This window comes from Erythrolamprus reginae, chromosome 1 (genome assembly GCF_031021105.1).
Source record: "Erythrolamprus reginae isolate rEryReg1 chromosome 1, rEryReg1.hap1, whole genome shotgun sequence".
Taxonomy (NCBI): domain Eukaryota; kingdom Metazoa; phylum Chordata; class Lepidosauria; order Squamata; family Dipsadidae; genus Erythrolamprus; species Erythrolamprus reginae.
Window position 1 is genome coordinate 29366108 of NC_091950.1, and position 270210 is coordinate 29636317.

At 42.9% G+C, this 270210-nt stretch overlaps 2 protein-coding genes across 4 annotated transcripts; one reads left to right on the forward strand and one right to left on the reverse strand.

Annotated features, from left to right (window-relative positions):
• Nucleotides 1-12209: 12209 nt before the first annotated feature.
• Nucleotides 12210-128201, reverse strand: LOC139160141 (putative uncharacterized protein ENSP00000383309). The gene is made up of 6 exons (XM_070737751.1): nt 127837-128201; nt 60721-61027; nt 59875-60629; nt 59625-59788; nt 12666-12857; nt 12210-12286 (listed from the first exon to the last, which is right to left on the reverse strand). The coding sequence occupies exons 1-6, from the start codon at nt 128199-128201 to the stop codon at nt 12210-12212; spliced, it is 1860 nt and encodes a 619-aa protein (XP_070593852.1).
• LRFN5 (leucine rich repeat and fibronectin type III domain containing 5) lies at nt 60088-240455 on the forward strand. 3 transcript variants are annotated; one of them, XM_070748628.1, is made up of 4 exons: nt 60088-60831; nt 214992-216399; nt 221607-222331; nt 239975-240455. In XM_070748628.1, exons 2-4 carry the CDS (start codon nt 215012-215014, stop codon nt 240085-240087), a joined length of 2226 nt encoding a protein of 741 aa, XP_070604729.1. In that variant the 5' UTR covers nt 60088-60831; nt 214992-215011; the 3' UTR covers nt 240088-240455. The 3 variants fall into 3 exon arrangements, with proteins under 3 accessions (XP_070604729.1, XP_070604735.1, XP_070604723.1); XM_070748634.1 differs by having other exon boundaries at nt 60103-60831; nt 221607-221880; XM_070748622.1 differs by lacking the exon at nt 239975-240455 and having other exon boundaries at nt 60103-60831; nt 221607-223015.
• Nucleotides 240456-270210: the final 29755 nt, after the last annotated feature.

Genomic DNA, 270210 nt, shown 5'->3' on the forward strand with positions numbered 1-270210 from the left:
TTATAGGTCATAACCAACACTTTGAATTGTGACCGGAAATTGATCGGCAACCAATGCAGACTGCGGAGTGTTGGTGTAACATGGGCATACCTGGGGAAGCCGATGACTGCTCTCGCAGCTGCATTCTGCACGATCTGAAGTTTCTGAACACTTTTCAAAGGTAACCCCATGTAGAGAGAGTTACAGTAGTCGAACCTCGAGGTGATGAAGGCATGAGTGACTGTGAGCAGTGAGTCCCGGTCCAAATAGGGCCGCAACTGATGCACCAGGCGAACCTGGTCAAATGTCCCCCTCGCCACAGCTGAAAGATGGTTCTCTAATGTGAGCTGTGGATCGAGGAGGACGCCCAAGTTGTGGACCCTCTCCGAGGGGGTCAATAATCCCTCCCCCAGGGTGATGGATGGACAGATGGGATTGTCCTTGGGAGGCAAAACCCACAGCCACTCCGTCTTATCAGGGTTGAGTTTGAGTCTGTTGACACCCATCCAGGCCCCAACAGCCTCCAGACAATGGCACATCGTTTCCACTGCTTCGTTGATTGGACATGGGGTGGAGATGTAAAGCTGCGTATCATCAGCATTCCTTCCTTCTTCCCTTCTTTCTTTCCTTCTTTCCTCCCTCCCTCCTTCTGTCACCTAAGTAACCTTTCCCAAAGAATAGCTACCAACCATTATTGCCAGGGCCTCATTATGCATGAAAGATTCAGGCCATTAAAGAAGTTTATAAAAATGAGAATGGTAAACTGAAAACATCATCAATCAAAGCATGCAGACATTATGACAACCCGAGGAGTGCTAACAACCCTTTGGCATGCATTATTTCTGGATGATCAAAAGGGGTGTCAAAGTAATAACTTGAATCAATTATAACTCTCAATATTATAATAATCAAGATAATCAAATACTATGTCAGCAGTGCCAAGCATTTCTGGATATAAAAAGCAGCACCAGCATAATTAAAATAGCAGAACTGACAGCCACAAACACATATGCAACAAATAATCAAAGATGATGTTAACATCAGTTCAGTGATTTAAAACAAAAGAAAACTTTCAAAACATATTCAAGAAAGTCCCCCCCCCTTTTTTTTAAATTAAGAAAATGAATATTAGGTAAGGGAGAACTCTAATGTTTATTTCTCTCCATTGCAAAAATCTGTCTTATTTCTTTCTACCAATTGCTCCCAGTTCTTTTGCCAGCTGCTAACCCATAAAAGAGAATTCTCTATTGATTCTATGTGGTCCAGCTTTGCTTGGGGAGCTTTGATAAGGGAGCTTCGGAAAAAGTCTTTGGAAAAGCCAAAGAAACAAGGAGTAAAAGAAAACACATTTCCGTATGACACTCCCCAAGAACTCTAAAAGGTTACCAACAAAGTATTTCATTTCATTTCATTTCATTTATTTAGATTTGTATGCCGCCCCTCTCCACAGACTCGGGGCGGCTCACAACAAAGTGAAAAAAACAATTTACAACAAATCTAAATTACTGCTAAAAACATTTTAAAAACTCCATTTTCTAAACACACATACATACAAACATACCATTCGTAAATTGTATATGCCCGGGGGAGATGTCTCAGTTCCCCCATGCCTGACGGCACAGGTGGGTCTTAAGGAGCTTACGAAAAGCAAGGAGAGTAGGGGCAGTTCTAATCTCCGGGGGGAGTTGGTTCCAGAGGGCTGGGGCCGCCACAGAGAAGGCTCTTCCCCTGGGGCCCGCCAACCAACATTGTTTAGTTGACGGGACCCGGAGAAGGCCTAATTGGTCGCTGGGATTCGTGTGGCAGCAGGCGGTCTCGGAGATATTCTGGTCCAGTGCCATGAAGGGCTTTAAAGGTCATAACCAACACTTTGAATTGTGACCGGAAATTGATCGGCAACCAATGCAGACTGCGGAGTGTTGGTTAAACATGGGCATATCTAGGTAGGCCCATGACTGCTCTCGCAGCTGCATTCTGCACGATCTGAAGTTTCCGAACACTTTTCAAAGGTAGCCCCATGTAGAGAGCATTACAGTAGTCGAACCTCGAGGTGATGAGGGCATGAGTGACTGTGAGTAGTGAGTCCCGGTCCAGATAGGGCTGCAACTGGTGCACCAGGCGAACCTGGGCAAATGTCCCCCTCGCCACAGCTGAAAGATGGTTCTCTAATGTGAGCTGTGGATCGAGGAGGACGCCCAAGTTGCGGACCCTCTCTGAGGGGGTCAATAATTCCCCCCCCAGGGTAATGGAAGGACAGATGGAATTGTCCTTGGGAGGCAAAACCCACAGCCACTCCGTCTTATCCGGGTTGAGTTTGAGTCTGTTGACTCTGTTGAGTCTGTATTTACTTTTGCAGAAGTCAAGTGGATTCTGATTCAGCAAGTCATGTCCTTTTACTATGCTTACCGTGCTTACTTTTAATGAAGCTTTGTTCCAACATTATTGGAACAGATGTTAAGCTAAATTGTGGTCTGACTTGCGATTTCCTGGATGTCCACAGATCCCTGTTTTAAAATTGGCATCACGCCAGCCATTCTCTGGTCCTCTAATGTAGGGAGCAATATTAGAGGCATTATATATTTTTGTTAGCTGTCACCTTTCACCGCCATCTTCTCTAGAGCTTATTGAATGCCGTCAAGAGCCAGGTTTTTGTTTACTTTCAGTTTAACCACCAGGCTCTATGGTTTGCTGATTGTCACCTTTTATGTTTCAATTTCTCAGACTCCTGGGAAATCCCCCCCCCCCAAATATTTAACAGGAGAATTTAACATCCTTCCTATAAAGCAGAAATCCGCACATCTTCAACTGCTGAGGTTGGGAAACACAGCTATAAACTATTTGATTGAAAAGTCCAATTAAAATACTTCATGTCTCTTCCCAGAATCGTCTTGGAGGTCTTAATACTAGCACTGTGCTTCTCAAATAGTGGGGCGCCTACAGCGATGGGCTACGAGCCGGAATGCTAAATTGCGCTTGCTGCTGTGGCTCGTAAGTTCTCGCGGGACTAGTGCAATTTTATTTATTTTATTTATTTATTTATTGGATTTGTATGCTGCCCCTCTCCGCAGATTCGGGGCGGCTAACAACAATGGTAAAACAACATGTAACAATCCAATTTAAGAAAACAACTAACTTATTATAAAAAACCAAACATACACACAAACATACCATGCATAACTTGTAATGGCCTAGGGGAAGGAATATCTTAACTCCCCCATGCCTGGCGACAAAGGTGGGTCTTGAGTAATTTGTGAAAGACAAGGAGGGTGGGGACTGTTCTAATCTCTGGGGGGAGTTGATTCCAGAGGGCTGGGGCCACCACAGAGAAGGCTCTTTCCCTGGGGCCCGCCAAACGACATTGTTTGGTCGACGGGACCCGGAGAAGGCCAACTCTGTGGGACCTTATTGGCCGCTGGGATTCATGCAGTAGAAGGCGGTTTCGGATGTATTCTGGCCCAATGCCATGTAGGGCTTTTGCTGCTGCACCTGTGGAGGTAGAAAAATTGCGCCCTTGTTTCAGCTAGGGTTTGCCTGCAGCTCCATGCATGGCAAGCGCAATTTAGCATTTCAGCTCGTAGCCCACCACTGGGCGCGCCCCCTGGGGTGGAGAGAGATGGCAGGGGTTGCATGTGACCCTGGGGAACATGTGTGGTCCCTCTCGATCAATTCCCCCAGACAGGGAGTGTTTTCCCAGTTACACACTGCTCCGAACCCAGAAGATAAGCGGCCAGGCAGGCTAGAGAGGCTGCGTGGGTTCTTCCTGTTATTGGAGGGTGCCATGGTATGGCATGGTGAACCTGCTGCTGGACAAGGAGATAGATAGATAGATAGATAGATAGATAGATAGATAGATAGATAGATAGATAGATAGATAGATAGACAGACAGACAGACAGACAGACAGACAGACAGACAGACAGACAGACAGACAAATAAATAAATAAATGATTGGAGTCTTCTGGAGAGTCTTCTGATTGCCAATGAGAGTACAGCGGGAACTTTAGCAGGATGTATGAAACAGACTCAACCCATGTGTTTGATCACCTAGTTCATGCAGGGACAAAATTGTTCCCCACCAGCAAGTAAATGTGTTGGTCTCCAACCTATGTATTGCTTCACTTTTCAGAAATTATGTTGCTGGGTGAAAATTCTGAAAGTTGAATTTCAAACATCTGGAGCCTGATAGAAATTATTCTGCTAAGAAGTTGAAGATACATTTTTGGACAGTAATGTGTTCTAAATTACAGCCTGTGAAGACCATTCAGAAGTTACAGTTTCAACCATAGGACCTAGTCCTTTTGGAGTGACTGAGTTCTGAAATTCAAGTTGCTGTTTTCCATCTTTAAATCCTAAATGGTTTAGCATATGTCAATTTTAGAGTCTGTCTACTTCCGGTAGTAGTATCTGCCTATCCATTAAGATCAGAAAGCGAAGACGTATTCTGGGTCCCAACCCTCTTGGGGTGCTGCCATCAAGACTATGGAGGCAAATCTTCTTTATTGCTAACTTCTTTCTCTGGAACAGAATTCCCTAATTTCAGAATGTCATTAAGACTTGTTTTTTAAAGAGATGATTTTAGGAATTATCTGTGTGGGAAAGAGAGGTTGGAGTGGTGGCGATAGTTTGTTTTGGGGCTACCCATTGCCTTATATTGAACATATTTTTTAGAAACGTATTCTGATGTTGTGATTTATTTCTTGAAAACATCTGCCTATGCCTCTCCAACTTCGTTTGAAGCTGAAACTGCATGATGCTTGGAGCTGTTGGGAGTGGAATGGCATGTGAATCTCAGTAGCAAATAAAATATCAGTGCTCTCGGATTAGTAGTGATGCCTCATCAGATTCTGCTTTGATTCATTTTACAGGAATCTCATTGCAAAATATCCACATCAATTTATTCCAGTTTGAGATTCAGCCACATACAAAACACAGATAGATGGAGAAGAATTCTGTCGGGAGCTTTGAACACAGAAGCTGCATTGCTCTTCGAAAGTTAATCTGTGCCTCATACTGGCTAGTAACCTGAGAGCTACAGTGTGTGACTAATCCACTGTGCAAAGACAACTTTAATGTGAGTGGGAAAATTAGATGAAACAAGATCAAGAGAGAGCTGATCCATGCCTTGATTATTATTACCTCTCCCCTATGAGGAGATGGAAGTGTATGTATACCCAAATGTCAAGATTAAAGGTGGCATCCATACTAAATGAGAATCCAAGTCAAAGTACTCCTCAAACTTCCAATTTATTGAAGGACCCATCTTTGCACCTCTACTGGGAAACCTGAATCTGAGTTTCCCACCCGCAAACTTGTCACGTTGCCCACTCAGATTGTGCCAATATGGCAAGTCCTCCTTCCGCTTCCACCCAGGTGGGTGGGCATAGGATGACCTTGAACTATTGAAAGAATGCTTTGTGGCTGCATCTGTTCCCTCATGAAAATCACCCCTGCCAAGTTCCCATGAACATCAGGCCTTCTTTAAATAGTGTGGCAAGCCATTAATTTATCACCAACTTCGACACCAGCTTGCCACCTAATATGTTGCCTCTCACCAATTCGAGATCTTTTAGTGATATTTATTAGGGGCAGGAATGAAGATGTAAGATTGGTCTTTTGTCAATGCTTCCCATTGCTCCTCATCTAACTCTCAAAGTAGCACTTTTAATGAATTACTAGGCTGTGAAAACAAGATGATGTGCTTAGAAATATCGCAGCCCTTTCACAGATGAGTCATGAAAAGCGAAGAAGCTGAACCTAGTTCGATGAAGTTGTGGTCTTCCCCGAAAATGAAAAATCAGGCATACAGATTGTTGTCAACTTACAACCACTCATTTACAACCATTCAAAGTTACAAGGTGTTTTGTCGGGCTCTCTGGTAGACTCCTCCCAAAAATTCACAGGTACAAATTTCAGACACACACACATTTGAAAATTCAAAACAATGTTCTTTATAATGAAAATTCACTTAACCTAAGCCCTCTTGGTATAGCAAAGAGAACTCGTCTCCAAACAACCTGGTAATTTGAGCAAGTCCCTTAACAGTTCTGTGATATTTAGCTTGCAGCTGTGAGGCAATTCACAGTCCTTCTTTCACAAAGTGAGACACACTTTGCCCTGGTTTAGTTTCAGAGCGGGGAAAAATCAGCACACAAAAGGTCAAAGTCAGTAAAGCAGTCACGAAACACAATGATCAGATAATCCTCCACAATGGCCAAACCCACAGGCTGCTCTTTATAGCAGCCTCACTAATTACCACAGCCCCACCCAACCACAGGTGGCCTCATTTTCTTTGACAATAATCTCTCAGTTATTGTTGCCTATGCATCGCTCTCCACATGCGTGGCTGTATCATTAACTCTTGTTCCGAATCCAAGGAGGAGCTAGATAATTGATCTCCTTCTGAGCTGTCTGCCACACTCTCCTCCTCCCTGTCACTCATGTCTTCTTGGTCAGAGGACCCTTCATCAGCAGATTCCACTGGGGGCAAAACAGGCCTGCAGCATGTGGATGTCTCCCCCACATCCACAGTCCTTGGGGCAGGAGCTGGGCCAGAGCTAACCACAACACAAGGGCAGTGTAAAAAGTGACTTATGACCTCACACCTTTGACCCATTCCATGGTCACATGATCAAAATAGGAATAGCCCTTATACTTATATATTGCTCCACAGTCTTCTTTACAGCCCTCTCCAAGCAGTTTACAGAGTCAGCCTATTGCCCCCAACAATCTTGGTCCAGTAATGGGCAGCCAAAATTTTAACTGCCACACTCTGGGTGTGGCTTATTTTGTGGGTGTGGCTTGATGGCCATGTGACTGGGTAGGAGTGGCTTGCCAGCCATGTGATCAGGTGGGAGTGGCTTGAATGATCATAATCGTTCAAGTGAACTGTTAAGTCCTTGACTTACAACCTCACCAGTGTCGCTTGACGGGGTGACAATTTGCTTCGCCTTTCCGGTGCTCTATTTCCTGGGTTGCCCCCCCCACCTCAGGCTGGGTAGCTAGGTGAAGAGGTGCCAATCAGCTGTTGAGAAAAGAAGGGGGAGGAAAAGGACCTTCCACAACTCCTGCCGGTGCTGGTCTCCTGCCGCTTTCCGAGGGATGGGAGGGGGGATTTTAAAATATCGGAAAGCCAAGGGAGAGTCACAAGGTTATTATTGCCACACTATGCATTTTCATCTCAACTGTGAGCGGACTGAGGGCTTCGCAAGGGTGAAAAGACCGGACTGCTTTGGTGTGGCTTGGCTCGACACTCCTTTTTTCCCCTCCTGCTACTGCTGCTGCTGCACGCTCCTCGCTTTTTTCCTCCTCCTTCCTGGCCTCAGGAGGTGGCCATGTGAGGCTGGAGGGAAGCCGGGCAGGAGAGAGGGAAGCTCGTCTGAGGCCAGGAAGGAGGAAAGAAGAAAAAAGCGAGGCATGTGCAGCTGCAGCAGGAGGTGGGGGGGAAGAGAGCCAAGACAAGATTGGTAATCCAGGAAGTGACTCCTACTGGTCATCTGGATCTGCACACGCAGCTTCATTTCTGCCGGTGGAACTGGGTTCCACCCCGTCTTGCCTGCTGCCCACCCCTGTCTTGGTCTTCATTTTACCAACCTTGGAATGATGGAAGGCTGAGTCAATCTTGAGCCTGGTGAGACCTGAACTGCTAAACTGGCGGCAGCCAGTGATCAGCAGAAGTAGCCTGCAGTGTACTGTGTTCCAACATGCTATGCCACTGTGGCTCTTGGTCTCCACAATCAGTATGTGTTTACAATGGTTGCAACATTGAGCCGGGGTGGCGCAGCAGGTAGAGTGCTGTACTGCAGGCCACTGAAGCGGACTGTAGATCTGTAGGTCAAATCTCATCACCGGCTCAAGGTTGACTCAGCCTTCCATCCTTCCGAGGTGGGTAAAATGTGGACTCCGATTGTGGGGGCAATATGCTGGCTCTGTTAAGAAGTGCTGTTGCTAACATGTTGCAAGCCGCCCTGAGTCGAAGGAGAAGGGCAGCTTAAAAATTGAAATAAATAAATAAATAAATAAATGAATGAATGAATGAATGAATGAATAAATAAATAAATAAATAAATAAATAAATATGTCCTGTCCACACTCCTGCATCTTTTTTCTTCCTGTCTCTCAAGGTCATTCCCATATGCCATTTTTATTTGGGCAGGCTCTGGCGCAATCCTACATATAAAATCTGATTAGCCTCTAGCATATTGTATCCATCAGAAAGAGACATATCAACCCCAAAGCACAGTCAATGGGGGGAAGCCAGATGCATTTAAGAACTCTGTGATTCACTTAACAACTCCAGTGATTGGCTTAACCATGGCGAAAATAAAATAAAATTGGGTGTGATTCACTTAAGTCACTTTGCTTAGCAACCAAAATTCTGACCTTCAGAAATTCTGACACACACACACACACACACACACACCAGTTGTGGTCATTACGTCGAGGACTACCCGTAGTTGAAATCTTGTGACTAGTTAAAATGAAGTGGCTTCAGTTCTCCTCCTCCTTCTCCTTTCCACCTGAATTGTTTGCAAATATGTTATGGAAGATTAATGGTGGAGAAGTTCTTCTAAACACAAAACAAGGCAAGGCAAAGAATGGGATAGAGGCTGGAGAAAAAAACAAGGAAGAAAACAGGAAAAACAACAGAAAAAGTCAAATTGTGAGCTGATTGCAGGCAACCCAATTGGAAGCTCAACTTGTTGACACCAGGTAGAAAAATCCCAGAAAGATTTGAAGCATCAATTACTGCTTTTCAACATTTACCAGGGTGTAAGACTGTTTTGTGTGGATGAATAGTTTGTTCACCTTGAAGCAGGCTGGAATTTAATTAATGTATTCAGGGCGTACAACTGTACCAAATGATCACTGGATAATCGATTAAACATAAAGTTGACAGCAAAAGAAACTTCTTAAGAATTTCAGTGGACTGGTATCTGAGAGGTTCTTTTGTTAACTCCCTACATGCTCCTTTTGGTTTAAGCTTAGAGGCAGGTATTGCTTTAACTCAAATTGCTATTATTTGCTCCGTTGGATATACAGTAGCCCTTAAGGCAATATGTGTGTTGGGAAAGGAAAAAGGAACAGAATGGATAAATGTATAAAATATGCCCCTCTGCAGACTCTCTTTCCATCTTTAAAATAAAATTTAAATATGGTGACTTTGATGAACAATATGACTGGGGGGCGACCTATCTATCTATATTTGAAACACAGAACACGGCATCTGACATTTTATGGTATCTTGCAAGCATTAAGGCTTGAGATGTCACCATTGCCCCCCAGAGGCGGAGTAAAGACGCTGAGACATATATTGTGGATTAAGGGTCATTTATTAATTATCATAAATTTAAATGACTTTAAATAAATTTAAATACGTAACTTTGAATATTTAATTCAAAACAGACTAAGGACCTGCAGAGCCAAACTAACAGGGCGGAAATTCCTACCATAACATTCCTTGGCAACATTGGGCAAGAACTCCTTGCTGAACCAGGTGGAGGTACCACCTTCACCTGGATCAAACCACGCCCCTTCATCGTGTGGGAGGAATTCACCCTCCAATCCCTGGGGGAGATTGGATCCAGTGATTCCCATGGACATCCTCTCCCCAATCCCCGACGTTGCTCAAACCTCTAGTTCCTGGAGAGAGGCGGTCCATCACCCTTAAAGGATGCCCGAAAGGAGCATGCACAGTTGCTTCTAATTGCCCATTTCCGCCCCCAACCTGCCACGGAGGGGGGGTGTCAGATCTCAATTTTCCCCCCCCCCGACCCCCACCCAGCCTCCTAAACTAGTTCCTGGAGGCGCCTCTGCAGGTCCGACAGGAAAATGGCATTCCCCTCATCTGAGAGGTGAACGCCGTCGGCCTGGTAGAGCCAGGGGTTCCAAATTTTATCAGGGGATGCTTCACTACACCCCCCCAACTCCCCCACCACCCTTCCAATGGCCTGGTTGACCCTTAACCTGGCCTTGTTCACAGCTTTAGGTGAGATAGCATTCCTGCCAGACCAGTCTGGGGAGAATCTCAGACCACACTATGCGTGTGCCTGGATATGCAGTGGTGATGGCCTGCATATCTTCGCGAGCCTGGATGCTCACTGCCAAGCCACCCAAAACACCGAGGTCATTGTGCCCGAGGTGGATCACCAGCAACTCGGGGGTTCTCCCGGACTGACACTGCTCAAAAAACAGGGGGCAGAGCCCCTCCCAGTGCATTCCCCTGTGGCCCATCCAGACGACGTCCATCCTGGCGCCCAGGGAAAGCTGCGATCCAACAGGAGACCTCGCAGGAAAACAGCCGGCCCAAAAGCCAAACCACGGACCGGAAAACAGCAACGGCTGAAACAACAAACCAAACAATTAAAATGGCCAATACCCGGGTCCCTATCGGGGAAGCCTAACGTATGAACGGAAGGCCGCAGACCTCCAACGGCCGATGGCCATAATGTGGTGATCCGCGAAACCAGCAGTGGCGGCTGCGGTAGCAGCGCCTGTCTGAAACGAATGTATGCCAAACCTGGAGGGGTCAGCACCAACTTGTTCAAGGGCCCGGGTTGTAACGGCCCAGAATTGGTATTTAGTCAAGGGAGCCCCTTCTAACATTCTCCTAACCCGGAAATCACTACACGTGTCGGGAAACCCTTGAGCCTTGGCAATGAATCCTAGACCCGCCAACTTACCCTTAATGGTTTTGACAGTCAGACCACGCTGGTGTAAGAGCACCCAGTGCTCCAACAACTGGTCGACTGGTATGGCCAAGCCTGCCTGTAACCCTTGCTAGCCCTGAACTCCAAAAATTCGTTACCTGTCCTGTGGTATGCAGCCCGGGTGCTTGGAGCTATTGACAGCCCAATGGCCCGATCTGCCTCCTGCCTCCCTGGTTCTGTAGCCCCGCCAGGCTCCCTAAGATCCCTACAAATTCCTGCTGCCTCCCATTCGGCTGGCCACGGTGAATGGCGCCACCTTCCTCCTAGCATCACCCCAAAGCCAAGGAAACCCGAGGCATCGGAGTGCAATGGCAAGTCTGCTTGGAGAAGCAAATCTTGCTGCCAGAAGGAAATCCCGTTAAATCGGGCCAGGAATGTCTGCCGTACCCGCAAGTCTTCTCTGGCCCCTGCATTGAGCTGCACACAATGATGGGGCGAGCTTAATCCCTGCATGGAGGAATACAGTCTGCGTAAAACGCCCTACCGGGAGCAATTACCCGGCATGCGAAGTTAAGCAGCCCTGTGAGCTCCTGAAGCTGTTTGAGGGTTACCTTTTTACGGGGTGAATAGGCCGATATTCCCCTAAGGCTTTCTTGGGCACCACCCAGGGAGGGGACCGTCCTATTAGGCACGGGGGGGGGGGAAGGGGCCCAGGACCCTCCCTTCGTCTACCCCTTTCTTGATCTTAGCTCTAACTAAATCGTCATTACCCAAAACTGACTTCAAATTCTTTGACATAAAGGCCTTATGTGGACCCCGATAAGGGATACTAAAGCCTTCACAAAAGCCCCAAAGGATAGCAGCCGCCCTCTCTGGCGGGTGGTACTCTTGCAGGAGTTCGGCCAAGCGCTCAAGCTTGACCGGACTGGGGCCCTTGCGTCACAGGAACGGCTGGCTTATTTTTGTCCCTGTTTCCACCGGGACGTGTGCACATGTGGGTGGCATGGGAACCCCCACACTTACCGCAAGCATGCCGGAACTTACAAGAGGAGCGTGCACAAGAGCCCTTGGCACTGTACTCAAAACAAAGCTGGGTGGTTGGAACACCCTGCCCCGCAGCAGCGCGAGGTGCAGCCGGCTCCTCCTCCATTAGATGACCGCTATCGGTCCGCTGACCCGACCCGCTCTTACGGGTTGCCTGAAACCATAGGTCGGGCACTTCCCGATCCCAGGGGAGAGAAGGGTCAAAAGCCACCCTCATCCGGAATGCCTCATCATAGTTCTGCCAGGCATCCCCCTTGACCTCGAAGTATGCCATGGCAATGAGGTCAATGTATTTAAGTAGCGCCATAGCCCTACCCGGTTCCCTTTGTATTATAACGGTGGCATAGGTCAAAAAGGCGTACAGCCAAGACCTGAAACTTCTGGGGACCTTGACCTTTTTGGCCCGATCGGTCCGAGCTTCCTCATCCCTCTCCTTCTTGGGAACCTCCCTATTTAACAGGGTATAGAGGTCGATATATTCTCCCCTCCAAATCTTATCCCTAATCGAGGGGTGCAAATGATATCCCAAGGGGGTTGGGATATCAGGCACCTACAGGCACCGCCCCCATGGCAGCAGCCATGGGGTCGGTCGAGGTGGCCACACTGTTACTGGCCGTCCCTGCCACAGAAAAGGCCGCCGCAAGGGAAGAAAAACCCGGCACTGTCACCGACCCAGCTACCCCAACAGGAGCTACCTGGGGCCCTCCACCGCCAGTCATGTTGAGCGATGACCCAGTTGGCCCCGAAGATCCAGGCAATGGTTGGAGCCACTGTGTATTAGAAATACTACCCTGGCTCCCTCCCCGCGGTGGACCCCGTGTTCACCATTGGCGCCCCGGCCGGGACCAAAGCCGGTTGCACGGTCGCACCCCAAACTTGGGAGCATACAGTAGGTGTGCTGGACCCCAAAGGGGGAGCCATGCCGGCCGGCCCCACCGGGGGGATTACGGTGGATAACCCCCGTACAACTGGTGTGGGTGCAATGGATACTGACTTACCCCTGCCACCCAATGGGGCCCTCAGGGCCCCGGCTGCCAAACTGGCATCCTGTACCCTCGGGTCGCTCTGGTCCAGAGCTGGATCTTGCGCATCCCCGCTGACAGGAGGGGCTCCCAATGCTGCCGAGGGCCTGGATCCGCTGTGTGCCCCGAAGGCGGCTTCCCAGCGGGCGTCCATCCGGTCCAGGCGATCTAGTAAAGCGGAAAAAGATTGAGCCGAGATAATGGGTTCGGGGCCTGGGGTGGCTTGGCTGACAGGAGAGGGTTGCGCACGAGGGATAGGAACTATCTCCCCCACCTCCCTAGCCCGTAATGAAGGGACCCTCGCCCTCCGAGGGCGAGGACCCAGGGGGCCCTGGGTAGGGGCATGCCTCTTGGGAGCCATGTAAACAATCCCTCTAAAATCCCAAGGGTAAAGTTAAGATCGTAGGCCCAAACCAGGCCTGCTCACCCCCAGCCACCCGGAAGGGAGGTCTTGGGGTTCAGGAAACCCTGGGACACTGTTAACAGGGGAAAAAACCTGGATGCCCCCACAACCCAGGCCAAGACACCCGAACGGGGGGGCCTCTGGGACCAGATCGCACCACTAGGTGCAGTACTTGATCCCACTACCCTGTCCCAAAACAAGAGGCTTATCTTCCTTTAGCCCTTACCAGCCCACCTTAGTAAAACACCCCCCCCGTGGAGAATGGGGGGGAGGCAGGGGGGAAGTGGTGTGTGTGTGTGGGGGGGGGGGGTTAAACTCCCCTTAAGGGGGGGGAGAGAGGCCTGCCCGCTAACCCCCAACGCAAACAAAATCCCGTTCCTAAAATGACATTTATTTTTATTTTCTATTTTACAAAATCAAATTAATTTAGCTAATCAATTAAAGAATTAATTAAATATTAATTATCAATTAAATATTAATTAAATAATTAATTAATCAAAGAATTAACTCCACAAAATGTCCCAAATTAATATTAATATTAATATTAAATATTAATTATTAATTAAATATTAATTAAATAATTAATCAATTAATTAAATAATTAACTCCACAAAATGCCTACTGGGTGAAGCCCCTTGGGCCTCGCTATACCCTACACCCCCACACCCGTCCAGAGAGTAGGCTACCCTACCCTCTCGCTCCCAAATTAAACCAATAAAGAAAAAGAAAGAGTCAGAGGCCCGTAAGCCCCTGACCCGACAAGCCTGGAACGCCACATGGTCCCGAGCGAGCAGCAACGTCTGGTCGCTCCTCCGTCATTCGCTGGCAAAGCGGCAATGGAGGTCCCTTCCAGATCGCCCTTTAAATAGGGCGATCTGGGACCCGGCAGGGAAAGCCGGCAGCGCGCTCTCATTGGCGCGCTGCCAGAAGCCGAACTTCCGGGTTCCGAATGAACCCGGAAGTGCTGAGCTCTGAAAAGAGCTAGTTCAGCGTCGCCCCCGCCCTGTGGCAATTTCAGCTGGCGGCTTTAAAAAACCGCCGGCTGGGCATTTGTCACTGACTGTAAGACTGAAAACCATTTGCTGCTTTGTTCCGGGATTCTGAGACAATGGGGACATCTCCACCTACCATGCCTGCAAAGTATCATGCTATTCAACTTCTCTGTCAGAAGTCGTGTGCCTTTGAATGCCAGTTGTGAAGACACTATTGCGCTTGTGTTCTACTGATAGCTTCTCAAAGGTTTCACAATGGCTTGGAAGAACTTCCTGTTTCTTCAGGCATGATGCTTCTTATGTTTTGAGGAGCAGAATGGAGTCAGTAAACAGTCAGTCCTGAGGGTATAGCGGACTCATAAAACAATTTTCCTCATCCAATCACAATTGACGACTGAGCCTGTCAATCAAATTTCGAATACATCTGGCCACCATCTTGCCTCTATAGCCAGTTTGAGACTTGATGTGGAAAAATGAAAGTGTAAATTCTGTTGAACCGAAATAACTGCTGGAAGATAAACGAAATGTAGACAACTGAATAATTAGAATGTAACTTTTCATTAAACCGTATAACAATGCATACAACAAAGTTCTGAAGACTGCAAAGCTCTGCAGATCCACCTCTGCCGGCAGGCTTGGAGCCATTGAAATGTTGACATCTTGCCCTGTTCAATGAATGAATGCAGGATGGATGATGAATGAATCTGTTTATTTAATTTTTAACTGTGGGTTTTTAGAATGCAATTTTATGTAGATTTCTAATATGTTGTTATACGCCCTGAGTCTCAGGAGAAGGGGGGCATAGAAATCGAATAAACAAACAAACAAACAAACAAATTATTAGGGACTTATCAGACAAATATTCTCCTCTAGCTTCAAACTTCAATACAGACTGTTTCCTTGAGCCTTATTGATTTCATCTCTGGATTCTTCTTGGAAAAGAAAAATGACAGGAGGTCATTTGACATGTCTTCAAAAGCCTTGGTTGCTGGCCTTCAAAGTCATTTATTTTATTTTATTTTTTTATATATATATTTTTTGGGGGGGTGGGTTACAGCAACTTTTCTTGAGATCTCAAGTTGCTTTTTCAAAAAGCAACTGGGCTGTTTTTCCTTGACAAATGAGAAGAAGATGTTTTGCTTCTTATCTAAGAAGGATCATTAATTCTGGAGTTCATTGGTTCTGGAGATCTCCTGCTTCTGATCCTAAAATTAACCCAGGGAGCAAACTTCATGTGTTTCAGTTTCTTAAACAGAAGCTGAAAATATGTCTTTTTGGTTTAGGTTTTTTTTTGTTAACTCAATTGATTTTATGCCATAGTCTTTAGGTGTGTAAACTTTAAATGAGGCTCACGATAACTGGTGATGAATTCCTTGAATGAACTGATCTTTCAGATGCAATGAAGGCGGTTAAACACAATTGTCATATTGTTAGCTAGATAAGGAGAGTCCTTAACCCCATCTATAACCAGGGAAGTGCTTTTTCTTCAAAGCATCACTGGTACTGCTTACCAGTACTGATTACTTTGAACTGGAAGTTTCTGTAGAAATCTCTTCAGGTATCTCTTTCAACTACCGCACGAATCCCAGCGACTGATAAGGTCCCACAGAGTTGGCCTTCTCCGGGTCCCGTTGACTAAACAATGTCGTTTGGCGGGCCCCAGGGGAAGAGCCTTCTCTGTGGCCGCCCCGCCCCCCTAGAACCAACTCCCCCTGGAGATTAGAACTGCCCCCACCCTCCTTGTCTTTTGTAAACTACTCAAGACTCACTTATACCGCCAGGCATGGGGGAGTTGAGACACCTTTCCCCCAGGCTTTTTTATACTTTGTTTTATGTTTGGTATGAATGTGCTGTTTGTTTTTTTAAATAATAATAGGGTTTTATATGTTTTTTAATATTAGATTTGTTCCACTACTATTTTGTTTTTATTACTGTTGTGAGCTGCCTTGAGTCTTCAGAGAGGGACGGCATACAAATCTAATTAACAATAACAATAACAATAACAATAACAACAACAATAACAACAATAACAACAATAACAACAATAACAACAATAACAACAATAACAATAACAACAATAACAACAACAACAACTAAGGACAAGCAACATCAGTTGTTCTTATGGAAGGCTCCATTTCTTTTTTGGAAAGCACGTACCAGTTGATGGGTAGTTTGAAGTTTAAATTAGTCAGGAGCAATTACTCTTTCTGTTTACCCACTTACCCATTCTAGCTTTGGTGAAGCAGCTGCACATTTTCTAAACATGAGTGTCTTTTTTTTCTAAAATAGAATATCAAGACGTCCTATAAATCTCTGTTAATTTTTTGCATGGTTTTAACAAAGTACTTGTTTAATTGAAAATATACTGTGGTGCTTTTCAGTCTCAATTAAACAAGGCAATTAGCCCTTATCAGGTAGGCAACCTAACTGTCCAAATAATTTAAAAAGGGAGAACCTAACATAAAAAAAAGAAAAAAAGCATCTTTGTCTATTTGCTCAATTTCTCTACTCAACTAGTTGATTTGAAAAGGACAGGTTATTGTATCAAAGATCTAAATTGATCACTTGCAGGGGACCCCTGTCATTAGACAAGGACATGTGACCTTCAAATTGCCTCTCACTATTTAAAATGATATTCAATGTGCCTTCTCGAGCATTAAAAAGGGAGGGTTGTTTTGTCTTTAAGCATGGATTTATAACCCTGACTTACAGCCTCAATTGGGATTGCAAAATGATGCAGTAACTAAGTGAATTGCTCTTGATTTTACACCTTTTTTTGTGGTCACTAAGTAAATCACCATAGTTGCAAAACAATCCATGCAGTCATTAAAACATAGTTGCAAAACAATCCATGCAGTCAATCCATGCAGTCAGTGTTCGGAAACTTCAGATCGTGCAGAATGCAGCTGCGAGAGCAGTCATGGGCCTACCTAGGTATGCCCATGTTTCACCAACACTCCGCAGTCTGCATTGGTTGCCGATCAACTTCCGGTCACAATTCAAAGTGTTGGTTATGACCTTTAAAGCCCTTCATGGCACTGGACCAGAATATCTCCGAGACCGCTTGCTGCCGCACGAATCCCAGCGACCGATTAGGTCCCACAGAGTGGGCCTTCTCCGGGTCCCGTCAACTAAACAATGTCGGTTGGCGGGCCCCAGGGGAAGAGCCTTCTCTGTGGCAGCCCCAGCCCTCTGGAACCAACTCCCCCCGGAGATTAGAACTGCCCCTACTCTCCTTGCCTTTCGTAAACTTCTTAAGACCCACCTGTGTCGTCAGGCATGGGGGAACTGAGACATCTCCCCCGGGCATATACAATTTATGAATGGTATTTGTGTATGTATGCGTGTTTAGAAAATGGGGTTTTTAAAATGTTTTTAGTAGAAATTTAGATTTGTTATAAACTGTTTTTTCCACTTTGTTGTGAGCCGCCCCGAGTCTGCGGAGAGGGGCGGCATACAAATCTAAATAAAGATAAAGAAAGATAAAGATAAAGAAGATAAAGACATTAAGCATTATAGCTTCCCTTCCTTATTGACTTGTCCATGGTCCTCTGTGAAAGTTGCAAATTGCAATCATGTGATTGTCAAGGAAATCAGAACTCTGAGACTCGAATCCTCCTCAAAGATCTTCTTTATTGAGTACATCAATTAGTACAGAGAACAAAGGAAAACCAACTCTAAATCTTTCCTGTGGTTTTCAATATAATTAAAATAGGAAGTCACAAGTCACATTGGCCAATTGGGTTAACTGGCGGGCTTTCCAAGCAGTTCTTCCCTGATCTTATCCATTGCCAGTAAAGATCACTTTGGTTCTCATGAGAAAACTCTGCATTTCAACCACCTTCTCACCTTCCCCCTCTGTGTGGCAACTGAGGAACAGGAGAATGTCTCTTGTCAGGTTCATTTTGAAGTTGACAGTGACTTCAGGATGCTGCAACTTTGATCAAGTGACCTTGGAGACTGTTCTGTCGGGCTCTCTGGTAGAATCCTCCTAAAAATTCACAGGTACAAATTTCAGACACACACATGTTTGAAAATTCAAAACAATGTTCTTTATAATGAAAATTCACTTAAACCAAGCCCTCTTTTGGTATAGCAAAGAGCACTCGTCTCCAAACAAAATGGTAATTTATACAAGTCCCTTATCAGTCCTGTGATACTTAGATTGCAGCTGGGAGGCAATTCACAGTCCTTCTTCTTTCACAAAGTGAAATACACTTTGCTCTGGTTTAGTTTCAAAGCGGGGAAAAATCAGCACACAAAAAGTCAAAGTCAGTAAAGCAGTCACGAAACACAATGATCAGATAATCCTCCACAATGGCCAAACCCACAGGCTGCTATTTATAGCAGCCTCACTAATTACCACAGCCCCACCCAACCACAGGTAGCCTCATTTTCTTTGATAATAATCTCTCAGTTGTTGTTGCCTATGCATCGCTTTCCGCATGCATGGCTGTATCATTAACTCTTGTTCTGAATCCAAGGAGGAGCTAGATAATTGATCTCCTTCTGAGCTGTCTGCCACACTCTCCTCCTCCCTGTCACTCATGTCTTCTTGGTCAGAGGAGCCTTCATCAGCAGATTCCACCGGGGGGGGGGGGGGAAACAGGCCTGCAGCATGTGGATGTCTCCCCCACATCCACAGTCCTTGGGGCAGGAGCAGGGCCAGAGCTAACCACAACAGAGACACTATGAGAGTATCTTTGTCAGTGTTGTCATAACTTCAAACAGTGGTTAAACAACTGTCAAGGACTACCTGTATTCCATCTATGTGTCCTCAGGTGAGAAATTTAGGTAGAAGTAATTTCAGTGGACATAATGCCAGCTCCTCTCTATAATTATATCAAATCCATGATTAATGCATCTCTGCTGCATGAATTTTTCTGTAGATGAAAAATAACTGTATTTCTCCTCCCTATTGCAAAGAGTGAAAGACCACTTCCATTGGTTATTCATTTGGATATGAAAATTTTGTTGCTGCTTGTGAATTTGTGGCTACTGTGATTGAATCCTTAATTCTGAGTGGATCTCAACACTGTCTGTGCTTGGCTAAAAGACAGCTCTGGAGATTCTTAAAACTACCTGTAATGATCATAATCTACCCTGTGGTTCTTATAGATGGAAACTAAGAGCCAGGTTTAATTTGGGTATGCATTTATATTGAAAAGTGTTCAGAAACTTCAGATCGTGCAGAATGCAGCTGCGAGAGCAATCATGGGCTTTCCCAAATATGCCCATGTTACACTAACACTCCGCAGTCTGTATTGGTTGCCAATCAGTTTCCGGTCACAATTCAAAGTGTTGGCTATGATCTATAAAGCCCTTCATGGCACCGGACCAGATTATCTCAGGGACCGCCTTCTGCTGCATGAATCCCAGCGACGAGTTAGGTCCCACAGAGTGGGTCTTCTCCAGGTCCCGTCAACTAAACAATGCTGCTTGGCGGGACCGAGGGGAAGAGCCTTCTCTGTGGTGGCCCCGGCCCTCTGGAACCAACTCCCCCCAGAAATTAGAATTGCCCCCACCCTCCTTGCCTTTCGTAAGTTACTTAATACCCACCTCTGCCGCCAGGCATGGGGAAATTTAGATGCTCTTTCCCCCTAGGCCTTTACAATTTTATGCATGGTATGTCTGTATGTATGTTTGGTTTTTTATATTAATGGGTTTTTAATCATTTTTAGTATTTTTAGTATTGGATTATTATTGTACACTGTCTTATTATTGCTGTTAGCCGCCCCGAGTCTCCGGAGAGGGGCGGCATACAAATCCAATAATAAATAAATAAATAAATAAATAAATAAATAAATAAATAAATAAATAAATAAATAAATAAATAAATAAATAAATAAATAAATAAATAAATAAATAAATAAATAAATAAATAAATAAATAAATAAATGGACGGACGGACGGACGGACAGACAAACAAACAAACAAACAAACAAATATTGAGATCTGGAGTGGGAAAGCATTGACATGAGCATGTATGACATGAAAAAGATGTTGAGACTCTAGAAAGAGTGCAAACAGCAACAAAGATGATTAGGGGACTGGAGACTAAAACATGATGAACGATTGCAGGAACTGGGCACGGTTAGTCTAGCGAAAGGAAGGTACCAGGGGAGACATGATAGCAGTGTTCCAATATTTGAACACTGCCACAGAGAGGAGACAGTCAAACTATTTTCCAAAGCGCCCAAAGGCCAGACAAGGAATAATGGATGGCAGCTGATCAAGTAGAGATTCAACCTGGAAATAAGGAGAAATTTTCTGACAGACTAGACTTTCAATCCTGGGCCTAGAAAGTTTAGAACTAAGATGCCTTAAACAAGATCTAAGTATTGCCCACAAGATTATATGCTGCAATGTCCTGCCTGTCGGCGACTACTTCAGCTTCAACCACAACAACACAAGAGCACACAACAGATTTAAACTTAATATTAACTGCTCCAAACTTGACTGTAAAAAATATGACTTCAGTAACTGAGTTGTCGAAGCATGGAATTCATTACTGGACTCCATAATGTCATCACCAAACCCCCAACACTTTACCCTTAGATTATCTACGGTTGACCTATCCAGATTCCTAAGAGGTCAGTAAGGGGTGAGTAAAAGTGCACTAGAGTGCCTTCCGTCCCCTGTCCTACTGCTCTCCTATATCTCCTATACCTTTCTTCTATTCCTATATCTCTTCCTCTATTCTTTCCTTGATATGTTCTATTACTATACCTTCCTTTCTATTATTTCTTAGATATATTTTACTATGAGTATCTCCTCTATAACCTTCATCATGTATTTTACTATGTGTATATAGATATATACACACTAAAACCCTCATTGTGTATTGGACAAAATATAAATGAATGAATGAATGAATGAATGAATGAATGAATGAATGAATGAATGAATAAATAAATAAATAAATAAATAAGTGAGAACAATCAACCCATGGAACAGAAGTTGCCTTCAGATGTTGTGGGAGCTTTACCACTGGAAGCTTTGAAGAAGAGACTGGACTGCCATCTGTCAAAAAATGGTGTAGGGTCTGCTTGGCAGGGGATTGGACTAGATGACCTACAAGGTCCCTTCCAACTCTGTTAATCTGTACCTGCTGGGATTAACTCGAAGAGTCCTTTGCTGAAATGAAAGAACTGATGCTTCTTCAAATCCAGGACACTTGGGAAATTGGAAAATCACCAGCATCTGCCAGGGAGGATCTGGAGATAAACATCTGCACCAGAGCAGAGGCAGATGATAAAGAGGAACTGTCACAATCAATATTTTGAGAAGAATGTTAAGAGAAGGTGGCAAGAAGTAAAGTGCTGTGTGTGGTAGGGGATAGCACTGGACAGGCTGTTATGGCTGGTTAATCAAGTAAAATTTGGGGGATGAAGAGATGCATCCATAATTTTTTTTTGAGATAGTCCTCAGTGTACAATTATAACTGACCCTGGAATTATTTTATTTTATTTTATTTTATTATTTTATTATTTTATTATTTTATTATTTTATTATTTTATTATTTTATTATTTTATTATTTTATTATTTTATTATTTTATTATTTTATTATTTTATTATTTTATTATTTTATTTTATTTATTGTATTGTATTGTGTATTATATTTGTATGCCGCCCCTCTCCGAAGACTTATATCATGGTCACGTGACTGCAGGATGCTGTAAATGTGGACTAGAGTTGCCAAATGGCCAAAATGTGATCACATGTGCGCACTCCCACTTTGGGCACACAAGAAGAAAAAGGTTTGCTATCACTGCCTTATAACATTAAAACAGAGATCCAGTAGTGTTTGTGGTCTCTTTTGCTTGACTTGGCCTGCCTCCAAGGACTGATCACAAGCATGTGGTTGCATATGGAGGGAAAAAACACAGGGAAAAAACACAGACCTTCACTCTGACTGAAATGGTGAAGGGATGGCTGTTATGTTAATTCTTCATTGTTAAAAAGGGCCAGAGAAAGTGTGTATACATTGGGAAAACAACAGTATGGGCTATTGTGCCTGCTGAATCGGTGAAGAACATGTGTGAAATGTAAGAGAAGACAGAAGCCTCTTCAATCTCTGTCAAGATTAAAGAAAGAAAACATGGCAAATTACATTCCTTATGAAGATGGAGTGGGCTATAAAGTTGAGTGGAATGACAACTTAGCAGAAAATTAGATAACTCTTTGGTGGGCGACAACAGTTTTCTTCCCACACTGATGGCATTTGGAAAATCTTCCCCTTGACATTGCAGGGAAGGTAGTGGCCAGGGGACTCCCTAATCTGGTTTGTGTGATGCACTTGAAAACAAGCCAAGGTTGACAAGGCAATGTCTTCCTGAAAGACAATGTCAGAGAATGAATCTTTGGAGAGGAACTTGCATAACATATGGGAAAAATGTTTATTCTGGCTGGCGGGGTACAGGAGGAGGGCCTTCTCTGCTGTTGCTCCTGCCCTCAGGAACATCTTGCCCCCAATGTGAGGTTGGCTTCAACCTTCCTATCTTTTTGTAAGGGTCTAAAGACCTGTTCTGTCCCAGCTATGGAGCAGAGGAAACATAGCACACACACAGTTTGTTAAAACCTATATTTAATTGATTAACTACTACTAATAAATTGGCTTAGTAGTGTTCACACACAAACAAATCAGTAAAATGAGGACCCAGATTGTTGGGGACAATATGCTGATTTTGTAAATCACTTATAGCAGGCTGGAAAAACACTGTGAAGTGGTATATAAGTCTAATTGCTATTGCTAATGCTTTAATTGCATATATATATAAGACATATGACTGATTGATCGAAAAAGGGAAGGCTGCCTCGGTGAAATGTTCTCTAATGGTTTCTTTATTTTTTATTTTTCTCTGTGACTCTACGGTCTTTATACTCATGAGACAATTGGATAAATATTAAGGAATGTATCTTTAAGGAGCAGCTTCCGGGAATCTCACCCCCCTCTTCATAAATGTGGACGAGATTCTAACACAGCAAGAAGCAATTTTCCTGGAGCTATGGATTACCAAAGTAGAGAACAAAAAAAACAACCCAAATGGAGTGTTCTGTCTGGGTGCCCCCAGACTTCAACACCAACTGAAAAAAGCATCCAGACACGCTGGTAAAAGCAAAGGCACTTTATAGTTGGAAAAACAAACACAGAGAAAAACCTGTTCTTCCCAACAGACAGGCTATGAGGCTTCACAGCAGAGTCATGACGGCCAGACAATACAGCAGACTTCTTGCTGGCACACACACCACTGTAGAGAATAAGACCCACGTCTTTACCCCCAAGGTTTCAGCCTTCAGGGCCACAAGCCAGAGTCAGAAACACCAAAGATCACAGCCAGGTCCCAGGACTCCCAAAGATAATACTCCACAATATAGGAAGGGTGGGTCTGCCTTTTCAGCCTTTCTGGGGAACCCAAACCCAGCTGTTGCCTATTTAGGGCTGGAAATACCTGGCTAATTGTCCCCTTCGTTGTGCTGCTCTTCTCTGCCTGAGATCGATGATGGCTTGTGCATTTTCATCCAAGGACTCCAGGCTGCTTGCTGGGGAGAGCTCCACCCTGGGGGACTCAGGCTGTTCTCCCTCTCCCTCGGCCTGATATTCCTCCTCCCCGTCTGCTTGGGCCTCCTCCTCCTCCTCCTGTTCCTCATCCTCCCCCTCTGAGCATGGAGCCGGCAGAGGTTCAGCCGTTCCCTGAGGAGCCTCAGACGGAATCACAACATGGAGGAAACAAAGACAGAGAGGTAAAAGGGTGGAAATTTTAAACAGGCTAAGGAGTAGGAGAAATAAAATGCCCCTGCTATCAATCTTCCTAAACAACTTACACTCACTTGCTAATAAGATAGATGAAATACTCCTTTTAAATAGCTTACAATTCTGATTCTTACAATTTAGCAGCATTATGCTTTTCTGAAATGTGGTTAAATGAATCAATTGATGATAGCAGCCTGCGTAGCCCAGGGTTTCAGATTCAACCATCAGACAGAACTGCAAGAACAACTGGGAAAATGAAGGGAGGAGGTTTATGCTTATATATCAACAACAGCTGATCTCAGAATATAACTATAATACGCAGAGGTGGGCAGCAGGCAGGATGGGTTGGAACACAGTTCCACCTGCAGAAATGAAGCTGCGTGAGCAGCTCCAGCTGACCGGTGGCAATCACTTCCTGGATTACCAGGCTCCACTCGCCTCGCTTTTTTCCTCTTTCCTCCTTCCTGGCCTCAGCCTCAAGCTTCCCTCTCTCCTGCCCAGCTCCCCTCCAGCCTCACACGGCCACTTGCTGAAGCCAGGAAGGAGGAAAGAGCGACACTGGTATGGTTGTAAGTTGAGGACTTAACAGTTCACTTGAATGAATGATGATCATTCAAGCCACTCCCACCTGGTCACATGGCCGCCAGGCCATTCCTACCCAGTCACATGACCATCAAGCCACATCCACAAAATAAGCCACACCCACAGTGTGGCAGTAAAAATGTTGGCTGCCCATTACTGATAATACGGTATATAAATTCTGTGGTGAAAACTTAGAGTCTTTACTTATCAACTGTAAACTTAGCAAAAACTTCAGAAGAGAAGGATTTAGGGGTAGTTATTTCTGACAGTCTCAAAATGGGTGAGCAGTGTGGTTGGGCAGTAGGAAAAGCAAGTAGGGTGCTTGGCTGCATAGCTAGAGGTATAGCAAGCAGGAAGAGGGAGATTGTGATCCCCTTATATAGAGCGCTGGTGAGACCCCATTTGGAATACTGTGTTCAGTTCTGGAGACCTCACCTACAAAAAGATATTGATAAAATTGAACGGGTCCAAAGACGGGCTATGAGAATGGTGGAAGGTCTTAAGCATAAAACGTATCAGGAAAGACTTAATGAACTCAATCTGTATAGTCTGGAGGACAGAAGGAAAAGGGGGGACATGATCGAAACATTTAAATATGTCAAAGGATTAAATAAGGTTCAGGAAGGAAGTGTTTTTAATAGGAAAGTGAACACAAGAACAAGGGGACACAATCTGAAATTAGTTGGGGGAAAGATCAAAAGCAACATGAGAAAATATTATTTTACTGAAAGATTAGTAAGTAGATCCTTGGAACAAACTTCCAGCAGACGTGGTTCGTAAATCCACAGTAACTGAATTTAACATGCCTGGGATAAACATATATCCATTGTAAGATAAAATACAGGAAATAGTATAAGGGCAGACTAGATCAGTGTTTTTCAACCAGTGTGCCGGGGCACACTAGTGTGCCGTGAGACATGGTCAGGTGTGCCGCGAAGCTCAGAGAGAGAAAGAAAACAAGAGAGAGGGAAAGAAAGAAAGAGAGAGAGAGAGAAAGCAAGAGAGAGGGAAAGAAAAGAGAGAGAGAAAGAAAACACAGAGAGAAAGAAAGATAGAGATAAATAAAGCAAGAGAGAGAAAGCAAGAGAGGGAAAAAGAAAGAGAATGAGAGAGAGAGAAAGGAAGAAAGAAAGAGAGAGAAAGAGAGAGAGGGAAGGTGGGAGAGAGAAAGACATAGAGGGAGGGAGGGAGAGGGAAAGAGAGCAAAAAAGAGGAAGGAAGGAAGAGAGAAAGAAAGGGAAGAAGGGAGAGAGAAAAAAGAGAAAGAGAGAGAAAGAGGGAGCGAAGGAGCGAGAAATAGAGTGAAAGGGAGGAAAAGAGAGAGAGAGAGAATTTTTTTGTCCAAACTTTTTTTAGCCACCCCCCTATCCCCACTCAATGTGCCCCATGGTTTTGTAAATGTAAAAAATGTGCCGCGGCTCAAAAAAGGTTGAAAATCACTGGACTAGATGGACCATGAGGTCTTTTTCTGTCGTCAGTCTTCTATGTTTCCATGTTTCTAAACCATTTTATTCTCCATGTGAACTGTCTTCATTTCTACTAATTGTTGTGTATGTCCCACCACAAACCTATGTAAACAAAGCATTAAGAACTCTAAATGATCAAATTATGGAGGTTGAAGCTAAATACCTGATTCACTGGCCATTATTTTGGGAGATTTAAGCAATGCAAACTTCAGGAAAGGGCTACCAAAGCACTTTCAGCATGTCAATTGTCCCACTAGAAGCAAAAACAACACTAAAATATGCTTATTATTCCTTATCACAAGCAAATGATAAAATGCTATCCGTGGTATGGGAAGAAGCGAACTGGCAGTGAGGTAAGTTAGAATCCAGCCTGACTTCAAACCTATTTTTCTTCTTGCTGCTTTGCTAAGAATCTTGCTTCTCTCTTTCTCAAGGTCAGCATCCATTTCCAATGCCATACATTATATGTTCGAAGTATGAACAACTCAAAATGTATTGATCTCAGTCTTGACAGAGACACCCCATTTTCAATGGCTGTGCAATACAAACCTGGCCTGTTCATTCTGACTTTTTAAATTCCTGTCTAAGGGACAGATCCCTTCGCCTGTAGAGACTTAAGGCAGTCATTATGATCCCGCTATATAGAGTGCTGGTGAGACCACATTTGGAATACTGTGTTCAGTTCTGGAGACCTCACCTACAAAAAGATATTGCCAAAATTGAACGGGTCCAAAGACGGGCTACAAGAATGGTGGAAGGTCTTAAGCATAAAACGTATCAGGAAAGACTTAATGAACTCAATCTGTATAGTCTGGAGGACAGAAGGAAAAGGGGGGACATGATCGAAACATTTAAATATGTTAAAGAGTTAAATAAGGTCCAGGAGGGAAGTGTTTTTAATAGGAAAGTGAATACAAGAACAAGGGGACACAATCTGAAGTTAGTCGGGGGAAAGATCAAAAGCAACATGAGAAAATATTATTTTACTGAAAGAGTAGTAGATCCTTGGAACAAACTTCCAGCAGACGTGGTAGATAAATCCACAGTAACTGAATTTAAACATGCCTGGGATAAACATATATCCATCCTAAGCTAAAATACAGAAAATAGTATAAGGGCAGACTAGATGGACCATGAGGTCTTTTTCTGCCGTCAGACTTCTATGTTTCTATGTTTCTATGTCATCGGATCCCTGCATTGGACCACCGGATGATTTAATAAGAAACAGAATGGGCATCTTCAGTCCTGCAAAACCTATGACGTGTTTCTCCTTTAACTTCTCTTTCAACAAACAAACTAGCACAACAGTCTGAAAAATTTAAACTTTGCCACTTTCAGGAGGTGGTGGTGGGGAGATGACTTTTTTTGGCAGCCAGAATTCTAAAAAAAAAAGTGTTGAAATTCAATTCTCCATTCAATTACTTGCTTAGATCAGGTTCATGCTTACAGAGCAGGCAATGACAGCCAGGGCAACTCAGTTGCATGTAGCTCTTCATCCAATTTTTCCGCATCTCTGGAAATCCTCCATGATCACTGCACCAAATTTTAGTGGAAAAGTGTAAACATTGTTTGAGCTATTTTGCTCTGTCTTCAATCTCAAAAAACATGCAAAAAAATAAATAAATATCCAACTATTTTACTACATTGCTAGTCTACCCTTTCAGTTTAGGCAGCTTCAGTGATGTTACCACCTTGCAATTATACCCTTTATAGTTTAGGAAATCTTAACAATAAACAAAAGTATTTAAAACATGCCCGCCTATTAAGTTGCAACAGCTGCCAAAAAAAGCCAACATACAAGTAGTTCTAGGCTGCATTAACAAAGGGATACAATCAACATCAGATGAAGTGTAATACCACTCTATAATGCCTTGGTGAGGCCACACTGGGAATATTGCATTCAGGTTTGGTCACCATGATGTAAAAAAGGATGTTGAGACTCTAGAAAGAGTGCAGAGAAGAGCAACAAAGATGATTAGGGGGCTGGAGGCATAAGCAGATGAACAGTTGCAGGAACTGAGTATGGCTAGTTTAATGAAAAGAAGGACCAGGGGAGACATGATAGCAGTGTTACAGTATCTCAGAGGTTGCCACAAAGAAGAGGGAGTCAACCTATTCTCCAAAGCACCTGGGGATAGAACAAGAAGCAATGGGTGGAAACTAAACAAGGACAGAAGTAACTTAGAACTAAGGAAAAAATTCCTAACAATTAAGAACAATTAACTAGTGGAACAGCTTGCCTCCAGAAGTTGTGAATATTCCAACACTGGAAGTTTTTAAACAGATGTTGGATAACCATTTGACTGAAGTAGTGTAAGGTCTCCTGCCCAAGCAGGGTGTTGGACTAGAAGGCCTCCAAGATGCCTTCCAACTCTGTTGTTGTTGTTGTTGTTGTTGTTATTAATATTACTATTATTTTACTCACAAAAACAGTAAAACACAGCAAATGAGATTTATATGCTGGATGATGATGATGATGATGATGATGATGATGATGATGATGATTGTTGTTGTTATTGTTGTTGTAGTTGTTGTTATACAAATTCCGGAAATGATCCTTCGATTGCTTGGATCTTCCTGGGCAATACCAAGAAAACAGATTAGAATAAATAGAAGAGAATATTTGTAGCTCAGGAACGAACTGTGGGGTCCTTGGTGCTCTCTGAACTTGGTGATTTTATTGCAGATGTCTTATTACCCAACTAGGTAAAATCATCCATGCTAGCACCAATGATGTAACCAATGTGAGCAATGAAACATCTGCAAGAAAACCACTGAAACTCAGAGAGCACCAAGGACCCAACAATCAGAATTAGTACAATGCGAAATAGTGCTATTTGTTCTCTTTGCCATAGAATACAACAATTATTTTTTGATAAAACTTCTTTTTAAGGTATTATGGTTGTTGTTGCTGTTGCAGGGTTTCCCCCCTATTTGTGCAGTCCCTTTAGTTTTCTACTTACACAGACTGCGATCTAACAGTATTTTTAAATAAGGCATTTTGCATAATGAGCCGCTGTTAGGAAAACCAAACGCCCATTGTGGGAGTGACCTGGCAACTTCAAATAAGCTTGAAAAACCTTTGCAAATGGAGACAAGAGAGGCTCAGGCTGGGTGTCACTGAAGCAGCCGGCCCTATCTCACATTTCACAGGTGCTGGGCTGGGCTGGTTGCCTGATGTGACTGTCACTATTTCTGTAATGTTAATTGGACGCCTGAGCAGAATATAAAATATGCTTGGCAGTGTTATCTGTTGGGTGGACTGCAGAATAACTAGTCATGAAGAGAAAAGCTTTTGCAGTGATCTGTGGTAAGAATGACAATGTCCCTGGTGTAGACATTCTGCAGAAAGCTTCAGGGTTTCTCCATAGGAAACAGTATCATCTGGGAGACCTTTGCGATGGGTTAATCCAGTGCTTCTCAAATAGTGGGGCGTGCCCCCCTGGAGGGAGTGCGGAGCGATGCCAGGGGAGGTCACTTGTGATCCTGGGGAACATGTGTGGTGCCTCTTGATTCCCTGGGGGGAGTGTTTTCCCAGTTGCACAGTGCTCGGAGCCTGGAAGGGAAGGCATAGAAACATAGAAACATAGAAACATAGAAACATAGAAACATAGAAACAGAGAAACAGAGAAACAGAAACGTAGAAACGTAGAAACAGAGAAACAGAGAAACAGAGAAACAGAGAAACAGAGAAACAGAGAAACAGAGAAACAGAGAAACAGAGAAACAGAGAAACACAAAAACACAGGAACACAGGAACACAGGAACACAGGAACACAGGAACACAGGAACACAGGAACACAGGAACACAGGAACACAGAAACACAGAAACACAGAAACACAGAAACACAGAAACACAGAAACACAGAAACACAGAAACACAGAAACACAGAAACACAGAAACATAGAAGACTGATGGCAGAAAAAGACCTCATGATCCATCTAGTCTGCCCTTATACTATTTTTTGTATTTTATCTTAGGATGGATATATGTTTATCCCAGGCATGTTTAAATTCAGTTACTGTGGATTTACCAACCACGTCTGCTGGAAGTTTGTTCCAAGGATCTATTACTCTTTCAGTAAAATAATATTTTCTCACGTTGCTTTTGATCTTTCCCCCAACTAACCTCAGATTGTGCCCCCTTGTTCTTGTGTTCACCTTCCTATTAAAAACACTTCCCTCCTGAATCTTATTTAACCCTTTAACATATTTAAATATTTCGATCATGTCCCCCCTTTCCCTTCTGTCCTCCAGACTATACAGATTGAGTTTATTAAGTCTTTCCTGATACATTTTATATACGATTAAGGCAGCTGCATGAGTTATTCTTGGTTTTGGCAGTGCCGTGGTAGCCATGAACAGCGTGACAAAACTACTCCTGGACAAGGAGGAGCATTTATGGGATGGTCTTCTGCCATGAAACTCCCAGCGATCGACCAGGGCCCACAATTGGCGGGGCCACATGGGAGAGCTTTCTCTGTGGCGGCTCCAGGTCTTGGAATCAACTGCCCCCAGAGACTCATACTGTCCCTACCCTTCTGGTCTTCCAAAAGGCTGTGAAAATATTGCTCTGCCAGCAGGCTTGGGAGCCATAGAACAAATACTTGGCCCCAGAAAGATGAATGTTACTGAATGAATTTTCGTTTGGGTTTTTTACTGGTTTATATTTCTTGCTTTATTTAATGTTATGTATTTTATTGTTTTATATTGCCTAGGACAGTGTTTCCCAACCTTGGCAGCTTGAAGATATTTGGACTTCAACTCCCAGAATTTCCCAGCCAGCATTTGCTGGGCAAAAACTTTCGGATATTCAATTGATGTGGACAAATGGGAAAAATTATGGACGTTTAACTGGAAAAATTACAAGATCTACCACATTTTTATTATTTATTTATTTATTTATTTATTTATTTATTTATTTATTTAATTTATTTATTTGTCAAACAAGTATAATATTATAGTACATATTAACATAACATAAGTAGAACGTAGTAATAGAAAGGATAATAAGACAGTAGGACAGGGTCATTAGGCACAAAAGTGCACTTATGCATGCCCGTTACAAACCTCTTAGAAAGGGGGAGAGGTCGATTGTAGATAATGTAAGGTTAAAGATTTTGGGGTTGGGAGAAGCAACAACAGAGTCGGGTAATGAGTTCCAGGCGGTGACCACTCTATTGCTGAAATCGTATTTTCTGCAGTCAAGTTTGGAGCAATTTACATTCAGTTTGTATCTATTATGTGCTCTTGTGTTGTTGTTGTTAAAGGTGATGTAGTCACTGAGAGGGAGTACATTACGATGTATGATTTTTATGAACAACAGTTAAATCAGTTCGGAGACGACGTAGTTGTAAATTTTCTAGATTTAAGGAAAACCAGTGTGAAATGTTTTATCGCTGGCATCTGTCTCCACCAAGACTATGAAAGATGTTTCCAAATATATCACCCAGGTGCTGGAAATGTAAAAAAGAAATCGGAACATTTTATCACCATTGGTGGACTTCCCCAGAGGCAAAAATGTATTGGAATAGGTTAGTTATACGGTTAAACTAAATTACAAAAGAAGAAATTGAGAAAGAATGAGACATGTTTTTGTTAGGCATTTTTAGCAAGGTTTACAAAAAAGACATTCAGTATCTCATCATTCATATCGTGACAGCAGCGAGGATTGCTTATGCCCTGAGTTGCATTGGGATTGGGTGGCATAGAATAAAATAAAATAAATAAATGCACAGCAATGGGAAAATGAAGAGATACCAAAAGAGGCAATGATTATTTTTTAAAAAATTATGGACTGTGCAGAAATGGACAGGCTTACAAGGAAATTGAAAGGGAAAGAAGATTCCAATTATTACAAAATATGGAATAAATTTTACAACTGATTAAAAGAAAGAAATGACAAATAAACTACATAGAACAATGTTTAGCGGTTTAATAATAGAAATAATTTTATTTACAGTACAAATAAAGAATGAGCAATCTTAACGTTAACAAAATAATGTATGATGTATGTATGTATGTATGTGTGTATATATATATACACACATGTTTTTTTGCTGAATTTGAAAATTAAGGAAGACTAGGATAGATTTATTTCGGCCTTATTTTGGCCTCATCAGCTAGTCATACCTTCACTGGGACTTGAACCTGCAACCTTTGCCTTGTAAGGCAGAGAATTAACCTCTAGGCTACAGTATCCAATTCCATCATATATATATGATGATGACTTCTGAGAGAATCAGGATTATAAATACCCCAAATCTTTGTTGTATGCTTGTTTGTGCTTTGTGCGTATTTACCCAAAAATAATAATAATAAATTTTTAAAAAGAAAAATGGTTATAAGTTATTTTTTCAGTGCCATTGTAACATGGAATGGTCACTAAACAATGGTGATAATTTGAGGACTACTTGTTCTAGCAGGTGATAGTTACAACCACATTTTTCTCTAATACAAAGGGTCATCTTGGGTCTGATATTGGATTTAATATATACTGTAACGATCACAACGTGTGACAGCCATTTATATGGTATATAATCTTATCATCCATAAATCTATGTAACCCTTTTTCAAAACTGTTCAGGTTGACGTGACATTTTCTGCAAGAGAATTTCATAGATAAATTTTGTACGGTGTGAAGAGGTATTTCTTGTCTTTTGACTGGAATTTCCCATATTTCAATTTCACTGGTTAATCCTTGGACTTGTAATTATTAGCAAGGCTTAAAATTCACCCCTATCCCGTCTCACTTCTCATTGACTTAAAGTTGGAAGGAGTCACCTAGGCCAGAGGTAGGCACACTTGGCTCTTCTATGACATGTGGACTTCAACTCCCAGAATTCACTCCCAGAGCCTCTGTGTGAGCTGAAAATCAGTTGGTCGGTGTGCACATGTGTGCTGGAGCTGAGCTAGGGCAATGGCTCATGTGCTGGCAGACATGATTCCGCACGCCACCTGTGGCACCCGTGCCATAGGTTCGCCATCACTGCCCTATACCACTTCAGATAGGTGGTTGTTGTCCAGTCTTTTCTTAAAAAGCTCCATCCCATCCCATCCCAGTCCAGTCCAATCCAGTCCAGTCTAGTCTAGTCTATTCTTCCAGATTAAACTTGTTCCCCTCTCAATTCTCCCCAGGGTATTTTTCTCACGCCCAGTTCGCACAACTCGTTTTTCCTAACTCCCAAGTTTTGATTCTACTTTTTTTTTTCCACAAAGGGACAAATTTCTCACTTGTCCCTAATTCTAATTTCCTTCTTTGGCTACAAGCTAACAGCAATCACTTTATCCTTTTATTTGTTATCGCCTGTTTACTTGAAATCCTGTTTCTTCTGATTATGATTTCATATTGATAAACTCAAATCCAGGCTTCAAATTCCTTGATTTTCCTAGCAAACGTCTACCCCAACAATCTGGGTCCTCATTTTGCTGATCTCAGAAGGATGGTCAAAGCAATGGAAACTGCAGTATAATATTTCCAAATGTAAAATAATGCACTTGGGGAAAAGGAATCCTCAATCTGAGTATTGTATTGGCAGTTCTATGTTAGCAAAAACTTCAGAAGAGAAGGATTTAGGGGTAGTGATTTCTGACAGTCTCAAAAAGGGTGAACAGTGCAGTCAGGCAGTAGGGAAAGCAAGAAGGATGCTTGGCTGCATAGCTAGAGGTATAACAAGCAGGAAGAGGGAGATTATGATCTCGCTATATAGAGTGCTGGTGAGACCACATTTGGAATACTGTGTTCAGTTCTGGAGACCTCACCTACAAAAAGATATTGACAAAATTGAACGGGTCCAAAGACGGGCTATGAGAATGGTGGAAGGTCTTAAGCATAAAACGTATCAGGAAAGACTTAATGAACTCAATCTGTATAGTCTGGAGGACAGAAGGAAAAGGGGGGACATGATCGAAACATTTAAATATGTCAAAGGGTTAATTAAGGTCCAGGAGGGAAGTGTTTTTAATAGGAAAGTGAACACAAGAACAAGGGGACACAATCTGAAGTTAGTTGGGGGAAAGATCAAAAGCAACATGAGAAAATATTATTTTATGGAAAGAGTAGTAGATCCTAGAAACATAGAAACATAGAAACATAGAAGTCTGACAGCAGAAAAAGACCTCATGGTCCATCTAGTCTGCCCTTATCCTTGGAACAAACTTCCAGCAAACGTGGTTGTTAATCCAAAGTCACTGAATTTAAACATGCCTGGGATAAACATATATTTATCCTAAGATAAAATACAGAAAATAGTATAAGGGCAGACTCATGAGATATAAGGGCAGATCATGAGGTCTTTTTCTGCTGTCAGTCTTCTATGCTTTTTTTTTAAATATAATTTTATTGATTTTTTTAGAATTTTACAAAAAGCAAAAAACATAAGACATGTTTTTTATGTCAGTCTTCTATGTTTCTATGGAAGGCTATGGGCAGGAGCAAAGTTAGCCTGCAACGTCTCACATTCTGAACATAAACTGTTTTAACTCCTGAACATAAACTGTTTCAACTCCTACCCTCCAAACATCGTTATAGAGGCACCAGCGAACGGGGAGCATTTCATCCCTGGTTGAAACCCACCCACCCTTCGCTAAGGAGAAGAGAAGGGAAATTTAACTGCTGAGTTGCACAGAGACAAATACCATGATTTAATTAAGATGCCTGTAATTAATAGCAACATGTCAAATTGGGAAGGCTGTCCTCCTTCCCTCCCTCCTTATGTTTCCCGAAAATGACAAGCTTGTTTCTTTGCAAGTGTACAAAGCTGCAGAACAACCACCTTCCCCTCTCAGTTTCATACAGGCACACAGCAATAGCAAGAGATTCCTATTGGGGGGGAAAAAGGCACTTCCAACAAGGGAAGTAAACTGAACCGAAAAGTTATAATATTCAACAAAACTGTGAAATTGATTGCAGAATCTAGTCTGCTTCTGTGGGCTTTGGTGGTGTTTCTTTGACCTCCCAGTCTAGCCCGCGGTTGTACTTCCTCCTCTGACCATGCTTAGCTTTTTGAGGTCAGCCTAAGTAGAATAGTGACTCCGTATCTTCATTCAATTCTGTAATAGAATCTCTTTTGGATATTATCAAAATCGGATTCCGAATATCTGTCAAAGGCGATGCAAGAAGACATGCATTTTCTTTCTTGCTTTCTTTTTTTTTATGATTGATTTGATTGCGTCAAGTCATTGTTGATTTGATGCTACATAGATAGATTTTCTCTATGATGTTCTGACCTAAATTTTATGCCTATTTTTTCCCTTGATGTTTAAATATTAGTGTATATAGATACCTGTTCTGCCGGCGTGTTTCAACCGGCCACAATTACAGGGCAATTAGTCCAGGAAGACACACACCACACAATAAAAGGAAAACCCAAAAGTTTTTATAAACAGAAAAACAGAAACAGCTCCCTTTTAAATGTCAAAGGGATTTTCTGGTACACACAAGGCACAGGTTAAATGAAATACAATTGCTCACCCAATAACTGGGAAATTGAGTCCAATTCTAAAGTCCAGAGAGTCCACACACAATCTTGAACAGCACAAAAGCCACAATCTTGATGAAACAATGAATCAGATAAACTGCCATAAGGCTAAAACCCCAGGCTGCGCTTTTATCTGTAGCACAAAGTACAGCAGCCCCACCCAACCACAGGTGGCCTCATTTTCTCTTGTAATAATCCTTCAGTTGTTGTCTCCTACGCATGCGTGGATGAGTCATTAATTCTTGTTCAGAGTCCAGGATGATACAGATGATTGATCTCCTCCTGGGCTGTCTGCCAAACTCCCCTCTTCCCTGTCACTCACTTTCCTTGGTCAGAGGAGACTTCATCGGCAGATTCCACTGGGAGCAAAACAGGCCTGCGGCATGTGGATGTTTCCCCCACCTCCACCTCCACATTCCTTGGGGCAGGAGCTAGGCCAGAGCTAACCACAACAGATACCTTGCATTTTCAGCTCTCAAGGTAGTATCATCAACTTGGCACAGGTGGTTGATGTTTATTCTTCCAATTTTAAAACTATGCTCATTTTCCTCCAATCCAGCTTCCATTTACATTATACTGTACATGTACATGTATACGTATACACAATTATATGTGTGTGTGCGTGCGCGTGTGTGCATGCAACAGATTTTTGTAACACATATGTGTAACACACACACACATATATACACATACGTACATATATACAGTACATGCATACATACATGCATACATACTTACATATTTTTTGCTGATAAGTGAAAAGGAAAGTAGCCTAATGTAGATACTTTTCACTTATCTGCAAAAATCTATAATCATGTAAATTAGAGTTTGTCGACTATAAAAACAATTTATCTGCTTTGGAATGGGCCCTGCATGGGGCCGAGAGGCAAAAGGAAAGCAAAGTTGCTTTATATATGTATATATTGCTCAAAATAAATAAATAAAGGGAACACTCAAAGAACACATCCTAGATCTGAATGAATGAAATATTCTCATTGAATACTTTGTTCTGTACAAAGTTGAATGTGCTGACAACAACATGACATTGATTGTCAATCAGTGTTACTTCCTAAGTGGAAAGTTTGATTTCAGAGAAGTTTGATTTACTTGGAGTTATATTGTGTTGTTTAAGTGTTCCCTTTATTTTGGGGGCAGGGTATATAGTTACATATTTTTGCTGATAAGTGAAAAAGAAGTAAAAAGGAAACCATATATATAACCTATTCTAGGCTCCCTTCCTTTTCAGTTATCAGCAAAAATTTGTAACCAGAGGTATGTGCACCCTGTCAAGCACATTTTTTCACCTCTGTGTATGCACAGAACACTTTGCACATGTGCAGAGTGTACAAATCAAGGAAATGGTGAGGTACCGGAGAGTGGCGGAACCTTGCGCTACTGCTGCCAACGGTTCTCCAAACCACCAGCGGCTGCCACTACCTATACATGTGAACCAAGGTGTATGAGTAGCATTTCACCAGCCACCCACCCACACATCATACAGGTTGAATAAATAGTAGAAGAGTATACCCCTTTGCCAACCTGGACCCAGTCGGTTTAGCTAAAATTTTTCTGTTCTGTGGTTTCCTGACCTGAATATGAATTTCTCATGAAAACAATGAGATGTTTGAGGATTCCCATTTTTCTTTCTACAGCTTGATGCGACACAATTGAAAGCCTTTCTATAATTGATGAAGCAAATAGTGGCTTTTTAAAAACATTCTTTGGCTTTCTCAATTATCCAGCATACATCAACAGTAATGTTTCATGTTCGGTGGCTTTTTAAAAATCCAGCTTCAACTCTGGCATTTCTTTTTCCAAATGGGATCTAATCTGCATTGGATGATCCTAAGCATTATTTTTCTGGCACGCCAAATTAAGGATATTGTGTGATAGTTTCCACATTTTGCTATACAGTGGTACCTCTACTTATGAACTTAATTTGTTCCGTGACCCGGTTCTTAAGTAGAAAAGTTTGTAAGAAGAACCAATTTTTCCCATAGGAATCAATGTAAAAGCAAATAATGCATGCGATTGGGGAAATCACAGGTAGGGTGGAGGCCCTGTTTCCTACCAGGAAATTCCTAGAGAGGTCCCACAGAGGCTTCTCCCCACCTTTTCTGGCCCTGTTTCCTGCCAGGAGATTCCTAGAGAGGCCCCACGGAGGCTTCTCCACGCCTTTTCCAGCCCTGTTTCCTCCCAGGAGATTCCTAGAGAGGCCCCACGGAGGCTTCTCCACACCTTTTCCAGCCCTGTTTCCTCCCAGGAGATTCCTAGAGAGGCCCCACAGAGGTTTCTCCCCTTCTTTTCCAGTCCTGTTTTCTCCCAGGAGATTCCTAGAGAGGCCCCACGGAGGCGTCTCCCCACCTTTTCTGGCCCTGTTTCCTCCCAGGAGATTCCTAGAGAGGCCCCACAGAGGGTTCTCCCCACCTTTTTCAGCCCTGTTTCCTCCCAGGAGATTCCTAGAGAGGCCCCACAGAGGCTTCTCCCTGCCTTTTCCAGTTACAGTTTTGGAGGCTCAGTTTGTAAGTGGAAAACGGTTCTTAAGAAGAGGCAAAAAAATCTTGAACACCCGGTTCTTATCTAGAAAAGTTCATAAGTAGAGGTGGTCTTAGGTAGAGGTACCACTGTATGTCCCTGTTTTTAGAACAGGAATGTGGATTGGTTTCTTCCAGTCAGCTCCCCAGAATGCTGGCATAGCTTGGTTAGAACCTTGAGTGATCCTTCTTCTGTTGCTTGTCATTCTTTTAGGAGTGCAAGATGTGATTTTGTTGCTACATTTAACAGCTCAGGTTTTTCTCAGTGCAACACATCACAGCCTAGAAATTTCCTGCTTGCAATACTCCAATATTAGCTATGCCAATAAAACAGAGTAATGTCTTTTTATAACTTAAATTCAGAGCTTTATTCATCATTTGTTTTGGAAATACACTTTCTATTTCTACAGGACTGTTCCTTTGGGGATTATAAATTGAATGAATACATACACACACACACATACATAAAATGCAGGAATGAGATTTTTGTTTCAGAGGCTTCAATGACACAGTTCACTTCACTTCAAATCAAAACCTCTTTAAATATACACACGTACATGCTGCCGTCAGGGCATTAAGATATATTCCTTCCTCAGTGCTGGGTTTCAATTTTTTTTACTGCTAGTTCTGTGGGCGTGGCTTGGTGGGTGTGACTTGGTGGGCGTGGCAGGGGAAGGATACTGCAAAATCTCCATTTCCTCCTAATCAGCTGGGACTTGGGAGGCAGAGAATAGATGGGGGCAGTGCCAGTCAGAGGTGCTATTTACCGGTTCTCTCAAACTTATTTATTTATTTGTTTGTTTGTTTGTTTGTTTGTTTGTTTGTTTGTTTGTTCGTTCGTTTGTTCGTTTGTTTGTTTGTTTATTTAGTCTAATACATAATGTAGGTTTCAAAGGATATAATCATAGTAAAATACATTAATAGAAGAGTAGAAGATAAGGCATTAGGAATAAAATGGAAGAAATAATCATTGGGAATAATAGAGTTCATATACATGGAACTAGTAGAAACCTAAGAGGGGACGGAAGGCACGCTGGTGTACTTATGCATGCCCCTTAATTTCCTACCCAAAATTTCCACTACCAGTTCTCCAAAACTAGTCAGAACCCACTGAAACCAACCTTTGACCTTCCCAGAAGTAGGTTCTGCTGGAAATGTTGCTTTAAGTTCAAGTTGCCCTGATGTAAAGATGCTCCACTAACTGTTTATCGAGGAGAGGTGACATGCCTCACAGGAGAGCTTCTACTTCATGAATTCAAGCTAAGATGTAACAGTACGAAACTATTATTACCCATCCTCTGTGAGCAGAAGACTCCTCAAGAAGACATTCTAGACCTGCCTAGTGGAGTTCTTTTTGGGAAGTTGGGGATCTGCTGAGCTCCAATTAATTATCTGTGCAGGATTCTTCTCTCCCATCCAACCACGGGATATGGTTGCTGCCTAGTTTTCTGTAGCTGCCAGGGACATTTGATATCCCATTGGGTTAGCCTTTTGTTCTTCCTTGATGTTTCAGTCACGGGAATATTAACTTCATAGAAAATTGACCTCAGATGTACCAGGAAGTCACATTCCCCTTCAGACATGATACAAACGTTTCTGCAGTTCTTGTATGGCAGCCTCCTTTCCTCAATGTGTTTAAGGAGTATTTTTCATTAGAGTAGAGTAGAGTAGGGTAGGGTAGCCTCCTTTCCTCAATGTGTTTAAGGAGTATTTTTCATTAGAGTAGAGTAGAGTAGGGTAGGGTAGGGTAGGGTAGGGTAGGGTAGAGTAGAGTAGAGTAGAGTAGAGTAGAATAGAATAGAATAGAATAGAATTCTTTCTTGGCCAAATGTGATTGGACACACAAGGAATTTGTCATTGGTGAATATGCTCTCACTGCACATAAAAGATACATTTGTCAAGAATGATGAAATACAACAGTTAATGATTGTCTAGGTAGGGTATAAATAAGCAACCAGGAAACAATGAATGTTTTAGGGGGATGGATATCACATTTTTTCTCAAGTCCTGTCATTAGGAAACCAAAACTATATTCTTATGACTAGAATATATATTTTTTTAAAGGTTCCATTTCCAGGAAAACACATTGACATCAATGTGCTTAGAGTTGTAGAATAGGTTGCCCTCTAGAATTTTCTGAGCCTTCTTGGGAGGGTTTTTTTCTTTTGTTTTTGTCTTCTTTGGCCAGGTTAACAGGACTGTTGGGAGTGGATATTTGGACCAAATAAATCCCATCTATATTTAAAAAACCAATTTCAATATTATTTGTGACAGTAAATATGTGACTGATATACAGAACTGCTAGAAAAAATTTGATTTTTTTTCTTTTTTCCCCCTTCTGGGCTCTGGGTATGTTTTTCCTATCGCAGTAAATGAGGTTGAATGTGCATAATTTTAGAAGAGCTCTCTCCCTCTCCCTTTCTCTATATGGTTTAGGTTTAGGTTTATTGGATTTATATGCCGCCCCTCTCCGCAAACTCGGGGCGGCTCACAACAATAATAAAAAACAGTACAGTACACAATACCAAATCCAATGCCCACCCATCCAGTTCCAATTGAAATTAATAATCTCATAAAAAACAGTATATATAAAAAACAGGCACACAGTCAATCAATCAACAAAACAACATGGGCAAGGGGGAGGTGTTTTAGTTCCCCCATGCCTGACGGCAAAGGTGGGTCTTAAGAAGTTTACGAAAGGCAGGGAGGGTGGGGGCAATCCTAATCTCAGGGGGGAGCTGGTTCCAGAGGGTCGGGGCCCCCACAGAGAAGGCTCTTCCCCTGGGTCCCGCCAGACGACATTGTTTAGTCGACGGGACCCGGAGAAGGCCAACTCTGTGGGACCTAACCGGTCGCTGGGATTCGTGCGGCAGGAGGCGGTCCCGAAGATATTCTGGTCCGGTGCCATGAAGGGCTTTATAGGTCATAACCTATTTGAATTGTGACCGGAAACTGATCGGCAGCCAATGCAGACTGCGTTGTACACACATAGAGTTTATATAGTAGATAATGTATATTTGTGTGTGCTTGTGTGTAATATGTTTGTACACACATGGCATATATACATAGAAGAGTATATTTCGGATGATCAGTAACAGTAAATAGATAGGAAAACTATATCTCTTTGAGGCGAGGAGAGGCCAGGCACCCTAATCCAAACCCTTGACATGAGTGACATCAAGTTGGACACATTTAAGCCAGTCACATGACCCTTAAGCCATCCCTGGTCACATGGTCGGCAAGCCACGCCCACAAAATAAGCCATGCCCCCAGTGCAGTAGTAAAATTTTTTGCAGCCCTTCTACAATACTCAATCTGAGTATTGTATTGGCAGTTCTGTGTTAGGAAAAACTTCAGAAGAGAAGGATTTAGGGGTAGAGATTTCTGACAGTCTCAAAATGGGTGAGAGGTATGGTCGGACAGTAGGAAAAGCAAGTAGGATGCTTGGCTGCATAGCTAGAGGTATAACAAGCAGGAAGAGGGAGATTGATCCCGCTATATAGAGCGGTGGTGAGACCACATTTGGAATACTGTGTTCAGTTCTGGAGACCTCACCTACAAAAAGATATTGACAAAATTGAACGGGTCCAAAGACGGGCTACAAGAATGGTGGAAGGTCTTAAGCATAAAACGTATCAGGAAAGACTTCTTGAACTCAATCTGTATAGTCTGGAGGACAGAAGGAAAAGGGGGGACATGATGGAAACATTTAAATATGTTAAGGGAACAAGGGGACACAATCTGAAGTTAGTTGGGGGAAAGATCAAAAGCAACATGAGAAAATATTATTTTACTGAAAGAGTAGTAGATTCTTGGAACAAACTTCCAGCAGACGTGGTTGGTAAATCCACAGTAACTGAATTTAAACATGCGATGGATAAACATATATCCATCCTAAGATAAAATTCAGTAAATAGTATAAGGGCAGACTAGATGGACCATGAGGTCTTTTTCTGCCGTCAGTCTTCTATGTTTCTATGTTTCTATGTTTCTGTTTCTATGTTTCTGTTTCTATGTTTCTATGTTTCTATGTTTCTATGTTTCTATGTTTCTATGTTTCTATGTTTCTATGTTTCTATGTTTCTATGTTTCTATGTTTCTATGTTTCTATGTTTCTATGTTTCTATGTTTCTATGTTTCTATGTTTCTATGTTTCTATGTTTCTATGTTTCTATGTTTCTATGTTTCTATGTTTCTATGTTTCTATGTTTCTATGTTTCTGTTTCTATGTTTCTATGTTTCTGTTTCTATGTTTTTCTATGTTTCTACGTTTCTACGTTTCTACGTTTCTACGTTTCTACGTTTCTACGTTTCTACGTTTCTACGTTTCTAGAAATATTTTTGTCTGTTGCTTATTTTCATCTTCTGCCATCAGTTTTCTAATTTGCCTACCTGCAGGAAACCATCTTTTAACAAAGGTCATTGTTTTTCAGGAGAGAGACTCTGAGAAAGAAGGTTGAACTCCAAGGAGGCTGAGTTGTCACCTTCTGAGCAGCTGGTCCGAAGAGCCCAGTGGGAAGGATGAGGTAAGAAATGATGGTCATGCTTTGGCTCCATATCTTTCGGCTAGACAACCACAGTTGTGACTACTGGATTTGTGTGTGTGTGTAGCTTTTATTCAACAGTTGATGGCCAAAGGTTAACTAGTTACATTAACTCATTCTTAATTATTCAAAATAGAGATAATTATGGGAGCCATTTACATGAAATTAACTCCAAGGACGTGCCAGGATTCCCATTAATTGCTGAATAACTCCATTTCCCCTAATTAATGAGTGTTACTCCTAGAACATTGCCATTTAATCTAGGAAGGGAGGTCTCTGTTTTAGAACATAATTTCGCTTCAGTGTTAACATCAGTGGAAGACAGAGAGGAGGCAATTCCTGAGAGGTGGAGGAGGAGGAGAAACCAGCATATATCACCCTCCCACCCACACATGCTCATACTAGCACTTATGGAGAGGCTTGCCGTTGCTGAAATACAACATCTGTCTCAGGAATACTAAGCACTTCAGTTGCAGGTGCCAACAGTGAGAAGTGAACCATTCCTTACAAAATTGATAGTTAACAGGAACGTATGCTAGAGGCGTGAATGAATGAAAGAAACCCATTTGTTCCAACCAGAGAACAGAAAAAGCTGCCTGCGCAGTGTTCCATCAGAATGTTGCAACATCCAGTTCCAACATGTGCAGCATCCCATCAGTGACAAAAATTAAAATGTTCTGCCACAGGGAATAGTAAGAGCTGGAGAAAAGTATCTGTCTCTCTCTTTAAATGTCTATAGCAGGGATGGTGTTCTGTCGGGCTCTCTGGTAGACTCCTCCCAAAAATTCACAGGTACAAATTTCAGACACACACACGTTTGAAAATTCAAAACAATGTTCTTTATAATGAAAATTCACTTAAACCAAGCCCTCTTTTGATATAGCAAAGACCACTCATCTCCAACCAAACTGGCAATTTGTACAAGTCCCTTATCAGTTCTGTGATACTTAGCTTGCAGCTGTGAGGCAATTCACAGTCCTTCTTCTTTCACAAAGTGAAACACACTTTGCTCTGGTTTAGTTTCAAAGCGGGGGAAAATCAGCACACCAAAAGTCAAAGTCAGTAAAGCAGTCACGAAACACAACGATCAGATAATCCTCCACAATGGCCAAACCCACAGGCTGCTATTTATAGCAGCCTCACTAATTACCACAGCCCCACCCAACCAGAGGTGGCCTCATTTTCTTTGATAATAATCTCTCAGTTGTTGTTGCCTATGCATTGCTCTCCGCATGGGTGGCTGTATCATGAACTCTTGTTCTGAATCCAAGGAAGAGCTAGATAATTGATCTCCTTCTGAGCTGTCTGGCACACTCTCCTTCTCCCTGTCACTCATGTCTTCTTGGTCAGAGGAGCCTTCATCATCAGATACCACTGGGGACAAAACAGGCCTGCAGCATGTGGATGTCTCCCCCACATCCACAGTCCTTGGGGCAGGAGCTGGGCCAGAGATAACCACAACAGATGGTGAACCTTTTTTGGTGCTAGGTGCCCAAAGTGTGCTTGCACCCCCAAAATGCAATATGAGCATCCCCCCATTCATGTGCCACACAGCCCTCACCCATTTTTGGCTGCAGCGGCTGGTGTGCTTGAACCATTTTTAAAAATAGTAAATGCATCTAGTATAGAGAACGGATTTATGAGGTGTGAAAGTGTCACTTAATTACAAGGAAGATCTGCTAGACAATATATGAATTTAGCATAAAGCTTTGTTTAATTTATTTATTTATTGTATTGCTATGCCGACCTTCTCCGAAGACTCGGGGCAGCTTACAATATATAAAAAACAGTAAATCTCAATAAAATCAATCCAATTAATGAAAATTACAAAACAATCTAAAATCCCTGATTAAATTAAAAATCAATCGCACCCATTCGTACAACAATCATACAATCACTGGCCAGGGGCTAAGATCTAATCGGCCCCAGCCTGATGACATAAATGAGTCTTAAGACTCTTACCAAAGGCAAGGAGGGTGGGGGCAGAATGAATCTCTGGGGGGAGTTGATTCCAGAGGGCCAGGCCCCCCACAGAGAAGGCTCTTCCCTTAGGTCCCGCCAGATGACATTGTCTAGTTCAGTGTTTCTGGCTGGGGAATTCTGGGAGTTGAAGTCCAAATATCTTCAAGTTGCCAAGGTTGGGAAACACTGGTCTAGTTGACAGGATTTTTCCTTCCAACATGACCATGACTTGCCTTGCTGACTTCGTAATGGCTTTGCTTGTTGAAAGCTGTCCAGAAAGGCTACAAGTTAGTTAGTTAGTTAGTTAGTTAGTTAGTTAGTTAGTTAGTTAGTTAGTTAGTTAGTTTGATTGATTGATTTTTATACCGCCCTTCTCCTTAGACTCAGGGCGGCTTACAACATGTTAGCAATAGCACTTTTTAACAGAGCCAGCCTATTGCCCCCACCATCCGGGACCTCATTTTACCCACCTCGGAAGGATGGAAGGCTGAGTCAACCTTGAGCAGGTGGTGAGATTTGAACCGCTGACATACAGATCTACAGTCAGCTTCAGTGGCCTGCAGTACAGCACTCTACCTGCTGTGCCACCCCAGCTCTCAAATGGCTGCAGAATACTGTGACTGTGGTAAATGTGCGACAAATGCTAGGTGCCCACATCAAGTGTACATGACTGTGAGGATGCTGAGACAGTCATGAATATAATGATTGGCCTTTTTTGGGAGCCATCATTACCTCAAAAGGTCTTTAAACGAGTGGTCGTAAAATCGATAACTACCCTTCGGGTCCTCTGAGAGGGGCGACATACAAGTCTAATAAATAATAATATTGTATATCGGTCTTCCCTTCTTAATTCATTTCCATTTTAAAACCCAATTCATAGTACAGTATTTGAATTTATTGTTAGTGTTGTTTGAGTCTCTTCTACAGTACATGAGGATTGATAGTTAATGGTTATATATAGGCAATGTCACCTCCCATATTTATACCTCTCTTATCTCAATTTTGGCTCTAAATATTTAACTTTGATTTTCTTTCAAGCTGAGTGTTTTCTGTTTTGGTTTCATATGTCTCCAGACTCTAACCTTCATTATACTTTATTTTCTATTGGACTCTGCATTCTTTATGGTGAGTATATATAGTTACACATACAGGCACAAATAGAGAGAGTCTCCAATAAAGAGTGTGGGGAAAACATGTTATTAAACATTAATTCAGTTCTTCCATTTGTGTTTTATTCAGCACAACCGCTTATCATTTTTACATTAATTGCAAAACCATTGCTCAGAAAACATAAAGAGAGCTAACCATTACTTTGTGAGAATTTTCCAGTATCTTTAAAGATTCAATCCTGTATCCATTTATTTGGACACAATCTCAATACATAATAGATAATAGCACTTCTTAGTAGATCCGCATATGCCATTCTGAACCTATCATTCTGAAATTGTATGGATTTTATTTTTCACCCCAACTGAAACAAGGCAACAATACTAGAGAAGAGATAAACAGATGCTTTTCATGATTTTAAAGTAAGCTGAAATACGTAGTAAAGACTGCTTTCAAATCAAATCACCACATTTGTGTGAGATTTGGTAGGCTTCTGCTCTCAGAAAAAGGCTACCTCTCTGTCTGCAATTTCATCCCATTCTGATAAAAAGTGTGTTGCATCCATTTGTGAATTACCGAGTTGTAGTCTGTGGGGAGGCATCAATGACCCTGGATTTTCTCAACAAGATTCTGAGTTGGACCATTAAAGAAGCCCAAGCTGTAGTGGGTTGCTTTTCAGATCACTGAAGCAGGCTATGAATCAAACAGGATTCATAAAGAGGACACACTCTTTTTGATTCCCAACCTCTAAACCAACTTGTTTTTAATCAGCTCCTAGGAGATAGCAATTAAGGTTTATATTGTGTTCAGATGCTGTGACAAGTCTACCTCTACAAATATCATCAGAATTGTGGAGGCAATAGTTGCCCCTCTGACACTTTATGGAAGCAAAGATTGGAGAATCAGGATAGGAAGAATACAGATGTTTCTGAACTAAAATTTATGCCTGGTCATTTGTGCTTCAAATTAGAATTCGGGGTCCATCAATTTGCTTGCTTTTTTATTTTATTTTTTGGCTATCCATGCTATTCTCTAGAGTAATGAGTATATCATGGGCAGGCAAGTAAACAAACAAAATTGATTTTAAATATGTCAATAAAAAGTTCTCAGTCAGGATACAAATGAGCAGGCTTATATCCATATTTTGGACATATTATGTAAAAGTTTACAAGTCTTAAAGTTGCCAAGTTTGGGGACCCCTGAAATGAGGGGTGAGTTTCCCACGCTCAACAGTAGTAACTGTGAGAGGGATCTTGGAGTCCTAGTGGACAACCATTTAAATATGAGCCAGCAGTGTGCAACAGCTGCCAAAAAAGCCAACACAGTTCCAGGCTGCATGAACAGAGGGATAGAATCAAGATCACATGAAGGGTTAATATCACTTTATAAGGCCACACTTGGAATACTGCATTCAGTTTTGGTCACCACAATGCGAAAAGGATGTTGAGACTCTAGAAAAAGTGCAGAAAAAAGCGACAAGGATGATTAGGGGACTAGAAGCTAAAACAGATGAAGGACGGTTGCAAGAACTGGGCATGTCTAGTTTAATGAAAAGAAGGACTAGGGGAGACATGATAGCAGTGTTCCAATATCTCAGGGGTTGCCACAAAGAAGAGGGAGTCAAACTATTCTCCAAAGCACCTGAGGATAGGACAAGAAGCAATGGGTGGAAACTAAATAAGGTGAGACGTAACTTAGAACTAAGGAGAAATTTCCTGATAGAATAATTAATCAGTTTGCCTCCAGAAGTTGTGAATGCTCCATCATTGGAAGTTTTTAAGAAGGTGTTAGATAACCATCTGTCTGAAGTATTGTAGGGTTTCCTGCCTAATCAGGGTGTTGGACTAGAAGACCACCAAAGTCCTCTCCAATTCTGTTGTTGTTGTTGTTGTTGTTGTTGTTGTTGTTGTTGTTGTTGTTGTTGTTTTACTTCATTACTTTGTCCAGGACACAAAGTTTACTTAGAGTAGGGGTCAGCAACCTGAGGCTCTGGAGCTGCATGTGGCTCTTTCATACCTCTGCTGCAGCTCCCTGTCACTGGTCAGCTGTACAATTGATAGGGCTTTCGGTTAGGACAGGCAAAGGAAAAAGGACGCCGCGCTAGGAGGAGACTCTATGGTGGAGGAACCGGATATCCTGTTAGCTCCAGAATCAAACAGGGGGCTTCCAGTTAGGATCTTTGTGGCTCTTTGAGGGTTTAAGATTGCCGACTCCTGACTTTGAATGTGTCTGAATCTACTCCTTCTGATTGTTTAGTTCCAGGAGATTTGGAACAGAAAAGATCCTACCCACATCAGACGATGCAAAAGTGTCAGGGGGAAAAAATATGGATGATAGATCTTGCAAGAAAAAAAGGAGAAGTGGCATCTTCTCTGTGTCCTTTTCTTTAATGCAACAGCTCCCCCAGCTTACATGTTGGAGAACTTAAATTAAAAGCTGCAGTTCTAGTATATAACAATAGACGCAAACTGCTAATCCTTCTACTCTGCTTGGTTTTTCGAGGGGGATGGGGAGGCCAGGCAGACCATTATAAGCAGAGGCAGGGGCTCACATTTTCTCCAGAATACATTCAATTATCAGAAAGTAGATTTCAGTATGAACTGGAACAAGCTGCCTCGGGAACTGCTGGAATGTACTTTGCTGGAGGTTCTTAAATTGAAATAGGAATGTTATCTTGTTAGGGAGGCTGCAGTGGTGGATTCATGCGCTGGGCAGGGAGTTATAGGTGATCTGCAAGATCGTTTTCAACTCATATTCTGCAATTCAAACCTAGCCATTGCGGCTTGTTAATCATGACTTTGAGCTTGATGCAACGTTAACCCAATAAAACAACAACAGAGTTAAACAAATTGTGCTGGCGTGAGTCAGGTTCACTAGAAAACAGTTTCTGGTCTTACGATTACCATGAAATCTGCATTATTTTTCTCAACTTTCTCTATGCAATTTGAAATTTCTGTCTGAGCTTGGCTTTAAAACGTTGCACCCTGCACTGTTTAATACAGCTTATTGAACAAGCTATAATAAGCCGTGCTCACATTTCATGCTAAGCCATAAATGCGTCTTCTAAAAATAAATTGTGAAGAATGACAAATACGGCATCTTACTTTATTTTAGATAAGCATACAGAAGGTGCTATATTCCGGTATAGTTTATACAACATGCTCAACCTGAACCATAAAATTATAATTTGATGCTGTACAATATGTATAATACAATGTGTATAAATTTCACACAATGTGAAGCATTGCTTTTATATGCATATATAAGGGGTTTATTTCAGTGTTTTTCCTGATCACACCGGGGGTATCACAACCCATCACCCTTTATCACCAGCTTAAAATGCTTATCAAAAGAGCTCTGTTCCATTTCAAAGCAACCTTAAACTTTCCCTAATGAATGGCACTTTAAAAGTCACTATTACGACAATTCTGCCCCAGATCATTCTGTGTTCTTAAAGCATTATTGCACCCCATCAAAATGCCAAACAACAACCACACAAATTAAATTGCCCCTTAATTGGAAACACTGGAGTCATCAAGTTTAATGTCCATTCATTAAAATACAATCAAGTATAATATTGACCCTGTCCTCAACAGCTTCACTGCAAGGATTAATCTTACTCTGCATTGAAATAAGGATTCAGGTCAGTTGCTTCCTTGATATATCTGGACCAAAGGAATGTGATGTTCTGCTTGCCCTGTCATCTTATCTGTCCTTCAGGCTGGACCATCAAAGGCCAACAAGGAAAGAAACATGATACTTGACTGTAAACACCTTGACTGAATTAAATTGGGGGAAAGATCAAAAGCAACATGAGAAAATATTATTTTACTGAAAGAGTAGTAGATCCTTGGAACAAACTTCCAGCAGACGTGGTTGGTAAATCCACAGTAACTGAATTTAAAAATGCCTGAGACAAACATATATCCATCCTAAGATAAAATACTGTACAGGAAATAGTACAAGGGCAGACTAAATGGACCATGAGGTCTTTTTCTGCTGTCCATCTTCTGTTTCTATGTTTCTAAAAATGGGAGGGTTTTGTTGTTGGAGCAGTAGGAACTTAGTCTTAACAAAATTCTTTACTCAAGGACAAATGCCTGCACCTGCATGGAGACCATATCCAATTGAGTATGAATATTTGATTGGACCATGTGATGAGCTTGTGGGTGTGGGGAAGGGTTGTGAACTTTCAACTGGGTAGGGAACCCCTGGAAGCTTTCCCCTTTGGATTGTTCAAGAACAGACTGATTTAAGATTTGTTTGTGTGTGAACACTACTAAGCCAGTTTATTAGTAGTGGTTGATCAATTAAATATAGGTTTGAACAAACTGTGTGTATGCTGTTTCCTCTGGTCCATAGCTGGGGCAGACTAGATGGACCACAAGGTCTTTTTTTGCCGTCAATCTTCTATGTTTCTTTGTAATCCCAGTTAAAGGAGTCACTAGTATTCACCAGAGCTTGTGCTGAAGCTGGGCTCTTTAATTAAGAGATTTTCCACATTAGTAATTGACTTGGGTATTTCTTAGCTGCTAGGTAGGGAAGAGTATAAAAATCCCCATGGTAGACTCATTCCCCAGCCACTAGGATATTGCGGAGCATAGTTCATTAATATCCTGTTTTTCTGATCTAGGCAGTATCAGGTTCCTACCCAATATGGGCCACACTGAGCACCGGTAGTAAAATGGGAGCGGCATGAGCAGCTTTGGATGTCCGGTATGTGTGCATGCACATCCCAGCAAGATTTTGCTTCTGTACATGCGCAAGAAGCAAAATCTTGTGAGCAAAATCCTGCAAGGGACGCATGTGCAAGATTTCAGTGATTTCCACTTGAAAACCATCACGGATCCACTGTTAGACCCCCTGCAATTTGCATACCGAGCAAATAGATCAACAGATGATGCTGTTAATATGGCTCTACACTACATCCTTCAACATCTTGAATCTCCCATGACCTACACCAGGGTCCTCCCTGTGGACTTCAGTTCAGCATTCAATACCATCGTACCGGACATTCCCTTAACCAAACTAAATCAGCTAGCGGTACCTGAACACACTTGTAAGTGGATCACAAGCTTCCTAACAGACAGGAAGCAGCAGGTGAAGCTAGGAAAAATCACATCAGATATATGTACAATTAGCACAGGTGCCCCCCAAGGCTGTGTACTCTCACCACTTCTCTTCTCTCTATACACTAATGACTGCATCTCAAACGATCCATCTGTTAAACGACTGAAGTTTGCAGATGATACAACAGTGATCGGACTCATTCGAGACAATGATGAATCCGCATACAGACGAGAAGTTGAACAACTATCCTTGTGGTGTAACCAGAACAATCTAGAACTGAACACACTCAAAACCGTAGAAATGGTGGTAGACTTTAGGAGAAACCCTTCCACCTCTCACAATACTAGACAACGCAGTATCAACAGTAGAGACCTTCAAATTTCTAGGTTCTATCATATCTCAAGACCTAAAATGGTCACCTAACATCAAAAACATCATCAAAAAAGCACAACAAAGAATGTTCTTCTGCTCCAGCTCAGGAAACTCAAACTGCCCAAGGAGCTGCTGATACAGCTCTACAGAGGAATCATTGAGTCTGTCATCTGCACCTCTATAACTGTCTGGTTTGGTGCTGCAACCCAACAGGACCGACACAGACTTCAGAGGACAATCAGAACTGCAGAAAAAGCAACTGTTTCAACTCCTACCCTCAAAACGTCGCTACAGAACACTGCACACCAAGACAACTAGACACAAGAACAGTTTTTTTCCGAACGCCATCACTCTACTAAACAAATAATTCCCTCAACACTGTCAGACTTTCTACTAAATCTGCACTTCTATTCTACTAGTTTTTCTCATCATTCCTATCACCCATTTCCTCCCATGTTGACTGTATGACTGTAACTTGTTGCTTATATCCTAAGATTTTTATTAATATTGCTTCTTCATTGCTTATTTGACCCCTATGACAATCATTAAGTGTCGTACCATATGATTCTTGACAAATTTATATTTTATTTTATGTACGCTGAGAGCATATGCACCAAGACAAATTCCTTGTGTGTCCAATCACACTTGGCCAATAAAAATTCTATTCTATTTCAGTGATTGAAGCAACAAAATTGCTGAAATCTCATGCGCACATCCCATGCAAGATTTTTCTTCCTGCGCATGCTGCCAGACACCTAAAACTGTGCACATAGCACACCGGTAGTGGTAAGAGCAGCAAAACCCACTAAAGATCTAAGTGCCAAAGCTCACTGCAACAACATCGCCAAGAAGGCCTCATGAGTTGTTAATCTAATCCTACGTGGCTTCTGCTCTGGAAATCTCACACTACTTACCAGAGCTTACAAAACGTTCACCAGACCCATCCTAGAATACAGCTCATCTGTTTGGAACCCATTCCACATTTCTGACATTAACACCCTCGAAAATGTCCAAAGATACTTCACCAGAAGAGCCCTTCACTCCTCTACCCGAAACAGAATTCCCTACGAAACTAGACTTACAATCCTGGATCTTGAAAGCTTAGAACTACGACGCCTTAAACATGATCTAAGTATTGCCCACAAGATCATATGCTGCAATGTCCTGCGTATCAAAGATTACTTCAGCTTCAACCACAACAACACAAGAGCACACAACAGATTCAAGCTTAATATTAACTGCTCTCAACTTAACTGTAAAAAATACAACTTTAGTAATCGAGTTGTTGAAGCGTGGAACTCATTACCGGACTCCGTAGTATCATCCCCTAACCCCCAACACTTTACCCTTAGACTATCCATGGTTGACCTCTCCAGATTCCTAAGAGGTCAGTAAGGGGCGTACATAAGCACACTAGAATGCCTTCCATCCCCTGTCCTATAGTCTCTCCTATATCTCATGTATCTTCTCTACTATATCTCTATAAGTCTGCGGAGAGGGGCGGCATACAAATCTAAATAATAATAAATAAATAATAAAGGTTCATTGTATATTATTGTGTATTGGACAAAATAAATAAATAAAATAAATGGATACAGGTAGTCTTTGTCTTTTGACTACAATTGAGCCCAATATTTCTTTGCTACGTGAGACTGTTGTTAGGTGAATTTTGACCCATTTTACAACTTTACTTGCTGCTGTTAAGTTAGTAACACGGTTGTTAACCAAATCTGACTTCCACATTGACTTTGCTTGTCGGAAGGTTGCAAAATTGGATCACATGACCTCCAGGGACACCGCAACCATCATAAATGGGGATGCTGCAATGGTTGTGTGAAAAATTGTCATAAGTCACTCCCCCCCCAGTGCCATTGTAACTTTGAACAGTCAATAAATGAAGTGTTGTAAATTGAGGACTCCTTGTGCTCACAAATGAACAAGTCTTCTTTGTGGCATAGAATTTAAAAGTACCCTAACCCAGCTGATGCTCTCCAAATATGTTGCGGGTCTACCATGCCCATAAAAGAAGCTAGTGGATACCCAAGGTTGAACTGCAGAAAAAAACAATTGCTACCACCTGCCTTCCACTGAGAACCTGTATAGTGAATGAGTCAACAAGAGGGCAGTGAAAATATTTACTGACCCCTCGCATCCTGGACACAAACTGTTTCAACTCCTACCCTCAAAACATCGTTATAGAACACTGCACACCAAGACAACTAGACACAAGAACAGTTTTTCCCCAAATGCCATCACTCTGCTAAAAGACCTGACCTTGTGGAACAGGGACAGATTATCAGAAGAAAAGCTGCCCGTCTTCTGAGCTTTTCTTTCCTAATGAGTTTGCATGCATTATTTGCTTTTACATTGATTCTACTTAGAAACTTTTCTACGTAAGAACCTGGTCACGGAACGAATTAAGTTAAGTAGAGGTACCACTGTATTGTGAGAGGTGGTAGGATGGGAGGGTTTCTCCTGAAGTCTACCACCATTTCTACGGTTTTGAGTGTGTTCAGTTCCAGTTTGTTCTGGTCACAGCACGGGGCTAGTTGTTCAACCTCACGTCTGTATGCGGTTTCATCGTCATCTGCAAACTTCAGTAGTTTAACAGATGGATTGTTTGAGATGCAGTCATTGGTAGAGAGAGAAGTGGTGAGAGTACACAGCCTTGGGGGCGCCCTGTGCTAATTGTACAGGTATATGATTTTGCCTAGCTTCACCTGCTGCTTCCTGTCTGTTAGGAATTGGGAGTTTCTTTTGTTCAATGTGTCAAATGGGACTGTTGACAACTCTGCTACCAAATTAAAGACAAGAAGATTACTTTCCTATCACTGCACAGGGCATTTTCAGACAACCAGCTTTTTGGTTTGCCAACCTTTCTTAATAAAGTTGAAAACGCATCTAGGATTGATCTGGACTGGCTTAACTTTTTCAGGTCTATTTGAACCTTTTGTAAGCATGTTTAGGTTTATTTGTCTGTCAGTCCACAATGCTTGCAAGGAACTATCAGTCAATCAGTTTAAGCCCTTTCTACTTAATAGCTGAGCGTAGATAAATGTTAAGCACTCAAGACTTGCTTAACTGGCCTATAACTGGGTGTCTCAACTTACCGTCTTTGGTCTAGTCCTAAGTACATGTCCCTTTCCCTTTTCACAAAACTAGAATTGCTGGCATTTCTGCCTTTTTCTGCATTTGCCATGTCATTCTTCAAAAATGCCCTAGACTGGTAATTCTCCATTTTCGACTGCAAACCTCGGATTATGATCCCATGTAAGCAAGGGGAATCCCAAATTGTATAGCTAAGTCTGCAGATTTTCAGTCATCCAGGTCATGGATGTTCCAAAGGTGCTTTTCAGGATGCAATTGGACTTTTATTTTCTTTTAACAAGCTTTTTTCCTTGTTTTTTTTTCATTTACTATTATAGTTATCTCTTGCTTTGACTTGCTGAGCTTAGGATAATGCTCCCTTCTATTTTTTAAAATAAACTTTATTGATTTTTTCATTAAAAAAAACCAGAGACATATAAACATTTAAACATGTAGTAGGGGTTACAATTACCCCTCTCTTCTTAGAAGTTAATTTTAAATACAGAAAAAGAATATATTCTTAGTTCATTAAATCAATATATTAATCTAGATGAAAAGAAGAATTTTGTTTATATATTCTAATCAACATAAAATTGAATTAATCAAAAGAAAAAAAATTCTAAAGTCATTTCAATATATTCCTACATTTCTCATAACATTTTATTTTTATTTTTATCTATCCACTTATAAACTATATTCCAAATAATATAAAAATCAGATTCTTCTTGGTCATTCAGCCTTCTTGTCATCATATCCATCTCTGCACAATCCAAACTTTTTTTAACTACGTCTTCTTTTTGGGGGATACTTTCCCCCTTCCAATTTTGTGCTTAGACTATCCTGGCCACTGTTAAAATGTGTATAACTAAATAAAAAATATCTTTTTTTATATTTCTGCTTAGTTATGCCTAACAAATAAAATTCTGGGTTTTTTTCTATTTCTTGTAATGTAATATCGTTTAACATTTTTTCTATCATTTTCCAATATGTCTTGACTTTATTGCAGGTCCACCATTGATGATAGTAGGAACCTATTTCCTTTTTGCATTTCTAGCATTTTGGGGATGTGTTTGGAAACATTTTGGCAATTCTATTTGGTGGGAGATGCCACCTATAAAACATCTTAATTTGGTTTTCTTTAAAAGAAAACCAAATTAATGCTCCCTTGTAATAATGCTCTCCCTACAACCACTCTGCGAAGTATGATGAAGTAAAGATAGACTAGTTCAAAATCAGTGAATTTGTATGGCTGATAGTGTGTAATGTAGTAATCAACCATCCTACCATCTTAACCTGGCTGGTTCTGTGTAATGCTGGTTACTTTCTCACGTTCCCTGATGATTGAAGAGCGTGTGAAATGTGAATCATTTGGGGACCACCGATTTATTTCTGAGCCTAGCACAGGAAACTCAATACGTGTTTCAATTCTTCCCAGGCAGAATTCTGGGAGATGAAACCCACACATTTTAAAGCTGTCAAGATTGGTAAACACTGCAATATAGGTCATATTGTTTCCACTTTCTCATCTTTTGTATAAGATATATGTATCCTATTCTATTAATACCCCCCTTAGAACTCAGAAAACCTGTCAAAAGTATTTGGGTAAGAATAAAAAGATACAAAAGTGATACCATTGTGGGAGTTTATTACAGATTAACCAGGCGGCCAAAAGATATAGATGAAGTTTTCTTGACTCACATGACCAGAACTTGATAGTGATAATGGGGAATTTCAATTACCTTGATATCAAGCTAGAAATCTTGAGACAGGGTACAAATAAATCTTGCCTGTTTTTACTGACAACTTCATTTGTAAGAAGGTGAAAGAAAAGACAAGGGGTTCTGTTAGCCTGGACTTAATCATCAAGAGGAGTTGACTGAAGAAATGAGGATGACTGGCACCTTGGGGAAAAGTGATAGTGGCTTTTTATTTAGAAACATAGAAGACTGACGGCAGAAAAAGAACTCATGATCCATCTAGTCTGCCCTTATACTATTTTCTGTATTTTATCTTAGGATGGATATATGTTTATCCCAGGCATGTTTAAATTCAGTTACTGTGAATTTATCAACCACGTCTGCTGGAAGTTTGTTCTAAGGATCTACTACTCTTTCAGTAAAATAATATTTTCTCATGTTGCTTTTGATCTTTCCCCCAACTTCAGATTGTGTCCCCTTGTTCTTGTGTTCACTTTCCTATTAAAAATACTTCCCTCCTGGACTTTAATTAACCCTTTAACATATTTAAATGTTTCGATCATGTTCCCCCTTTTCCTTCTGTCCTCCAGACTATACAGATTGAGTTCATTAAGTCTTTCCTGATACGTTTTATGCTTAAGACCTTCCACCATTCTTGTAGCCCGTCTTTGGACCCGTTCAATTTTGTCAATATCCTTTTGTAGGTGAGGTCTCCAGAACTGAACACAGTATTCCAAATGTGGTCTCACCAGCACTCTATATAGCGGGATCATAATCTCCCTCTTCCTGCTTGTTATATCTCTAGCTATGCAGCCAAGCATCCTACTTGCTTTCCCTACCGCCTGACTGCACTGTTCACTAAATTATATTAATTTAGAGTATTTGGCTGCCCAACTCAGGGAGTGTGCCTCTGGGTGGTATTCAGGCAATCATCAACCCCCTAAAAAAGCAAGTAGCAATAAAAACCCACCCAATGTTATTCTCAGATGTGTGATATCCAGGAGAAGAAGCAACTAAGAAAAGCAGATCCTGAAGAATTCCAACAGACAGTAGACTGGACTTGGCTTCATTAGCTTCAAATCCTGGAGCAGAAAAACATTCCTGAAAGATGCAAAATCCTATGAAAGGAGATACTGAAGGCACAGTTACAAACAATCCTCACATAAAAGGAAATTGAGAGAAGTTAAATGGGGCACTGAATTTGTAAGATCTAAAAGCAGAGACACACACTCTCACACACTATTGGGGTACATTAACAAAAGTCTTAGACTCCAGATCGATAGGAGCTGCTAATTATTCTACTTTACTCTGCCCTTGTCAGAATCAAAGTTAAACCAATGTTAAAAATGTACAGTGACAAAGTATAGTAAATTCAAAGAAGTGCCACCATGACCAAGCCTCGGGAAGACCCACCTAGAGTCAGGGTATGTTTAACCTACCTGAAGGGAGAACGGATAGGAAATATTGTCCCAAAGGTGCTTTTTCAAGAGGCAACTGGACTTTCTGGTTTTGTTCAAAGATGCTTCACTTCTCATCCAAGAAGCTTTTTCAACTCTGTCTGCATGGTGGGGAAGAGAAGGAGCTGAAAAAGCTTTTTGGGTGAGAAGCAAAATGTCTTCAAAGAAAAAACCAGAAAGCCCAGTTGGCTCTTGAAAAAGCACCTTTGGGCCAACCATGGCCTGAATGACCTAGACTCCCCATAGGCAGATAGGAGATATGGTTGTGGTTTTTAAGACTTCAACATAGAAGAAGGAATAGATTTAATTCTTTATTGCAGCAAAATATAGAACCAGTGGATTAAAACTAAAAGCTGGACATAATGTGTTCTTTTCACTAGAAAGCTTCAAACAATAAAGGATGCTCTTCTACCAGAGAAGCCATTATGGATTCTGTACTGAGAAAAATAATTGCATTATGTGAACTCAAAGATGTCTTCTAGTTCTTTGACATTTTGATGTCAGATGCCTATGTGCAAACTTTTGGAGAGCCAAGATAGTGGCCATAGTAAATAGGACATGCCATTCTTTGTATAGGATCAGGATTTTTTGTTTCTCTTCTCTTGAATTAGGTTTTTCCGCAAGACTCTGAAGACCTATCTATGTCGCCAGGCATGGGGTAATTGATGCATCCCCTTCTGGCTAGTAAGATTTATGTGTGGTTATGATTGGGTAGTGTGACTGTTTTTAAATGATAATGGGTTTTTAGCTATAGTTTTAATTATTGGATTTGTACTGCATTGTTTATTGTTGTTGTGAGCTGCTCTGAGTCTTCGGAGAGGCGCGGCATACAAATTTAATAAATTATTATTATTATTATTATTATTATTATCATTATTATTATTTTCTCCCATGTTTATTAAAATGACATTAAGCCAATTAATTAAGCCATTACAGTTTATATTATTGTGCTATACATTGCTGTCAATTTTCAAAATTTGTTGTCACTGCAACCTCTAATAACAGGAACTGGGGATTTAGCTTACTCCTGGCACAGGCCTTTGTTTCTAGTTCTCCGATTGTCCTCAGTGGCCCAACTGTCTGAAGCTGACAGTGTAGTATTTATAGGCTTCTGTCTGACCATTGCAGAGCAACATGGAATTACAATTCTACTGAGGCAGCCAAAACTCATTTGCTTTTTGCAGAGATGTCAGCCTGACTCTTATTCAGTCAGGATCAACTCTACTTCCCAGAGATTACTCACATGGCCAACGGTGCCAACTAGACTATCATCTGCATTAGCAAAGCCAGCACAAAAATCCCCCCAAATGGGACAGGGTTGAATAAGAAGCTATTGATTTAATTGCAATGATGGCCTGTCCAGCCGGTGTGCAGGGATTTATAGTTCACGCTGGTGACCTCTAATCAATCTTCAACTCCTAAATGTTTCACAGACATCAGCACTAAAAGACCTGACCTTGTGGAACAGGGACAGATTATCAGAAGAAAAGCTGCCCGTCTCTCCTGCTAAAGAAGAGGATACTTTTAATTTCTTGCAGAGAAACTGGCAGCCACTTTGCCAGGTGGCTTAATCCACAAACTGGCCCCAAGAGAAGCCCACAATCCTGCCTTGTTGATTTTCCCCCACCCCCTTTCATTCTGTTTGCCTCTTCTGTTTTTGTTACTGCTATAATGAGGAACGCAATTGGCAAAGTGACCTTGGCGCTTTTATAGTGATTAAAGAGCCTTCAAAGTGTCTCAAGCTGGAAGGGACCACAAGAATCCCTTCCCACAAGAATCCTCTCTTTCATCAGGTGAATTTCCCAAGTAATGTTAAGCAGAAGGTAGCATTACTCTCCAGGATAGGTAATGCTTTTGTTACATCCTTATATGCAGCCTGAAAAGAGAAGTCGCTAGGCCGCCACCTGAGTTGTGCAGGAATGGATTTTTTTCAGCTGAGACCCCAGGTTCCTTCGCATCTTTTCTGAGTCTCCTGTCCATCAAACCAGAAGTCCCATCTCACTTGAGGCACCCAGAACTGCAAAACCAACAAAGGCACAGTCAAAGAAGTGTCATTTCGTTGTTTTTCCTCCCCTCCTTTCCCTTTGCTTATAAAACCGCCACCTTCTCAGTCCCTAGTTGAAGAAACGGCCCGGGAAATTGCCGGCCGACCCCGACAGGCGACCCCCAAGGTAGTTGCCGCCGCCGCCTTCACCGTCTTCACGGCACTTTCGCCCGCAGAAACTTGGCTTCCACTTGCCCGCTCCCCCCACCCCGAAAATGCTGGGCAGCTCGAACCCGCGGCACCCTTCCGCGCTTGGGAGCAGCAACCTTCTCCCGTCCTACGACTGAAGAAGAACGATTCCAGGCCAAAGAACGCTGAGGGGGCCTGACTCGCCAACAGCAGCAGCAGCAGCAGAGATGGCTATCCCCCACCCCCAGTCCAAACCAAGCAGGCCCGCTTTCCTCTCGTGGGTTCCCTTTCTCGAGCCCCAAGCGTCAAAGCGGCGGTCCCCGTTCGAAGCAGCCTCAAAGCGACCCGGCAAGTTGCAGGAACGCTCCGCCATGTTTCTTCTCGGGCTTGACGTGAGGCAAAGTTTCGCCTGAAGTGGCCTGGCAGAGACGGAAGAGGCGCGAAAAGGCCCGTTAGTTGCCACAATCACCCCCCCCCCCCAATTCCTTATCCCCCCCACACACACATCGGCGTCATTGGTGTCCGGGCGCCGCTTCGGCGCGTCCAGCTAAAGGCGCTTGTCGCCGAGTGGCGACGCGTCTGCCCGGCACGGGTGTTTTTATTCCAGGCCAGGCGGAGCGAGGGCCGGCCCAAACAGGCGGACGCTCCTCCGCCTTGCCCGCCCCTCGATATCCCGCCCTTCCCCGGCGGGCGGCGCTGGACGCTTCCAGTCTCCGCCACTCGAGCGCGCTTCTGACTGCGGAGGAGTCGCCGGCGCCGCCGCGGGAAAGCTTCATGCGGCAGCGAGGCGAGCGGCTTTCGGTCAGGCGGCGGCGGCGGCAGCCTCCTTTTCGGGCTTTTGCAACAGCGGCAGCCGCGCCGGGGATGGAGCTGGCTGCTGCTGCGGGCTGCGAAGCTCGGCCGAGGGGCGTCGGAGCAGCCCAGACACGGGCGGGGAGCGTCCGGGCTTCGCTGCGTTGCTGCCGCCGCCTTCGCCTTCGTTAAAAAAAGCAGCGCCTGGCCGAGGCTCCCGACTCCATCGCTCCTCCCGTTGCCGCTCGTGACGGCGATGTGAACGGCGGCAGCCGAGAGGGAGGCGGAGGCGCTCGAACTCCGATCGGCGGCCGCGGGAGAGAGCGGGGCGGCATCGCGTTCGGGTGGCGAGCGCGGCGGGATTGTGGATGCAACGGGGCGAGCGGAGAAACCACCACCGACGGGTGCGGGGCAAGGTCGCGCCCGGCTAGATTCCACTTCCCCTCCGCCGCCGCCCCCCCTCCGAAGCTTTCCATGGGGCGGACGACGCGGTTTGAGCGCTCGAACCGAGCCGGCCGCTTCGGGCCCGACCCGAACCTTGCTGACCGGCGCCTCTTACCTCTAGGATGCGGCGGCGGTTGCTGCTAAGCGAAGCACTGGAGCAGGGACGTGGAAGGCGGCCGTGGGAGAAGGAGCTCCCCGGGCGGTCGGATTCCCCGGGAGGCAGCAGGTAAAGTGCCCGGCGGCAGGTGCTTTGGGCTTTCTGCATTGCAGCCCCGCGCAGCTTGCCGGCGGGAGGGCCGGGCTGGGCTGGGCTGGGCTGGGGCGGCGGAGCCGGCGAGAGGCGCGGAAAGGCTCCGGGGAAGAAGGGGAAATCTTCCAAGGTGGCGTCGTGGTCGTCTTTTATTTTTTTGGCGCGATGGGAGCTGAGGTGAGGAACGAAGTGATTGAGGCGGTTTCCCACCCCAAGACGCGTCGAGGGAGGGGAGGGTGAGAAGGGGAGCGAGAGGCGCCTAGCGGCCCCCGCCAGGTGTGGCCGCTTCGTCTTAAGCGGTTTTTTCCCTCCCGGGCAGCCGGCAAGGAAGACGGGCGAGAAAAGTCTTGCCGGCCATCGCCGACATTAAATCGCATCTGCCCTGTTTATTGTTTGGCCCGGTAAAAAGAGGCGAAGGGAACCTTTTTTTGGGGGGGACAAGCCCCTCCCCGCCCCGTCTACACGGAGGGAGGTGGGGGCGTCAAAGACCCTCATCCTCTCTGTCCCCCCTCCCCCTTTAAACGGTTCTGGAGTTTTCTTGCTACTTCGGCTTTGGCAGACTGGGGGAGCTCCAGGGCCGGCTTTGGAGAGGATAATACGGTTGTGCCGGCGCGTTAGACGGGGAGTCCCCACGGAGGGCAAAGCGCATAAAACCCGCTTTTATTATTTTTGTTTTTTTTCAATCGCGCTCTCTCCCCCCTTGCCTCTAGCGTGCGCAAATCTGGGCCTGTGGGTGTATGTGTGTGTGTGGAATCAGTTTTGCGAGGGGTCGGAGGCTGCCGCTTTTGGGGGTTTTTCGGACTATTTCCCCCCGGGGTCACTTCGCCCCCCCCCCCCCTTTCGTGGAGGATGAGGAGAGCGCCAGCCTCGATTTCCTTGTTTGCCTGCGTGGATTTTTCTCCGCAGCTGGGATGGGTGTGGGTGTGTATATATGTGTGTATAGTGTTGGGTGAAGGGCGGCATAGAAATCGAATTAAAAATAAATAAATAAATAAATAAATACATAAATAAATACATACACACACACACACACACACACACACACACACACTTTATTGTCACTGTATGTATTGGAACAAACTTCCAGCAGACATGGATCTAAATCCACAGTAACTGAATTTAAACATTCCTGGGATAAACATATATCCATCCTAAGATAAAATATAGGAAATAGTATAAGGGCAGACTAGATGGACCATGAGGTCTTTTTCTGCCACCAATCTTCTATGTTTCTATGTATATACACAGTATACCCATGCTATGGAATTAGAATGATATCCAAAGACCAATCTCAACATACATAACATACAGTAATATACAGACCCTCGCTTTTGAATGGCTGCCCCCCTTGGCCCTTCAACTCTCACTGGGCTTGGTTAGCTCAGGCTTCCCCCCTCCCCCCTCCCACCCCAATGGCTTTGGAAAGCTTGCAGCACAAAGTTCTGGGGGGGGGGGCGTGCGGAGGGGACCAATTTGGATGAATTCGCCTTAGGAAAAGCTGAATATAAAGACCTGGCAGGGGAAGGCAAGGTCCAGCCCCCAGGTGGGAGAGAGCAGGAAGGAGGTATAGACTCCTGACCCAGGCAGGACATCTAAAAGGCCAAGAACCAAATTGGGAGGGAGAAGGAATTGGGGTGGCTCTGGAAGGATAATTCTGCCTTTCAGGGCTGGGAGAAAGAAGAGGGAAAATCCAGCAGGACGTTTCAGTCCCTTGAAGGTGGTTGATCTTTCAGCTCGGCCCACCTTTGAACAATATTTTTTACTGCAGCCCTGCATGTCCATCTGTGACCTAAAGTTATTTTTTAAAGAAAGTGCTTTTCTCCTGCTTTTTTCATAATATTCTAGGTTATGCTTCTAAAGTACTTTAGGATTTTCCTTGTGTAGGGAGTATTTTTTATTTATTTTTAAAATTATCCACTCACTTGGATTCTGGGCCTTTGTTATGTGCAGTGGGGGAAATGAAAGGGGCAGACGAGGCTGGGTGGGCAAGAGGGATTGTGGGGGAACTCCAGAGCTGAAGGCTGAGACAGTGATCTGCTTCCTTTGGAGAGGGCTGCTTTAATGGGATTGAGACATGGAAGGAAGCAGAGGGCAAGTTGGAGCTTTCTGCAAGCTTGGTGCTACTGTTGGTGACTTTGAACATTATGCTCTACTTTGAAAACAGCCTGCTCCATTCTAGTTCATCTTTGAGGAGAAGGTGCCAGTAGTGGGTTCTAAAACCTGTTACTACCGGTTTGCTCGCACACTCATGTGATGCCTCTGTACATGCGCAGAAGCATCCCAGGTAGGTGGGCGGAGCTACCGAGCCGAACAGGACAACCCACTGCTGGAAGGCGCATTGTTTGACCCTGTTTTCTTTCTGATATTTCTCGATTCAGCTCGTCCTATGTTAGGTACCTCCCTTTCCAAGATAGTTTATTTTATCTGTCCAGTTTTGGCATGGCTTTGCTAATGCAAATATAAAAATATAGCTTTGATCAGATTGGCTAGATAACAAAAGAGTTTGGTTCAATGGCTACCTCTGTCATAAACCGAATAAAATTTCTGTGAACCCTGGTTATGTCGCTTTTCCCTTGCAGAATTGTCATAAACATGCTGGCTTTCCTTATAAAGCTGCGTTGACTACAATTGATACAGTAGATGGTACATTTTACAGCTGTTTTTATTTGACGAGCTTCCAAATAGATGCAAAAGGGAAAAAAAAAATCTGTATAACCAAGGAAAACTTGAAAAGTGGAGTCTAGATGTTCATTTTTATAGATGAGACACAAGGCCGTTGTGACCTTTATAGATATAATAGCTCTCTTCTCTGAGGATCAATATTTATTCTGTTTGAGGGTTTGGTAACAGGGGTGTTTTTATAGGAACATCTTTGGGATGTGACCACAGTAGATAATTCTGCTCTGAAAGACATTAGCAGAGCTTTGTGATTAGAATGCCATGTTGAGCCTGAGCTCAGGATGCAGGGTTGGTCAGCGAACTGCACAACCTTGAGAATGGCACCGGTAGTCCTTGACTTATGACAGTTCATTTAGTGAAGTTAGAACAGCACTGAAAAAGCTGACTTATGTTTGTTTTTCACACTTATGACCCTTGCAACATCCCTAAGGTCACATGATCAAAATTCAGGTGCTTGGCAACTGCTTCATATTTATGACGGTTGCAGGCTCCCTGGGTCATGCAATCACCGTTTTTAAAACCCCTGACAAGCAAACTCAATGGGGAAGCCAGATTCACTTAACAAACATGTTGCTAACTTAACCACTGCAGCAATTCCCAGTGACCGATTAGGTCCCACAGAGTTGGCCTTCTCCAGGTCCCGCCAGCCAGCCAATGTCGCTTGGCAGGGCCTAGGGGAAGAGCCTTCTCTGTGGGTGCCCCGGCCCTCTGGAATCAGTTCCCCCTGGAGATTCGCACTGCCCCCACCCTCCTTGCCTTCCGTAAGAGTCTTAAGACTCACCTATGTCACCAGGCTTGGGGCAATTCGGTCTCAGCTCTCTGGCCAATGAAATGAGATATATGTTGTATGATTGAACTGGTATGATTGTTTTTAAATATTGGATTTTTAGATTATAATTTTAAATTTAATTAGATTTGCCATTGCACCGTATTGTTATATGCTGTGAGCCCCCCCGAGTCCTTGGAGAAAGGCGGCATTCAAATCAAATCAAATCAAATCAAATCAAATCAAATCAAATCAAATCAAATCAAATCAAATCAAATCAAATCAAATCAAATCAAATCAAATCAAATCAAATCAAATCAAATCAAATCAAATCAAATCAAATCAAATCAAATCAAATCAAATCAAATCAAATCAAATCAAATCAAATCAAATCAAATCAAATCAAATCAAATCAAATCAATAAACAATTCATTTAACAGTCATGGCAAGGAAGGTCATTAAATGGGGCAAATTTGCTTAAGAGATGTTTTACTTAGCAACAGACCTTTTAGGCCCAATTGTGGTCGTAAATTGGAGTTTAACTGTATTTTAAGGCTTCTCATTCAGCTGCATGGAAGGCCTTTGGATCAGATGTGACAGAAATGAGCAGGTTCCTGCAAGTCAGGTTTTTCAAGGTGACCCACCTCTGAATTGCTTGAATCACAAAGGAAAGAGTAAATGACCATTGCAAATCTGTCCTGGGTTTAATTGCTTGGAGATGTTTGGGGTGAAGACAGCTTATTGCATTTGTTTTTCAATTAATTGTTTGGAGATATTTGGGGTGAAGACAGTTTATTGCATTTGTTTTTCAATAAGGTCTGAAATTAACTACTAGTTCCTCCTGAAAATACTGCCGTTTTCCAAGGATACAGATATTGACTTTACTCCTGGATATGAGGATCTTATTCTTTTTAGAAAAGCATGGGAAAGGAATTGACTTCCAACAAGTGATTTATCTCAAAGTAGAATAAGGACTGGGTTTTTTTGCAGCTTGTGGTTCCTATGTCTTAGATGCCCTTGGATCTGAATTAGGTTACGTTTTCGATGGAAGCAACAGAATTTACAAGGTAGGGCTCGCCTCTTGCCTCTACAATTGCAATAGGCAGCCTAACTGTAAAAGCTTCAAATACAAGAACAAAAGGATTTAGGCAGGATGTGACAGAATGATGTGTGTGTGCTTGTGTGCATGCATAATTGAAAGTAGGCAATTTTCTAGACTTCTGATTTTCTCTCCTGCAATTTGAGTCACACATGAGCAATTGTAGTGCCCAATTTGATAGATTGGGAAGAGAAATGATACTCCACCAACACAGGGTTCTTTTTCCCCCCTGCACCCGTCTGACAAATACTAAGGGCAAGTTGATTTAAATTAAAACCTCACTAAGTGTAGCTTGGTTCCTTGGAAACATGTGACAGTCATGTTGGGTTTTTGAAGGCCAAGGTTTGCCAGTGTGACCTTGTGACATCTGTTTGTATGTCTGTCTATTTATTCTATCTATCTATCTATCTATCTATCTATCTATCTATCTATCTATCTACCTACCTACCTACCTACCTACCTACCTACCTACCTACCCACCCACCCACCCACCCATCCTTCCCCAACCACCCACTCTCCTACGTACGTATCTACCTACCTACCTTCACTCTTGGGATTTTCTGATTAGGTGTTGAACCCTAGCTTTTGCTAGGTGTTGTCACCTGCCACTTCAGCCTCTGAAAACCTCTACACCTTCAATCCTACATACACATCCTTGCTTTCCTGTATTAACAAGACTCTGCTGGAGATGGACATGGGAATTGGACAGAGATATTCAGGCATTGGATACTTTCCTCTTCAGAGTCTGCATTCCCCAGGAAGTGTTAGAGCAGTGATTTTCAATCTTTCTAATGCTGCAACCCCTTAATACAGTTCCCCATGTTGTGGTGACATCCAACCATAAGTCTAGCACCAATTCTCCCAAAGGAGCTTGCAGAAAAACAATTGTTACCAACCTTCCTTTTGTCGAGGACCTGTGTACTGCACGAGTCAAAAAGAGGGCACTGAAAATATTTACTGACCCCTCACATCCTGGACATAAACTGTTTCAACTCCTACCCTCAAAACATCACTACAGAGCTCTACAAAGCAAGACAACTAGACAGAAGAACAGTTTTTCCCCGAATGCCATCACTCTGCTAAACAAATATTTCCCGCAACACTGTCAAACTATTTACTAAGTTTGCACTACTATTAGTACAAGCTTTTCCCCATCATTCCTATCACCCATTTCCTCCCACTTATGACTGTATGACTTAATCTGTTGCTTGTCCTCAAGATTTTTATTAATATTGTTTCCCCATTGCTTATTTGACCCCTATGACAATCATTAAGTGTTGTAGCTCGTGATTCTTGACAAATGTATATTTTTCTTTTATGTACACTGAGAGAATATGCACCAAAGACAAATCCCTTGTGGGCAATCACACTTGGCCAATGAAGAATTTTATTCTATTCTATTTTCCCGTGGTGTTAGGCGGCCCTTTGAAACGGCCGTTCGACCCCCAAAGGGGTCCCAACCCCCAGGTTGAGAACCACTGTGCTAGATAATCTTGAGCCAATTCAAATCCCTGCCTGGTTTGCAAGCCTTCTTCTCTGTAGCCTTGGTTAAAATTAAATGCCTCGATTCCTATAACATGCTTAGTTCTAAGCCTGGCTTAAGAAAACATGGTTCCTCTGCTCACGTAACATGCTGTGACCAAAGAAATAAGCTGCATTATGAATGAATGTCACGGTCTGGCTTATCCTTGATGTTTGTAGGTTGTCTGGAATCTGTTATGAGAAGGGGTGTTATCTTTCAGAAGTGGGCCTATGCCTGGATGTGCTTTGTGTAAAATGCATTTCTCTGCCTCCGTGAGATACCTGATTTCCAAATCAAGAGCTTTTGCATACTGCCAAAGACCTGATTATCCAGGTCAGTCCACGGGTTAGAAATGGAATGCTGCTTCAATCCCCCACCCTCTTTTTTTTCTAACGCTTATTTCTAATCAGAAAATATTATTTATTTATTTATTTATCTATTTATTTATCTATCTATTTATTTGTTTGTTTATTTATTTATTTATTTATTATAGTAGGATGCTTGGCTGCATAGCTAGAGGTATAACAAGCAGGAAGAGGGAGATTATGATCCCGCTATATAGAGCGCTGGTGAGACCACATTTGGAATACTGTGTTCAGTTCTGGAGACCTCACCTACAAAAAGATATTGACAAAATTGAACGGGTCCAAAGACGGGCTACAAGAATGGTGGAAGGTCTTAAGCATAAAACGTATCAGGAAAGACTTAATGAACTCAATCTGTATAGTCTGGAGGACAGAAGGAAAAGGGGGGACATGATCGAAACATTTAAATATATTAAAGGGTTAAATAAGGTCCAGGAGGGAAGTGTTTTTAATAGGAAAGTGAACACAAGAACAAGGGGATACAATCTGAAGTTAGTTGGGGGAAAGATCAAAAGCAACATGAGAAAATATTATTTTACTGAAAGAGTAGTAGATCCTTGGAACAAACTTCCAGCAGACGTGGTAGATAAATCCACAGTAACTGAATTTAAACATGCCTGGGATAAACATACATCCATCCTAAGATGAAATACAGAAAATAGTATAGGGGCAGACTAGGTGGACCATGAGGTCTTTTTCTGCCGTCAGACTTCTATGTTTCTATGTTTCTATTAGATTTGTATGCCGCCCCTTTCCGTGGACTCGGGGCGGCTCACAACACAATAAAACAATTCATAACAAATATACCAGTTCATGAATTTATTAGTAGAAAGAATAATAAAAAAAACAACGCTAACTTCAAATGCAATATTGGGCAAATTGGACAGTTCTGAGATTAAACGTTATTTAGATTTTTCATCTGTAGCAGGAATGTGAGAAGGTTCACACACACCCTCCCACCCCATAATTTTCAGAAAAGAATGATGCTCTGAAAACAATTTCTGGGACGGAGTGGGGCGGGAAGCACAATACATTATTAGCTGGAAGGTTTCCTACATATTTTTGAGCCAAATCTACTTGGCATTCGTAGGAAGAATGTTTCAGGGAAATTCAACTGTGATGTTAGCAGGTGGAAATAGATAATGGTATGAAATGGGGAAAAAAATATCCCACAGTTTAAATCTGCACAGATTTTTGAAGGATTAAAATCTTGTCAGAAATACTTATAATCATGGGGTAACATGGTTGCTTGAAACCTGTCCAAAATGGACAGCGATGCAGCTGGCGAGACAGCTGGCACTAAGCCAACAGTTTCTTTTTTCTTTATTAATGAAAGCAGGGAAATCCTTGAGAGTAATTAAGAAAGAGCCTAGTGGGACCAAGCAGGTGTCCCATTTAATGGTGCTCTATTGGCTGACGGATCTCTGAGATGTGTGATATAGAAGGAGGCCTTTATACCAGGGACAAGCCATCGTTCATTCAAGAGAAAAGAGGTAGCTTCTGTATTTCACTGATGCTATCCTGAATTGATGGCAGTTCTGAAGCCGAGATAGTGGCTGGGGAGGATGCAGGTAATTCTTGCATAACAACCATTCGTTCAGTGATGGTTCAAAGTTGCAACAACATTGCTAAAAGGGACAGACGATTAGTCTTTCCACTTACCACTGTTGCAGCATCCCCACAAGTCCCATGATCAAAATTCAAGCGCTTGGCAACTGGCATGGATTTGCAATAGTTGCAGCGCCTCAGGTCACATGATCTCCATTTGCGACCTTCCGAGCCAACTTCCAAAAATCAAAGTCAATGGGGGAAACCAGATTCGCATACTGACCATATGACCATTTACAGTGGTACCTCTACCTAGGAGGAGGAAACAGGGCCTCCACCCTTCCTGTGGTTTCCCCAGGCACACACATTATTTGCTTTTACATTTGATTCCTATGGGAAAAATTGCTTCTTCTTACAAACTTTTCTACTTAAGAACCTGGTCACAGAACGAATTAAGTTTGTAAGTAGAGGTACCACTGTACTTTACAACTACAATGACTTGCTTAATGACCCTGGCCAGAAAAGGTTGTAAAATCAGGTACAACTCACTTAACAGCTGCCTTGCTTAACAATGGAAAATCTTCTCCCAAAGAGTCATAAGTTGGGGACTGTTTGTATCTCCACATTTTTGGCTTGCGTATAGATTTTCCTCGAGGTACCCATGTGTTGCTTATTGAATGAATGAATGAATGAATGAATGAATGAATGTATGTATGCATGTATGTATGTATGTATGTATGTATGTATATATGTATGTATAGACACAGACAGACAGACAGACAGACAGATAGATACATACATAGATGCATAGATAGATAGATTAGATAGATACATAGATACATAGATACATAGATACATAGATACATAGATACATAGATAGATACATAGATAGATAGATACATAGATAGATACATAGATAGATACATAGATACATAGATAGATACATACTTAGATAGATACATAGATAGATGAGGAGATGTGGAGATATACAGATTCCTCTCCCTCCCTACATCTATCCTTCTCTCTCTCTCTTACTCTTTCCTCTATCTATCTGTCTTGGTGGCTGAGAAAGTTACAGTTGAATATTTGAAGCACCAAGGATAAAAGAAGATTGGTCAAATGACCGGGACCACTTCATTCATATAGGCAATCACACGATAATATTTGGGATGTTTGCAACTGGTTTCCATTTATGGCCATTTTCAGTGACCTGTGGTCACAGGACCATGATTTTTGGTCTTTGATTCTGGTATTCTGTTTGGTCAAAAAAAATGCCCTTAGTTTGAAATGGGTTTGCTTAATGACTGTGGCATTTTCTTAATATAACTGCCATAAAAACGTTGCAAAGTTGGAAGGGGTCACATGGTGACCTACCTAGCAACTGCCATGACTTAGGACCATCATTCTAGGCTCCATTATAATTGTAACTATTTGTTACAATTATGTATACATAAGAGATGTGGTGGCGCAGTGGTTAGTATGCAGCATTGCAGGCTGACTCTGCCTACTGCCAGGAGTTCAATTTGATAGGTTCAAGGTTGACTCAGCCTTCCATCCTTCTGCGTTAGATAAAACGAGGACCCAGATTATTGGGGGCAATATGCTGACTGCAGTCCAGTCTCTTCCTGAAAGCCTCCAGCGATGAAGTTCACACAACCTCTTGAGGCAAGCTGTTCCATTGGTTGATTGTTCTCATTGTCAGAATTTTTTTTCTTATTTCTAGATTGAACTGCTCCTTCATTAGTTTCCATCCATTGTTCCTTATCTGGTCTTCAGTTGCTTCAGAAAATAGTTTGACCCACTCCTCTCCGTGACTCTGTAAATTGTTTAGGGAACGAGTAAAGCAATGTGAAGCAGTATATATAAATCTGTGCTATTGCTATTGCTACAATTATAAGATTGTATTATGATCCTGCTACCATTTCAGTACTTCCAGTCGCAACATCAACAGATGCAATTATGCCAGTTCAACAATGGCTGTCAAAGGTGGTGGTGGTGATGGGCTTTGAGGAGGATCAGCCAAAAGAGAAACAGAGTTTTGGTGCTACTAGGCTGGGGTGTCAAATTCATGGTGTGCAGACTGGACGTGTCGCATGCTGAGTATGCCGACCCCTGGTTTAATGAAGGGGGAAAAAGTCACAACACGCCATGTGATGACAACAAAACTTGCGAGTTTAACACCCATGCACTAGAGCAGTGGTCCCCAAACTGTGGCCTGGGGGCCGGATGCAGCCCGCTGAGGCAATTTATCCAGCCCACGGCAGCCCACGAGATTTTATCAATAGATATAATAAGCTCCCGAATCTCCTGTCAACTCACCGCAGTCTGCTGCTGAGTGAGGAGGCGGTACAAAGGCAAGGGGCGGGGAGGATAGGAGGGAGATAGAGAGAGAGGGAGAGAGAGAGAGAAAGAGGGAGATACAAAGAGGGAGAGAGAAAGAGAATGAGTGAGAGAAAGAAAGAGAGAAAGAGAGAGAGGGACAGAGAAAGAGAGAGAGAAAGAGGGAGAGATAGAGAGGAAGAGAGAAATGGGGATAGATGGAAAGAGTGAGAGAGAGAGAAAAGAGAAAAATGAGAAAATGATGGAGAGAAAACGAGGGAGAGGAAAATGAAACAAATGAGAGAGAAGGAAGAAAAGAGAGAGGGAAGAGAGAAATGGAGAGGAAGGAGGGAGGGGGAGGGAAGGAAGGAAGGAGAAATGGAGGGAGTTTGTTGATTTAAGTTTAAATTTACTTGTTAATAAAGAAGTATAAATTACTTTATTACTTAATTATTTAATTATTTCTTTATTTTAAATATTGTATTTGTTCCCATTTTGTTTTTACTTTAAAACAAGGTATGTGCAGTGTGCATAGGGATTTGTTCATAGGTTTTTTTTAATAGTCCGGCCTTCTAACAGTCTGAGGGACAGTAAACTGGCCCCCTGTGTAAAATGTTTGGGGACCCCTGCACTAGGGTCTCAAAGTGGTGCTGTCTTTTCTGTAGAGATTTTCTAATGAGTACTGGAGCTGCAACAATAGCAAGGGATAAGTGAACCTTTTGCTTGTATGTATAATGGAGGTTTTCAAACATGGACTTGGCAACAATATGAAGAGAGGTTACTGGAACTGGGCATGGATAGTCTAGCGGAAAGGAGGGCCAGGGAGGACATGATAGCAGTGTACAGGTACTTGAGGGGTTGCCATAGAGAGGAGGGGGTCAAGCTATTTTCTAGGACGCCAGAGGGCCAGACCAGGAGCAGCGGATGGAAACTGAGTTAAGGAGAGATTCAACCTGGAAATAAGGAAGAACTAGCATAGCATAGCATAGCATAGCATAGTAAATTAGAGTAGAGCAGAACAGAACAGAGAATAGAATAGAAAATAGAGTAGAGTAGAATAGAATAGGAAATAGAGTAGAATAGAATAGAAAATAGAATAGAATAGAAAATAAAATAGAAAATACAATGGAATAGAGAATAGAATAGAATAGAATAGAATAGAATATGGACTGGGCTGGGCTGGGCTGGGCTGGGCTGGGCTGGACTGGAACGGAACTGAACGGAACAGAACGGAACAGAACAGAATTCTTTACTAGTGATTGGACAAACAAAGGAACACCGAAGTAATTCGTCTTTGGTGTATACTCTCTGTACATAAAGAAAAATTGATTTCATCTAAATTTTAGACTGTAAAATATGTCCCACTTAATATTTATGAATAGAGAAATAGTGATGTTATCACTATAATAATTTGAGCTCCCATTACATTAGGTATAAACACTTTGTAACAATAGCTGAACTGTGCAGAAGGTTGAGTGCTAGAATTGGAAGTTTAAAGTGGAAAACCAAGCATTGTATCAAATGATTGTTAAGCCACTTATATTGGTATCACAGTTGCCTGGTAGAATAAAAGATTGGTGGGGGTGAAGATGGATGTGTACACATGTGAATGGTGTTCAGAACTCTGGAATACTGATAATATTACTATATATTAGAAATTTCTGAGCTTTGGGGTGGCATGAATCATTCTGTAACCACACTGATTCGACTTTTAATGCTTAAATGGAATTATAGGGCAATTTGTGCAGCAAATGATTGAATCATCTTATGAAATATAAAGGAGTCCCACCGATCAGGCTAATTGATTGCCTAAGAGTCTATTTCTAGAGAGATCAACGTGAGGTCTATGATGCAAAGACTATGGCTATTGTAGCATTCTCCTGCCTGCTTTTTCAAAAAAGCATACTTATTTATATTTGTTTTTCTTTTAACCTTGTATGCTCTATGGACCTCAGTGACTCTGGGTGGTTCACAACAGTTTCAATAAAATCTCAATAAAATCATCTAGAAAGAAGAAAGTCAAGAGTTGGCAAGAATGACAGACCGGATGGAAATGATGGAAGGCATTTCACTATTCAGTGAGATAGATAAGGGGTGTGCAACCTTAAACACTCAAAGAGCCATTTGGACCCATTTCCCACAGAAAAGAAAACACGGGGAGCCAATAATTTTAACAACCGGTGCGGCCAACTCAACGTCACTCACTCCCACCCAGTCACATAACCCTCCCAGCCAAACTTACCCAGCTGGTCATTAGGGCAGAGAACTGGTTGTTAAATTTGCTCCACTCACCTTGCCTCACTAGTCACCTTTTGCCTCACCCGCCCCCGAGTGTGTCGAGTGTGTCGTTCACACCTCCCAGCCTCTGTCTCTTTCTCTGTCTCTCTCTGTCTCTCCTCTCCCCTCTCCCTTTCTCTCTCCTCTGTTTCTGTCTCCTCTCTCCCTTCTCTCCTTATCCTCTTCTCTCTCCTATGTCCTTTTTTGTCTTTTTCCTTCTCTCTCTCCTTTTTCCCTTCTCTCTCTCTGTTTTCTCTCCTTCTCTCATCGCTTTGTTTTTTCTCTCTTCTCTCTCTCACTCTCTCTTTTTCTATGTTTCTAGATGCTTGGAATAAACCTCCAGCAGACTTAGTTGGTAAATCCACAGTCACTGAATTTTAAACATGCCTGGGATAAACATCGATCCATCCTAAGATAAAATACAGGAAATAGTAGAAGGGCAGACTAGATGGACCGTGAGGTCGTTTTCTGCTGTCAATCTTCTATGTTTCTATGTTTCTCTCTTTCTTGCTACTGGACAGACTACAGCAGGAAATGGCAGGTGGATACTTCCAGCCTTTATTGGTGTGGAGACACACAACCTGTTTACTGCCCAGATCTGTGTCACTGTCAAACTGTGCATGGCTTTGCCATACTTGGGAGGGGTAAAGGAACCTCTGAACTGGTTATGGGTAGTGGGAATTTGATGTCAGCAGGCTGACCAGCCTAGGGGCATCGCGCCGATGATCACCTGGTCAGTGGAGAGCCGAAAACTAGTTAGCCCAGGGATAGGCAAAGTTGGCTCTTCTATGACAAATGGACTTAAGCTCCCAGAATTCCTGAGCTAGCATGATTGGCTCAGGAATTCTGGGACTCAAAGTCAACATGTCCTAGAAGATCCAACTTTGTCTACCCCTGAGCTAGCCAGTGGGGAAGCTGGGCATTACAACACTGGTGGCCTGCTGGCTGTGCAGGAAAAGCAATTGACATCTGGGAGATGAGATCGAGCCATCACTGTTAGTGAGTGAGTGATTGGGGCAGGGTTTCATTGTGACTCTGCATCGTAATGAGCCCTCCAGGGGGATTCTTATATGATTCTATGCTTTTGAAGTTTTAGGGTTTGTGCAAGGTGGGCTTTATGTTTCTAAAAGGGTTTGGGTGATGCCCATTGTTCTGGTATAAGCTCAACTTTTCCCAGTCAGATAACTCAGCACAACAAGGTATCACATATGATATTATTACAGGAATTCTCACAATAACTAACAGTTGTGATGCGATTCTTCTGCAGTATAATTTTTCCCATTGTGCAGGTAAAAAGAGGTTGAATTGACCCCAGCTCTAGGTGTAGCATCTACATGCTGGCTGGCTTAGTGAGTGAAGACAAAGACCCACTGGAATGTTCCCTCCAATTACCCCTCATCCCGAATCAGAGTCAATAGGAATACACAAATGTGGTCACATGTAAAACTACATTACCCAGAGTGCAATTTCACTACATTTCCCCTAATGCAATATATTAAAGAAACACGCTTAAATACAGTTTAACTATCTCTGTCTCTGGGGACAGCACACCCATTGTGACTAAAGGACTTTTGTCCTGTTTCAGATCTTGAGTGTGGGGCTGCTTATTCTGATTCTACTACTGTGTCTTGTTAGCTGCCAAATCTTGCCATGGGGAAATTTCAAAATATCCAATCTTGAATTGGTTTTCTAGGGATCTGTTTGCTTGCTTGTGTGAATGGAGCCAAACCTCAGGCTTCCACTTTCTATATGGTCATTATCTCTATCAAGTAGGAATGTGAATGAGTTTCAGGGAAGGAGGGAGGGAGGGACACCACAAATCTGGCTGGTACTAGGCACAGTATCAGAGTATGCTTTGAAACCGCACAGCAAATGCTGGAAGGGAGCTCAGAGATCATCTAGTAGTTCAACCTCCTGCTTCCTGGCAAAATGGACTGCTAAGTTGGCCGCACCCACCCAGTCATATGACAGTATGGCCATGCCTACCCAGTCATATGACCATGCCCACCTGAAACCACACCCACATGACTCCAAGCCACACCCACAAAATAAGCCACGCCCACAGCAACAGTAGGGAAAAATTTCACCCCTGCTTATTGCCGTGCACTCAAAAGCCCGATTGGGCTTATTATCAGGGGATGTCTTATTTTGGGGAAAACAGGGTGCTGGTTATATGCAATTTCCATCCTAGACCAGGCCAATAGACTGATTAATATCCATTCTTAGGTTACAGAGGCCTAATTCAAGTGCACTTGCTTTTGTTAAAGTAAATAAAGATAAACAATTTCACATTTCAGTATTTCAGGAGCTTTTCAAATGGATGTTCTCTGACCTGAAAGTTTGTTCATTTTGTACATTTATTTTGTTGCTGAGGTCTTCATCTTTATGTCTTGTCACCACTACTTACTGCAGCTTCTAAGTCTTTCATCCTGAAAATAATAGTTCAGGCACAGACATCTGTGCTATATTTTCTGCAATCAGATGGAGACAAAGAATCATTCCATCTGAGATTGCTTTGAGCATAAGAACAGAGTCAAAGGAGTTGAGCTATTTAATTTTAATTTTAATTTTTTGCTATCTTAAGGCCATCTTAGGTGGTCTGAAAAAAATCCCGAAGATTGGTAGATGGCAGCAAAAAGATACAGAAAACTGTTTACTTGTGGCATTTATCTAATAGCCAAATTGGACATGCCTAAGCTATCAAAAGATTTGCTCTGCCTGCATTTTTATTTTTTTTTAAAACCCCACAGTGCTCCACACTCCTTATTTCATGGTGCCTTGTTCTTTCAACAATTAATCAAATTGGAATTGACTTTGATGAAGGCAGATTCCAGAATTGCATATCGACTTGGCCAATCAGAATATTTGCATCTGCCATGACCTTCAGTACCTTTTAGTAACTGACAGCTGAAGAATTGCCAAGAGAAGGAGAGTCAGTTCCATATTCAGAGCCTTTTTGGTCAGGATATAAAAGCTTTGATCAGGAATGAAGCCTAGCAGAACTTCAGAAATCTGAGATTAACAGTGGTTGAGAATGAACATATGCACTTTCTATTTGTGCTTCACCACGTCTTCACCTCCATCACTTGCCTTGCTCAAGCATTTGCCTTTTAATTTCATAAAAAAAATAAATAGAATAGAGGCTAGGAAGTAAATAAAATAAAACTAAACAAAGAGGTTTGGTGTGGTGGCTAAGGCACTAAACTGGAAACTAGGGCCAATCATCCCTAGGAGGCAGGTTATGGCAAACCATTTGTGAAATCTATCTTTTATTGGTAAGTATAATAACCAAAGGATATAATGAAATACAAGAAGAATATAAAAATACGAATAAAATCAGAATAAATAAATAAATAAATAAATATACAGAATAGTAAATAAATGAGTGACATTAGTATAACCTAAAAATATAAGGTATCTATAAAATATTACCATAGAACTAGACCAGTCCTTTAATATATTATAAAATTAACCATATAGATAATTTATGGAGCCATCTTATCAAGTGTGATACAGTATAATATATTACATTGGGAATTTGAAAACAAATCTGGGGGAGGGCAGTGGTCAAACTTTTCCACATTGTTGGCAAGAAATTATCATAAACCTGTCCATGAAGTTATTAGAAGTTAAGCTGAATTTGAAACACACTTTACATTATGCACTGTAACTCTCTGAATCTGTCCACCCACCCACCCACCCTTCCATCCATCCACCCACTTTGTCTGTTGAGACTAAATGTGCATTATGGATAGACCTCAACTTATGACCACACTGAGCTCAAAATTTCCATTGCTATGCTGTGCAAGACAGTTGTTCAGTTACGTTTTGCCCTTTTACATCCTTCCTTATCACAGTTGTTAAGTGAATCATGACAATTGTTATTTACACAGCTGTTAATTGAACCCAACTTCCCTATTAATTTTGCTCGTCAGAAAGGTGATCACATGATCCCTGGGACATTGCAACTGTCATGAATACATGCCAGTTGCCCAATGTCCACATTTTGATCATGTAACCATGGGGATTACAATTTTCACACTCACAACTGCTGCAATGGTTATAAATGGTCATAAGTCATTTTTTTCAGTGCTCTTGTAACTTCAAATGGTCACTAAATGTATGATTGTAAGCCAAGGACTTGTACTTACATTTGCAATATTTTAATTAATAAATAATTGTAGAGTCGTAAGATGGGGCTTTTTTAAATGGCTTTTTTATAACCAGTTATAATCAGCAATTGCTAAATTTGCAATTTCAGCCTACTAGACATAGCTAATGTAAAGCTTCTTTCTAGGGCTGGATGATTAATCTGTTATCAATGCTAGATCTTGCTCAGTCAGTTATTAGTAATGGGAGAGTCTTAAGTGCAGACCTAGCTAGAAGACATAGGATTCTGATAGATGCCACAAAGGAGTACAGTAAGGATATAAAATTGTGCTTAATTTAACTTGAAATATCAGCCTGGTTATTTAAAACTGAAGGGCCAGCTTGCATGCTTCAGGAGGCCTTTAATAACTTGAAATAGATTAATTGGATTCTCATTCCCCGTGTTTTACATTTCTTGCAGTTGAGATTATGGAGAAGTGTTAAACTAAATTGGAAGCGTGTCATATTTGAAGGCATAATTTATTGATTCAGGTAATTTTTTTTCAAGTGGTCCTGTCGTCCAGGATTTTGGTTCTTAAGTGGGTGATACAGGCTAGCCAAGTCATAGCTCTCAAGAGCAGGAGGCTGTGATGGTGGTTTCCATATGTTTTGATTCTTAGATCAAGTGTCTCGGGTGGGGGTAGGGGGACATAGTATAGCTTGTGTTTCACATCTCCCAGAAAATTGAGAGCAGAAGAGGAAATAATTTACCATGTGTTGTGATTCAGCCTGAGGCTGCTCAGGGACCAGCTGTGTCTCTGCTGGCTCCATGCCCGGAGGAGGAGGACAGCGAAGAGGAGGGGGCTGAACAGTCGGACGGGGGAGAGGAAAGTCAGGAATGGGACGAAGGAGAACAGCATGAGAGCCCCGGGGGGGGGGGCTCTCCCCAGCCAGTAGCTTGGAGTCATTAGGTGATGACGCACAAGCCGTCATTGACATGCGACAGAGACGTTCAGAGCAAAGAAAGGAGCAATTAAAGAAGTATTATCAGCACTGAATTAGGAACAGCTGGGCTTGGGTGTGGTCCTCCTTAGCAGGGTTTAAAAGGCAGGCAAGCCCTTGAAGCCATGTGGAGTGTTATCAATTGGAGTTACGGTGTCCTGCTTTGTTCTCGGTGTCTCTGTTCCTGGCTTGTGGCCCAGCAGTTTGGAAGACCCGTGGGAGGTGTAGGTCTGCTATCTACAGCCTCGTATTGGCAGCAAGAATCCTGTATTGCTGCATGGACTTTTGCCTTCATGGATATATCTGAAGATACAGCATTTTCCTGTTTGTAAGGACATTTTCTGTTACCTGTGTTTTTTCTTGAATTTTATAAACTGCCTTTGCCTTTTATCGGTGTGTCTGGCTTCTCTTTTTGGGTTGGTATTGGCTTCCGGAGTGACCCAGACAGAACACCATGGGAAGCCAATGAGCTCTAAACATCTCTTTTTGCACCTACTAGATTTCATTGCTTGGAAGTATTCTTTTAATAACATATACCTTAAATAGGAAGCTATCCTGTTGTAAAGATTAGCATTTGGGATCACATTTAGAACATAGAACAGGGCTGTCAAATTCATTTCCCAAGGGCCGGATGCGTCACATGTTGGCTATGCCCATTCCTGGTTTAGCAAAGGAGAAAAATCCCGATATGTCACATGATGCCACCATGAGGAGGTGAATTTCACACTTCTGACATAATCGGAATTGGAAGGAAACTTGGAAGTCTTCTAGTGAGATCCCCTTCCTCTAATTTCCCCTTCCTTAATTTCCATCTGTTGCTTCTTGTCTTGCCTTCTGGTGCTTTGGAAAGTAGGTTGACACCTACCCTCTTTGTGGCTGTCCCTCAAATATTGGAATACTGCTGTCATGTCATACCTGGTCCTTCTTTTCACTAGACTAGACCAACCCAATTCCTGCAGCTGTTCTTCATATGCTTAAGTTATGGAATACTTTGTGTTTTTTTACACACACATACACACACACACACACATACACCTGCCTTAAGTGCCCACGTTCCTTTGCTGAAAGTCCAAGATGAGTTGTTGGCACTGAAATCTGATATCATCTTAAAATGCTGTTCACTTCTGGCTGCCCTGATGAGGAAGTGACAATCTGTCCTTAATTTCAGGTGTTCCCCACTGCCACTGTAACTGAATCCATTCTCCCTGACTGCTAGTTGCCTCTTTCTGTCTTTGCTTCCATTTTTCCTTCCATTAGTGCCTTCTTTTCAGAACTAGGTTTTTGCTTACAGTGCCTAAAGTAGGATCCAGACTACATTTATTTATTTATTTATGAATAAGTAAATGTCTGTAGCTCTAGGATAGAGATGAGCAGCTTTTTGTCATGCTCCTTCCTTCCCCTTCCTTCCTTCCTTCCTCCCATCTCTCCTTCCTTCCTTCCTTCTTCCCATCTCTCCTTCCTTCCTTCCTTCCTTCCTTCTTCCCATCTCTCCTTCCTTCTTCCCATCTCTCATTCCTTCCTTCCTTCCTTCCTTCCTTCCTTCCTTCCTTCCTTCCTTCCTTCCTTCCAGGGGTGGGTTCCACTTCCCTCACCACTGGTTCACATTGTGACATTTCACGTTCGCGCACTCACTCTGCTTGTGCATGTGTGAGCATCAGCTCTTGGGCAGTTTCACTTCCACACATGCTCAGAAAGTGGATTCAGCTCGAAACATCAGCTGTGTTTCAGGTGTAGAAATAAAAGTCAGTATTAACCTGGGGTCAGGCAGGAGGGCTTTTTTTTCAAAGCAGAGAACGAGGAGAAGACATCAAAACACAGTAAAATCGGCTGAAAATTCAGAAAAAAAAGATGGTGGTGAGGACGGACCAACAATGAAGGAACCGGATCCGTGATGCCAAAATTATGTCACCAGCAGGTCGATAACGGTTCAGGTGATCTGGTCCAAACTGGGTGGAACCCACCCCTGCTTCCTTCCTTCCTTCCTTCCTTCCTTCCTTCCTTCCTTCCTTCCTTCCTTCCTCCCTCTCTCCCTTCCTTCCTTCCTGCCTACTTTGCCCTTTGCTTATCAGTACATACATACAAAACCAAACCAATACTTCTGGGTAATGTTATTTTATCACCCAGAAGAAAATAAAGCTTCCTCTGGCCACTGTTGTTAAATCAGTTGAGAAAATTTTTGCAAGCCATTGCCTGTCTTGCTTTCCCTTCTTCATTTTTATTCTCCTCAGCCTGTTCAACTTTTTTTTTTCCTTTTTAAAGGTTGCTCTCCCGCCAACCTTGAAAACCGATCTCTCTGTTCTGAGTCTCCTTCACTGTAACTTCATATGTTTGACTGTTGCCAGCTAAGATAAATTGCTGGGAGCCAAACAGAGGAGGGGTTGCTAAAGTAAAGCACTTTTTAACATGGCTCAGCTCCTCTGGAAGATCTCCTTTCAGGTACATCTTTCCAAATAGCCCGTACTGAAATCCTGTTAAATACTCAGTGCAAAGTCTCAGATTTGCCCATGGTGTCTGATCATTGGACCTGTTGTTAATTCAGGAAAGAAAGTGAAATCATAGCTGTAGCTGTACATTGTGGTGGTTCCAGATACAGCATTTCACATATTTAAGCACATTTTTGTTAAGGCAGTTTTATGAGAAACGGAGGGGTTTTTTTTTTACCATTGTTTAAAACCATTTTTGGTCATAATAGGAGCAAATTATTTAGTCAGAAAGCCCAGGGAAGGAACCTCAAATGTTAAATGTTCTTTACTGCTTTCCTGAAAGATATTAGAGATAATAGTTTGTCATTATTTATTTGCACCTTTCTCATGTTTCTTCCCCTGAAAGTCAAATTGCAAACATGCATAAAAGCACTTTACACTTGTATACTACTACTACTACTACTACTACTACTACTACTACTACTACTACTACTACTACTTCTTCTTCTTCTTCTTCTTCTTCTTCTTCTTCTTCTTCTTCTTCTTCTTCTTCTTCTTCTCCTTCTCCTTCTCCTTCTCCTTCTTCTTCTTCTTCTTCTTCTTCCCCTCCTCCTCCTCCTTTAGTTATTGCTCCAGAATTTCATATAGAGTTTTGTATATCAATGTGTGACTGGTTTCTTTTTTTCTCACTGGTTTCAGAATTCAAGAAACCTAAATATGTTTCTTAATTTAGAAAAGCTGCATATATTTTGAGACTGGGTTTTTAAATATTATGCTATTGTGTTTCATTAAAAAAAGAACCACATATGGGTCTGCAGAACATTTCTCAGTGTTTTTTTTAAAATTACTGCTACTTTGTGGGAAAAGGCAAAGATGATGTGAAGTGGAAGGGAAGAAAAATTAAGATGAAACTATAAGCCAGAGCTTTGATAATGTTTTACTTTCTTCTTGTGTAGCAAAATATTACAAAAAAACCCCAAAACAAAACAAAACCAAATACCGAGAAATAGAGATGAGAAAGTCCCAAAATTTAGCAAGGTGGTGTTGGAAAAACATCCTTTTAGTTCAGTTTGAAGTGGGAAAAAAACAATGGATTCATGGAAGTTGCTTGGAATGAAGATTTAATGGTGAACAGAATCACATGGTTTGAGGTCCTGGGCAGAAAAAGGACACAGATGCTAAGGACGGCTGGGTTTTATGTCCTCTATTGGGCTTTTGAATTTGGGCTTGTATTCTGATTGGTTGTCAGTCTCCCATGGGGCCATGCAGGGGCAACTCTGTAGGCTGTCCTGATTTCCATTCTCGGTTGAGCCTTGCTGGGTGATCATGTAATGAAACGATTTTGAACATTTCCTACTACAGCTCTGTTTGAAGGAGATAGATCTTTATTATGTAAAATAATGGCTCATATGCAAGGGGGACCCCTGCAGAGTTTCTGCTTCCCTTTTAGGGGAAATATTCTGCCTATTTACTCATTCATTCATTCATTCATTCATTCATTCATTCATTCATTCATTCATTCATTCATTGTTAGAGTTGGAAGGGACCATGCGGGTCATCAAGTCCAACCCCCTGCCTAAGCAGGAACCCTATAGCATCCCAGCCAAATGGCAGTCCAATTTCCTCTTAAAAATGTCCAGAGTATTGGAGTTCACAACGTCCGCTGATAGGTTGTTCCACTGGTTGATCGTTCTGACCGTCAGGAAGTTCTTCCTTATTTCCAGGTTGAATCTCTCCTTGGTCAGCTTCCAACCGTTGTTCCTAGTCTGGCCCTCCGGTGCCCTGTAGAATAAAGTGATCCCCTCCTCTCTGTGGCAACCCCTCGTATACCTGTAGACTGCTATCATGTCCGCTCTGGCCCTCATTTTCTCTAGGCTATCCATGCCCAGTTTAATGGTGGAAGGTCTTAAGTATAAAACGTATCAGGAAAGACTTAATGAACTCAATCTGTATAGTCTGGAAGACAGAAGGAAAAGGGGGGACATGATCGAAACATTTAAATATGTTAAAGGGTTAAATAGGGTTCAGGAGGGAAGTGTTTTTAACAGGAAAGTGAACACAAGAACAAGGGGACACAATCTGAAGTTAGTTGGGGGAAAGATCAAAGGCAACTTGAGAAAATATTATTTTACTGAAAGAATAGTAGATCCTTGGAACAAACTTCCAGCAGACGTGGTTGGGAAATCCACAGTAACTGAATTTAAACATGCCTGGGATAAACATATATCCATTGCAAGATAAAATACAGGAAATAGTAAAAGGGCAGACTAGATGGACCATGAGGTCTTTTTCTGCCGTCAGTCTTCTATGTTTCTATGTTTCTAATACAGTAGTACCTCTGCTTACAAACTTAATTCATTCCGTGACCAGGTTCTTAAGTAAAAATGTTTGTAAGAAGAAGCAATTTTTTCCATAGGAATCAATGTAAAATCAAATAATGGTGCAATTGGGGAAACCCCAGGGAGGGCGGAGGCCCTGTTTCCCCAGAGGAGATTCCTAGAGAGGTTCCACAGAGGCTTCTCCCTGCCTTTTCCGATCACAGTTTTGGAGGCTCGGGTTTGTAAGTGGAAAATGGTTCTTGAGAAGAGGGAAAAAAATCTTGATTACCCGGTTCTTATCTGGAAAAGTTTGTAAGTAGAGACATTTGTAGGTAGAGGTACCACTGTACTTCTTAAAATAGCTACTTTACATTTAAATTGACTTTGAATTTTTTTTTAAAAAAACTTTTTCATCAAAGGAGAAATTGGCTGGATAATCATTTCTGGAATTTCAGAAGAGAACCTGGAAAAATCTCACAGTCTTCTAGTTGCTTCCTTTGTCTTCCATCCTCAGCCTGAATCCTATTTTGGAAAAGTTTGGCACCGACAGATGTTCAGCTCCATTAAAAAGTATTGTCTTTGGATAAAAATCAGATTGCTGCAAAGATAGTATGTCTAAAATGCCAATGCCTGCTGAGACTGTAGCACGAAATTAATTGGAATGATGACTTCCCTTGAGCCTTCTGGGACAGATAGTTGCTTCGAATGATTGGTGAACACGTATTTGGTGAGATAAAGAAAGCAGTACTGAGTCAATTTCATAGAGTGTCTATTTGTCTGCGAATAGTGAAGAAAGGTGATGCATTTTCTTAGAATTCCAATGAAGTGTGCCTTTTCTTGGGCAGGGCTGAATATCTATAGTCTCGAGGCATCATTTCTGTTCCTTGCAACTAAGTGGCAGGCAGATTGCATCATTATCCTAAGTAAGTGCTGTGCAAATTTGTTGGGCTAAGCCATGGCTTTCAGTGGAATATTGGGGGGCCAAGCTGCATAGGGAGGGGAGTCTGAACAAAATGAATGCAAGAAGAGCTTGCTGCTTGCAGGGTGGAAGGAGGACAGGAGGTGATAGAAAGGAGGAGAGAGATGTGGTTTTGCTGAATTTGGTCACTTGGAAAGTGAGGGGACCTGGCTGCTAATATTGGGAACGGGGAAATGTCATTGAAAGGCAGTAACGTTGAAACCCACTTAAGAGGCATTGTGTAAATTAAAGCCTCCTTGGAGCATAGTTGTCCATCTATGGCGGGGGTGGCGTAGTGGTTAGCGTGCAGCACTGCAGGCTAATTCAGCTAACTGTATTTCAGCAGTTCAAATCTCACCACTGGCTCAAAGGTTGACTCAGCCTTCCATCCTTCCAAGGTCTTCCGAGGTGAGCAAAATGAGGACCCAGATTGTTGGAGGCAATATGCTGTAAACCACTTAGGGCTGTAAAAGCGCTATGAATAATAATAATAATAATAATAATAATAATAATAATAATAATAATAATAAATAATAATAATAATAATAATAATAATAATAATAATAATAATAATAATAATAATAATCATCATCATCACCCGACTGGTGCTTATTATTGGAAGCGCCCGACTGCATATCAAATGATAATGGAAAATCAAAATATAGAATGTGAGAACACTCACTTGCTCTATAAATTACTTGCATTGAATGGTTATTCTCCAAGAAGAACACTGACTGGTGATGGAATACAAAATCCAGCATAGTGATCTCGTTTGTTGAGTTGTATTGACATAATAATAATAATAATAATAATAATAATAATAATAACAACAACAACAACAACAACAACAACAACAACAACAACAGCAGCAACAACAATAACAACAACAACGACAACAACAAACAACAACAACATCATATTATTATTATATAATTATATTATTATTATTATTATTATTATTATTATTATTATTATTATTATTTTATTCTGTTTATGGCTATTAGTTCCCAAAATATTGTTTCCTACTACTGAGGGGAAAACTTGAACCTCTTAAATATGCTGACAGATAACATTCACTGTCATTTAAAGAGAGATGATGACGAGGAAGTCTAATGCTGTATCTGATCCTTAATTCAAGAATCATCATAGTTTTGTTTCGAAACACCTGCAGTATGTACCATATTTTTCGGAGTATGAGATGCATCAGAGTATAAGTCGTACCTTAGTTTTTTGGGAGGAAAATAAGGGAAAAAATTCTGCCTATCAGGTATTTATGTGGCAGCAGCTGATCCAGGTAGCCATTTTGGGCACCACGTGCATGTTTAGAGGCTGAAAATGCAATGCACGGACCCCAAAACACAAGCCATTGTCAGTGGCAATCTTTGCAGTCAGGAAGAGGATGTGCTGAGGCCGAAGGGTAGAGGCCGGTGAGTGGTTGTTGCTACATTTGGAGTATAAGATGCACCCAAATTTTCAGCTTCTTTTAGGAGAGAAAAAAGCATTTCTTATACTGCGAAAAATACGGTATTTAAAAGAGAGACTATCATACATGGGTGACATTTTGCTTATTTAAGTTGAAGTTGACAAATATTTTTTGAGCACAGAAAAGCTGAATGCATGCTGATTGAGACATCTTTTTGCAGGAAAAATAGCTAATGATTAATGAACCTTTAAAGTATGAATTTCTTTGGTACTTTTGAAGTGTAAGAATCTGCTTAAGACCAAAGAAAAGCCTATTTGTTAATTCAAAAAGGCAAGACTCTTAACTTTTTTTTCTTCCTAGCATTTTTCCTGCAAAGGCAGAATGTCCTGTTTCATATCAACTAAATGTTGATCCGTTGGTTGCAATAGGAATTAACAACTGCTTTGTCACCTAAACCTGTATGTAGAGGGAGAGTTACTGACCCAAATCACCCAGCTGGTTCTCAGGTCTAAGCCAGGACTAGAACTCACAGCCCCCTGGTTTTTATCCTGGACCAAACTGGCTCTCAAAAGACAGGGCTCTAATCACCATCATCTTAACAGTCTCATAATCCCTTGCAGGGTTGAGTGTGGGCAATTGAATGGAGGTAGCAGAGGGTTTACTGGTCGGATGCCCTTCCTGTCACTAATGCAGAGTTTGTTTAGTAGATATATTCTCATGATGCCCAGAGTGTCATGCTGAATATTGACAGCCCCAGAGACATTCAGAGACATTCAGTAATTAAATAGTTATCTGTGTGTTTTATTAGCTCCTCCTGTTATGATGTAAAATCCTGCCACATCATTATACCTCACATCCGTCTTTATCCTATTCTCCATTTTGATATAGTCAGTCCTGTGTTAGCAGCCATAATGTGAAGATGTATTTTTCATTTGTCTCTCATGACATATTTAATTTTCTACTTTTATAATAAAAAGAGACCTTGCTTTGACAACAAATGTCTGCTCTCTCAATCCGTTACCTCCAGAATGATTTAAGGTTCAAACGGACTTTAATTACCCTCATCCTGACACACAGAGAGAAATATCTGCCCCTACCTAGATCAAACTCATAACCTCTTGATTGTGAGGCGAGAGCTCCACCTCTAGGTCATTGCACCACTGCAAAAGGCAAGACTCTAATGACATAAGCAATTTTATACAGTAGTTGAGTTCCAGAGAAGGGTTAAAGTACTTGTGCAATGATGGAGAAGTTGACTCGAAAGACAAACCCTACTAGTGAATCCTCATGGATTTGTGAAATGAGAGACGTGAGTTCAATTGTGTTTAGTTAAGATTATGTTAAGATGTGATTCTGTCAACTCATCTCAGGAGGCATTGCTTCCAAGTACAGTGGTACCTCAAGATACGAACCCCGGGTTCGGGGTTCGGGGGGGTGCTGGCAAGCCCTTCAGGCCGGCTGCGACCTTTTAAAACACCCGCGCCGCTTCCCATCTGTCTCCTGAAGCCGAACACGGAAGTTCGGCTTTGCCGTTCGGCTTCAGGAGACAGATGGGAAGCGGCGCGGGTGTTTTAAAAGGTCGCAGCCGGCCTGGGGGGCTTGCCAGCACCCCCCGAACCCCGAACCTGGGTTTGGGGGGGTGCTGGGAAGCCCCCCAGGCCGGCTGTCACCTTTTAAAACAGCCGGAAAGCCGATTTTTTGCGGGGGTTTTTTTGGTTGCACGGATTAATTGACTTTACAATGTTTCCTATGGGAAACAATGTTTCGTCTTACAAACTTTTCGTCTTACGAACCTCCTCCTTGCACCAATTAAGTTCGTATCATGAGGTATTACTGTATCTCACATGCCTATCTTGACATTTCAAAACGTGCAACTATGACAAAATAATTGGGAGCTTGCTTGCTTGCTTTAGCAATTTTCACCATTGGAAGAAGCCCATTTTTCTAGTAATTATTCATTTCCTTCCTTCCCTACTGTGTAGCTGTCCAATTTGGGATTGTTTTCTCCAGAAAAAGTTGGAAGCCTGGAAGTCTTTCATTGCGTATGAATGTAGCCTGCAAAATGCTGAAGCTTCCCAGACTCTGTGTAGGTGATTGCATGCACTTGACAAATTCCATGCATGAGAGATCAGTTGCAAATATGGGTGGTGTTGCACATTTGTTTTCTGTTGAGGTCATTAAAATAATTAAAATAAAAAATGAAACTTGGATGCAATTTAAAGCAAGACAGCTGAAGCTTCTGGTTCTTCTACCTACTGGCATAGCTACAGGTACCAATTCTAATGAAGCACACAAATAATCCCATGACTCTTCTGGTCAAGATGTTCTTCCAGTTTGTCAGAAAAACCTTTGTTATTTTTGTCAGAATAATAGTCACTGCCTCCTTTGCTAAGCAAACAAGCACATATGGCTACAAATTAGCCAGGTGGATTGGCAGATGAATTTGTTAATAGCAACCTATTGCTATTAAGTTGCTTAGCTTTAGCGAAGAATTGTGAATTGTGTGAAGTCTGTGGCCTTTACCTGTACGAAACACTATTTAGGCGTATTTTTGAGCTAATTAGATCATGCATATAACAAGCCAATAGATCTTTGCTGAGTATATTATAGATAGGGATACCCTGCTGATATCTGGAGAAGACAAAGCTAGAGAACCGCCTTCTGCCACACGAATCCCAGCGACCGATAAGGTCCCACAGAGTTGGCCTTTTCTGGGTCCCATCGACTAAGCAATACTGTCTGGCAGGCCCCAGGGGAAGATCCTTCTCTGTGGCGGCCCCGGCCCTCTGGAATCAACTTCCCCCAGAGATTAGAATGGCCCCCACCCTCCTTGCCTTTCGCAAGTTACTCAAGACCCACCTTTGTCACCAGGCATGGGGTAACTGAGATACCCCTGAGCTCACATAGCTTTTATGAATGGTATGATTATGTTCTATGGTTCTTAATGATGGGTTTTTTAAATGTTTTGTTTTCTTTTTAAATATTGGATTTGTATATTGTTGTGATTGTTGTGAGCCGCTCTGAGTCTCCCGAGAGGGGCGGCATACAAATCTAATAAATTAAATTAAATTAGAGAACATAAGCTTAGAAGATGTGCTATAAAGGGAGAGGATCAGTGATGGGCTGCTTCCGGTGTGGGGCACTCTATAGAGTGGTAGTAAAATCAAGGATGTGTGCACAGTTGTGTGTGACCAGTGGGTGTGCATGTGCCCTCGTGCGCGATTTGGCTCTTGCGCATGCGCAGGAAGCCAAATTTTGTGCCAGGACGGTCACTCTTGTCAGATTTTGGCAATTTTCACCGTGTTAAGTACCAGTCATAAATGACTTGTTCAGCACCATCATAACTTTGAATACTTGTGGAACAGAGGTTTTTTTTTGCTAATGTAGAACTAACTGTAGTTCAGTTGTTTGCTCTGACATCAGATCTGTACAAAGAAGCATTATGTCAGGGTTCCAAATAGCATCCAAAATTAAATCAGAGTCTGAGTCAAAGTATTCCTCAAAGTCCCAACTTATTATCAGAGCTCTATTGGTACACCTGAGTGAAACCTGAATCTGAAGTCCCCAGGGTTTCACCACCCAGTTGAAAGTTCTCACATCCACAAATTAATCACATTCTCCAATCTCCAAGTGCCATGCTAGCAGATTCCACCTGTGTCCTTCCCCACTTCCATTTCCCCACAATTAAAAATGCATGATTTCCCATGCATGATTTTATACACTTCGATCAAGTCACCCCTTAAACGCCATTTTTCAAGGCTAAAGAGTCCAAGGTGTTGCAACCTGGTTTCATAAGGGAGGTGCTCCATTTCCTTGATAATTCTTGTTGCCCTTTTTTGCACCTTTAGCTACATTTATAAAAAATGGGATAGGTGAGAAAATATATCTATGGCCTTTTATAACTAATTCTACTTGGTGCATATTTAAGGGGAAAAAAAACATTTGGAATAAGACTGGCACATTAGGCAATTCCTCACATTTCACATTTGCTCAGCTTGCTCCATGCTTGTGGTTCCCACTTTAGCTCACTCGTGATCAGAAACATCTGTTGTGATGTAGTATTTCAGGTTGTTCATCATGGGCCTGTGAAGCTTCTGCTGGCGATTAGGTTGCTGACTCACTCGGAGTGGCTTTCATCAAGGCTTTCTATTGCCTGAGTTGGGCTGTCGATGAAAATCAGATCGTGATAGGACAATGGTGTAAATAAATACCGTAAAAGATATATCTCCCCTCGCAAAATAGGTATGAAAATTTGGGTGCATCTTATATTCCAAATGTAGCTTTTACTGAGCTTTTTTCAGCCATAACAAGGTGCTAACATGATCTTTCATGCTTTTCAAGCTAAGCAATCTTCTCTTTGCCTGCTTTTTTATCGTTTCTCTCTCTGAAGAAATAGAGAGAAGTGAAGTGTTTTAGAAACTGTTTTTTATCCCCAACCAGAGGATAAAAAGCAAGCATGTGCACTCAAAACCAGCAAATTAATTTGCTGAAGCTGACCAGCCTAAGGACTAGCTAGATGAATACCTAGTAGGCAGATTGTTTTTTCCTTATTTTCTTCCCCCAAAATTAAGATGCATTTTATACAGTAATATAGTGGGCAGCTGCCAGACTAATGGGATGATACATAAGGTATGGTAGCATATGTTGTAGGCCATCTACTTAATGCCTACTTTTAGCCCTAGGCTAAAATTAAAACTGTGTAAGTTGCCTAGGTAAATACAGGAATTGAGCCACCCACCAACACACTGTTAAATCATCTGTTCAAGAAAATGAGCCAGAAGAGAGACGTGCATTATTCTGAGTTGTATTCCTGTTGACCAACCTTGGGGAATATAGGCACAGCTGTAGCCAATCTACAAGCACGATCAGTGATTAAGAACACCAACGCATGCTGTGTTGAACCTGCTAAGGTTGAGAATGAAGATACCTGAACAAGATAGCATAATGGTATGTCTGCCTTCACTTTCTTTGAAGGCATCTAGGTCAGATACATGTTGTCACAGTACTTTTGATGTTGTTACAATACTTTTACATATGCAACTCATAGAATAGTGGGAGCAGTTGTCTGGTTGTAGTATCGGAGATGCATGTGAATGAAGATGAAAAACTGGAGTGATGCCACTGATTCACTCTCTGATAGAAGGAAGCTATCTAAGAAGCTCTCCCCCATAGTGACTGCAGACTTCCTTTATGGCATGATTCAGTCTCTCTTTTAAGCTTTCCAGCAATCATATGATTGTTATGACCTGGGACAAGGGGCACAGAGGCAATACGGCCAGCTGATCATTCAAACTCCCCCCTATTGCTCCAACTTTCACCCAAACATTCCCACATTTATGGCAAGCCCTGGCGCAAAGTTCTCTTTCACACACAAACAGCAGTTTCTGGCTGTGAGTAGTCCAGCAAAACGCTGTTAGCATAATGGCTTCAAAGCAAGAAGTCCAGGGAAAGAATGCATTGAGTCCACTAAAACAAAAGAACAAGCCAACGAGTCTACAAAGCAAAGAATAAGGCAATGAGTCCACAAAGCAAAGAATAATAAGCAGTTTGGCAGATCAAATCTCAGTAGGCTCAAGATTGACTCAGCCTTCCATCCTTTCAAGATTGGTAAAATGAGGACCCAGATTGTCGGGGGCAATATGCTGACTCTCTGTAAACCGCTTAGAGGGGGCTGTAAAGCACTGTGATGCGGTAATATAACTCTAAATGCTATTGCTAATGCTATAGTAAGACCAGGAGTCCAGCAAACTCCAGATGTTGGCGACAGCACATAAAATTCCACATATTCAACATTTGTTCCCAACAAATGCCCCTCCCCACAGCATCTCCTTTAGTCTCAGTCCCCAGGTGTGCCTTGTGAAGAGGGGCTGGGTGTTCTCCCGAGTTGTCAGGTTGGCCTACACTGTTCCTGTCCCCTCTCCACTCTTTGTGCTTGCGGATCAGGATGGGGAGGTCCTTGCTCATCACCTGAGCTCCATTGCTCCTCTTCTCCACTGCCTGCCCTCTCTCTGTTGTTCTGTCCCTGTTTCTCCCTGCTGGCAAGCTGCCCCAAGCCCAAGGAGCCTGGGATTGCCTCGTTCTGCTACCAGCATTCCCCCAAAGCCAACGAGGCCTCCCCCTTAATCTCCGCTGGCCTCTGCTCTATCTTGCTCTCTTCCACTGATTCAGGCTCTGATGGGGTCATGAAAGTGATCCTCCAGATACTAATGAGACACAGATGTTGGAATTCAATATTCAAAGTGCTTGACATGGACCAGAAGGATCCATATTCAAGTGTCTACAATGGAGTTCACCATTGATATGGGGACAGGCATCATCCTTCAATTCAATCTGCTTTAAATGGTTGCTTGTAGACGTAGCAGCAGGAGCGTTGTCTCTTTCATTTAAACCACCCTGAGCTCTTATATTGAATTTGCATCCCGTCTCTTGTTTATCAATAACCTCCAGCAGTGCCATACTAACAGTGAAGGATGCTGAAAACCACAGTTAAGCAATATCTGGGATGGGGAAAACTCCAATCCCTTACCCTAAGACAGTGATGGTGACCCTTTTTTTACTCGGGTGCCAAAAGACTGTGCGCGCTATCGCACATGTGCGAGTGCCCACATGTATAATTCAATGCCTGGAGAAGGTGAAAAAAGCTTCCTCCGCCCCCTGGAGGCCCTCTGGAGGGCGGAAACAGCCTGTTTCCCAAGTTCTGGTGGGCCCAGTAGACTTCTGTTTTGCCCTCTCCAGGCTCCAAAGGTTTCCTGGAGCCGGAAGAAATTAAAAATGCCCTCTCCCATTCCCCTGCAGGCTCTCTGAAAGCCAAAAAGGCCCTCCCAGAGCCTCCGTGCGAGCCAAAAATCAGCTGGCCAGCACACGTTGAAGCTGAGTTTGTGTGCCAACAGATATGGTTCCACATGCCACCTGTGGCACCCATGGACCATCACTGCCCTAAGAAGACATTAAGTTCGTTCATTTAACCACCCTATATCTGAAAACGTTCTGCCTCTTTCAGAAGTGGAAGATAGGAAGAATGGGCAAGAGGGAGGGGAGGATGCCTTGGGTGTACTGAATCAGATTCTCAAAAGCTATTATATCCCCTAACTGCCCACTGACAGCTAGATTGAGAAAATCCCACAATCCCAGTTTGACTGTTAAGAATTTTGAATTTCATGCAGTGCTGCAAAGGATTGGCCCTCAAAGTTGGCTTTTGGCTTCTCAAGATTGAAAGACAATATTTCCTCCCAGACAGAGGTTGTGTTCAGCTGGTTCAGACTGGTTCGGGCGTACAGTTAGTAGCGACCTGCTACTTGTGGGCCTGCTCATCTGCCCTTGCACTATGCTGTCTTATTTAGCTATGTTTTCAAGCTGTGTGCGTGCATGCAAGCCACACATGCAAGCAAAGCACATGCATGGAAGGCTGTGAGCATGCATGAATAGGCGCATGTGAGCGAAATGTGCACATTCGCTTCCATTTCGGTGATGGGCGAACTGATAGATAAAAGATGTGAATCCTGCCTCTGACCCTAGATGTAGCTTAGCAAATCATTACATTTGCAAAACTGAATAGTCTTTTGCAATCTCCTTTGGGCTACATTGCCCTAGAACTGTGATGGCGAACTTATGGCATGCATGCCACAGGTGACACATGGACCCATATCTGCTGCCACATGAATCATTGCCCTAGCCCAGCTCCAGCACGCATGTGGGTGCCCACCAGCTAATTTTTAGGTTGCACAGAAGCTCTGGGACGGCATTTTTGGACTCCGGAGGGCCTCCAGTGGGGCAGGGTGTTGTGGTTAGCTCTGGCCCTGCTCCTGCCCCAAGGACTGTGAATGTGGGGGAGACATCCACATGCTGCAGGCCTGTTTTGCCCCCGGTGGAATCTGCTGATGAAGGCTCCTCTGACCAAGAAGACATGAGTGACAGGGAGGAGGAGAATGTGGCAGACAGCTCAGAAGGAGATCAATTATCTAGCTCCTCCTTGGATTCAGAACAAGAGTTAATGATACAGCCACGCATGAGGAGAGCGATGCATAGGCAACAACAACTGAGAGATTATTATCAAAGAAAATGAGGCCACCTGTGGTTGGGTGGGGCTGTGGTAATTAGTGAGGCTGCTATAAATAGCAGCCTGTGGGTTTGGCCGTTGTGGGGGATTATCTGATCGTTGTGTTTCGTGACTGCTTTACTGACTTTGACTTTTTGTGTGCTGCTTTTTCCCCGCTTTGAAACTAAACCAGAGCAAAGTGTGTTTCACTTTGTGAAAGAAGAAGGACTGTGAATTGCCTCACAGCTGCAAGCTAAGTATCACAGAACTGATAAGGGACTTGTACAAATTACCAGTTTGTTTGGAAACGAGTGCTCTTTGCTATACCAAAAGAGGGCTTAGTTTAAGTGAATTTTCATTATAAAGAACATTGTTTTGAATTTTCAAACGTGTGTGTGTCTGAAATTTGTACCTGTGAATTTTTGGGAGGATTCTACCAGAGAGCCCGACAGAACACAGGGGAGGGCATTTTTGCCCTCCCCAAGCTTCAAGAAAGCCTCTGGAGCCTGGTGAGGGCGAAAAATGGGCCTATACGGCCCATTGGAAGTCAGAAAATGGGGGGGGGGGCATGTAGCATTGCATATGGATGTGGGCACATGCACACATGCGATAGCACACATTTACACTATTTTGGCACCCAATGAAAAAGGATGTTTGCCATCACTGCCCTATAAGAAGAAGAAAATACTTTTTTAAAAAAACCCAAATACTGTTTCTCGCCAAAGAGAATCTAGACTCAGAGTTACTTTATAGCAGGTCTTTGCAATCGACTTCATCCCTGATCAATTTTTTATAGAGCGGTTCAAATGGGTTGGGTTTGGCTTTACTGTGCCAATAGTATAAGTGTCTCTCTCTTATCTAAAAGCTTCAGACACAGAATGCTGAGATAAGAACATTGGAATCAAGAGACCCATAAAGGTTGCTGCTGCAGAGAGAGAAAAGGGTTGCTGGAACCCCTGAAGACAGTTTGGTTTGTAGCTCTAGGCAGAGTCTGATTTGTCTCCTTCATATAATACAGTGAGTCTGGATGGGGGAGGGCAGCTAACCAGTCTCCTTGAAGTACAGTAATTAATTTCCCTGAAACGGGCCTTTGAAAACCAGCCCGAAGGGTTTTGTGGTCCAAGACCAGGTCTTTCCATTGCCTTTGTTTCTGCCTAGTCAATTTTTTTTTATTTTAAAAAAAGGATAATTACCAGAAGTCTATTCTTGAATTTGTGGCAAAATGCTTGATCTGCCTTTTCTGAAAAGCATAAGTAGAGATAGTCTTCAGAGTGCTGAAATTAATTAAAGTGAATCGAATTATAATTTTTAAAAATGTAATTGAATATGTTCAGCTGAGATATTATCATCGCCAATCCCTGAAGGTAATGCAGACTGAGCCAGGCTGTGCTCTTTGCCTAGAGATAGACCTCAGAGTATGATGGCAATTGGGACTAGGATACCGTTGCTAAGCGATGCAGTCGTAAAGTGTTGGTTTGGGATCCCATCACTTAGCAACAACATCATAAGCAACATCGCTTGGGTTGCTGTTGCAACCCAAGACGTGCAGATCATTGAGTAGGAAATGGTAGCAGTCAGTGTTCCCTCTAATTTTTTTGGGGGGTGGGCGGAAAAGTATAGTGTCTGAGCGGCAGTCCCTTTGGGACTGGGCGGCACAACAATAATAAATAAACAAACAAACAAACAAATAAATAAAAAACCCACCCTGTTTTGCCTCAGAGAATTTCAAAATGAAATACTGTACTGTGTGTCTATAACAGTGAGCTCATAATAGGGCAACTCTATCAATATCAAAATGCCACTTAAATAGTTGAGCTAGTTTCAAACTAGATTTTGATTTTCTTTCTCTCTTCCTTACTCCCATTCTTTTTCTTTCTCTTTTCCTTCCTCTCTTTTTTCTATCTGTTTCTCTCTCTTCCTCTCTTCCTCTCTCTCTCCTTCCCTCTCACTCTTTCCCTCTCAGCTTCTGGGCAGGTTTGGAAAACTCTGAGTTGATGACGATTTTTAAGTGAGCGATTGCTCACTGCTCAGCTTAGAGGGAACTATGGTAGCAGTCCCAGATAAGTGAGGCAGTGGTGCTGCAGAGTGTTGCGTAGGATGTAGGAAGACTACAAGGATGCATGGTTTGGCATGGCATGAGAAACATAGAAACATAGAAGACTGATGGCAGAAAAAGACCTCACGGTCCATCTAGTCTGCCCTTATACTATTTCCTGTATTTTTATCTTAGGATGGATATATGTTTATCCCAGGCATGTTTAAATTCAGTTACTGTGGATTTACCAACCACGTTTGCTGGAAGTTTGGTCCAAGGATCTACTACTCTTTCCGTAAAATAATATTTTCTCAAGTTGCTTTTGATCTTTCCCCCAACTAACTTCAGATTGTGTCTCCTTGTTCTTGTGTTCACTTTCCTATTAAAAACACTTCCCTCCTGAACCTTATTTAACCCTTTAACATATTTAAATGTTTCGATCACGTTCCCCCTTTTTCTTCTGTCCTCCAGACTATACAGATTGAGTTCATTAAGTCTTTAAATGTTTTGATCATGTTCCCCCTTTTTCTTCTGTCCTGCAGACTATACAGATTGAGTTCATTAAGTCTTTCCTTTCTGTGGGGCCTCTCTAGGAATCTCCTGGGAGGAAACAGTGCCTCCATCCTCCCTGTGGTTTCCCCAATCGCATGCATTATTTGCTTTTACATTGATTCCTATGGGAAGCAACTGGCTCGCACTTAGTCATGTGGTCACCATTTGTGGCCTTCCTTGTCAAGTTTCTCACAAAATCAACGGAGAAGCCAACAGGGAAGATGACAATTTCTCCCCCATTTTCTCTGTGACCAGGTTCTTAAGTAGAAAAGTTTCTTCTTACAAACTTTTCTACTTAAGAACCTGGTCACAGAGAAAATGGGGGAGAAATTGTCAACTTCCCTGTTGGCTTCTCCGTTGACTTTGTCAGAAACTTGACAAGGAAGGCCACAAATGGTGACCACATGACTAAGTGCGAGCCAGTTGCTAAGCACCCAAATTATGACCATGTAACCACAAGTTTTAGCAGTGGCTAAAACTTCATGGAATGGCCGTAAGTACTATAAGTACTAATTGCTCAGCACTGATGTGATTTAGAATAATTGCTGAATGGGCGCTTGGTAAATGAGGAGAACCTATATCTTGGAAAGATAGATGGGGAAAACATCTTTTCCCTTAGAAGGAATGGAATCGTTGTATTTTAAGTCCCAGTTGGGTGGAGAATTTGTTTTTCAGACTAGTTTGGGATTGTCACAATTTGGTCTACGTTCTCTCCTTTTCAATAATGTAGAACACGCATGTTCTGGTTTCTGGTAGAACTTTAGCTATTACAAATAACTCTTACTAAATGCAGTATTTCATAAACAAAGAAATTCCATCTTTATTCTCTTCACTTCCGCATTCAAAATGCAGTTCATACTAGCACATTCCTTTTTCTCCCGTTATCTCTCTTAATTACATTCCTCATGCATTCCTCCCAGCCTCCTCCGTTTACCAAGTTTTATGTACTCACAGCATGGTTCAAAAACAGCAGAAATAACTGTAAAATAACACAGAATGAATTTGCTCACTTGGGAGCTGAACGGGAACACCTTTCATTTTAGCACTACAACATTGAAACTCCACCCGTCTTCCCCACTGGCCCCCTGACGTACCAAATACATCACTCCAGTATTTAACCCATTCCTCCCCTTAATATTTTCTTCCAAACACCTGTTCCTTACGTTTTTGGAGCCTTTTGAATTTAGGATTGACCCAGCGAACGTCTGTTTCTTCCTCGCTAGATTCTGGACTCATAGCAAAATCCTGTGGCTGGCCTCCCACCTATTCTACTACCTGTAGCCCTGGGCCTACCACTAATTCATAAACACTATCTGTATCAGAGTCCTCAAGTTCTTCATCATCCTCCAACTGACCAGGGGTATGTACAACAACATGTAGGATGTTTTTCCTACTTAGTGACTGTGTTCAATCTGTTGTGTCTGTAGAGATTCTCAATCATCCAGGTTATGGTTGTCCCAAAGGTGCTTTTTCAGGAGGCAACTGGACAGTCTTGTTTTTTCCCATTTGAAGATACAGTATTTTGCTTCTTACTCAGGAAGCATCTTCATTCTAACAGGATATCCCATTCCCTGCTATCCTGTCAGAGTTTAAGTAGCTTCTTGGATGAGAAGCAAAATGTCTTCAAAAGAAAAACAACAACAAGAATGTCTAGTTGCCTCCTGAAAAACACCTTTAGGCCAAGCTGCTGTGGTTAGCATGATAAATTAACAGGGAGAAGAAAAAAGCAGAGATGTAAGATAACGTATAGGGACATCTTCATTCTTCTGCTCTAGTTCCTCCCTTTAATATCATGAATGCAATGTTCCCTGGGCTAGTGCCAGGTACATTTGGGACATGTTTGTTTAGATTTTGGGGCTCTGTATTCCTATTACAGTACATCTGGAAATGCCAGCATGGAAAAGCTTTTCAAACAAATGAAAGTTCATTGTATACCTTTTATGTTTAATATGTGTTTTCCATAAAGCCATGGTTTGCCTACAATAATTGTGCTGTGTTATCTATACTCAACTTGGGCGTCCTCCTCGATCCACAACTCACATTAGAGAAACATCTTTCAGCTGTGGTGAGGGGGCCGTTTGCCCAGGTTTGCCTGGTGCACCAGCTGCGGGCCTATCTGGACCGGGACTCACTGCTCACAGTCACTCATGCCCTCATCACCTACTGTAACACTCTCTACATGGGGCTACCTTTGAAAAGTGTTCAGAAACTTCAGATCGTGCAGAATGCAGGTGCGAGAGCAATCATGGGCTTCCTTCCCTAAATATGCCCATGTTACTCCAACACTCCGCAGTCTGCATTGGTTGCTGATCAGTTTCTGGTCACAATTCAAAATGTTGGTTATGACCTATAAAGCCCTTCATGGCACCGGGCCAGGTTATCTCCGGGACCGCCTTCTGCCGCACGAATCCCAGCGACCAATTAGGTCCCACAGAGTGGGCCTTCTCTGGGCCCCGTCAACTAAACAATGTCGTTTGGTGGTACCCAGGGGAAGAGCCTTCTCTGTGGCGGCCCCGGCCCTTTGGAACCAACTCCCCCCCGAGATTAGAATAGCCCCCACACTTCTTGCCTTTCGTAAGCTTCTTATAACCCACCTCTGTCATCAGGCATGGGGGAACTGAGATATTCTTTCCCCCTAGGCTTCTACAATTTATGTATGGTACGTTTGTATGTATGATTGGTTTTAAAATAAGGGTTTTTAGCTGCTTTAGTATTGGATTGTCACATGTTGTTTTTACCACTGTTGTTAGCCACCCCGAGTCTACAGAGAGGGACGGCATACAAATCCAATAAAACTAAACTAAACTAAACTTCATACAAAACCATGTACTGTACCATGTTTACAAACCACAGTGACTAGATTTGATTAACACTCCTATGCCCTAATGGGTAAACTAATCAACATCCAAATAAGCAGAAATAAATATCAGGATTAATATCATATAAACAAACAGTAAACCTTCTCCCCAAGGAACTGCTAAGAAGAAAATATACTATATCTTTCAGAGTATAAGATGCAGCGGAGTATAAGACGCACCTTAGTTTTTGGGGAGGAAAATAGGGAAAAGAATCTGCTTACCAGATATTCACCTGGCTAGCATCCTTAGCCAGCACATTATTTTATCCCCGTTAGATCTTTAAAAAAAAAACTTATTTGGAGAGAGTAACAATGAAAGAACTTGCAAGCCAGTAAGAGCTGGGAACATCATTAGCACCTGGAGACAAACATTCAGAACAAGTAGAGCAATGGGGAAAAAAATACAAAGACAGTTTTTGGAAAACTTTCTTAGCAGAGAGTAATGATGAAAGAGATTGCAAGCTGGTAAGAGCTAGGAACATCATTAGAACCTGGTTAGGGCTGGAAAGAGAAATTCTGAGCAAGTAGAGCAACGAAAAAAAAACTGCAAAGAATTAGGACTTGGAAAACATTATTTGCAGAGAATAACAATGAAAGACCTTGCAAGGCGGTAAGAGCTGGGAACATTGTTAGCACCTGGTTAGGGCTGGAAAGAAACATTTGAAGCAAGTAGAACAATAAAAAACCCTATAAAGACAGGGTTTGGAAAACATTCTTCACAGAGAGTAATGGTGAAAGAGCTTGCAAGCGGGTAAGAGATAGAAACATCATTAGCACCTGGCTAGGGCTGGAAAGAAACTTACTTGGAGCAAGTTAGAGCAATGAAAAAAATTCTGCAAAGACTTAGGGCTTGGAAAACATTCTTTGTAGACAGTAACAATGAAAGAACCTGCAAGATAAGAGCTGGGAAGATCCTTAGTACCTAGTTAGGGCTGGGGGAAAAAGCTTCAAAAAAGCTGCATTCAGAGTGTAAGACACACCTGAATTTACAGCCTCTTTTAGGGAGGAAAAAGGTACGTTTTATACTCCAAAAATTACAATAACTGCAACCAATAATGACAGGGCAAGCTATTTTCAAATAAACAGAGAGAAAATACCATTCCTTTCTAGAACTGATGATACTATCTGGTTGGGTAATGAAATGTCTGCAAGAAACAACCAACCCCAGAAAACCAAAGACCCCACATTTCAATCCTAATGTACATATATTATTTTCTATTGAAGCTAAATATGGCTTAATACTATATACGGCCCGATTAACACAATGTGCTGAATCACACAAATGAAACCATAGTTTACAAATGTAATGGCTTCATTCATGCACTATATTAAGCCACAATTAGACTAGTCTTGTTATGGCCAACGTTTGTGATGTACAGACTTTGACACTGAGTCAGAATCTTCACCTAGAACAGCAGGATCAAATAAACAGCATTTCCTCAAACCCCACTGCTCCCAGAAATCTGTGTGAGATGATGCTTGAAATATCTCAGCCTTGGAGCTTCTAAATGTAGGCCAGGTTAATATATCACCATTCCTGTTTTGTATCCACCTCCCTGCATTTACGGATACCTTCTTTACAAATTTTGTTTTGAATATGAACACAACAGTGTGATGCAGTTGCTAAAAGGCAAATGCTATTTTCAAATGTATTAATGGGCACAGAATCAGATCAGAGGAAGTGGTAATTGTCCCCTCCATTCTGATTTTTTTCAGGCCTCCGTTAGGGTGCTATGTCCATCTCAGGGTGTTGTAGTTTGAAAAAGTCATTAACAAATCGGAGCAAATTCAGAAGAAGGCTGCTAAGATGGCGTGAGGAACTGGAAACCAATTGCTAAGAGGAGCAATTAAAAAGAACTACCGGTAGTTATGACTATCCTGAAAAAGAGAATAGTAAAGGGGGATATATATATATATTAGCCTTGAATCACAAGAGGAAGTGACATAGAAAATTGTAAATATATAAGCTGTACAGGAGAAAGTGAATTTGTTCTCCATCACTCTGGATCAGGACCAGTGGACTGAAACTACTGGAAGATAGATTTAAGTCAAATATTGAAGTTTGTTGTAGAAAAATCAATTTCCAGAGCCACACAGAGAACTGATTCAGCTGGGTTCATTAACTTCTTTATAAACCAAGAGCTGATGTAGTTCCCCTCTTCAAAAAAGGGGAAAAATAGATCCAGAAAACCACAGACCTATCAACCTGACCTCAATACCAGGGAAGATTCTGGAAAAAGATCAAGCAACGAATCAATGGACACCTAGAAGCAAACAAAGTAATAACCAAAAGCCAACATGGGCTTGTCAAAAGCACATCATGCCAGACTAATATTATTGCATTCTCTGACAAAGTGACAAAATTAGTGGACCAGAGGAATGCTGTTGATTTAATTTACTTGGACTTCAATTATGCATTTGATAAAGTAGACCATAACCTACTACTAGATAAAATTGAAAAAATGTAGGTTAGACAGCAAATGGATTCAAAACTGGCTAACCAACCACACTCAACATGTAGTGCTCAATGGAACTGCATCTACTTGGAGGGAAGTATGTAGTGGAGTACTCCAAGGCTCTGTTTTAGACCCAGTACTCTTCAATATCAATGACTTGGACAAAGGAATAGATGGGGAACTCATCAAATTTGCAGATGACACCAAACTGGCAGGTAGGTTCAAGATGCAAGACGATCTTGACAGACTTGAACATTGGGCACTATCAAACAAAATGAAATTCAGTGGTTCAAAATAAGGTTCAACATTTAGGCAAGGAAAACAAAATGCATAGATACAGTATATGTGGCACCTAGCTCAACAGTAGTAACTGTGAGCGTGTAATAGCTGCCAAAAAAGCCAACACAGTTCTAGGCTACATTAACAGAGGGATAGAATCAAGATCACGTGATGTGTTAATATCGCATTATAAGGCCTTGGTAAGACCACAATTGGAATACTGCATTCAGGTTTGCTCGCCATGATGTAAAAATGATGTTGAGATTCTAGAAAGAGTGCAGAGAAGAGCAACAAAGATGATTAGGGGACAGGAGCTATAAACATATGAAGAACGGTTGCAGGAACTGGGTATGTCTAGTTTAATGAAAAGGAGGATCACGGGAGACATGAAAGCAGTGCTCCAATATCTCAAGGGTTGCCACAAAGAAGAGGGAGTCAGGCTATTCTCCAAAGCGCCTGAGGGTAGGACAAGAAGCAATGGGTGGAAACTAATAAAGGAGAGAAGCAACTTAAAACTAAGGAGAAAATTCCTGACAGAACAATTGGTCAGTGGAAAGGCTTGCTTCCAGAAGTTGTGAATGCTCCAACACTGGAAGTTTTTAAGAAAATGTTGGATAACCATTTGTCTGAAGTAGTGTAGGGTCTCCTGCCCAAGCAGGGGGTTGGACTAGAAGACCTGAAAAGTCCCTTCCAACTTCGTTGTTATTATTACTATCATTGGGTCTGTAGGCAAGTGTATTAGGAAACATTGGAAGATCCAAAGCTCAACCAAGTTCAGGATGGAAGTATTTTTAATAGGAAAGTGAACACAAGAACAAAGGGGAAAGATCAGAAGCAATGTGAGAAAATATTATTTTATTGAAAGAGTAGTAGATGCTTGCAACAAACTTCCACCAGACGTGGTTGGTAAATCCACAGTAACTGAATTTAAACATGCCTGGGATAAACATATATCCATCCTAAGATAAAATACAGGAAATAGTATAAGGGCAGACTAGATGGACCATAAGGTCTTTTTCTGCCGTCAATCTTCTATGTCAGTGATTTTCAACCTTTTTTGAGCTGCGGCACATTTTTTACATATACAAAAGCATGGGGCACATTGAGCGGGGGGGGGGGGGTAGGGGGATAAAGAAAAGTTTGGACAAAAAAATTCTCTCTCTCTCTTCCTCCCTTTCGCTCTATTTTTCTCCCTCTTTCTCTCTCTTTGTTCCTTCCTCTCGCTCTCCATCCCTTTCTTTCTCCCTTCCTTCCTCTCTTTTTTGCTCTCTTTCTATCTCTCCCTCCTTTCCTGCCTCTCTTGCTTTCTTTCTCTCTCTCTTTCTCTCTCTCTTTCTCTCTCTCTTGCTTTCTTTCTCTCTTGCTTTCTTTCTCTTTCTCTTTCTCTCTCTCTTGCTTTCTTTCTCTCTCTCTCTTTCTCTCTCTTGCTGAGCTTCGCGGCACACCTGACCATGTCTCGCAGCACACTAGTGTGCCGTGGCACACTGGTTGAAAAACACTGTTCTATGTTTCTAACTTGCCACAGCGAATTCACCAAGGCCAACTTGCTTCAGGACAAGAGTTACATGGATATCAAAGAAGTGGTGGAATAGAATAATTAAAGAAAGGTTGCCAAAGGAGCGACAAAATGAAATCTGAATGTCAAAAATTTGAATATTTATTTATTTATTTTAAATATATATATATGTTTGATAATAAGCTTGATTTTGTGTTGGAAACTGTGTATTGTTTTTTTTCCATTTTTTAAAAAAATATACTTTATTTATAAATATAGGAAAAAAAGAAAAAGGGAAAGTGTAGTGGGGGGTAGGAAGGAATGTACAGAAAAGAAAGGAGTGGGGGGGATAGGGAAGGGAAATACAAAATCAAGAGGTTCAGGTAAGTGATACGATTATACATTATAACAGGGATCCTCAAACTTGACAACTTTAAGACTTGTGGACTTCAACTCCCAGAATTCTCCAGCTATGCTGGAGAATTCTGGGAGTTGAAGTCCACAAGTCTTAAAGTTGCCAAGTTTGGAGACCTCTGCATTATAAGTTGTAAATCATAATACATGTAATTCTTAATAACAGTGTTGTATTTCTTAAACATTGTAAATAAACATTAGGTAAACAATATCCTTAGTATTATCAAGAATTTTCTTAGATTTTAATAAAACGTTACATCTCATATTAATATATATTAGGTAATAACAAATAGATGGGAAAAATATAAAAAATATATTAAAAAATGAAATATGAATGTCAAAAATTTGAATATTTTAAAATTTATTTTAAATAATTAAATTGAATAGATAAATTGTCCGGCGATTTGCCCCACAATAAATTGGTGAAATAGCCACAGTGAGTTCATTGTGTCCTATTCTGCTTTTGGGTCACCATATCAGCCTAACCCAGGTCTTGGAGAAGAACACAATAGCTGGATAAAAATCCAGCCTGAACATCTGGCTGACTATTTTTATTCTTTGGCTGTGAACAATCCTTACAGTCATATGAATATTTTATATCCGAGGGACCTAAATCACACTCCCTCTCTTCTAAAACAATGGCTAGCATTGCTGCATCCCACAACATTCTTATTTCAGGATTATGGATGGGAACGTTGCAGATAAATCCCTGTTCATAAGAACTAGAAGGGGTACATTTATTTTGTGCATACACTTTTAGCATGAGATACGGTAGAAATTAAGCTGCCAAGGTTGCTGTGAGTGTTGGAAGGCCATACAGATTTTCTAAATAAGTAAACCAAATAAAAACAGAAGCAACTCTCCAACCACATCTTCGATACAACCACACACAAAATATTAAAGGCCAGAATAGGGGAGCCTGGTTAATTATTTATTCTTTCACACTTTTTTTTTTGCTGTGTTTCACTACTTGAACATATTTGGCAGCAAAATGGAAATTTTGCCCAGATATATATTTCTGTACATGGCTCTTCAGACATGCTAAAATTAGTATGCTAAGAGTTCCCCCTGCCTTCATTCTATCCTACCTCTCCTTCATAAATCTAAATAATGTAAGAGAAGTGGACCCTATTGAGCTATTGTGTCTTAAAATATTTACAAGTACTCCAGTAAAAATAATTTCCAAGAAAAACACTGAAGGTCTTTGAATATAACTTTTAAATCAAACTAAATAAATCTTGAGTTTACTCCCTATCTTTTAATCAAATATTTCAGTTCCTTCTAGCTTCTGGCAGTGTTGTACTTAAAATATGGTACAAAATGTAGCCTGAATATTTCTCCTCTTGTATTACAAGAAGTAAGTTTTTTACACAGACAATATTTTCCTAGTATATTAAACCTAATGTTCAAAAATATCTGCCTACCGATATCCCAAAAGTGTTTTTTCAAGAGGCAACTGGACTTTATGGGGTTTTTTTTCTTTGAAGACATTTCACTTCTCATCCAAAAGGCTTTTTCAACTCTGACTGGATGGTGGGTAATGGAAGGATTTACACACCTTGTAGACAGCTGGTCATTGGCATTATTTTTAGCGGATCATTTTTTCCCCAATATCTTTATTAATTTTCATAAAAAAGACTAACAGGACATACATACATTTAACATATATTTGGGGCTACCATTACCCCACTTATTATAGAAATCTTTCTAATACAGAAAAGAAATATACTAATACGTTATAAAATAAACATAGTAATTTAAATGAAAAGAAGAATTTTTGTATTTTATGTAATTTAACCATTAATACCTATAACTATAGAAAAATAAACTATTTTATTACATTTACATACTTTTAGGTCTTATTTTTTTTATTTAGCTATGCATAAACTTTATTAGCAGATCATTAAGGTCACCTGGAGGTTTCTCTGTGTTGTCAGGATCATCTGAGTAGTGCATATAGATGTGGAGTTTATTATTTTTATTTATTTATTATTTGGATTTGTATGCCGCCCCTCTCCGAAGACTCGGGGCGGCTCACAACAAGTGAAAAACAATCCAATACAATCCAATTAATTAAAATATTACAAGTTTAAGAGAATCCCCAATACTAACATACACATATACAGGCATACCATATATATCTTCAACGTGCCCAGGGGGAGATATTTAGTTTCCCCATGCCTGACGGCAAAGGTGGGTTTTGAGGAGTTTACGGAAGGCAGGAAGAGTAGGGGCAGTTCTGATCTCCGGGGGGAGTTGGTTCCAGAGGGCCGGTGCCGCCACAGAGAAGGCTCTCCCCCTGGGGCCCGCCAACCGGCATTGTTTAGTTGCCTTGAACTGCTGAAATAATTGTGTTGTAGACTGGAGATAGGTGATGTCATATCACTCACCCTCTGTTGAGAGAGGGAGGTTCAATTTTGACATAGATGGCCTCTATGACCCCTCTTTTCAAACCAGCTCTGTCCAGAATGTGATATTTTCTGTCTTCAGAACAATGCTAAATGAATACGAACGACCAGCTCTCTGTAAGGAATACAAATCCTTCCATTCCCCACCATCCAGTAAGAGCTGAAGAAGCATCTTGGATGAAAGCAAAACATCTTCAAAGGAAAAAAAAACACCATAAAGTCCAGTTGCCTCTTGAAAAAAAAGTACCTTTGGGACAACCATAACTGGGTGACTGAGAATCTCCATAGCCTGCCTATCAATATTTAACAATATCTATAACTGACAAGAATATCATGTACACCCTTTAGCAGGGTTGCAAATGTCCTTTGCCATTGTGTTCATATCTTGCTCATCTTTCTTAACAATAAAATAGTTATTTTAAACCCAATCATATTAGGAACCAGTCTGTATAAATTATAAGGATACAAGCAACAAAGTTACAGCCATACAATCATTTGTGGGTGGAGATGGGTGATGGGAACAATGAGAAGATTAATAGTAGTGCAGAAGGAAAAACACTTCTTTTTAAATAATAAATTCAGTACAGGTATTTTTATATTGCGCATAGTTAGTGTAGCATACTTGTTACCTTTATTTTAAACCAGTGTTTCCCAAAATATGGTACGTGTACCCCCAGGGGTATGGGAAGAGTTTGTTGGGGGTAAGCGTTCAGAAAAAGTTCTGAAATACATCTTCCCTTTTCCAACTTCATATTTATGTGAAGCTGCTTTTTCAGCATTTGTAGACATTAAGTCAAAAAAAGGAACAGACTATTGGGCACGGAACCGCATCTCAGATTAAAATTAACAACCAGGGAACCAAATTATGATGATCTGTCATCTCGGTACAAACAATTTCATCCTTCTCATTGATCCAAATAAATGTCATTTATAATATAACTTTTATTTATATATTTTTTTCCATTTATTATTATTTTGTGTATGTACCAAAAAAAGAAAAATATATATACTGTATTTTGATATTAAAATACATCCATTTTTTTAAATGAGGGTTGCTAAGTGTTACGAAAATTATAGAAGGGGTACACATATGTCAAAAGTTTGGGAAACACTGTTTTAAACCTTAAACTTAAGTGAGATGTGTATGCTAAAATAGATCTCAATTTTAAACCAGTTAAAAAGTGGCGACTTCAAATTTTCACTGGCGTCACAAAGGTGCAGTGTTTAGAAAGCAATATTGCAGGCTAATTCTGCCCCACAGCAGGAGTTCGATTCTGATGGGCTCAAGGTTGGCTCAGTCTTCCATCCTTCTCAGATCTGTAAAATGAGGACACAGATTATTGAGGGCAATGCTGACATTTGTAAACTGCTGTGAGAGTGCTGTAAAACACTATGCAGTGGTATATAATTGTTAAGTGCTATTGCTATTCACTCAGGCCAGTTCATTCTGCAATTGTTTTTCATTCATAGGTTGGAATTAGTATATGATGAAGTGGATGCTTTTCTGCTCCTGGACTTTTTAGGTTGGGTTTCTAGGTTCGCCTTAAACATGATCTGAGTATTGCCCACAAGATCATATGCTGCAACATCCTGCCTGTCAACAACTACTTCAGCTTCAACCGCAATAACACAAGAGCACGCAACAGGTTCAAACTTAATATCAACCGCTCCAAACTTGACTGTAAAAAATATGACTTTAGCAATCGAGTTGTTGAAGCATGGAACTCATTACCAGGCTCCGTGGTGTCAACCCCCAACCCACAACATTTTTCCCGTAGACTTTCCACGGTTGACCTCTCCAGATTCCTTAGAGGTCCGTAAGTGGCGAGCATAAGTGCACTAGTGTGCCTTCCGTCCCCTGTCCAATTGTCTCTCCTATATTTTATATATCTTTTCTCTCATCCATATATCCTTCCTCTACTCTTCATTGATGTATTCTATTCTTATATCTCTTCTTCTATCCCTTCCTTGATATTTACTACTACACGTTTTTATTCTCCTTAACTTTTAATTTGTATTGGACAAAACAAACAAACAAACAAACAAACAAACAAACAAACAAACAAACATTAATTTGAATGACTGAGTATTAAGGATTTTAAGAGTTGGCAGCCCATGGTTTATTTCTCATTTTGTCTAAACTGGAATTTCCATTAAAATGAAAATATAACACAGTATTTGTTCTGTTGAGTTGTAATCCTGGATTAGAATTTGTGAATTTTAGTCCTGTTTTAGGCATGAAAACAGTTGGGAAATTTCCTTTATTCAGCTATAGGAAGAAAGAGGTAACAGCAACATATGCTTTCCCAAAAACCTCAATGCCAGTTATTGCATCTGTGTAAGTAATCTGTGAAATTTAGAGAGTGGAGCATCCTCCAAATTTGCAACTGGGATAGCACAGGTAAACTGATTTGTACTAATTTCTGGATAAGCCTGGTCAGTCAGTTCATATGAGCATTGTGTAGTCATGAAGGCCAACGTGAAAATAGATGCTCTTTTCATACTTGTCTGCCTCTCTGGGATCCAAGATGACGCAGACAGAGGCAAGAATCTTTCTGAAAATCTGCTTAAGCCAATGCATGGATATAAATGGCCTTATAATGTCTTAAAGTATGAAACGTGACCTGTAAACGAGCATAGAGATATTGACTGAAGATAGGAAGGATGGCATCTTGATTAAGGTGAGACCAGTCTTGAGAAGAAAAGTAATCTTCTGCTGGAATATGACCCCACGGATAATGAAGAGAGAGCACAAAATTTGCTGAATGCTGTTTTCCACTAAGTGAGGTGCATAGAACAGTTGGCAAGTAGCTTAAATGGCATTTGTGGGTATGTAATGAACCTCATTTGCATTCTCTCTTCTCCAGCCAAGCAGGTGCCCAGCTGCAGTTACTAATGGTTGCTGTTTTTCACTTACTCTGCATTGTTCCTATTCAGGAATTCTTCATGCTCAAACGTGAAAATCTGAGTCATTTCTGGAAAGATGATGATGATATCGATTTTGGAAAGCATTATTTTTGCAAACTTAAGTGGTTTATTTCTTATCCCCCCCCCCAATTTTATGAATTGCATATGTCTTTAAATAGTGCCAAGAGAACTACAAGATTTAATAATACAGTACATTGCAGTTTTGAGAACCATAGAATAGTCTGCAAAGGTTTATAAGACTATCAAAAGGCTTCAGCTTCTTACTCAATGGAATCATAAATGTTGGTGAGTTCATACAGTACAGTGATTCTGGGTTCCCGTCTTCATGCAATGTGCTATGTCAAATAAATAAATTGCATTATGACTTAATGTCATGCTTTGGTTCACTAGTATGCTAAATTGGATTATAACAGTTCCAATTATCAAATCCTATTCTAATCTGGCATACATATTCACCATCTCTCAATTATTCTGACCTTGAAATTTTGCATATTTTTGTCTATTTATGCTCCACTATGCTGTGATAACAGGCTATTGTAGCCTTTAGAAGTTATTTGTTATGTATGATAGCTAACTAGATTAGATAGATAGATAGATAGATAGATAGATAGATAGATAGATATAGATTGGATAAATAAGATAAATAAGATAGATAGATAGATAGATAGATAGATAGATAGATAGATAGAGATTAGATAGATAGATAAGATAGATAGAGAGAGAGAGAGAGAGAGAGAGAGAGAGAGAGAGAAAGATAGATAGATAGATAGATAGATAGATAGATAGATAGATAGATAGATAGATAGAAAAATATAGAGATAGATAGTGTTTTGTCCAAAAGGAGCTTTCAGATATAGTTTTTTTAAATGACGGGTTTTTAAATACGTTCTTTTAATATTAGATTTGTTACATTGTATATTGTTACTATTATTGTTGTGAGCCGCCCTGAGTCTGCGGAGAGGGGCGGCATACAAATCTAATAAATTATTATTATATTATTATTCATGTTTAAAACTACAAAGCACAAAACTGCATGACAAAAGTAATGTGCAAGTGCACACACACACACCCTGCACAAGCCTCACCCATGCCTGGGACAGTGAAAAAACGCCCAAACAGGCAAAACGGAAGTTTAGAGAAATGGACTTACAGTTTGCCCATTGTGATGTTTTTCACACTCCGAAGCTTCCTGAAGCCCTGGAGTGCAAAAAACCCCCCCAGCAAATGGGCAAACTGGAGGTCTGTTTTCCCAAACTTCTGGTTTGCCCATTAGGTTTTCTTTTGCACTATGAGGGGCAAAATGGCTTTCCCCAAGGCCAAAAATCAGTTGGCTAGTGTGCATATATGTGCTGGAGATGACATAGGGTGATGCCTCATGTTTCCTCGTGCCACTTGTGGCATGTGTGCCATAGGTCCATCATCATGGAAATAGGGCATTGCACTGCAAAGCAACTAGACACAAGGACAATTTTTTTCTGCCAGGCCATCACTCTGCTAAACAACTAATTCCCACAACACTGTCAAACTACTTGTTTTATTGTTTTTTTCTCATGCTTCCTATCACCTATTTCCTTATATTCTTACGAGTATAACTTTGTTGCTTGCATCTTACGATTTATATTAATTGTTTTATTTAGTATCAGGTATGATTTGTGTTGATTGCTTATTTAGTATCCATGGACTATCTTATGATTTATGATGAATGTATGTTTATGATGATTGTGATCATTATTTATCATTTGTTGCTTGTATGTACACGGGGAGCCTATCCTCCAGAGACACATTTATTTATTTATTTATTACTTAGATTTGTATGCTGCCCCTCTCCGAAGACGCGGGGCGGCTCACAACACGTGGAAACAAATCATTCCTTGTGTGTCCAATGAAGAATTCTATTCTACACTGCTCAAAAAATAAAGGGAACACTTAAAAAACAGAATCTAACTTCAAGTAAATCAAACTTCTGTAAAATCAAACTGTCCACTTAGGAAGCAACACTGATTGACAATCAATTTCACATGCTGTTGTGCAAATTGAATAGTTGTGCAAATGAGAATATTCTCAGTGAGAATATTTCATTCATTCAGATCTAGGATGTGTTATTCGAGTGTTCCCTTTATTTTTTTTGAGTAGTATATATAAAAGCCAAACAAGCATATACATTCCCCTCACACTCATTTTACTTTTTAAAGATAAGGTTGGCAGTAAATCCTTTTGAAATTTATCTGGAGTGTCCGAGCAAATTGATGCTTTTTAAAAGAAATTGATTAAGTAATTGGTTGGTGTCAGCTCTTCCGCAACCACAGATAGATTTCTTCATAGAAATCTGTACTTAATCTAAACTGAATATTGATGAATTTAAGAGAATAGTACAGGGTGTTTTTTTTTAAAAAAAAAACCACTTCAGTTATTGATTTGTTAATATGGGATATTGCCCAAACAATTATTTCAGAGTTTCCGCAAAGAACTAAAGTCCATCATAGTGAAACAACAGAATTATGAAATGAAGAGTTGGCACATTAATTGCACATATCATTATTTTATAATTTTAAGTAGTTCAAATTCTTCTTACAATAAATGAAACAGTTTTAAAACAGTTTAAAATTTTAAATTTGCCAGTAAACTGATCTGAAATATTAAAAAAAATAAAAATAAAGAAAAATTGGGATTATTTCAGAATGTAATTTGGTCACTTGAATTAGGTTGAAATTATTTATTTATTGTTCATTTATTTATTAAAATTATTTGCCATCCATCTGGCTACAAAGTGACATTACTCCACTTCTGTGGAGTTCTTAAGATTTGAAGTTCAGTTTATATCAGCATATTTGCATTTAAAATCAATTTGAGAAGAAAGATTGAACAACCTGAACTGAAATAAAAATACCCTCTGCCTTCCATAAGCAGAACCATTAGCTTCAGCCCATCTTCCTTTAATATTTCTCCTGTGTTTATAATGCCAATTAACACTCTTTTTTTTGAATATATATTTATTAAGTTTTTCCATTTTTTTAAAAAAGTACATGATCATATTTACAGATGAATCTACATCATATATACATTCCCATCAATATTGTCTTTTAATTGCTTTTAAATTTCTTAATATTTGATTTCAATGATTCTTTTAAGTTTATTTTTTTTGTCCATTGGTACCATTTTGTCCAGGTTTCATAATAATCCAATTCTTTTTGATTATTAAGTTCCATTGTCAATCTGTCCATCTCTGCACAGTCGTATATTTTCTTGATGATTTCATTGTCTTCAGGTATTTGCGGATTTTTCCACTTCTGTGCAAATACAATCCTTGCAGCTGTTGTAATATGCAAGCTTAGATATTTTACATTTTTAGAATAGGTACCTCTCATAATACCCAGTAGACAAAACTCTGGCGTATATTCTATTTTTGTATTTGTTATTTGACACAACCAATTATTTATTTTTTTCCAATATTTTATTGTCTCTGGACATAACCACCATAGATGAAAGAAGGTGAGTGAGTGTTTTTACATTTCCAACACATTGGACTATAATTTTTGTGCATTTTAGCTAGTCTTTTTGGGTGGAAGATGCCAACGGTATAGCATTTTATATTGGTTTTCTTTGTATACAGTGATCCCTCGATTTTCGCGATCTCGTTCTTCGCGAAACGCTATATCGCGATTTTTCCACCCGATGACGTCACTCTCTTCCTTCCTTTCTCATCTTTCTTTCTCTCTCTCTTTCTCTATCTTGCTTCTTCCTCTCTCACACTCTCTTCCTCCCTCTCTCATCTCTTTCTTTCCTTCTCTCTCTTTCTCTATCTCTCCCCCTCTTGCTGGCGGGCGTCGGGCGGGCGGGCGGGCGGGCGAGCGGGGGTATCAGTGAGGAGCCGGGGTTTTCCCTTTGCGTGGGTGGCGGGGAAACCCGGATCTTTGTCTGCTCGCTGCTGCTGCGGCCGCCCAGCAGCTGATCTGCTCGGCAGCAGCAGCGAGCAGACGAAGATCCGGGTTTCCCCGCCGCCCACGCAAAGGGGAAAGCCCGATTCGGCTCCTCGCTGCTGCCGCCAAGCAGATCAGCTGCTGGGCGGCCGCAGCAGCAGCAGCGAGCAGACGAAGATCCGGGTTTCCCCGCCGCCCACGCAAACTCCACCATCTGCGCATGCGTGGCCATGGAAAAAGGGCGCACATGCGCAGATGGTGTTTTTACTTCCGCAACCCTACATCGCAAAAAATCGATTATCGCGAGGGGTCTTGGAACGGAACCCTCGCGATAATCGAGGGATCACTGTATTGTGGATTTTGTTAATTTGATATTTCTCTCCCAAATCTGTTCCCATTCCTCTCTCTATATATACATATTGTGGCCAACGTTTTTCGCCCAGGCAATCATAGTACAGTGATCCCTCGATTATCGCGAGGGTTCCGTTCCAAGACCCCTCGCGATAATCGATTTTTCGTGATGTAGGGTTGCGGAAGTAAAAACACCATCTGCGCATGTGCGCCCTTTTTTCATGGCCGCGCATGTGCAGATGGTGGAGTTTGCGTGGGCGGCGGGGAAGACCCAGGGAAGGTTCCTTCGGCCGTTCAGCAGCTGATCTGCTCAGCAGCGCAGCAGCAGCGAGCAGACGAAGATCGGGGTTTCCCCTTTGCGTGGGCAGCGGGGAAACCCCGATCTTCGTCTGCTTGCTGCTGCTGCGGCTGCCCAGCAGCTGATCTGCTCGGCAGCGCAGCAGCAGCGAGCAGACGAAGATCGGGGTTTCCCCGCCGCCCACGCAAAGGGGAAACCCCGATTCGGCTCCTCGCTGCTGCCGCGCTGCCGAGCAGATCAGCTGCTGGGCGGCCGAAGGAACCTTCCCTGGGTCTTCCTCGCTGATGCCCCCGCTCGCCCGCCCGCCCGCCGCCCGCCAGCAAGAGGGGGAGAGATAGAGAAAGAGAGAGAAGGAAAGAAAGAGATGAGAGAGGGAGGAAGAGAGTGTGAGAGAGGAAGAAGCAAGATAGAGAAAGAGAGAGAGAAAGAAAGATGAGAAAGGAAGGAAGAGAGTGACGTCATCGGGTGGGAAAAATCGCGATATAGCGTTTCGCGAAGAACGAGATCGCGAAAATCGAGGGATCACTGTACCTTTAACTATCTCATTCTTAAAATATATGTCCTATAGCAGGAGTAGGTATACAGTTAGTCCTGAAGTAACGGCCATAATTGAGCACAAACTTTATGTTGCTAAGTGAAACATTTTCAATGTGAGTTTTGTCTCATTTTATGATTTTTCTTGCCACAGTTGTTAAGTGAATTTGTTAAGTTCATAATATTGTAGTTAATTGAATCTGGCTTTCCCATTGGCTAACGTGGCAAAAGGTGATCACATGACCCCAGGACATTGCAACCATCATGAATATGAACCAGTTGCCAAGCATCTGAATTTTGATCATGTGACCATGCGGCTGCTATAATGGGTGTAAGTGTGAAAAATGGTCATAAATCTCTTCTTTCAGTACAGTTGTAACTTTAAATGGTCACTAAATGAACTGTTATAAGTGGAGGACTACTTGTATTTCACAATATGCTTACTCCCTTCTGTTTTTTAAAAAACAATTGATACGGGATATGAAGTATGGGATGAATTTTGCTTTTATGATGGACTGTTGTATTCAGTATCCAGTTTCCAAACAGAAGATCACAACTAATCAGGAAAGCTGTATCTTCCCTAAAATTTTCCCCCTGGAGAACTTGTAATTAGGATTATATTGGAAGTTCCACTTAGCTGCCATAAAAAATTTACGGGACCATCTTCTGCCTCTTATGTCCCAGCAACTGATTAGATCGCACAGAGTCGGCCTTCTCCGGATCCCATCGGCCAAGCAATGTCAGCTGGCTGGCAGGACCATGGCAAAGAGCCTTCTCTGTTGTGGCCCCGGTCCTCTGGAACCAATTCACCCCAGAGATTCGTACCACCCCCACTCTCCTCGCCTTTCAAAACGCATTGAAAACTCACTTATATCGCCAGGCCAGGGGCCGTTGAGCAGTAGTTCTTGCTCTGGCCAGTAGTAGGATGACTGTTTGTTGTTTATATGGGGTTTTAAAAATTTTCTTTGTCTTATCTTTTTATTGGAGTATTTTAACTTTGTATTATTTTATTGCTGTAAGCCACCCTGAGTCCACTAGGAGAAGGATGGCATATAAATTCGAAAAATAAATAAAATAAATAAATAAAAAAGGTAAAGATAAAAGTTCCCTTTGCACATACGTGCTATTCGTGTCTGACTCTAAGGGTAGTGCTCATCTCTGTTTCAAAGCCGAAGAGCTAGTGCTGTCTGATGACGATTCCATGGTCATGTGGCCAGAATGACTAAATGCTGAAGGCGTACGGAATGCTGTTACCTTCCCACTAAGGTGGTTCCTATTTTTCTAGTTGCGTAACAGGAGCTCATTCAGTTACGCGGTGCTAGGGATTCAAACCGCCGAATGGCCAACCTTTCTGATTGACAAGCTCACCAACTTAGCCACTGAGCCACTGCGTCCCCGGCCTGACCTGTTAATAAATCCTCCATTTCTTCCACCTGAAGAAATCTGAACCAATGTACATCTCTAGCTTAGTGATAATTGCACTTTATGCACATTTGTACATTGAAGACCTCCTAGAAAACGTACAAAGGGCCAGGAAGACAATGAGCCATAGCATAGCAGCTCATTAAACACATTTACCTTCTGACTCCTCCATCTCCGTGTAGTTACTCAGTGCCACTAGCTAATCAGCCCTCTTCTACCAGTAGATGTGGTGGACCAATTCCCATTATTCGAGGCCAAAATAATTTGGAATTAAGAAATCTTAATCTTATTTCATCCATGAAGCAACAATGGGAAAGGCTGCATTGCACTGTTATCTGCAAATTTAATCTCTGTGCAGAGTTGTTTTAAGTTCTCTAAAACTGATAAGAGAACAGAATGTGAACTCTGTTACCATGGTGGTATATCATTCTAGCATTACTGCTTCCATCTTTGCATTTGGATAAAAGAGAAACATATTTTTGCGTGACTAATTTACTTCCTACAATTTTTGAAAACCATATCTCTGGGGATTTTTTTTTCTTTGTTCAGAGGAGTGGGGGATGTTTCGGATGTAAGAACCAAAGATGAAAACTGCTAAAGAAGACTTACTAACTTATTAGTAACTTAATATCATTTACACAAGCTTGAACCTTCTTAGTGAATACCGTATTTTTCGGAGCATAAGACATTCCAGAGTATAAGATGCACCTTAGTTTTTGGGGAGGAAAATAAGAAAAAAAAATATCCCTCTGCATACCAGCATCCATAGGTGTTCATCTGGCTAGCATCCTGTCAGTGAGTGAGTGAGTTGAGGGCTGTTTGGAAACTGAAACAGTATTTGCTGTATGAGCAATAAGGGGACAGCAAAGAGCCTGGGCGTGGCTTGGCTCAATTGTTCCGTACTAAAACTGCATGCTGCTCTGAAACAAAATTTGAAATTAAAACTCATCTCCTCTGTATTTTACTTGTATTTACTATCATGTTGGAAAACCTGCTTTTGGTATTGTATATTTACTTCATGTGTAATATTATATATAAAGTGAAGTTGTTGAATCCTCCTGAATCAGTTACTTGTGTGTGCTTTCTGGATGTGATTGCTGCTGCAAACTCTGACAGATCCTTGCAGCAAATAGTGAACAGTCAGCCAGATTCACTTAATAACTGTGTTACTAATTTAATTTATTTGAATTACATATACATGCCAAGTCAATCACAATTCGGCCGTGACTAGATGTTAACGTTCATGGTCCCCAGGCCTGCCGGCAGAGCAAGGTCTTCACAGCCTTTTGGAAGACCAGTAGGGTGGGAGTAGTATGGACATCGGGGGATAGTTGGTTCCATAAGGCTGGGGCAGCCACAGAGAAGGCTCTACACCATTGTTACTAACTCAACAACTGCAGTGATTCACTTAACAACCATGGGAACAAGGGTCATACAATGATTTAACCACTGTCTTGATTACAACACACAATTTTGAGTTCAGGTATGGTCATAAGTCAACCTCTATGTTACAAACAAAGATAAGTACAATGTAAGGAAAAAATTGAACGGGTCCAAAGACAAGCTACAAAAATGGTGGAAGGTCTTAAGCATAAAACATATCATGAAAGACTTAACCTGTATAGTCTGGAGGACAGAAGGGAAAGAGGGACATGATCAAAACATTTAAATATGTTAAAGGGTTAAATAAGGTTCAGGAGGGAAGTGTTTTTAATAGGAAAGTGAACATACGAACAAGGGGACACAATCTGAAGTTAGTTGGGGGAAAGATCAGAAGCAATGTGAGAAAATATTATTTTACTGAAAGAGTAGTAGATGCTTGGAGCAAACTTCCAGCAGACATGGTTGGTAAATCCACAGTAACTGAATTTAAACATGCCTGGGATAAACATAACCATCCTAAGATAAATCTTCGGAGAGGGGCGGCATACAAATCTAATAAATTATTATTATTATTATTATTATTATTATTATTATTATTATTACGATTATTATTATTATTATTATTATTATTATTAAATACAGGAAATAGTATAAGGGCAGACTAGATGGACCATGAGGTCTTTTTCTGCCGTCAATCTTCTATGTTTCTATGTTTCAACTGACAGGTAGGCTAAAAGTGATTAAATTTGCACCCCTCCCAAAGAACAACAGGCAGAAAATCTTCCAGACCGCAGAGTTTTCCTGAACCACACAAAGAAGGGTTACTCCAAAGTCAGCACATAAGCCCATATGAAAGGAAAAGATGTTGCACTCAGCAAGGTTAGATAAGTTCATTCCCCCAACTGGAGCTGCACGTTCAGCAAAACAAACAAACTTCAGAGGGCACATTCACATATAAAGGACCACTTTTCCTATAACTGTCCTCTATACTCTTGAATAAACTACCTTCTCTCAGCAGCACCTCTTCAGTCTTCTCTCTTCTCTCCATCTTGTGTTATTCTTATGCGATCCCAGCCCGGAACTGGACTTCCATTTTCTTCTAACATTATATGGCTTCATTATATGGCTTCTAACATGGCTCTTCAGAGAGTACTTGAGGATGCCTGAAGATTTTGCTATCCAAATGGTGACGCATTGGGACTTTCCTGCTATCATCATGATTAAATATTGACTTTATGTGTTTTAATTTTATGTTGTTAATTGTAAGCCCCTCAGAGGTTTTAGAAATGGAATGGCATTAATTGAAGTAATAAATAAATGGACCCCTTCCAGGGGTGAGGGTTCCACTTATCTTCGCCGCCAGTTTACATTATTGCCACGTTTTGCATGTGTGCACTCCATTCGCACAAATGTACACATCCCCTTGTGCAATTCTGCTTCCGCTCATGCTCAGTAGTTATAATCAGCCCAAAACACAGAGCTGATCAGCTGTGCTTTGGGTGAAGGGATAAAGGTAAATATAAACCCGGGGGGGGGGTGGCCAGAAGCGGAGGAAAAAACTTCAAATCAGTAAAAACCAAATTGGGAAATAATCCCCCCAAAAGATGGTGATGCCCATCGACCGGAATCGACTGAACCGGATCTGTGACACCGTTGTGACATCAGCAGCGGGTTGCTACCGGTTTGGGCGATCCAGTCTGAACCAGCAGGAAACCAGCCTTGGGCCCTTCACTGTTCAAAAATAAGGCAGTGCCTGCTAGTGTGAGGTTGTGATAAAATGTGTTGGAAATTGCATTTTCAAAGGAGATATGTGTTTGGGTAGCAAAGGGACTTGTGTAATTTCTTGTAGAGAGAAAGTATAAAAAGTTTCCTTGGATTAAGTAGTTTCTTTCGTACAGCCTGTTTGACCATGTCACTTAAAGGTTTAGCAACTGTGTTTCTGCAACATTCTGAATTTGGTAAATATTAACTTGGTTAGTTTTTTGGGGACAGCTTCACGTGTAACATAAAAGTACAGATTATCTTTGGTTAGATAGCATTTGTTCAACAAAGCCATGGTGGTGTTAGAGACTTATGACCAGTCCTTGAAGTTGTAGGAGCCGCTTTCTGTTTGTTTTTTGTAAAATTCTAAAAAAATCAATAAAAATATATTTTTTTAAAAAGAAGAAGTTGTAGGAGCCGCAGTGTCTCTTTGGTCACGTAATTTTGATTTGGGCATTTGGCAATCAGTTTGCAATTACAACTGCAAATACAACTGTTTGCAACATCCTGCAGTCATAATGATTGTCATTTGCGACCTTCACTGAAAGTTGCCTACAAGAAAAGTCAATGGGGAAGATGGCAAAAGATTGGAAATGGCAATCATGTTATGTGATAGGTAATTATCATATAGGGTTCACCTAATAACCCCCAACTCAACCTGCTGGAAGTTGTAAGTTGCTGTGGTCACTTGATGTGTTTTATGTCCATGTCACTTAGGGATGGAGTTGCCAATCTTTATTGTAACAAAGGACTCCCTGTAGCATGTTTCGTTAGTGCACTAGCGTGCCTTCCGTCCCCTGTCCTATTGTCTCTCCTATATCTCCTATATCTTTTCTTCTATTCCTATATCCTTTCTCTATTCTTTCATTGATATATTTTATTCCTATATCTTCTCTTCTATTCTTTCTCCGATATATTTTACTACGAGTATATTCTCTATAACCTTCATCGTGTATTGGACAAAATAAATAAATAAATAAATAAAATACTTTATTTATTTATTTATTGGATTTGCATGCCGCCCCTCTCCGTAGACTTTGTGATTCATGAACCCCGAAAATGGTTTAATTCTGTAATCAGGTTAATCATATTGTGTGGGTACAGACAATAAGGATATATTTCTCTATCTCAACTTCTTCGGTTCTAACTTGCAGTAGTTTTCAGAGCATCTGAGTCAGAATTTGCTATTGGCAAACCTTGGAAATGCAAGCAGTATAAAATCACTTTCACATGAGATGGAAAGGCACAAATATGATAGATGACGGATGGACAGACAGACATCAATGACTAAGTACGAGAAAGGAAAGGTTCAAAAGTTAGAAAAAGAGTGTGCTGGGTTTGAATTAGGAGAAGACATGAACTCTGAGTTAACCTCTTGCTTAAATCAGTGAATGACGGTTGTTTGTAATGTCTACCATTAGAATAAAAATCCAGTTTCTAACTATGTGTTTTTTGGCTTTCTGGGGACGTTAATGCTCAGGTTGTGAGGCCTGACAGGCTGAAGCTGGGAGCTTCTGCTCTGTATTAATACCTGTTGTCAATACAAACTGGCTCTCAGATCTATTCACTTTCGTTCAAAATACTTATTTTTCCTCCTATTTTCTCCACAACAATAATTCTGTGAGATGGGTTGAGCTGAGAGAGAGTAGCTGGCCCAAGGTCACCCAGATGGCCTAGAATTCACAATGTTTCCAGACTGGTGCCTTAACTACTAAACTAAATTGGCTCTCTAGATGAAGAAATAGCTTTGTCCTTTAGCTTTAAGAGAGATTTTTGTGCTCTATGTTATTTCAACAGATCTTACTGCAGCCTCACAGTGCTGGAAACAGGTGCAGCTGCTTTAATTAGTCCCTGACATAATGCATTTGCACTCCCACAGGTCCAAAGCAACATTTGGCATCAGATCTGAAACACTGTATAGTCCTAATCTTTAATCGTGGCATCAAGTTTCATCCTGTAATGAACATGGAGGGGGGTGGGGTGAAAAATGCATACTGATTGTGATTTCTCATGCCATTACAAGTGGTAGTAGGACAAAATGGAGACGCTGCAGAGGCCTTCAGAGGAAAAACAAGCAAGGGCATGTGTTGGCACTGACCTTTTTCAGCATAATGTTTTCAGCCATGCTGTCAGATGCCTTCCAGAACAGTTCTTTGGGAGTTAGCTTGAGATACAGGACCGATGGGAGACTGTTCAACCTGCAAAGACTTCAGGCTGTCACCAAGATAAAGGAGACTGTGCTATGTGACCCCCCTCTTTGATGACGACTGTGCCCTGAATGCTGGATCAGAGCAGGAAATCCAGGCCAGTGTGAATAATTTTGCAGCAGCATGCAACAACTTTGGTCTCCTTATCAACATAAAGAAGACCGAAGTGATGCATCAGCCAGCTCCAAAAGCCAAATACCAAATACCCACCATCACAGCGCAGGGACAAAAGCTACAATTAATTTGACCAATTTACATACCTTAGCAGCACTCTCTCCCATGCAGTGACAATTGACACTGAGGTCAACTGCAGAATCACCAAGGCAATCTCTGCATTTGGCAGACTAATGACCAATGTGTGGAACTGACATGGAATAAGCCTTGCTACAAAGCTCAAAGTCTACCGAGCATATATAGGAGACAGGCTAGGCAATTGAACCACATCCACATGACCTGCCTCCATAGAATTCTGAGGATCCAGTTGCAGGATAAGGTGCCTGACACTGAGGTCCTCTCCAAAGCAGGCCTGCCATCAATTCCCACCTGCTGATGAAAGCCCAGACACGCTGGGCAGGCCATGTTGCTAGGATGCCAGACCATCATATCCCTAAACAGCTCTATGGTGGGCTGTCTAAAGGAAAGCAATCAGATGGGGGGACAAAGGAAGCGATATGACACATTGAAAGTCTTCAAATCCCTCAATATTGACACCACCATTTGTTGGTTGAGATTTGGAGTTGTCAGATGTTTGACCATTCTGACACCAAGTCAAGGTCTTTTTGGAGGGCAGCTGTGTTATTGGTGATATTGAAGAGTTTTACATCATTGATGAAAAGAACGCAGTTGCTTGTAATGTGATCGCAAAGATCATTTATATAGAGGATAAGAGTGTTGATCCTAGTAAGCTGCTGTTTACAAAGACTGAGCCAAAGAATAGGTCTCAAGTCCTTGAGTTTGTTATTTACAAAGGTGTAGAAGGTGCAGTTGGATTTGGTGTGCAGAAGGTTTTCGTCTTGTTTGGTATGATAGTTGAAGCATTCCGTCTTTATTTGGTGGCATATATTTTTGTAGCGGTTTTTGAAGTTGGCTACATAGCCTGCTTTGTATTTTTGCCAGCAGGATTTTTTGGGGGGATTGCAGCTTCCTTATTGATATGGGTAGTTTGTTTTTCTTGGTTATTAGTGGTACATGTAGTCTGATAGTTCTTTTGACTTCAAGCAATAAGATATTATAGAGTTCATTGGCAGTGTTACAGCCAGAGAATAGAGTTTGCCAGTCAAGAGTTGAGAAGTCTTGAGAGAGCTTCTATGAGTTCATAGTTTGCTTTTTTAAAGTTGTACTTAACATTGTTAAGTTGATTCTTGCAATGGTATAGATTGAGGCTGAAGTCTATCATACTGTGGTTGCTGCTGGAAAAGGGTTAAATCACAATTTAAATCACTAATAAAAAGATTTGATTTAAATAAAATTTAAATCATAATTTTTAAAGAGCAGTGGCTTCTCCTCTGACTAGCTGTTGACTTACTGAGAGTCCCATGGGTTGGCTGGTGATGCAGCAGTGACACAACAAGGTGAGGGATGTGGCGGGCAGCAGGTGAGTGGATGTCCGCTAACAGGTGCTACCATGAAATGACAGGTGCTTTTTAAATGTAAGGATTCATTACATCCTGGAATCTTTAATAATATTATTTGTAAACAAAATGAAGGTTTCCCATTTAGCTTGGATTCATTGAATGGAGTTTACCAAAAATGTAAATATTACAAAAAATACAGTCTTATGCTACATAACTAAGCTCCATTTCATGCTGAATAAACTAAATTATGAGAGTTTCTTAAATAGACAACTACATTTAGATCAATTTTAACTCCAAAAGCATTTTATTAAAATAAATTTGATATAAATAAAATTAAAAATTAAAAAATCTGATTTTTAATTTAAATAATAATAATAATTTTTTATCAATCCTGGCTGATCTAGTGATATCACTCCTTCCTCCAACCAGGTATGAGAATGTCCTTGGTTCCCAAGAGAAAGTATTTTATTCTGACTACATAAACTCAGCTATATCTAATCCCTCTCTATCCCTCAGCTCTAGTGTGTGGCAGCACTGAAGCTCCAAGATGGCTTCGGCCTGGTCAGCTTCAGGGTTGACACTCTGCTTGTCCGAAACCAACTGTGAAGCCTGCCAATGGCAATCCCATGGAATACTGTGATGGTCATAAACACCCATGGTTGTGATGTCACGTGGCCACGTGACTTTTTTCGGTATTATTCAGTATCCCCCCCCTTGCCTTTCGTAAACTATTGAAAAGCCACCTATGTCGCCAGGCATGAAAGAATTGATATATCCTTAGCTGTCTTGGTTTATGTATGGTTTGTTTGGGTTGTATGATTGTTTTTTAATAAGGGTTTTTAAAACTGTTTTAATATTTGATTTGTATATGATGTTTTTACTTGTGAGCCGGTCTGAGTCCACGGAGAGGGGCGGCACACAAATCTAATAAATTATTATTATTAATTATTATTATTATAATCACTTTGAATGATCGCTATATCACAGGGCTGTCCTTAAGACTGCTGCTAATTCAGGTTGGGTGAATATAACCTTATTTTCCTGACTTGCTGGTGATTTCTTCTAGAGACTCTGGCTGATTTTTGTGGAAGACTGCTAAGCAAGATGGGCTCCTGTTTTCACCCAGTTTGGCAAGTCATGAGCTTTAGCCAATATTGTCCATTAGAAGTGCCAGATTGCGGATACAAATTTCCATGCTGTCTTTTTAAAATACTCTTCAGTGTAATTTTAGTTCTTTCTTTCTTTCTTTCTTTCTTTCTTTCTTTCTTTCGTTTGTTCGTTCTTTCTTTCTTTCTTTTCTTTGCATTACAACAGCAGAAAAGGATAATGTGGTGTTCTTAGGTTGTCTTGAATAGTGCACAGGAAAGTGAGAGTGGAAATGTTTCAGTTTGTGACTCAGAGTAAATAATATATCTTCAAGAAGCTCTGATCCTAATCCCCTCCGTTTATTTGACATTTAGGAAACAATTGCTGAAATTTAAGCCGGATACTCCTAGACATTGCCCTTTATAATAGCAGTTGATTCTGAAGGTTTTTTTTTCTTGTACTGTATTGTATTTTTTTCTCTGTATTTTGGATGCAAAAGTTTCAAGAGAAGAAGGAAGAGTTGTTGAGAACTGGTCAGAAATAATGATTCTATCAAGAATTCATGAAATTACCAGAATACAGTGGAACCCCGACATAACAGCTGCTCTACTTAAGAGCAACTCGAGATAAGAGCTGGGAGGGGAGAGATATTTTTGTTCTACTTACAAGCCCAAATTCGAGATACAAGCGCCAAGGAGCTGTCTCCTGAAGCCAAACGCTAACTTCCGCGTTCGGCTTCAGGAGACAGCTGCGAAGCGGCGCGCGTGTTTTAAAAGGTTGCAGCCGGCCTGGGGGGCTCGGGGGGGTGCTTGCAGCTTTCTTTCTTGCTCTTTTTCTTTCTCTCTTTTACCTTCCCTTCCTCTATTTCTTCTTTTCTTTCTCCTTCCCACCTTCTTCCCTCCCTCCCTCCCTTCACTCATTCCTCTCTTACTCTCCCCTTTCATAAGTTTCCTTGCTTCCTTCCTCTGTTCCTGTCCCTTCCCCCTTTCTTTCTTTCTTTCTTTCTTTCTTTCTTTCTTTCTTTCTTTCTTGCTCTTTTTCTTTCTCTCTTTTACCTTCCCTTCCTCTATTTCTTCTTTTCTTTCTCCTTCCCACCTTCTTCCCTCCCTCCCTTCACTCATTCCTCTCTTACTCTCCCCTTTCATAAGTTTCCTTGCTTCCTTCCTCTGTTCCTGTCCCTTCCCCCTTTCTTTCTTTCTTTCTTGCTCTTTTTCTTTCTCTCTTTTACCTTCCCTTCCTCTATTTCTTCTTTTCTTTCTCCTTCCCACCTTCTTCCCTCCCTCCCTTCACTCATTCCTCTCTTACTCTCCCCTTTCATAAGTTTCCTTGCTTCCTTCCTCTGTTCCTGTCCCTTCCCCCTTTCTTTCTTTCTTTCTTGCTCTTTTTCTTTCTCTCTTTTACCTTCCATTCCTCTATTTCTTCTTTTCTTTCTCCTTCCCACCTTCTTCCCTCCCTCCCTTCACTCATTCCTCTCTTACTCTCCCCTTTCATAAGTTTCCTTGCTTCCTTCCTCTGTTCCTGTCCCTTCCCTCTTTCCTTCCTTCCTTCCCACCCTCCGTCCATTCATTCACCCATTCCTCTCTTGATCGCTTAAAGCCGGTCCCTGGTGCAAAAAGGGTTGGGGACCTCTGTCCTACAGGATTGGGTGGCAGAGAAGTTGAACATATGTAAATTTAAAAGTTTAAGAAAGTTTACAAGTTAAGTGAAAGAAACTTCATTATTCATTTATATGTACATGTACATTTCTTCATTAAAAACATGTCTTTCTGCATAATTTAGACTAACTTTGTGAGTTTTTTGAGGGCTGGAACCAATTAAAATTATTTACATTAATTCCTATGGGGAAAAGTCGTTCGAGATAAGAGCTGCTCGACTTAAGAGCCCAGGTCCGGAACGAATTAAACTCGTATCTCGAGGTACCACTGTAATTCAAGATACACCAATTTTACAAAATTGTACATCCATTCACATTTCTATAGACTTTGTTTTGCAGATCCTTTAGAAGATTTACATGAGATGAAATCCTATTGGAATATTCTGGTGACCCAATCATCGTGTGACTAGACCAGGGATAGGCAACGTTGGCTCTTCTATGTGGACTTATGGACTTCATCTCCCAGGTCTACTTGTGGACTTCAACTCCTAGAATTCATGAGCTAATCATGCTAGCTTAGGAATTCTGGGAGTTGAAGTCCTCCTTTCATAGAAGAGCCAACATTGTTTACTACTAGACTAGACTGATAACTCTTTCTGACTACCGTTCTTATATTTCTTTTAAGATTCCTTTGTGTAAGGAGAGATATATATAGAAGGACACAAATGAAATGTGCAAGAACTGCATGCACTTCTTATAAGTTATAAAATTATAAAAGGATGGTGGCTACGCATGCAATAAATTCATCTTTTTAAAAGTGAAACAATATTTGATAGTTTCATGTGGACACCTGCATGCATCATTCATTCATTCATTTCCATTCATTCATTCATTCATTCATTCATTCATTCATTCATTCATTCATTCTCCACCTAACTCAACCAGCCCAGTGACTCTGAACAGTTTACCATTCCAAACAACCTTTTTGTTGTATCAGTATTGACAGAAGTAGTACCCAGAAGAAGATAAACATGGTCCTTTTTAATAATGGTTCACTAGCCATTTGGAACTATAATAGTGCTGAACTAGGTGATAGTTTTGGGATCAAGTGATTACAATTTAAAATATTCTTTGCCAGCTTCTGACAAAGTCAGAGAAACTGGAAGGAATTTGCAAGTTGTGTACAGGTGAGGTCCTCACTTAATGACCTTCATGGCCCTGGTGTAATGATGGTAATTGGGACTTTTGGAACTGCCATCACTAAGTGGCATGTTCCACATGGTTTTTAGAACTTGCAGTATTTTATTCCGGTTAGAATGGTCAGACAAGGACAATCTGTATAATCTTACAGATTTTTATTTATTTGTTACTTTGAATTAAATTTAAACTTCTCTCTCTCTCTCTCTCCCTCTCTCCCTCTCTCTCTCTCTCTCTCTCTGTGTGTGTGTTTGTGTGTGTGTGTTTGTGTTTGTGTGGTCAGTATATATTTTAAAGGGTCAGAACACTAAAGCCTCCAAATTAATATTAGGTATAAGTAAGATTTGGTAATTCTCTCATCGGAAGCTGATTTCTTTTCCCATTTGTGTGGAATATTTTCACAGCAGGGTTCTTCCTACTCTCCAATTTATGACATTCTATATTGTACACCTGATCCTGTTCTGCACCGTAGCAATTAAAATGGGTGTGGGATGAAAATACATTACAAAGTCATGAAATTAATATCGAATCAGTGGCGTGTGCTAGTAACTGAAATTAACACAATTATACTAATTGCTTATCTGAATTCAAATGAGACAACATGAAAGCTTAGAGAGATTAATAGCATTTTAAATCAGATAGTCTAAAACCTGCAATTTTAAATACATCCAGAGACCATAATAGTAGCTTATTTCGGCATTTTAAAGAAGGCCTTGCCATGTCTATCGATGAGGGAAGCGACATATTTTTTTTTGGTAGGCTTTTGTCTTGGTTGTTTTCTTTTTATTTGTTTATTCCAATAAAAATGCTGTTTGAAGGATGAGGAGCATTACTCCAGCCGGGTTTCCTCCCCCTTCTTTCTCTCTCTGTCATTTTCTTTGTAAATTTAAAGCCTGCGGTTTTCAAGGAGGCTTCCATCTATCATAGAGTTCCCTTGATTCAGGGCTGGGCATTACAATGCAGATGCTAATAGGATCCTTCGGGCCTTGAGAAGGGTAGCTGCTATTCTCCACTGCATCTGGAAGGAGAGTCCAACATGGGTATTTAACCAATCCGATTGGTAGAGACTGAGTAAAAATTTACATAATAAAAGTTACCGCCCCCTTGCAGTCCCCCCATGAGCTCAGTTTTAAAAACTCAGTCCCAGAGTAGAGACATACTGAGTTTTGCTGAATAAATTTTAAGGTGTTATTACCAGTTTAATCTTTTTTCTTTTGTCTCCTTACAGATCTGATCAACGTTGGAGGCAGGGGTCTCTGTCCTCCGCGGACAACACCCCCAACGATCTCCTTAGGGGCTGCTTCCCCCCGAGGGAACTGCCCCCAAGAGGAGCACCTCAGCCCGGAGTCCCTGGCCTCAGCGGTCAAACAAGGGCTGCGAGCCGAAGGTGGGGGGGTCCGCCCCCCCCACTGGGAGGCTCGAGGAGAACGGCGACCCCCGGAGGGGCTCGCAGGCAGCGCCGGAGCCCGAATCAGCTGTAAAGCGGCGAGGAATGCCGCAGAGACTTCCGCCGCCGCAGCCGCCGCAGCCGCCAGCGCTGGGATCGCCGCGGCTGGACTAGGCGAGCCCTGGAGGGCCGAGACCGGGCTGGGAAAGCCCGAAGAAGCGGCGAAAGGGGGGGTGTGCGCAAAAGACCCGCGAAAACGCTGGGCAGCGCCATTTTGACTACACCCCCCCACGGAGCGCAAGAGCGCCATCCGGAAGGGCTTCCGGCAGCTGAGAGGCGCGAATTGGGCTACGGCTCTAATGCGCAGCCGCAAGGGCGAGGCCAGCATCGGCAGCCATTTTTTCTTTCGTGACGAAGCTGTTGAGAGGCAATTTTCTCGTGATACTCCTATTACAACACCGGAGCTGTGAGTACAATGGAAGATAAGCCCAATACCGAGAAAGCCAGCTCCCCAGTGGTGAGCAAGGAGAAGGCTAAGGGGAAGGATAAGGAGAGGTCAAAGCCCTCCCAGTCCCCTGCTTCGGTGGCCTCATTAAAAGAGGCAGAAAAGCGCATAAAGGCGCTAGAGAAGAAATTGGAGGCAGCCTTGCACCCCTCCCCTTCTCCAGTACCTCTGACTCAGAGGCAGCCAACCACGCCTGAACCTGGGACCCCTCAGTCAGCCTTTGGACACCTGGGACCCCTACAGGAGGGTGACTGGTCCCCAGAGGGACAGTTCATGCCATTGCCACAGGCCCCGTCTCCAGCCTTGTCCTGGACTAGACCTGAACCTTCCGGGCTCCCAAGAAGGGGCACCCAGGCACCTTCTGCCACATTTACACCCACAGCAGCGGGGCTGCGCTCCCAGACTGGTTCGTGGCAGCACATGGCTCCAGAATTACAGGAGATGTTTGCAAATGTCTATGCTCAAGGAGTGAATGCCGGGACAGGCCAGCAAGTGAACCGACCTCAGACTCAAGCAAGAAGCCTTTGGCCAATACCGCCCCCCTCGGGTTTGGGGTCTCTTTCAGAGGATCCGGACTTTGGCGAGGACAGTGATAAAGAATATGAGTTCTCAGAGGATGAGAACACCCCAGAACAGCAGCCAGTGGCCGGACTGTTTAAGCCCACGCTGTTTCGGACTCTACTTTTTAAGGCAAAGCAGGTAATGGACCTGCAGGGAGCGGCTAAGACACCAGAAGCAGAGACCGGCAAGACATCTGCTTCCCTTTCTCCGTACTGAAGGAGCGGGTCCAGCAGTCACATGGGTTGCTCATGTCCAATCCGGTGGAACTGAGCCTAGTATTAAAAAAGCTTGCCGGATCCGCCCCTTCCCCAGAATTCGCTCAGTTCGCATATCCTGCGGTTGTATTGTGATAGCTCGTTCAACATTCTAACACCTTCCCTTCGATCTTTTCCTTCAAAAAGTAGTAAGATTTATTGTCTTTTATTATTTACTTGCACTAATTGCGCCAGCCGTTTAAAAGAAAAAAAGAAAAAAAAAAAAAGCGGCTAGGCTTTTTTCCTTGGGAGAAGTTGCGGTTTCGTTTTCCCCCGGCGGTTTTGCCGGTTACGATTCCTGCGGCCGCTTGTGGATTCTTCTAATCCTTTGGCCTGGAGGTCCTGGTGCAAGTATTTACCAATTGAATTATTGATTATTATTGTATACAAAAATATTTAAGGGCTTAAGAAATACCTCCTGCGGAGTGAGACGCCTTCTAGTCTCCTGGACTTAGTCGATCGCTTCCCCTTTAAGAAATTTTACGCAGCGATCTTTTTCGGCGCGAAGGCCTTCGCGCCCTTTTTAAGTCTAGGCCTCTCGTGTTGGCCTCCTGCCAGCCCCGTAGGCCTCAGTCCGCCGCGTGGATCCCGGAGCGGGCCTTGGGGGTCCCAGGCTAAATTCTCCACCGGCTAAGCCTCCAACCAGAGTGCCTTGGTTTACTTAATTGCAAAGTTTAGGGAGGCTGGCCCCGCTGGATTTGGGGGCACGAACTCTGGGTTTGCCCAGATTGTCCTCACGTCTCAGCAGCTTCGAGGCCTCGAAGCAGGATCCATTCCTCTTGGGAAGTCCTTGAAATTCTTCTCCTTATTATTCAGTTATTGGCTCAGCCTTGTCTTCTGTTAATTGTCAGACTATGGCTACTTTTCCCAAGAGAGGCACAACTAAAGGTCCCAGAGAGGCCAGGCCTACAGGCGATGAAATTACTAGTATCCCCCAGGCCTCTTCCTCCTCTTCTCCAGGGGCCCGCCCCTCGACCAAGGTCACCAGGGCCGAGAAGAGAAGGGACCTAGCCCTACAAAAAATCCATGACAAATCAGCAAAACGTTTGAAAGTGCAGGCCCAAGTAATCAGTAGTCAAGACCCCCCAGAGGCTTCTAGTCTACCTCCTTCTGGGGTCCCTGTGTTATCTCTGGATGAGCCAAACCTAGACAGACCCCAACCTAACCTATGGGGCATAGGTCCAGAGGAACCAGATATTATTGAAGATTCCCCCCAGCCAGGATCTTCCCAGGCCTTTAGGAATTCTTCTGCCATTTCTGCTGATATTTCCAGTTTACCTCCTGAGTTCCAGTCTATATTTGCTGTGCTGTCCAAAGCCATTGATGCCAAACTCTCCACCATCAATGAGCCTCCCTTACCTCTTCCTCCTTCTCGCTCCTCCCGCCCCTTGGGTTCTTCCCCAGCGGTCAGAGTTCCTATTCAGGATGATTCAGATTCCTCCCAGGATGAATATGAGGATATAGAGGATGATGAGGATGCCTTTCAAGGCTTATCAGATGATGAGGAATCCCAAATAAAGGTTCCTTCTCCAATTACTATTTTTCCCTCTCAATTATTCAAATCTCTCCTCCTCAAAGCTAGAATTTCTACGGGATTAGCGGCCCAGGAGAAACAATCCTCCACTTCCACTGATCCCCCAGAGGAGAATTTACCTTACTTCACAGAGGAACAGGAGGATAACGAGGTAATTCCTATGCCTAAATTGTTTAAAGATGCCTTACTCAAACAGTGGGAATCTCCAGCATCTGGCCTTAATCCCTCCACCAAGGATAGAAAGTTGTACAAACTTTCCTCTTCCTATGAAGAGCTTCTATCCTTTCCCAAACCAGATGATCCTGTCAAGATTCTTCACTCGGCAGCTGCTGTGCCAGGCGAGGCGGAGGAAGTCCTCCGCCCAGAGGACAAGCGCATTGAGCAAATGCTCAAAAGAGGATTCACCGCTGATTCCTGGGCCATTAAAAGTTCTGCAGCGGCTTCCTTTTTCTCCAGAGCCACGCTGCTGTGGCTTCGCCAACTTCAACAGCATATTCCTCCCGATGACTTGAGAGGTCAACAAGACTTCAACAAGGTCTTTGCAGCTGCCCAGTACGTGGCTGATGCCACCTTGCAATCTACTAGATTTTCTGCTAAGTCTATTGCAGCTTCTACAACGGCAAGAAGACTCCTATGGATTCGCCCTTGGCAAGCGGGAGTTCGCCAAAAGTGGCAGTTATCCCAGGGTCCCTTAAAGCGCGACCTTCTCTTCGGTGATCTTCTGGATCCACTCCTCACGGAAACCACGGACAAGAAGAAAGTTTTGGGTCCAACCACAAAAAAGGCTACCAAAACGCAGTCCTTTCGTCGCCCAGGGCGCCAGCAAGATCAAGCGGCTTCCTACCAGAGATCTCCAGGTCAGTATTCCCCCCGCTTTCGTTCCCAAGGTAGGAACTCCAGGGGTAGAGGGTTTCGCTTCCAAAGGGGAGCTTCCTCTAACAGGGCTTCAAAAAAACCTAGATGGTAATCCTACCTCTATTCCCATAGGGGGTCGCCTAGCTCATTTCGCCTCTAATTGGCATCTCACCTCCAAGGACCCTTGGGTCATTGACACTGTTCAAACAGGCCTTCTTCTAGAATTTATTTCTCCTCCCCCTAAACGTTTTATTTCCTGCCCTTCTCCCAGGTCATCCTCAGATTGTAACCGTATGGAGGAGGCCATTTCTCATCTATTGTCCATCAGAGCCATTCAACCGGTCCCTTCCGGTCAGAAGGGCCTAGGTTTTTACTCCATCCTATTTATGGTTCCAAAGTCCTCCGGAGGTTGGAGAGCTATTTTGGATTTAAAGAAACTAAATTTATTCATCAAATATAGGAAGTTTAAGATGCACTCCTTGTCTTCTATTTTGGCCGCCATTCACTCGGGAGATTTCATGGTCTCCTTAGACCTCACTGAGGCCTACCTTCACATTCCTATAGCCAAATGCCACAGAAAATTTTTACGTTTTTCCTTTCAAGGCAGGCATTTCCAGTATAGGGCGATGCCATTTGGCCTTTCCTCGGCCCCTCGGGTCTTTACAAAGCTCTTGGGCTCCTTGGCGGCCTATATCAGGGCGTTTCCCATACACATTTTATGTTATCTTGATGATATTTTAATTCATGGGAACTCCCTAGAGAAAGTGAAAACAGACCTTTCTGTCACCATGTCAGTCCTTCAGGACCATGGATTTTCCATCAACTTTGATAAGAGCCACCTCCAACCCTCCACATCCATTTCTCACCTGGGATCCATCATTGATTCACAATCCTCCCAGGTTTTTCTCTCTCCCGAGAGAAAACTCAGTATAGTGGAGTTAATTTCTAACATTTTATCTAATTCTTCAGTTTCCATAGTCACTCTATCTTCCCTTTTGGGGAAGATGGTGTCATGCATAGGCATCATTCCCTGGGCTCGCCTTCATGCTAGGGAACTCCAGTGGCTCCTGTTACCTTTTCAGAGATCAGGGCACAGCAACTCAAATCGACGCATTGTCATCCCACTGAGTGTTCGCAGATCCTTCAAGTGGTGGAAGTCTCCGGCCATGGACAGAGGATCCCCGTTCAGGTGCCCGGATCAATTTGTCATCACCACAGATGCCAGTCTATCGGGATGGGGCGCCCACGCCCGGGGGATGATAGCCCAGGGCACGTGGTCCCCGGAGGAAGCTTCCAGGCCAATCAATTGGCTAGAGTTAAGAGCCGTTTCCCTGGCTCTGAAGCATTTCTCTCCTCGCATTCCCAACCGGCACGTTCTCATTCTCACCGACAACATTGCCACGAAAAGCCACATTTGCAGACAGGGGGGCACGAGATCCAAGGCTCTCATGAGGGAGGCTCTCAAGCTGGGCCTTTGGGCGGAAAAACATCTCCAGTCGCTCCTAGCCGATCACATCTCGGGGAGTCTCAACGTCCAGGCGGATTGGCTATCCCGGGCAACGATAGACCCAGGAGAATGGAACCTCCATCAAGACCTGTTCCATCAAATCACCCTCAGATTCGGCCTACCAATTCTGGATCTCTTCGCGACCAATGCGAACGCCCAACTCCCTCGCTTCTATTCCAGATTTCCATCCCCGGGAGCGGAAGCAATCAATGCCCTCCGGAGTCCATGGCCTCCAGGCCTACTCTACGCATTTCCTCCAATTCCAATCCTCCCGGACGTGATTCACAAGGTCCTCACCGAGAGGGCCCGAGTAATCCTAATCGCCCCTCACTGGCCCCGCCGGCCCTGGTTCGCGGATCTCCAACAGCTGTCCGTCCAGGACCCTTGGCGACTCCCCGTTTCGGGGGATATGCTGCGGCAGGGGGCCTCTTTCCATCCAGACCCGGAGTGGTTCCACCTCACCGCCTGGCTGTTATCAGGAGAGATTTAGAGCTGCGTGGTCATGACCCCGATTCAGTGGAGGTCATTTTAAAAGCCAGAAGGGGTTCGACCAATCGAATCTACGACCACACGTGGTCCAAGTTTTCACCAGTGGTGTCTACAGGAAGGTCTCTCCCCTCTGTGCATCCCCATACACAGAATAATTTCCTTCCTTATGCAAGGCTTCCATAAAGGACTTTCCACCAGCACCCTCCGGCGTCATCTGGCAGCCATTTCATCTGTCCTAGGAGGTCCCCGCAGACAGCCTCTCCGATCCTTCCCTGAAGTTCAGGAATTCCTCAAGGGCATAGCCAACCTCAGACCTTCCAAGGTCCACAGGTACCCATCATGGGATTTGCCACGGGTTCTCCATTCCCTCACGCAGGCACCATACGAACCCCTAAAATCGGCGTCCCTCAGGTACCTATCCTTTAAGGTAGCATTCCTGGTGGCTATTACCTCTGCTCGACGTATTTCGGAGCTGGCTGCCCTCTCAATCAGGCAGGACCTTTGCCAATTCCATCAGGACAAGGTAGTCTTGCGACTGGACCCCACCTTCTTACCCAAGGTCAGTTCCATGTTCCACAGATCTCAGGATATTGTCCTACCTTCTTTCTGCCTCCAACGAGACCATCCCTTGGCAATTAGATGGCACACCCTGGATCTCACCAGAGCGCTGAGAATCTATATCCAACGCACAGGACCCTTTCGGAGGTCAGAAGCACTTTTTGTAGCCTATCATCCCAGAGTCATGGGGGCCAAAGTGTCTTCAACAGTAATAGGCCGTTGGATCAGAGGGACTATATCTAAGGCCTATGAGTCGGCCTCCCTCTCAGTTCCAAGGAACATCACAGCGCATTCCACCAGGAGCGCAGCCACCTCGGCCGCTTGGGCGACTCAAGCCCCGTTGGAGGAGGTCTGCAAAGCAGCCACTTGGGCCTCGCCAAATTCCTTCATCAGGCACTACAAGATTGATTCTTACGCTTCAGCGGACGCTGCCTTCGGCAGAAGGGTACTCCAATCCGTTATCTCACACGATAGCAAGCTAATCCCACCCTAGGGACCATCTCTTGGGTATGTCCCATGTGACTGCTGGACCCGCTCCTTCAGTACGGAGAATAGGCGTTGATTGCTTACCTGAACGCCTCTTCTCGTACGGTGAGCGGGTACAGCAGTCACTTCCCGCCCTTGTATGTGTCTTCTTTACCTTTCTATATCTTTCTTCCTCTAACAATGAGAGTTGAACACTACAGAGCTTCACAACTGAGCCTAGTCTATGGATTCGCGAATTCTGGGGAAGGGGCGGATCCGGCAAGCTTTTTTAATACTAGGCTCAGTTCCACCGGATTGGACATGAGCAACCCATGTGACTGCTGTACCCGCTCACCGTACGAGAAGAGGCGTTCAGGTAAGCAATCAACGCCTATTTAAGAGAACCCCAACCCGAGTCGGACCACATCCCGGCATCGCATATCTTCGTTGAGGGAGTCAAAAAACCCTGGCAACACCCCGCAGCGGCTCAGGGCCCTTCGAATTTGGAGCGCAAGTTCTACACATTCGACGATGAGGTGGAAAAACTTTTGGAGTTTCCCCCCATTGACCAGCCAGTAGTCACGCTGGTTTCCAGTGCCCTTGTACCGTCAGAGACGGGGGAAAGCTTGAAACCAGAGGACAGAAAGGCGGAAACCCTATTACGCAAGACCCACCAAATGGCGGGCTGGGGTTTCAGAGCGGCTGCTGCGGCCTCCTTCTTCAACAGGGCCTCCATCATGTGGCTCCAGGAGCTGCAGTCGCGCCTTGGCCCGGAGGAAGCCAGACTTCGCCAAGATATCAGCAAACTACAGGCCGCAGCTGAGTTTTCCGCCGACGCCACCCTACACGCAGCTAAGTTTGCCAGTAGGGGCATGGCCACTACGCTGTCGTCACGCCGACTTTTGTGGCTGAGAAATTGGCCAGCGGACTTGAAATCAAAATGGCGCCTGGCCTCAGCTCCACTGCAGGGATCGATGCTCTTCGGTGACATTTTGGATAAAGTCCTCATAGAGGACAAGGACAAGAGGAAGGTCCTCCTTAAGTCCAATAGACGCCAAGACCGTCGTTTTACTCCCTACACCAGACGGCAGAACCCACGTTGGGATGCTTCTACCGGACAAGGACAGGCGCAGAGAGGTTTTCACCAGAATCAGTACTCCCAGCAATCATTCAGGAATGATCGCGGATCTTATCAGGATCGTCCCAGAGGCTTCCAGCAGTCCAGACGGTCCTTTCGTGGAGGCAACCAGAGGGGATATCGTCGTTCCAAATGACTCCTCCGGGCCCCTACCTCTAGGAGGGAAGCTGCAGCACTTCAGCCCCTCCTGGCTGCTCACTTCCTCGGACAAGTGGGTTTTAGCCACCGTATCGGAAGGACTTCGTCTGGAATTCATGGGGCCCCCTCCTCATCGCTTTGTAAGTTGCCCGAGGCTTCGGGACCTACACAAGAGGCAGCAGATCCGCAAGGAGATTGCCCATTTACTGGAAATACAAGCCATCGAACAGGTACCTCAGCAGGAAGTTGGCAGGGGATTTTACTCCAGGATCTTCCTGGTACCCAAGACTTCAGGAGGATACCGAATGATACTGAATTTGAAACAACTCAACATCTACATCAAGTACAGGAGGTTCCATATGCACTCCTTACAGACTATTCTTCCCTCGGTACGTTCCAGGGACCTGTTGACTTCAATAGATTTAAAGGAGGCCTACCTCCACGTACCTGTACACCCGGCACACCGGGAATTCCTCAGGTTCTGCTCAGAAGGCGTACATTACCAGTACAGGGCGATGCCATTCGGCCTCTCCTCGGCCCCACGGACTTTTACCAAGTTACTGGACGCCCTGACGGCCAGTCTTCGGTCTCATTCTATCAGACTGATGGCCTACCTGGACGACATAATCATTTTGTCCAGGTCTCCCAGGCAGGCCAGAGAGGACTTAGCCAGAACAATACGGACCCTGGAAGCGCATGGCTTCACTATAAACGTGGAGAAAAGTCAGCTGTCTCCAACAACCAGACTACAACATCTGGGTTCCATCATCGATACCATATCCGGCAAGGTAACCCTTTCTCCCGAGAGGCAGGAGAACATTCATCGTCTGGTTGCCAGCTTGATCCGCCTCAGATGGGCCCCGATGGCGCTATTGTCAAAGGTGCTAGGTACGTTGGTGTCAGCCATAGGTATAGTTCCCTGGGCCAGACACCATATAAGAGGCCTTCAGTGGTTTCTTTTGCCAGCCCAAAGGGCCAGGGTCAGCCACTCACAAAGGATTATCTTCCTACCAAGGAAAGTCAAAGAGTCGTTGAAGTGGTGGCTCACCGCAACAATTCAGGAGGGTTCCCCCTTTCGTACTCAGGACCGTCTCATTCTGACCACAGACGCCAGTTTATACGGGTGGGGTGCCCACCTGGGACGTCATATGGCCCAAGGACAATGGACAGTGGAGGAATTGGCTTCGGTCAATATCAACTTCTTAGAACTAAGAGCAGTGTTTCTAGCCCTGTTGGCCTTTGCCCCCCTAGTAGAGGGCAAACACATACTTATCTTAACAGACAATGTAGCAACCAGGGCCCACCTGAATCATCAGGGGGGCACGAGGTCTCAACGTCTCATGGAGGAAACTATGCGGCTCTTCACCTGGGCCGAGACCCATTTGGCGTCACTAACCGCGGAACATATCGCAGGGATCAGCAACTCCACAGCGGATTGGCTCAGCAGGGCTACCCTGGATCCGTCAGAGTGGCGACTCGATCCAGACCTGTTCTACCAGTTGACCCAGAGGTTTGGGGTCCCCCTAGTGGACCTATTTGCCAGCAGCCAGAACACTCAGCTTCCGAGGTTTTTCACACGGTTTCCGGATCCAGGGGCAGAGGGGACCAACGCCCTACTGTCACCTTGGCCTCCAGGTCTCCTGTACGCCTTTCCCCCCGTGAATCTCATCCCGAGGGTGGTGGAGAAGATTCTTCACGAGGAGGCGGAAGTGATCTTACTAGCACCTTATTGGCCACGTCGCCCGTGGTTCGCGGACTTGGTGGAACTTTCAGTGTCACCCCCGTGGAGGATTCCGGATCGGATCATCTCGTTGAGCCAGGGGAATCTGAAACACCCAGATCCTCAATGGCTACACTTGACAGGTTGGCACTTGAAAGGCATAAATTGAAGCAGTTGGACTTACCAGAGAAGGTTATAGATACCATGCAGGCTGCCAGGCGCCCATCGACTTCACGAATTTATCAGGCGACCTGGGCTGCGTTTTGTAAATTTTGCAACAAGGATTTACGCGATCCTAGGGAAGCTTCTGTAATTACTGTTTTAGAGTTTCTGCAAGCAGGGGTGGAACGTGGCTTAGCTCCTAATACTTTGAGGCGACAGGTGGCAGCCTTAGCCACCATGATTCAAACTCCAGAGTCTCGTCCCTTGGCCCAGCATCCTTGGATCAGAGATTTTATTAAAGGAGCCACGAATAAACATTCTCCGCCTGTCAGGAGATTTCCATCCTGGGACCTCACGTGGGTACTTAAGGCCTTGACTAAACCTCCCTTTGAACCATTGAGGTCTATACCAATTAGGCTACTTTCCATCAAGACAGCCTTTCTTGTAGCTGTTACATCTGCACGCAGGGTGTCGGAGTTATCGGCATTATCCGTGAGGCCTGACCTCTGTGTCTTTTATCCGGATAGGGTGGTTCTTCGTTTGGACCCCACCTTTGTACCAAAGGTAAATACAGTGTTCCATAGGAAACAGGAACTTATTCTTCCAGATTTCTGCTCTCACGGGAGTCATCCATCAGAGTTACTGTGGCATAAGGTGGATGTCCGGAGGGCTCTAAAGATTTACATTAGAAGGACAGAGGAGTTTCGTAAGTCTGAGAATCTTTTTATTTCATTTTCTGAATATAGGAAGGGACTTGGATTATCGGCCAAATCCATTAGTCGGTGGATTAAGGACTGTATCTCGGAGGCCTACAAGGCTGGAGGACACACAGTTCCAGAAGGATTGACAGCTCACTCAACCAGGAGTGCGGCGACTTCGGCGGCTTGGTCTACTCAAGCATCGATAGAGGACATTTGTCGAGCTGCAACCTGGGCAGCCCCTACAACATTTATTAGGCATTATAAGTTGGACTCCTTTGCTTCAGCGGAAGCGGCCTTTGGCAGGAGGGTTCTTCAAAGAGTTTGTGTTTCTCCTAAGTCCCTAGTTAGACCTTCTCCCTCCCATGGGCTTTAAAGATCTTTGGTATATCCCATGTTGGACTCTCCTTCCAGATGCAGTGGAGAAGACCCGTTGTACCTACCTGAACGGTCTTCTCGATGCACTGGAAGGAGAGTCCAAACCCACCCGGTAGTTGCAGTTCAGGGACACCGGAGGTTGGGTTGGTTCATGAGTTTTTGCATTGGTCAATAAAAGTTGGTTATCCTCTTAAGTGCCTTTCGTTTTTAAAACTGAGCTCATGGGGGGACTGCAAGGGGGCGGTAACTTTTATTATGTAAATTTTTACTCAGTCTCTACCAATCGGATTGGTTAAATACCCATGTTGGACTCTCCTTCCAGTGCATCGAGAAGACCGTTCAGGTAGGTACAACGGGTCCTCTGGCAACAGCTGTCAGTGGACTCTATGATTAATCATAGAGCCCTCTCAAAAGCCACTTCTAAAACTGCCACTCTGACCCCTTGAAGGTTAGCGAGTCTTATAAGAGAGCTCTAGGCTCCATCAGGGCACAAGTGACCTGTTAACAGCTATCGCTCCGCAAAATGATTGGCAACTTGGATAGGAGGGGAAGAATGTTATTAGCAGTGGGGCAATCATGATACTGTACTGATTGCTGGAGTGGGGGAGATTAGTACTCTGGTATTTATAGCTGTTCTCTGTAGGTGGGTGTTGTATCTGCTCCTTGTCGACCACAATTCGGCATGAAACGTGAAAAGCCTGTTTCCATCTCTGGTTAGTTTGCTGCAGTTCTGGGAGTTTGGATCTTATTGCTCCCACAGACAAATGGAAGAGTAAAAACGAAAGGCTCAGCTGGGAGGTAGAGTTCCAAAGTGAATTCTGTTTCTTAATTTTAGACACATCCTCTCTTTCCACTCAAAATGGCGCTCAGGCAGTCCATCTGCTGCTGCGGCTAATGTACCTTTTCTCAGCATCCCTGCTTGATGAATGAGAGGAGGAGAAGCGTTGTCATGGACACAGTTTTGGGAAGGGGAAGCACAGAACTGGGAGGGCTGCCCTTTGATCCCTTCAGTTCCTAGTACTGTAAAGCAGAGACGTCAATCTTGCTTGGTTTAATTAAGACATATGTCTTGCCTGCAAAACATTTCTCTTCAGTCCTTGAGTGTTTTAGAGGGAAAAAATATATTTCCTTCCTCTGCTTACTTCTGGCATGCAGGCTTGTGCTATATGTTATTCTTGAGCTTGCTTCCCACAGATAACGCTGTGTAGCCTCCAGCGTGATTTATATTGTGCTGTTTAGTGCAGGGATGGCAAACCTTTTGGGCTTGACCTGTCAAAAATTCAAAAAATGCCTTGACCCTTGCTGGCATGACACACCCACCCACCCAAGAGCCCCCTCCAGTCCTCTAGAAATTGTGTGAAAGGGCCCTGCTTCCTTGCAGCCTCTGGAACCTCAGAAAGTCAAGCTTGAACAATTTTCAAATGGCTGTGGTCTGGTGTGTCACTAAACAGGTTCATCATCATGTTCTTTCTGCGCCAGCTCAGGAAGCTCAAACTGCCCAAGGAGCTACTGATACAGTTCTACAGAGGAATCATTGAGTCTGTCATCTGCATCTCTATAACTGTCTGGTTTGGTGCTGCAACCCAACAAGACTAACACAGACTTCAGAGGATAATCAGAACTGCAGAAAAAACAATTGCTGCCAACCTGCCTTCCATTGAGGACCTGTATACTGCACGAGTCAAAAAGAGGGCGATGAAAATATTTACTGACCCCTCACATCCTGGACATAAACTGTTTCAACTCCTACCCTCAAAACATCACTACAGAGCACTGCACACCAAGACAATTATACACAAGAACAGTTTTTTTCCTGAACGCCATCACTCTACTAATCAAATAATCCCCTCAACACTATCAAACGTTTTACTAAGTCTGCACTACTATTACTACTAGTTTTTTCCTCATCATTCCTATCATCCTTTTCCTCCCACTTAGGACTGTATGACTGTAACTTGTTGCTTGTATCCTACAATTTTTATTAATATTGATTGTTTCTTCATATCAATTATTTGACCCCTATGACAATCATTAAGTGTTGTAACACATGATTCTTGACAAATCTATATTTTTATGTACTCTGAAAGCATATGCACCAAGACAAATTCCCTGTGTGTCCAATCACACTTGGCCAATAAAGAATTCTATTCTATTCTATTCTATTCTATTAGTTTTTTATTTTTAAAAGTTTTATTTACAAATATACAATAAATACATTTAATTACAATTAACAGTAGAAACATTTCAAATTACAGAAAAAAAGAAATGCGAGAAATAGGTAATTAGAGATTAAAACAATAATCATGTCAAATTATAGTCTAAACGATATGCATTTGACAATAAACCGAGACAAATATTCTATTCTATTCTATTCTATTCTATTCTATTTTATTCTATTCCACTCCACTCCACTCCACTCCACTCCACACTGTGTTAGTGACTTAGAGCAGTGTTTCCCAACCTTTTTTGAGCCGCGGCACATTATTCATATTTTCAAAATCCCGGGGAACACTGAAAGGGGGGGGGGGTGGGGCGGGGGGGAGGGCTAAAGAAAAGTTTGGACAAAAAACCCCTCTCTTCCTCCCTTTCGCTCTATTTCTCCCTCTTTCTCTTTTCCTTCCTTCCCTTTCTCTCTCTCCATCCCTCTTTCTTTCTCTCTTTTTTGCTCTCTTTCTCTCTCCCTCCTTCCCTTCCTCTATGTCTTTCTCTCTCCTTTGCTCTCTCTCTCTCTCTCTGTCTCTCTTGCTATCTCTTTCTTGCTTTTCTCTCTCTCTTGCTCTCTCTCTCTCTTTCACTGTCTTGCTATATGTCTCTTTCTTTCTCTTTGCCTCTCTTGCTATCTCTCTTTCTTTCTCTTTCTCTCTGTCTCTCTTGCTATGTCTCTCTTTCTTTCTCTTTCTCTTTCTCTCTCTCTCTGTGCCTCTCTTGCTAAGTCTCTCTTTTTCTCTTGCTATGTCTCTCTTTCTTTTTCTCTCTCTCTGCCTCTCTTGCTATGTCTCTCTTTCTCTGCCTCTCTTTCTTGCTCTTTCTCTCTCTCTCTGCCTCTCTTGCTATGTCTCTCTTTCTCTCTCTTTCTCTGCCTCTCTTTCTTGCTGTCTCTTTCTCTGCCTCTCTTGCTATGTCTCTCTTTCTCTCTCTTTCTGCCTCTCTTATATGTCTCTCTTTCTCTCTCTCTCTCTCAGCTGACTGCAAGCGGGAGCCCTGACGGCGGCAGCTGGACGTGCTGCTGGACACCGTATATGCCAGGCCCGCAGCGCCAGCATGTACGACGTCTAGCAGCACGTCCAACCGCCACCGTCAGGGCTCCCGCTTGCAGTCAGCTGAGAGAGAGAGAGAGAGCGCTCCCTCTCGCCGCCGCCATCTCCCCACGACTGCCTGCGGCCACTGCGGCCGCCCCCGCCCCCCGCTCCCATCGCCAGTGCCCTCCCGCCGGGCCACAAAGGAAACTTGCCGTCGACGCAGGAGAAGCTCCAGCTGGGCGGGGCGCTGCCGGTACTTCCGTCTTGGGGCTCCCGCTTGCAGCTGTCAACCGGCTCCTGCTCGATGCCGCGGTTTTCGGCGCTCTCCTGCTGGGTCCCAAAGAAGGAAGGCGGGGAAAAGGCGCGAAGAATAAAGCTCTCCTTCTTCCTGCCTTCCTTCTTTGGCGCCCAGCAGGAGAGCGCCGAAAACCGCGGCATCGAGCAGGAGGCGGGGGACAGCTGCGAGCGGGAGCCCCAGGACAGAAGTACCGGCAGCGCCCCGCCCAGCTGGAGCTTAGCGGCACACCTGGCCATGTCTTGCGGCACACCGGTGTGCCGCGGCACACCGGTTGGGAAACGCTGACTTAGAGGACACTCCCCAAATGCTGTCAAAATTCCTTCAGTGTCTCTTCAGACTGTGTAGCATTGGTAAGGCTTCCCTGGGATTGACTCACATCTTAGCAGAGTCACAGATTGGATGAGGCTTCTTTAATGTCATTGGTCTTGCCTGCTGGGCTTGAATATGTGCTCTCTATTTTTATGCAGTTGAAGTTCACAGTTCTGCAGTCAAGGCCGAGCTGTCTTGCACAGTGATATTCTGCCTGTTGGCCATTTCTTTGCTCTGGGAAGACCTATAGATCCATACCCAGCATAGATGGCTAAGCAGGGAAATTTAGCAGAAGTACCCCAGGGAGCCATTGTTTTAGAAAATCTAAGATGTCATATATGGATTCAGGGTGAATATTACAAGTAATTTCTAGCTGGTAAAATTGTTGAAGCACTGGAACAGTTTGTGCAGAACAGTGAGGGAATTCTCCTCACTGGAGGTTTTCAAATGAACAGGTTGGCTACCTCTTAGAGATGATTTAATGGATACTTATACATACTAAGCTGTGGTTGACTTTCATGTGCTTTTCTCAATTACAGTAATCCCTCGCTACTTCATGATTCATCTTTCACGGATTCGCTATTTCACGGGTTTTCAAAGGGGGCTTAAATCCATTAAATTCATTGAAAATTTTAAATCCATTAAAAGTTCATAAAATTCTTCTACAGTACTACTGTACTCTATTAAAGAAACTGGCAGGATATCTCATGTAGTTCCAGCTGAGAAACATTATAGAATGACTGTTTTAATGCAAAGGATGGGTTTTAAAAGTCCAAATACTCATTAAATACATTAAAAAAAAATCTTTCCTCTACTTCATGGAAATTTGCTTTTCACAGGTAGTCTTAGAATGCATCCCCCATGAAAAATGAGGGATCACTGTATTACCTTCCTGATCTATTATTGATTCCACCTTCATTCATATAGGATGAACACAGTTTTAGCCCAAGAATGAATATTGCAGTCTTGTATAGGTTTAAACTGATACCTGAATTTGTTTGACAACCCAATTCCTCCATTAAACAAAACTAACAATTTAATTGGAGCCTTATCGGCCACTGGAATTCGTGCGGCAGAAGACGATCCCGGAGATATTCTGGTCCTAGAAAAGAAGCCAATAAGCTAGGAGAGGAGTAGTTAGAACTTAGAGCATTCAGTATTTATTTGTTTGTTGGTTTGTTTGTTTATTTTGTGAAGTACGTGTTGGTAATATGTATAGATATAACATTGTTATACTATAAGATGGGTACTGATAAGAGGAAACATTAGGAAAGGGACAGTAGGCGTGCTGGTGCGCTTGTGCACGCCCCTTATGACCTCTTAGGAACGGGGTGAGGTTGACTGTAGCAAGTCTACGTATATAAAGATAAGAAAGATGAAATAAACATGGAAGGTAAAATAGCAGGAGTAGTGCAACAAATTGAGTCGTCCCTTCCCCCCATCCTATAAAGGAAAACAATTTGGGTATCAGACAAGTTTATTTATTATTTATTTATTATTTAGATTTGTATGCTGCCCCTCTCCACAGACTCGGGGCGGCTCACAGTAAGACACAACAAATCATAACAAATCCAAATAACTTTAAAATATTTTTAAAAACCCATTTTTCTAACAAACACACACACAAACATACCATGCATAAATTGTACATGCCCGGGGGAGGTGTTTCAGTTCCCCCATGCCTGACGACAAAGGTGGGTTTTAAGGAGTTTACGGAAGGCAGGGAGAGTAGGGGAAGTTCTAATCTCTGGGGGGAGTTGGTTCCAGAGAGTCGGGGCCGCCACAGAGAAGGCTCTTCCCCTGGGGCCCGTCAACCGACATTGTTTAGTTGACAGGACCCGGAGAAGGCCCACTCTGTGGGATCTAATCAGTCGCTGGGATTCGTGCGGCAGAAGGCGGTCTCGGAGATATCCTGGTCCAGTGCCATGAAGGGCTTTAAAGGTCATAACCAACACTTTGAATTGTGACCGGAAATTGATCGGCAGCCAATGCAGACTGCGGAGTGATGGTGAAACCATGGTTGCCTTTGGTCATAGCAATGTCTGCTGCCAGGTGTCCCAATTAAAAATGCCCCTCCTTTCATTGCTTCATGTTTCTGGTAAGATATGAATGCTTCAGTGGAAGAGTAAATAAGGTGCAATTATGAAAAGTAGCTTTAGGCATGGTGTGGACATTTAGCATCTGTGCTTTATGTGAGAATGCAAATGTGAGATAAAAATATTTTAAATTACAGCACATTTTAAATAACTAAATAATGTTTGTCAATCTGGGCAATCCAGATGGAATAGAAGATGGAAGTGGCTGACCAATGTGAGGCTCGGTTGAGGAAGTGGAAATAGCAGGAAATTTGGTGGAAGTGTCCAGATAATACTAGAGTTCCTGACTTCAGGGAAAATGGAAGTAGAACCTAGGCACACACTTTATTTACTTCTATTACTTCAAATGTCAGCTTTTAATAAACTTAGTGTAAGGCTAAATAGGCACTTGCGGGCAGAAATGTTAGTGGGGGGATCCTAATTTTAATGATAGTGATACCGTGTTTCCCCGAAAGTAAGACAGTGTCTTACTTTCTTTTTATCCCCAAAAGCCCCACTATGTCTTACTTTCGGGGTATGTCTTATATTGGAAAAAAAATTGTCAATTTTTTTGTTTTAACCATAAAATTAACATTTATTAACAACCTGAACAGTATTGTATTCACCACAAAACAGCAGATGATACCCCAGTATGCCAGTGTGTATGTTTTACTGATGTATGATTAATACTGTGTGCATTACCGTATTTTAAGCAGGAGGCGGCAGTGACAAGTGCAGGGGACGACGTGGTGACGTATGGAGAGGGGGACGGCGCGGTGACGTGTGGAGAGGGGGGCGGCGCGGAAGTGGGCAGGAGGCAGCGCTCATTAAGATCAGAGGGAGGTGGCAGACGCGGCGACGTATAGAGAGGGGGACGGTGCGGACGTGGGCAGGAGGCGGCGCGCAGCTAGATGAGAGGGAGGCGGCAATACCCCCGTGTTTCCCCGAAAGTAAGACATATGTCTTACTTTCGGGGTACGGCTTATATTAGCCGACCCCCCTGAAACCCCCGATACGTCTTACAATCAGGGGTGTCTTACTATCGGGGAAACAGGGTATTAACAGCCTGGTTGCAAACAATTTCAACAAGAACACAAATTAAAAAACAAGAAAAAGAAGGCAATCCGGTTCTGCAAAAAGTAATAGTGGGGATCAGGAAGAAAGAAAGGGGGGGGGGAATGGAATGGGGAAGGGAAGGGACAGATCTCAAAAGTACTCACAGGTAGCTCAGACTTGTGAAAGTGTCAGGGAAGCGTAGAATGTGCTAAGCATAAAAGCAAGGGGACTAGGGGACATTAAAAGAGGAAAAAAGGAATTTTAACAGATACAGATGCAAAGTTCCTCACTTAAAAATCAAGTGCAGAAGTATAGGACATGAGATAACTGAGCTTAGTAATGTGATTGTGAAAAACATTTTGGGATAGCCATTTTAGGAGTTCTGGGGGTGCAGTGATTAGAATACAGTATTGCAGGTAAACTCTGCCCACAGCCTGAAGTTTGATCCTGATGGTGCTCGTGGTTGACTCGAAGGTTGAATTGGCCTTCCATCCTTCTGAAGTCAGTAAAAGAAGAAGCCAGATTTTGGGGGGCTATAGACTGACTCTGTAAACCTCTTAGAGATACCATGGGCTGGTATATAAATCCATGTGTTATTGCTATAATAGTAGACCAATGTAACCCAGCAGTGTGATCTGGCTACAAAATGCAAACTTTGGAGTGCATCAACCGCAGAATAATTTCCAAAACAATGGGAAGTGATGTTCCATTCTATTCTGCTCTAGTCAGATTTCCCCCTTGGTACTGTTTTTCAACTTTGGGTACTTTACGTGGGAAAATTCAAAGCATGGCAGTGAAGCTAATCTGCTGAACTAAGCCTATGAAAAAGTTTCGAAGAAATGGTATGTTTAGCCTGGAGAAATGAGAAATCTGAGAAGAGGTACGATAGAGCCTACCTGAACAGATGCTATACTGACAATTTCACCCTCTCACATTGCCAAATGGAGCCTCTGGAATAACTCATTTAAGCTTCAGAAAATTCAATTTCTGAAAAATCAGTCTAATGAAGCAGTTCCCTAAGCGACCAATTAATCAGAAGGATGGTGGTCTTCTCTTCACTTGGATATGTTCAGAGAGAGACTAGACTGTTGTGATTCAGTCTGAGGCTCCTCAGGGAACGGCTGGAACTCTGCCGGCTCCATGCTCAGAGGGGGAGGACGAGGAACAGGAGGAGGACCAGGCAGACGGGGAAGAGGAATGTCAGGACGAGGAGGAGGGGGAACAGCCTGAGACCCCCGGGGGGAGCTCTCCCCAGCGAGTAGCCTGGAGTCATTAGATGAGAACGCACAAGCCATCATAGATATGAGGCAGAGAAGGGCAGCACAAAGAAGGGGACAATTAGCCAGCTACTTCCATCCCTAATAGGCAACAGCTGGGTTTGGGTATGGTTCTCCTCAGAAAGGTTGAAAAGGCAGGCCCGCCCTTCCTGTATTGTGGAGAGTTATCTTTTGGGAGTCCTGTGACCTTGCTTCGATCCTTGGCGTCTCTGATTCTGGCTTGTGGCCTCGAAGGCTGAAAACTTGGGGGAGGCGTGGGTTTTATTATCTACAGCGGTGTGTGTGCCAGCAAGAAGCCTGTTGTATTGTCTGGCCGTCGTGACTCTTCTGTGAAGCTTCACAGCATTCCAGTTTGTAAGAACAGTTTTTGTTATCTGTGTTTGTTTTCAAAGATATAAAATGACTTTGCTTTTTACCAGCGTGTCTGGATACTCTTTTTAGTTGGTGTTGGCGTCTGGGGGAACCCAGACAGAACATAGACCAGCCTACTCTCTGCAATGCTTTAATTTGGATCCCTACATTGAGCAGGAGATTAGACTGAAGGGACTCAGTCGCCTCTACTCATTTTTAGAGATTTTAATGCTTGTATGCATCACATTAAGAAGTGTTGTGGCTCATCTGATTTCCCCCCTTGGTATCTTGGGTATTGCTGCTGTCATGGCAGTTTTTAATCCATGGTTTATTGCTGAATATGTTGTGTGAACTCTTCCTGTTATGAGTTCTTCATTAAAGCAGGGTTAAGCAGGCTGAAGATGAGTGCACTGTTGGAATGTTAATGGCATTTCCTTAGCCAGGCAGTCTTTTCTTATTTCTGTAGGAAAATGGATGTCAAGTGCTACTATTGCATTCCAGTTTAAAAAGATAAACAAATACCTGGTGCATCGAAGACTAAGACCTTGAATTTTTTTGGATTCAGTTCCAGAAAAGTGGAGTGTATGATGGCACAAATATATCAATTATCTGCAACATTTTTAAAGGAACCGTTTATTTTCTATTATGTCAACTATACATTCCTGGGAAAAATAGGAGTTCCATTTAGTTCATTCCAGTTAAGTTGTTGCATTCCTATTTGTGATTTAGAAAGATAAAGGTATTCAAGGGGATGGGACTTTTTGCCTCTGCCAGTTGGACAAAGCTCTTTCTTCTGCAGCAGCTAATCAGCCGCTGCCTTCCCTTCCTCGCCCAAAGGCCCCTAGCTCTTCGCCCCAGCCCTTTCGCCACAAAAATCCAAATTCAGCCACAGCCTTTTGGCCACATGGGACACTTCGCCACCATCCAATCAGAACAGTTGTTAAAAAATGCTACTTTTGGAAGGAAAGAATGGGACAGTTTGCTCTTTCATACACAAACACACACATTGAATGATAGAGATGGAAGGGACTTCGGTGGCCAAGGTCCCATGTGGCCAAAAGGCTGTGGCTGAATTTTTGATTTTTGTGGCGAAAGGGCTGGGGCAAAGAGCTAGGGGCCTTTGGGCGAGGGAGAGAAGGCAGCGGCCAATTAGCTGCTGCGGAAGAAAGAGCTTCGTCCAACTGGCAGAGGCAAAATGTCCTAAACCCGGGATTCAATGCCTTATTAGGGGATTCACTGCAGGATTCCCATCACTTGAGGCATTGTGAATTTAATAAGAACAGTCGATCATAATGCTTCTTCATGTAGTTACATAAAGAGCTGGTCATAAAGATTTAAAGGTTTAAAATAGGTTTACATAAAGGTTTACAAAAATGTTCTTACATCTTAAGTTTTTATGATGTGACATAAGAATTTGGATTTTGAAAACTGAGAATAAAAGGGCTAAATTTGCTATGTAACTGATAGCATGGATAGTTCTCACAGCCTGATTCTTTGTGCACTGTATATATTACCACGAAGGCATCTGATTTACAAGTCTATAACTGGGATTGTTCTCTTATTAATATCTATTGCTGAAGTGATTAATTGCACAGCCTGGTTTAAACCCCTGTGCTATAAATCTCATGCTATAAATCTCATAATTGGATAGTGGGAACACAAATACTGGATCTTCTTAAGACTCAGTTGAAGAAATAGAAGCGAAACTAAGAAATTCTAGGTGTAACTAAAAGATTTGATTCAGGAGATAAAGGCACACTAACATTGATCCAGAGGTCAGTCCTGTATTCGGTGTAACTGACTTCCCTATACATCTGTTCCACATTCAGATGACCCTTGACTTATGACATAATTAAGTTAATTGAGCCTGGAATTATTATGGTTGGGTGCAGTGAAGGGCTACCAATTTTTTTTACTCCCACACTGTGCCCATGGCTTATGCAGGACACCCTGCATTTTCTTTCAATATCTCTCAGTACAAATTGGGTGCTCTGGGGTGGAGCTCCATTTTCGCTTCCCCACTGCATCTCCCCCCTGGGCTGCAGCCCACCCCTGGTTGTGTGTCATGCTGACCAATAGTGGGTTATCATGTGACTACAACAATTTTACAATCTTCTTTATTGGTGGTTGTTAAGTAATGCAGTTGTTGGGAAGCGAACAATTAGGTTATTCAGTGAATGCTGCAGCCATTAAGCAAACCCATATTTGCTCCTTGTCTTTCGCAAATTACTCAAGACCCACCTTTATCGCCAGGCATGGGGGAACTGAGACATCCTCCTCCAGGGTTTTATATTTTATGTTTGGTATATATGTGTTGTATGGTTTTAAATTGTTGGGGTTTTAGATATGTTTTATTTTAATATTAGATTTGTCTCACTGTTATATTGTTTTTGTATTACTGTTGTGAGCCGCCCCAAGTCTTCGGAGAGGGGCGGCATACAAATCTAATAAATAATAATAATAATAATAATGTTCCTTACTCATCTTTTGTGATAGAGGTTGCTTTGCAAGTAACTCCTGAAAACATACCTCGAGTGCGCTGAAGTAACATCTCCCAAAGGAATTCAGGACTACATCAGCTCCTCTGCCTATGGCAATTTAAAACTCACTTCTGTCTGCGAGGAAGAGGAACATGTTTAAAAACGCTGCCAGAGGCAGCCCACATCAGCCAAGCCAGTCCAGTGAGATGTGTGCGTAGCCGCCGCTCGATTGCTCTAGCTCTCTCTCTCTCTCTCCTGGCAAAGGGGAGAATCCTTTGCCGCTGAGTAAAGAACGACCAGAATCGAGGGAATCTCCTGCCGCAACAGCCGAAGAGTTGAGGAAAGAAAGACTTCTGCTGTTTCTGCTTTGGGCAGCAAGGAAGGAACGCAGCAGAAGTCTTTCTTTCTTTCCTCCAAACTGGCTCTTCGGCTTCCAAACCCAACCAGGGCAGCAGCCGCTCTGGACGAGGGTCTAGAATGCACGTCTTGCAATGGGAAGAGCTACGAGATGCGTGTCCTACCTGGGACTTGTAGCTCTGTGGTGTGTGGATGCTGTCAAAGTCCCTGATGAAGACAATGTCTTCAATGGGACTAAGTGCAACCCAGCCATGTGGGATCACTCACGAACGTGAATCCTAGAAAGAAGATTTGATCACATTCTTTCTCTGGGTGAAGTGCACAACATAGAGTTGTGCACTTCCCTTTATTTGGGAGCATAAGGAAATGGGGATAATTACACGTACATGTCAAGTGATACACAAACATCCAATAACATAATTTCAAACGTGACATATTTTTGAGTTCTACCTTTCCCACAGATATCACAAAACTATTTCCTAGAAACACTTCCTCAGAGCAGATGTTTCTCACACCTAATTTCTCTGAAGCCTTCTGCCTTATCACAACTAATCTCCTTAATCACCCTCTCGTCCTGTGTATGCTTCAGGCAATGTAAATCTCCCCCTTTGATCGTATAACGTCCTGTCTGGAGTGATGTAAATTTGTTTATTAGTGAGATGTTTATTGAGCCCTTTTGTTTCCCTGTTGTAATTCACCAGTGATACAGACTAAGCGGTTGGTGCCGTCCTATCCTGGCTTATAATAGAATCAGGGTAGCAGAGTATTTTTATGCTAGAGGTCCAGATATAAATCCTATTCTAACATTTATGCCATACTGCAACAGTCGTGTTCCTCAGCATTGTGTACAGGAAAGGAAGCCCATTGTACCGGCAAAAGAAAACTTCTTGCGAGTTCAATCAAACTTCTCGAACTTGTGAGAAGATTTCTTTTGCAGGTACAATGGGCTTCCTTTCCTTTATGCAACGCTGAGGAATGTGATGGAGCTATAAGTCCCAGGTAGGAAACACATCTTGTGATGGGGCGCAATTTGGAGATGGCAGGTGAGCTGGGGCTGGGTAGGGTGAGCTGCAAGACGTGCCCATCTTGTGGCCTGCACAGCCACTGCCCCGCTCCACCCCACCCAACCTTTCACGCCCAAACTGCTCCCCACAACGAGATGGCCATCTTAGTAGAGTTTAACAGCTCAGTGTGTCTGTCGGCTGGTCTCTTTAGGGAAAAAAAGCTTGCAAAACACATAAACTCTTCTTGCTGCAAGAAGTTGTTAATTGCTTGCCCTCCTGAGAAGAGTTTCTGTATTTTGCAAGCTTTTTTTCCCTAAAGAGACCAGCTGACAGATACATGGAGCTGTTAAACGTCAGCAAAACGCCCATCTCATGGCCTGCTCAGCCCCTGCTGGGAAAAGAGTGGTGGGAAAAGAATGGTGGTAAAAGAGGCAAAAAGGTGATTGGGTGGACATGGGTGGTAGTGCGGAGACAGGACTGGTTTGGGGACGTAGCCAGCCAGCTGTCTCTACCAGTATGGCAAACTACCTACTGCCCCCTTGGCCCCTCTTAGTGCCTCCCTGCTGCTTCCCTGGCCCTTCTTAGTGCCTCCCTGTAGCCACCCTTGCTTCTTAGTGCCCCCTAAGTTTACCACTGCCCCCCCAGAGGGCCTCACTGCCCACTTTGAGAACCACTGCTCTAGAGCCTGGGGAGAATGAAAAATGGGTCTACCAGGCCCACCAGAACTTGGGAAACGGGCTGTTTCTGGCTTCTGGAAGGCAGGGGTGCAGCCATTTTGAACCTCCCCAAGCTCTAGAAAATCCTCCATAGCCTGTGGAGGATGAAAAATGGGACTACTGGGCCCACTGGAAGTCAGGAAACAGGCTGTTTCCGGCCTCTGGAGGGCCTTGAGGGGGGGGACCATTCCTCCCCCTCAATACTTCAGGAAAACCTCTGGGGAGGGTGAAAAACAGGCCTATAAGAACTCATTTCTGGCTTCTAGAGGCTTTAGAGAGGCCTGCTAGGCCCAAAATGGGGCACGGGGTGGTGGTAGTCATGCATTTGGAAAGAAAAAAATAAAGACAGACAATTGTAAATCTATTTTTGGAATTTTGTTTATTTAACACAAGATGTGGATCCTTGCAAATGCCTTCTCCCAGGCAGTTTATTACTGTATTTAAAAATGGATGGAAATGCTTGCAAGCAGTTGGTTTATATTTTTGCTTTCCAGGTTGAAGGTTGGGGACCCATCAATCTTGATCTCTTCCCTCAGTCTAACCATTCTTGGCCTACTTTATGATTGGCCCATAACACTTTTGCTGTAGCAATTTGCTACTTTATATAGAGCCAATCTAAGGATTTAAAAGGGAGAGGTGGCAGTCAATATTACAAGCAGGGAACTAATATCATATTCTTTAGCTGATAGCTTAGGGATAGTATGATTGTTTCCAAAGTCATGATAAATTGGTGGGATATCTTTTCATTACATTATTCATATTTTAACATTGAAGAGGGAAGACACTGAAAACTATTGACACATTCACATGCCTAAACCAACTGTGATGTGTACATGTACAAGTGTGAATGTAAATGCATGTATATACAGTGTTCCCTCGATTTTCGCGGGTTCGAACTTCGTGAAAAGTCTATACCACGGTTTTTCAAAAATATTAATTAAAAAATACTTTGCGGTTTCCCCCCCTATACCACGGTTTTTCCTGCTCAATGATGTCATATGTCATCACCAAAATTTCATCCACCTTTAATAAATATTTTTTTTTAATAAACTTTAATAAAGAAACATGGTGAGTAATAATCTAAATGGTTGCTAAGGGAATGGGAAATTGCAATTTAGGGGGTTAAAGTGTTAAGGAATGGCTTGTGATACTGTTCATAGCCAAAAATAGTGTATTTACTTCTGCATCTCTACTTCGCGGAAATTCAACTTTCGCGGGTGGTCTCGGAACGCATCCCCCGCAAAAATCGAGGGAACACTGTACTTCTATATTTAAATTAATAGTAATATCTTGCAGATTCTACTTCTCCTTTTAGGGTCATTCAGAGAAAGCTAATTACAGACTAGAAATAGATTTGGCTAATATTCATTACTAATTAGTTTCACTAATTAATTTTATGAGGCTGTTAACTTGGAAAAATAGATTTTTTCTTAAAAAATTCAGTTTATGTAGCTCCATTGTAAGGCACACGAGTAAGTCCCAGGTACCACCGTGGGCATTTGTAGGAAGCAAGGGAAGACACCTTAGGGCGGGGACGGCAAACATTTTTTTTCTCAACAGCAGTGATCCCCAAGGCAGTGTTTTAGGACCCACACTCTTTCTGCTTTACATCAATGACTTGTGTGATCATATGAAAATAAGTTGTGTCCTCTTCGCTGATAACGTAAAATTATTTAACACCACTGACAATACTGCTGCCCTACAAAGCGACCTTGACTGTGTCAGAATGGTCGAACAATTGGCAAGGGGTCAAGAAACCAAGATTTACGAAGAGAGACTTCGGGAACTGGGCATGGATAGCCTAGAGTAAAGGAGGGCCAGAGCGGACATGATAGTAGTCTACAGGTATATGAGGGCTTGCCACAGAGAGGAGAGGATAACTTTATTCTCCAGGGCATCGGAGGGCCGGACGAGGAACAACGGCTGGAAGCTGACCAAGGAGAGATTCAACCTGGAAATAAGGAAGAACTTTCTGACGGTCAGAACGATCAACCAGTGGAACAACCTACCAGTGGACATTGTGAACTCCAATACTCTGGACATTTTAAAGAGGAAATTGGACTGCCATTTGGCTAGGATGCTATAGGGTTCCTGCTTAGGCAGAGGGTTGGACTTGATGACCCGCATGGTCCCTTCCAACTCTAATAATAAATAAATAAACTCCAAATTTCAACTTATAAATGCTATGTCTTACACATTGGTAACAAAAATCAAAACACCAAACCTAAACTGGGTAGATAAAACCTCATAGATGATGCTCACTTTGTCAAAGACCTGAGAGTAGTCATCTCAAACGATTTGAGCCCCCGAGCACACTGTAACACATTGCCAAAAAGGCATTATGAGTTGTTAACCTAATTTTGTGCCACTTCTTCTCTGGTAAAACTGTACTGTTAACTAGAGCATACAAAACCTTTGCCAGACCAATCCTCAAATACAACTTGTCTGCCTGGAATCCACATTGTATATTGGACATTAATACTATTGAGTGGGTCTAGATAGATGAGAAGAGTGTGTCACTCCTCTGCTCACAATAGAATAACTTATGCCACCAGGCTTGAAATTTTGGGCTTGGACAACTCTGAACTATGTCGCCTACGGTCTGACCTAAGCAGAGTACACAAAATTACCTGCTACAATGTCCTACTCTCAATGACTACTTCAGCTTCAACCTCAATAATATATGTGCAGACAATCGATACAAAACTCAAGGTAAACTGCTCCAAACTTGATTGCAGAAAATACGACTTCAGCAAGAGTGGTCAATACCTGGAATGCTTTACCTGACTGTTGTAACTTCCTCAAAACCCTTAACTTTAACCTTAAACTGTCTACCGTGGACCTCACACTATTCCTAAGAAGTCTGTAAGGGGGTGTGCATGAGCACACCAGCGTGCCTACTGTCTCAGTCCTACTATCCCCATATTTTTGTACACATTTCATGTGCTCATGTCTATGTTTATACTTGTACCTGTCATCTCGTATATATTTGACAAAATCAATCAATCAATCAATCAATCAATCATCCACTTGCATATTATAGTTAAAGAATAAGAGTTTCTGCTTTCTTTGCCTCAAGAACACCGCATTCACTATTTTCTTCAAGGTTGACTCATTGTTCTTGCAAGATAGTCCCAAAAATTCTCTCAGAATCCATAATTTGTCAGTTTTCTGTCGCTATTTGTCTTAACAATGAAAACCACTGCTCTGACTATTCAGAACTTTGTAGAAATGCCCTTGTATTGAATGGTTGTCTAAATTTTTCACTGCCACCTCCTTTAGAATTAATTTTTACTTCCACTCTTAGCTCAAGAAACTAAGGCATTTCTCACATTCTATTTTTACATTCCCCATGGTATCTTTTAAGTCTTTATTTTCAAATTACAGAGTGGTATCATCTACATATCTCAGACTAATAATGTTTTAGCCACCACTTTTGATTTGGCTGTCATATCTTCCAACTGTGCCATTCTTATAATTTATATGCTAAATAAGTTAAACAAATCTGGGATAATACACATCAGAGGCTTATACCTTTTTTAAAAAGCTCTTTCTTCAAATGTTCTTACAGTAGATTATTTTTCATTGTACAAATTTCTAAGAAGAAGAATCAGGTGTTTTGATATATCCAGGAGCTTTAATATGTTACACTCTGACCTGATCTCCTCATCTAAACAGCAAAGATAAACTTCTTAAATTCTCTTGCTGTCTTCATTATGGATCTTATGTTAGTTACCTTATCTTGGGTCTCCCTGAAACCTGCCTGTTTATTTGGAATTTCTCTCTCCATGTATATGTCTTTAGTCACTGTAAGAATTTAAAACTTTGCTTGTCTGATAAATTGATACAGTAACTCCAAAATTTGTGCATAGGAACATAAGAAGAGCCATGCTGAATCAGGGCAAATCCCATTGAGTCCAGCATTCTGTGTCACACAGTGGCCCACCAATTGTACATGGGGATCTTGAGCAGAAAGAGAAGGCAAAACCCTCCCTTTCCCTTGACTCGCAAAAAATGGTACCCAAGGGAATCTTGCCTGCCTCAACTAACATAGAGGCAGCACTTGAACATCCATTTCAAAAACCATTGATACACTTGGCATCCATGAATCTGTCTAATCCTTCCTTGAAGCTATCAAGGCTGTCAGCTGTCACAATCTCTTCTGGAAGTGAATTCCATAAACCAACGACCATCTGGGTGAAGAAATATTTGCCTTTATTTGTCCTCGCTTTCTTACCTATGAGCTTTAGGGAGTGCCCCCTTGTCCTAGTATTGTGTGATAGAGAAAATAATTTTCCTCTATCCACCTTTTATATCCCATGCATGATTTTATGCACTTTGATCAAACACCGTGTTTCAAGTCTGAAGAGTCCAAGGCGTTGAAACCTGGTTTCATAATGGAGGTGCTCCATTTCCTTGATCATTCTTGTTCCCCTCTTTTGCATCTTTTCCAGTTCCATTATATCCTTCTTGAGATGCATTGACCAGAACTGTACACAGTACTCCAAGTGTGGTCTTACCATTGATTTGTTATACATTATCCTGCATTTCTCTTCTTTGGCATAGTTTTATAAGACCATTCTTTTCAGCTCTCCAGGTCATACAATCTTGTTCCAGATTTGTTGACTGTTATTATTTTAACCGCTTCTGCTCCTGCAGTTTTAAACAGTTTAGTCGGTGTTTCATCTACACTTGATGGTATTCTGTTTGAGTGCTGGTTTATAGCTTCTCATACTATTCTCCCTTTGTTTACACAGATTTCTGTCATTGTATAATTACGTATGCATTGTTTAGTATAATCTTTCCATTTTCTTTTAATCTCAGTTGCCTCTACTAGCTCTGTTCCCTGGATATTTTTGAATAGTCCTACTTGGGCGGTGCATTTTTTTTTTTTTTGGTGATTTTTCTGATCTTATCTTTTTAAAAGAAATCTCTCGTTTCTCTTTTCTAGTTATTTTCTTCTATTTCTTGTCATTCTTGTCTGAGCTGTACTTCTTTTTGTTTCTTGCTTGATGTTGAAAGTCTGTAATTGGTCTTTCTTTTTTTGCCCAACTTTCATCTTCTGTCTTTCCTGGCCTTCAAAATAGTTTTGTTTTGCAAGTTAATTGGATCTTTTCCTCTTTGAAATGAAATTTTTGATGCTTCAGTTTTTGTAGTGTCTTTATTTTTCCCATAGTCAAGCTAAGATTACTGAATCTATACTTTATTGATCTTCAATATTAATGGTATGTCTCTAGATCACATCTTGCTGGTACAATTTATCTGTTAAGTTTTTCCCCCCTATGTTTAACCCATATATTTGACATCAATATTTTATGATCTGTTCACAATCTGCCCTGGAAATGTCCTGGTTGACTGGATTGTTCTTTTCCATCTTTTAATTTTTTTTTTTTTGATGTTGCCCATCTGGTAATATCCCATTATAGAGTCTGAATTTATGTTGCTTGAAGAGGTATTAGCAATAAAAAAATCCTTTTGCAAAACTCTTTATCAACTTACCTCCTGCACGATTGAATTCCAGATACTCTCAAATTCCAATTTAATACATTTCATTTCACTTTGTTAATTTTAAGTAATTGTTGGCTCAGACTACCCCTATTCCAGTTCCAATTATATTTCTCTGTGTAGAACAAGGTGCTCCTCTTTTTGTATTAGAATCATCAGTGATTAAAATTCATGCAATTTCGGACTGGTTGCACCATCAGTATTCCGCATTTTTCTCCAGTCACTAGAAAGTGCCTTTTGATCTGAGGAAACTCATTATATCTCACACAAATTAGTCTGTGTATTTCAGTTAGAACCATGACTTTCTTGGTAACTTTAGCGCTATGCCTTCTGAATATGATTTTGGAGTTGCACTTAGATTGTTATCTGCAAAGTCTTACTGACTCTCATCCTAATTATAATCATTGTCTTGTTAGCAACCCTCCTCCTTCAATTTTGATATCAAGCTTCTTATTTATCTTATTGATTGATTGATTGATTGGACTTGAAAGGGACCTTACAGGTCATCAAGTCCAACCCCCCTGCTCAAGCAGGAAACCCTACACCTCCACAGCCAGATTGCAGTCCAGTCTCCTCTTCAAAACTTCCAGACTTAGGGCATTCACAACCTCCGCTGGAAGGAAGTTCAGGAAGTTCTTCCTTATCTCCAGGTTGAATCTCTCCTTGGTCAGCTTCCAACCGTTGTTCCTCGTCCGGCCCTCTGGTGCCCTGGAAAATAGTGTGACCCCCTCCTCTCCATGGCAACCCTTTAAGTATATAGCTATCATGTCCAGTCTTGGCCCTTCTTTTTACTAGCCTATCCATGCCCAGTTCCAGCAACCTCTCTTCGTATGGCCTGGTCTCTAGTCCCCTTATCATTTTAGTTGCTCTTTTCTACAATTTCTCTTTGATACGTCATAGCGAATCTAAATACAGTGATACCTTGTCTTACAAACTTAATTGGTTCTGGGATGAGGTTCTTAAGGTGAAAAGTTTGTAAGATGAAACAATGTTTCCCATAGGAATCAATGGAAAAGCGATTAATGCGTGCAAGCCCAAAATTCACCCCTTTTGCCAGCCAAAGCGTCCGTTTTTGCGCTGCTGGGATTCCCCTGAGGTTCCCCTCCATAGGAAACCCCACCTCCGGACTTCCGTGTTTTTGTGATGCTGCAGGGGAATCCCAGCAGGGGAATCCCAGCATCGCAAAAATGAGCACTTCGCTGGCAACGGAAGTCCGAAGGTGGGATTTCCCAGCGAAGGGAGCATCAGTGAAATCGCAGCATTGCAAAAACACTGAAGTCCTCGAAACCCCACCTATGGACCTCTGTGTTTTTGCGATGCTACAATTTCACTGAGGCTCCCCTCGCTGGGAAACCCCACCTACGGACTTCCGTTGCCAGTGAAGCACTCGTTTTTTGCGCTGCTGGTATTCCCCTGCAGCATCACAAAAACACGGAAGTCCAGAGGTATATAATTTTTGATACATAATCAGAAAAACACACACGCAAACAATATGAGCTCTATATTCACACTTTAGGGGCTTATGGATTTTTTGGAAGAGGATAACAATGATGGCCATCTACCCTATTAATGAATCTTTGATTAAACCAGGGGTGTCAAACTAGTGGCTCGCGGGATGGGTGAGTCACGTACAGGCCACGCTCAACCCAGCTCCGCGAAGAGAAAAATATTACGTTACGTTGCGTGATGGCAATGTGACACTCATGAACTAAAGTAACCAAAAGCAAATCAAGTGAGAATATAAAAGTATTGTGATATTCATCACCGTTTACTAGAAAGCAAAAAAGTCTCATGGGGTCATTGTTTGACCATTGATATAGAAATATACTGGTTAAGCACAAATCTGGTTAGAGATTACGGATATTTAAGATTAACAGTAGCTTTCTGGGGTTTGTAATCTGTTTTCTCCATCTTTAGCATCTAAAGTAGTGCTATGAAAATGACCCTGATCTGATTTGTATTGTCTAATTAGATCATTAATCCAATTTGATTTAATAATTTGAATCAATTTGGAAAATGGGAGTTGATTTCATTTTCCTAATTGAGTCAGGAAGAGGGGCATTTGTGCACGGACATTGTATTGGTCTCTCTAGTAACCTGATCTCTGTATCAATTTAGTTTTAAATGAAGGGTTAATGTAAAAAGATAAGTCTTCATTTAAATTAAAACCACATGCCCTCAAAATAGGACATTTGAATTGTGGTGCTTTGCTTTTGAAAAAGCCTTCCAAAAGATGTTTTTCTGATGCAGAATCATAAGATTTTGACGTGTCATCTTCTTTAAATTACTCAGTGCTTTTAAATCTCCAAATTTATGTCTTGAATGTTTTAATGCTAAGATTTCTAGCTGCTTTACATAGTTGTTTATGGGCATTTACTTTTCTTTTTTTAGTTTTGTTAGCCCATCTGGAAATCTTTTGGAAACTAAACAATATCAAACCAATAAAAATAACCCAAGTTTTATGGTTACCAAAAAACATGGGTATTTACTATCTGCCTGTTGTAAAACGAACTCTACATTGTCTATCAATCATTCCCTGTTTCTCCGAAGATTCTGAATATTTAGTCTTCAAGCACCTGAACTCCAATTAGTTTCAGAAGAACAGTGGATAATCCATGCCTTCCATTTTGTGTGAACGTTGTAATTTTTTTTTTTTCTTAGACTGAGGTATGGAAGAACAGTGGAGATGACTTGTGCGTTTTGTAAACTGAAGTAGGGTTGTAATTAGGTTTGAGAGCAACCAAGCTTGGGAAATACTGGTGAACAAGCTCAGGAACATTTTTCACCCACGGAGAAACAAATAGGAAATCTTTTAATTTCTCAGTTTTCCTCTCCAGATCTAAATAGAATATAGAAGTGCAAACAAGGTTTATCCAGATGATTAAAAGATCAATTATAGGTAATCCTTGCTTTGCAATCATTCATTTAGTGACTGAAGTTGCAACAGCGTTGAAATGACAATTTTTCACACTTAATGACTGTTGCAGCATCCTCATGATTATCTGATCAAAATTCAGATGTTTGGAACGGACTCATATATATGATTGATGGTTGCAGTAACTTGGGATCACGCGATCATCTTTTGTGACCATCTGACAAGCAAAGCCAATAGGGGAGCCAGATTCCCTAAACAACCCTTATACTAATTTAAGAGCTGTAGTGATTCACTTGAGAACGGTGGCAAGAAAGGTCGTGAAATGAGGCAAGACACACTTTTGCCTCATTTCATTGGGTTCAGTTGTGATTGTACATTGAGTACCAGTTTAGTCGAGAGGTAAGTGATGAAATACCTGGCTAAAACTGAGCAGATTGGTGTTTGGCTGAGAGCCTGCCTGTAAACCTCCAGGAATGATATCTTGAATTCCGTTCTCGCAAGAGGTTGGCATGAAAATATAATGGATAGATCTGTAAATGTTGGTTTAATTGCCTCTAGGTTTTAATGGATTTAGCAGGCAATTAACATTGCCCTACTTTTCCACAACATCAAACATGCTGTAGATTTATAAACTTCAATCTAAATAAAAGCAATCATGATGAACAGTTATTTCAAATCCTCTTTAAACATATCTTCCAAATATGATCTTAGGATATAATTAAGAATGATTAACTATTTTCACCATTAGGAAGTTTTGCTTAACTTGCCACAAGAATCTGTCTTCTAAAAAGTTAAGAACATTGTTTCACATTTTGTACTTTGGGATGCTAGAAAATGAATACAGCTTTATTTTGGGGGGGGCACAACTTCAGCAGTGCTTTGGATTTAATGCAATTAAATATGCCATTAGTTTCTTTTCTCAAGGCTAAACATACTTAGTTCTATTAGTGATTTACATATACCATGTCTGCTCTAGGATACATATCTGTCAATTAATACAACTCCAAAGCCTAAGTTATACTCTTTTAATTAATCTGGGACCAAAAAAAAATATGGTTTCAGGTCGTTACCAAAAAAGCTGCTTTTTGCTGTTGTAAAATTTGTAGTCAATACTATTGATATACCCTATAATTATGTTTGCCTTTTTTGCAGCTTAAACCCACTAATGATTTATATTCATCTTGTGATGACTATAGTTCAATTTTTTAAACATAATATTATCTACCTGGATACTTCTTATCCTTTGCCCATTGATTTTTTTGTTTTGTTTTCTTAATTTATTTGAAATGAAATGTGAAATGAGGCCAATTAAGTGCATAAGTATAGGATGAGCTGCAATAAGTTAGATTCTCTCAATTTTTCTTCCTTTAAGGCAATCTATTGTAATAGTTCTTCCTGCTGAGAGGATCCTTTTAAGGGTCTTTCCATCAGGTTGTTCTGTAAGCTACTTCACAAAATGGTATCCCTTCCTTGCCAAACTATTGTCACTGTCACTTATTCCAGGTCCCCAAATGATGTGACCATTGCAAACAAAGCAAATTAATTGGTTGAGAGATAAACTCATGAAAAATAAAAAATAAGCACATCTACCCTCAAGTAATTATATTACAAATTACAAGTCAATTTAAAGATGAATGAATTATTGCAGGTTTCCCCATCTGAAGAGTCCAGTAGATATAATGAATTACATATTTCATGTTCAAAAATATAATCCTAATTTAATCATCTTGTCTGCCCTTGGTTACCTGGTTAGGAAAGATTGACTTGGCAATACCGGTAGCACTTAGATTTATATACTGCTTCGTTGTGCTTTGCCTCCAAAGCTGGGAGTGCTCCAATACTAGAGGTTTTTAAGAACAACATTTGTCTGAAATGGTATAGGGCAGTGATGGCAAACCTATAGTACAGGTGCCACACGGAGCCATATCTGTTGGCACCCGAGCCATTGCCCTAGCTCAGCTCCAACATGCATGTTTGTGCTGGTCAGCTGATTTTTGGCTCGCACAGAGGCTCTGGGAGAGGTTCTTTGGCTTCCAGAGAGCCTCTGGGGGATGGGGGAGTGCATTTTTACCCTCCCTCGGCTCCAGGGAAGCCTTTAGACCCTGGGGAGGGTGAAATATGAACTTACTGAGCCCACCAGAAGTTGGGAAACAGGCCATTTCTGGCCTCCAGAGGGCCTCTGGGGGGCAGGGGGAAGCTGTTTTTGCACTCCCAAAGTGCTGAATTATGGGTGTGGGTGCTCGCGCATACACGGTAGTACTTTCCCACACTTTTTTGGCACCTGAGGAAAAAACGTTTTGCCATCACTGATATCTCATCACCGGCTCAAGATTGACTCAGACTTCCATCCTTCCGAGGTGAGTAAAATGAGGACCCGGATTGTGGGGGCAATATGCTGGCTCTGTTAAGAAGTGCTATGCTTACATGTTGTAAGCCGCCCTGAGTCTAAGGAGAAGGGCGGCATAAAAATTGAATGAATGAATGAATGGATGAATGAATGAAAGAATGAATAAATAAATTAAATAAATTAAATAAATAGGTCTCTTGCTTGAGTTTGGGTTGGACTAGTAGACCTCCAACGTCCCTTCCAAGTCTGCTATTCTATTCTGCTGTTGTGTTAAATATTATGCATAGAAACTTAGCAAATAACAAGGAGAAGCTGTTCTTCTAGATTCTAGAGCAGGGTTGTCACTGCCATGCCCGGGTTTAATGAAGGGGTGGGGTGGGGAAGTCCCGATATCTCATATAATGCCACCCTGATGATGTGAATTTGACACCTCTGTTCTAGAAGAAACTTTTTCTAATAAAAAGTGCTAGAGAATGGGAGAGGGAGAAGTGGAGGGAGAGGGAGAGTCTCACCTCTCTTTAACCTCTGTGACAATGATCCAGCAATAATTTTGCATATAGAAAGTAGATGTTTGCGTCTTCAAAGTAGAAAAACGTCATCATTGCAACGAAGAGCCAGGGCTGGGTAATAGCAACCATTTTTTCTTTGTTGTATAAATGCTTAACACTGAAACAGGGCAACTCCTTATTCTGCTGGAGAATTGAATGGTATAGGAAGAAAATAGAAGCAAAAAGGAAGACAGTTCTTTCCTTGGGTCCATGTTCTATGTTTGTTCCACCATGAAGAATGAGAGAAAGTTAAACAAAACCAGGAGGAAAGTGTGTCTTATTATGGGCTGAAATGTTTCTGTTGGTGCTTTATCCCCAAGTACAAAGAAGGGAAAAGTTATACAGTGGTCCCTCGACTTGCGCGTTCTCGATTAGCGCGAAACGCTGCAACGCGGTTTTTCAAAAGATATTATTTAAAAAATAAAATATTTAAATATTTAAAAAAAAAAAATTTTTTTTAAAAAATTTTAAAAAAAAATTTTTTTTTTTAATTCTGTTCCCTGAATGGAGACCGCCGGCCGCTCAATCGGGCCGGCAGGGAACAGAATGGAGCCTTCCGCGGCGGGGCTGGTAAGGGGGGGAGCCGAGGGGGGAGCCGAGCCCAGCCCCGTGGCATTCGCATTCCTCCCGCCGGCAGCCGACTGATCGTGGGCTCCTTCGCAACCTCGGAGAGCTTCCTGGTTTTCGTGAGCTTTCATGCCCCGGAAGCTCTCCGAGGTTGCGAAGGAGCCCACAATCAGTCTCGGCTGCGGGTGGGAGGAAGGCGAATCCCCCGTGGGCTCCGTTATATTTTCCGCTGCCAGCCAGGCCATGCTGGCGGCAGCGGAACAATCGCTGGGTGGAAGGCGTGCTCGGCTCTGCCGCTCCAGCCGCTTTCGGCCGAGCCTCCCCGGCCAAGCAGCCAGGGAAGTCGAGCCAGGCGTGGCGGCGGCAGCGCTGCTTCTCCGGTCGCCCGGTCCAATCCTGCCTCCTGCGCCGATGTTCCCCGCTGCGACGGAAGGCAGTCGCTTGGCTAGGGAGGCTCGGCCGAAAGCGGCTGGAGCGGCAGACCGAGCACGCCTTCCACCCAGGGAGTCCTGCCCTTTCATTCCCGCCGACCACAGGGGCGAGGGGTGGGGATGAAGGGGCAGGACTTCCCGGGCGGAAGGCGTGCTCGGCTCTGCCGCTCCAGCCGCTTTCGGCCGAGCCTCCCTAGCCAAGCGACTGCCTTCCGTCGCAGCGGGGAACATCGGCGCAGGCCGCCGCCACGCCTGGCTCGACTTCCCTGGCTGCTCGGCCGAAAGGGGCTGGAGCGGCAGAGCCGAGCATGCCTTCCGCCCGGGAAGTCCTGCCCCTTCATCCCCACCCCTCGCCCCTGTGGCCGGCTCATCCAGGGGGGCGTGTGTGGACTGGCAAGCGGCAAGCGGGAAGACCAAGGGGAGGTTCCTTCAGCCGCCCAACACCTGATCCGCTCCGCAGCGCGGCAGCAGCGAGGAGCCGAAGATGGGGTTTCCCCTTTGCCTTTACCCCATCTTCGGCTCCTCGCTGCTTCCGCGCTGCGGAGCAGATCAGCTGTTGGGCGGCTGAAGGAACCTCCCCTTGGTCTTCCCCGCCGCCCACACGCAAACTCCACCTTCTGCGCATGTGCGGCCATGAAAAAAAATGGCGCACATGCGCAGAAGGTTTTTTACTTCCGCATCCAGTATAACGCGGAAATCGGTTAGCGCGGGAGGTCTTGGAACGTAACCCCCGCGCTAATCGAGAGATCACTGTATACTGATTAAATATTTACATTTTATTTATTATTTTTATTTTATTTATTTATTTTGTCAAGTACATAGAAACATAGAAGACTGACGGCAGAAAAAGACCTCATGGTCCATCTAGTCTGCCCTTATACTATTTCCTGTATTGGTAGTATACAAAGATATAACAATGTTTATATACATGATACTAATAAGAGAGAAACATTAGGGCAGGGGACTGTAGGCACGCTGGTGCACTTATGCACGGCCCTTACTGACCTCTTAGGAATCGGGTGAGGTCAACAGTGGATAGTCTAAGGGAGTCTGAGTCTGCGGAGAGGGGTGGCAAAAAAAATTGATTAACAAATAAATAAATAAATAAACGTTTAGGGGTTAGGTGATGATACTACAGAGTCAGGTAGTGCGTTCCATGCATTAACTACTCGGTTACTACAGTTGTATTTCCTGCAGTCGAGTTTGGAGCAGTTTACTCTAAGTTTGTATCTGTTGTGTGATTGTGTGTTGTTGCGCTTGAAGCTGAAGCTGAAGAAGTCATTGACAGGAAGGATGTTGTAGCAGATGATTTTATGGGCTATGATTAGGTCGTGTTTAAGGTGACGTAGTTCTAAGCTTTCTAAACCTAGGATAATAAGTCTAGTTGCATAGGGTATTCTGTTGCAAGTGGAGGGCTCTTCTAGTAAAATATCACTAGGCATTTTCTAAAGTGTTTATGTCCGAAATGCGGTGTGGGTTCCAGATATGTGAATGTATTTGAATTTATGAATTCACATTGTATAAATATGTGAATGTGTGATTTAAGACTACTGTCTTGTGGAAAGAAAAAAAATAGGAGCAAAATTGAAGAATATAGCAATGTTATTATTGCTTTCCTTATTTCCAGGTTAGTTAGGCTTTTAAAAATACCCTTTAAATAAATAAAGGTCTGTACTAAACCTACCTTCAGCTTACAAAACCTGTTCCTTTGCTTTTAATGCAGTGATGGGAAATCACTTCTCTAGTTATGACATTTGCAATAAACTTAATGTTAGCCTTTCACTGAAGTTCCCGCTGTTTCATATCAATAGTTAGAGCCACATTATGCACTCAGCAGAATCTCCATGGATTCCAGGAGCTATAAAAAAGCTTAAGGACTATATGCATAGCAGCCGTGGACCATGATGCTCCTACTGTAAAGGCTCTTTCTATACACTTCAGCTTGATTATTAGAACTGTCCTGCTTGCTTATTGGAATTGTGGTGCCTTCTGAATGGCAGTTGAACTTTGGCTTCATAGAACTAAAAATGCCGAAAAAAACTTATGGGGGATCCAGTGACATAATTAGGCTAAACCCTTCCCTGTCTTATCTTCTCCTGCTTCACTGTGCTGTTTTTTAAGACCCATTTCTACTTATCAGTATTATTGATAACAACAGTGGACTTACTTACTTACTCACTCACTCACTCACTCACTCACTCACCCACCCACCCACCCATCCATCCATCCATCCATTCATTCATTCATTTGACTTATATGCCACTCCTCTCTGTGGACTTGGGGCAGCTTACAACATTTCAATAAAAATACAATGTACAAAACACTTCTAAATCCAATTAACAGAAATAATTAGTTTAAGATACTTTTAAAAAGATAAACATTTAAAAAACCAAACATTCAGAAAGATACTACAGCATCCTACACATTCTCTGGCCAGAGGCTGGGGTCTAGTGACCCCAAGCCTGATGGCATAAATACATTTTCAAATTCTTACGAAAGGCAAGGAGGGTGGGGGCTGTACGAATCTCCAGGCAGAGCTGATTCCAGAGGCCTGGGGCCCCCACAGAAAAGGCTCTTCCCCTAGGACCCACCATGTGACATTGTCTAATTGACGGGACCTGGAGAAGGCCAACTCTGTGGGACCTAACCGGACGCTAGGATTCGTGCAGCAGAAGGCACCAAGTTATGCCTTTGCTCCCTACCCAAGTTATGAGACATTTGACATTTTGAGGCTGAACAATTTTAGGTCATTCATTCAGGTCTTGGATAGAACAAGTCTTGGGGCCGTTAGATCTAGACCCCCTGGCCAATAATTGTGATGTATGACTGCAATTTGAATTTGTTATATTGGTTTTTTTAGGTTACACAGTTTTTAATTAATTAGATTTGTCTCTGTATTCATTGTTTTATATTGTATGCTGTGAGTCTTCAGAGAGGGGCGGCATACAAATCTAATAAATAAAGAAGTAAGTAAGTAAGTAAGTAAGTAAGTAAGTAATAATAATAATAATAATAATAATAATAATAATAATAATAATGCAACTGCAACAATTCACTTAACCAGTTGGTCAAGAAAAGTCATAAAATGGGGCAAAACTCACTTAACAAATGTCTCACTTTGCAACATACTTTGGGCTCAATTGCGGTCGTAAGTCGAGGACTAACTGTAGTAACTTCTTAACCACAACTAACTCTTCTCTCTCCAGGGAGAATGCCTGGAAGCGTTGGGTGTCTGCAGAATGGCTGCAGAGAAGGAAGGGTCTCTACGTGCTGCACATTAAGTGCGCACTATTTCCTCCATCAATTATTCAGTGTCTACTACTGTGGCTCCGAGAAGACTCCCTGTCTGCATCCATTAAAAGAGAAACCAGATGTCAGGAATTCAAACCTATTTGTAGGTGGGAGTGGTGAGGTGGGTTTTTTTTTTAATGCTGTCTTGACAGCAGTTTTCTGCTCCAGCCCTCCCTTAAACACTCCACATGTGTTATAATCCATACTTCTTAATTTGTCTCCCATTATATATAACAGGAGGAGCCGACAGGGCTGTGCTCTGCTTAAGAGCTGTATTGCACTCAAGGCCACCTTGTAAATACTGAGGCTAATTGGGGAAGGAATGGACTCGAATGATTTGATAGTTTATTGGTAGCCTTGACTATCACTAAGTGTTGTATCTTTTTATTCTTGATGAATATATTTTATTCTCCTTATGTACACTGAGAGCATGTGCGCCTAAGACAAATTCCTTGTGTGTCCAATCACACTTGGCCAATAAATAATTCTATTCTATTCTATTCTATTCTATTCTATCATTCAATCAATCAATTTGTATAATCACCCATCTCCAACTAGTGGCTTTGGGAAGTGATGCCCTTAATGGTACGGTTTGAGAAGTCTCTCTTTAAAAAAAAGGTACAAAAAAAATCTTTAGAAATTCGAAATATATTACTAAAAGCCCCTGTTTCAGTTTAACTTTATTGTGCATCTGGAGGAGCCTGTTGACCAGTGGTTCTCAACCTGGGGGTTGGGACCCCTTTGGGGGTCAAATGACATTTTACAGGGGTCGCCTAAGACCATGGGTAAAGACAATTCTCCACTGCATCTGGAAGGAGAGTCCAACATGGGTAATAAACCAATCCTATTGGTAGAGACTGAGTTATAATTAGCATAAAATTAGCTACCGCCCCCTTACTGCTCCCATGAGCCCCAGTTTTAAAAACTCAGTCTAAGAGTAGAGACATACTGAGTTTTACTCCTGAGGAGTTTTATTGTTTTATTAATTTTTTTACATATATGTAACATTGAAATTGTATTAAATTGATAGAAATTGACCTGTTTAATCTTGTGCTTTGTCTTTCAGGAAGAAGGAACACAGAAGACAGATGAACAGGAGAAGGGGTCTCTGCCCTCCGTGGGCAGCACCCCCAACGACCCTCCTCAGGGGTTTTGTATTCCCTCCGTGGGAACACCCCGTAGAGGAGCACCCAGCCTGGGGTCCCTGACCTCCGTGGTCAGACCAGGGCTGCCGGCTGAAGGTGGAGGGGTCCGCCCCCTCCACTGGGTAGCCTGAAGGCGCTATAGCGAGGCTCCCAGCGGGAGAGCAGAGCTGCGCCTCTCAGCTGTTCGGCGGCCGCCGAACAAGCCGCCGCCGCCGCCGCCGCCGGCTAGGAAGCCGCAGGGCGGGCAGAGAGCGCTCGGATGGCCGGGATCGGTGCCGAGATCACCGGAGAAGCAGCGGACGGCTGCTATGGCCACAATGGGGGCTGGAAGCCGCAGCGCTCCCCCCCACGCCCCCCCCGGAAGGGAGAAAAAAGCCGCGAAAGGCATGGGGGCCGCCATCTTGGTTGCTACTTGTGCAACCCAAAGAGCGGGAACCGGAAGTCCTCCGACAGCTGGTGAGCGCGAAGAGGCTATATGCCCAGTGCGCATGAGCAATTGGCCAGAAAGACGGTGGCCATTTTTCTTCTTGACTCTGAGCCAGCAAAAGTATTGTGCCACGAGTTTGCAGGCCCAAAGGATTCTTCAGTTACTACTACTGTGAGTACATGGAAGAACAAGTGGGAACCGAGAGGGCTACCTCCCCTACTATGGCCAAAGAAAAGCCCAAGGGGAAGGCTAAAGAGAAGTCTAAAACTTCACAGGCCTCAGCTTCGGCCTCATCCATAAGGGAGGCCGAAAAACGCATTAAGGCCCTCGAGAAGAAGCTGGAGGCAGCCTTACAGGCCTCCCCATCTACAGTTCCACTGGGCCAGAGGCAGGCAACACCAGAACAAGCCGCCACGCTCAGTTTTGGCCTACCTGAAGGGGACTGGTCACCAGATAGGCACTCAGCTATATTGCCTCACACCATGTCTTCCCCAGGCCCCTCATGGAACAGACCAGGGTCAGCTAGCCAGACTGGAAGGAGTTCCATGGGCCCAACAGCCACATTCACCCCCACAGCGGCGGGACTGAGGGCACAGGCAAGCACCTGGCAGGACATGCCACCAGACTTGCAGGACCTTATTGCAAACGTCTATTCACAGGGCATAACAGCCGGGGCCAACAGATATGCTCAGCAACCATCTCAACCAGGACAGGTCTGGTCAGCACCGCCCCCCTCAGGCTTGGGGTCCTTATCTGAGGAACCACTTATGGGAGAGGACAGTGATAGGGAGTATGAGCTCTCTGAGGATGAAACAACTCCCGAGCAACCCCAACCGGTAGGCCTGTTTAAACCAGCCTTGTTCAGGACTCTGTTGTTTAAGGCTAAACAGGTAATGAACCTACCAGGTACAACCAAGACACCGGAGGATCCAGAAAAGACCCCGGATGCCTTGCTACAGGAATCCCAGCCTGAGTCTGAGCATTTCCCAGCATCAAATATTTTTCTGCAAGGAGCCAAGCGCCCTTGGCAATATCCAGCGGCGGCTCAAGGCCCATCCAATCTGGAACGTCGATTTTACACGTTCGACGAGGAAGTGGAGAAACTCCTGGAGTTCCCGCCCATCGACCAACCGGTAGTGACTTTGGTCTCCAGCGCCCTGGTACCCTCCGAAACAGGAGAGAGCCTAAAACCGGAGGACCGGAAGGCAGAGATACTCCTGAAAAAGGGACACCAGATGGCGGGATGGGGATTCAGGGCAGCAGCGGCCGCTTCGTTTATCAACAGAGCTTCCCTCCGGTGGATACAAGAGATGCAATCTCGCATGGGACCAGAGGACGGCAGACTACGCCAGGATCTAGCTAAACTGCGAGCCGCGGCGGAATTCTCCGCAGATGCCACGTTGCACGCTGCAAAATTTTCCAGCAGGGGCATGGCCACCTCACTTGCGGCCCGCCGTCTCCTGTGGCTCCGTCATTGGCCTGCCGATTTGAAGTCCAAATGGAGACTGGCATCAGCCCCATTTCAGGGATCTATGCTCTTTGGAGATATTCTGGACAAGGTCCTCATTGAGGACAAGGACAAGAGGAAGGTCCTACCCAGAGCAGGCAGGCGGCAAGACCGGAGGTCAGCGCCATATTCAAGGCGCCAAACACCCCGCTGGGACAACACTGCAGGAGCAGGCCAGAGTCAGAGACCGTACACACAGGGTCAGTACTCCAACCAAACCTTCAGAAGCGACCGGGGGTCATTCCAAGATCGATCCAGAGGCTACCAAGGTTCGAGACGGCCCTTTCGAGGGAATAACCAGAGGGGCTTCCGCCGCTCAAAGTGACTCTGCCACCCAGTTTCCTCTCGGCGGGAAGCTCCAGCACTTCCACGCCGCTTGGTACGCCACCACCACAGACCAATGGGTCAGGGCCACGGTGGCAGGGGGACTATGCCTGGAATTTGTGGGCTTACCCCCCAGCCGGTTTATACACTGCCCACAACTCAGGAAACCGCAAGACAGGCAGCGGCTACAAAACGAGATCGCTCATTTGCTGGAGATTCAAGCAATAGAACCGGTTCCACAACACGAGCAGGGGAAAGGATTTTACTCAAGAATCTTCATTGTCCCCAAAGCCTCGGGAGGCTGCAGGTTGATTCTCAACCTAAAACAACTCAACCTCTTCATAAAGTACCGGCGTTTTCGCATGCATTCGCTGCAGACTATTTTGACCTCCATCAGATCACACGACCTGCTAACGTCTATCGACTTAAAGGAAGCGTACCTTCACGTCCCCATACACACAACACACCGGAAGTACCTACGGTTTTGTTCAGAAGGGATGCACTTCCAATACAAAGCCATGCCTTTTGGCCTTTCGTCAGCCCCACGGACCTTTACCAAGCTCCTGGACGCCCTGACGGCACACCTGCGATCTCAATCCATCAGACTGATGGCGTACCTGGACGATATCATCATACTGTCCAGGTCGCCAGCGCAGGCAACCAAGGATCTAAACCGGACCATACGAACCTTGGAGGATCATGGCTTTACCATCAATCTGGAAAAGAGCCAATTGGTCCCCAATACCAACCTTTTACATCTGGGAGCGGTCATAGACACCTTGACGAGCTCAGTCTCACTCTCCCCAGAAAGAATCGCAAATATACGACGGTTGATGGCCGAACTCAACCGAAGCAGACGGGTTCCCATGTCACTGTTGTCAAAGGTGTTGGGAACCCTAGTCTCGACTATAGGGATCGTGCCTTGGGCCAGACACCATATCCGAGACCTACAGTGGTTTCTACTACCGGCGCAAAGGGCCAAGGTGAGTCACTCACACCGGCAGACACGTATCCCACAACAAGTCAGGTTTTCCCTGAGATGGTGGACGTCAACCGCATTACTCAGAGGTTCCTCCTTTCAAACACAAGACAAGATGATCCTCACTACAGATGCCAGCCTTTACGGTTGGGGAGCTCACATCGGCCCCCACATGGCGCAGGGCAAGTGGTCGGTAGAGGAATTGACACCTATAAACATCAACTTCCTCGAACTCAGAGCGGTCTTCCTGGCGCTCCAAGCCTTCCAAACTATTGTCCAGGACAAACACATACTAGTGCTTACGGACAATGTGGCGACCAGAGCCCACCTGAACCATCAAGGGGGTACCAGGTCGCGCCGCCTCATGGACGAGACGGCGAAACTGTTCAATTGGGCCGAACTGCACCTAGCGTCCTTGTCCGCAGAGCACATAGCCGGGACCACCAACACCCAGGCGGACTGGCTCAGCAGGGCTACACTAGATCCATCAGAGTGGAGGCTGGATCCGGCCCTTTTTCAACAGATATCGCAAAGATTTGGGACTCCATCTGTGGACCTGTTCGCCACTCACCGAAATGCGCAGACCCCAAGGTTCTATTCACGTTTCCCGGAACCGAGATCAGAGGGGGTCAATGCCCTACGGTCAGCTTGGCCGACAGGACTACTATACGCATTTCCCCCGGTGAACCTGATACCAAGGGTCATAGACAAGATTCTCCAGGAAAGGGCAGAGGTCCTGATGGTGGCACCGCACTGGCCACGTCGGCCGTGGTTTGCCGACCTGATGGCTCTGTCATTAGAACCACCGTGGAGGATGCCAGACAACATCGTTACTCTCAGCCAAGGGAACCTGTTACACCCGGATCCTCAGTGGCTACAACTAACCGTCTGGCACTTGAAAGGCACAGGTTGAGACATCAAGACCTGCCGGAGAAGGTCATCGATACCATTCAGGCTGCTCGACGTCCCTCGACCTCCAGGATATACCAGGCCACATGGGCGGCCTTCTGCACCTTTTGTGACAAGGAGGGCAAGAATCCCACGGGAGCATCGGTAATTACGGTGCTGGAATTCCTGCAAGCAGGAATAGACCGGGGTCTAGCCCCTAACACGTTGAGGAGACAGGTGGCAGCACTTTCTACCATGATTCAAATACCAGAGGCTCGTTCGCTAGCTCACCATGCGTGGGTAAGAGACTTTATACGGGGAGCCTCAAACTCACATACACCACCGGTACGCAGGTTTCCCTCTTGGGACCTATCACTCGTACTCAAGGCCTTGACAAAACCACCTTTTGAGCCTTTGAGATCAATCCCACTTAGGCTTCTTTCCTTGAAGACAGCCTTCTTAGTAGCGGTCACATCGGCACGCAGGGTGTCAGAGATTTCAGCACTCTCAGTGAGACCGGACTTATGTGTATTTTACCCGGACAGAGTGGTGCTCCGTTTGGATCCGTCGTTTGTTCCCAAGGTGAATACTCTATTTCACAGGAAACAGGAACTTATATTACCGGACTTCTGCGCACATGGAGACCATCCATCCGAATTAAGATGGCATAAGGTCGATGTACGGCGAGCTATAAAGATTTATATCAGGAGAACTGCAGAATTCAGGAAGTCAGAAACCTTGTTTGTTTCCTTTGCACAACACAGGATGGGACTTGGACTATCTTCCAAATCGATAAGCCGTTGGCTAAAGGAATGCATCATGGAAGCCTACAGAGCGGGAGGTCACGACCCTCCGCAGGGCTTAACAGCTCATTCAACCAGAAGTGCAGCCACATCGGCGGCCTGGACGACACAGGCCTCTATAGAGGACATTTGCAGAGCTGCTACCTGGGCGGCACCTACGACATTTATTAAGCACTACAAGTTGGACTCATTTGCGTCTGCTGAAGCAGCGTTTGGTAGACGGGTGCTACAGAAAGTGTGTGCATCTCCAACGTCCCAGTCCAGACCTTCTCCCTCCCATGGGCAGTAAATCTTTGGTATATCCCATGTTGGACTCTCCTTCCAGATGCAGTGGAGAAGACCCGTTGTACCTACCTGAACGGTCTTCTCGATGCACTGGAAGGAGAGTCCAAACCCACCCGACTAGTTGAAGTTCAGAGACGTCGGAGATGGGAAGTTGCAGTTAATTGTATTAATAAAATTTGGTTATCCTCTTACACTTTTCCTCGTTTTTAAAACTGGGGCTCATGGGAGCAGTAAGGGGGCGGTAGCTAATTTTATGCTAATTATAACTCAGTCTCTACCAATAGGATTGGTTTATTACCCATGTTGGACTCTCCTTCCAGTGCATCGAGAAGACCGTTCAGGTAGGTACAACGGGTCATTTCCCATGGTTTTATGAATTAAACCTTCTACTCTGGCGCCTTGGAACATATTTTTACAATCCGACCAATCAGGCATTTACAGTAGGGGTGTTCCTCTGACTTTCCTGCCAATCAGCTTAAAGCTCTGTTGGGAGAATTGGCGCTTGACTTATGGTTGGGGGTCACCACAACTTGAGGAACTGTCTTAAGGGGTCTGAGCCTTATAAAGGTTGAGAACCACTGCTGTTGAGGTTAGAGCTCGACCAGAGACTCTAATTGTGCCTTTGTTGTACTGTCTATCTGGTTCTTCTTCCTACTGTGCCATTCCTTTTCTTCAGTGGATCAAAAAATAGCTTCTTCTGAAAGTGTTGGATTTTATGCAATCAGAAATGGGTTTCTTTCTGTTAGGTCCCTTCTTTTTGCTGGCCTCCTTCAAAATATAGGAATTCACATTAGAAATGAGATAAATAGTTTTATATCATGGGAAGCCACTGAGATTAAGTTTCTTAGGGCCTGGTTTCTCTCCATATTGATTGTAAGCTACTTGGGGCCCAACCTTTTGCCTTCATGTCCATAATTGCTAATTGGGCTTCTCCCACAGTCTCGTTGTTTTTCTTTCCATTTGCAAAAGAATATGCATATTGTGTACGCTCTTAAAAGCAAATCCCAACAACATTTTCACTCATCTGCCTTGACCACATTCAGTGGGTGTAGCTGCTGAAGAATAGGTCAAAATCTTTGTTACTTGAAGTGAAAAATAAGTTCCTTTCCTTATGCAAAACCTGTCTGGTTTGGCAATTAAAACCTAAGGGGACAAATACTTTAACATATGTGAAGATGGCAGGCTAACTTTGTTTGATTGATTATATGCCATCAAATAGTTTTCAACTCATAGATATCACAAAGATTTTCTCCATGATGCTCTGTATCTAAGCTGGTGCTTCATCTCTTCCAACAGCAGGTGGGATTCCATTTTTTTCGTACAGATTATATGGGTGTGACTTGGTGGGCATGGCATGGCTTGGTGGACATGGCAGGGGAAGGATACTGTAAAATCTTCCTTCCCTTCCCACTCCAGGGGAAGGATACTGCAAAATCCCAATTTCCTCCAGATCAGCTGGGATTCAGCAGAGAATAGATGGGGGCAGAGCCAGTCAGAGGTGGTATTTACCAGTTTTCTGAACTACTCAAACTTTCTGCTACCAGTTCTCTAGAACTTGTCAGAATCTGCAGCAGCCCCATCACCATTGTAATTGAGTCCACCATGCTGCTACTTGTGTCCGAATATATTGAGATACTCAGCAGGGCTTGTCTAGATACCAGAATTTATAGTTTGGCAATTAAGGAAGTAGTGCAGATAAATGAGGAAGGCACTTTTGTAGAAAAACAGTAGCGTGTTTTGTTTCCTATTTATAGGAACAAACATTACTTTAGCTATATACGGCTATATATGTATGATACCAAACCAATCCAGGTTTCTTTGTATCAACATCACAGCTCTAACTCAATACTTAACTCACGTTCAAAATTGCTTCAGCCAGCCAACTAACAACCACACCACCAAGCCAACAAACCAAACCACACCCATTGAAAAGGTGCTTTGCATTTTATAATGCTCTGGCCCAATCAGGTTGCAGGTTACTCTCTATGACTCAACATTTAACATGCTTACATCCTTCTTTTACCTTATATGGTAACACAATGAAATATCACCTAGGATTGACAACTTGTCCTCTTCTTCTCTTTCCTTCCACCTTTTGCAGCATTAGAACCTTCTCCAGAGAGCTAGGCATTCCCATCTTGGACAGGATAAGTTAGACAAGGGGCCATTTATTCCTTCTCTGGTTCTGCTGCCCTCAGCCACTGCCTTAGTTTGCTCAGTGGTAGATCCAGACCTGCAGCTGCCTTCAGCCACTGTCTTAGTTTGCTCAGTGGTAGACCCAGACCTGCAGCTATTCCCACCATGGAAATAACATGTATGTATGCTTGTCCTTACCACCTGTCCTTCCTTTGGCAGCCATCCAGGAATGGATTCCACTTACAGCCGCTACCAGTGCACTTCCCGCAGAGCTCTGCGACCCTGGCAAGTGCCTGCATGCGTCTGAATGGGATTTTGCTTCAGCACATGCGCAGGAAGCAAAATCTTGTGAGGGGCCATGCGCGGAAGCAAGATTTTGGCTTTTTTTTGCTTCTGTGCATGCACAGAAGCAAAACGCCAAAACCTCGCTCTTGTGCACATCCCCATGAGATTTTGCTTCATGTACATGCGCTGAAGCAAAATTTTGCTCGGGTATGCGCAAGTGCCAGAGATGTGGAGCTGCTCATGCAGCTCCATTTTCCCTACCGGAGCTACAGCGTGGCCCGTACCAATAGGAACTCAATAGTGTAGCCATCCCTTCCCTCAAAACAGTTAGCAGGACCAGAATCTTTTTGACTCCTAGTTATATTCTATAGATCGCCGATCCTGCTGCAAATACATTTCCCCTCTCAAATGCTATTAGAATGCAAGTGCTTTGGTTCTTTGTGGGTTTTAATTTCTTTTTCATTTGCATTTTGATTAATGTCCTTCCATAAAAAGCCTTTTGTTTCTTCTCCCCACCTCCCTTTTGGTTCCAATTTTTCTTTTCAATATCAAAAACAAAAAACTTACATCAGAGCTTATACTTTTTAATCTCTCGGAATAATGGTTTAATTTCCTCAGAAAAACCTCTCATGTCAGCAGGGTTGTAAAGCACCTTGCAAACACTTTAAAAAAAACAACCCCAACTTCTGAGATATTTTTAAGCCCCAGGTCTCCAAGGCATTAATTTCAAAGAGTAGTTTCCATTTCTTGTTTCAGGACCTCAATTTGTTGCTCAGACTAAGGCAAGCAAAGGATAAGGTCAGTTTTTCAACCCAATCTTTTCCAACATAAAATAAATCTTGACCCCACCATCTTCTTCAACTCATTTCCATTCTAACCAGACTCGTCCCTTGAAAGGCAAACCCATGGAGAGCTTTCCATTGCCACATAGTCTTTTCAGGATGACAATAATTACAGCAGCAAGTATGACCAGCTACTTAACATTTTAATTATTTTAAAACATTAACATTTCACTTGGCAGGTTTATTATTAATATGATTAGAATATCTTGGCCCAAGTGATCACCATCTGCTTGAATGTGGATTGTGAGGACCCAGGAATTTGGGTCGAAATTAAGCTATCGTTGTTGTACCCAGCTTCAGTGCCACCTTGGCAAGCTCTGAGAATCAAATGACCTGGAACTAATTCTGTTTTTTCTAAGATCTTTAGAGTATGCCTCAAGCTTTTTGTCATCTGTAAATACAAGGAATGTACTGTATTACAGTGATCCCCCGCTCGTTGCGAGGGTTCCGTTCCAGGGACCCCCGCAACGAGCGGGTTTTCGCGAAGTAGCGCTGCGGAAGTAAAAACACCATCTGCGCATGCACGCCCTTTTTTCATGGCCGCGCATGTGCAGATGGTGTTTTTTACTTCCGCACCTGGGAAGACCCCCGCCCAACAGCTGAGGAGCCGCCTGCCCGCCCGCCTGCCCGCCGCTTGTCTGCCCGCCGCTCGTGCCGCCGCCGCTCGTGCCGCCGCCGCTCGTGCCGCCGCTGCTGGTGCGGCCACCACTCGTCCGGCCGCCGCTCGTGCCGCCGCTGCTGGTGCGGCCACCGCTCGTCCGGCCGCCGCTCGTGCCGCCGCTGCTGGTGCGGCCGCCGCTCATGCGGCCGGCGCTCGTGCCGCCGCTGCTGGTGCGGCCGAGCTTCCCTCGGCCCCCTTTGGCCCCGTCGCTCGTGCCGCCGCTGCTGGTGCGGCCGCCGCTCGTGCCGCTGCTGCTGGTGCGGCCGCCGCTCGTCCGGCCGCCACTCGTGCCGCCGCTGCTGGTGCGGCCGCCGCTCGTCCGGCCGCCGCTCGTGCTTTCGGAGCTCCTACGGCGTCACCCGGCTTCTGGTAGAAGCCTTCTCTCTTTTTTTTCTTGCGGCGAGCCCGAGCCGTTCCTCTCTTGACCGCAGCTGAGCTTCCCTTCGCCTCCTCCCCGCCTGCTTTTCCTCGCCAAGCGCACGAAAAAAAAGAGAGAAGGCTTCTGCCAGAAGCCGGGTGACGGCGGAGGAGCTCCGAAAGCCGGAGAAGAAGAGTCTTGCAGGCGGGGAGGAGGCGACGGGGCCAAAGGGGGCCGAGGGAAGCTCGGCTGCGGTCGAGAGAGGAACGGCTCGGGCTCGCCGCAAGAAAAAAAAGAGAGAAGGCGCGTCTCCTGAGGGGAAGCCAGCGCCGCCCGCCCTTCGCCCGCCCACGCCGTTGCTCGCGCCACTCAGCTGGGAAGCAGGGCTGGGGTTTCCCCGCCGCCCACGCAAAGGGGAAACCCCGGCAAGAGGGGAAGACCCAGGGAAGCCGCCCAGCAGCTGATCTGCCCGGCAAACTCCACCATCTACGCATGCGTGGCCATAGAAAGAAAAAGGGCGTGCATGCGCAGATGGTGTTGTTTACTTCCGGGTTGAAAAATCGCAAATTACCCTGTTCGCAATGGTCGGGGACGCAATAACCGGGGGATCACTGTATACCATTTGTTTTACAGGAGTAGCAGTTGGAGTCACATACCACACTAATCCGTGATTTACAGTTTGCTCCATAAATTACACATCACACTGCCCCAAACCTAGCTAAGGAGCATTACAATGTAACATTAATCTAGTCAGTAAGGGGAATCTGGCATAGCAATACCACTTACACTTATATACCACCTTATAGTGCTTTCCAGCCCTCTCTAAGCGGTTTACAGAGTCAGTATATTGCCCTCAACAATTTGGGTCCTCATTTTATTCTCCTCGAAAGGATAGAAGGCTGAGTCAACCTTGAGCTTGGTGGGATTTGAACTGCCAAACTTCAAGTAGCCGGCAGTCAGAAGAAGTAGCCTGCAGTACTGCCCTCTAACCACTGCGCCACCGCAGGTCAGTTGAATGAAATGGCTCAATTCTAAATATTAGTTGTTTCAGTTCCATTAAGTAGAGTTTAAAAACTGTATTGAAGTATTGAAAGCTTTCATTGAGGAATTATGTTGGGCTGATATCTCTCTAAGAGCTGAGAGACACTGCAGGTGAGCATGCTAGCCAAAAGGCAAATGCTGGCCAGCAAAATCACCCTTAGATGAAAAGGAGATCATGAGATAACTCACTTGTACTCTGGGTGGCTCTCAGTGGATAACTCCAGAAATGGATTTCAGTATTCCATCTATGCTCACAACTTTGATAAAGCTTGTATGGACAATCAGCCCTGCCAGTCTCATTAAAAAAACACCATAATTAAAATAAAGATAGAGAGGGATTTTATTTGCAGAAAATATGAGATTCAGTGAGTTAAGTCTTTTTGGAAATACAAGAATAAAAAGAGACTAAAAATTTGGCAGTGTTTGTTGAAAAATTAAATCCAGAAAGCACACATATACACAGGTAACTGATTCAGCACGATTGATTTAAATAAGAAACTCCTTTATACATACATACATACATACATACATACATACATACATACATACATACTATATATATACTGCTCAAAAAAATAAAGAGAACACTCAAATAACACAGGAAATTCGGAATTTTGAAATTAGATCTTTATAAAGCGTTCGATAAAGTTAACCATAGTTATTTATATAAATTATGTAACGAATTAAATATGGGGGAAAATTTTTGTGAAACTATAAAAGAGATTTATAAAGGAAATGAAGCATATATAAGAGTGAATGGACAAAGAACGCAGAGTATTAAAATATTAAACGGCACCAAGCAGGGATGCCCTTCGTCTCCAAAATTATTCGTAATAGCAATAGAGATCTTAGCTAATAAGATAAGACAAGATAACACTTGGGCAGGATATAGAATAGGGCAGCGTTTCCCAACCGGTGTGTGCCGCGAGACACTGCCAGGTGTGCCGCAGAGCTACGGAAGCTCCAGCTGGGCGGGGCGCTGCCGGTGCCGACCTGGAGCGCCCGCTCGCAGCTGTCCCCCGGCTCCTGCCCGATGCCGCGGTTTCCGGCGCTCTCCTGCTGAGCCCCAAAGAAGGAAGGCAGGAAGAAGAAGGAGAGCTTCGTTCTTCGTGCCTTTTTCCCGCCTTCCTTCTTTGGGGCCCAGCAGGAGAGCGCCGGAAACCGCGGCATCGGGCAGGAGAGGACAGGAGAGAGCGCGGGCCGGGCGGGGGCGCAGAGGCGGGCCAGGGCTGGGGAGCGCGCGGGGGTTGCCCTTTTGGTTTGCGTCTGCAAGCGCGGCTCCCCGAGGCAGGCGGGCAGGCAGCTTCCCTCCCTGCGCCTTTCCCTTTCCCAGCTGCAGCCGCACCCCCCGGTCCCCCCGCCAGTGCCCTCCCGCCGGGCCCTGGCGTCGGCGGCAAGTGTCCTTTGGGGCCCGGCGGGAGGGCACTGGCGGGGGGAGCGGGGGGTGGCTGCAGCGGCCGCAGGCAGTCGCGGGGAGATGGCGGCGGCGAGAGGGAGCTCCAGGCGGCGGGAGCTCTCTCTCTCTCTCTCTCTCTCTCAGCTGACTGCAAGTGGGAGCCCTGACGGTGGCGATTGGACGTGCTGCTGGACGCCGTACTGCTGGCGCTGCGGGCTTGGCATATACGGCGTCCAACAGCACGTCCAGCTGCCGTCAGGGCTCCCGCTTGCAGTCAGCTGAGAGAGAGAGAGAGAAAGAAAGAGAGACATATAAGAGAGGCAGAGAGAGAGACAGCAAGAGAGGCAGAGAAAGAGACAGAGAGAGAAAGAGAGGCAGCAAGAGAGGCAGAGAAAGAGAGACATAGCAAGAGAGGCAGAGAGAGAGAAAGAAAGAGAGACATAGCAAGAGAGGCAGAGAGAGAGAAAGAAAGAGAGACATAGCAAGAGAGAAAGAGAGACATAGCAAGAGAGGCAGAGAGAGAAAGAGAAAGAAAGAGACATAGCAAGAGAGGCAGAGAGAGAAAGAAAGAAAGAAAGAGAGACATAGCAAGAGAGAAAGAGAGACATAGCAAGAGAGGCAGAGAGAGAAAGAGAAAGAAAGAGAGACATAGCAAGAGAGAAAGAGACATAGCAAGAGAGGCAGAGAGAGAGAAAGAAAGAAAGAAAGAAAGAAAGAAAGAGAGACATAGCAAGAGAGACAGAGAGATAGCAAGAGAGGCAAAGAAAGAGACATATAGCAAGAGACAGTGAAAGAGAGAGAGAGAGCAAGAAAGAGAGAAAAAAGCAAGAAAGAGATAGCAAGAGAGAGAGAAAGACAGAGGAAGGGAAGGAGGGAGAGAGAAAGAGCAAAAAAGAGAGGAAGAAAGAAAGAGGGATGGAGAGAGAGAAAGAAGGGAAGGAAGGAAAAGAGAGAAAGAGGGAGAAATAGAGCGAAAGGGAGGAAGAGAGAGGGTTTTTTTGTCCAAACTTTTCTTTAGCCCACCCCCCACCCACCCTTTCAATGTTCCCCAGGATTTTGAAAATATGAATAATGTGCCGCGGCTCAAAAAAGGTTGGGAAACACTGGAATAGGGGAATTAGAAATGAAAATAAATTTATTTGCAGATGATGCAATTATATTGACCCAGACCCCGATGGAGAGAGTTTAAGCAGGAATCGGGACTGTCAGTTAATATGGAAAAATCAGAGATTATGTGTTTAAATATAGATCCGAGAGAACAGATAGAAATTAGGAAAGAATCAGGGTTGAAATTAGGATTTAAAAAAATAAAATATTTCGGAATTTGGTTATTGAAAAACCCAGTGAAAATTGAAGAGATTAATTATAGATTAATATGGAGGAAAATGTTGAAACAGATGAGGAGCTGGAAAGATAAAAAGCTAAGGAGACTCTCTAAAATAAGAGCTTTAAAAATGATGATAGCTCCCAAGATGATGTACCTATTTCAGGTGCTGTCGGGGGTGGGGGGCTATCGGTATGTAAGGTTAAAGAGTGGGACAAAAAATTAAATTATTGGATTGAAGAAGACAAGAGACCAAGAATAAGAAAAAAGTGGTTAATTGCGAATGAAAAAGAGGGGGGATGGGGAATTCCATGTTTGGAGCTGTATAGGGAAGCTTTTCAAATGGAAAGGTTAATGGAGTTGCAATTAGGTGAAAATAAATGGACGAAATTGGAAAAACAGATAAACGGGATGAACAATAGAGAATTAATTTTTAGGAAGTGGAATAGGAGTGATATAGGTAAATTAATAGGCCCAATGAAAGGGACTATGGAAATTTGGAAAAAATGGCAAGGGAAAATAGGACTATATAAATCTAAACTGTCATCGCTTTATGTAATACAGCGTTTCCCAACCGCTGTGCCGCGGCACAGTAGTGTGCCGCGAGACAAGGTCAGGTGTGCCGCAAAGTTCCGCTTCCAAACCGGAAGTTGAGTGTCCCGGCTTGCTTCTTCACACCTTCATTTTCGCGCCTTTCTTCTTCGTGCCTTCCTTCTTTGCAGCAGGTGAGCTTGGGACTCGGCGGGAGGGCAATAGTAGCGGCTGAGGCTTTCACTTGTGGCATCGGGAGTGGTAATAGAGGCGGCGGCAGGAATAGCGGGGGGGGGCTCCTGCAAGTGGAAGCCTCAGCCCTGGAGCCCCCTCGCCCGTGGGAGTGCTAATGGCGGCGACGGCGGCGGGAATAGCGGGGGGGGGGGGGGGCTCCTGCAAGTGGAAGCCTCATCCCTGGAGCCCCCTCGCCCGTGGGAGTGCTAATAGCGGCGGCGACGGCGGCGGGAATAGGGGGGGGGGCTCCTGCAAGTGGAAGCCTCAGCCCTGGAGCCCCCTTGCGCCCATGGCTTTTCGTCGATGTCTCTGCCTGCCCGATCTGGAGTGCTAATAGCGGCGGCGGCGGGAATAGCGGGGGGGGCTCCTGCCCGCCGCCGCTATTAGCACTCCCGCGGATCGGGCAGGCAGAGACATCGACGAGAAGCCATGGGTGCGAGGGGGCTCCAGGGCTGAGGCTTCCACTTGCAGGAGCCCCCCCCCACCCGATCCTTCCTTCTCTGGAGCCCCCTTGCGCCCATGGCTTCTCGTCGATGTCTCTGCCTGCCCGATCCGGAGTGCTAATAGCGGCGGCGGCGGGAATAGCGGGGGGGCTCCTGCCCGCCGCCGCTATTAGCACTCCCGCGGATCGGGCAGGCAGAGACATCGACGAGAAGCCATGGGTGTGAGGGGGCTCCAGGGCTGAGGCTTCCACTTGCAGGAGCCCCCCCCGCCCGATCCTTCCTTCTCTGGAGCCCCCTCGCGCCCATGGCTTCTCGTCGATGTCTCTGCCTGCCCGATCTGGAGTGCTAATAGCAACAGAGAGAGAGAGAGTGAGAAAGAACAAGAGAGAGAAAGCATGACAGAGAGAGAAAGAACAAGAGAGAGAAAGAAAATAAGAGAGAACAAGAGAGAGAGAGACTAAGAGAGAGAGAAAGAAAAGAGAGAGAGAGAGAAAATAAGAGAATGAGAGAGAGCAACAGAGAGAGAGAAAGAAAAGAGAGAGAGAGAAAATAAGAGAATGAGAGAGAGCAACAGAGAGAGAGAAAGAACAAGAAAAAGCACGAGAGAAGAAAAGCAAGAGAGAAAAAGAGAGATAGCAAGAGATACTGAAAGAAAGCAAGAAAGAGAGAGAGAGAGAAAAAAGAAAGCAAGAGAGACAGATAGGAAGAGGAAAGGAGAGAGAGAGAGAAATGAGAACAAAAAGGGGAGGAGAAATGAGAAAATGATTGAGGCAGAGAATGAGAGGAGAAACAAAAGAGAGAGAGAGGTGATTCTTGAAGCATATGGTAAAAAGCACCCAAATAATAAGAAAAACCCCCCAGCCCTCACCTGTTTTTGAAAAGAATAAAAGAGAATAAAACCCCAGCCCTCACCTGGTTTTGAAAAGAATAAAAGAGAATAAAACCCCAGCCCTCACCTGTTTTTGAAAAGAATAAAAGAGAATAAAACCCCAGCCCTCACCTGGTTTTGGAAATGGTTTGAGTACACACAGACATATAAGGGGCGGGGGGAGAGACAGAAATGAGACAGTAGTATAAATTTGAGGAGGGATGATTGATGATTGACTGTATTTATAAGGGGATGTTACATGGGATTTTATGTTCTATGTATAAATACATGTAGAAATACTGTAAATCTGAAGGTCAGCAGTTAAAATCTCATCCCCAGCTCCAGGTTGACTCAGCCTTCCATCCTTCCGAGGTGGGTAAAATGAGGACCCAGATTGTGGGGGCAATATACTGGCTCTGTTAAAAAATGCTATTGCTAACATGTTGTAAGCCGCCCTGAGTCTAAGGAGAAGGGGGCATAAAAATTGAATAAATAAATAAATAAATAAATAATATTTACTGTCTTTTTGTGTCATTTTGGTTGGTGGTGTGCCCCAGGATTTTGTAAATGTAAAAAGTGTGCCGCGGCTCAAAAAAGGTTGAAAATCACTGATGTAATAAATAGAGAAAACGAAATTAACTTAAATAGGGTTATAGGAGAGTTGAAGGGAAGAGGGATAACTAAGATAGAACAGTTATACGAGAAGGATGGTAGGCCAAGTAGAAATCGTATAGAATGGTGGTTAGGTAAGGGAAGGTGGCTACAAATAAACGCAATATGTAAATATCTAAATGAAAGGGAGAATAAAGAAGTATTATGGCGGGAGGAGACAGGGTTAGAGAAAATAATAAGAGAAAAAAGTGAGGGGATAAAGGCGCAAGCAACTAATATATACAAACTGCTAGTGCAGTCAGATGGGGACACGATTGATGGATTGACTAAATGGTGGCAAAATGAGATATTAGTAGAGGTACAAGAAATGGAAAATATAGTAGAAGATATAAGGAAAATTAAAAATACAAGAATTAGGGAAATGAGAAGGAAAATATTACATAAGTGGTATTTCACTCCCATTCAATTTGCACATTTTCAGCAGAATGTCAGGGGGAATTGTTGGCATGGTTGTCAAGATAAAGGAGTGTTTATGCATATGTTTTGGGAATGCCCGATAGTGCAGGAATTTTGGCAAAAAGTGAAAGAGGATATCAATAGAATGTTAAATATACAATGGACAATCACTAAGGAAATGGCAGTACTAGTAAAAAGTAAAGCGATGGGAGAATTTAGAGAAATAAAAAAAGCAGCAATAGAAAGCGCTCAGGCAGTAATAGTTTTGGGTTGGAAGGATGCGACAAAATGGACAATGCAAAATTGGTATAGGTACATGGTGGACCATATTCAATTTGAAATTATGGAAAAAAGGATAAATTTGGATAATGAAACTGAGTTGGGACAGCTGATGGGACAGTGGGACAAGGTAAGACGATATATGACGAGCAGAATCCGAGACCAAGCTACAAGAAATAAACTGGAATCACTCTATAATATGTAAACAGATATATTGCTCTTGGGTTAAGTGGATTATACAAGAAATACCCCCAATTTGGTGGTGGGGAATGTGTGTATGTCGGGGTGGTGGGCACAATTCACAATTCACTACGCACTGTTTTATGTTGTGTGATTTTAAATTGTTAAAAATCAATAAAAAATATTAATTTTTAAAAAAGTCTTTTATTTCCCTGTAGTTCTTTATCAACAAATCAAAAGTACTTTGGAGAATCAATACCATTTCTTTTTGAAATCAACTCATTTTCATTGATGTAATATTTAGGTCCAAATATTGCTCAATAGCCCGTCAGTATTCTGTTACTGTCCAAAGTCTCAATTTGTCTATGACCTCTGCAATAGTTATACTGTAGTTCTTTGTGTCCCAAGTTAGTCAATTAGTTCCATCCAGGAAGATTTCTAAATACTCCTTAAGTCCACTCTGTAAATTCAGTCATAGATACTGACATTTAAAAGTTGCTTTCTTTAGATGTCTTCCAATATCTCACAGTTAATCCTCCATTAATTATAACATAGACAGATTTAGTAGATAGCACAGCAGTTATCCAGGTGTTATTTATTTCCACTTTTTTTTCTTTGCCTTATTAGTACTTCCCAAGTTTGTAAAAGTTTAGCGTATATTCCATTCACCAGTAGATGGCAACTTCAGCTTAAATTTCAACATTGCACAAAGTCAGACAAATGTTTATTTCAGTTTTTTGCAAATAGTCATTAGTCAGACAAATAATTCCAACATTTTAAAATGCTTTGCTAAAATATTGCCAATAAAGTTTAAAAATCCAATCTTTCTATATTTTAAAGATTTTGCACTCTCTCTTTCATTCCTTTTCTTTCGGGTCTATAATTTTTCTCTGTATTCGCCACTTTGATAAGCATTTCAAAGAGTCTCTTTTCAAGGGTTTGTTTACTTTGGAGTTAAGTTCTAGATGAAAAAAGAATCACCTCATCCAGTTCCAATCACTGTTCATCTACACTGCTCAAGCACATTCTTTGTTTCTTCTGCTGTCCCAGCTTTATAGCAACAATAATAGCTGCCTCTCCTCTTCGCTGTTGGACGGGAGGGTCCAAGTGGAGATCTGCCACTTTCCATGACTTGCAGGGTGCCCCTCCTTTCTTCATAACCCCATAGGGTGACTTTAGCCTCTTGGGAGGCCCTCCAATGGGCAGGATTCTGCGCAAGTGTGTGGAGCCCTGCTCCTCGCATCTGATCTTGCAGTAATGTCAAACCGGAAGTCTATCTCAGCCTATTTCTTTTGCAGCCAGCAAGGCTTTCCTTGAAGGCCCAGATCCGGAGCTCTGTTATCCGGAGCTGCACAGACCTTCAAGAAAGTCTTGGATGAAGAAGTTCCTAAAGGCCTCTGACAGCAAAAACAAGGCCAGGGGTGACTACTGCAAGTGAGGTGACTCAGTAGATGACCCCCCCCCCAAAAAAAGAACTGGTGCCTTTTTTGGTGGCAAAAAATATAAGACGTGATCTTATTGTTAGGGAAACATAGGTAGGTATCAAGTCTTTTTGAAGCTGGTAAATTCAGGAAAAAGGCACCTGTTGGATTTCAGAAATGATCTTTATTGCTAGCAGGGCAGTGTCACAGAATCATTGAGGTGGAGTTTCTTTGGAGTCTCTTGCTTATTCTCCTTCCTTGGACTATATAAGAAGAACAGCCAATATGCAAAAACAAGAAACAAAAACAACAAATAATAATAGAGAGTAAAAACTGTAAGAACTGTAATCCAATGTTAAAAATATCACAACATTAAATGTTCCGGGTGGAATATAGACAATAAAGGCGGCATGGAGTGTGTCTCAGTTGTAATGACATTCTTATGTCAGGGAGCTACTAATCGAAAGACTTATTTCTGGTAATCTAATCTGCACCATAAGTGGTCATATTATTCGGACATACTTCAAACAATTGAAACCTCTCCTTCTATGACTTTATTTACTGATAGTAAGGATTACTCTAATTTTGTTTCAACTTCACCATATCAATCTAGCCATGCAAGCCTTTCCCACTGTCTCTTTGGATGTCTTACCATGTAAACTATACAGATTTTAATGTGCCATTCTTTATGTTAACTTGGATAGATGAGCAGAAATAACCTTTAATGACTATCTTGTATTGTTCAGCAGCTTTCCTGGTAACATCTTATAATCGGACCTGGAAAGAGCATAGCAAACATATATCCACTATGGAGAGACATAGTGGATATATGTTTTGCTGCTTGCTGATTGAGCTTTAGTTGCTCAACTCAGTAATTAGTGAAAATAAATACATTCACTGCAAATAAAAATATAGGGGCTTTTATATAGGAAAATCAGCACTCCTCTGTTTTGCATATCCTCACAAGAATTTCTCCGTACTGAAAGAGCGGGTCCAGCAGTCACGTGGGTTGCTCACTGTCCAATCCATGGAGGACCGAGCCTAGTCTTTAAAAAGCCTGCTGAATCCGACCCTTCCCCAGAATTCGCTCGGTCCTGCGATCCAGCAGGACATGTGGTGGCTCGTTCCTCTCTTAAAACACCTTCTTTTCATCCTTCTTCAATTCAGATAAGTAAAATTTGTTATTGCCTTTTACTTTAAAGCTTGCCTTGTTTTCATGCCAGCCTTACTGGGCTCGGCGCCAAGGGAGAAGCCACTGCGCGGCTATAGCTGTTTTTTTCCAAACGTCCTGCTCGCGCTGCTGCCGGATTGTATTTTTTTAACAAAATCTAATCGGCTAGGAGGTTTATCAGCAAGCTAAGGAAACAGTACAAAAAGGGACACTTTTCCTCCTGCGGTGTGGGACGCTTTAGCAAGTTCTCTTGGCTGTCTCCTGGACTTTAGTCTTCCCTCCAGTTTCAAAAAATGGTGGAGTCGTTTATTTTGGCGCGGAGGCCCTCAGCGCCCAGTAATTTCAGCACTTGCGGATCACCCACACACGTCCCGCCTGGTGCCATTAAGTCTGCCGCTTGGCCCTGGAGTGAGCTGTGAGACCCTCAGGCCTTTTCTCCCTGGCTAGGCCTCCAAACCAGTGTGCCTTGGTTTTACTTTGGTTAAGATTAGCGAGGCCTGCCTTTCTGCACTCACTGGCATGAACTCTGGTACCGACCAGATTGACTTTGAGTTGCAGATGCTCCTGGGCCTAGGAGCAGGGCCCCCCTTCCTCTTGGGAACGTTGCCCTATAGAGCTTCTCCCACCAATTTTTGGCTCAAGTCTTGTACCTGTAATTGTTCAGGCCATGACTTCATTTCCCAAGAGAGGCACTTCTAAAGGTCCCAGAAAGGTTAGGCCTACTGGTGATGAAATTGATACTATCCCCCAGGCCTCTTCCTCCTCTTCCTCGGGAGCCCCTATAATGGTTAGACCCACCAGGGCTGAGGAGAAATGGGACCAAGCTCTGAAAAGGATGCATGAGAAATCAGCTAAATATTTAAGAGTGCAGGTCCAAATGCACGTTAGCCCTGACTCTCCAGAGGCTTCTAATCTGCCTCCCTCTGATGTCCCTGTGCTTTCCCTGGATGAGCCAAACCTAAACAGACCCCAACCTAACTTATGGGGCTTAGGTCCAGAGGAGCCAGACATTATGATGGAAGATCCCTCTGTGCCAGACCCATCTCAGGCATTCAGGGAATCTCCATCCCTTCCTGTTACCATTACTAACCTTCATCCAGAGCTTCAATCTATGTACTCTGCCTTGTCTCAATCCATTGATGCCAAGCTCTCGGCTATCAATGTGCCTTCTCACTCTCGTCCCCCTCCACACGCCCATAAGCCCTTGAGTTCGTTCTCATCCTACAGAATTCCAGTTCATGAAGACTCGGATCCCTCTCAGGATGAGAATGATGATATGGACGTAGAGGACAAAGATGACCCATTCCAATGTCTGTCAGAGGGTGAGGAATCACAGATCAAGATTCGAACTCCGGCTGCAATTTTTCCATTTCAACTCTTCAAATCACTTCTATTCAAGTCAAGAGTTGCCACAGGCTTGGCTGGTCAAGATAAACAATCTGTTCCTCCCACAAATCCTCCTGAGAAAAATCTGCCATACTTCATGGAGGAACAGGAAGACATGCCCAAATTGTTCAAGGATGCTGTGCTCAAGCAGTGGGACCACCCGGCCTTCAGCTTCAATCCCACAACCAAGGACAAGAAGTTATATAAGCTTTCTCCATCTTATGAAGATCTTCTTGTCTGTCCCAAAGCTGATGAACTGGTAAGGACTCTACATTCTGCGGCTGCTATGCCTGGTGAAGTAGAGGAAGTGTTAAAACCCAAAGACAAGCGCGTAGAGCAAATGCTCAAAAGATGTTTCAGCATCTTTCTTCTCTAAAGCTATTCTCTTATGGCTTCAAAAGCTCCAGCAGCATATTCCCCCTGATGATCTACGGGGCCAACAGGATTTCAATAACGTTTTTGCAGCGGCCCAATATGTAGCTTATGCTACCTTGCAATCATCAAGATTTGCAGCAAGGTCAGTAGCTGCCTCAAGGACAGCCAGAAGACTTCTATGGCTTCACCCTTGGCAGGCGGGAGTGAGACAAAAATGGCAGCTGGCCATGGGTCCTTTGAAGCACGACCTCCTATTTGGTGACCTCTTGGACCCCCTTCTCACTGAAACCGCTGAGAAAAAGAAAGTTTTGGGGCCCACCAATAAGAAGGCCATCAAAACTCAACCCTTTCGACGTCCCAATCGTCAACAGGACCAAGGGTTCGCTTTCCAGAGAAACTCAGGTCAGTATTCCCCTCGTTTTCACTCCCAAGCTGGCAGAAACCCCAGGGGTAGAGGATCCCATTTCCAAAGAGGTTCTTCCTCAACCAGAGCTTCCAGGAAGCCCAGATGGTGAGCTTCATTCTACTCCCATAGGGGGGCGCCTGGCTTGGTTCTCCTCCAGCTGGCACCATTCCTGTAAGGACCCCTGGGTTATTTCTACTGTGGAATGGGGTCTCCAGTTGGAGTTTATTTCCATGCCTCCCAAACGTTTCATTTCATGTCCATCCCCCAGGTCTTCTCCATCTCGTCTCCAAATGGAGGGAGCTATTCAACATCTGTTGTCTATCAGGGCTATCCAACCAGTTCCCTCTTCCCAAAGAGGTCTGAGCTTCTACTCCATCCTCTTCATCATCCCTAAGACATCTGGAGGATGGAGAGCCATCTTAGACCTCAAAAAATTAAACCAATTCATTAAATATAGGAAATTTAAGATGCATTCGTTGTCATCCATCCTAGCCTCTATCCATCCAGGGGACTTTATGGTCTCCTTGGATCTGATGGAAGCCTATCTCCACATCCCTATTGCTAAGGATCACAGGCAATTCCTACGTTTCGCCTTCCAGGGCAAACACTATCAGCATAGGGCCATGCCCTTTGTGCTCTCCTTAGTGCCTCGAGTCTTTACTAAGCTCCTAGGTGCCCTGGTGGCTCACATCCAAGCCATGCCCATTCATATTTTATGCTATTTGGATGACATATTAATTCAAGGTTCCTCTAAAGAGGACACCTGCTCAGACCTCAATATTGCCATGTCTATCCTACAGGATCATGGTTTTTCCATTAATTTGAAAAAAAGTCAGCTCTATCCATCTACTTCCATTCAACATTTGGGGGCCATCATAAATTCAGATCTCTCTCAGGTTTTTCTCTCTACTGAGAGAAAGATCAGTATTAAGGAGCTTATCTCCCAGATAAGATCTCAGAGAAGGACTACCATCGTCACCCTGTCTTCCCTACTGGGAAAGATGGTGTCCTGCATTGGTATTATCCCACGGGCCCGTCTTCATGCCAGGGATCTCCAATGGTTTCTGTTACTGTTCCACAGATCAGGGAACAGCAATTCGGCATGCCTCATCATGGTTCTGACCACAGTCTTAAGATCCCTTACGTCAGCGGTCCCCAAACTACGGCCCGCGGGCCGGATGCGGCCCGCTGAGGTCATTTACCCGGCCCGTGGCAGCGTACGAGATTTTACCATCTATAATATACTAAGTTCCGAATGTCATCTCCACTCTGCTGCCGAGCGTCTGGCGGCGGCAAGGAAGAGGAAAGCCAGGAGGGCGGGGAGGAAAGCACCCTATGGCAGAGCAGCAACAGTTCCTCTGAGAAAGAAATTGGCCAATTGCTTTCCTCCCCGCCCCCTGGCTTTCCGCCTCCTCCTCCCCCAGACGCTCAGCTGCAGACCGTCTTTGTCCCTCCAGTGCCGCTTTTTTGCTTTTTTTTTTTTGCACCGGTGAGGTTTGCGCGCGCTTGGGCACTTTTGGCGTGTGGGGGGTCTGCTGCGGAGAGGGAGAGAGAGAGAGAGAGAGAAAGAGGGAGACATAGAAAGGGAGTGTGAGAGAGAAATAACGCAAGAAAGAGAGGGAGGGAGAGAGCGGGAGAGTGCTGCTTTTTTGCTTCTTCGCTGCCCGCGGGGAGCCTGGAAGCCCTGCAAGAGCGTCTGGAGGGGGCAGTAAACAAGACCGGCTCTTCCCGCGGGCAGCGAAGAAGCAAAAAAGCAGCACTCTCCCCGCTCTCTCTCTCCCTCACCGGTGCAAAAAAAACGCAAAAAAAATGAACGGAGGCGGCGGCGAGCTCAAGGAACCAAGAGCCGGTCTTTCTCCGCGCTGAATTGTTGCAGCTTCTGAGGCCGCATCCGCCTCCAGGCGAAGGGATCTCCTCGGTGGGCGGCCTCGGTCCGAAAAGGACCGGCTGTTGGCCCCTTGGCGGAGGCAGAGGCGGCCTCAGAGGCTGCAACAATTGCCTCTGAGGCCGCCTCTGCCTCCGCCAAGGGGCCAACAGCCGGTCCTTTTCGGACCGAGGCCGCCCACCGAGGAGATCCCTTCGCCTGGAGGCGGATGCGGCCTCAGAAGCTGCAACAATTCAGCGCGGAGAAAGACCGGCTCTTGGTTCCTTGAGCTCGCCGCCGCCGCCTCTGTTCGGGCGAAGGGATCTCCTTGGTGGGCGGCGGCGGCTGCAGCTTCAAGAGACCAACAGCCGGTCCTCGTTGAGCTGAGCTTCCTTTGGCTTCCTTCGAGGCGGCAGGTGAGCTTTGCAGTTTTGCCTCGAAGAAAGCCAAAGGAAGCTCAGTTTGGGGGCGGGCCTGAAGCCACCGCCGCCGCCTACTCTGCCCCGCACTTAGTCTGCACCGGGCAGCTCTGGCGGGCGCGGGGCAGCAGGGCAAGCCACGAAGGTGGCGCAGCCAAACGTGGGTCGAGCGGGAGGGCACTGAGCAGTTGCGTGGGGTGGCGGTGGGGCGGTTGGCTGCAAGGCACTGGCGCCGGCGGCAGCTTGATGTGTTGCAGGACGCCGCACATTGCTGGCGCTGCGCTGGGCATGGGGCTGGCACCTCTGTCCCGGCCCAGCCAGTGGGCCAGTGCCAGTCCGTGCCCATGCCCAGCGCAGCGCCAGCAATGTACTGCGACCCGACGTTGGTGCCACTGTCTTGGAGCTTCTGCTTGCAGCCGACTGGCTCGCGGCGCGTTGCAGGGCAGAAAAAAAAAGAAGAGAGGAAGGAAGAGAGAAGAAAAGGAGAGAGAGAGAAGGAAAGCATGAGAGAGAGGGAGAGAAAACAAGTGAGAGGGGGAGGGAATGTGAGAGAGAGAAAGAGAAAAATGAGAAAATGATGGAGGGAAAGAACGAGGGAGAGGGAAACAAAACAAATGAGACAGAAGGAAAAAAAGGGAGAGGGAAGAGAAGTGGGAAGGAGGGAGGGAGGGAAAGAAGAAGAAATGGAGGGAACAAGGAAGGAAGGAAGAATGAAATGAATTGAGGGGTGGAGGAAGGAAGGACTTTTTTGGGGGGGGGCGGTGTAAATTTTTTAAAAAATTTCTCTCAACATACATTCAAACAATACAATGTACCATCTAATTTTCCCTGAATAAAATGCAGTATTTTGTCAGTAACTAATATCAATCATCAAAAAAGTTGCAAAAGTTTTTTTTTCTAATGTTGTGATCCAGGTACATACTTTTCTTTTAATTAAATTCCCTCCTTAATGTTCCTTCTAAAAGTACAACACCAATTATATTTCTAACTTAACCATTATGCCAAAGTGCTTTCTTCTTTCTTTATATATTTTTCTATAAATATTTTTCTATATTTTTCTATAAACCAAGAAAACCTTGTATAACCAATCAGATGTTAACAAAAGAAAATTAAAAACAAAACATAAACATATATGAATCTCAGACTTCTTTCCCCCCCCAAATAGTACGTTCCCATTTTGTTTTTTACATTAAAATAAGGTATGTGCAGTGTGCATAGGGATTTGTTCATAGTTTTTTTTATAGTCCGGCCCTCCAACAGTCTGAGGGACAGTGAACTGGCCCCCTGTGTAAAAAGTTTGGGGACCCCTGCCTTACGTGGTGGATCTCCCCTACTCTGGACAAGAGATCCCCCTTCAGGTGTCCAGATCAACTTACCATTACCACGGATGCCAGCTTAACGGGCTGGGGAGCCCATGCTCAGGGCTTCATAGCCCAAGGCACGTGGTCAGCAGAGGAGGCTTCCAGACCTATCAACTGGCTGGAATTGAGAGCAGTGTCATTGGCCCTCAAACAATTCAAACCACACATCATCAATCAACATGTCCTGATTCTCATGGACAATATAGCTACAAAGAGTCATATTTGCAGACAAGGGGGCACCACGTCCAAGGCCCTGATGAGAGAAGCCCTGAAACTGGGTCTCTGGGCAAAGAGACATCTAAAGTCCTTATGGGCCGACCACATATCAGGAGTTCTCAATGTGCAGGTGGATTGGCTTTCCTGGTCGACTCTGGATCCAGGAGAGTGGAGCCTTCATCCAGCTCTGTTCCTGCAAAACTGCCTCAGATTCGGTCACCCATCGCTAGACCTATTTGTGACCACGATCAACGCTCAACTCCCTCGATTCTACTCCAGGTTTCCATCCCCGGGAGTGGAGGCAACAAATGCACTCAGAATTCCTTGGCCTCGAGGGCTGCTTTACGCCTTCCCTCCAATTCCAATTCTCCCAGATGTGATCCACAAGATCATCCTCGAGAAGGCCCAGGTGATTCTGATAGCCTCTCACTGGTCACGCCGGCCCTGGTTCATGGACCTACAACGTCTGTCCATCCAGGACCCCTGGCGACTCCCCATTTTGGAGTATATGTTGCAGCAGGGGGCCTCTGACCATCCAGATCCAGAGTGGTTCTGCCTCACCACTTGGCTATTATCTGGCGTGACCTAGATCTGCGAGACTATGATCCAGACACTATAGAAATAATCCTGAAAGCCAGAAGACTTTCCACCAACAGGATTTACAACCATACCTGGTCTAAGTTTCACCAATGGTGCTCACAGGAGGATCTATCCCCCCTGTGCATTCCCATTCACAGGATCGTAGCATTCCTCATGAAGGGTTCCATCAAGGCCTCTCATCCAGCACCATTCGATGTCATCTAGCTGCTTTATCTTTGGTCCTAGCAGGACCTCGCAGACAACCACTCCAATCTTTCCCGGAAATTCAAGAATTTCTAAGAGGTTTTTCAAAACTCAGGCCTTCCAAGATCCACAGATACCCATCCTGGGACTTACCGTGGGTTCTCCATTCCCTCATTCAGGAACCATACGAACCCCTAAGATCAGCATCCTTCAGGTACCTATCTTACAAGGTAGCATTCCTGGTGGCGATAACATCTGCCCGACACATCTCCGAATTGGCAGCCCTTTCCATTCGGCAGGATCTATGCCAGTTCCATACAGACAAAGTAGTCCTGCACCTGAACCCCACCTTTCTACCCAAGGTCAGTTCCATGTTCCACAAATCCAAGGACATCGTGTTGCCTTCTTTTTGTTCCAATCAGAACCATCATCTTGCGGTCAGATGGCACATCTTAGATCTCACCAGAGTGCTGAGAATCTATATCCAATGGACGAGACCCATTCGGAGATCTGAAGCCCTATTCGTGGCCTACCATCCCAGATCCCTGGGATCCAAGGCATCCTCAACTGTAATAGGTCGTTGGATCCGAGGGACTGTCTCAAAGGCCTATGAGTCAGCTTCTCTCAGCATATTTAGAGGTATCACGGCACACTCCACAAGAAGTGCAGCCGCGTCTGCCGCATGGGCAACTCAAGCTCCATTGGAAGAAGTCTGCAAAGCAGCCAATTGGGCCTCTCCAAACTCTTTCATAAGGCATTACAAAATTGACTCTTATGCTTCAGCGGATGCTGCCTTCGGCAGAAGAGTTCTCCAATCCGTTATCTCTCATGATAGCGAACTAATCCCTCCATAGGGACTCATCTATTGGGTATGTCCCACGTGACTGCTGGACCCGCTCTTTCAGTACGGAGAATAGGGGTTGATTGGTTACCTGAAGGCCTCTTCTCATACGCTGAGCGGGTACAGCAGTCACTTCCCTCCCTATTTCCTTTCTAACCATGGTTATTCCTTTAACCTGTCTCTTTTTCTATCATGAGAGTTGAACACTATTGAGCCACCACACTTGAGCCTTAAGTCTACGGATTCGCAAATTCTGGGGAAGGGGTGGATCCAGCAGGCTTTTTAAAGAGTAGGCTTGGTCCTCCATGGATTGGACAGCGAGCAACCCACGTGACTGCTGTACCCGCTCAGCATACGAGAAGAGGCGTTCAAGTAAGCAATCAATGCCTATTTTCTAATTTCTGGACATTTGTTCCTTGTTTCAATTTGTTTTCATTTCATTCTCTGCTATTATAACCTAATTGACCAAACATGATTTTCCATTGCATGTACAAACTGGAGGGAAAGCTTAAAGGTAACCCTCTGGGAAAACCTTCAGCATATTTATTTGGGAGCATATATAGAACAATGTTTCTGAACCTTGGCAACTTTAAGATATGTAGACTTCAGTTCCTAGAATTCCCCAGCCAGCCTTGCTAAGGTTGAGAAACACTGACCTGGAGACATGCTTAGAATCCCTCAAAGCAAGTAAGGTGTAAGACAGTTATACACTCTTCTAATTTGCATTTTCCAGCTTTCGTGGTAGGAAAAGCCAGCTTTAGAAATGAAATACTATATTCTTCACGGAGGAAGCAAATTCAAGAGGCATGTCTACAAGTTTAAATCTCCCAGTCTAGGGAAAGAAGAACTGCTTCAAAGGGGAGTCCCTTGCTTCTTATTCCTACTATCTCTTATATCCGTAGGATACAAGATGCAAGGGAATGTTGCTTCTGGAGCTACATCTCTAAACACAAAATAATAAACATAAGACCAATCGATAGAACCTCATGCAGAAGTGAGAAGGGGAAAGGGAATTGGTTTCTCAGATCAATCTTGGCTGAAACCTACTTACAAATAATTGAGCCTTTAACACAAACATCCCTATACTGAAGCAACTGTTTTTGGCTAGAGTCTAGACCTTGCTGGCCTTGGCTGAAATCCCCAGGCTTAGACTGGAAAATCTATTTATTTATCTATCATCCATTCACTCACCATCCATCCATCCTTCAAGTTAGAAAAGAAAGGAAAAAAAGGAAGGAAGGAAGGAAGGAAGAAGGAATATGAAAGAAGGAAGAAAGGAAGAAAAGAAAGAAAGTAAGGGAAGAAGAAAGAAAAAGGGGGAGTTTGAATTTGTGGAATGTAGAATGTTTTCCTCCATTATGCTGGACATAAGAATGAAAAGTCTCATGAGAACCATGGCCAAATCATCATACCCACCAATGGCAGGAGGGAGTGCTGAGAAGTTCATAATATGCTTGCTTGGTTAACGTGATCTGTGACATGAGGGGGTGGACAGTATCTATTTTTTATTTATACCCCAAATGCGGGAATTATTCAATTATGCTTTCACCTTTGACCATACAGAGAAGATGTATTCAATAAACCAGATTTTTGGAACAAAAAAAAAGGGAAAAAAAGAAAGAAAGGAAGAAAAAGAAAAGAAAGAGAAAGAAAGGAAGGAAGGAAGAAAGAGAAAGAAGGAAGAAAGGGAGAAAGGAAAAAAGAAAGAGAAAGAAAGAAAGGAGAGGAAAGGCATGTATTGTTGATAAGAAAATTCTGCACGCAGGTCCATGCAGTCACCAGATGTCAGGCTTGACTCAACACTTTATTTAGTTATGGGAATTTAATCATGGTTGATCATATTACTGTTTGGGTAACCTTGTGATCGCTATACCTGGGAAGTCCATATCGATGTGGGAGGGAGCTGCTTCCTTAGCACCAGCCGAACACTTGCTGATCACATATTTTAGGAGCATGCCAGCAGTCCTTTATCTCCAGGTCTTCCAGACTTTCCTTTTCTACCACAGTGTGCTTATTTTGGCACAGTATAGCTGGCCTGTGGCTGAAGCAGGTACGGCAGCTTTAACCTGGAAGGGATTCCATATGTTTGAACAATAGGCCAGCATAGGTTACTTGCATCCATCTGTCCCTACAAATTGCTTGAAGTTAGCTAATTAGCGCTGGATACTCCAGGCACTTCTGCCGTTTTGTTTTTTTGGTCTGATAACCATGAAGATGCTTACTTCTTTGTATGGTTGCAATTCAATCTTCAGCCTGCACAGGTGGAAGAAGCTTGCAGTTCTGAATAGCACGCTAGAGAGGAATCCATTTCATAGTCATTTGCATTGAATGCACAAGGGTTGTTTAAACTGGAATGGCAGTTATCACTTCAAGTGCTGGAGGATGCGTCTTCTGTAGCTGTTGGTAAGTCAGGGGAAAAAATGCTCTAATTCCCCCTTCCCCCCTGCCTTTTCTTGAATAAATTCCCACATTCATCTCTTTCATTTTGTTTAAAAGCTGTGTGGATGTGTAGATCTTCCAGAAATAGGCGGATTCTCAAGCTTAAAGGAATTGCTGGAGCCTCTGCACGTGTGTCAAGCTGCAATTCAGAACTAGATTTAGATCGTAAATCAGAAGGGCTCCTTAATCTCTTCCAAAGACATCTGGCTCAATAATATTGGAAATGTTGGGAAACAAATTATCTCTATATATGTCGTGACTATGGTGTTTTTGTTGGGATGATAGAATCAGTTGACAGTACAGGTGTCAAGCCGGTGCAGAAGTTGGGGATAAATTAATGGCTTGCCACACTATCTATAGAAGGCCTGATGTTTATGGGAACTTAGGAGGGGTGATTGGATTGGATTGGATTGGATTGGATGGGATGGGATGGGATGGGATTGGATTTGTATGCCGCCCCACTCCGCAGACTCGGGGCGGCTAACAACAATGATAAAAAACAACATGTAACAATCCAATTTAATAAAACAACTAAAAACCCTTATTATAAAAACCAAACATACACACAAACATACCATACATAACTTGTAATGGCCTAGGGGAAGGAATATCCTAACTCCCCCATGCCTGGCGACAAAGGTGGGTCTTGAGTAATTTGCAAAAGACAAGGAGGGTGGGGGCCATTCTAATCTCTGGGGGGAGTTGATTCCAGAGGGCTGGGGCCTCCACAGAGAAGGCTCTTCCCCTGGGGCCCGCCAAACGACATTGTTTGGTCGACAGAACCCGGAGAAGGCCAACTCTGTGGGACCTTATCGGCCGCTGGGATTTGTGCGGTAGAAGGCGGTTCCAGATGTATTCTGGCCCAATGCCATGTAGGGCTTTAAAGGTCATGACCAACACTTTGAATTGTGACCGGAAACCAATCGGCAGACAGTGCAGGCCGCGGAGTGTTGCAGAAACGTGGGCGAATCTAGGAAGCCCCACGATGGCTCTCGCGGCCGCAATCTGCATGATCTGAAGTTTCCGAACACTTTTCAAAGGTAGCCCCATGTAGAGAGCGTTACAGTAATCGAACCTCGAGGTGATGAGGGCATGAGTGACTGTGAGCAATGACTCCCTGTCCAAATAGGGCCGCAACTGGTACACCAGGCGAACCTGGGCAAACGCCCTCCTCGCCACAGCCAAAAGATGATGTTTCATGAGGGAACAGAGGCAGTCACAAAGGATTCTTTCAAGTAGTTCAAGGACATCCTAAGCCACCCACCTGGGCAGAAGCGGAAGGAGGATTTGCCACGCTGGCACCATCTGAGTGGGCAACGTGACAGGTTTGTGGATGGGGGACCAGGGATTTGAACTTTCAACTGGGTGGGAAACTCAGATTCAGGTTTCCCAGTGTTGGTTAAGTTTAATTTTGCCCCCATTTTTTTTTGCCACAGCTATTCAGTGTATCACTGCAGGTAAGCAAATCTGGCTTCCCCAAAGACTTGGCTTGTTAGAAGGTCACAAAAGGAGTTCACATGACACCAGGACACAGCAACCTTCAAAAATAGGAGTCCATTGCCAAGCATCTGAATTTTGATCATGTGACCATGGGGATGCTACAATGAGAATTATGTGTGAAAAATGGTCAGTTGCCAGTAGTCGGTTGCCAAAAATCCAAATTTTAATCACATGCCTATGGGGAAGTTGGAACTTATGGTTATAAGTGTGCCATTGTAACTTTGAACAGTCACTAAATGGGCTGTTGAATATTGAGGACTATGGAAACTATTGCTGTTTCCATTTTTGATTAGATAGTGCTGTTCTTTTCCATATTTGTTTTTTAAAAACTCTCCTTAATAGAAATGGTCTCTGGTATGCTTTTTGGGTACTAACAAGAAGTTAAACTATTTCATCGAATCATAGAGTTGGAAGGGACCTGCAGGGTCATTGAGTCCAACCTCCTGCTCAATGCAGGATTCACTAAACCATCCCAGAAAGATGATTGTCCAGTCTCTGTTTGAAGACCTCCAGTGAAGGTGAGCTCACTACCTCCTGTGGCAAACTGTTCCACCGGTTTATCACCCTTACCATTAGAAAGTTTTTTCTGATATCATTCCATTGTTTCTAGTCCTTCCATGTTCTAATGAGAACAATGTTGATCCCTCTGCTCTTTGACAGCCCTTCAGATATTTGTATACAGCTATCAAGTCTCCTCTTAGTCTTCTCATTTGCAGACTAAACACCCCTAGATCTTTTAACCATTTCTCATAGGACATGGTTTCCAGACCACTCACCATCCTTGTAACTCTCCTTTGAACTCGCTCTAGTTTATCAATGTCCTTTTTAAATTGGACCCCCCAGAACTGACACCCCTGGAATCTTTCATAACAAAAGATATGGGAACTATGCTTATCTACTTGTAGCACTGTGGCAAATCACAGCAGATCAGAATTTATTTGTTTGTTTGTTTGTTTGCTTGTTTGTATGCCGCCCCTCTCCGTAGACTCGCGGCGGCTAACAACAATAATAAAAACAGCATATAACAAATCTAATATTTAAAATAACTAAAAACCCTTATTAAAAACCAAACATACACACAAACATACCATGCATAAATTGTATAGGCCTAGGGGGAAGGAATATCTCAATTCCCCCATGCCTGACGACAGAGGTGGGTTTTAAGGAGCTTACAAAAGGTGAGGGGGGCAATTCTGATCTCTGGGGGGAGCTGGTTCCAGAGGGCCGGGGTCGCCACAGAGAAGGCTCTTTTCCTGGGTCCCGCCAAACGACATTGTTTAGTTGACGGGACCCGGAGAAGGCCCACTCTGTGGGACCTAACTGGTCGCTGGGATTCATGCGGCGGAAGGCGGTCCCGGAATAGCTAGACAGACAGATTATCCACTCATTATAAGACAGCTTCAAATATTCTTGCCTCTTCATCAAATTTTAGGCAGAGAGAAATCTGCAGTTTATCTGGGCAACATACAGCTCTGTATATTCTAACACTCCAAAATGACTTTTTTATGGTCATCATTTTCAAACAATTGGTGGATGGAAATAGTGTTTCTGGAAAACTATCAATTTTCTCTGGTCCAGGTAGTCCTTGACTTACAACAGTTCATTTAATGACTGTTCAGATTTATGATAGCACTGAAAAAAGTGACTTATGACCATTTTTCACACAACCTTTGTATCATTACCCATTCTCATGTGATCAAAATTCAGTGGCTTGGCAATGGGTTCATACTTACAACCTTTTCTATGTCCCAGGGTCATGACAAGCAAAGTCAAAGTGGAAGCCCATTATCAACTGGAGTGATTCACTTAACAACTGGGGCAAGAGAGGTTGTAAAATGGGGCAAAACTCAGTTAGTAAATGTCTCACTTAAAAACACAAATTTTGCGTTCAATTTTTATTGAGGACCACCTGTGGTTTATAAATTTTAGAACCTAAAGTTAATAGGGAATGGCTTTCAGGTTGGATTCTAATATCATGTTTTCCCAAAAATAAGACCTTGTCTTATATTTTTTTGAACCATGAAATATGCACTTGGCCTTATTGCCTTGCACTCGAAAGCCTGATTAAGCTTATTATCAGGGGATGTACTATTTTGGGGAAACCAATGTACATCAAAATAAAATAACAGAAATCTCACAAAGAGTGATATGAAATACAGTGGTACCTCTACTTAAGAACTTAATTCGTTCTGTGACCAGGTTCTTAAGTAGAAAAGTTTGTAAATAGAAGCAATTTTTCCCATTGGAATCAATGCAAAGCAAATGATGCATGCAAAACCATTAGGAAAGAAATAAAAGCTCGGAATTTGGATAGGAGAAGGAGGAAGAAGAGGAGGAGGACAGTCCCTGCCGAAGGAAGATGAGGGGAGGGGAATCAAAAAAATCCAAAACTTTAAAGCTTAAAAGAAAAAGAGGGACTCTGAGGCGACGAGGAGGAGCACACACCTCCCATACACCCGGCGGGAGGCTGCCTCCTATACACTGCACCAGAGAGAGAAACCCAGGTGGGCGAGAGGGAGGAACCTCCCGCTCCTTTGACTGAAAGGCAGCGGCTGCTGCTGCTGCTACCTGCTTCCTCTTCCTTCCCATGCTGAAGGGCTCTCCTCTCCTTTCGCTTGCTTGCTTTGTAACTGGCACCTTTCCTTCACTGTGGTGACTCCTCAGTTTAGCTGAAGCCAAATTGATTCGGCCGGGGCAAAGCGCTCCCTTTTGCCTTTCTGTGCCCAGACACTCCGGGAGGCAACCTTATGCTGGGTGTGTGGGAAGTAGCACTAGGGAGTCACCACAGCGAAGTGGCTTATTCCCTCTCCAAGTGCCCAGAGAAAGGAAAATGCTCTGTTTGCTCTGGGCTGTCCAGAGTGAAGGGAGCATTTCTTTTCTCTGGGCGCCGGCAGAGGTTTATTCCCTCTCCAAGTGTCTAGAGAAACAAAAATGCTTTGTTTGCTCTAGATTGCCAAAGCCTCCTTAAGCACCACTGAAAGGCTCCTTTGGCAGCCCAGAAAAGCCAGAGATGGCCGGGATTAAAGGGGAAATGGCAGGAAACTGGCCAGGCCTTCGTGCCGCTCTCAAATTTTCTGGGAAATTTTTCCAGGCTCAGATTCTTAAGTAGAAAATGGTTCTTAAGAAGAGGCAAAAAAATCTTGAACACCTGGTTCTTATCTAGAAAAGTTCTTAAGTAGAGACATTCTTAGATAGAGGTACCACTGTATATGGAAGACAGTAGCTAAATGCCAATCTGCTAAGCCAAAGAAAATCCCTTAATCTTACAAGTTTGGCTGGTGTTGACAAATATGAGGATTGATCTTTTCTGTACTGTTCTCCATAGGTGGTACTAAGCCTTAGAGATTCACGATACTGCACAGTCGGCCTTTAAGCTGTCCATTACTAAATATCAGTTTCTACAAATTCCAACTGTTGAACCTCTGGTTCACATAAATCCACTGTTTCCAGGGATGTCAGACATGGATGGCCTCAAAAAGCATAACCCTGGTGCTTTTTCGAAAGTGCTTAAACATCACCTTTGAAATGTGCTTATTGCTAGAATTAATGCAAATGTTTTTGTTTGTTCATTCATTTTCAGCAAAGAGAGTTTTTTTAAAAAAATGTCAGAACAATCTTTCTCTCTTGAATTGAGGCTGGCACAAAAGGAAGCAAATTTAATTGCTCCATTTATAGTCCTGAGCTGCCTGGTTCTCCACGATGGAGCCCAGTAGCTTTCTTTTTTAACTGAATGTATAAATTGGAGCAATATTGGATTCTGCAGAGAAGAGATTACCCTCTCAGCTGCCTGTAAAAAAATGAATTTGTTGTTATGTGACTTTCCCTTAAAACCACCGAACACTGATTCCCTCAGCATTTATGATGGGGCTGGCAAGAGAGTCATTAGCTGCTTCTCTCAGCCCCTAAACTCTGAAACAAGTGGCTGAAATTTTCTAGAGGGCGGGTTGTGGAGATGTGAAAATAACACATATTTCATAGCAAATTACACCACTGTATGTTCACTACAGATGGAGAAATATTTCCAGCGAGAGGGAGAGCTGAATCCAAGTGGTAGATGTGAAAGAGGAAGTTAATAAAAGCCAGCATATACTTACAATTATATTGGCTCTGTCCTCAGTATAGTCTGCAGGAAGGCTAATGTTCACTGTGTAAAGCAGTCAGGGGAGAAATACAAATAATTAAGCTATGGTAAGAATTGTTCCAGTGGTTAAGGCACCAAGCTAGGAATCAGGAACTGTGATTTCTAGTCCCTCCTTAGGAATGGTAGCTAGCTGAGTGACTTTGGACCAGTCATTCTCTTAACCTAAGACATCAAACTGGTTGGAGAATTTGTGTTTTATCAACTTAGAGATCAATACTCAATTGGTCAAAAAAAAGAGAGAGCAGATTTTGCATTTGCAGCAAGAATCCTAAAAAGTTTTTTAAATAAACAAACCCCTAAATTGGTTGTCTTCACCCAGTAAAAGTAGTTTGCCAAAAATGAAACGGGTTCCATTAAAATTAACTATTTTTTAAAAATAGTTTCATTATTATTTTTTCCATATTTGTGAACCACCCATCTCCCTCAAAGACCATTTTTTTTTGTTATAAAAATAATTTTAACAATTAAAAGCCTAGTGAAAACCATATGTCCTTAGAGATTGTCTAAATGCTGAGAGAGAGAGGATGAATCAATACTCCCAAATAGAATATACCGCATTGCAGGGAACAACACAGGGAAATAGCAATAGCATTTAGACTTATATACTGCTTCGTAGTGCTTTTACAGCCCTCTCTAAGCAGTTTACAGAATCAGCCTATTGTCCCCAACAATCTGGGTCCTCATTTTACCCACCTCGGAAGGATGGAAGGCTGAGTCAACCTTGAGGTGGTGAGATTTGAACTGCTGAATTACAGCTAGTAGTTAGCTGAAGTAGACTGCAGTGCTGCACTCTAACCACTGCGCCATCCCGGCTCTTATGCCCCAGAAAAATAATCCTGTTGCAGGCATCTTCAGCAGAAATGCTTTTGATTTACTTAACAACCTAAGGAGGAAAGATGGCTATATGCTGTGGTGCCCTGATACTCAACTGGTTTGAAACTAATCAAATTTGGTATTCAATGCATATTGATGCAAGGATTTTGTCCCAGTATTATCAGTTTGCTTGGTACTCAATGCACAAGCTAAAACTTATCATTGTGAGCTAAATTGTGTCTCATTACGTTATTCTTCATGTGAAAAATTTAGTACTTATTGTTTTTTGGTATTCATTATTTTCATTCCTGGAATCAATTCATGAAGAGTATTGGATACCGCTGTACATTTAGGCTTCATGGGTAAATCCACTTTAAAATGTGCCTGGCAAGCAGTTGTTGTGCAATGCAGATTTTCAATAGTAGCACCATTATTTCCAGTGATTATCAGCCAAACTGTGCTACATTTTGTATCCCAGTTTCTGGGAACTTTTAAAGAGCTTCTCTTTGAATTTCTAACTGGGAATAATACTTGCCTAAGCAAATAACTAGAGACAGACCAAAACTCATCCTGATACTCTGCAGATTGTTTTGCTGGATGATCTAAATTGATTTGATAGCATTTGACTTCAAAACCGCAGAGTGTTGTGGTGCCATAGAGAAAGACATTTATTGTGGCATACATGAACTAAAATCCACAGAAGCTAGTTTTGGAATAAACTATTTAGTCTATAAAATTTAGGAGAGAGACTATACTTCGAATGGATCATGTTTGTAATCGGTTCATGCCACTGACTCTTTTTTTTATGTTTGAGAAGTCAAGTAGTTTGCTGGCACAAAAGCACCTTACATTAGCTTACGGTGGTGTACCAGTTATCGTTAATGATAGAGAGAATCCAGTTATTGGAATTAGATTAGATTAGATTAAACAATGTCGGTTGGCGGGCCCCAGGGGAAGAGCCTTCTCTGTGGCAGCCCCGACCCTCTGGAACCAACTCCCCCTGGAGATTAGAACTGCCCCTACTCTCCTTGCCTTTTGTAAGCTCCTTAAGACCCACCTGTGTCGTCAGGCATGGGGGAACTGAGACGTCTCCCCCGGGCATATACAATTTATGAATGGTATGTGTGTATGTATGTGTGTTTAGAAAATGGGGTTTTTAACATGTTTTTAGTAGAAATTTAGATTTGTTGTAAATTGTTTTTTCACTTTGTTGTGAGCCGCCCCGAGTCTGCGGAGAGGGGCGGCATACAAATCTAAATAAATAAATAAATAAATTTATATGCCGCCCCTCTCCGTAGACTCGGGGCGGCTCACAACAATGGTAAACAAAACATAGCAACAAATCTAATATTTCGCAATCTAAATTACAGTTTTAAGTTAAAAAATCCAAAATAACCCCAATATATAAAAAAACAAGCACACAATCGAATCATACACAAAAACTACATGGGCAAGGGGGAGATGTTTCAATTCCCCCATGCCTGATGGCAGAGGTGGGTTTTAAGGAGTTTCCGAAAGGCAAGGAGGGTGGGGGCAATCCTAATCTCTGGGGGGAGCTGGTTCCAGAGGGTCGGAGCCACCACAGAGAAGGCTCTTCCCCTGGGTCCCACCAGACGACATTGTTTAGTCGACGGGACCTGGAGAAGGTCAACTCTGTGGGACCTAACCAGTCGCTGGGATTCGTGCTGCAAAAGGCGGTCCCGGAGATATTCTGGCACGATGCCATGAAGGGCTTTATAGGTCATAACCAACACTTTGAATTGTGACCGGAAACTGATTGGTAACCATTGCAGACTGCGGAGTGTTGGAGTAACATGGGCATATTTAGAGAAGCCCATGATTGCTCTCGCAGCTGCATTCTGCATGATCTGAAGTTTCCAAACATTTTTCAAAGGTAGCTCCATGTAGAGAGCATTACAGTAGTTGAGCCTCGAGGTGATGAGGGCATGAGTGACTGTGAGCAGTGAGTCCCGATCCAGATAGGGCCGCAACTGGTGCACCAGGCAAACCTGGGCAAATGCCCCCCTCGCCACAGCTGAAAGATGTTTCTCTAATGTGAGCTGTGGATCGAGGAGGATGCCCAAGTTGCGGACCCTCTCTGAGGGGGTCAATACTCCCCCCCCCCCCAGGGTAATGGAAGGACAGATGGAGTTGTCCTTGGGAGGCAAAACCCACAGCCACTCCGTCTTATCCGGGTTGAGTTTGAGTCTGTTGACACCCATCCAGGCCCCAACAGCCTCCAGGCACCGGCACATCACTTCCACTGCTTCGTTGATGTGGCAGCTGCTTTGGTGTGGCAGCTGCTTTGGAATAGAAAGTTTATGGGGAAAAAAACACAATAAAAAGTTTGTTCTTATGTTGCTTGCCTATGTTTGCCAACTTGAGTTATTTGTAAAAATAATAAAGTCGGGATATAAATGATGAAATAAATAAATAATAAAGCAAACCTCTTTTTATTTTAGTCAGACTTAGTATGTTTTAACTGCAGCCTGCTGATATTATTAGGCTGTTGCGGATTGTTGTGGTTTTCCTATTGAAATGTAAATTTTTGTTTCTGCTTTTCCCTTTTAATCTCTTAAACCCTTCTTTTCATCTTACAATTAATAGCTTTGAGAAGCAGCTTATAAAAGTGTGGATATAAGTGATTTTCGTTTTGTCAAAGCCGTGAGAGTCATAGCTTGTCTCGGGCTCCTGGAGGTGAAAGTTTGTATGGGGAATTGCTGAGCTAGGGGTGCCAGAAAAATGTTAATGGATTCATTTCCATGCAAAATCATCTAAGTGCTAAAACAAAATCGGTTCCACTATAAACAAGCAGGTAATTCACTGAGGCTGTCAACATCTGTCTTGAAATGTAGCTCAGCACAAAAAGTGTGAAGTAAACACATCTATTTGGGAAACCAGGAAAATGAATGTGTGCATGCAAAAAATTGTTTATTAATGAAAAATGTGTTCAAGACGCACACAAAATGCAAATCTCTGAAAGTGACCTGTGAAAATGTAAAGCAGGGTTCTCTTCAGTGTATAAAAGAAATTACAATAATACGGACAATCAGTAGAATATATTAATAATTGAACGTGCATGTGTTATGTATATGGCTCAACTGCAGACTGATCTGTACATTCTGTCATGCCCTTGTCAGAATCTGACTCTGCGGCGGAAGATGAGCTGGAACAAAAACTGACAGCAAGCGAGAGGGCAACTCGGTTGGCCTTGGAGGAAACTGGAAAAGGGCAAAGTCAGTGCAGGCAAGGCTATTCAGAATTATCAAGTCCTGCAGGCAGGAACGAACAGAGCTTAGCCATAGAGCATGAACCACTCCCTTCTGATGCAAGGGCTTGGAGAGTGCAGAGGAGGCGGGATCAGCTCAGATGGAGGAGGTCACTTATGAGTGCCCCGCCCACTTCACCAGGCACACCTGGGGAATGAGACTTTAGGAGACACTGTGGAGAAGGGGTTGTCCCATAGGTATTCTGACCCGATGCCATATAGGGCTTTATAGGTCATAACCAACACTTTGAATTGAGTCCGGAAACCAATTGGCAGCCAATGCAGTCCGCAGAGTGTTGGAGAGGTATGTACATGTCTGGGCAAGCCCATGACTGCTCGCACAGCTGTGTTCTGCACAATTTGCAGTTTCCAAACGCTCTTCAGAGGTAGCCCCATGTAGAGAGCACTGCGGTAGTCGAACCTCGAGGTGATAAGGGCTTTTGCCCCCTAAATTCCTCGCTTTGTTCTTGTTTTGCTAAATAAATTTGGGATTTATTGCCATGCCGCCTTGGTGCAGACAGCGTTGGGCTGGACTAATTGTGACCAGAGGCTTTTTGAAGTTTGTTTGGAGGAAATTTGGAGCACTAAAGGGGCCAGTTTGAACTGCCAGCTATTTGTGTTATCTCTGTGCTGTGGGTCATCACACATTCCTTCTCTGAGCACACCCTCTATATGCCCTTTATGGAAAAGAAGAGTGAACTGTCAGTAGTTTTTATTAGAAGATGGTTCAGTTGTGAAGAGATCTAATGGCCAAATGGCAGCAGCTTTCCAGGCATTGAATCTGTGACTTGAAATATCAGGTGACCCTAATCTTGGTGATTTTTTGGGGGGGAGTAAGTGCAAGATTCCAACGTGTAGGAGGAGAGAACAGTGAGCCGCTGCTGCTTCTTGGCAGACAGTCCTCAGACTCTACAACAAAAGTTGTATCGGTTTTGCCAGACATTTGCATATTTTTCAGTTAGTGTTGCTGAACAGTGCCATCTAGATAAAGATGTGTGTCATCTTAAGACAATGTGTGGAATAAATAACTTGCACATTACCACGTCTTTGTCCTCAGTCAGTCATGATTATCTTGGACCCAAACCAACCTCCGTTCTAATATCTCTATTTTTTAAATGTTTCTCCAATTTTTCCTCTTAGTATCACCAGGATTTTGCTGGCAGAATTGTTAGCAGTTTGGGCACCTCCAGAGGGTGGATCAGTTAATAATAATAATAATAATAATAATAATAATAATAATAATAATAATAATAATAATAATAATAATTTATTGGATTTGTATGCCGCCCCTCTCCGCAGACTCAGGGCAGCTAACAACAATAATAAACACAACATGTACAATCCAATAATAAAAAACAACTAAAAACCCCTATTATAAAGCCAAACATACACACAAACATACATACCACTTGTAATGGCCTAGGGAGAAGAGCAATCTCAACTCCCCCATGCCTGGCGGTATAAATGAGTCTTGAGTAGTTTACGAAAGACAGGGAGGGTGGGGGCAGTTCTAATCTCTGGGGGGAGTTGGTTCCAGAGGGCCGGGTCCGCCACAGAGGAGGCTCTTCCCCTGGGGCCCGCCAAACGACATTGTTTAGTCGACGGGACCTGGAGAAGGCCAACTCTGTGGGACCTTATCGATCGCTGGGATTCGTGCGGTAGCAGGTGGTTCCGGAGGTAATTATGTACTGATGTGAAAGCATAGGCACCCTATATACTTTAAAGAAAAGGTAACGTTTCCTCTGCCCAAGTGTGTCTGATTCTAGGGCAGTGATGTCAAACCTTTTTTGGTTTGTGTGCCAAAAGGGGGTAGCAAGGGGGCGTCACATGCATGCGTGCCCACACATATAATCCTATGCACCCCCTGTGTATGTGCGCATGATCCCACTCTTGGCACGCAATGGCCCGCCCATTTTCCTCTCTTTCCAGGCTTCAGAGCCTTTCTAGGAGCCTGAGGAGGACGAAAATGGCCTTTCTCACCATCACCACTGTTCTGGTTTCTGGCAGAAATTTAGCAATTACAAATAACTCTTACTAAATGCATTATATCATGAATAAAGAAACTCCATTTATTTCTCTGCTCTTCTGGAATTCAAACACATTTCATACATGCACTTATCTGTTGGTCCGTTATCTCCCTTGACTGCATTTCTCACATTCCTTCTTCTTCTTCACTTAACAAGATTTATTTTCCTAACAGCATGATTTCTAAAAACAGCAGCCCTGACTGTTAATCAACACAGAATACTTTTGCTTACTTTGAGAGCGGCAAGAACCACATCCATTTTTCTCTTTGGCAACGTTGAAACTCCACCCTTCTTCCCCACTGACCCCCTGATGTGCCAAATACATCACTACAGTATTTAACCCATTCCTCTTCTTCCAGACACCTGTTCTCTACATTTTTGGGCCCTTCTGAATTTAAGGTTAACCCAGTGAACGTCTGATTCTCCCTCACTAGATCCTGAACTCATAGCCCCATCCTGTGGCTGGCCTCCCACCTGTTCTACTAACTGTAACCCCGGGCCCCCCACTAATTCATAAACACTATCTGAATCCGAGTCCTCAATATCTTCATCATCCTCCAACTGACCAGGAGTATGTACAACAACCCCCAGAGACCCTCTGGAAGCCAGAAGTGGCCAAAATGAACTCATATGGCTCCACATGTCACTTGTGACACACATGCCAAAGGATTGCTCTAGGGGGTGATGTCATCTCCATTTCCTAGCAGAAATGAAAGATGCTTCCATAGTCAGGTGACTGGCATGACTGCATGCTGAGGTGCACAGAACACTCTTACCTTCCTATCAAAATGGTACCTATTTATTTACTTGCATTTGCAAGAAGCTGGGGAATGGGGGCATAATTGAACACATCATGCTATTTGGGGTTCACATTGCCAGTCTTCCAGTTGACAAGTCCAGTGTCTTAACTACTAGTCCACTATATCCTCATAGACCACTGTGCCTCCATCTATATATTTTAGGGGTGCTTAATTACAAATGTGAATATCTGTGATGTACCACACATGTGGTACAAGAGAAGGATTTAGGGGTAGTGATTTCTGACAGTCTCAAAATGGGTGAGCAGTGTGGTCGGGCGCTAGGAAAAGCAAGTAGGATGCTTGGCTGCATAGCTAGACGTATAACAAGCAGGAAGAGGGAGATTGTGATCCCCTTATATAGAGCGCTGGTGAGATCACATTTGGAGTACTATGTTCAGTTCTGGAGACCTCACCTACAAAAAGATATTGACAAAATTGAACGGGTCCAAAGACGGGCTACAAGAATGGTGGAAGGTCTTAAGTATAAAACGTATCAGGAAAGACTTAATGAACTCAATCTGTATAGTCTGGAGGACAGAAGGAAAAGGGGGGACATGATCGGAACATTTAAATATGTTAAAGGGTTAAATAGGGTTCAGGAGGGAAGTGTGTTTAATAGGAAAGTGAACACAAGAACAAGGGGACACAATCTGAAGTTAGTTGGGGGAAAGATCAAAGGCAACATGAGAAAATATTATTTTACTGAAAGAGTAGTAGATCCTTGGAACAAACTTCCAGCAGACGTGGTTGGTAAATCCACAGTAACTGAATTTAAACATGCCTGGGATAAACATATATCCATTGTAAGATAAAATACAGGAAATAGTATAAGGGCAGACTAGATGGACCATGAGGTCTTTTTCTGCCGTCAGTCTTCTATGTTTCTATGTTGTGAGAATCTATTCAAAATGTCAGTTTTCAGAAGTGCCAAGTAGCTCTCATTGAATAAAGATGTAATTCCCATTCGGACATTCTCTTGAGGCCCAAATATTTTGCTACCTGTGGGTGGTCTAACCTTTTTTGAGCCGCGGCACATTTTTTACATTTACGAAACCCTGGGGCACATTGAGAGCGGGGGGGGGGGGCTAAAAAAAGTTTGGACAAAAAAAATTATCTTCCTCCCTTTCGCTCTACTTCTCTCTCCCTCTTTCTCTCCCTTCCTTCCTCTTTCTTTCTCTCTCTTCATCCCTCTTTCTTTCTCTTCCTTCCCTCCTCTCTTTTTTGCTCTCTTTCTCCCTCCCTACCTCCCTCTATGTCTTTCTCTTGCTTTCTTTCTCTCTCTTGCTCTCTCTCTCTTGCTCTCTTGCTTTCTTTCTCTTGTTCTCTTTCTCTCTCTCTTGCTTTCTTTCTCTCTGAGCTTCGCGGCACATCTGACCATGTCTCACGGCACACTAGTGTGCCACGGCACACTGGTTGAAAAACACTGGTCTAAGAAACGTACATTGCATCAGAAATTAATGAGGGAACAGGATTTGATTGAGTCAGTGTTTCTTAAAGCAATAAAATCTGAGATTGGGAGTGGTAAATTTTCTAATGGAGGTCTTTAAAGAAGGGCAAGTACTTCTGTTTTCACTGAAAATTTTTAAGAAGAGATTGGACAACCATTTCTCTGAAACATGATATATGGCCGTGATGGCAAACGTATGGCACATATGGCCCTATGTTAGGTCCAGCACGCATGAGTGTGCTAGCCAGCAGATTTTCGGACATAGGGGAGGCCATTTCGCCCTTGGAGGCTTCAAGGAAGCTTCTCTGAAGCCCTGGAGTACAAAAAACCTGCCCAACAGGCAAACCAGAAGTTAGGAAAAACAGACTTCTGGTTTGCCTCTTGTGCTGTTTTTTGCACTCTGGAGGCTTCAGGGAAACTTCCCGAAGTCCCAGAGTGCGAAAAACAGCATGATGGGCAAACCGGAAGACAATTTTTCTTAACTTTCGGTTTGCCCATTTTTTTCACTGTCTTATGCTTCAGTGAGGCCAGTGCACATGCGTTGGGATGGGGTAGTGATTGTGTGCATGTGCAGGGGTAGCATTTGGTGGTTGCACATGCATGGGGGGAGGGAATGGGAATGCATGGGCTAGCACATGGATACACACCCTTTTGGCACACAAACAAAAAAAAAGATTTGCCATCACTGATAAATGGTCTCCTGCTTGAGCAGGGATTGGATTAGATGACCTCTAAGGTCCCTTCCAACTTGTTATTCTATTGCTGGATGGAATTGGATTGTTGTTTGGTAATCTCCACTCCACCTTCCACTTGTTTCTGAAATACAGATTAGCGTTACCTTGTGATTTTATGACACACTCCAGTATTTTTCTATGAAATACCTGGAGGTGAATTTCCCAGGAAGCATGTAAGTAAAACAAATGTCTGCATCCTCCAGACCATCAGTTTTCGTTGATTGTGTGCAGGAGGGAGCCCATTTTTGGCAAAAATTCAGCATCATAAGCTTGCAGGCAAAGCTGAATGAAATGTCCCAGATTCCCATGAGCAAGTAACCTTTAACAGCCCAATCTAGCAAGCTTATTTGAATGAAAATGCAGAATATGGCTATAAGAGTCCTGTGTTGAGTTTTCTTTTAATGGCGGATGTAATGTTACTTTTTATTTACTAAGAGGATTACATCACCATAGTTCATTTATTATTGAAGGGAATCAAGTTATTTGATTTGGAATTCTCAAAATTCCCAGACATCTAATCTACCTTGAAAGGTCTATCAAAAGACATATTTTTCAGCCATTTATTTATTTATTTATTTATTTATTTATTTATTTATTTATTTATTTATTTATTTATTTAATTATTTATTTATTTAATTAATTAATTAATTAATTAATTTATTGGATTTGTATGCCGCCCCTCTCCGTAGACTCGGGGCGGCTAACAACAGTAATAAAAACAGTATGTAACAATCCAATACTAAAACAACTAAAAAAAACCCCTTATTATAAAACTCAACATACATACAAACATACCATGCATAAAATTCCTCCCCCTAGGGGGAAAGAATATCTCAGTTCCCCCATGCCTGACGACAGAGGTGGGTTTTAAGAAGCTTACGAAAGGCAAGGAGGGTGGGGGCAATTCTAATCTCTGGGGGGAGTTGGTTCCAGAGGGCCAGGGCCACCACAGAGAAGGCTCTTCCCCTGGGTCCCGCAAAATGACATTGTTTAGTTGATAGGACCCGGAGAAGGCCACCTCTGTGGGACTAACTGGTCACTGGGATTCGTGCAGCAGAAGGCTAGAAATGATGCACTGAATTCTTAGATAGCTCTGTTCACTTAATTCTCTTCTGAGCTGGAATATAGTGAAGTGAAATCTTTAATTCCCCTGGTGAAGCACTCCCTGATTTCTTCCATATATGCTTCTGAGTTTTTGTTTTCACTATAGAATTACTTTGTAGAAGATGATCAGGCTGAAAACGGGGACAAGGGTGGGTTCTACTTACCTTCCCTACTGCCTTGCATCACATTGGAAGTGCGTGCGTCACGCAAATGACCCTCTGTGTATGCAGAGAACCGGTTTGCTGGCATGGCCAGCCGGTCATCGCTGCTGGTTCAGTGAGCAGGGGCAAATTCCCAACACTGGTACGGGAGAACCGGTCTGAACCAACAACAACCCTCCACTGGCAGGAGCTGTTAAATGATCATCAGTCTTGAATCGTTTCATGCCCAGGGTTGGGCTGTAGCCAGTACAGGGCAATACGGCATCCTGGTAGCGAAAATGGAGCTGTGTGTGCAGCTCCAGCTGACCGGCGAATGGGTGCATGCGTCGGCATGAGATTTGGCTTCTGCACATGCGCTAGAAACAAAATCCCGTGTGCAGACACGGGTGTGAGGAAGATTTCAGCAATTTTCGCCAGTTTTTTGCTTCCACGCATGCACAGAAGCAAAAATATCGCAGAAAATTGCCAAAATCTCACATACACATCCTCATGTGAGATTTGGCCTCTAGAAGCCGAATCTCCTGCCCGCCGAACACGCGCGCACCCACCCCAGTCATCAGGAGCATTTTGGTAGCACCAGTGATAGGGAGCCTTCACTGTTCATGTCCAAAAGATATTTAAGTCCAGCCTACCTTGATGTCTGTTGATTCGTATCTACCATCAATTTGCTTTGACTGTTAGTAGTTCAGATTCTTGTAGAGAGCATAAGCATGCCATAAACCTTTATATCTATTTGAAATGTCTTGATTTCCCTGCCCTTGACTTGCTCTCCTCTAATGCTATGCGTTCTCTTTTCTTTTCCCTCCCAGGATCCTGACCCTGTTCTACAATGGAAAAACTGCTTCTGTATCTGTTCTTCATTGGCTTAGTGCTGAAGGCCGAGACTTGTCCCAAGCGCTGCGTGTGCCAGATCTGGTCCCCCAACCTTGCTACCCTTTGTGCAAAGAAAGGGCTACTGTTTGTCCCTCCTGACATTGATAGGAAGACAGTAGAATTGCGGCTGGCGGACAACTTTGTGACAAACATCAAGAGGAAAGATTTCGCCAACATGACCAGCCTGGTGGACCTGACGCTGTCTAGGAATACAATTAGTTTCGTCACCCCTCATGCATTTGCTGACCTGCGCAACCTGAGGGCTTTGCACTTGAACAGTAACCGATTGACTAAAATCACCCACGACATGCTCAGTGGGCTTTCCAATCTGCACCATTTGATATTGAACAATAACCAGCTGACTATGATCTCTTCCACTGCTTTCGACGATGTCTTGGCTCTCGAGGAGCTGGATTTGTCCTACAACAACCTGGAGACCATCCCTTGGGATGCTGTGGAGAAGATGGTCAGCTTGCACACCCTCAGTTTGGACCACAACATGATCATCAACATTCCCAAGGGGACCTTCTCCCATCTCCACAAGATGACCCGGCTGGACGTCACGTCCAACAAACTGCATAAGTTGCCACCTGACCCTCTCTTCCAGCGAGCTCAGGTTTTAGCCACCTCAGGAATCATCAACCCATCCACATTTGCACTGAGCTTTGGAGGGAACCCTCTTCATTGCAATTGTGAACTTTTGTGGCTGAGACGCCTTTCCAGGGAGGATGACCTGGAGACGTGTGCTTCACCTTCTCTTCTGTCTGGTCGCTATTTCTGGTCGGTCCCCGAGGAGGAGTTCCTGTGTGAACCCCCCCTCATTACTAGGCACACGCACGAGCTCAGAGTGCTAGAGGGCCAAAGAGCCATCCTGAGATGTAAAGCCCGTGGTGACCCAGAGCCTGCTATTCATTGGATTTCCCCAGAAGGCAAGCTGATTTCTAATGCAACCCGGTCTCTGGTGTACGACAACGGAACTCTTGACATCCATATTACAACCATGAAGGATACAGGCTCTTTCACCTGTATTGCTTCCAACCCAGCGGGGGAAGACACCCAGTCTGTAGATCTTCACATAATCAAACTGCCTCACATAGTAAACAGCACAAACCACATCCATGAGCCAGATCCTGGCTCCTCGGATATATCAACTTCGACCAAATCTGGCTCAAATGCAAGCAGTAGCAACGGGGAAACAAAAGTTAGCCAGGACAAGAAGGTGGTGATAGCAGAAGCCACGTCATCCACTGTTCTGCTTAAATTTAATTTCCAAAGGAATATACCGGGGATACGTATGTTCCAAATTCAGTATAATGGAACATATGATGATTCGCTTGTTTACAGGTAGGGGATTCCAGTCCAGCGTGAAACTCCAGAAAAATCAGGAATGAAACTGTTTTCCTTTTGCCTGTTGGACAGATGGTTAAATATATAGGTTGGGATGGAAAGAGTAATAGTGTAAAAACCTCCTGCAAGGACAAACAACACAAAAAGGTTACCTAGCAGATTGGCTCTCAAGCACAATCCAAGAACTCTGTTGTTGTTGTTTTTAAGTTGCAGAATGATCTTGAATGGTTTGTGGATCTACTTCTTTAGTTTGCCGCTCCACAATCACACTACGGCATTGGTTGATCTATTCGCTCCACAATCACACTACAGCATTGGTTGATCTATTGAAGGGTCTGGGGTATTGTCAGTGCTGTGTTTGGAAAGCATGGATGTCGGCTTCCTGAGATGTTTCTCCACAATTTATATAACCGATCTTTCACTGCTGAATTGCTCACTGGATATATTTAAGGAAAGGAATGATGGGTGGTACATTTGCTTTGGATATGAAGTCTTATCCCAGTCAGAATTGGGGTTCTAGTGTTTAGAAAAGGAAGAATAATGCCATGCTTGGGTTTGTCTCACAGAAGAGAGAATGACGGATCAGGTGCTAGAGATTTTTTTGGTGCTTTGGAGGCATAGAAATCTACTAAATAAATAAATAATAAATAATAATAATAATAAATGAATTCAGAAAAGGTAATCGGTATGTGAGAGCGTGAAAGCATTAGCTCTCTGTAACCTTTTAAAACAGCTGTGCCCAGATCTGCGCCTCTATAAGATCGTAAACTTTTAAATTATAATTTAAATTAAATTATCATATAATTTATACACATTAACTATATTATATATTTTATGTGCATCCCAAGGCATTTCTTCTTCACTCGATGTGGCCCAGGCAAGCCAAAATGTTGGACAACCATGCTTTAAAGCAGAGATGGGAGACTATGAATCCTTTATGATTTTTGGACTTCAACCCCCAGAATTCTTGAGCCAGCCCAGGAACTCTGGGAGTTGAAGTTCAGAAGTCATAAAAAGGCCATAGTTCCCCATCCCTGCTTTAAAATAACTTTGCCTTTTCCTGGGCACAGGGAATTCTATGGTTTAAAGAAAGAATAGCGTTGAAATCTCTGTGTCCTCCAACGTAACCTTTTAAATTATTTCCAAAGTGCTGCATTAATGCTACTGAGCACTACATGGTGGTTTGGGTGAAAGGTCATATTAAAACCTGCGGTATAGAAAACGGTAGTGATCAAATAATATTTCTGCAGGTAAATAAACTGACTACTGCAACCATTAATGGGCCAGGGTCTGGGAGAGCTAATTGCCTAACGAGGCTCAAAAAGCAAAACAAACCCCTAACAACCTGACGAACAGCAGTAATGACAGCTGTGTTAAATGCATTGATTTCTTGTTCATAGGTCTTCTGGGGAAGAGAGTGAAAGACGTGTATATATTGTCTGCATATTCCAAGAACTGACGTTTAAAACAGGGTTCTTGATTGTTTAGGAATATGACCCAGATGATAACATGCCTCCATATGTTCCTGCCCAAATGTTAAGAACAGCTGACGGTGGTCTATTAAAACAAAGAATTTTATTTCCCCAGGCTGTTCGATTCATTGCTGGTTTTACGTTCTGGTTATTTTTGAATGTTCCAAGCAATTCTGAGAATTCTGAAAAGCAGGATCTGGTTGTTGTTGTTGTTATTTAAAAATAAACCAATTAATAAATTAATGATAGCTTGGCTTCCATCCAGATTCCAGAAGGAGGCCTGAGTGATTGTCCTCCTCTATGGGCAAAGGGCAGTGTCGTTTTCAGCCTCGAAGCCTGACTTATTTACATTTGTTTTATTTTTGTACAAATCCTTGTTGAACTTTAATCCTTCAAGGTAATCTGGTTAATTTAGCTGGCCTGCTAAGCAGACATTAATACTATCTATTTGGGTTGACAGTAGAAACAGTTCTAAAAAAGATGCCCTGTATTTGCCACTCAGGAAAATTCCAATTATTCAATCTCATTTGGCGGCAAAAAGGAAGAGAGCCAATGGCTTTGATTTGCTAAATAAGGATTTGCTCTGAAAACCATTAATGGAACAACTACAGTTCAAGAGTAGATTATCCTTTATTTTATTTTTTAATGCCATATCCTTGGATGGGAGCTGGCCTTGCAATTTAAAAGAATCAGGAGCAACTTCTTCCCCCACTTAAACACCCAATCAAAATGGCAAAAAAAAATTCTGCAATAAGCATATAATTTTCTGATCATTTAAGTGAAATGTGTCCAAGGATGATTGGGATTAAAATATATTTACTCTTAGTACTTTTAAAAGTACAGTGATACCTCGTCTTACAAATGCCTCATCATACAAACTTTTCGAGATACAAACCTGGGGTTTAATATTTTTTTGCCTCCTCTTACAAACTATTTTCACCTTACAAACCCACCGCCGCCGCTGGGATGCCTCGCCTCCAGACTTCCGTTGCCAGCAAAGCACCCGTTTAAACGGGCACTTCACTGGCAACGGAGGTTTGGAGGTGGGGTTTCCCTGCGAGGGGAGCCTCAGTGAAATCGCAGCATCGCAAAAATACAGAGGTCCAGGGGTGGGGTTTCGAGGACTTTGGTGTTTTTGCGATGCTGCGATTTCACTGATGCTCCCTTCGCTGGGAAACCCCACCTCTGGACTTCCGTTGTCAGCAAAGCGCTCATTTTTGTGATGTTGGGATTCCCCTGCAGCATCACAAAAACACAGAAGTCCGGAGGTGGGGTTTCCTATGGAGGGGAGCCACAGGGGAATCCCAGCACCGCAAAAATGGGCGCTTCGGCTGGCAAAAGGGGTGAATTTTGGGCTTGCACGCATTAATCACTTTTCCATTGATTCCTATGGGAAACATTGTTTCGTCTTACAAACTTTTCACCTTAAGAACCTCGTCCCGGAACCAATTAAGTTTGTAAGATAAGGCATCACTGTACTGTATATTGATAGAAAAAAAATAGATGAGAGGTATATGGGAAAGATATTTCATTAATCACTGATTAATCATTAATACGCTGATGATGTTACCTGGTTGGGTGATCAAAGATCTGCAAGAAAACAACTAAGATCAGAAGCAATAAGGGCCCAGCAGTTCAACTCTGGGCTACAAACATTCTCTGCTATTCATATGGAAAATATTTAAAAAGTGTTAGCTGAGGAAAGCTGCTACATAAAATAAAGTTCTAGTTGAACCTCAGATGCCTGGCTTTTGATGAATGTCCTTTGTGACTTGGTAAATAAAAGCTGTGGTAGCACAGTTAGAATGCAGTATTGCAGGGTAACCATACTGCTTAATCTAGTAGTTCGATTCTCACCGGCTCAAGGTTGACTCAGCCTTCTATCCTTCCGAGGTGGATAAAATGAGGACTCAAGATTGTTGGGGGCTATATGCTGACACTCTAAACCCTTCAGAAAGGGCTGCAAAGCACTGTAAAGCGATATATAGGTTTAAGTGCTATTGCTATTGCTAAATTGGGGCCACTTTGGTCTGTGGTTCAGTCACCTGTTGTGTACATGTACTCACTCTCAGATAAATGAAGGATATTTGACTCTATAAGCTGGGATAATAGAAAATGTAATAGTTCAGGTGCTATAATTCCAGCACAGAACAAAGCCTTAGAATTAATTCCAACCCCCCCAACTCTAGAGAGCTACCTGTCCATCTATGAACAGAAGATGCTACCAACCCATCCCTCAGTAAATGGTTGTGGAGATCAAATTTACTTTCCTCCCAGTGTAGGAAGAACATATATTTTATATATCAATTTTATAGGAATTTGGATGGAGAACGAGAGGCTTGAGGGATTATGAGTTTCCTTGCTGAGGAGGGCAGATAGATAAATCAAATGAACAAATGTATATATGAATAAATAATTAAATATCTAATCAAACTTGTTTCGGAGCTCATGAGAAGCAAAAGGAGAAATGAGGGTGGTAGCTAGGCAGCTCCCAGCCCATTTAGGTTGCCCCTGGGCTTTGCTTCCAATCTTAGAATAAACTTAAGATATAGTTTCTTCTTGGAGAATAAATAGCAGGAGTCTCTATGCAGACTTAACAGTTCCACACAACTGACTGAATAATGCTTTAGGGAACTCTGGGAGCTGCATACTTAAATGTAATAAATGGAACAACTTCTATATTCTAAAGGAAACATGAAAGAAGGCAGTGTAATTATTTTGGCCTTTTCCTGGCTTTCATACTTGCCTGAGCTTTGGATAATATGTTTCCTTTCATCTGGATTTGCTTTATTCTTATATTACATGGAGGTTTTCATGTATCATTTGGAATTGAGTTAGCATTTTTAACCAGTGGTGGATTGTTTTCAATAGTTGAGAAAATGTCCTATGTATAGACTGTATTGAAATGCTCTTTTCTACTGTGTCATGTGCTGGTGCATTTTTAAAACACTGAATGTCCTAGATTTAGGTTTGATAACCTAGGGCAGTGATGGCGAACCTATGGCACGCACGCGCACATGAAGCCATATCTGCTGGCACATGAGCCATTGTCTTACCTTAGCCCCAGCAGGCATGTGTGTGCCAGCCAGCTGATTTTCAGCTTACATGCAGGGTCTGGGAGGATGTTTTTGGCTTCCAGAGGGCCTCTGGAGGGCGGAGAAGGGCATTTCCACTCTCCGCAGGCTCTAGGGAAACCTCTGGAGCTTGGGGAGGGTGAAAAACGGGCCTAGTAGGCCCACCGGAAGTCAGGAAATGGGCCATTTCTAGCCTCCAGAGGGCCTCTGCGGGGGCCAGGGGAAGCCAATTTGCCCTTCCCAGATATTGAACTATGGGCCTGGGCATTCTCGCATGGACAATAATCTATGTGCATGCACTTTTGGCACCTGACGGTAAAAAGGTTCATCATCACTGACCTAGGGGCAAGAGACATAATGTCTGACAACAGAGTATGCTTTTCAGGAGAAAGTACATGGGGAATCTTCCAATGCTCTTCCAATAGTTTTCCCTTTCCTTATTTAACCTAGTGACAAACTCTGCTTTATTTGGATTTGAGAAGGAAAGGCAAAAGTTTATTCCTAGCCGATGTTCTCCAGTTGTATTGGGACTACATCTCCCATCCCAACTAGGATGCCCTGGGAAAGCAGGCTTGGGCAGAGCACTTGGAGATCCCCTTCATGGCAGATGCTCTCCAGTCCAATGTATTAATCTATGTCTTATCCTATCATCTCGTAGAATGATACCTCCCATGAGCAAGACCTTCCTGGTCAACAACCTGGCTGCGGGGACGATGTACGACTTGTGTGTCTTAGCAATCTACGACGATGGCATCACCTCCTTGACAGCTACGCGCGTGGTGGGCTGCACCCAGTTCACGACCGAGCAGGACTACGTGCGCTGCCATTTCATGCAGTCCCAGTTCCTGGGCGGGACCATGATCATCATCATCGGAGGGATTATCGTGGCTTCCGTCCTGGTCTTCATCATCATCCTCATGATTCGCTATAAGGTGTGTAACAACGGCGGGCACCCCAAGGTGACCAAGGTCAGCAACGTTTACTCCCAGACCAACGGGGCTCAGGCCCAGGGGTGCAGTGGAGCCGTCATGTCCCAGTCTGGGTCCAAGCAGGCCGTGGGGCGTGAGGAGAGCCTGCAGTGCTGCAAAGTCAGCAACGACAATGCGGCGCAGTCGTCGGAAGCCTGCTGCAGCCAGGACTCCTCCACTGCTACCTCCTCTTTGCCTCCCATGTGGACTCCTGGCCCTCCCACTTCCCAAAAGCTGAAGCGTAAGCCCATGCCAAAGCCCAGCAGTGATCCTCCACCGCCGAGCGAAGGCGCCGTTACCAGCCTAGAATCCCAGAACACTAATCGCAACAACTCAACTGCTCTGCAGTTGTTTAGCCAAACCCCAGACTATGCCAAAGGGGGATCCCAGTACAAAAGAGCACAAGCCAAGTCAAGTAAGTTCCTCACTTTGCCAGCTGACCCATCCCGGGCCAAACGCAGGTACTCCCTGAATGGAGAATTAATGGAATATCATTGTTATATTAACTCCTCAAATGCAGGTGGATTTTGGTCTAAGCGGAGCTTGTCAATGAATGGGATGCTCATGCAGACAGACTGTTCCAAGGTGGATAGTGGCAAAGCAACTTTCTCAAGCTCTGAGTGGATATTGGAAAGCACTGTGTGATCAGCTGTGATGTGTGGTTCTTTTTTTTTTCTTTTCTAAATTTTTTAAAAAATACGGAGCACCCCTCCCCCCATCCTCCAAACATTGTTGGAAAACGTGTATCCATTCGAGCCGCTTGCATTTTTTCCCACCCTTATTGTTTCGGGGCAGAGTTGGGCTCAATCCACCAGGCAATTTCCACTTGTTCCCATTTTGGGTTTCTTTGTGTTTAGTATAACAACCGAAGGGAAATGTCATGTTCAATGAGCTCATTTTTTTTTTAAAAAAAAAAGTGATCAAGGAAAAAGCACGAAATGACACTAGTGCCTTCCTTTTTCCTTGGATTGGCATCTTGGTTCTCCAATGGCAGCTCGAGAACAAAAGCGCATGGGCGGAGAAAGGCCTTGCGTGGAGGCCATTGGTCTTTCCTCTACACCAACCATTAATGGATCAATCATGATACAAAAAAAAGAAAGAATTATTTTTTAAAGCAATCTTGAGTGTCTTTTTCTTCCCTCTCTCCTCCCCCCTTCCCCCTCCCTCCCTCCGTGATAATGGTGTTGCCTTCATTTTCAGGCAAATGCTGTAAAATCTCAACAACTCTATGTTGTTATATTGTGTAAAATAAAACATTCCATAACTACACTCAGTCAGTGTTACAAGAGGTTCCCCTCACCCCTCTACCCCTCTTGCCTTGAATCCTGGGTCACGTTTTTCTGGTGAGTGGTGTGCCTGCCCCATCTGTGTAGCGGATGGAGAGACGGGAGAATAGCTTCAGGTATGGTTTGCTGGATTTTACTCCTGTTGGTTTCTGTACATTGCCAGCTGAGGTCCGAAACTCCTGGGTGTAGGCATAACGAAACTCTTGGGTTCACGCATATCAAAAGTTTTACAGCATGAGAAGTTGGTTATGCAAATCAAGAAGATTCCCTGCCTGAGTGGGAGGCTGGGAGAGCTTTTGATCTCTAGCAACAGTAGAGCCAGCAAAAGCTTTAGTCTATCTTTAGCTTCTAAGTTAAATGGGGTTGAATACTGTCCGCAGCAGTGGGCTACTAGCCGGAACGCTAAATTGCACTCACCGCTGCAGCTCGTAAGCGCTTGCAGGGCCAGCGCGATTTTGCTTCTGCACCCGCAGGTGCACCCGTGTTTCGGCATGCGCAGAAACAAAAAACCCTCACTGAAACACAGGTGCACCTGCGGCTCCATGCACGGTTTTGCTACCTCCACAGGTGCAGAAGCAAAATCGTGTTGGCCCTGCAAACACTTACGAGCCGTGGCAGCGAGTGCAATTTAGCGTTCCAGCTAATAGCCCACAGCTGAGCGTCCGAATGTCCCTTTTTTCTTTCATTTCCTGTTGATGGCTGTTGAGGATTTATGGTCAGGATTGAGGAATAAATCATGATTTTTTTTAATACCAGAATTGAGTCAGCGGCTTTTAGATTTGATAAAGTTGATCTCATGTTGCTTTGAAAGGCAATGAATCTACCTTTGTAGAGAGGACTCAGAGTAACAAAAGGGAGATTAGTCAGAAGAAGTTTCCCCAGACTAAGTGCTCTCAAGATTTATTGAGGCTACAGCCTGAGAAGCATCAGCCAACATGGTTGAAATTTGGCTTCTGAATTCATCTTGATTTGGGAGGGTGATAAAAACGTTTTCAAACCTTTGTTCTTTTGGCGGAAGTGAAAATATGCCTATTAATGCACATGGCACTTTACCGCATTTTTCAGAGTTTGGTTCAAGTTGTTGAGGTATCACCAGGAATTTTTTTTTAAAGGTGTGTTTTGATTCTTTTTTTCCCTTCTGGTGCGATGATGTAATTATGGGATTGAAACTTTTATGACCTGTTTTCAGTGTTTTAATTAATAAGATTATACTTATCAGGAAAGAAAGATATTGAAATCAAACTCAAAAGGGTTGCAAAATTAATATGATATTTTTTCCCCAAGAAATTTGAAGACACTTGGAGTAGGAGTGATCTTATTAGCAACTAAGCTTGTCTTTCCCCCAAACCTCAAGTGTTTCATAGAAGAATATTAGTGTATTATCTAACTCTCAGCCCACATGAACTCTCAGCCCAAAATCTTCCCATGCAGGACATTTTTGTTGTTTAACTCAATTTGTAAATTTGCAGGATATCAGTTCTATCCCCCAATTGTCTCGGTGCAAGAATTTGCATTAGTCTTCTAAGACCACTCTCAAATGGTGCGGCCTCTCTTGCTTTTTGACAAGAGCTTGGTCAGGCCAAGGAGATTGGTCAAGCTAAAGCAGGGAAGGCACTAGCCTATATTCCGTAGACTCAAGCAATAAAATTATAACCTGGCATTATCATATAAGACTATTGATTTAAAGGGATCTATCATGATTCAGCAATGAGTCATTCTGGGGAGTTCTCTCAAATTAAGTATGGGAGATGTAAGTATGGTTTCCAGAACTCCTTGTACTAGTATATGCAGGGCTTGAACTGCTGTGAAAAATTGCTAACTAGATTAGGAAGTGTAGTAAGACTTTGCCTTGTTCTCCATTAATGGTCCTCCTGCTTACATTAATTAGTGGATGGGTGAGGAATGTTAGTATGTTCTGCAAACTAGGGAACATAATGAATTGACCCACCCATTTTTTCCAGGATTGATTTGTAGCCACTGGTCCGGTAATATTGCCTAAGCATTAATAGTCTTTTCTACTGTCCATGATAGAGATGAATCTTTTCTTTGGTCTTCTCTAAGTACAATCTCTCTGGGATGGTTTGGTTTTTCTTCATACCTCTGTGGTCACACTGGGATGGAAAATGGGCTGTAAATGCGATGTGCCAATCCTGGTCATCTTAGTAGTTGGGATATATATTTAAATATATATCTATTTAAAAATGACCCTTGGGTGATTGTTCAAGACTGTCCATTGCTAGCGCAGGTCAATTGATCAGAGATTACTGGGTCAGTTATGTTGTTCAAACATGACTGCTGTGAAGCAGTTGCTTAAAGCAGTGTTTCCCAACCTTGGCAACTTCAAGATATTTGGACTTCAATTCCCAGAATTCCCCAGCCAGCATGCGCTGGCTGGGGAATTCTGGGAGTTGAAGTCCAAATATCTTCAAGTTGCCAAGGTTGGGAAACTCTGGCTTAAAGGAGCAGATTTCATTGGAGTAGGCAAATTTTTATTTTTAAAATCTGTATCAGTGTATCATTATTTAAATATATATATTTTGGGGGGATTTTACTGAAAAAAATCTAGGGGGGGAAAGGGCCCTTTCATGTATTTGATTTGGGTTTTGTTTTTTGATTAAGTTGCCAAGGAAATCACCATATTTCACTTCTGTCTCTTTTTTCCAATTTTTTTCCTCGTGTTGACAGTCAATTTTAGGTGGTGGGAAGGCAATCTCTGTTCAGCAGAGTGACAGCATATAGTTGCCCTTGATCTTGAAAAAGTTAAGCAAAATGAAACTAGTACATAGAAAGAAGTTCACAGGAAAGCCAAGATGCACTAACAAGCTAGGGTAGGAAGCAAAATAACCAACTCGCTAACTTGGAAGAAATCAGTGGCAAGGATACTACAAAATACCAAGAACAGTCAAATTAGTGAATAGATTTCCAGTTGTGCATCTTGATTCTTTTCTCCCAAAATGTTTGTGTCTCAGTCTTATTTTCATACTTGAAATAATATTTGGCAGACCTCAAAGGGTTGGCAGATATGCTAATTCAGGGTATTTTTTTTCCTCCACCATAGAATAAAATAATACATAGAAACAAACACAAAAACAATGCTTATAATTAAACATATATAAACCTTTTCTTTTCCATGTTAAACTTTCAGTGGAGGCACTTATCTCTCTTTACTCAACTAGACAAAAAGAAATCTATAAAATTCCTACAACATTATCAATTATTAAACCTCTAAATCAAAAATCTTTTTCCCTACCTTATTATAAAAATCTTGCATTACATGAATATGAACATTAACAAAATCTCTTATATCTGAATCTTGCTAAAATATCATAACATATTAATAGCAGAGATTCTAACACATCATATAACCTCTAGAATAAAGCTTATATATTTAAAGAAAAAAACCCAACAACCAATAACTACAATTTGTGTTGAATCATTATTTAGTGCTACCACCATTTCTTATCCTCATCATCTGGTTTCCAATATTTAAATTTAATTCTCTTGTTTCATTTTTCCCAATGTTAGCTAATTAAAATACTGTATATATATATCTCTTAACTTTCTATCCAATCATAAAACTTCCCCCCAAATCTTATAATAATCAGAATCTTTAAATTTCAATGTCGGTCTATTCATCTCTCCACAGTCCATAATTTTTCTCAAAACTTCCTTTTCAGACAGATGTGCCAATTCAATCGCTACCCTCTTACCAAAGGTTTCTGGTCACAGTGCCAGTTCACTGCTGAAATATTAGCCAGCTCTCTACATTGTATGACCTATTTGCATTTCAGCTGATGCAACATTAAAGCAAGAGAAGTTGAGTTGGGTTTTTTTTAATCGCTGGTAGTCTTCTCAGATGAAACCTTGTGGCAGATGGGCAGTTTTTGAGTTTGGTTATCCATAGTATGACTACATTTACATGTCCTGAATAGATGGAGTAAAAATAATGTCGAACAGCTGGGAGGAAGAGAAAAGCTTAATGAGAACAAGAAATGATTAGAAAGGCTCCAGACTTATAAGCATTTTTTTGGCCAAACTTTTAACTAATCCCATGCTGGTTCTCTCTGCGTTAGCTATAGGGTGGAGTTGATTTGTATGTATGTTTGCTTAGTAAATGGGGTTTTTAAAATATTTTAAACTATAATTTAGATTTGTCATGAATTGTTTTATTTTGTTGTGAGCCGCCCCGAGTCTGCGGAGAGGGGCGGCATACAAATCTAAATAATAAATAAAACAAACAAACAAACAAACAAATAAATAAATAAATAAAGATTTCAATGTAGTACTAGTAAAAAGGCTTGATTTAAATCAACCAAATTTAAATTTAAAAATTTAAAGAGCAACTATCATCTCTGTCCTGCAGCGGCTCTTCCCCTGAGCTGCTGTTGACTCACTGACAGTCCCAATATTGCAGAAAACACAGCCTCACACTACATAACTAAGCACCATTTCATGCTAAATAAACTAAATTATGAGTATATCTTAAATAGAAAACTGTATTTAGATAGATTTTTACCCTAATAGCATTTTATTAAAATAAATTTGATAAAAAGTAAACAAGCCAATTTAAATTTTTAAAAATCTGATTTTATTTATTTATTGGGGTTTTTTTTTTTAAAAAAAAACATTGGTTTTTATCCACCCTGATTGGCTACCTTCCTTGGAGCCCTGGTGACGCAGCGGTTAGAATGCAGTATCACAGGCAAACTCTGCTCACAGTCTATCATTAGATCATAACAGAGCTCAAGGTTGAATCTCAGCCTTCCATCCTTTCAAGGGTGGTGAAAAGAGAATCCAAACTGAAGGAGAGAACATGCTGACATTGTAAACTAACCGCTCAGAGAGTGCTGTAAAGTTTAAGTGCTATTGCTATGAGAAATTACAGGAAGTGCTGACAAAGAAGGGAAATCTGCAGCCTTCCAGATCTTGAAAACACCCTCCTAGCATTCCTCAACATTGATCTTGTTATCTGGAGTTGTAGTTTAGCAACCTAGATGGATCACATATCCCTCTTTGACTTTAGGTTGATTTCATTGAAGCAGAAAATCAAAAATGTAAGCCTATTAAGCCATTTTGATCAATGAATGGAATTAACTTTCCCCACCCCCTCTTTTTAGTTGACTTTTTGCCATTTGTGTGTGTGAACTTTTTTTTAATCAAATGCTTGAGATTGTTCCTACAAGCATACTTTTACTATGGCTTGAATGAAGGCTTGGGTAGAAAAAGACGGCTTGTACAGTGGTACATCTACCTAAGAATGCCTCTACTTACGAAGTTTTCCAGATAAGAACCGGGTGTTCAAGATTTTTTGGCCTCTTCTCAAGAACCATTTTCCACTTACAAACCCAAGCTTGTATGAGCCAAATACGAAACTATAATTGGAAAAGACATGGGGAAGCCTCTTTGGAGCCTCTCTAGGAATCTCCTGGGAGGAAACAAGGCCGGAAAAGGTGGGGAGAAGCTTCCATGGGGCCTCTCTAGGAATCTCCTGGAAGGAAACAGGGCCTCCACCCTCCCTGTGGTTTCCCCAATTGCACACATTATTTGCTTTTACATTGATTCCTATGGGAAAAATTGCTTCTTCTTACAAACTTTTCTACTTAAGAACCTGGTTACGGAATAAATTAAGTTCGTAAGCAGAGGTACCACTGTATTACATTGTCCTATGGATTTTTGTGGTTTGATGTTATGAAGATGGCATCTCCCCTCCCTTTTCATTCCCCTCCCCCTTTCCCACTAAGTCTTCTGATCTCGTAACTTTTACATAGTTGCCTCCTTTCTGTTGCTACACAATTTGATGAACTGCAAATTGTTATCAAATGCTGTTGTGCAAATAACATGATTGGGTTATGCATAATAATATTTGACCAATGGTTTAAAGGATCCAGGCTGTAAAGAGGGCCTCTGGAGGAGTGGGGGCATTTTTGCCATCCCCAAGCATTGAATTATGGGTGTGGGAGCTCAAGCATGCGCGATAGCACACACACACACACCTTTCGGCACCCAAGGGAAAAAAGGTTCACCCTCACTGGCCTAAGATGATACCTTTAATACTATTAAACATCAACAACTGCCTACCTCAGGTCCTTGGGAAGGACTTGATAATGGCCCAGAAATTCCAAATTCAGTCTAAACATCTAGCCAACTGACCAATAACAATAGCAATGATAATGCCACCAGATCCTAGATTCCCTAACTTGGGCTAGGGATGATGAGGGCTGTACATATCTAGAGGATGCCAGTTCTAAGCAGTTAGTCTAGGTCAGTGTTTCCCAACCTTGGCAACTTGAAGATATTTGGACTTCAACTCCCAGAATACCCCAGCCAGCAAATGTTGGCTGGGGAATTCTGGGAGTCAAAGTCCAGATATTTTCAAGTTGCCAAGGTTGGGAAACACTGGTCTAGGTAATGAAGACATTTCGATATTCTTGTAGATGTTACCCTGCCATGAAATGGTTGGGCTGAAATTACTGAATGACACATGTCCTGTGTCGTCTGATTGCATCTGAACATTTCAAACCTAAATACATTCCTTGGGGCCAAATCTCTCTCTCCCCCTCCTCTTTCTCTCTCACACACACAAACACACACACACATACAGAGTGTTGCAAATTATCTGCTGTGCTAAGCAATAATATCAGCAAACATCCACAACTGGCTTATTGTTTGTTGATCTGTAAAGTAGTATGAAAAGAAGAACAGGTTCCAAAATTTAATGCATAACCCCCTGCGAAAGAGAAAGAGGGAGAGAAATAAATCACTTCTGCAAAGTGATAGAGAATCACATAATCCTGTATTTATCTAGTTGAAAATAATCTCACACTCTGTCAAGACAGCGATATGATTGCAGCTTGAAGACACTTGATACAGATGAATATTCCGTACATTATGGGGAAAGCTCTTTATTCTCTTTGGCTATTTGCCTTCTCATATCGGATGGTGGTGTAGGAGTAGTGTGATGGCCTAGAGATGGAGCTCTCGGCTCATAATCAGGAGGTTATGAGTTCAATCTCTGGCCACAATGGGAATATATCTGCTAAACAAGCTCCACATATATATCTGCTAAACAAACTCCACCTTGACGACAGGAAGAGCATCCGGGCAGTAAAACCTCTGCTAGCTCTATTGCCCAGACTTCACCCTGCAAGGGATCATGGGATTGTTAAAAGATGATGATGATGATATAGGATAATAGGATTACTGAACTTTTCGGAATTGGGTCAGGTCAACAGTGAACAGTCTAAGGATAAAGTTTTGGGGGGTTGGTGACAAAACCACACAGTCAGGTAATGAGTTCAAGGTATTAACCACTCTGTTGGTAAAGTCGTATTTTCTACAGTCAAGTTTAGGGCAGTTCACTTTGAGTTTGTATCTTTTGTGTCCTCATGTATTGTTGTGATTGAAGCTGAAGTAGTCGTTGACAGGAAGGATGTTGTAGCAAATAATTTTATGAGTTACGCTTAGGTCGTGCAGAAGGTGACAAAGTTCTAAACCCAGGATTTCAAGTCTGGTTGCGTGGGGTATTCTGTTCCGAGTAGATGATTTGAGGGCTTTTTAGTGAAGTATCTCTGGACACTTTCTAATGTATTTATGCCCAAAATGCAGTTTGGGTTCCAGACAGATGAGCTGTATTCTAGGATTCATCTGACAAATGTTTTGTATGCTCTAGTTAGTAGTGTGATATTATTGGAGAAGAAGCCATGTAAGATTAGGTTAACAATGCTTGAAGCCTTTTTGGCAATGTTATTACAGTGGGCTTTGGCACTTAAGTTTTGATATGAGTATTCCAAGGTCTTTTACAGAGTGAGGGCCATCTGCAAGGTCTTGTTTATTCAGCTTGTATTTGGTGTTCTGATTCTTTTTGCCAATGTGTAGGACAGAGCATTTGTTGGTTGAGATTTGGAGTTGCCAGATGTTTGACCATTCTGACACCAAGTCAAGGTCTTTTTGGAGGGTGGTGCTGAAGGGTTTTACATCATCAGCGAAGAGAATGCAATCGCTTGTAATGTGATTGCAAAGGTTATTTATATAGAGTATAAAGAGTGTTGGTCCTAGTATGCTGCCTTGGGGTACACCGCTGTTAACAGGGTATTAATATATTAGAGAATATGAATAAAGCTTTACTTGTGGAGATTGTACCAATCCCTTCAGCATTTTCTGGTATCAGCAGGGCAACTTCTTTAGGGAATTTGGTCTCAAGACTATGGCCAACTGAAGGATACAAAGTTTTGTGACTTCTGTTGCATCCCATATCCCCATAATTCACTTTCTATCTGAATATTTGAAAGATGTTGGAACTGTGAGGCCCAGAACTATTAGTTATTGATTTATTTTGTTTCCTGCTTTTATATTTTTTAAAATAACTCAAGATGGCAAATATATCCAGCACACCTTCCTCCTCCTATTTTCTGCACAACAGCAATTCTGTAAAATGGGTTGGACTGAGGGAGAGTGACTGGCCCAAAATCATGGAGGCTTTCATAGCTAAGACAGGATTAGAACTCACTCTCTCTTGATTTCTAGGCTGGTTCCTTAACCAGGTGCCTCAATTAGACCAGCATTGAGAACAAGATATCAGAATGCCAAATACTGGTGTCCATGCACAGCGTCATGACATAAGGTAATGAAAGGAAATCTGGAACCCTAAAATAGTAATGGGACTGGCTGATGGTCTCTGTACAGAATACAGGAAGCAGTCAGTTTAATATGATATTTATTTTTTAATCCATATTATTTATCTATCTATCTATCTATCTATCTATCTATCTATCTATCTATCTATCTATCTATCTATCATCTATTTATTTATTTATTATTGTTGATAGAGTTGGAAGGGACCATGCGGGTCATCAAGTCCAACCCCCTGCCTAAGCAGGAACCCTATAGCATCCTAGCCAAATGGCAATCCAATTTCCTCTTAAAAATATCCAGAGTATTGGAGTTCACAACGTCCGCTGGTAGGTTGTTCCACTGGTTGATCGTTCTGACCATCAGGAAGTTCTTCCTTATTTCCAGGTTGAATCTCTCCTTGGTCAGCTTCCAGCCGTTGTTCCTAGTCTGGCCCTCTGGTGCCATGGAGTATCTTTCTGTAGTATTTTGGACTTTCATTTTTTCCCATAGGAAGACCCACATAATGTGTATTAATACAATTTGGAGATTTGTAGTGCATCTATAGCTATAATATAGCATGCCTGGCTGGTCAGGCTGAGTTGCAGTTTGCACACTAGCTTAAAATGGAAGGCAAGCTGGAGAATTATGCAAAATTAGAGACCAGGTCTTTTAGAGGAAATCTGATTGTCTTCAGAACAAGCAGAAGATGACCTTAGTAGGTAGACAAATCATCCTCTCCCTGCCCCCAGCTGAATTTCCATCTTGCCTAGATTGATTGCTAGTTACTGATTTGACTTAGTCTGCTCTCATGCTCCCTCTCTTACATAGATTAAATGGAAAGAGGAAAAGGAATGGGGTGTCCTTTCTGTATTGATGGGAAAAGTGCAGAATATGGCAATCAAAATGATCTGAACAGACTCAAGTTCTATAGTTACTTGTGGAATAAAAAGAAACTCATGAAATGTCAAATTATCTGAACAGATTCAAGAACAGACCCATCTTCTATAGTTACATGTGGAATAAAATGCAACCCATGAAATGTCTAATTATGGAAAGTGCAATTATCTGCCAATGCTTTCTGGAATCAACAATTTGTGGAGGAATCAGGAAGCCTTCCACATAGCATTGATCTTCAGTCTGCAATATCCCTTCCAATTGGCTGTGTTAATTTGAGCTCTTTGGAATTACAGTTCAACATCTGAAGGAGCACAGATATCCCATTGAAGCATAAGATCATAACCATTAAAATATGAGACTCCTAGGCCCTCAGCCTAGAAAATAATTCCAGATTCTCCATTTGAACTATTAGTACTAAAATGCTACTAATTCCAAGATCATGTACCTCCTATCCTCTCTTTATAAAGGCTAACCTATGGAGTGAGAATGGCATTTTTCTTCTTCAAAACCAGAGGTAAAATGTGATAGAATTGGATCTAAATGGAGTTCTCATGTAACATTTGTGTTGGGATAATTTCTTAAGCAACTGTCAGGCGGTAGGGAAAGCAAGTAGGATGCTTGGCTGCATAGCTAGAGGTATAACAAGCAGGAAGAGGGAGATTATGATCCTGCTATATAGAATGCTGGTGAGACCACATTTGAAATACTGTGTTCAGTTCTGGAGACCTCACCTACAAAAAGATATTGACAAAATTGAACGGGTCCAAAGACGGGCTACAAGAATGGTGGAAGGTCTTAAGCATAAAACGTATCAGGAAAGACTTAATGAACTCAATCTGTACAATCTGGAGGACAGAAGGAAAAGGGGGGACATGATCGAAACATTTAAATATATTAAAGGGTTAAATAAGGTCCAGGAGGGAAGTGTTTTTAATAGGAAAGTGAACACAAGAACAAGGGGACACAATCTGAAGTTAGTTGGGGGAAAGATCAAAAGCAACATGAGAAAATATTATTTTACTGAAAGAGTAGTAGATCCTTGGAACAAACTTCCAGCAGACGTGGTAGATAAATCCACAGTAACTGAATTTAAACATGCCTGGGATAAACATATATCCATCCTAAGATAAAATACAGAAAATAGTATAAGGGCAGACTAGATGGGCCATGAGGTCTTTTTCTGCCATCAGACTTCTATGTTTCTATGTTTCTAACTAGTCAAGAGTTCCAGTTGCTTCAGGTATAGATGAATCATCTCATCTCAAAGGATACCTTATAACTTTCTAAGTCTGGTCACCCACATCTCTGTTGTATCATAAGCCAAGAAGACTTAAATGTTCGTTTCTCAGATAGTCAGCATTGTATCAGTTATTGATCATTCAAAATATTACATTGGACTGAACCCTCCATTGTAGCAATTACATTAAATGTGGAATCTAAGGCCTGGGGTTTTGAAAATAGTCACAAACGTGCCTTAGCATGATGCCTAGATTCATGCTGTTAATTGTCTTAGAGAACTGACTACAGTGAACCCCTAAACATCCAGAGGAGCTGTGATGCCAGCACTTTGAAGAAACCATAATGGTAGGACACCCTCTTTTCCACTTAAAGTCTCGTGATATTCTAAATAAGAACATCAAATCTGTGTTGGACTAGCCTGTATTTTTTTTAATCTATGTTATCGTTTCTGGTTGTTTTTTCATTACCTTTTGCTAAAGAATATTCCAAGGAGTTGCATAACCCTGTATACAGGCATAGGGTACTTGGATGCAGTTTTGGCAAATGTGCCTGTTATCTCACACAGCAGGCTGCACTTCAAATCCTAAGAGCTGAAAATTTTCCCAGAGTCTGTGAGAAACTTAGAAATCCATTAACCTTTCTCAGCCTTTACAGAAGAAAAAAGAGAAACAACTCTAAATCTGAAAGCTATCTGGCTGTGATAAAATTTATCTGTCCATCTGTCACCTCTGTCAAATTTGCCATCACTACCATCTCTATATCTCTTATCTATGTCTATATCATTTACCTACCAACTATCTATTATCTGTAAGTCCACCCATTCATCATGTCTATCCATCATCTATCTGTTGAGACTCTAGAAAGAGTACAGAGAAGAGCAACAAAGATGATTAGGAGACTGGAGGCTAAAACATATGAAGAACAGCTGCAGGAACTAGGTATGTCTAGTTTAATTTATTTATTTATTTATTACTTAGATTTGTATGCCGCCCCTCTCCGAGGACCAGGGGAGACATGATAGCAGTCTTCCAATATGTCAGGGGTTGCCACAAAGAAGAAGAAGTCAATCTATTCTCCAAAGCACCGGAGGGTAGAAAAAGAAGCAATGAGTGGAAACTAAATAAGGAGAAAAGTAACTTAGAGCTAAGGGAAATATTCCTGACAGTTAGAAACAATTAACCAGTGGAACTGCTTGCCCCCAGAAGTTGTGAATACTGCAACACTAGAAGTTTTTAAGAAGATGTTGGATAATCATTTGCCTGAAATAGTGTAGGGTTTCCTGCCTAAGCAGGGGGTTGGACTAGAAGACCTCCAAGGTCCCTTCCAACTCTGTTGTTGTCGTCATCATTACCACCATCATCATCATCATCATCATCATCATCATCATCATCATCATCACATGTAATAGTCACCCATCCCACAATAAAGGGTCTCTAAGTGGCTTACAATAAAAACAATAAAACCCTAATGTTTTTTTAAAAATAAAAGATCTCAGCAATGCTTTTAATAATAAGAGAGTGGAGAGAATTGATGTTAAAACAGTGCAGCCATCCCATCCTTTCTCTTTTCCTTGAGATCCCCAGGCCTCCTGGCACAGACATGACTTCTAGAAGAGTGGGAAGGATGGGGCCAATCTCACCTTGGGGGAGTGAAACAAAGCTCCACAGGGCAGGAGCAATGACAGAAAAGGCCTGTTTCCTGAGTCACTGTGAGATGAAACTCTTCTGTGGATGGAATGTGTGGTATCCTTCTTCTGTCAGACCTGATGGGAAATGCAGGTGTAATTGGGTGGATGTGGTCCCTCAAATAACCTGTCCACATGCCATGAAGGGTTTTAAAAAGTGTTGGTTATGACCTATAAAGCCCTTTATGGCATCGGACCAGAATATCTCCGGGACCGCCTTCTGCCGCATGAATCCCAGCAACCGGTTAGGTCCCACAGAGTTGGCCTTCTCCGGGTCCCCTGACTAAATAATGTCATTTGGCGGGACCCAGGGGAAGAGCCTTCTCTGTGGCGGCCCCGGCCCTCTGGAACCAACTCCCCCAAGAGATCAGAATTGCCCCCACCCTCCTCGCCTTTCGTAAACTTCTCAAAACCCACCTCTGCCATCAGGCATGGGGGGAACTGAAATATCTTCCCCAGGCCTATATAATTTATGTATGGTGTGTTGTGTGCATGTTTTTTAAATTATGGGTTTTTAACTTCGTATTATTAGATTTGTATTGTACATTGTTTCTATCACTGCTGTGAGCTGCCCCGAGTCTACAGAGAAGGGCGGCATACAAATTTAATTAATAATAATAATAATAATAATAATAATAATAATAATAATAATAATAATAGTAGTGAAAACCAGTCCCTTGAGTTGGACTAAAGCAAACAGGCAGCCAATCCAGCTCACAGAGCAGGTGTCTGCTGTGCCATTGTAGGGGCATAATCACTCTCCACAATGCTGCATTTTATACCAACTGTAACCTCCAGATACTCTTCAAGGGTAGCCCCATTTAGAGTGCATTACCGTAGCCCATTTGAAATGTGAATGTGAAATGTGTAGAGCCTCTCAGTCAAAGAACAGATGAAACCAAGCCGGGGTGGCGCAGTAGGTAGAGTGCTGTACTGCAGGCCACTGAAGCTGACTGTAGATCTGTAGTCAGCGGTTCAAATCTCATCACCGGCTCAAGGTTGACTCAGCCTTCCATCCTTCCGAGGTGGGTAAAATGAGGATCCAGTTTGTGGGGGCAATAGGCTGGCTCTGTTAAAAAAAGGTGCTATTGCTAACATGTTGTAAGCCGCCCTGAGTCTAAAGAGAAGGGCGGCATAAAAATAGAATAGAATAGAATAGAATAGAATACAATGATAGATAGATAGATAGATAGATAGATAGATAGATAGATAGATAGATAGATAGATAGATAGATAGATAGATAAAATTGGAGCATAACACAAAGCTGTGCAAAAGTTCTCCTAGCCACAACTTCCAGCTGCTCTTTGAGCAGGAATCATCATAATACACTAAAGGCGTTCTGTCAAATTGTGATGATTCAGGGGCATGATGGAAAAATGGGTTTAGTGTAAGTATTGAGGTTTTCCAAAGGAGTCATCCTGAGAAACTAGTCATGGAAAAGGTTGCTGGCTTCAGCTCCAACTCCAGGAGAGAGATGGATTGAAAATACAGCAGCAGAGTCTTTGTATTATTTTTCTCATTGCCAAACACAAGATGCATATTTTCCCCCCCTTCTGTTCCATTATGTCCAATTCTTGGAAATATCTTTACCAGTCCCTGATGTTTTCCTGGTAAAGGTTTTTAGAAGCGATTTGGCATTTCTTCCTTCCTAGGGCCGAGAGAAAATGACTGGTCTAAAGTCACCCAACTGGCTTTGTGCCTAAGACTGGACTAGAACTTAGGGTCTCCCTGTTTCTAGCCTGATGCCTTAACCACTACACCAAACTGGCTCTCTTAAGATATACATGTACAGTAATCCCTCGTTTTTCGCGGGGGATGCGTTCCAAGACCACCTGTGAAAAATGAATTTCCATGAAGAAGAGGAAAGATAGTTTTTTATGTATTTAACGAGTACAGTAATACCTCGTCTTACGAACCTAATTGGTTCCAGAAGTAGGTTCGTAAGGCGAAAAGTTCGTAAGGCGAAACATTGTTTCCCATAGGAAACAATGTAAAAGCAACTAATGCGTGCAAAAAGAAAAAAAAAGAAAAATGGTGCTCCGCTGGGCGCCACTGGCCGGCTGTCACCTTTTAAAACAGCCAGGGGGCTTCTCAGCGTTCTCCCGAACCCGAACCTTTTGGGTTCGGGTTCGGGAGGCCGCCGAGAAGCGCCGCCGCCCAGCTGTCACTTTCTGAAACAGCTGGGGGGCTTCTAAGCGTTCTCCCGAACGCTGAACCCGGAAGTTTGGATTTGGGTTCAGGTTCCGGAGGCCGCCGAGAAGCGCCCGGCTGTTTCAGAAGGTTACAGCTAGGCACCGCCGCTCGGTGGAGTGCCGTTTTTGCAATCGGTGGCGGCATTTTCGGCCGATTTGGAGGCTAGAAAGGAGGTGGGGAATCCCAATAGGGAATTCCATGGGCGGAGCTTTGACGTCACGAAGACGTCCGACCGGTCTGGAGAACGCCGAGAAGCCCCCCAGCTGTTTCAGAAGGTGACAGCCGGGCGACGGCGCTTCTCAGCGGCCTCCCGAACCCGAAAAGTTCGGGTTTGGGTTCGGGAGAATGCCGAGAAGCCCCCCGGCTGTTTTAAAAGGTGACAGCCGGGCGGCAGCGCCCAGAGGAGCGCCATTTTGTGATCTGCGGTGGGTTCGTAAGCCGAAAAAAGTTCGTAAGAAGAGGCAAAAAATTTCCGAACCCCGGGTTTGTATCACGAGGGGTTCGTATCACGAGATACCACTGTATTCGGACTTTTAAAACCCACCCTTTGCATTAAACAGTCATTCTATAATGCTTCTCAGCTGGAACTACATGTGATATCCTACCAGTTTCTTTAATAGAGTACAGTAGTACTGTAGAAGAATTTTATAAATTTTTAATGGATTTAAAATTTTCAATGGATTTAAGCCCCCCGTGAAGGAGCAAATCCGCAAAAGATGAACCGCGAAGTAGCGAGGGATTACTGTATCCCCCTAAATTAATGCTCAAAATAAGAGATATCCATGAGAACAAAAGGAATTTCTTTACATTAATGCAGCCTCCCTTTTGCTCTGTACGGAAGTGTTTCCCAACATGATTGAGTTCAGCAAGCCATGAATTCAGATTAATTGCTCATTGGAGTGTTTTTTGCCAAGCTGACTATCATTCTTGAGTTATATGTTTGTGTTTAAAAACAAACCTAGAATGTTACAAAATCACTTGCTGCCTTTTCTTCTAGTCCTCATATTCAGCACAGCCTTCTCTTTACCCTTGTTGTTTCACAGCAAGGCATCCAAATCTATTAGTCAAGGTGTGCACTAACTATAGAGTTGGATTTCAGTCACAATTCGGTGCTTCAGGAAATAGTTTGTTTCCCTCTGTGACAAAACAGAAGCTGCCACTTCAACCGGAGGTCTAATCAACAGTGAAATTCCTGTCTCATGGGCTCAAATGAGGAAAGCAAAAATGTTTTTCTGTAGATGTGAGGAAATCTTCAGGAATGCTATTCAATTATTAGCTACTATCACTGTTTTGCCTGCACTGTTTTCAAATGCAATTAGTTGACATTTGCCTCCGTAGTATTGACCAAAATTCAAGCAATTAGGATGATCATAGGGTGGTAAAATTTTGTGGTGGAAACTATTGCAACTTTGGGGGGAAGATTCGTTTGGTGTATTCTGCCTTTGGCAGATGAGCCAAGGCAAAATGGAAGTACTTATCAGATGCTATAAGGAGAGCAACATATTAGCAGTTGCCATGGGTAGTAGCGCCATGTCCCCCATGTTATCATTACTGGTTGATATTGTTGGATGAATTGTTTCCTGTAATTAAAAAATGGGCTAGTCAATCTTTTTCTTTGTCTCCCTCTCTTTAGCTTGATAGTTTGTGATCCAATGGGGATATACAGTTCTGTCCTCAAGGCAACATTGGGCTATTTTACTCACTTTCAGTTGATTCACACTACGTTTCAGTTGGTTTGATCGTGTTTAGACTTTATTTGATGTTCAGCCAAATCTAGTATACACACATTTCTCAGTTGCTATAAATAAGCTTCTCTTCCGCTGCCACAATTGGTTTAATTGTGTTTAATCCCTACTTCCTATGATAGTACGGTATAATTCAGCAATGAATAGTGTATAAAGAATTCTTGAATCTTTCTGTCTCATTCACAAGAGAAGAAGGGGATGTGCTGATTTAAGAAGGCAATCTGCCTTCCTTCTTTCCTTGTTCCATATACAGTACTCCCAAATTTCAGTTCTGATCTGTTCTGGTTGAATGACAGCCACTCAGGGAGGACCAAAGTCTTATAGATTTGCAAGTTTGATGGCTGAGCTGGGTCAGACATTTTATCTCCTTATAGTTCTCTCTGTTTCTGTTTCTACCACACAGAAGCTGGCAGTAGCCTGAAGAGCGCTTGCCTGCCTCCTCAGCCTCCCGAAAACGTGGCCACTAATGTTTGCACGCGACAAAAATCCATTCGATTTCAACTCACCGAAGATTGATAGGGCCAAATTTTGCTCCACCAGCAGGAACTTCACACCTGGTGCCTCAGGCCTACTTCGAGAATCCAGAGACCAGAGATGCTGGAGACATGGTCTTCCCCATTTTTCTTTGTGGAATTCCTCCCCAAACTCCTTTCCTCTTTTCTTTTCCCCACCCAAATCCTGCCAGCAAGTGTCTTTTTTTCTGGCCTTCAGGACTTTTTGGGGGAGCGGGGAGGGCAAATAAAAGAGAGAGAGAAAAAGCTGAGCAGAACCCTTCACCTCTGTTCTTCATATTTGTGGTTTCTGGTGGTGGTGGTTGAGTTCACAGACTGTAAAACGATCCATTATGTCACACCACCCCCTCAAAATAAATGTTTTAATATGAACATTTGCATAGTGATTTGTTCAATAAAAAAAAAGAACAGGATTCCAGAAAAAGCATAATGAATAGTGCCAGGGACTCCAATCTTTCCTGCGTAAATTAGGTCACTTGGATATAGCTTGAGGCTTTGAAAGATTCACTTCCTCCACGAGGCTGGTGGGATGTTTCAGGCCAGTGGTAGGCAAAATTGGCTCTTCTATGGCAGGTGGACTTCAACCCCCAGAATTCCTGAGCTAGCATGATTGGCTCAGGAATTCTGGGAGTTGAAGTCCACAAGTCATAAAAGAGCCAACTTTGCCTACCCCTGTTCCAGGCCATCTATGTATACCAAGGCCAAAACTGAGCAAAAATTACCTGTCTTTACAGCTTATGCATTTTCCAACAATTTATGAAACACTGTGTTCTATTACATCTATTTTATCCTTTGAAGATTTGATGTGCAATCTTTATTAAAATGAATACTTTAATCTCTAGGGCTTTCTAGAGCGTCCCTTTCTAGTAGAGCTATGAAATTTAAAACCATAGTGTTAAAAAAATATGGATGAAGACTGCTTTCTCTATTTGACAATTGTTGTCCACATACCTCCAGAAATCCATGAGTGAGGCACGTATGCAGCTTGCTTCATAGAATCATGCTAAAATGATGTTTCTTTGCAAAGGAATGAAGCCAGAACCAAATCAAAGTCTAAAATGATGGTGGTGGTAAGGTGCTTTTAGCATTCTTCTAAACATTTGGGGTACGTGGAGATCATAGTCTTGGCTTGGCATGCAGCAAGTCTTGTTTAGTGGAATTCCTGGTTTGAGGATCACTCATCTCTGCCATGAATGATTTAAGGATTGAAACATACATTTCAGTGCTGGAAGTAGCTTTTACTTTGGGGATCCTTTCTTTGAAGATCTTAAGGATTACTCAGATGCTCCTTTTATCCTGCTTCATAAGCCCCTTTTGACTTATTATCATTATTAGATGCTTCTTTTATCCTGCTCCATGACCCCTTTTTGACTGTGAATGCAATGGGTAAACCACTGAATGTCTTCAAGGTGAAAATGATCACAAGCTGTCTGTACAACATCAAGTTCAGTAAAGTAACTCCAGTTTGAAGTTTTCCTGCAGGGAGAAACCAGCATTTTTCTTGACAGTTGCCCTTTCAAGCCCTTCAACTTGCTTAATAAATCCCGGATAAATTAGCAATATGAGAGTAAAAGACTTAGGGGCTATATAAAAAGTAACAAGAGGCCATTGCCTAACGTAAATAAGCCAAACCACTTTCTTCTCTTAGCCATTAAATACCTATTATAGGAAGGATTTTGAAGCTGTGCAAATGGACAATTTGCCTTGGGATACTGCAACTACATGATTTTTCTTAATATTGGGAACTAGGCTCTGTTTAAAATAAAAGGGCTCCCCCTTAACTGGAATGGAAGTATTTAGATAAGGGTAATCATTATTTTAATCAACAAATGAATGGATTATTCGTATGAGTTAGTCCACAGTTTCCCCAATGCCAAGTTCATCTTGTGGGTGGAGACAAACAATACTAAAGTCCTGTTTAGGTTCACCCAAAGAATGATAACCAGGACCCAGAGTCTCTTTTATAATATTCCAATTTATAATGCTAAGAAAAATCTGGATTCTGTCCCATGGTCCATAGATCAGCAACCAATTGTTTTGAAGCTAGCTTTACATTTTTTTCAAATGTAATAATGAATGAGTTACTACTGATTTAAGATTTTGACAACTTCTTTTGCTTCACAAACTTGCCTTTCTTTTCTTTTTTTCTTTTTGGCTCTTAGTATTGAGCAGGAAGCTAAACTCTATTATTACTATTATTTTTTTGCAGTCAGGGAGAAATGTGTAGGGCAAAAAGAAATCACTTTCATGTTTTAGATCTGGAACTGTTTATAATCTGTCAGAAACTTGTGATGTGAAGGTGGAAATAAAGTGCAGCTCACAACAAAGGAATCTCACTATCTATTTTTGAGAAGGAAAAAGGTGACATTGAAATCCCTATTGTGACATGCATCAGCACCAATCTGCCCCCGAAGGTATCTATCAGACTTTCTGCCCTGTTCTACCATTTTTTTTTACTTTTTTAAAAGCAAATATATTTTAATGTTAAATTACAAATATAAATCTGTATTTTTAGAAGACTTTTCAATTCCACACAAGTCTCCATAAGCATTACTGGAAAATTTAAACGTGTGTGTATGTGAGGGAGAGAGATGGAAAGAGATAGATAGATAGATTAGATAGATAAGATAGATAGATAGATAGATAGATAGATAGATAGATAGATAGATAGATAGATAGATAGATAGATAGATAGATAGATAGAGGGGGGAGAGAGAAAGCTAGAGAGGAAAGCAAGGAGTAGTATTACTGATCACCCATGAATATATAGTTTTGTGACTGGCCATATCTATTGCAGCATCCATTTTGGGATTGGGACAGTTTTCTGAAAATTGTATAGAAAGAATAACGTATTCCTCCACTGTTCAATCAATGTCATGGATTTAGAAAGCTCTTATCTTTTCAGCCCTTGACCCAACGTTAATTAGTCAAGGAAGATAGCTTTGACCCTTTTCGGACTCTCCTTTGACTGTCCCAGCAACAGCTACAACAAACCTTTGTAGAATTAAGCAGGTATCAGGTAATTCTCAATTTATGACTACAACAGGCCTGCCCATTACAGTCATACATTGTGACTATCGTAAAATGAGTCACCAATGTGACCAACCAGATTTTATGACTTTTGTAATGGTCATTAAGTCAGCCAATTGTTTGCTTTGGGTCAGTTTTTGCTGAAAACCCAGAAGTAAATGCCGATTTTTTGCAAAAATGTAAAACATGGTCATGGGATAAAGGAACGCTGTGAATGGCTGTCAATGTGGGATAGTTGCCAAGGGCCTGAAATGTCACCTGACTGGTGTGTTTGTGTTTGTGTGTGTGTGTGTGTGTGTGTGTGAGAGAGAGAGAGAGAGAGAGAGAGCAGCAGCAGTCAGAACCAGGTATTAAGCAACCCCAGGGAGGTATTTTGTAACTTTGAACAGTCGTTGGGTGATAGGTCGTAATTCAAGCACTACCTTGTTTCTTTGAAGTGATGGTCAGAATAAAACCAAGATGCTCGAAGCCATTTCTAAAGCCACCTTGGAACCCAGCCCAAGAAAATGTCTGTACCTAAACTCTGGCCTCTAATGGACAGCCGTCATCTCCCTCCCTGCTTAATTAGAAGTACATGACACTGCTGATGTGTTCCAGCATTGCCCTTCATTATTCCAGGGAGCTCAACCTGAAACAATTGACTGACCTTTGAGACATCAAACCAAATTAGATTTTTTCCCTCCGATAAATTCCATATAATTGGAGGTGTCCAGGCTTGATTGCTATCTGTCACTTGATGTCTTGACAAAAGAATGAAAACGACCTAGGTTTGATGGTTCTTTTCCCATAGTGTTTATGTGCGAGACAGACAGGATGAGGCTGGTTGCAGGCAGCACATCAGAGAAATAACACAGACCTTCTAAACCTCTCAGTTGAACACAACCTCTTTAAGTATACACTCACAATAATTGTCTCTTGCTTAAAATGACCAGATTTTTAAGTTGCTGAAGCAGGACACCATTGACTGGGGGTCGGGTGGGGAGAGGATTTCTCTTTATTTTTCTCTCTCTCTCATCCTCCCTCCCTTTCTCTCTGGGGGACGTGATAACCACTCCACGATGTACAGGCAGCGTCCTGCGAGCATGGCCTCATTGTGAGGCCTACCCTGAGAGAGACACAGGAAGTACTGGGAGACACAGGAAGTACAACCTGGGAGGCACAGGAAGTACAACCTGGGAGACACAGGAAGTACAACCTGGGAGACACAGGAAGTATACAGGAAGTCACCATAGAGGAGAGAGAGAGAGGAAGGAAGGAAGAAAATCGGTACATTTCTGAAAAGGCGCGAGACACAGGACAAATTATGAAAAAACTTGACTGTCCCACGGAAAGCGGGACGTCTGGTCAACCTATTCTTGCTGCATTGATCATGTTTAGAAGAACTAATAGAATTGCTAAATCATAGGTAGAATCCTTGGTAGGTAGTCCTTGACTTAGCGATCACAATTGATCCCCAAAATACTGTTGTTAAGTGAAACATTTGTTAAGTGAATTTTGACCCCTGGGATGACTTTTCTTGCCAAAAATGAATCACTGTGGTTATTAAGTTAGTAACACAGTTGTTAAGTGAATCTGGTTTTCCCATCATTGATTATGCTTGTAAAAGGTGATCACATGACCCCAAGGCACTCCAACAGAGATGGCCTGCTACCGGAACGGTTAGGTGCTACTCTCCGGTAGCGATTTTCAGGATATGCACAAAGCTGTGCATAGTGAAGGGCTGCAAAAAATTTTACTACCACACTGTGGCTGTGACTTATTTTGTAGGTGTGGCTTGCCGGCCATGTGACCAGGTGGGAGTGGCTTGACAATCATGTGAGTAGGGGGGGCTGGCTTAAAGGTCACGTGACTGGCTTAAAGGTGGCCAACCTGAAGTCACTCATGTCAAGGATTTTGGTTAGGGTTATGGTGCCTGGCCCCTCCTCGCCTCAAAGCGATACAATTTCCCTATGTATTTACTATTACTGAACATCCAAAATATACTATTTAAATCTATGAATACTGCTCCAAAAAAATAAAGGGAACACTCAAATAACACATCCTAGATCTGAATGAATGAAATATTCCCATTCAATACTTTGTTCTGTACAAAGTTGAATGTGCACAACAGCATGTGAAATGGATTGTCAATCGGTGTTGCTTCCTAAGTGGACAGTTTATTGGGGTCACAGAGGTTTGATTTACTTGGAGTTATATTGTGTTGTTTAAGTGTTCCCTTTATTTTTTTGAGCAGTGTATATATGCCATATGTGTACATACATATTACACACAGGCACACAACAATATACATTATCTACAAAGTGTATGCACACACACACACATGTATGCACAGTTCTTCTAAACTTATACACATTCAACCTCATTAATAGTGATAGAGAAAACATACCCAGAGCCCAGAAAGGGAAAAAAGAAAAAAAAAATCACTTTTTTTTCTACTGATTCTGACCAAACGTTTTCTACCAGTTCTGCATACCTGACCATACCCATAGAAGCTCATCACTGGTGCCGCATGCACATGCGTTCCCGCATAAGAGTTGACTTCTGTGCATGAACTCAATCTGTATAGTCTGGAGGACAGAAGGAAAAGGGGGGACATGATCGAAACATTTAAATATGTTAAAGGGTTAAATAAGGTCCAGGAGGGAAGTGTTTTTAATAGGAAAGTGAACACAAGAATAAGGGGACACAATCTGAAGTTAGTTGGGGGAAAGATCAAAAGCAACATGAGAAAATATTATTTTACTGAAAGAGTAGTAGATGCTTGGAACAAACTTCCAGCAGACGTGGTTGTTAAATCCACAGTAACTGAATTTAAACATGCCTGGGATAAACATATATCCATCCTAAGATAAAATACAGAAAATAGTATAAGGGCAGACTAGATGGATCATGAGGTCTTTTTCTGCCATCAGTCTTCTATGTTTCTATGTTTCTATGTTTCATGTGCAACAAGCGAAATCTTGCATGAAGAGGCTCTCGCAAGTGAGATTTCGGTGATTTTTGCCAATTTTTTGCTTCTACGCATGCACAGAAGCAAAAATATAGGACAAAATTGCTGAAATCTCGCTTGCATGCTTGTCCTCATGCAAGATTTCGCTTGCTACACATGTGCAGAAGCCAAATCTCGCACCGATGGGCACACATGTGTCCTCCTGATGTCCGGGCGCCCGTGATGATCTCGGAGGGCTCACCGGTAGCGCCCAAGACAGCAGTCCTTTGCTACACTCCTGCTATCATACATATGAGCCAAAGATTTGAATTTTCATCATGTGACCATGGGGATGCTGCAGTGCTTGTAAGTGTGAAAAAAAGTGCTATTGCAACTTTGCATGGTCACTAAATGAACTGTTGTAAGTAGAGGACTACCTGTATTTCTTTCAGTTCTCTCCTACTACTGCTTAACACTTTCAGGGAATTCATAGCAGTGCCTACACTGGATAAACATTCTGGACCCCTTGTTCGAAAGATGCTTTTTCAAGAAGCAACTGAACTTTTTTTGTTTTTCTGCGAAGACATTCCACTTCTCATCCAAGAAGCTTCTTCAACTCTGAGAAAAATAATCTTCTTGAATGAGAAGCAAAACTTCTTTAAAGAAAAGTAAGAAAGTCCAGTCTTGAAAAAGCACCTTTGGGACAACCATGACTTGGAAGAAAGACTGAGAAATGTCATAGACATTCTGGAGCTCCTTTAATTTGCACAGTCAACAACACTTCCATGTTACAGAAGAGAATGGCTCTCAAGATCAGTTGTCCTTCTGCTAAAGGGTCACAAGCCCCTTCAAAGCGAAGGCTTGAAAATGACCTTCCAGGATTTCTGCTTTGACACTCCATTCAGTCACAGAACCAGGCTTGACTACTGCAATGCGCTCTTCATGGTGCTACCCCTGAAAAGCGTTTGAAGACTTCAACTAGTCCAGAATGCAGCCGCCCAAGCTATTGTGGATGCACCTAGGTACACCCACATTACACCAACTCTCCAGATGCAATTCAAGGTTTTGGTCATCACCTATACATCCCTTCATGGCTAAGGTTCAGACTATCTTTGGGACCACCTCTTACCATATACCTCCCAGCAACTGATAATGGCCTACAGGCTAGTCTCCAGGTCCCATCAACCAAACAATGGCAACTGGCCAGGCCACGGGGAAGGGTCTTCTCTGTGGTGGCTCTGGCTCTTTGGAACCAGCTGTCCCCGGAGATCCGTACCCTCCCCACCCTATTGGTCTTCCTCAAAGCTGTAAAGACCTGGCTTTTCCGACAGTCCTGGAGATGTTGATCGAGTGAGATCTAGATCTGAACATGAGAGATATTGAGAGATATACTGTCTATGGCTTTTACTAGGGTTTTGTAATTACTTTTTAAATTGTTCTTTTAAATATTGTTTTTATTTGTTGTCAGCCACCCAGCGTCCTTGAGGAGTTGGGCAACATATACATTAGGTAGGTAGGTAGTTTATAGTTTATAGTTTATAGATTTGTATGCCGCCCCTCTCTGAAGACTCGGGGTGGCTCACAACATAATAGTGATACAATACATTACAAATCTAATAGTAAAAGGTAAATCAATTTAAAAACATTAATGCATAATAAAATCCCTATCTATACAATCATACACATTCAACCAATTCAGGTAAGTAGGTAGGTCGATAGATAGATAGATAGATAGATAGATAGATAGACAGACAGACAGACAGACAGACAGACAGACACAGACAGACAGACAGACAGACAGACAGATAAAACTAATTGGTTTTTTTTTTCAAATGCATGGACTTCAGTTCCCAGAAATCCCTAGTCACCATGCTGGCTGGAGAATTCTGGGAGTTGAAGTCCAGCAACTTAAAAGTTGCCAAGGTTGAAAAACCCCTATTCCAAACCTTTCCTGGTTCAGTGCAATCTCTCAAGGATGTTAATTTTTACATAATTTGCAAGGTCTTCACCATACAGAACAAATATTCTTGCTTCTTTATGTTTAGGATTCCAGGCTGGAGCCTGGCCCGCTTTCAGTCTGCTTCTGATAGCACTTCTTTGAAGCCAAGCCTCTATTGTATTGCTTGAAACTATGACTGCTTTGTCTCTATCTCAGGCAAGCATCTCGCTAGAACTCCAGGCCCACAGATGTTGCTCCCCCACCTCTTGCTAGGGAGCCCTAGGTTTCTAAAATAAAGGAAGCTAAAATATATTTCATGAGTTGACATTTTTGCAACCTTCATCTCAGCTCTGTGCTGAGATGGAGAGAGAAGCTAGCAAGTGGAAAATGCCTGAGCTACATGTAAAAGCTGAGGTAGGGTAACATTTCAGAGTGGCAATCGTAAGCCAGAAAGTCCTTCATTAAATTTTCAACAGACTGTCTTAAGCAAGCTGCTGTTTTTCAACCTCAAATGCCCTGAAATGTATAGGGATGAAGTAAAGCCAACTTTACTCAAAGAAGTATGAGAAACTCAAATGCCAGCTTCAGCAAGCTGATGTCCTCCAGGTCAGGGGTCTCCAACCTTGGCAACTTTTAAGATTTATGGACTTCAACTTTCAGAATTCTGGGAGTTTATATCCACAAATCTTAAAGTTGCCAAAGTTGGAGGCCCCCTACTCCAGGTCACTCCATCTTATGGAGTTTGATTCCACCACTTTTTAGGACAACATCCCCATACATTTGTTTCTTCACTTCTTCATTTTTCTCCAGAGAGATTTTTAAATCTCTAGAAAAGCAGAAGGGACAGGGAAAGCAAATATATATATATATATGTAGCCAGACAGCAGCACAGAATAATCTTTCATTGTTCTGATTTCTAGAAAAGGACTATTTGCATTTACACCTCAAAACTATGTTGCTGTGTTCACAAAACAAACTTGGTAAGGTTGAAGGGGCGGGAATCATAGTTCCCTCTAAGCTGAGCAGTGAGCAATCGCTCACTTAAAAATCATCATCAACTCAGAGTTTTCCAAACCTGCCCAGAAGCCGAGAGGGAAAGAGTGAGAGGGAAGGAGAGATAGAGGAAGAGAGAGAAACAGATAGAAAAAAGAGAGGAAGGAAAAGAGAAAGAAAAAGAATGGGAGTAAGGAAGAGAGAAAGAAAATCAAAATGTAGTTTGAAACTAGCTCAACTATTTAAGTGGCATTTTGATATTGATAGAATTGCCCTATTATGAGCTCACTGTTATAGACACACAGTACAGTATTTTATTTTGAAATTCTCTGAGGCAAAACGGTGGGTTTTTTGTTTGTTTGTTTGTTTGTTTGTTTGTTTATTTATTTATTCATTCATTCATTCATTCATTCATTCATTCATTCATTTATTTATTCTGTGCCGCCCAGTCCCAAAGGGACTGCCGCTCAGACACTATACTTTTCCGCCCAGCCCCCCCAAAAATTAGAGGGAACACTGGCGGGAATAGTGACTAGATTCACATATCATGCTAACCTTGGTGAGAGCTAACCTAAGTTAACTTTCTTGTGGCTTAACATGTGTGAACCCAGTGCATTTTGTGAATTGATTCAGTGCATTGTAGCAACCCAGAAAAAGAGCATTTCAATAACCAAATTAAACATCTCATGGAAACTTGGTGTAGGTCCAGGATTTGGTGACCCTCTGGGCATACTTCGTAGAGGTCCATCCAGGATCTTGAATGGTTAGTTGGTTGGCTTCTGTGGAACTGCCCGGTAATCTATGATACTAATTTCAATGCTTCATTTAGTCCAGGGCTGCCTAACTTTGGCAACTTTTAAGACTTGTGTACTTCAACTCCCAGAATTCTCCAGCCAAAGTTGAAGTTCATAAGTCTTAAAGCTTCCAAGGTTGGATATCCTTGGAGATCTAGTCTGTATCTATAAACAGGATGAGCCGTCTCCATGATTGGCAATGCTGCTGCTACTTAAACATTTGCAAGAGTCTGGAAAATGTTCTCAAAGTCACTGGAAAAATCTAGAGAGCAAAGTAATAGTAACAATTCTTGTAATAAACCTGTGCATGTGTACAATGTCTAGAAACTGGCTTCTTTGAGTGTCTCAGAAAAGAGGAAAATGAAAATAATCTCTCTGCAGTCCCCCCCCTACTTTCCCAATGTTCTTATCCTTATTTTTAGTTACTATTACTATTTATTAGATTTGTATGCCGCCCTTCTCTGAAGACTCGGGGCGGCACACAAGATACAATATAAAACAATGTGTACAGACAAATCTAATTAGTTAAAAAACTACAGCTAAAAACCCAATATATTAAAATTGATCAACCAGTTCAATCATAACCATACATCACGTTTAGTAGTCAGGGGTCTAGATCAATTGCCCCAGGCCAGGTGACATAAATGAGTTTTGAGACTCTTGTGGAAGGTAAGGAGGGTGGGGACAGTGCAAATCTCTGGGGAGAGCTGATTCCTGAGAGCTGGGGCTTCCACAGAAAAGGCTCTTCTCCTCGGTCCCACCAAACGGCATTGTCTGGTTGATGGGACCTGGAGAAGGCCAACTCTGTGGGACCTAACCGGCCACTGGGATTCATGTGGCAGAAGGTGGTCTTTGGAGGTATTTTGGTCCGACTCAAGTTCCTTGAATCCTAAGAAAAGAGATTTGAAGGAGAGCTCCCATCTCTCATATTCTATTCTGCAAATACATAGCCATGCATGACAATCCTGAGACAGCGTCCAGGGGAGCTGTCCTCAGTGCTGAACTATTCAGACTTTACAACGCAGTCTTGAACTAACCAAGGATTTGCTTCAAAAGAGACTTTAAATTGCAATTCCTTGAGAGTTGGACCTGAGAGCCAATTCGGTGAAGTGGTTAAAGCATCAGGCTAGAAACCAAGAGACCATGAGTTCTAATTCCATCCTTGTTAGAAAGCCAGTTGGGTGACCTTGTGCCAGTTACTTCCTCTCAGCCCTAGGAAGGAAGCAATGGCAAACCACTTCTGAAATCTTATCAAGAAAACTGCAAGGAATTTTCCAGGGAGTATCAAGGGGTTGACACTGACTTGAAGGCACACACACACACAAACACACCACATAAAAGTTGAACAGAATGTTTTAGGGCAGCTTTCCCAATGTGGGCTCTTCAAATCCTCCATCTGAATTCACAGCCAGTACTACAAGCAAAATCATAAGGTCCTGTGTCCTAATTGCCTCAAGCAACCCTGTTTCTGTAAAAAAAACAAGAGCCCTGTTCGTTTAAAGGAGAAGAGCTGAACCTCTACAGATATAGGAATGTATCACAGGCCCATGTGCAAATGACCTTTAGAAAGAAAGAACAGGAGATGTGGAAATTATGTGGTGTAGTACTAAGAAAGGGATGAATGTCAATGATTGATAAAGGTGATACACCCCAAAAAGAAGAAGCATGTTCAGTGAAAATGTTGAATCATTAAGGAACCACTCTGATATTGGAGCAAATTAGGGGTGTGGAATATGGGGGGACACAGGAGTGAAAAATGTATGAAAATGCTATATTCTATACAGATTAGCTACCTTAGGACCCCATGGTTTCTTTGGTCCAATATGCATATCAAAGATCATGCTGATTTAGAAAACTGAGGGCTAAGTCCAACTTAACTGCAAAATCATCATCATTATCATTAAGAGGTATTAATGATATCAACATCTTCCAGATAGCCAATGCAATGTCATGATCTAAATCCAACCCCTTGTGTGTGTGTGCGTGTGTGTGTCTGTATTTGGTTTGTGTGAAGCTTTGATTTCTGCATCATCTGGATTTTGATCCTCCCTCCTTCATGTCAAATTAGGGGAAGCTGATTCAGATCAAATCTGTAAATTTACTGAGAAGAATTCCTCTGTGTGTGTTTATTTTCGCCAAGCGTTTTCTTTTTTAAAAATGAAAATGTCTTTGCCCTGTTACATATACAAAAAATAAATATATCGACTATCAGTCATGTTACTGAAGAGTTCAAAGGGGATGGGACGAAAATGGTTCCGACTGCTTAAGTTAGATGGAGGAAGAAAAGGCTTAAAAGAATATGTGTTAAAGGCTTAAGGCAATGTAGCATTTCCACCTAAAATATTCAGCACCTCTCTAGCTGTCATTGGGAAAAGCTTCTTGAACAGTAGAGATATGTCACTTTTAAAACAAAAAAGGGGAAATAGAGAACAAAACATGTTTTTTACTGAGTTCTTTTTATATCCAGTCACCCAAAAACTACTGAAAGAAAGAGCTCTGGGTTAACAGGCCAAGATTACACCTGATAAGAAAAATGGCGAGAAGCCCTCTTGCATTTGCTATTTCTATTTTTTCCCCCACTGCTTGAACTCTATACATTTATTTCCTTCTGGTTTTGATGCCCAGAAGAGTAGCTTCACCTGGTGGCACTCCAAGACACAAGGGAGTCTCACATTTTCTCAGCTATTCACAGGCAGCAAGAAACTGCTGCTAAAGCATTAGGTGCTAAAAGCAATATTCTAATGGCCGGGCCTGTAGCTGGTGTTATGTGACTTTCATTATATCTGGCATTATAAATACTCCGCCATTTTTTTTAAACAGCATACAGTGGTACCTCTACTTACGAACTTAATTCGTTCCATGACCAGGTTCTTAAGTAGAAAATTTTGTAAGAAGAAGCAATTTTTCCCCAAAGGAATCAATGTAAAAGCAAATAAAGCGTGCAACAAAGGGAGGCCCTGTTTCCTCCCAGGAGATTCCTAGAGAGGCCTGACGGAGGCTTCTCCCCACCTTTCCCATCTCTGTTTCCTCCCAGGAGATTCCTAGAGAGGCCCGACGGAGGCTTCTCCCTGCCTTTTCCGATTACAATTTTGGAGGCTCGGGCTTGTAAATGGAAAATGGTTCTTGAGAAGAGGCAAAAAAAACCATTGAATACCCAGTTCTTATCTAGAAAAGTTCGTAAGCAGAGGCATTCTTAGGTAGAGGTACCACTGTATACATTTTCTATTTTCCCATTTAGCAGGAATATGCCCAAAAGATACCGGACATTAATTGGTTTTATGCCTCACACACAATCTGAGAGAAAAGAAATATAAGACAAGGATGTTATAGCTGAGGGTTGAAATGAGAGGTCCTTGGTGCTGTCTGAACTGGGTTGTTTTCTTGAAGGTGTTTCATTTCCCAAATTAAGATAATGGCATCAGTGCTAGCAATGTTACCTAGTTTGGGTAATGAAACATCTGCAAGAAAACAAGATTGCCACAGACCCTTTGTTTTAACACTGAGCTGCAAGTACTTTCTTTTATCGGTATTGTACTGTATGCTTTGCCACATTGTCTATAAATCCATTCGTGATCTGTGCTAAGTAAAAGATGATGAGGAGAACTGCTGTTTCCACGTTTTAATTCTCCCAATTGAACATCAATTGCTAATTGACTCAGATTACAATGACAACCATGGAGCAAACTACCAACCCAGCTCTTGAGAAACCAGGCATTAATGAAATCTTGAAACAAGCGGAGAACAATGGAAGACTATCAGCATCAGGATGCATTAACCATTCTGTGATTGTGTGAATGAGGGTTTGAACAAATGGTGGGTGGAGAATAGAAAGCAGACAGTGACAAACAGACATCTATCGCCCTCCTTAAAGATGGGGTTATCAATTAATTGAGCTGTGGTGGTGCAGTGGTTAAGGGTGCAATACTGCGAGCTACTTCTGCTGACCACCAGCTGCCAGCAGTTTGACAGATCGAATCTCACCAGGCTCAAGGTTGACTCAGCCATCCATCCTTCTGAGGTGGGTAAAATGGGGACAAAGATTGTTGGATGCAATAGGCTGACTCTGTAAACTGCTTAGAGAGGGCTGTAAAGTGCTATTGCTATTGTTGATTAATTTAATCCAGAATCTACACAAGAAGATAGAAATGTTGCAGAATAAGATAAAACGTGCTTATAGAACTAGATTCCTCTAATGATCAAGGATGTGACTCACATATTGGGGGACTACACTACCAGTCTTCAATTCAATTCAATTTCAATTTATTAGATTTGTATGCCACCCCTCTCCGAAGACTCGGGGCGGCTCACAACAATAATAAAAACAATATTCCAGCGAAAACAAATCTAATATTAAAAAGCACATAAAACCCTATCATACAGACCCAAACATAAATATATAAAAGCCTGGGGGAAAGGTGTCTCAACTCCCCCATGCCTGGCGGTATAGATGGGTCTTGAGTAATTTACGAAAGACGAGTGTGGAGGCAGTTCTAATCTCCGGGGGGAGTTGATTCCAGAGGGCCAGGGCTGCCACAGAGAAGGCTCTTCCCCTGGGGCCCGCCAAACGACATTGTTTGGTCGATGGGACCCAGAGAAGGCCAACTCTGTGGGACCTTATCGGTCGCTGGGATTTCTGCTGTAGCAGGCGGTTCCGGAGGTACTCTGGTCTAATGCCATGCAGAGCTTTAAAGGTCATAACCAACACTTTGAATTGTGTCCAGAAACTCATTGGCAGCCAATGCAGGCCACGGAGTGTTGCAGAAACGTGGGCGAATCTAGGAAGCCCCACGATGGCTCTCGCGGCCACATTCTGCAAGATCTGAAGTTTCCGAACACTTTTCAGAGGTAGCCCCATGTAGAGAGCGTTGCAGGAATTGAACCTCGAGGTGATGAGGGCTCTTCCCCAAGGATGTGTAACCTGGGTACCCAGAAGCCCTCAACTTCCCTGGGGTGACCCCCCTCAATCCCATTTCAATTACAGTGTTCAATAAATTATGTAAAGATTAAATAATCCTAATTTTAAGACTGGATAAGAGGATGGATGAAAGAGAAGCAACTTGTGAAAAAGAATAAATAGGGTCTATTGTAATTGTAGTACAGTAGTCCCTCGCTATACCGCGCTTCACCTACTGCGGCTTCATTTCATCGCGGGTTTCTGAGGAAGTCGATCGGCAGATTTAAACAGCCCGCCAAACTCGATCGGCAGGTTTTTTTAAAAAAATATATATCTAAAATTGTAAATACTGTATTTAAATACTGTATCTAAAATAAATACTGTGTGGGAAGGGTTTATAAACACTTAAAACAATGAAAACTTACCAAACAATTACAATATAAATACTTAAATAAGTACTATCAGTTGATAAATTCTCCATCGCGGATTTCACCTATCGCGGCCAGGTCTGGAACGTAACACCAGCGATAGGTGAGGGACTACTGTACTTACATTTTTCTCCAATTTATGTGGAGGATCTTGATGGATTCTGTAAAATCCATATGTTGCAATCGATCCATACAATGTTTAGATGCTGTGCTTTGTTTGTGGACTATGGTCAATCTAGGAGGCAGAAGGTTTGTTTTTGCAACCCAGTCCAGTGTATCTGTGAAGGAGAAACCTGTTTTGGAATCACATACTACTCTAGAGTAATGCTATGTCTCAGTTTCTCAGGTTATCATCTGCACTTCCTGCCTATTGGCTTGGAATGGCTCCACTTATATAAGCTCTTGCTGAACATTTAATAAGAAGAAAGCTTATCTTTTTTTGGCCATGTAGGGCTTTATACATCATAACCAACACTTTGAATTGCATTCAGAAACCACTTGGTAACCAAAGCAGCTCACAGAGTGCTGGAGAGACATGGACGTATCTCAGAATTGCACCCGGAAGCAGATCAACAACCAGTGAATCTCATGTAACAGTGATGTGGCAACATAGGGGCCTCCAAAACCTTTCCCCCAACTCTGTTCTGGACCAATTGTATCTTCCAAACACTCTTCAAAGGTAGTCCCATCTTCTTGGTCAAGGTGATATATATTACCACTGTTTTTAATTATTTGGACATTTACTGTTAACTTGATTTAACTTGTTCGTACCTTCGACAATCTAGTATCCCTAAAGTTGGTCTCACGTATGTTACCTTCTTTGAATTGGTTCCTTTTCTGTAGCTACTAACCTCCCAAATATTACTTATTTTATCGGCTTGGCTTTCTCTTGTTTGTATGCACTACGTTGCAGCCGACAGCCCCCCTCCCAATTTTTATCCATTTCTAAAGATGCCTTTGGGATCTATATCAGGCCCAGAGGCATTTTTAGACCGATGATGCAGGAGGCTGGCATTTTGCTCTGTGGGATATTAACCTTCCATTTATCTCTGTTTTCCTTTTTTTTAAATAAAAATAAAAATCAGATGAAGCACTTAGGCTGTCAGGCACCAAGGGAGGTTCCAATGGGAGCCAGATGAGGCAAGAAACTTATTTTTAATAGGTTTGCTCCCGTTGCATGAAGCTCTTTACCAGTTAGGTTGGATAAAAGCATCAGAAAGAGGTCAGTCCCTGTTACTAAGTACTATTCCTTCAACCTCTAAAGTGCCATGTAAATCTTATTTTTATTTATCCCCATGATTGAACATGATCTGTCAGGTTATTTAATGGCTCAATACTTGAATAGTTTTCAGGCACGAGCCTTCATGGGTTCTTAACAGAACAGCTGAATTTTAAGGGCCCCTTTTGCCAGATTATATAGAAAGGAGGGAAGGGATTAAGTTGAGTTCCCACATAAATTGTCCTCCTTTCCCACATTTCAGAACATCTCCTGGCAAATACTTTTCTATTGGAATATGGGATATCTCCAGCACGATTGCTTGCTCTCAATTCAGAACAGGTAGTCCTTGAACTAATAGCCAGAAATGAGCCTAGAGTTATTGTCATTAAACCATGCAGCCATGTGAGCCATGGTAGGGGTACCGAGATACAACCGTATAATTCTAACTCTCTGCAAGCTGCATTGGTCTCTGGATGCAATTCAAGGTGTTGGTTAGCACCTTTTAAGCCTTATATAGCTTAGGACAGTGATGGTGAACCTATGGCACGCGGAGCCATATCTGCTGGCACGCGAGCTGTTGCCCTAGATCAGCTCCAACATGCATGTGTATTATTATTATTATTATTATTATTATTATTATTATTATTATTATTATTTATTGGATTTGTATGCCGCCCCTCTCCGTAGACTCGGGGCGGCTAACAACAATGGTAAAAACAACATGCGACAATCCAATACTAAAACAGCTAAAACCCCTTATTTTAAAACCAATCATACATACAAACATACCATACATAAATTGTAGAAGCCTAGGGGGAAAGAATATCTTAGTTCCCCCATGCCTGACGACAGAGGTGGGTTTTAAGATGCTGGCCAGCTGATTTTGGGCTCACACAGAGGCTCTGGGAGTGAGTTTTTGTCTTCCAGAGATCCTCCAGGGGGGTGGGGAAGGGCATTTTTGCCCTCCCCCAACTCCAGGGAAGCCTTTGGAGCTTGGGGAGGGCAAAACATGAGCCTACTGGGCCCATCAGAAGTTGGAAAAATAGTCTGTTCCTACGGGGGCAGGGGAAGCTGTTTTCACCCTCCCCAGGCATTGAATTATGGGTATGAGCACTCGCGCATCATGGTAGCACACGCCCACACTCTTTTGGCACTCGAGGAAAAAAAGGCTCACCATCACTGGCTTAGGACCAGACTATTTGTGGGACCTCCTACTACTTCAAACTTCCCTGCAGCCAATAAGGGCTCACAGAGTTGGCTTTCTCCAGGTCCCATCTGCCAAACAATGCCAGTGGGCAGGGCCATGAGGAAGAGCCTTCTCTGTGGCGGCTCCGACCCTTTGGGACCAACTTCCCGCAGAGATTTGCACTATCCCTCTCCTGCCGGCCTTCCAGAAAGCCATTAAGACTTGGCTTTTCCAGCAGGCCTGGGACCATGAATGACAAGAGGAGCCCGGTCTTGCTCCATGTGCCCCCAAATAATAAGACCTCTCCTTCAAACATGTTTGAATGTTATTAATAGGTTTATTGATGGTTTCTATATTTTATTCTGTGTTCTGTTGGGCTCTCTGGTAGACTCCTCCCAAAAATTCACAGGTGCAAATTTCAGACACACACACGTTTGAAAATTCAAAACAATGTTCTTTATAATAAAAATTCACTTAAACTAAGCCCTCTTTTTGTATAGCAAAAAGCATTTGTCTCCAAACAAACTGGTAATCGGTACAAGTCCCTTATCAGTTCTGTGATACTTAGCTTGCAGCTGTGAGGCAATTCACAGTCCTTCTTCTTTCACAAAGTGAAACACACTTTGCTCTGGTTTAGTTTCAAAGCGGGGAAAAATCAGCACACAAAGATCAAAGTCAGCAAAGCAGGCATGAAACACAAGGATCAGATAATCCTCCACAATGGCCAAACCCACAAGCTGCTATTTATAGCAGACTCACTAATTATCACAGCCCCACCCAACCACAGGTGGCCTCATTTTCTTTGATAATAATCTCTCAGTTGTTGTTGCCTATGCATCGCTCTCCGCATGCGTGGCTGTATCATTAACTCTTGTTCTGAATCCAAGGAGGAGCTAGAGAATTGATCTCCTTCTGAGCTGTCTGCCACACTCTCCTCCTCCCTGTCACTCATGTCTTCTTGGTCAGAGGAGCCTTCATCAGCAGATTTCACCGGGGGCAAAACAGGCCTGCAGCATGTGGATGTCTCCCCCACATCCACAGTCCTTGGGGCAGGAGCTGGGCCAGAGCTAACCACAACATTCTGATACTGTAATTTTTATATTGTTTTTTTATATGTTGTTAGCCACCCAGAGTCCTATGGAGATGGGCGGCATACAAACCTTGTTCCACATTAAACATTAAACACTTGAAGTAGGCAGCCAAAAACCCCTGCAGAAGATTAGCTGAAATTGTCAGTTTCATATATAAAGCACATACACCAGGGGGGTCTATACAAGTGAGCCTTAGAAATAATTCTGCTTCATTTTTCAGCTCTTACAAAAATGCTCATATTTGCCCTCAGTGAAGACCTTTATAATGTCTACAATCACTCCAACAGAAGCATTACCGTTACAACCCATTTACTGACTAGGTTCATGCAATAAACTTAATTAGGTCAGTAAAAGAGTTAATGGCTTCACTGGCCCAGAATGCAGATAAGAGCTGGTAACTCCTGTCATCTGAGTAGCTCATCCATTATCAGTTCCCTGCACTTTCTCACTGAGCCTTATGTCATCTTCCTTCTACTTGGGAAATTGCCGTCTCAAATGGCAGGGAGGGCAATCTGGTTCTCATTCTACTTAGCTGTGGAATATCTGCAATGAACAGCACTTCTATGGAAAGATGAAGGTGGAAAACTTGATCACCAACAACCACATCACTGAGAACACCGCTGGAGAAGATGGAGAAAGAGAAAGGGGCAAAAAGGATCACAACTCCCCTAGAATGGAACCCATATTGCATCTCACCCTTGAAAATGTCCAAAGATACTTCACCAGAAGAGCCCTTCACTCCTCCACTCGAAGCAGAATACCCTACGAGACTAGACTTTCAATCCTGGGCCTAGAAAGCCTAGAACTAAGACGCCTTAAACATGTTCTAGGTATTGCCCACAAGATCATATGCTGCAACGCCCTGCCTGTCGGCGACTACTTCAGCTTCAACCACAACAACACAAGAGCACACAACAGATTTAAACTTAATATTAACCGCTCCAAACTTGACTGTAAAAAATATGACTTCAGTAACCGAGTTGTCGAAGCGTGGAACTCATTACCGGACTCCATAGTGTCATCCCCAAACCCCCAACACTTTAACCTTAGATTATCTACAGTTGACATATCCAGATTCCTAAGAGGTCAGTAAGGGGCGAGTACAGGTGCACTAGAGTGCCTTCCGTCTCCTGTCCTATTGCTCTCCTACATCTCCTATACCTTTTTTCTATTCCTATATCTCTTCTTCTATTCTTTCATTGATATGTTCTATTACTATACCTTCTTTTCTATTCTTTCATAGATATATTTTACTATGACTATCTCCTCTATAACCTTCATCATGTATTTTACTATGTGTATATAGATATATACCCACTAAAACCCTCATTGTGTATTGGACTAACTAACTAACTAACTAACTAACTAACTAACTAACTAACTAACTAACTAAATAAATAAATAAATAAATAAATAAATAAATAAATAAATAAATAAATAAATAAATAAATAAATAAATAAATAAATAAAATTATTTACCTAAGGTTATAACATAGAAACATAGAAGACTGACGGCAGAAAAAGAACTCATGACCAATCTATTCTGCCCTTAAACTATTTTTGTATTTTATCTTAGGATGGATAGATGTTTTGATCATGTCCCCCCTTTTCCTTCTCTCCTCCAGACTGTACAGATTGAGTTCATTAAGTCTTTACTGATACGTTTTATGCTTAAGACCTTCCACCATTCTTGTAGCCCGTCTTTGGACCTGTTCAATTTTGTCAATATCTCTTTGTAGGTGATGTCTCCAGAACTGAACACAGCATTCCAAATGTGGTCTCACCAGTGCTCTATAAAGCGGGATCACAATCTCCCTCTTCCTGCTTTTTCCTCTTTTTCCCAGAATGTTTGCATATTTGCTGTCTTAAGGTTGCACCATTGGCTGTAAACCACTGTGAAATGGTATATAAGTCCAATCAATCAATCAATCAATCAATCACAAGTCTACATTGTATGCCGCCCCGAGTCTACAGAGAGGGGCGGCATAAAATTTAATTAATTAATTAATAATAATAATAATAATAATAATAATAATAATAATAATAATAGTAATAGTAATAATAATTTGCTGCTACATCACACAGTTCTAGGTGCTTGGGAAGGGCCTGACTGGTGAGGAAATACGAAATCCAGTATATTGATCTCGTTTGCTGTGTTGTATATAATGATGATGATGATGATGATGATGATGATGATGATGATAATAATAATAATAATAATAATAATAATAATAATAATAATAAATGATATTGCTAATGCTATAAACCATTTCAAGACTGGGTTATCATTCATTGCCTACTTGGCTCTCTTTCCTTTCCTTCAATCTTTGGTTGTAAATTAGATTTCCCCCTATCCTAACCATAGAAACATAGAAGATTGACGGCAGAAAAAGACCTCATGGTCCATCTAGTCTGCCCTTATACTATTTCCTATATTTTATCTGAGGATGGATATATGTTTATCCCAAGCATGTTTAAATCCAGTTACTGTAGATTTACCAACCACATCTGCTGGAAGTTTGTTCCAAGCATCTACTACTCTTTCAGTAAAATAATATGTTCTCACATTACTTCTAATCTTTCCCCCAACTAACCTCAGATTGTGCCCCCTTGTTCTTGTGTTCACTTGCCTATTAAAAACACTTCCCTCCTGAACCTTATTTAACCCTTTAATATATTTAAATGTTTCGATCATGTCCCCCCTTTTCCTTCTGTCCTCCAGACTATACAAATTGAGTTCATGAAGTCTTTCCTGATACGTTTTCTGCTTAAGACCTTCCACCATTTTTGTAGCCCGTCTATGGACCCGTTCAATTTTATCAATATCATTTTTTAGGTGAGATCTCCAGAACTGAACACAGTACTCCAAATGTGGCCTCACCAGTGCTCTATACAGCGGGATCCAGTGAAGGACTGCCATCTTCAGTGCTACCGGTGTGCCCTCCGAGGCTGACTTGGGTGCGTGCGCATCCGACTGACACATGGACACCCACCGGCGTGAGATTTGGCTTCCGCGCATGCACAGCAAACAAAATCTCACATGAGGACGTGAGCTCGAATGAGATTTGGCCAATTTCTGCTGATATTTTTGCTTCCGCACATGCGTAGAAGCAAAAGAAAAGAGGTGAAAATCACCAAAATCTCACTCACGTGCACACATATTTTACTTGCTGCACATGCTCCAAAACCAAATCTCACTGAGGGGTGCACTACCGTAGCGTAGCGCTTGACCGTTCCGGTAGCAGGCCATCTTTGATCCTAACAATGGAAACTCAAGCCAGAAGCCAGAAAAACAGAGGCAGCCAGAAGGGGAAAAAAACCCTGCATCTTGTTCTCTTGGTATTCCTGTTTGATTTAGCAAAGCAGAGAGGTCTGTTTTGCCTCCGAGCAGTGGCTCATTTCAAACAGTCACCACAGCTGAACTGTGCGAAAATATTATTTCTCCTGGGAGGGAAGCCAACACAAATCACAAATGCTGTGCTAGAGATCAGGCCAAAAATCTATCACACCCCATACTTTCATAACCAACCAGATGCCCCTGGAAAGCCCACGCAGAGGATAGATAAATAGGTAATCACAGCTCTTCTTCCTCCTTAATTATTGGCAATCGTTAGAATCTATCTTTGGTTCTGTTAGATAGTAGGATCAAGGCCCCGGAGGCTTGGAAGGATCAATTACGGATATTAACTAATTCCCTATTCAATAATGGGACTCCATATTAAAACATCTCTGCAGATGACACACTGTCCAATCTCTGTTTGGAATTGTGGAATGCGAAATTCACCATTTCCTTTGGTAAATGGTTCTTTTGGGAATTTCACTGTCCAGCTGCTCTGTTTTGAAGGTCAGTAAAACGAGGACCCTGATGGTTGGGGGCAATAGGCTGACTCTGTAAACTGCTTACAGAGGGATGTAAAGTATTGTTCTGTCGGGCTCTCTGGTAGACTTCTCCCGAAAATTCACAGGTACAAATTTCAGACACACACACATTTGAAAATTCAAAACAATGTTCTTTATAATGAAAAGTCACTTAAACTAAGCACTCTTTTTGTATAGCAAAGAGCACTCGTCTCCAAACAAACTGGTAATTTGTACAAGTCCCTTATCAGTTCTGTAATACTTAGCTTGCAGCTGTGAGGTAATTCACAGTCCTTCTTCTTTCACAAAGTGAAACACACTTTGCTCTGGTTTAGTTTCAAAGTGGGGAAAAATCAGCACACAAAAGATCAAAGTCAGTAAAGCAGTCACGAAACACAACGATCAGATAATCCTCCACAATGACCAAACCCACAGGCTGCTGTTTATAGCAGCCTCACTAATTACCACAGACCCCACCCAACCACAGGTGGCCTCATTTTCTTTGATAATAATCTCTCAGTTGTTGTTGCCTATGTATCGCTCTCCGCATGCGTGGTTGTATCATTAACTCTTGTTCTGAATCCAAGGAGGAGCTAGATAATTGATCTCCTTCTGAGCTGTCTGCCACACTCTCCTCCTCCCTGTCACTCATGTCTTCTTGGTCAGAGGAACCTTCATCAGCAGATTCCACCGGGGGCAAAACAGGCCTGCAGCATGTGGATGTCTCCCCCACATCCACAGTCCTTGGGGCAGGAGCTGGGCCAGAGCTAACCACAACAAGTATTGTGAAGTGTTACATAACTCTAAGTGCTATTGCTATGTAAAATAACTTTTTTTAACCATTATGAACTTCTACGCAATTTTTTTTACTGTTGTGAGTCACATAGTCATATCCAACCCCTTGTGACCCCATGGGAAATGTTCCCCCAGGCCTTCCTGTCCTCTACTACTCCCCAGAGTCCATTTAAGTTCACGCCGACTGTTTCAGTGACTCCATCCAGTCACCTCATTTTCTGTTGTCCTGTTCTTTTTTTGCCCTTAATCATTCCCAGCATTTGTCCCTTCTCCAGTGAATCCTTCCTTATCATTAGGTAGCCAAAGTATTTGAGTTTTATCTTCAGGATCTGGCCTTCTAAAGAGCAGTCAGGGTTGATCTCCTCTAAGAGTGACCAGTTTGATCACCTTGCAATCCAAGGGACTCGCAGGAACATAAGAACATAAGAACATAAGAAGAGCCATGCTGAATCAGGCAAAAGCCCATCGAGTCCAGCATTTAAATGGATTTAATTTTTTATTATTAGATTTGTAATGTATTGCATTACTGCTATGCTGTGAGCCGCCCCGGGTCTTCGGAGAGGGGCAGCATACAAATCTAATAAAATATAACTATAACTATTCTGTGTCACCCAGTGGCCCACCAATTGTCCATGGGGATCTTGAGCAGAAAGAGAAGGCAAGACCCTCCCTTTACCCTGACCCCCAACAAATGGTACTCAAGGGAATCCTGCCTGCTTCAACCAACATAGAGGCAGCACTTGGACATCCATTTCTATAACCACCGATACACTTGGCATCCGTGAATCTGTCTAATCCTGCCTTGAAGCTATCAAGGCTGACAGCTGTCACGACCACTTCTGGAAGCGAATTCCATAAACCAATGACCCTCTAGGTCCGTGATGGCGAACCTATGGCACGCGTGCCACAGGTGGCACGTGGAACCATATCTAATGGCACATGAGCAGATGGCCTAGCTCAACTCCAGCATGCATGTGCACACTGGACAACTGATATTTGGCTCGTGCAGGGAGGGTGTTTTCAACCTCCAGAGGGGTGGGGGAGGGCATTTTCACCCTCCCCAGGCTCCAAGAAAGCCTCTGGAGTCTTGGAAGGAGAAAAAAACAGGCCTACCAGGCCCACCACATGTCAGGAAACGGGGCAGCGGGGGGTCATCCACAGGAAACGGAGTAGCACATGATGATCACGTGCGCAAGCACAGGGGGTGGGGGCATATGGGGTGTATTGAATTATGGTATGGGCACATTTATTTTTTCATTCATTTATTCATTCATTCATTCATTCATTCATTCATTCATTTATTTATTTATTAGATTTGTATGCCGCCCCTCTCCATAGACTTGTGTGTTTGCAGAAGCATGTGTGTTTGCGGTAGCATGTGTGTGCGCTCTTTTGGCACCCAAGGAAAAAAAAGGTTCACCATCACTGCTCTAGGTGAAGAAATATTTCCCTTGATTTGTCCTCATTTTCTTACCTATGAGCTTTAGGGAGTGACTCCTTGTCCTAGTATTGTGTGATAGAGAAAAGAATTTTTCTCTATCCACCTTTTCTATCCCATGCATGATTTTATACACTTTGATCAAGTCTTCTCCAGCACCATAGTTCAAAGGCCTTAATTCCTTTGTGCTCAGCCTTCCTTATAGTCATATTTCACAGCCATAAATTGCAACTGAGAATTCCAAGCAATTAATGGCACACAAATACCAACATGACAATAAGCACTCATAACAATAGACTGTTGAGTTAATGGCTTGATCTTGTTTCTATTTTTATAACTCCTAGATTGTTATATTTTTATATAATAATGCATTACATTATTAGGCATCTTTTGTTAGTGAGCTTTAAAACCCATAACTAAAAGATGTCTTAGAATACAAATGGAGGAGCTGTATATGTAAACATTAAAAAATCATCAACCTAAAGTAATAAAATAGGAAAGGGCTTGTCTCAACACAAGTTTATAAGTGGCTCCCTAAAGAATAATACAGAAAAGACTTGTTATAGTTCAGGAAGCAGATTGTTTCACAATGAAGTTCTCAGCATGAAAAAGCAGAATTAATGTTGACATTAGAAGTTGCTGTGATAAACCAAAGTGCGGTTTGTTTGATTTTGACTTAGAATATTTTGAAAACGCAGTCAACTGTGAGAATAGAATAGAATAGAATAGAATAGAATTTACTTACTTACCTACTTACTTACTTACTTACTTACTGATTTATTTACTGATTGATTGATTGATTGATTGATTGATTGATTGATTGGATTTGTATGCTGCCCCTCTCCGAAGACTCAGGGTGGCTAACAGCAATAATAAGACAGCATATAATAATAATCCAATACTAAAAACAATTAAAAACCCATTATAATAAAAACCAAACAGACATACAGACATACCATGCATAAAATTGTAACGGCCTAGGGGGAAAGAGTATCTCAGTCCCCCCATGCCTGGCGGCAGAGGTGGGTTTTAAGTAGCTGACGAAAGGCAAGGAGGGTGGGGCCAATTCTAATCTCTGGGGGGAGCTGGTTCCAGAGGGCCGGGGCCGCCACAAAGAAGGCTCTTCCCCTGGGTCCCGCCAAGTGGCATTGTTTAGTTGCCAGGACCCGGAGAAGACCCACTCTGTGGGACCTAACTGGTCGCTGGGATTCGTGCAGCAGAAGGCGGTCCCGGAGATAATCTGGTCTGGTGCCATGAAGGGCTTTATAGGTCATAACCAACACTTTGAATTGTGACCAGAAACTGATCAGCAACCAATGCAGACTGCGGAGTGTTGGTGTAACATGGGCATATTTGGAAAAGCCCATGATTGCTCTTGCAGCTGCATTCTGCACGATCTGAAGTTTCCTAACACTTTTCAAAGGTAGCCCCATGTAGAACAGAACAGAATAGAATTCTTTATTGGCCAAGTGTGACTGGACACACACGGATTTTGTCTTTGGTGCATATGCTCTCAGTGTACATAAAAGAAAAGATACATTTGTCAAGAATTGTGAGGTATTACATATAATGATTGTCACAGGCTACAAATAAGCAATCAGGAAACAATCAATATTAATATAAATCGTAAAGATACAAGCAACAAGTTGCAGTCCTACAGTCATAAGTGGGAGGAGATGGGTGATAGGAACAATGAGAAGACTAATAGTAAAGCAGCCTTAGTGAACAGTTTGACAGTGGTGAGGGAATTATTTGTTCAGCAGAATGATGCTATTTGGGGGGAAAACTGATCTGTGTCTAGTTATCTTGGTTTGCGGTGCTCTATAGCATCATTTTGAGGGTAGGAGTCGAAACAATTTATGTCCAGGGTGTGAGGGGTCAGTAAATATTTTCATGGCCCTCATGCAGTATTCAAGTCCTCAATGGAAGGCAGGTTGGCAGTAATTGTTTCTTCTACAGTTTTGCAATGAGGTTAGTTAACAATTCATTGTTAAACAATGTAGTTTTATGGTGCAAGAATCAGATATTTGTATAAGAAACAGATTTTGTTTCTTTTTGTAAGAAAAATAACTTCTTCCTTTCATCTCTATGGACAGTTTGGTCTAGTGGTTAAGGCACCAGGCTAGAAAGTGGGAGAGCATGAGTTCAAGTTCCATCTTAGTCATAAAAGCCAGCTGGGTGACTTTGGGCCTGCCACTCTCTCTCTCTCTCTTAGTCCAACCCACACAGGATTGTTGTTGTGGGGGAAACAGGAGGAGAAAGGAGCATTACAAGTGTTCACTACCTTGAATTTTTTATAAAAATAATAAAGGTGTGATACAACATACAAATTCAGAACCCACTACTGATCTAGGAAATAAAAGCACTATGAAGTGGTATTTAAGTCTAAATGCTATTAGATTAGAATAGATTAGAATAGATTAGATTAGATTACCGTATTTTTCGCTCTATAAGACGCACCTGCTGATAAGACGCACTTAGATTTTAGAGGAGGAAAATAGAAAAAAAATATTTTGAGCCAAAAAGGGGAGAGGAAGAGAGGAAGGAGTGAAAGAAGGGAGTGAGGGAGGAAAGAAGGGAGGAAGGAAAAGGAAAGCAAGAAATGGAGGGAGGAAAGGAAGGAAGGAAAGAAAGAAAGAAAGAAAGAAAGAAAGAAAGAAAGAAAGAAAGAAAGAAAGGGGGAAGGAACAGGAACAGAGGAAGGAAGCAAGGAAACTTATGAAAGGGGAGAGTAAGAGAGGAAGGACTGAAGGGAGGGAGGGAGGGAAGAAGGTAGGAAGGAGAAAGAAAAGAAGAAATAGAGGAAGGGAAGGTAAAAGAGAGAAAGAAAAAGAGCAAGAAAGAAAGCAAGAAAGAGAGAAAGAAAATGAAAGAGAAATAAAAATAGAGAGGGGGAATGAAAGAAATGGAAGGAGGGAAGGAAGGAGAGAAAGCAAGAGAAAGAAAGAAAGAAAGAGAAAGAAAAAAGAATGAAAGAGCAAGAGAGCAAGAGAGAAAAAGAAAGAAAGAAAGAAAGAAAGGCAACTTCAAAGAAAGGCTCACTGAGCATCTCTCACTCTCTCTCTCTTTCTATCCCTCTTTCTTTCTTTCTCTTCCTTTCTCTCCCTCCTCTTCCTTTATCTCCTCTCTCTCCCTCCCTCTCTTTCTCTCCCCCCTCTCTCCCCCTTTCCCTCTCTCTTTCTCTCTCTCCCTCTCTTGCTATCTCTCCCCCCTCTCCCTCTCTCTTTCTCTCCCCCCCTTTCCCTCTCTCTTTCTCTCTCTCCCTCTCTTGCTAGCTCTCCCCCCCCTCTCCCACTCTCTTTCTCCCTCTCCCTCTCTTTCTCTCTCTCCCACTCTCTCTTTCTCTCTCTCCCCCCCTTTCTCTCACTCTCTCTTTCTCACTATCTTGCTGTCTGTTGCTCTCACTCACTCTCGTTCTCCGTTCTTCTCAGCGTCGACGCGCGCACGCCCTGCCCGCCTCACCTTTGCCGAGAGCTCTCAGCAAGGGGGTTGTAGGAGAGGCGGGGCCGGCGGCAAAGGTGATATTCAATGTCGGGGGTGCACGGGCGGTTGCACGCGCTCCCTATCTCCCTGCTAGCCCACTCGGAATATTCAAAATAAGAAAAACCTTCGCCGGCAAAGGCTTTTCTTATTTTGAATATTCCGAGTGGGCTAGCAGGGAGATAGGGAGCGCGTGCAACCGCCCGTGCGCCCCCGACATTGAATATCGCCTTCGCCGGCCTCCGCTGAGAAAAGCCTTTTGCCGGCATTTCCTCTCAGCGCAGCGGCGGGCGGAGAGAGGGGGGGGCAGCGGCGTCCCTCCTGGCCTTGCGGGCCGCCCGACCCCTCCCCCACCTCCTGCAAACGCAGCGGGCGGCGGGGGGGAGAGCGAGGAGCCGGTTCCAGCGGGCGCGGGGCTTGGCTGCTGGCTGGCGGGGGGAGCGCCGCTGGTGGTGAGGAGGGAGACCCTCCTCCGGGAGGGAGGGGGCCAGGCAGCAGCTAGCCAGCCAGCCGGCGGGATGGGCGCTTCGGAGTTCGCAGCCTCCCCCCCCCAACCCTGCCTGCATCTTCGCTCCATAAGACGAGGCTGATTTTTCTTCCTACTTTGGGAGGAAAAAAACTGCGTCTTATGGAGCGAAAAATACGGTACATTTATTGGATTTATATGCCGCCCCTCTCCGTAGACTTGGGGTGGCTCACAACAATGGTAAAAACCCAATACATAGTAACAAATCTAATATTTAGCAATCTAAATTACAGTTTTAGGTTAAAAAATCCAAAAGAAACCCCATATATAAAAAACAAGCACACAGTCGAATCATACACAGAAACTACATGGGCAAGGGGGAGATGTTTCCATTCCCCCATGCCTGACAGCAGAGGTGGGTTTTAAGGAGTTTCCGAAAGGCAAGGAGGGTGGGGGCAATCCTAATCTCTGGGGGGAGCTGGTTCCAGAGGGTCGGAATCACCACAGAGAAGGCTCTTCCCCTGGGTCCCGCCAGACCACATTGTTTAGTCGATGGGACCCAGAGAAGGCCCACTTTGTGGGACCTAACCGGTCGCTGGGATTTGTGCGGCAGAAGGTGGTCCTGGAGATATTCTGGTCCGATGCCATGTAGGACTTTATAGGTCATAACCAACACTTTGAACTGTGACTGGAAACTGATCGGCAACCAGTGCAAACTGCGGAGTGTTGGAGTAACATGGGCATACTTAGAGAAGCCCATGATTGCTCTCGCAGCTGCATTCTGCACGATCTGAAGTTTCCGAACATTCTTTAAAGGTAGCCCCATGTAGAGAGCATGACAGTAGTCGAACCTCGAGGTGATGAGGGCATGAGTGACTATGAGCAATGAGTCCCGGTCCAGATAGGACCGCAACTGGTGCAACTGGTGCACCAGGCGAACCTGGGCAAACGCCCCCCTCGCCACAGCTGAAAGATGTTTCTCTAATGTGAGCTGTGGATCGAGGAGGATGCCCAAGTTGCAGACCCTCTCTGACGGGGTAAATACTCCCCCCCCCAGGGTAATGGAAGGACAGATGGAGTTGTCCTTGGGAGGCGAAACCCACAGCCACTCCGTCTTATCCGGGTTGAGTTTGAGTCAGGCCCAACAGCCTCCAGGCACCGGCACATCACTTCCACTGCTTCATTGACTATTGCTTTTACTAAAAGAAAACACTTCTGAAAACTGTAGCAATAGTGCTAGCACTTCACAATGTTTTACAACCCTCCTAAGGCTGTTTACAGAGTTACCACATTGCCTCCAATTCATTCTGGGTTTTTCATTTTACTGACTTTGGAAGGATGGAAGACTGAGTCAACCTTGACCCCATCAGAATCAAACTGCTGGCAGTTAGCAGTGAATTAGCCTGCAATCCTACATTCTAAGCACTGTTCCCCAACGGCTCCTGCCTAAAATTGTATTTGTATACAATTTTATGCAGATTTCATGTGTTCATGTACCTTTATATTCATGGTATGCAGGCAGAAGTAGGTTGGCTTACAAGCAGTGATGTGCTCCTACGGGAACGGTCAGGAATGCAGTTCCGGTAG

Coding starts and splice junctions, on each gene's coding strand:
- LOC139160141 (XM_070737751.1), bottom strand. CDS start 128,201: ATGCTGGCCTCGCCCTTGCGGCTGCGCATTAGAGCCGTAGCCCAATTC. Junction 60,630..60,720: donor ACCGCCGCCGCATCCTAGAG/GTAAGAGGCGCC, acceptor CCCCATGGAAAG/CTTCGGAGGGGGGGCGGCGG. Junction 12,287..12,665: donor GGCCCCATTGGGTGGCAGGG/GTAAGTCAGTAT, acceptor TTTCTGTGGCAG/GGACGGCCAGTAACAGTGTG.
- LRFN5 (XM_070748622.1), top strand. CDS start 215,012: ATGGAAAAACTGCTTCTGTATCTGTTCTTCATTGGCTTAGTGCTGAAG. Junction 216,400..221,606: donor GATGATTCGCTTGTTTACAG/GTAGGGGATTCC, acceptor ATCATCTCGTAG/AATGATACCTCCCATGAGCA.